Consider the following 288,358-nt stretch of genomic DNA (forward strand, 5'->3'; position numbering starts at 1 on the left):
GACAGAGCTGTTCCAGATGGCATTAACTTTTCTCGAGTGAAGAAACCTCTTGCTGCTGCCTTAATTTGGACATTTTCATGACCTTAGAACTGTAAACTTGCAACTTAATATATTCCCTTTTAAAAAGTTGTTCCATTTCTGGTATATTGCATTCTGGATGCTTACAAACTAAAACATCATTATATTCGATTTTTTATTGTTTAGCTACCCAAGATCCACTCTATCACGCAGACAGCCATATGCTTGAGGAAGCCCCAGGATTCATGGCATCTGCCCCTGGACTTTATGGGGAAGGTGGGGGGGTGGGGGGCATGTGCCAGAGACCATCTTCTGATCACTGATTGGTTCAGTGTAGGCACATGCTCCAAAGAGACCTACTCAGGGCTAATAAGACTCAGTTATTAAGTTTCTATTAGGCGGCAGTTGGATTCCCATTCTCTGGCTGGGTTATGATGACACAACACAGGGAGGAAGAAGCCAAACCCAGATGGGGCCCAGCAATAATTCTGAATCAAATCATACCTTACCTAAAGTGAGTCTATCTCTGAGACTTTTCAGTTACATGAGCAATCATTCTACCTATTTCAATTCCCTTGATTTGTTTTCTTCAGTTATTTGAGTTGGGTTTGTGAAAACTGCAGTGGAAAAACTTTTGAGCATCCTTTTCTGACTATAAAATACCTAAGTTGTAAAAATGATAACCACCCTTTTGGCAAGAATGTGGGGAAATAGACTCCCTCCTCTATGATTTATGAAAATATATTCAGCCCAACCTTACTGGTGGTCAATTCTTGGCAGCATATATATTTTTAAAAACTATAAAATATGCATACCTTGCCACTCAAAACTCCCACTTTAAAAATTTATCTTAAGTAAATTATTAAGAATGTTCAAGATGAATTAAGTTAGAAAGATTATCCAACACTGTTATTCATAATATCAAGAAATTGAAAGTAATTTAAACATGCAATAGATGACTAGATAAATAGTAATACATATGCAACACAACAAAGTAAAATTTAAAAGGATGTTGTAAGAGAACATCAATGACTTTTCAAAATGTTCATTAAATATAATTGAGCAAAAAATATAGTATGTTACATGTGTAATAGGATTTCATTGTTTTTTTTTTATAAAAATGTAGATTTACATCTATATATAGGGGAAATGTGGAGGTTATATCCCAATATGTTACATTAGTGGGACTATCAATGAATATTTTATTTTTTCCTTTTTGATTATATTGTTTATTTGTTCATTGAAGAAGTTGTAGGTTTACAGAAAAATCACATAAAAGTACAGTCACCATACACCTCTCCTATTATTAAGACCTTGCATTATTGTGGTACATTTATTAAAATTCAGAATGAATATTATTATAATTTCATTATTAACTGTAGGCCACAGTTTATAATATGGGTCCCTGTTTGTGTTGTACAATTCTATGGGGTTTTTAAAAAATTTTTATTCTAATAACATGTATATGACCTAAAATTTCCTCTTTTAATTGCATTCAAATATATAATTCAGTTAATTGCACTCAGAGTGCTGTGTTACCATCAACACCATCCATTACCAAAACTAATCCATCATCCCAAATAGAAATATTGTACAATTTAAGAATTAACTCCCTATTCCCTACCCTCAATCTGGACCTTGGTAGTCTATATTTAGTTTCTAGCACTATGAATTTTCTTATTCTAATTATTTCATTTCAGTGATGTCATAAAATATTTGTCTTTCTGTTTCTGTCTTATTTCACTCAACATGATGTCTTCAGGTTACATCCATGTTGTTGCACGTATCAGAACTTCATTCCTTCATTCCTGAATAATATCTCATCATATGTAGATACCACATACTTTTATCCATTCATTTGTTAATGGTTATTTCTATCTTTAAGCAATTATTAATAATGCTGCCATGAACACTAATGTGACAATACCTGTTTGAGTCCCTCCTTTCAATTCTTTTAAATCAATTTTAATTATTTAAATCCAGGGATCTAACAGGTCATGTGGAAATTCTGTAGTTAATTTTCTAAGGAACCACAAATTGTCATCCACAGTGGCTGCACCATTTTACATTCCCATCAACAATGAATGAGTACTCCCATTTCTACACATCCTCTTCAACACTTGTGATTTTCCACTTTTTTAATAACAGCAATTCTGATGGGTATGAAATGTTATCTTATTGTGGTTTTGATTTGCATTTCCCTAATGGCTTATGATGTCTAGTACTCATTTGTGTGTTTTCTGGTCATTTGTATGTTTCTGAAGAAATGTGTGCTTATGTCTCTTGCCCATTTTTTCATTGGGTTGTCTTTTCGTTGTCGCGTGAACAGATTTCTTTGTATATTTTGGATATTAAATCCTTATTAGATAAGCAGTTTCCGAATATTTTCTCCCGTTGTGTAGGTTGTCTTTTTATTTTCATGATGTAGTCTTTTAATGCACAAAAGTTTTTAATTTTTATTAGGTCCCATTTACCTATTATTTATCTCATTACTCATTCTCTAACTGTACAACCAAGGAAACCATTGCCTAACACAGTCACTGAATATGCTTTCCTATGTTTTCTCATAGGAGTTTTACAGTTTTGGTTCTTCTATTTAATTCTTTTATCCATTTTGAGATGATTTTGTATATGGTATGAGGTAGGGGTCCCCCTTCATTCTCTTCCTTATGGACATACAGTTTTCCCAGTACCATTTGTTGAAGAGATTATTCTTTCCCAGTTGAGTGGGCTTGACATCCTTGTGAAAAATAAGCTGGCCATAGATGTGAAGGCTTATCTCTGAACTCTCAGTTCAATTTCACTAGCCTATATATCAGTCCTTGTGCTAGCATCATACTGTTTTGATTACTGTAGCTTTGTAATAAGTTTTAAAATCAGGAAATGTGAGTCCTCTAACTTCATTCTTTCTCAAAATGGCTTTGTTACTTACCACTGAGTATTGGCTTGATGATTGGATTTTCCATTTCTGCAAAGGTAGCTGTTAGAATTTTGATTGGGATTGAATCTGTAATTGCTTTGGGTGGAATTGATATCTTAATATTTAGTCTTCCAACCCATGAACGGGAAATGTCCTTCTATTTATTTAGATCTTGATTTAATTCAACAATGTTTTATAATTTGTCACGTACAAATCCATTATGTAATTGGTTAAATTTATTGTAGATATTTCATTCTTTGAGTTGCTATTGTAAATTAATTTTTTTCTTGATTTACCCCTCACATTGTTCATTGCTATACACATAGAAACACCGTTGATTTTTGCATGTTGATTCTGTGCACTGCCACTTTTGTTAGCCATAATACCTTTGTTGTAGTTTTAAAAAATATTTTCTATGTATAGGATCACATCATCTACAAATAGGGACATATTTTCTTCTTTTCTTATTTGGATGTCTTTTATTTCTTTTTCTTGTCTAATTTCTCTGGCTGCATCTCCCAATAAAATGTTGAATAACAATAGTGACAATGGGTATCCTTGTCTTGTTCCTGATCTTAGAGGGAAAACTTTCAGTCTTTCTCCATTAAGTATGATTTCTGCAGTGGGTTTTTCATTTATGCCCTTATCATGTTGAGGAAGTTTCCTTCTAATTCCCAGTTTACTAAGGGTTTTTATCAAGAAGTGGTGCTGCATTATGTCAAATGCCATTTCTATATCAATTGAGATGATCATGTGGTACTTTTCCTTCATTCTGTTAATGTGATGTATTATGTTAATTGATTTTCTTATTTTGAACCACCTTTGAATAAGAGGGATAAACCTCACTGGATTGTGTTGTGTAATTCTTTTAGTGTAATGTTGGATTTAGTTTGCTAGTATTCCATTGAAGATTTTTTTTTTATTAATTAAAAAAAAATTAACTAACACAACATTTAGAAATCATTCCATTCTACATATGCAATCAGTAATTCTTAATATCATCATATAGATGTATGATCATCATTTCTTAGTACATTTGCATCAATTTAGAAAAAGAAATAGCAAGACAACAGAAAAAGAAATAAAATGATAATATAGAGAAAAAATAAAAATAAAAAATACAAAAAAAAACTATAGCTCAGATGCAGCTTTATTCAGTGTTTTAACATAATTACATTACAATTAGGTAGTATTGTGCTGTCCATTTTTGAGTTTTTGTATCCAGTCCTGTTGCACAGTCTGTATCCCTTCAGCTCCAATTACCCATTATCTTACCCTATTTCTAACTCCTGATGGTCTCTGTTACCAATGACATATTCCAAGTTTATTCTCTAATGTTGGTTCACATCAGTGGGACCATACAGTATTTGTCCTTTAGTTTTCGGCTAGTCTCACTCAGCATAATGTTCTCTAGGTCCATCCATGTTATTACATGCTTCATAAGTTTATTCTGTCTTAAAGCTGCATAATATTCCATCATATGTATATACCACAGTTTGTTCAGCCACTCGTCTGTTGATGGACATTTTGGCTGTTTCCATCTCTTTGCAATTGTAAATAATGCTGCTATAAACATTGGTGTGCAAATGTCCGTTTGTGTCTTTGCCCTTAAGTCCTTTGAGTAGATACCTAGCATCCATTGAAGATTTTTACATCTATAATCATAAAGGATATTGGTCCATGATATTTTTTTTTCTTGTGGTATCTTTATCTGGCTTTGGTTCAAGGGTGATGCTGGCCTCACAATATGACTTAGGTAGTGATCCTTTCCTTTCCAATTTTTGGAATCATTTGCACAAGATTGGTCTTACTTCTTGGAATGTTTGGAAAATTCATCTATTAAGCCATCTGGTCCTGGGTTTTTCTTTGTTGGGAGATTTTTGTTACTGATTCAATCTCTATAGTAATTATAAGTCTATTGAAATCCTCTCTTTCTTCTTGAGTCAGTATAAGTATTTTGTGCATTTCTAGGAATGTGTTGGAGTACATTTATTCATAGTATCTTCTTATAATCTTTTTTATCTCTGTTAGAACAGTAATAATATCCCCCTCTTTCATTTCCGGTTTTAATTATTTGTATCCTCTCTCTCTCTTTTTGTCAGTCTAGCTAAAGGTTTGTCTATTTTATTGATCTTTTCAAGGAACCAACTTTTGGTTTTGTTGGTTAACTCAGGTTTTAAAAAATTATCTGTTTCACTTATCTCTGATCTAATCTTTGCTATTTTTTTTTTTCCTTCTGCTCACTTTGGTTTTAGTCTGCTCTACTTTTCTAGAGCCTCCTGTTGTGAGGTTAGTTCTCTGATTTGATGTCTTTTTTTAAATGTAAGCATTTAGAACTATAAATTTCCCTCTCAGTACTGCATTTGCTCCATCCCATAAGTTTTAGTATGCTGTGCTTTCATTTTTAGTGCCTAAAGATATTTCCTAATTTCCATTGAGATTTTTTCTTTGACCCATTGGTTGCTTAATAGTACATTGATTAATTTCCACATATTTATAAATTTTTCAGATCTCCTTCTCATTGATTTCTAGCTTCTTCCCTTTGTGGTCAGAGAAGTTATATTGTATTATTTCAATATGTTTACATTTATTGAGCTTTGTTTTGTGACCTAATATGTGATCTTTTCTGGAGAATGAACCTTGTACATTAGAAAAGAATGTGAATTCTACCTTTGTTAGGTGAAATGTTCTGAATATGTGTCTTAGGTCTAGTTGGTTCAGGTATCATAAGTCTTCTCTTTCCGCATTGATCTTCTTTTAGATTTTTTATCCATTGCTGAAACTGGTGTATTTCAATTAGCTGCTTTTAACCTAGTATCATCTATTTCTTCCAAATCTGTCTGTTTTGCTTTGAATATCTGGGGTCTGCCATTAGGTGCATATATATTCATGAGTGCTATGTATTCTTGTTGAATTTATTCCTTTATCAGTATATAATAAACTTATTTTCCCCTTGTGATAGTTTTTTACTTAAAACCTATTTTATCTGATATTAAAATAGCTACCTCAGCATCTCTTTTTGTTCCTATTTGCATAGCGTGTTTTTCCCATCCTTTCACTTTTAACCTACATGTGTCTTTGAATTCAAGTGAGTCTTGTAAACAGCATGTTATTCAATAATGCCTTTTTATTCCTTCTGCCATTTGACCAGAGATTTTAACCCATTTGCATTTAAATTACTGATGATGCAGTACTTTCTGCTGCCATTTTGCTATTTTGTCTTTGTAAGTTTTTTAACCCATTTTGACCCTCAATTCTTCCATTACTGTGTTCTTATTCATTTGATTTTGTATATTCTACTATTTTGAGTCTCTTTTATTCTTTCTATATATATTTTCTTTGTAGTTACCATGCGACTAAAAGTTACACCCTAAATCTGTAACAATCATCATTAATTTGCTACCAAATTAACTTCATTGCACACACACACACTATTCCTATGCTTCTTTGCTACTTCACCTTTTCATTATACTTATATAAATTATATAAAGATATACAAATTATACCTTTATATCTACATATCCAAAACCATAGATTTATCATTATTTTTATTCCTTTGCATTTTAGTACCTGTAAGATGTAAAAAGTGGTATTACATACCAAAAAAAATACAATACAATAATACTTGCATAACTAAAATTGAAATTATGGCATTTACAGTTACCTATATATTTACTTTACCAGGAGCCTTTACTTTTTTTTATGCCTCTGGTAGTTAAGTTCAGGTGTCAACTTGGCCAGGTGAACATGCCTACTTCTGTTGCTGTGAACATGAGCCAATGGTACGTGAACCTCATCTACTGCTCATTACATCTGCAGTTGCCCAGGAGGCATAGCACAGCCCAAGCAGCTCAGCATACCTCATCTCAGCACTCTTAGCTCAGCCCAGGCCTTTGGAGATGCAGAAAGGAATCACCCGAGGGAAAGTTGTTGGAACCCAGAGGCCTGGAGAGAAGGCCAGCAGAGATCGTCCTGTGCCTTCCCACATAAGAAAGAACCTCAGTTGAAAGTCAGCTGCCTTTCCTCTGAAGAACTAATGAAATAAATCCCCTTTTATTAAAAGCTAATTCCTCTCTGGTGTGTTGCATTCTGGCAGCTGGCAAACTAGAACAATGTCATTTCCATCCACTTTCTGGTTTACTTTCCTCTCATTGTTTGTAGGGCAGGTCTTGTGGTAATGAACTCCCTTAGTTTTTGTTTATCTGGAAATATCTTAATCTGTCCCTCATTTTTGAAAGAAATTCTCACTAAATATAAAACTTTTGGTTGACAATTGTATTCTGTAGCATTTAAATATTTTGTCACATTGCTTTCTTGCCTCCATGGTTTCTGAAAAATTGGCACTTAATCTTATTGGGATTGTCTTGTACATAACTGGTGTTTTCCTTTTGAAGCTCTCATAACTCTCTCTTTGTCCTTGGACTGTTTGACTACTATGTATCTGGGCATGGTTCTCTTTGAATTTATCTTGGTTGAGGTTTGTTGGGATTCTTTTCTTTTCTATTTTTTTATGATCTGGGATCTTTTTATTCTTAGTAGTACACACATAAAACATTTTTATTAAATTATTAAATGCCAACTGAGCTGATATCTTGATGGAGTATCTCCAGTATTTGAAAGGTAGAACCAATGGGCAGATTATCTTTGCTCATTAACAAAACTGCAACATTCTGACCAAGTTAAATGTCAACTAAATTGATATCTTAATTGAGCACTTCCAACATTTTAAATGCAGAATTGAGGAACCGATTGTCTATTTGTTCAACCTTTTTACTTGTAAGGACAAAGGATACTCACCACTTCTGGGTTGATTTGTTCCTGCCTTAAGCAGGATTACTAGATGGGCAGTTAAAGCTCTTCCCAGAATGTCAGTTGAAAATAACTCAAAGGTGACATGTCTGAGTATGTGAGCTGGTAATGGTTCTTTTTCAGGTTCTTCAGCTTGTAAAAAGGCAGCCTACATATTCAGTCCTTTGGAGATACTCAAATTTATTTCTCATTTTAATACAACTTAAAGCATCTAATTTAGTTAGCAAATACCTTCCCAGCAAGGGTATAGGGCATTTAGGCACATTCAAAAATTGATGCTGCAAGTACTTTCCCAAGTTTACAATTCAAAGATGGCAGCCCCTGAAGTGTATTTTAGGCATTTATTTCCACTATCACAATTTGCTCATTTGTTTCAGTGGCCAATTGCTGGTTTATCACAGAATAAGTTGACCCTGTAGCAATGAGAAAGTCCACTAATTTACTTCCCACCCTTGTCCTTACATGAGTTTTTTAGTGGGAAATAGTTATGATCGGGGAAAAAATTCTGTCATTGACCTCAGGAAAATCTAATCAGAGTTTTCTAGTTCAGATCCATGGGCCTTTAATGCCATTTCATTACTTTCTTTTGTCTTATTTGTCAGTTTGGAACAGTTTTTTCCAGTGCACTTCTTCCCTGCAATAAGCCTATTCATCTTTATTAGGTTACTCCTTTGTTTTTTCTCTGCTATGCTGTCCTCGTGCTCAGTTCCCAGTACCACGGCTGCCAGAAGGGCAGTCTGTTATTTATCTGCTGCTTTTACTGAGCTTGTTCCTGATTGTTAAGTACCTTGAAAGCAACATCTATGAGCACGGCTGTGGGGATTCCAAGCCTGCCCTTTAACTTCTGTAATTTCTGCTGAAAGTCCAGGGCACTCTAATAAAATTCATATTAATTATTTCAGTGTTCTTTGGAATCTCCAGATGTATAACAGAGTACCTATGGTATGCTTCAAAAATTCTAAGAAAACAGAGGGATTCTTATTAGGCTCCTTATTTTTGTTCAGAGATTTTTGCTTTAGTTCCCTTGTTCTTAAGACCAGCCAAAATGTATGTCTTACAGAGCTCTAAATGAGCCCATTCCCCAGAGTCTTAAGATCCGTGCTAGGATATGCCTCGGGGAGAATGGCACTCAAGTCAGCGTACGCAGAGCCCTGAGGAGCAACTCTCAAAAGCATTCTGCTTCCTGTTTCTTATTGTATCTGTCCCCTATGAGTTTTCTCATGTTTTCTAAAGCCAAAACAATGGGTGAAGGCTTTCTTACCTGGATGACATCCATAAGGTTTCTCTCCAGTCTGAGGTGTCCCATGTTGTCTCTGGTTAAATGTTCCACATAGATGATATTCCTAAGATTTCTCCCCAGTGTGAGTTCTCTCATGTCTTTTCAGGTTAGAACATTGAGTGAAAGCTTTCCCACATACATGACATTCATGTGGTTTCTCTCCCATATGAATGTGCTCATGTTGTCTAAGATAAGAAGAATGAGTGAAGGCTTTAGCATATAGATGATACAGATAAGGTTTCTCTCCAGTGTGAATTCTCACATGTTCTCTAAGGGCAGAATATTGACTGAAGGCTTTCCCACATAGATCACATTCGTATGGTTTCACTCCCATGTGAATTCTTTCATGTACTCCGAGATAAGAACAAAATCCAAATACTTTCCCACATAGATGGCATCATATGGTTTCTCTCCTGTGTAAGTTCTTTCATGTTGTCTCAGTTCAGCACATTGACTGAAGGTCTTACCATATCGAAGACATTCATAGAGTTTCTCCCCATCATGAGTGTTCTCATGCCATCTAAGACTAGAATATTGGGTGAAGACTGTACCGCAGAGATAACATTCATAAGATTTCTCTCCAGTGTGAATTCTCTCATGTACTCTAAGAGAAGAACAAAGAGTGAAGGCTTTCCCACATAGATAGCACTCCTACTTTCTCTCCTGTGTGAGCTCTTTGATTTTGTCCCAGTTGAACATTTTCACTGAAGGACTTACCACATAGAAGATATTCAAAGGGTTTCTTTCCAGTGTGAGTGTTCTCATATCATCTAAGTTTAGAATAATGAGTGAAGGCTTTACCACATAGATGACATACATAAGATTTTTCCCAAGTGTGAATTCTCACATGTTCTCTAAGGTCAGAACATTGAGTGAAGGCTTTACCACATAGATGGCATATATGTGTTTTTTTTCCAGTGAGTGATCTCATGTCTCAGTTCAGAATATTTAATAAAGACTTTCCCACATAGATGATATTCACAGGTGTGGTAGTTAGATTCAGGTGCCAAGTTGGCTAGGTGAAGGTGCCTAGTTCTACTGCTGTGCACATGAGTCAATGGCATGTGAACCTCATCTGTTGTTGATTACATCTGCAGTCAGCTAGGAGGTGTGTCTGCTGCAATATGATGTTTGATTTAATTGACTGGAGCTTAAATGAGAAAGCTCAACATAGCACAGCCAAAGCAGCTCAGCTTACCTCATTTCAGCACTCACAGCTCAGCCCAGGCCTTTGGAGATGCAGAAAGGAATCACCCCAGGGAAAGTTGTTGGAACCCAGAGGCCTGGAAAGAAGGCCAACAGAGATTTCCCTGTTCCTTCCCACATAAGAAAGAACCTCAGTTGAAAGTTAGCTGCCTTTCCTCTGAAGAACTATATGTCAACTAAATAAATCCTCTTTTATTGACAGTCAATCTATCTCTGGTGTGTTGCATTCCAGCAACTAGCAAACTAGAACAACAGAGTTTCTCTCAAATCTGAGTTTCATTGCAATGTGTATAGCCAGAGTTTTGAACAAAGGATTTCTCAATTAGATGGCAATCATATGAATTACTTCTACTGTGAAAATGCTTTTGGTGAGTGAAAGATCATTGGTCATTGAGGGCTTTTCCAAATAGATTGCTGAAGTAGGGCTTCCTTCCCTTGTGAATTAATACAGGTTGAATCACTCACAGTCTGGGACTGTGAGTACAATCTTCTGACAATTCACTCCATACAATGCCATTCTTTTGAGTATGAGAATTCTGCTTCAATGACATGATGGTAGATATGTCTTTTCTGCAGATATGAAACATAGATAGCATTTCTTGTTTTTTTTTGTTTTTTATTAATCAAAAAAAAGAAAAGAAATTAACACAACATTTAGAAATCATTCCATTCTACAAATGCACTCAGTAATTCTTAGTATCATACATAGATGTATGATCATCATTTCTTAGTACATTTGCATCGATTTAGGAAAAGAACTAGCAAAACAGCAGAAAAAGATATAGAATGTTAATATAGAGAAGAGAATTAAAATAATAATACTAATAATATATATATATATAAAGGAAAAAGAAAAAAACAAAAACAAAAGATACAAACACACAAACAAACAAACAAAAAACCATATTTCAGGTGCAGCTTCATTCAGTGTTCCAACCTAGTTACATTACACTTAGGTATTATTGTGCTGTTCATTTTTGAGTTTTTGTATCTAGTCCTGTTGCACAGTCTGTATCCCTTCCGCTCCAATTACCCATTATCTTACCCTGTTTCTAACTCCTGCTGGTCTCTGTTACCAATGGTATATTCCAAGCTGATTCTCGAATGTCAGTTCACATCAGTGGGACCTTACAGTATTTGTCTTTAGTTTTGGGCTAGACTCACTCAGCATAATGTTCTCTAGGTCCATCCATGTTATTACATGCTTCATAAGTTTAGTCTGTCTTAAAACTGCATAATATTCCATCCTAGGTATACGCCACAGTTTGTTTAGCCACTCGTCTGTTGATGAACATTTTGGCTGTTTCCATCTCTTTGCAATTGTAGATAATGCTGCTATAAACACTGGTGTGCAAATGTCCGTCTGTGTCTTTGCCCTTAAGTCCTTTGAGTAGATACCTAGCAGTGGTATTGCTGGGTCATAATCCATTCTGCCATTCTATGTCTTTTGATTGGGAAATTCAGTCCATTAACTTTTAGTATTATTACTGTTTGGATAATATTTTCCTCTACCATTTTGGCTTTTGTATTATATATATCATATCTGATTTTCCTTCTTTCTACGCTTTACTCCATACCTCTCTCTTCTGTCTTTTCATATCTGACTCTAGTGCTCCCTTTAGTATTTCTTGCAGAGCTGGTCTCTTGGTCACAAATTCTCTCTGTGACTTTTTGTCTATAAATGTTTTAATTTCTCCTTCATTTTTGAAGGACAATTTTGCTGGATATAGGAGTCTTGGTTGGCAGTTTTTCTCTTTTAGTAATTTAAATATATCATCCCACTGTCTTCTAGCTTCCATGGTTTCTGCTGAGAAATCTACACATAGTCTTATTGGGTTTCCCTTGTATGTGACAGATTGTTTTTCTCTTGCTGCTTTCAAGATCCTCTCTTTCTCTTTGACCTCTGACATTATAACTAGTAAGTGTCTTGGAGAATGCCTATTTGGGTCTATTCTCTTTGGGGTGCACTGCACTTCTTGGATCTGCAAATTTAGGTCTTTCATAAGAGTTGGGAAATTTTCAGTGATAATTTCTTCCATTAGTTTTTCTCCTCCTTTTCCCTTCTGTTCTCCTTCTGGGACACCCACAACACGTATATTTGTGCGCTTCATATTGTCATTCAGTTCCCTGATCCCCTGCTCAAGTTTTTCCATTCTTTTCCCTATAGTCTCTGTTTCTTTTTGGAATTCAGATATTCCATCCTCCAGGTCACTAATTGTAGCTTCTGTCTCTTTAGATCTACCATTGTAGGTATCCATTGTTTTTTCCATTTTTTCTTCTTTGTCCTTCACTCCCATATGTTCTGTGATTTGTTTTTTCAGATTTTCTATTTCTTCTTTTTGTTCAGCCCATGTCTTCTTCATGTCCTCCCTCAATTTATTGATTTGGTTTTTGAAGAGTTTTTCCATTTCTATTCGTATATTCAGCATTAGTTGTCTCAGCTCCTGTATCTCATTTGAACTATTGGTTTGTTCCTTTGACTGGGCCATATCTTCAATTTTCCGAGCGTCATCCATTATTTTCTGCTGGTGTCTGGGCATTTGATCAGATTTCGCTGGGTGTGGGACCCAGCTGGTTAAAAGCTTTTTCTGTGAAATCTCTGGGCTCTGTTTTTCTTTTCCTGCCCAGTAGGTGGCGCTCGTGGCGCTCTTCTGTCTGCACGGCAGTCGGCCTGGGAAACCGTGCGTGGAGGCGGGGGTCGCTGGCCACCGCGGCTTGGGAGAGTGCCGGTCCTAATTGCCCAGCTGGCCCAAAACGCCAAGCATGACGGGAGGGCCCCGCTATCCAATGTTCCCAGTCAGACCGGGGAGCCACGTGCGTGGAGGGGAACCCAGTCGCCAGCCGCCTGGGCCGGGAAAACGCGCGCCCCTCGGGTATCTCACCGCAGCAGATTCTCCCTGCCCGTTCAGCTGTTCCAGAATGGGGTACGCTGTCTTTTTAGTCTCTGTCGTGACTCCGGGAGCTGTTTCGTATTGTTTCTGTTTCTTTAGTTGCTTTTCTGGAGGAGGAACTAAGACCTGCGTGTCTTACTAAGCCGCTGTCTTCTCCGGAAGTTCCGTTTCTTGTTTTTTAAGACTATTTTTCCCTCCCTGAATTCTGACTTTGGAACAATACAATTCCTCTTCCCACAGTTACTCCCCTTGAACCAACTTTGACGCTACATCTGATTTACAGACCTGATATCCCACTGAGAGCAGATGCCTGATATTCTCCAGCATCACATCTCTGAACAGCTTTTTCTGGGATGTATCCAGCATGGCCTGCTCTTCCTTGGTGAATTCTATAACTACATCTTCTAAATTCACTAACTCTGTGATTCAAGAAAAGACTGATGATGTTTAGGGTCTCTCTGTCAGCTTGGAAGGCATATGGCGAGATCTGCTAGTTTTCTTTCCTGGGGTACAAAACAGTTTCTAACTGGCAAAGAGGTCATTCATTGTTTTCCTCCAGAGTGGATGTGGCCCAAGTCTGTTGGGATTCTTGAATATACACATTCATGTATTTCATTAAATTTAAGAAGTTTTCTGCCACTGTTCCTTTGAATATTCCTGCTGCCCTTTTGTGACTTTCTTTCCTTTCTAGGATTCTCTTAACATGTACATTGGTACACTTGATGGTGTTACATATGTCTCTTCAGTTTTGCTCACTTTTCTTATTCTTTTTTCTTTCTGTTCCTCAGCCTGAATCATTTCAATTGTCTTGTCTTCAAAATCACTGATTCTTTCTTTTGCCAGCTCCAGTATGCTGTTGAAATCCCCTAGGGAACTTTTCATTTCAGTTATTGTGTGCTTCACTTCCAGTATTTCTACTTGGTTCCTACTGAGAAACTTCAAGAGATTTTCATTTTGTTCATTCATTGTTTTCATGGTATCCTTTAGCTCTTCTTCTCTGTTTTCCTTATCTCTGTGAGTATATTAAAGATCATTTTTTAAAGTTTTTGTCCAGTATGTCCAAAGTCCTCTTCATTTATGGTTTCTGAACTTTTATCTTGTTCCCCTGTATGGGCCATCCTTTCCTGTTTCTTTGTTTGTCTTGCAATCTTTTTTTGCATACTGAACATTTAAAAATCTTAAACTGTTAACCTTGGGATTTAATCCTTGAGCTGTCTGTTTCTTAAGTTTGTATATAGCTGATAATATGGTAGAGATTTCCTTGAATTCCAGACACTAACAAAAAAAAAACAATGCAAAAAAAAAAATCCATCTTTTACAATCTTTGCAATTTGGCTCTGCTTTGGTTAGTGGTTTATTTCAGTTCTTAGCCCTCATATCAAGAAAATCAGCTTGAAGTGAATGCAAAGTGTAGGATCCTCTCTCTTTTATCTGAGCCAGGGAGGAGCCCTGGAGTATGCTTAAGTTCCTGGGCTTGTACTTGCTCATGCCTTAGGAAACCCCCCATTTAAAATTTACAGGATTTCATGTTCTCACTCTATTCCCGTCCTCATTACTCTATTATATGAATTAATGCCTGTAGTCCTTTGCCCCAGTTCTTTGACTTAATCCATTCTTGCATTTCTTAAGTTGTCTGCAAGCTTCTTCTCTGCCTTCAGGGTAAATTTTGAGAAGGGGATACTGAAATAAGTTTCTTGGTTCAATCTTTCAGGCTTCCATGGGATAAATTTGAACTGATACAGAGGCATCACAGTATGTTCATAGGGATTATTCTGCTACTTCTGAAACAGGATCAGGAACCCACAATGGGAGCACATGCTGGCTCCACATTGGGCCATGGAAGGCTTAGGGTGAGGGGGATCAAGGGGACCAAATTTGCCTACCATTTTTCAGGCTGACTTTTCTTGATTCAGAATTTGCCCAGTTATTAGAACCATTTAAATGTTTTCTGGAATTTTGAGGAAGATGGCTCTGTCGGTTTTTACTATTTTATTCAATAATTCTGTGGTGGGGTCGCATCCTGTATCATCTTAAGATCTCATCTTTGTCGGTTGCAACTATGATATATTTATTTTTTAAAATGTGTTTATCATGAATTATAAAAATAAAATTTTAAAAAGGAGCACAGCTTTTAAAGAAAAATAATTTAAATATTGTGTTACATAAAATTAAGAAAAACAAAGGGCATGATTACACCCATAATCACATCTTTCTAACACAATCATTCTTATTCTTATATAACTGGACCTCTTTCTCTATTGTTTTTCATTTATGTTGTACAATTTGCATCCTGTTTTTATCACTTAACATTTTGTGTTTAGTGTTTTCCCAGATCATTTTTAAATATTGTCACCCAACATTCATAATAGTTACATTGCATTCCAAGGATTTATTATACATTTCTTTATTTAACAATTTCCACATTGTTAGGCATTTAGACTATGTCCAGTTACTCAAAAACAAACTTCATTTCTGCATATTTTAGATGGTTTCATTTTGAGAAAGCTCCAGAAAAGGACCTATTTCCTCTTCTAAAAGAAGGCACTGTGTGGTTGACAATAATTCTATAAAAGCCATCACCCATAACCCCCTTCTGCTTCTCACCAGAATTTCTTCTTACTATAGAGACTTTTAGAACTGCTACTTCTGCCTTTTCCACTGCTCAAACTAGCCTTCAGATGAGATGGCAGCAGAGAGCTTCAGAAGCCAGGAGGTAGGTTGGGACCAAGCCAAGAGGTTGCTGGAGAAAAACTAAGAGACAGGAGCAGGATTAGATATTTCCAGTTATTCCTAAGTACAACTTAAGGTCTAATGGTCATCAATTGAATCAATACCTGGCCTAAAAGCTGGTTTTTGGAAAAGCTGAGCCATCTCCTTATGTACAAGGCTAGAAAGTTGAGACTTATAATGGGCAGAGGGTCCTTGCTGAGTGAAAGAGGAAGTATAATGGATCAAAGGCCAGCTTTGGGTCAGGAGGCCCCAGTTCCACCAGGCAGATATGCAGCTTTGGCAAGGTCTTCCTGGGATAGTGGGGCTAATAATACCTGTACTGCCTAGAAGGCTGAGAGCCTTTAATGGGAAATGGACATGAAAGTTCTTTGTAAACTCCACAGTGCTATGTCTGTGTAATGGACTAAGACTTCCATTTTGGTGAGGACAAGGAAAGAACATGATGTGTTCTCATTTAGAGCTTAGTGTTTGATAGTGAAGGTGGTTGTTTCTTCCCTCATTCCACACACATTTGTTGAATGTCTGCTATGAGTCAGATCCTAATTTATGTGCTTGAGCTACAACAGCAAACAAGAAACAGAGACCCTTCCATGGTACTCTTCATGCTAGTGAGTGGACACAGGGAACATAAGTAAACAGATAAAAAAGATAATTCAAAAAAACATCAACTGTTAAGAAAAAAATTAAGGGAATGATCTCACAAAGAATACAGGTATGAGAGTTATTATTATTATTTTTTTAGTTCTAGAACATGATCAGAGATTCCCTGAAAGGTAACATTTGAGTTGAGGCTTGAATGCTGAAATGAAATAGTCATCTAAAGACATGGAAGTGTGTTCCAGGAGAGGGAATAGCAAGGGCAAGAGGTTGGAGATGGAAGAACACTTGGAGCATTCAAACATTAGACAGATGACCAGGGGATGAACTTAGTGATGGCTCACTGATGTGTGTGTGGGCTGGTAAGAGGCAGGCCTATGCTGAAGAAGCAGACATAGGCAGGGCCCGGGCTTGTTCCTTTTGCTTGGCAATCCTGTCTCCACTTGTTCAACTGCAAACTACTGCCTACACATCCTCAGAACTATGGTTTGCTTTTTGCAGCCCATGAAATCCTCTGTGGCCTCCCCAGACTAGTTGGCCTCAATAGTCTGTGTGATTTGATCTTGCCCTGTGTGATTTGCTCACCATTAAGACTGCAGCCAATGCTTGGGTTCCATTTATTTGCTCTTTGGTCTGCATCTTCTATGAGATCGAAGGAGTTCCTTTTGAACTGTGGATTTGTTTAACATAGGGTTACTCAAGGGCAAGTTGAAAGTTTTCCTTTTACAGCAGAAGCCTCAAATTCCAAATCCACTGATCCTGTCCTGCCACCATCACCTACCATGAGCTCCCAAGAGAGGGACAAAGACAAGACAAGAGTTCAATAAAGGGCCTTGAACCAGCTGAGGCTTTGGACTCACAACTCAGCTATGAATGTCAGAACCTCCTCCCATAAACAGTGGTTTCAGAAAGAGAGAACTTGATTTTTCTCTCACATAAATGATTCCAGGGTTAAGCAGTCCAATGCAGATATGACAGCTCCACAATGACCTTGCATACCACTTCTTTCTTCACAATCAAAAAATGGTTGCATGAGCTCAGCCATCACGTTTGTACTCCAGGCAACCATAAGGAGGAGTAGACAAAGGCATTCTCCTTTTATTTGAAGAGACTTCCAAGAATATTTACCAGTTCTATTCACATTCAATTTCTAAAACTTACTCACACAGCCCCAAATCATTGCATGGGAAGTTGGAAATAAAGTCTCTAGTCAGGGCAGCCATCAGACCAGCTCAAAGCTGGGACAGCTATTACTAAGGAAGGAGAAAACAGATGCTGAGAGCAACACAGCAGCCTATACCACAGTCAAGCCCTTAGGTAACATGCTTCATGGATTTCTGTCTCTTGGACATCTGCTTCCTACTTGATTTTCTAAGTTGGTAAGGATATGATGAGCAGAGATGTGGGGAGGGCATGTTTTCAATAGGAAAAGGAGGACCTAGGCAACATTTTATTTCAAATATATTGTGGAAAGAGAAAGAAGAGACACTGTCCCTTATTTAGGCTTATTTAGATTCTCTGACTAATATCTAACCCCAGTAATGTGGTTCAATTAACATTCTAGAACCTGACGCAGCATCCACCCTCACTCTTCTTTCTTATCCAGAAAATAAGAAATTGGGGGAGAATGAAAAGGAACTCTGAGCTTCCTTCATCCTACAGGCCATGTTTCTTCACAAGAGACATTTGAGGCAGAAAAAAGATGAGGGAAGAAGGTTCTCAAGCCCCAATCATGAAAGCTGTGATGTCTCTAAGAAAAGCTTAGGAGAACAACTACATGGAGAGGCCTGTCAACAAAGGAGCTCACTCCTAGTCAGATCATTTCACCAGACTGTGATAAGTACTATAATCAACTATGAATGATATGCTGGTTGAACATAAAGACAGGGCTTGATGGTTAGATTCTAGTGTCAACTTGGTCAGGCAAGCACCAGCCAGACCATTGCTGCAAGGATATTTTGTGGTTGGGTGATAAACCAGAAGGCTTGTTTATTAAATCATCAATCAGTCAATTGTAGCTGTGGCTGATTACGTATGTGATCAACTAAGGCTGTTTCTCCCACAGATGAGATAATACCATCTGTTGAAGACTTCTAAAGAAGACTTTTTTACTTCTCTTTCAGCCAGCTAGACTCTGCTGTGGAGTTCATTCAAGCCCTTCATTGGAGCTGCCAGGTTCACATATGTAACCTGGCAGATTTTGTACCTTTCCATTCCACAGTTGCATGACACACTTTTATAAATCTCATATATACAGATATGTCCTGTTGGTTCTGTTTCCCTAGAGAAACTTGACTAAAACAGGTTGGTATGTGGAGTGGCTCTTGGAAAACAGAATCTAAAAAATGAGTTTTTACAATTGGTTTTCTACTCTGATTAGACTCAGAGGCAATAATGACCAGTAATCAAGATGGCACTGACAACAATCAAGATGGCACTGACAGTCCCTGGAGTGAATTGGCAAAAGAGATATGCAAAATATCACTATTTGATTCTGCCAATTGTATGATTACATGAGGCAAGGCTCTAAGTGAGAGTGTTTTTGACACCTTTTTGGAATTTTGTAGAATTAAGAGGTATAATGATATTGGCTGGTTGTTGTTAGATACTCTGGGTACAGTCATGAGAGAATGGGAATGAGTGGAAGTCTTCAACTTTGCAATTTAAGTGCTGTATGAATGATGTAAAAACTTCCATATGTGCCCTGAAAGAAAATCTTATTTCCAGTGGTTGCAGACTTGAGATCTCTGAAAACCAAGCACAGAGCCTCATTGTGCAAGTAGCAGATTTACAGGATAAACTAAAATCTCAACTTTCAGGGTGTATGCTCTTAAAATAAGTTCTTTGACTGGAAATGAATGGGATCCTGAAAATTGGGATGGGAACATATGGCTTGATAATGATGGCAATGGGGACATGGAATCCCTGGAATCTGCTCTGCCTTTGCTAGACAGACCTTTAATGGGCTGTCCTGAGAAAACAGCAGCCCCACCTCCAGTCTGCCTTGAGGAAACAGCCACCCAATCTTTAGCCTGCCTTGAGGAAACAGCTTCCTGGCCTCCAGTTTGCCCAGAGGAGTATGCCATCGAACCTCCACCTAAAGAGATTAACCCTTCAGTACCTGCTAAACTGTAACCACCTCTCCTGGGAAAACCAGTCCTCGTTCTTCTGTCTGGAGTGACCAATCCTGTTTCACTAGATGAAACTGGAACAGAACGCCCTATGGTAATTGGCTTAAAAGACACTTCTATTTCTTTTCATGACCCACCCCCACCACCCCTCTTTTCCTCAAGACCTATAACTAGACTAATAGGCCATGAAACATAAAGTGTGACCCATGAGGAGTTCTTTAAAAGAACTGCATGAGTTTTCCAACCTATATAGACAGAAATCAAGGGAATGTGTGTGCAAATGAATATTAAGGGTTTGGGATAATGGTGGAGGGAATATAATGTTGGATCAACCTGAATTTATTAATATGGGCCCACTAAGCAGAGATTCTGCATTCAATGTTGTAGCTCAAGGGGTTAGAAAGGGCATTAAAGATGGTTGGCTGAAACATGGATCAAAAGGTGGCTGGCATACCTGAGGTCAAAATTTCAGAACTGCTCTGGCATAATGTAGATGAGGGGATCCAGAGTGTTGGAGGGATTGCACTGTTAGAGTGCATTTGTCACAAGGGGCCTGCTCACACACCTCAGGAATGTCCAGAGGACACATTTGTTTCCCCAGAACTTTGATAAATACATTCCTAAGACTAATTCCATCATCCTTGAAGAGATCTGTAGTTACCTTTCTCTATAAATCAGATATTTATGTGGGAACTGCTGTCACTGAGCTGGAATCCTTAAACCCAGTGGGGATGATTGGATCCTGAGTTGGCATAAGCCATGTGCTGAGAGTTAATCACTATAGACAAGGTGGGCATGGCCACCATAATGGACAGCAGACTCAAAGTAGCAGTCAAAATAATGTGACGCAGAGATTTGTGGCGTTGGCTAGTATATCATAGGGTACCTAGAAGTATAATAGATGGCCAGTCTACTAAATTCTTATTTGAGCTGTATAAGCAGAAGAATTCTAGGTCAAATGAACAGAAGTCTAATTTGAATTACAGAAACATAGTCATGGCCACTTAATCAATTCCCAGACTCAGAGCCCTTTGAATGAGGAGAAGGCTGGGTACCCTTGGGGAAGGACCCTGTTACACTTCCCAAAATTTACACTATTAATCTTCTTCCCAGGTTTTCCCAAGGAGACCTTTGGCCTTTTACCAGGATGACTGTGCATTGGCGAAAAGGAAGTGATCAGATATTTCATGGATTATTAGACACTGGCTCAGAAGTGGCACTAATTCCAGGAGAAACAAAATGTCACTGTGGTCCACCAGTTAGAGTAGGGGCTTATGGAGGTTAGGTGATCAATGGATTTTTAGCTCAGCTCAATCTCACAGTGGATCCAGTGGGTCCCTGGACTCATTCCCAGGTCATTTCCCCAGTTACAGAGTGCATAATTGTAATCGACATACTCAGCAACTGGCAAAATCCCCACATTGGCACTCTCACTTATGATGTAAGGGCTATTATGGTAAGAAAGACCAAGTGAGTTGCCCCTACCTAGCAAAGTAGTGAATCAGTAGCAATACTGGATTCCTGGTGGGATTGCAGAGATTAGTATCACTCATAAGCATGTGAAGGATACAAAAGTGGTCATTCCCACCACATCCCCATTCAACTTTCCTATTTGGCCTGTGCAGAAAACAGATGGTGTTGGAGGATGACAGTGGATTATTGTAAACTTAACCAGGTAGTGACTCCAATTGCTGTTCCAGAGGTGGTATCATTGCTTGAGCAAATCAACACATCACCTGGTGACTGATATGCAGCTATTGATCTGGCAAATGCTTTTTTCTCAATACCTGTCAGTAAGGATCATTCAATAGCTGTCAGTAAGAAATAGTCTGCATTCAGCTGGCAATGCTAGTAATATATTTTCACTGTCCTGCCTCAAGGGAATATCAACTCTCTAGCAATATGTCACAAACTTGTCTTCAGGGACCTTGATTGTTTCTCCCTCCACAAGACATCATACTGGTCCATTACATTGACGATATCATCTTGATTGGAACTAGTGAACAAGAAGTAGCAAGTACTCTGGACTTATTGGTATGGCATTCATGTGTCAGGGGATATAAAATAAATCCAACAAAAATACAGGGACCTACCATAGTAGAATTTCTAGGTTTCCAGTGACATCAGGCAGTTTGAGATATCCCTTCAAAGGTGAAGGATAAGCTGTTGCCTCTGGCCCTTCCTGTGACCAGAAAAGAGGCACAATGCCTAATTGACCTCTTTGGATTTTGAAGACAACATATTCCTCAGTTGGGTGTGTTACTCTGGCCCATTTACCTTGTGATCAGAAAAGCTGCTAATTTTCAGTGGGGACCAGAACAAGAAGAGGCTCTGCAATAAGTCCATGCTGCTGTGCAAGCTGCTCTGCCACCTGAGCCATGTGATCCAGCAGATCCAATGGTACTGGAAGTGTCAGTGCAAATAGGGATGCTGTCTGGTGCCTTCGACAGGCCCCTATAGGAGAATCACAATGCAGACCCTTAGGATTTTGGATCAAAGCCCTATCATCCACTGAAGATAACAATTCTCCTTTTGAGAAACAGCTTTCAGCCTACTACTTGGCCTTTGTAGAGACTGAATGCTTAACCATGGCTCACCAAATTACCATGAGACCTGAGTTGCCTATCATGAACTGGGTATTGTCTGACCCACTAAGACAAGAAGTTGGGCATACACAGCAGCATGCCATCATAAAATGGAAATGGTATATAAAAGATAGGGTATGAACAGTCATGAAGGCACAAGAAAGTTACATGAGAAAGTGGCCAGAATACGCATGGCTCCCACTCCTACCACATTACCTTCTCTTTCCCAGACCAAAGCTATGGCCTCTTGGGGAGTTCCTTATAGTCAGTTGACTGAGGAAAACTTGGGCCTGGTTTACTGATGGTTATGCAGAATATGCAAGAACCCAGAAATGGACAGCTGCAGCACTACAACCCCAATTTCAGATGTCCTTAAAGGACAGTGATGAGGGGAAATCCCCACAGTGGGTAGAACTTCAAGCAGTACACCTTGTTCATTTTGCTTGGGAGGAGAACTGGCAGGAGGCACATTTGTATACTGACTCATGGGCTGTTGCTAATGGTTTGGCTGGATGGTCAGGGACTTGGAAGGAGCATGATTAGAAAATTGGTGGCAAAGAGGTGTGGGGAAGAAGGATATGGATAGACCTTTCTGTGTGGACAAGAAACATGAAGATATTGTGTTCCAAGTGAATGCTCCAGAGGGTGACTTCAGCAGAGGAAGGTTTTAGCAATCAAATGGATAAGATGACCCATTCTGTGGATACAAGTCACACTCTTTCCCCAGCCATTTCTACCCACTGGGCCCATAAACAAAGTGGTGGTTGGGATGGAGGTTTTGCTGGGCTCAGTAACATAGACTTCCACTCACTAAGGTCTTCCTCGCTACAGCCACTACTGTGTGCCCAATCTTCCAGCAGCAGAGACCCACACTCAGTCCTCAATATGACACCATTCCCTGAGGTGATCAACCTGCTACCTGGTGGCAGTTTGATTACACTGGACCACTTCCATTATAGAAGAGGCAGTGATTTGTTCTAACTGGAATCGGCCAATACTCTGGATACCTTCCCTACACACAACGCTTCTGCAAAAACTACCATCCGTGAACTTATAGAATGCCTTATTCACCATTATGGTATTATACGCAGCATTGCCTCAGATCAAGGAACCCATTTCATAGCAAATGACATGCAGGGATGGGCACATGCTCATGGAATTCTCTGGGATTACCTTGTTCCTCTCATCCAGAAGCAGCTGGGTTGATAGAATGATAGAATGGCCTTTTGAAGACCCAATTATGGCATCAAGTAGGTGGCAATACCTTGCAGTGCTGGGCCAATATTTCCAGGTGCCTGTGTATGCTATGGATCAGCACCCACTATATAATTCTGTCTCTCCCATAGCCAAGATTCATGGGTCCAGGAATCAAGGGGTGGAGATGGGAATGGCACGACTCACTATTACCCATAGAAATCCACTAGAAAAAATTGCTTCCTGTCCATGGAACCTTAAGCTCTGCTGATCTATAGGTTTTAGTTCCAAAAGGAGGAGTACTTCTACCAAGAGACACAACAATGATTCCATTGAACTGGAAATTAAAACATCCACCTGGCCACTTTGGGCTTCTCATACCACTAAATCAACAGGCACAAAAGTGGATTACTGTTCTGTCTGGGGTAGTTGATCCTGACTATCAAGGTGAAGTAGAATTGCAACTACACAGTGGAGGCAAAGAAGAATTTTCATTGAGTACAGGAGATCCCTTATGGCATCTCTTAGTACTGCCATGCCCTGTGATTAAAGTCAATGGAAAACCGCAACAACTGAATCCAGGCAGGATTACCAAAGGCTCAGAAACAGGTAGGTTGGAACATGGAATGGGTAGTAGAAGAAGGTAGTAATAAATATGAAATACAACCACATGACCAGTTACAGAAACAAGGACTGTAATTGTGTGAATATTTCTTCCATGTTTTGTTATAAGTATGTTTGCTTTTGGACATAAACAAATATCTTGTTTTTCCCTTATCGTAAGACATAAAGTCATAGCATATGAAGCTTAATTGTGAATGTTACCTAAGGATTTTTACCCTATTTTGGAGAGATGCAGTGCATTTCCAGTTGCGTGCAGGACAGTTGAGTATTGTTAGGTGAAACTCATGTCTGTTACTGTATTTTATTTGGAAATTAAGCATGCTTCAATGTGATGTCTACAGCTACAAAGTTGACCAGAGGTGGACTGTGATGGTTAGGTTCTGGTGTTAACTTGGCCAGGCAATGGTGCCTAGTTGCCAGGTCAGGCAAGCACTGACCTGACCGGTGCTGCAGTGTTATTTCCTGGCTGGTTGATAAAGCACAAGGCTTGTTTATTAAATCATCAGTCAGTTGATTACAGTTGTGGCTGATTACATCTGCAATCAACTAAGGCTGTGTGCCCCACAAATGAGATAATCCAATCAGTTAAATACTTTTAAGGAAGGAGAGAATCTTTTTCACTGCTTCTTCAGCCAGTGAGCTCTCTTGTGGAATTTGTCAAGACCCTTCATTGGAGCTGCCAGCTTCACAGCTTACCCTACAAATTTTGTACCCTTTCATTTCCATGTTTGCATGAGACACCTTTATAAATCTTATATTTACAGGTACCTTCTGTTGTTCTGTGTCTCTATAGAGCCCTCATACACAAGGAGATGTTGGAAGATCCAGAAATGAGCAGAGCAAAGACCTTTATGGGTGAATGTGGGAAACACATTTTGTGGGTGCTGGGGAGTTTGAAGCACAGGTTGAATAAGGTGGAGGGGAGAAGCAGGGAGAAAATGATGGCAGACAAGAAAATATTTAATCAGTTCCAAATTTCCTTTTTGAAGTTAACTGGTTTTGTTCTGTAAGAAACAAAGAGTTGACATGGAGGTGATGGATAAGAACTGAGCGGAAGGGGTCTTTGGGGTAAATCCCACTAATCGTGGCAAAGAAAGGATTCTAAGACTAGGGAACCCAGGGTGGCTAGATACCTGTCTGTGGTATCTAGCATTGTTGAAGCCCAGCATGTGAGGCACAGTTCTCTGTATTCCCCCAGTGGTTCACCAACGTCTCACCAAAGGAGAATAGTCTCTACATGCCTTGGGGACCTACAGTGCAGGAACCAGGAGTAAGAGGGAAATGGCTGGATGAACCAGAGGAGATGTGAAGAGGAAAGAGCCAAACTTGCAAATGGTGGATGAGCCTCTGGATCCTGACAGGCCAGTGGATAAAGTAGTTCACAAGTTCAGAAACAAAAGGCAGCACGTCACACACTCGCTTTGCTATGGCAAATCCATTTTCCCTGCCTCCAGTGCTTCCCACAAACCCTGCCATCCTTGACCAGAACTGTAAATACTTCCATAAATGTCTAGCACATAAAAAACAGAACTGCCTATAGTCATTCTTATTTACCACCTCTATTTTAGAAAGAAAATTAATTTGTACAATGTTTCAATGTGAATATGCCCTGAAGTCTAGGAAGTCAGTGAGGCAGAAAGCAAATATTGGAGAGCTGGCTTTGTGGCTGCTTCTGTTAGCTGAGATGCAACTTGGGGCAAAAACAGCTCATGGGCTCAAGGATTTATAATTCTAATTCTTGTGGTTTGAAATCAAGTAGACTTGTACGTTAGGATCCTCACCTGTAAAATGAGGGGGTCTCAGTGGCATAAGCTAACATCCTTAACTGTTTGAAAATTCTCTTACAGAGGGGCTGGGTCTGAGAGGCCAGTAGCTGAAAATGACTGCCTGTCCATCCTCAGTGATGGCTGAGCATGATGGAGACCACGCTGCATCTGATACTGCAAGAGGAAGATGGGCCCACAAAGAAAATCAATTACAGAAGGATTTTATGGCATCATTGAAAGAACTCTGTATGTGGTCCGAATACCTGATCCTAATGTTTGCCCATCATCTTCCACAAAATTGTAATAGTAACGGTGATAACTAATGCTTAAAAGCATTTGTTCTGTGTCAGGCGCTGTTCAAAGCAATGTTAATACGTTAATTCAGTTTCCCCTCTGTTTTAGTCTGTTAGACTGGCAAAATGCAATATACCAGCAATGGACTGGTTTTTAACAATGGGAATTTATTAGTTTATAAGCTTATAGTTTCGAAGCCATGAAAATGTCCAAATCAAGGCTTCTTTTTCTTCTTGAAGACAGGCTGCTAGTGATCTGGGATTCCTTTTCACTTGGCAAGGCACATGGTGACATCTGTTGGCCTTTACCTTCTCTTACAGGCTTTGTTGCTCCCAGCTTCTCGCTTCGGTGACTTCCTCTATGTTTGTGTAGCTTTTGCTCTCAATTTCTGTGTCTTTCTCTCCGTATTCATCCCATTTGTCAAGGAATCCAGTAAGAGGATTAAGACCCATCTAGACCACACTTTAACTGAAATTGTCTTAACAAAACGTCCGCATCCAAATAGGTTTCGACAGAAATGGATTAGATTTAAGGGCAGAATTTTCTGGGGTCCATTCAGCTTCAAACTACCACACCCTCTGTTATGGATCACATCATGTTCTTCCAAAAGATGTGTTCAAGTCCAACCCCTAGACCCCCTAAACATGACCCCATTTGGAAATGGAGTCTTTGAAGAGGTTATTAGTTAAAATGAGGTCAAACTGGATTGGGGTGGGTCCTAATCCAATGACTGATGTCCGTATAAGAAGACAAAATTTGGATATCACACGATGGGGGAAGAGGTTGAATTATGCTGTCATAAGCCAAGGAACATCATGAATTGCTGGCCACCCACCAGAAGTCAGAAGAGAGACATGAAACAGATTCTCCTCCTCATAAGGTGAATCATGGCCTTGCCAACACCTTGATTTCAGATTTCTAGCATCTAGAACCATAAGACAATAAATACCTGTTTTTTAAACTGAGTAGTCTATGGTTCTTTGTTACAGCAGCCCTGACCAACTGAGATACCCTCACATCATTTCTTCCAGTAGGTACTATTATTTTTTCCATTTTATAGTAGAGGACACAGAGGAAGAATCAATCCAGTATTGGTCCTTGTGCTCTGCTTTCTTGAGAAAAATGGTTGGAAGAAAGGGACCCCATTTTATATCAAGGGATAATTAACTGACCCAAGGTCCTTCAACTATGACATGGAAGAATTGGATTCAATGCAGCTATACTTTACATGGGCTCTCTATCACTCTGACATCTCCTCAGTTCTAGAAGGCGTTTTCCTTAGCCTTTTACAGAAATGTAAAGAGTGAGTTTGGCTTGCTTGTGCTGCTCTTCCTCCCCACCCATCTTAGAGGACTGCACCTTCATCTCTGCCATGCTGGGAATGCTCATCCCAACCACACACCTCATGCTCCCAGCCACCATTGTCATTGTGAATACAGTGCCTGCTGTATTTAAAGCCTACACGGCCACAATGAGTTACTCTGATCAATTAATTCATTTAAACATTTGAGAACCAACTGTGTTATGAGGGACAGATTTGGCATTTTTCAAAAGTGGAGGGAAGACAGTTCTTTACTCCTGAGGACTGTTGGGTAGGAGAATTTGACAAAATTGACAAAAAGATGGAAGACAGAACTTGAAAGTGATGAAGTTGAATATTTAGTTGAGGAGATTTCCAAGCTAAGTGTGGAACGTGTAGCCTGGTTTCTCCTTGAAGTGTATGGTGAAGTGAGAGAGGAAAGGGATAAGCTGAGAACTGAATTCCTGAGCACAAACAAACCAGAAATTGATTGCTTGGAAAATTCTGAGTCTACACATTTAGCATTCTCAGAGATTAGGGCCAGAAATGGGTCTATCAGGGACCTCTCTGAGCTTCCAGAAAGCAAGTCACCAGAGAATAGGGCTCCATGTAAGGGTTTAACTGAACATGCATCTGGACAGTCTTTCAATGGCAGTCAGGACTGCAAATGAAGTTACATAGAAAGGAACTGTGGAAAGTCCCATTGTCTGGTGGTTTAGAGTCCTATGAACTACATGCAAAGCCAACAAGTTTGCAAAATTTGCATGAGTAGAACCACATGCTAGACTGGACTAAAAGGGACAGAGAAAGGACAAATTGAAGGAAGAGTGATTTCAAGGACAGAACGTAGGAGGTCAAGGTATGGACCAAAGATACTTCCTCAGGCCAAGAGAGCAGGCTCACCCATGAGTGTGGAAAGGGTGGTCTGCCTCTGTACTTAGAGGGAGCAAGACTTGTACCCCATTGTTCAGGGAGAGTGCTGCCGCCCCAGTGCTTGGGGAGGGTGGGGGATGTGTCTCACATTCATGGAGAGCCTGGCCACCATTCTGATGTTGGGAAAGGGTGGAGCCTTTACCCTAATACTTGGGGACAGCTCATCTCCTGCACAGGTATTTAGAATGAGTTGGGCTTTTGCTCCATCAGTCCCAGAGGACAAAACATAGATCCATAGATAATTCTCAAACCTTGACATATAATGAAATTTTCCCTGCTGGGTTTCCAAATTATTGGGAATGTGTAACTCCTATTTTCTTCCAATTTCTCACTATTGGAATGGGAATGTCTATCCTTTTACTGTTCCATCATGGCATATTGGAAGCAGACAACTTATTTTCTGGATTTCACAGGTTCACAGACAGAAGGGAATTGTTTTCTAGAACAGGCCATACTCACAACTGATTTTGATGAAATGTTGTACTTAACATTTTTGCTGAAATGGTTTAAGGCTTTTGGGATATTGTGATGGAATTAATGTATTTTGCATGTAGAAACTATATGTCCTTTGGGGAATCAGAGGGAAGATTATGGTATTTTGGAGCTTTATACCCGAGAAAAATATGTTCTTAAACTTAATCATTCCTGTGGATGTGAACCCTTTGTAAATGGGACATTTTGATGAGGTTACTCGGTTAAGGCATGGCCCAACTGAATCGGGATGGATCTCAATTCTGCTATTGAGAGAATGATATCCAGACAAATGCAGAGAAAGCCACAGGAGGCAAGAAGGCAGAAGTCATTGGAACCCAGAGAAGACAGGGCAGGCGGCAATGTGCATCACCATGTGTCAGAAAAGCCGCAGACCAGCAGCCAGCCCCAGAGCACCAGATTCTTCTGGAAGGGAGCATCACCTTGATGGCACCTTGATTTTGAACTTCTCCCTACCCTCAAAACCATGATTCAATAAATCCCTGTTACTTAAGCCAACCCACTTTATGGTATTTAAATGATTCCAACTTCTTTTATGGTCATAACTGCAGTAAGAGCAGGATGGCTCCTTTGGTGAACTACTAATCGGCTATCATAACAGGACAACTTCAGCTTGCTTTTGACTCTGGGTCTCTTCCTCACCTACATTCCCATACTTCATTTGTCATTTAGAGATGCTATTGCTTTGATTCCAGGATTTTGGTTATTTTGGCAAGCTTTTAAGACTTAAATGGGATAGACTAAAGGTTCAGTGGCATACTCTCTACAGTGCATCCTTTCCAGCAAGAAAAAATGAATTCAGAGAGGAGGTGCAAGGGCCCAGGGGATTGGATAAGTACTTCTGGAGCACATTCTGCATTTTTCCTTTACAAAAACCCATATAACTACCCTACCCAGTGCTGCCTTGCAGAGGAGCAACGACTCCTCATCTATCTTCAAATTGGACCATTTTGTTCCAAATTCAGTGCCCTGTCATTAACTTCATCCTGAATGTTTCCTCCCATATGATCTTCTGGAACCTCCAATTCCACATTTCCTAAATGGACCGACTACATCTCCCAAAAATCTGGTCCACTTCCTGACCTGCTTGTTTGTCTCATAAGATTATTTCTAAACTCTTTCTCTTTAACCATGTCATGTTCATTCACAAACACAAAAGGACTGAGATAATTTATTATATCCACCCTCCTCCCACTTACAGTATAGGGCACATAATAAGTACTTAATAAAATCTGAACTGGAAAGATTGCAGAATACATAAAGCTGCTTGAAAATGTAAAAAAACAAATGACTATACTCTTCTATTCTTCCCTACAAAAATCGTTTTACAGAAAATGCTTTAACAATGATAATACCTTTCCAAATAAAATTTTCCAACATACTTTCACATACATGATCTCATTTAATTCTTATGCCAATAAATAGTTTAGGAAAAGTTCTCAGTGAAAAGATCTGAATCTGAGGCTTTACCTATTACTAGTTTTCTGAACTTGAACACATGGCATAATGTCTCTGAATCTATTCAAAGTGAAAATAATAGTAATTCACAGGGCATTTAAGATTGTAAAAATTATACTCTGTGTGTGAAAGTACAGTATAGGCTGGCTCCCCCCTCTAAAGGCTGTAGCTTCCATGAAATGACCTAGTAGAGGTAACAGTGTTCTCTTTGTCATCCTACTGTGCATGATATTCTTTCCCAGCAGGCCATATTGAAATATCCCACCTAAACTGCAGGGTCCCTATTAATCTTTAATCTCTGAGTCTAATGTAGTGCCATTATTCAATGATTATTTACTGAATGAAAAGATGAACCTTTAGCTAGCATTAAGAGCATGTGCTGGTTTGAAAGTACTATGTACCCTGGAAAAACCATGTTTTAATCCTGATCCAATCTTGTGGGAACAACTTTTTCTTTTAATCCTGATTCAATACTCTGTGTGTGTGTGTGTGTGTGTGTGTGTGTGTGTATAAAGCTTTTGATTAGATTATCTCCCCAGGAGATGTAATTTGCCCAATTGTGTGTGTGACCTTTGATTAGGAGATGTGACTCCACATTCCAGGTGGGTCTTGATTAGTTTATTAGAATCTTTTAAAGGAAATATTTTGGAGAGAGTCCAAAATGATAGAGCAGGCAAAAATGACAGAAGCCTCAGAGCTGACAGAGAGAGCAGATGTAGTTGAGGGCAGAGCTGACATAGATGTCGACACTTGGAGAACAGATGTAGATGCTTGGAGAGTAGTTGCTTCAGAGAACAGAGATACAGATATTTGGAGATGCTTGGAGCCCAGCAGACATCACTATGAGATGTGAAACAAAACAGAACATGGAGAGAGCCAAGGGAGGCCAAGAGATGAAAGCCAGTCCTGGAGAAGCAAGCTGAGGAGCTCCCACAGGAAGAGAGGCTGAAAGCAATGGACCCCAGGAGCAAGGGATCAGCAGATGCCAGCCACGTGACTTCCCAGCTAACAGAGCTGCTCCAAACCCATGGATTTTCCTTGAATTAAGATAACCTCTTGTTGGTGCCTTAATTTGGGCATTTTCATTGCCATAGAACTGTAAACTTGTAATTTATTACATCCCCCCTTTTTAAAAGCTGTTCCTGTTCTGGTATATTACATTCCGGCAGCTTGCAAACCAACACACTATATTTGAATCTCTGTTTTAAGTTAAAATATTTCATTTGAATTCAGGTCTCCCTCTTTAATTGTGGTCCAAACACTGGCTAAAATAGGAGAGCCTGCTTCATTTTTTAAAGAGTCTCAAAAAAAAACGTTCCCACACATCCTTTTAGACCTTTACCCTTTTAAAATTATAAGTGCAGTAATCATTCTGTGAAAAAAATATAGGGCAGGGGCCTGAATCAGGCTAAGAAATTGTGATCCTGTCTACTGAGCTACAAAGAGCTAATAGTTAATGAATATGCAAAGAGGTTATTCATCGTTGGAAATGAACCTGAAATTTGATCTAGTTATAACACGTTCAGTAAGATGAAGTGTGAGGTTTTGGGTATGTGTGTTTTATTTTAAGCATCATTGCAGGTTGGCTTTCCCTTCCAAGAAGTCTCTTGATTCATACACAGGTCCAGCTCCTCTCAGTCATTGAAATTTACTCATTGAGGCCCGCTTCTAGACCATAAAACCAACCTGTCACTACGAAATAATTCACACGGGGCTGGGAGGTGGGGGAGAAATCTAAGAAGCCTCCTGAGGAATTGGGCACAACCTGGTGAATCATTTGCAAAGTCCATAGTACATCTTCACCATCCACAGTATGTTTGATGGAAAATCAGAACACGGGGATGTTCGGTGCCTTGGCTCCTTCAGCTTCCTGGAGTGGGAAGCTTCACTCTCAGCCACTCACTATAGTTGCCTGCTGACCTTTTATGGGTTGTAACCCTCGTGCCTGACTAACTGATTTGTTCCAGCTGCAGCTATATTTTCTACCTTCCCTGTTACTTAATTGGTCCTGGCTGTGCCTGGTCTGCAAAGAAGCCCTTTTAGACCTTGCAACATATGCTATATATCCTGTGTGTTCTCCTGTGTCCTGACGTGGAACATAAAAATCAGAGATGGCAGGAGACAAGAGGAGGGGAAAGTCAAATGGAACAAGATGAATGCAAATAACTTGGCTTGCCTCGTTGAGTTTTTCAACCACCTTTCACTGCTCCCTGGACGAACTTTCTGCCTACAGAGACTCTCAAGACTCAAATTTTCCCTTCTCACTTAAAAAAATGTATTCACCTACAGAGATTTAAACATTCATTCTTTGTTCTTTTCACTGTATTAAGCTCCTACTATGCACTTGACCCAGTGCTAGCTTCCAAGGAAACAAAGGAAAATTAGAGTTCATGGAAAAGAAACACCAAATAAAATAACTAGAATATTGTGGGATGTGCATTAATATACATCGTAGTTATCAAGTATAGAGAGGAACCCCTGGGAATTTCTAAAACTCTTTCAGGAGTTCTGCAAATCCAAACTATTTTTGTAATAAAACTATAAGTTATTTGCCTTTTTCATGCTCACTCTCTCATGAGTGTACAGTGGAGTTTTCTAGATACTGCATGGATGTCACAATAGATTGAATGCAGAAGTAGATAGGTGAATCCTGCTGTCTTCTCTTAAGCCACATACTAAAAAGACTTGTAAAATATAAAATAATCTCACCTCCTCACCATTATTATTATTTTTTTGTGGAAAAAATATTGTTTGATTTAAAAATTGTATTTTTATGTCACATATAATTGGTTTATTAATAATTTTTAAACAAATAAATAAATAAATAAGCCTCAATATTAATTTCTAACGTGATAAATATTGATAGGCACAACCCACATAAGCAAAATTTCTTTGGGAATCTCAATCATTTTGAAATAGTTTAAGACTCAAGAGGTTGCAAAACTAGTACTGAGATAACTCACGTACCCTTTGCCAAACTTCCCCCGGATAACATTACATAACCATAGCAGCTGCCAAAATCAGAATGCTGACACTGGTACAGTATTATTAACTACAGATCTACTCAGAGTTTATCAGTTTTAACATGTACTCATGAACAAAATCATGAGACATAATACCTACTCTCAAGTAATTTCTTTCCAGAGAAAGGGAAAAAATAACAGTGATATAGTATACTGTATCCAGTAGGTGAGATAGGCAATAAGTAAACACTTTCAACGCAATAAGCTCAGTGCCGCAGTTTCAACAGCACGCCTTCTAAACTTCTTGTACATTAGTACCTTGTGTACTGTAATTTTAAATGCAGTCATAACAAACAAAACACTACAGAGTCAGAGAGGAGGGAGCAGCCTAACCCCATGGATACGGAGATGGTGAAGCCTTTACAAAGGAAGGGATATTTAGGGTGAGTTTTGAGGAATGAGTAGAAGTTCTCAGAGAAAGAGAGAAGGGTATTTCAGGTACAGGTAATAGCATACTCTAAGACATAAAGCCAAAGAATGGCCATAAAAGTAAAATGATATATTGTGCAGCTATAGAAAAGAATGAAGTTGTGAGGCATGCAATGAGGTCAGTGAAACTTGGGGAAATTTTATGGTGCAAAATAAGACAGAAACAAAAGAATGAATATTGCATGGTTGCTTTTAGAAAATGCTTTCGAAAAAAATTGGAGCTTAGATTGTAAGATCTGATAGCAGTCACATTTGTTTTGGAACTGTAAATGTTATTTCCAGATTTTGAGATGCTATGCTATATATGTATAACTTGGTGTCTCCCTGAAACTCTGGGTACCTGGATGACACCTAAGATCCAGAGATGGTGTTCTGCAGCTCTGAAAGTCAGCATTGCTATATACAAAAACTGTTAAAGAAAAAGAAAGACCAGGCTTCAATTAGAGATAAAAACGAAACCGATGAGGTTGGGGCTAAGGTAAATCAGAATTCAGGGGTAAGGATGACATTGTCTGTATATTAGAACTTCACTTACTGCATGAGACCAAAAGAACAGAGGTTTATTTTGTCCTAAACCTTCATTTTCTGTAGCGCATAATCTAACTCAGTCTGTCTGCGTAGCTCACTTAAACAACCCAAACACATGGAGCCCAGGATGGGAATGAGGGCTTGTAATTCTGTATTGCTTAATGTAATGCCTGGCTATATCCCAAAATATGGTGAGCAGATAATTAAAAAGAATTGGCACAGTCCCTTAAGGGATGGGAGAAAAAATACAGAATTATTAAACTTTGCCACAGGGGAAACCCCTCATACTGGCTCAAACATTAGAGACTCCCAAGACAATACGCTAAGCCCTTGAATTTGAGGCTCACTCTTGTGAAGCTTATTTCTGTAGTGGAGAAGTTAAGCCTACCTATAGTCATGCCTAAGAGTTACTTCCAGAAATCCTCTTTTCTGCTCAGATGTGGCCTGCCTTTCTCTCTCTCTCTAAGCTCAGCTCTGTAAGTAAAATAATTACCGTCCCCCTTACATGGGACATGACATCCAGAGGTGACAATCTCCCTGGCAACACGGGATATGATTTTCAAGGATGAGTCCGGCCCTGGCACCGTGGGATTGACAACACCTTCCTGACCAAAAGGGGAAAAGAAATGTAACAAAATAAGGTATCAGTGGCTAAGAGTTGAGAGGCTGTTCTGGAGGCTACTCTTAAGTAAGCTTCAGCTAGTTATTGCTAATTACTACGGTTTGCCAAATCCCAACCCAAATCATTCCTGTTAACCTTAAAGAACACCTAGGCCTCTATCTGAGATTCTACAAAAGTTTCATGCTCTAAGATTACTTGCCAGAAACTATACCCTCCAGGCCAGAAAAGTCCTGAATCCCAGATGGGCCAGCTTCTCCAAGAACTTCAACTATTTCCATTCCCCTATCCTATATTATCAGCACCCCTTTCCAACATGAAAAATATAGGGTGGGCATAGCCCAAATACCCCTAAAGATTGGGAGAAGGATCAAAGGAGAAGGAGGATTATAACAGAGAAGATAGGATTTAAGAAATGAGTATGACAGATGAATCTTTATATTGATATTTCTTTTTGTCTCCAGCATCTTAGAGCAGCTTGAAGGAAAAAGTTAAAATTGTGGAATTGCAACCCATACCAAACTCTGAAATCTGTTCTATAACCACTTAGTACAATGTACTTTTAAATGTATTATTTTTTTGTATATATGTTATATTTCACACAAAAAAGTTTAAAAAATAATAAAAGGTATGTGCTTTTTAAAGGTGTGAACAAGAGTGAAATGATGATGTGTGATCTAAATATTGATTTACAACAACAATGTGGGGGGTATGTCACAAGGCAGTTACCGATTAGTGACCAACAAACCCTATAGAGGTGACAGTAAAGGAGGCAGAGGAGGAAGAATTGCTCTAAGCCCAGATGGCCATAAGAAGCTTCACAGAGGAGGTCAGGTTGAATCAAAGAAAGAAATAATTGCAAAGGCTAAACATGTCTGAAGCTTTTATTTTAATCCATTGGAATAAAATTGTTGAAACTTGACTATTGCAAAAGTTAACTTGGGATCTTTGTTAGCCCAGGGAATGAGCTTCTTGTTCTTGGAGAATTAGAAACCTGCTAAAGTATTTTTTTATAAATACCTTTACATCATCTTTATGAAAGCCCTTATGGATAGACCACAACCTCAAGTGGCCTCAGAGTCCCTAAGAAAGTGTTTCTGCCTAATGCTTCCTGTTACATTGAAGGAAGTTTTAGGGTGCCAACCCTTCTGACAAATTCATCATATGCCACATTTGTCTAGCTTTGGATCAGGTCTAACCATCTCTCCTTCACTGTTGGTTCTAACATGAGAGAGGAAAAGTAATATAAAGTTAAATAAAATATGGCTTGAAAACTCCATATTTTACATAATCACAGCAGGAAACACCTCTTTTTTGTAGCAAAAATTGTAAGGATAAAGAATACTAATGTATATTTTGGTAGAATTAACTTTAAAGCGTTTTTCCCCAAATATCACTTAGCAGTATTAGGTATATACTCTCAGAGTATATACACTGTAAGCATCATAAAAAATATTTAAAAATTGAACAGATAAGTGACAGCTTTATGTTCCCTTACAAAAGTATTTCATAGGCGGATCATTTTACTTAGAAGCATGTAGGAGAATGAGAAAGGGAGAAAAATGGACTTGTTTCACTTTTCTTCTCTAAGGTTTCCTTTAAACAGACCAGAGCCGAGATGTGTAATCAGCAGCCTGTAGAAGGTGACACTTGCCTCTTTTAGGTTGCGATGCATACTACCCTCAACCTCTTCTTTCTTTATGGCTAGAAAATGTGATTATGCTCAGATGTTTTATGCAGAAAATTATGCCTTTGCTTATTAACCAAAGCCTTCTCATAGGCTTCTCTTCCTGTCCTTCCTGACAAAACTGAGTAAAAAGCTGACCGGCATAATTATGGTGGCTACCATGGTAGGCATTGGGGATACAGGGACATAAGAGGTCCAGTTCCTGTCCAGGGCTTGCCATGATCACAGCGTGCAGCAGGAGTGTCGAATGTTGTGGGAATGAGAGGGAGGATCTGTGGCCTGGTCTAGGCAAGTCAGGGAAGGCTCTCTGGAGGAGGAGGCATCCCGAGCTGAGATGAGAGACACCAGGCACCACGTCAGGGAGGAAGGCGTTCCATTTGGAGAGAATAGCAAGCACAAAGGTGCAGGAGCAAGGGAAGCCTCGTGTCTCCTTTGCAGCCACAAGTGGTTTCCCAAGCCTGGAGCAGAAAATGCCCTGGTGAGTAAGCTGAGAGCATTAAGAAAAAGGTGGGAGGGGTAATTAGAGGCCAGATGTGTGGGGCTTTTGCATCAGGTGAAGTGAGGGTTCTGGCAAAGTACTGAAAGGCTCAAACTGAGAGCGGCGTTGAGGGAACGCACAATGTCCTGAGACCCAGACACTAGCAAGCAGGAGAAGCCGGTACCACCTTCCAACCTGAGGGAAGAGAAAAAGTAAATAGCTAAAACTGCAGCTCTGTGGATGCTGTTGGGAAGGGACCCACTTGTGAGTGGACCATTGCACTGAGGCAGAGGGAGCAGTGGAAGCCATGCTGTTGGCCAAAGACAACCAGGAGTCAGAGGGCAAGAGAGTCCTGAGAATGCAGGAGTTAGCCCCTGGGACACAGAAGCAGGGCAGAGACTGAGGAGCAGATAGAGAATAAATCACACAGCGAGTTTGGGCTTTATCTAAAGAACAGTAAACAAAGAGCCCTTGAACGGTTTTAAACAGAGAAATGACATGGTCAAATTTACTTTTAAGGAACAATAATTCTGATTCTAGAGTGGAAGATGGATCAAAAGGAGGAAAGGTTGAACCCAGAGATACCAGGGAGAAAGGTATTGCTGCAAAGTAGGGGGAAACTAAAAATGTTGTGGAGAAGAAGCCCCTGCATAAATTGATGGGATAAGCTGAGGTCTTGCTATGAAAAACATGCTTTAATGGCAGCAGGGTCTGAAGAGGAAAAGTTCCTACCCTGGGAGTCTGGGAAGACTTCTTGCAGAAGGTAAGGTTTGAGTTTGTTCTGGAGGCAAAGTTAAGACAAGCAACTCCAACTGTGTTCCAGTGCAGAGAAAGTTTACCCAGCAAAGAGCATTGTTTATGGTGCATTGATAATTAAACCTGACCCTCCATTTGCTATGCTTCATGGACCTTTAGTTGGGAGGACCTCACATATGTGTGTTGTTATTTTAATGAACATTTCCACCCACGCACCCCCATGCCAACCACGTAAATCCCCAGCAAGAATATATGGTTCTTTAAGAGTCATTACCGTGGGTGCTCACACTTACAGCATGAAACCTCAAATGAATGTTTCTTGCAACCACTTTGCTTTCTCATCGAGGCTGTTCAAATGTCAGTGGTTTTAGCACTGAGCATAACCTTTATGAATTTTCACCAGAGTTTTAGAAACACAGCCTGTGCAGGATTTCCCTTACAGCAGGCATTCAGAATATTTTATATACATTCTTACAAGCCAAGAATTCCGGCAGCGCCATCAAACTGCCTTTGAGACATCATGCATGTTTGAGTGCTGCAAAAAGGCAATAGTTCTCTTATCATGCCCACATGCCAAGCAAGGAATCATCGTTCATTTCCTCACTCATTCAAAAAAATATTTCCTGAGGGCCTATTATGAGACAAGCACTCCTAGAGGTAATAGAATGCAATCTGAACAAAATGAAGTTCCTGTCTTCATGAAGCTTACATTTCAGTGAAAGAGACAGCCCTTCAACATGAGCTAGTTTGCTATACAGCACTTTTCACCACCTGATCCATTATTTGTTGAGAACCACTGCCTTACAGCAGCACTCACAAATGGTTGAGTGAGCCAGTGTGTTGGCAAATGGTATTTGTCTAAGTTCTGGCTCCTGGTATTCCTTATCTGACCTTTGCCATCTTCAATTCTTATCTCCATCAACATAGCCGATTACCTCTCACTCACAGCCATTCCCCTATTCTTCCTTTCTAAGAGAACTCCCATCTGCTTTGGGTATTATTTGGCAAGGTATCCCAAAAATGATTAAATTGGTCTAAAATAATCAGTGTACTCTCACTTCCATTTGCTAAAGCTTGGCTTCAAAGTGGGCATATGACCCAGTTCTCCACTGCAGTATAAAGAGAACTTCTTTCCCCTTCTTGTTTTTGGACATTGCCCTGTGGAGACTTGATGTTTGAAGCTGCCACAGCCACCTTGCCTGTTTCCATAGGGGGAGGACCAACCAGAAGGATGAAAAGAGCTGGATGCTGGTGACATCTCTGAGCTGCTACCCCCACCTTAGAACTCCCTGGCTCTGGGCACACGTAGGCAAATGCCCTTGCTCTTTTAGCCATTTTTTAGTCAGATATCTTGTTACCTGCTGCCCAAAGCATCCTAAATAAGATAGCTGCAATACTGGTAAAATGCTCCCTTGTTCCAACGACCCATTTGGATGAGTATCTATGGCTGGACCTGTTGCATACTCCACAGATTCCAATGCCACTTTTACTCTTGCTCTACCTCTAATTCCAGCCTTGGCTCTTTCCCCTGGAGCCATTATCCCCTTGCCAGCCTAGCCGTAGGCATCATTCCTGAGGGAACCACCAGACTTCTGGGAAAAACTGCAAAGTTTAGATATATAAAACAGCCCTACTTGACTCTCTAAGTCACAGCAGGGCAAATTGATTCAGCATTTATTCACTTCTTCATTTAGTCACCAAATGTTTATTGAGCCTCCACTATGTCCTAGGGATCAAGCTTGATGTGGGGATATAAATAGTGAATAAAACAAATGCTTTCTGCCCTCAGGGAGTTTATAGTCCATTATATAATCAAACATATCAGCATATAATTGCAAACTGTAAACAGGATTATGAAGAAAAGCACAGGGTACTGCATGATAAATGAGTAGGAAGGTGAAGACAATCACCAGTAGGAAAGTCTTCTCCATGTGGGGTTAACAATTCAGAGGGACCCTTGAACTCAGATTAGAAAATTATTACAGCTTTATTTTCACTATCCTCTAACTGAAATGTAGCATTTCCTCTGATTTATTATTATGGTCAACCAATGCAGTTTTGTTTTACTGGTTGCAGAGATCTTACAATGGTGTTATGTTCATCACTGCTTTGACATTATGAGAGTTATTAAGCCTGCACTGAAGTCCTGGTATTTGATGAGCCAATAAAGAAGTACATATTTTATGACAGCACGATTAAAAAATATTTTGATAATCTATTTCAATAGAATTACATTCCTATATATTTTATGGATTTAAAAACATTCTTCTAAGGGACATAGGCTTCACTAGACTACCAAATGGGTCCTGGCACAAAAATGGTTAAGAACCCTATTTTTCATTTTTTATACAGCTGGGTGAGTCACTATGAAAAACAAACATCTCCACCTCCTTCTTGGTCTTCACTGTGTTTCCAGAGACTCATGTAAGGATCATCCCAGAGAAGAGTAAAATAAATGAAGATCACCCAAAAGAGAACAAGCAAAGGCTATTTACTCAGAGTTTTCCAGGGAGTCAGGCATTATCACTTGAGTTCAGCAAAGACCCAAAAGCAGACAATGGCATGGGAAGCTGTATAGTGGAAAGAAGGGAAGGCTTCAGGTATGCCCTGACTGGAGATGTTGACATGGAGAAGCTGGAGTTAGGCAAACTAGAAGTGGGCATTTTATGTGATTAGTTTGGGGAGCATATATGGCTTTCCATGAGTGGTCCTAAGCTAGAAGTAGACACAAAAATTAGGGAAGCTGGAAATTATTGAACAAGTCCTGACCTTTCTGGGTTGATTGCTACAGAGGTTGTGGTTTGGTTTCAAGGGCTGGTTGTCATAGAGGTTGTTTGTCAGAGTTCTTTTGTCATATGTGGTCTGTCATTGTCTGTTTGCATACTGAGTTTCGGGAGCTGGGAACTGAAGGTAGGACTTAGAGAGGAAGTGGCTTTGAAACAAACTATTCTGAGTGAGAGAGAAATGCCCAGTATTAGGAAGAGGATAGATTTTGGATGGTTCCTGCCACTAACAGGTAGCTGCACCTCACACCCCTACACCCCCGCCATTGTAGTACTACAAGGAAGTGCCAGGACCTAGTCTCCATGGAAATCAGGGAAGGTGCCCAGAGGCCTAGCACCAGGCTGGAAGGTTCTCAGTCTCAGCACTGAACCCATGAATAACACAGCAAAGACGAGTGAACTCTCGGACCTGGACAATGAGCACCTCAACAGTGAACCCCCCTCCCCCGACCATGATGCTCCAAAGGCCTTGGATGCTGCCCAACCTCCATTACACACCCAAAAAAAAAGAAGACAAATGGGATTTCTTGCCTCCCCAGTAAATTGGGACTTAAAATCTGATTATTTAAAAAGTAAATAATGTGCCATGTCATGCATGTAAGTGTTTATATGGAATAAAATTCATATCTGCTTTATTGAGAGATGAAAATGTATAAAGACTAGCTAAGTTAAGATTGGTAGGGATGAAACTGTACTTAGCAGAGGGCAGCATATGCAAAGGCCCAGGGGTGCAAGCAAGAGCCATGTTAAGGAATGTAGACATTTTAGTAACAGTACTGGGATGGCTTTAAGGGTATATTTAGGCTTAAAGTGTGTGTTTACTTTGGGGTGAGCAGAAGGTAGTTGAAATGACCAAATTTGCATTTTAAGTAAATCTCATTGGCTGAAGTATAGAGAAAGCATTGGAGAAGGATAAGAGCAGGTGAGCAGAGGAGGCTCTTTAAAAATCTACTGCAATTTTCTTGTGAGAAATGATGGTGACTTAAACTAGAGAGGTGGCAACAGAAGTGAAGGAAAATGAGGGGGATTCAAGAAATAATTAGGGAGTCTCTAGAGCAGCTGGTAAATAACCAGGAACTGTCTGGAACAACTGTTTGGGGGACTTCTGTGACCGGACACACATTGCACATCAGTCTGGAATGGGTGTAAGGGCTGAGATCTCAGGGCAGAGCTATAAGTAAAGCCCACAAACTGCGGAGGCTGGTGCCCCCTCCCTCCCTGGCCCAGCAGGCTGTGTTGGAGACACACAGTCTGTGGGAAAAAGAAGCAGTCTCATTACCCTTCAGTAATTAGCAGTTTCAAAATGTTTAAATGCCCCACTTTTCTCCATTCCATATTCAATAGAAAATAAGGTAGGAAATTGAATGTTTTGTTTAAAAAAAAAAAACAAAATATCAAATACTTGTTTTACACCAACAATTTATTCTAATCTGTACATTCTGCTTCCCCATTCTTGGAGATTAAAACCAGGATTAGAAACTTGACCAGCTGGCAGGCTATGATGATTGGTATTTAAAAAGCCAGCATCACCTATAGTTTCCAAAGGATTATAGCAGTTGGCCTGTTTGTGTGGTAGTTAATAGGTTCAGTATTTTAATTCAGTACCTAGTGCTCTAGGTCAGCTCACTCTACAACTGTGGTGCAGTGGCCCTGCCTGCCCGGCGCCCAGCCGTGCTGTGTCAGTGGCCCCTCTCACACTCACTCTGGACTGCTCGTGAGCACTTGCCAAGGGAACTGGTGCACTCCTGGCTCCTTCATTTTCTTGTCACTCTTCCTTCTGCAATGACGTGTTATTTTAGGCCTTGCTAGTTTTGCATACTGATAACTGATGGCATTATATGGCATTGTGTCTGAACAGCTGTCAGGGAAGCCATGTTGATGCACCACCTGCCTACCCACCCATCACAGAGACCAGTCCTGCGGTACAGGGATGGGGTTGGCCTCATCTCCACCATGCAGATGATGCCCAAAGAACAAGTCCAGTGACATTTAACTCAATGGGTTCTGAAGAGGCTGAACAGTTGCAGGTTCCATGGGTTTGAATGAAAGTGAGTATCTTTAAGCAACACTTGCAATATTCTAAAAAACTACATATTGTGCTGGCTGTAGCCAAAGGTCAGCATTCCTATTACACTATTAACTGAGGTAGGTAAAGGTCACCCATCCTCAGCTACAACTCCAGTTGCTGTGGCTAAGCCCTTACTACTTGTTTCATAAAAGAACATGTGTTAGTTCTTACACACACACAAAGGATAAAGTATTTGGTACTGAAACTGAAAACAAGCCTTGTGTATTCAAGAATCTTCACAGTTTCAATTGGACATATTTTCTTTTTAGGAACAAGGGAAAACTCTCCCATTTTTTAGCTATTCTTTTATGTCAATTCTATAAAATTGCCTGTACCTCTATGAATATTTTTTAAAGATTTGGTTTTATAAATATTTAATATTCTGATAGTTTGATTTTGAATTATAAATGTCAAGAATTATTTTTGGGTTTTTTATGCTTTATTATACTGTGTTAAAAAGGAAAAAAATTATACATTTTTAGAATGTTTTTATGGGTAAATTTAATGTACTGAAAATAAAAATTAAAAAAAGAAGCAGTTTCTACTAGGAGTAAGGAAAAATAGCTCAACCATCTCCTATTGTGATTTTAATTAACTAATTGGAACTGCTGTATACAAGTTCTGAGCACAGATAAACCCAGAGCAAGCAGGAAAAGAACCCTAAAGTCTCTCCCAACAGAGTGGAGGCAGAGTTGATGGAAAAAAAGATGGAGGCTTTTGGATTTGGCTGAGCTCAGAATACTGGTAAAGGGCTTTGCCCAAAGAAAGGGGCACACAGAGCCAGGTAGCAACTCTGGCTTTTGACTGGAGAAACTTGGGGGCTCAGAACTGGCTCTGAGAAGAGATTTCTTCTCTTCTTCTGTTTTTTTTTTTCAATTTACTCTGACTAGCACATTAGAGAAAGCCTCAGGCATTTTCAATTGTCAGGACTGACAGAGGTAGGGGAAGAGTTAAGATATGTTTGAGAAACAAATTAACTAATCAAGTGAAGGAGAGTATTCCCTAAAGGGTGTATCTTCCCCAAGAAAGGGGGGTGAGGCCCAGTTCAAATGGCAGCTCTCATTCAGAGAATTCAGACCCCAGGGGCTGGAAGACAGAAACAGCTTAAGCCTGTTTCTACCTCAGCCTCTGTCTCTATAACACTCCTGGCAGGGACAGGATCTGCTGAGGATTAAGTTTACTGTACCACTTTACACTGAGGAGGGGTTGTGGGCTGATAAGCACCACCTGCTGGGCAGGACAGGAAAAGCACAGAGACAAGAGACTTCTCAGGAAAGTCTAAAAGTCTGCTGAGTTCTCAGAAATATTTGGTACTGATCACACCTGCCTCCTGAGGCCTGGTCCTGTCTTGTCTGAGAAAATCTGAGTGGTGTCAATCATATCTAGGAAGACCCTCCTCAAAAATACTGTTCTTTATAGGCAGGGAAAGAACCAGACAAACAAGAGCTGGAAAAGATCAGTTAAATAGAAGCTATATGAGAGGTTTAGAGTAAGATGAACTTGAATGCCAAAGAATGATAAAGAATGAAGCCAATAACAAGAAAACCTAGGTAAAAGAGTAAAAATTACCTCCGGAATAAACTCAACGAGGAAAGCTGATGCCTAGGCACCAGTAAAAAATACCAGCCAAACTAGGAAAAACAAAATAATGGCACAGTCAAAGTAACAAACTAGCACTTCAAAGGAGATATAGGAGTTGAAAGAACTAATTAAATACGTTCGAACAAACTTGCTAAATCAAATAAAAAATCAAATCAACACATCGAGGGGATATATGGCAAAAGAGATGAAGGACATAAGGAAGACAGAGGGTGACCATAAAGAAGAAATTGAAAGCTTTATAAAGCAAATGGCAGAACTTATGGGAATGAAAAGAACCATAGAAAAGATGAAAAACACAATGGATATTTACAACAGCAGATTTGAAGAGGCAGAAGAAAGGATGAGTAAACTGGAGAAGAGGACATATGAAATTCTACACAAAGAAGAACAGATAGGGAAAAGAATGGAAAAATATGAGCAGGGTCTCAGGGAACTGAATGACAACATGAAGCACATAAAAGTATGTGTTATGTCCATTCTAGAAGGAGAAGAGAAGGGAAAAGGTGCAGAAAGAATAATGGAGGAAATAATCACTGAAAAATTTCCATCTCTTATGAAAGATATAAAATTACAGGTCCAGGAAGTGCAGCATACCCCAAACAGAATAGATCCAAATAGACCTACTCTAAGACACTTACTAATCAGATTTTCAAGTGTCAAAGACAAGAGAATTCTGAAAGCAGCAAAGAAAAGCAATCCATCACATAAAAAGGGAAGCTCAATAAGACTATGTGTGGATTTCTCATATGGTCCAAGTGGCAGAATAGCTTGTATAACAGCCTGGTCCTGTCACAGAGCCTCCTCTTGATCAGGTCTCCACTCAAAACTAGCTGATCTTCTGGTTACTCAGTAAATGGGCCAGAGTAGCAGAACTAAATGCAGAATATGCTGTCTCCAAAATCCAAAGACACAAATTAAGCATTGTGCCTCTTTTTTGGTCATAGAAGGGGCCAGATGCAACAGCTTATCCTTCACCTTAGAAGGGATATCTCAAAAGGCCCCACACCACTTGACATCTCGAAATTACACTGAGGTGGAAGCCCATGTGTTTTTGTTGGATCTCCCATCCCATGACACACAAATGCCTTACCAGTGAGTCTAGCGTAGTTGCTACTTCTTGCTTACTCTGTCCAATCAATATGATATCATCAATGCAATGGACCATTGTGATGTCTTGTTTGAAGGAGAAAATATCAAGTTCCTTGGGGATAAGGTTATGACAGGGCGTCCACTAAGGTAGGATGGTGAAAGTATATTGCTGGCCTTACCAGCTGAAAGCAAACTCTTTCTGGTGGTCCTTACTAACACTATTGATTTGCCAATCAATAGCTGCATATCAGGCACCAGGGGATGGGATGATTGCTCAAACAATGAAACCACATCAGGAATAACAACTGCAATTGTAGTCAACACCTGGTTAAGTTTATGATAATCCACTGTTATCCTCCATGGCCCATCCATTTTCTTCACAGGCCAAATAGGAGAGTTGAATGGGGATATGGTGGGAATCAGCACCCCTGCATCCTTCAAGTCCTTAAGAGTGGCACTAATTTCTGCAATCCCTCCAGGATCCCAGTATTGCTTCATATTCACTACTTTGCTAGGTAGGGGCAGTTCTAGTGGCTTCCACTTGGCCTTTCTTACCATAATAGCCCTCACTCCATGAGTCAGAGGGCCAATATGGGGATTCTGCCAGGTGCTTCCTATGTCTACTCTAATTATGCATTCTGGAGCTGGGAAAATAACTACAAATTGGGTTTGGGGACCCACTGGACCCACTGTGAGATGGATCTGTGCTAAAATTCCATCAATTGCCTAACTTCTTTTAGCTCCTATTCTAATTGGTGGACGAGAATGACATTTTGGGTTCCCTGGAATTAATGTCACTTCTGAACCAGTGTCTAGCAATCCCCCCAATATTTGATCATTTCCTTTCACCCTGGTACTAGACCGTAGGTCTCCTTGGAGAAGACTGGGAGGGAGATAAACAGTATAAATTTGTGGCAGCGTAGCAGGGTCCTTCCACAAAGGGACCTGGCCTTCCCCTCATTCAAGGGGCTCTGTGTCTATAAACTCTCTCATGTCTGGAAATTGATTATGGGGCCATGACTCTCTGTTTCTGCAATTCAAGTTACACTTCTGTTCACTTGACTTAGAATTCTTCTCTTTACACACCTCAAGCAAGAATGTAGTAGACTACCCATCTGTTTTACTTCTAGGTATCCCATGATTTATTAGCCAATGCCATAGGTCTCTGTGAGTCAGAGTATTTTGACTCCTGCGTTGAGTCTGCTGTCCATTACAGTAGCCACACCCACCTTGTCTTTGGCATTTAAGTGCCACCACCTACCTGACTTTTGCCAACTCAAGATCTGATCATCCTCATTGTATTTGAGTATTCTAGCTTAGTGACAGCTAAGTGACAGTAATTTCTTACCTATAGAGAAGGCAACTACACAGTTCTTTTAGGGATGATGGAACAGCTCTTGCAAATTTATTTCTCACCATTGTGGTAAAAAATGTCTCCCAAGGGCATTCCTGAGGTATGTCAGCAGGCCATCCATGCTAAATTCACCCTAACATTCCAGTCTCTCTAGAAGCCTTTGGATCTACTCAGGTATTTCAGCCTCAGGTAATGTTGGCCATATTTTGATCCATGTTTCAGCCAACCACCAAAACAAACTGTTAATGCCCTTTCTAATCCCTAGAACTACAACACTGAATGCAGAATCTCTGCTTAGAGGCCCATATAAATAAATTCAGTCTGATACAGCTTGATATTCCTTCCAGCATTACCCCACACCCTTAATATCCATTCCCACACATATTCTCCTGATTTCTGTCTATATATATTGGAAAACTCATGCAGTTCTTTTGAAGTATAGTGTACCTCCTCATGGGTGACACTTTGTACCTAACCTTTTCAAGCTTTTTGAGACTTTAGTCTAGTATAAGTACAAAAAAAAAAAAAACAGGGGTAGTGGGAGCGGGTCATAAAAAGAATTAAAAGTGTCTTTCAAGCCAATTACCTTAAGGCATTCCTTTGCAGTTTCATCTGATGAAACAGGATTAATCTCTGCAGACATGGGAGCAATGGCTGTTTCCCCGGGGAAGGTAGTTTCATGCCTTGTAGGCACTGAAGGGTTAATCTCTTCAGGCAGAGGTTAGAGGGCCAACTCCTCAGGGCAGACTTGAGGTCAGGAAGACATTTCCTCAAGGCAGGCTGGATCTCTGGTACCTCTTTCCTCATAGCAGGCTGGAGATGGGGCAGCTATGTCTTCAATATAGAACATTGCAGGTTTATCTAGAATAGACTCATCAGAATCTGGGTTTCAGTATCTCCACAGCCATCATTATCAATCCATGTGTCCCATTCCAATTCTCAGGGTCCCATTCCTTTCCAATCAATGCCCTCACTTTAACAGCAGACATGTTGCAAGGTTGGGATTTCAGTTTATGTTGCAAATCTGCTACTCTAACAATGAGACTCTGGGTCTGATTTTCAGAGATCTCAAGTCTTCTGCTATAGGAAATAAAATTTTCCTTCAGAGCACTCATAGAAACTTTTCCATCTTTCATATGGTACTTAAGCTGCAAATTTTTCGCCTTCAACTCACCCCTTCCTTTTATAACTGTATCCAGTGCATCTAGGGACAACCAGCCAACATGATTATACCTTTTAACTCCACAAAACTCTGTTAAAGTGTCAAAAACATTTTCACTCAGAGCCTTGCCTCATATAAGTATACAATTAGCAGAATCAAATGGTCATATTTTGTGTATATCTCTTGCCAATTCACCCCCTAAGCTCTCAGTGCCATCCTTATTAATGGAAATACAGTCATCAGTGCCTTTGAATCTAATTAGAGTACAAGACCAACTGTAAAAGTCATTTTTAAGATTCTGTGCCTCAAGAACCACTCCCAAGACAGACAAAACTGTATTAGTCAGTTTCTAGAGAAACAGAACCAACAGGAGGCATTTATAAGTCTGAGGTTTATTAAAGTGTCTAATGCAACTGTGGGGACATAAGAGTCCAAAATCTGTCAGGCAGTCCATGAAGTGGCAGCTCCACTGAAAGTACTCAGTGAACTCCCCAGGAGGGCTGGTTGGCCAAAGAGGAAAGAGGGATCCTCTCCTTAAAAACATTCAGATGATGTGATTAAGTGTCACCCATGGTAGAACACACTTCCTTTAGCCAACTGCAGATATGATCAGCCATGTATTCAACCAACATGTTCATGATTCAAGTTCAAGAAATGTCCTCAGACCAACAGAAAGGCCAGTGCTTGTTTGACCAGACAACTAGGCACTGTCACCTGGCCAAGTCTGACACATGAACCTGACCATCACATTCATTATTAGGTATATACCTGGAAGAACTGAAAAAAAAAAACAGGAATGGACATTTGCACACCAGTGTTTATGATGGCAATATCCATGATTTGCAATGGATGGGGATGGCCTAAGAGTATATTGACTGTTGAATTGGACACACAATATTACATACAATGGAATATTGAGTAACTGCATGAAGGAATGAGTTCGGAGGGATGCAACTAAATGAGTGGACCTTGAGGATATTATGTTGAGTGAAATAAGCCAGAAACAAAAAGATAAATATTATAATGCCTCACTAATAGAGACTAACTATAATGTGAAAACTCTGAGGATTCAATTTGAGAGCATAGGTTGTCAGGGGAAGGCTTATTGCAAAGGTTCTTAGATTGTAAGCTCAAAACAGCAGCCAAATATATTCCTAAATTGTAACTGTTATTTCTAAATTCTGGAATGTGGAGCTCTTTGTGTATAACCTGGTCGTTACCTGGAATTTCAGGTATCTGTATGACACTGGAGACTCAGGACTAGAGTTCTTCTGCTATGAAAGCCAGCATTGCTCCATATGGCAACTGTTTAAAAAGCTGAAAAAGAGATCAAATTTCAATTCGAGATATGAAAGAAGCTGATCTGATTAAGAGTAAGGTAAATCAGACTAAATGGTAAAGGATGATATTGATTGTGTTTTAAGACTTTAATTTCTGTGTGAGACCAAAGGAAGAGATGCTTATTTGGTGCAAAATCTATATTTTATGTAACACACTGTGTAATTTAACCTCTATGGTCAGTTTATTCGAACACCATAATTGCATGGAACCTTGAATAGGGAGTGAGATCTTATTGGTTTTTACAGATTAGGTGATGTCTTGATACATCCCAGAGTAATCTGGACAGAAAATAAAAAGGCATTAGCAAAGTCCCCTAGAGGGACTGGGAACAAAAATGGAAATAAACTTCCCTAGCTGGGGAATCCTGATATTCTTGTAAGCATTGAGGACTACCAATTTAATAGGTCAAGCCCCTGTTCTTGGGGCTTGCCCTTATGAAACTTATTCTTGCAAAGAAGAAACCAAATCTATTTACAATTATGACTAAGAGTCACCTCCAGTATTCTAGTTTGCTACCTGCTGGAATTCAATATACCACAAATGGAACGGCTTTTAAAAGGGGGTGTTCTAGTTTGCTAGCTGCCAGAATGCAACACACCAGACACGGATTGGCTTTTAATAAAAGGGGATTTATTTTGTTGGTTCTTCAGAGGAAAGGCAGCTAACTTTCCACTGAGGTTCTTTCTTACGTGGAAGGTACAAGATGGTCTCTGCTGGTCTTCTCTCCAGGCCCCTGGGTTCCAACAACTTTCCCTGGGGTGACTTCTTTCTGCATCTCCAAAGGCCTGGGCTGAGCTGCTAGTGCTGAGATGAGGAATACCGAGCTGCTTAGTTGTGCTACATTGCGATCTCTCATTTAAGTACCAGCCAATTAAGTCAAACATCACTCATTGCAGCAGACACGCCTCCTAGCCGACTGCAGATGTAATTAGCAACAGATGAGGTTCACGTACCATTGGCTTATGTCCGCAGCAAAAAGACTAGGTATGCTTACCTGGCCAAGTTGACAACTGAATCTAACTAACACAGGGGAGATTTGATAAATTGCTAGTTTACAGTTCTAAATTTAATTTGTAAAATTGTCCAAATTAAAACAAGTCTATAGAAATGTCCAATCTAAAGCATCCAAGGAAAGATACCTTTGTTCAAGAAGGCCAATGACATTCAGCATTCCTCTCTCAGCTGGAAGGGCACATGGTGAAGATGACAACATCTACTAGCTTCCTCTCCAGGCCTCTTGCTTCATGAAGTTACCCAGTGGTGTTCTCCTTCATCTCCAAAGCTAACTAGCTGTGGACCCTGTGGTTCTCCTGTCATTCTGCTGTTGTTCTCTCATTTCTCAAAAGGAAGTCTCTCCAAACTGTCTCTCTTTTAAATCAAGACCCATGTAGAATGGGTGGGGACACATTATCATCTAATCAAGTTTAATACCCACAACTGATTGAGTCACATCTCCATGGAGATAACCTAATCAAGTTTCCAACCTAAAGTACTAAATAGGGGTTTGAAGAAACCATTGCTCTCACAAGACTGATTAGGATTAAAACGTGGCTTTTCTAGGGTACATAAATCCTTTCAAACCAGCATACCCAGTGAACCTCTTTTGTTGCTTAGCTGTGGCCTCTCTCTCTAATCCAACTCTGCAGGTAAACTCACTGTACCCTCCATATGGGATATGATTCCCAGGGGTGTAAACCCCATTGGCAACATGGGACAAGACTCCTGGGGATGAGCCTGACCCTGGTATGATGGGATTGAGAAAGACTTATTGACTAAAAGGGGAAGACAAATGAAACATAAAGTTTCATTGATTGAGAGATTTCAAATAGATTAAGCAGTTATTCTGGAGTTTATTCTTATGCATTATATATCCCTTTTAGGTTTTAATGTATTAGAATAGCTAGAAGGAAATACCTGAAACTGTTGAACTGTAATCCAGTAGCCTTGATTCTTGAAGATGATTGTATAACTAAGCTTTTATGGAATGACCATGTGATTGCGAAACCATTGTAACAGACACTCCTTGTATCCAGTATATGGACAGATGAGTAACAAAAAAATATATAAATAATATATAAAGACAAAAAATAAATAAATAATAGAAGAGTATAGGTGGTATGGGATGTTTTGGATGTTCTTTTTTTCTTTTTTTTTGGAGTAATGAAATTTTTCAAAAATTGGTTGTAGTGATGAATGCACAACTATGTGATGAAACTATAAACCACTGATTATATACTTTGTATGATTATATGGTATGTGAATATATCTCATTCACATACCATGTAATTTCATTAGAAAGAGAAATAATTAGGGAATAAAACTAATGAGATTAGGGGAAGGGTCACTTTCTGACTGTGAGAGATGCAGGAGAGCCTGGCTGTTAAGTTTAGTGATCTGGCGTGACCTGATGTGGTATCATTCTGTGCGCTAAGGCTCAGGGAAAGGAAAGGGGAGAAATCAGGAGTTTGGTTACAGCAATATTGTATCTGAAATACTTTTGAGTGCTAGCTCAGTGCTAGCTGAGGTCGAATAAATAATTGGATATATGGGTCCAAGAGAAAAGCATCCATTAGCTTTATAAATTAGAGCATAGATATTTAAACTCTAACTTTTAAGCATTCTTTATCATCCTTAGACCCATATGATGATGATGATGATGATGATGGTGATGATGATGATGATGATGGATAATGTACTCATTGACGATTACTTTGTTCTGGTAACTGAACTGCATTATTTCACTTAATTATTACAACAAAATGCTTCAATACTACCCCAATTCACGGTTGAGAAACTGAGGCCCAAGATCACATAGCCAATCAGTGCCAGAAGAATGATCTAAATTCAGACAATTTGTTCTATAAAGTGGGAATGCTAATTCTATTTACCTTATAAGGTCATTGTGAAGATTAAATTTCAATAATTTTGAAATTATTATCTCAAAATAATAACGGAGATTTGTGAAGTCCTTGTCATATGCCAAACACTACTCTAAGCGCTTCATATGGATTAATTCGTATAATTTTCACACCAACAACATTATGAAGTAGTGCTACTATCATTATCCTCATTTTAGAAATGAGAAAATGGAGGCACAATGACTTTAAATAACTTGTTTGTAGGCAGTAGGTGGCAAAGTCAATATCAGAACCCAGGAACTCTGTCTCTAAAGTCCATGATCTTGACTACTATGTTATATCATTTCAGATTCATTAGCTGTTTAAGACAGTTCTGGCACATTGTAAGCATCTATGGAAAGCACTGGTATTCACAGGAAATTAAAATAAGTCTGTTTTAGGATTTACACAAGGACATTGATCTTTTGTAAAAGATGCATTGCTAAACCTAGAATAGCATTAAATCTTGTTAAGGGCTTAAATGTAAGAACATCTGTCACAAAGCAGATGCTCAAAACACATTTGTTAAATGAATAAATGAATAAGTCCCAGATGAGATAAGTAAACTGATCAGAATATTAGACATGCCCTGCCACTACCTTATTCAGTGACCCTTGGAAATGTCATTGCTCTTGTTAAGTCTCACTTCACGCATTTGTAAAATGTGTTAGTTGAACTATTAAGGAGGGCTGATGGCATACATTTTATGAGCTGTCATATCTACTCCTGTCCTTTGACAGACATTGCCAATCTATCACAGCACAGTTTCCCGCTGAGTCCAATCCTGAGCCTCAGAGACTTCAACACCATGCTCTTGGTAATCATGACCAGTCCATCAGGGTTAACACTCAAGATGCCACTGATTAGCAGACCTTGAGCTACATGGCCCCTGAAGTCTCTTCCAGCTCTGACATCTTATCATGCTCTGAAATAAAGCCCTGCTTTCCTGAACACTTCTGCATTAACCAGCTGCCTTCAAATATCTTCATTCATCCCCAAACCTAGACCTTTGGCTTGATGGGCCTGCATTCTTTGCAGCCATGGAGGGAGAATTTGAACCACATGCTTTAAGGTCTCCAATTTATTCACTACATCCACCTGACAGCATTAAACCTGCTGTGACAACTGGAGGCCACGTGCTGCTGTCAGCAGCATCCTTCATGAGAGGCCATCCTACATTTCCTAGGCATTCCTAGAGTTCTCGGGAGGTATCCGCTCTTTTGCAAGAATTTTGCTCTTCCTAAATTTGTTTCCTGTCAGCCTGTCTATAAAAACTAGGTAAACCAAAATGAAGGAGCTATTGCTGACAGCCTCAACCTCCCACCCTAACTCCAGAACCTCAGGGAAATGAGACTGTAGGATTCTCAGAGGGTGGCTAAACTCCTTGTGCCTTCTACTGTTTTCTCTCTGCAGCTGTGAACTGGCAGTTTAGGAAGCACTTTGACCAGACACACATTTTAAACAGCTGTGGAGCTACTTTTTACCATCTGCTTTCAAGTACTAGAACCAACAGAAATGTCTTTGAGCATCATTTTGTATTTCTCCTAGCTCTGCTCAACCCTAATCAACACCTATCACTAACCCTAATTCGGACTAAATGATATCAACATTTATGGCATTATTCCATATGTAAAAGAATAAAACAAATCAGCTGAGTATGGCTGAATGTCTTCCATCAACAAACCCCTGCCTCCCTATTTGTTTTGGCCATGGATGAGGCTAGACTGGAAATCTGAGGTCCCATTTTTCTGCCTACTCTTCATGTGTGACTATAGGCAACTCTCTATGCTACCCTGAACTTCAGTTTCCTTAAATGTTAAATGTCTCCATTGTGCCTGCCTTCTCCACAGCTACAAGAGTGAGCCATAATGCTCTGGGGACAGGAAATGACTGCAAAAAAGAATGAGTTAGAGAATAGAGTCCTTGGGCCCCCTATCTCTGGTGTGAACAGGAAAGAGATGTTGTTGAAAGAAATGCAGCTGGAAACCAAATTTCCAAAGTTTAATTTTTCCTATAAATAACACATTGCTATGTTGGGGTGATGAATGGGGATATGGTATATCTTAGTTTGCTAGGGCTGCTATGACAAATACCACACACTGGTTGGCCTAACAGCAGGAAGTTTTTGACTCACAGTTGTAGAAGCTAGAAGTCCAAAATCAAGGTCTCGATAGCCATGCTTCCTCTGAGTCTGTAGTATTCTGCTGCTAGCTTGCCACAATGCTTGGGGCTCTGCTTTCTAATTTCTAATATTTCTGCATCAGAATTTTACTTGCCTATATGGACTTCAGCAATATGGACTAAAGCCCACCCTGATTCTATTTGGACTCATTGAAATAAGATTTTTGAAGATTCTGTTCACAAAGGAGTTCATGCCTTAACTAATAACATTTTCAAAAGTTCTATTTTCAAATGGGTTCACACCCACAGGAACATAGATTAAGAGTTGAACATGTCTTATGTGGGGTACACAATTCACTCCCCTAGCAGAAAAAGATGCGGAGACACAGTCCTTTGAAAATGAGCCCAGGAAGATGATTTTCCAACACAGAGTGATACAATGAGAGCCCATTTGGCTCTCTTTTAGAACCTCTCACAGTATGGCAACTTGCTTCTTTAAAAGCAGCATATCTCTCACTCCAGTATGTTAAGATGTACTCATACAATGTAACACAATCATTAGAGTGACATTCTATTACCTTTGCCATATTCTATTAGCTAGAAGCAAGTCACAGGTTACTCTTACTCAGAGATAAAGGGTTATACAAGGATATGACTCATTGCGAGTCAACCTAGAATTCTGCCCACCAAAGAACCTGTTATGGGCTGAATGCCATCACCCCAAAAGATGTGTTGAAGTCTTAAGTCCAGGTATGTGTAAATGTGATCTTATTTGAAAATAGGTACTTTGCAGATTTAACTAAGTTAAGATGAGGTGATACTGGATCAAGTGTGCTTAAAAGAAAAAGAAAAGAGACAGAGACAGACATAAGGAGAAGATCATGGAAGGTAGAGGCAGAGACTGAGTGATGCAGCTATAAACCATTGAACTCTAAGGATTGCCAGCCACTCCAAGAAGATAGGAAGAGGCAAGGAAGTTTCTCCCCTACAGGTTCCAGAGAGAGTATGGCTCTGCTAAAATCTTGATTTTGGACTTTTGGCCTTCGGAGCTGGGAAAGAATAAATTTCTGTTGTTTGTGATTAATTGTCATGGCAGCTCTAGCAAACTAATGTAGCACCCCATGGTCTCTTCTGTATATAAGCACTCTGACTCTTTAAAAACCAATATTACTCCAGGGAACCTGAGTTTGTCCTTATCTCATTCTGTCAATGCATAGCACATTCACCATGAGACTGTTTCAATCAATAAATCTGCAAATATTACTGATAATTTATTATGTGTAGGCAGAGTGAGAATATATTTAATCATAATGATCATCATAATAGAAACCTTTGTGAAAACTTTTACAAAGTGTAAAGGGCTTTGACCTACCTTTTTATTTGATCTTTAACAGCAACGGACAGGGGAATTATAGTTATCCCATGTTTTGCATGAGGAAAGTTGAATGATAAAAGCAAGATCACACCACTATTAAGTTGCAGAATTAAGATGTGAATCAAACCTCCTAGGTCCTTGTCTCCAGGAGTGTATGTCTGGCTGCACAGTATAATAAATGCAGTTTTTTTTCTTTTTAAAAAAAGACTATTAAATAAAAATGGAATAAATACTTGGAACCATTTGAGTAGCATGGTCTGAAAAGATTTTGTAGAAAGGATTCTCTGGTCCAGAAGAATTTCATGGAAAAGGTAGGACTTGAATTGGATTCTAAAGAACAAGATTCATGTACTTGGGGTTTATGAAAAAAATCAGCATTCCAAGTCAAAGGAACTTCATGAATAAAACAGCGAGGTTGAAATGCATGAGTGTTTCCAGGGGACCAGAAGAATACTGTCTAGCTGGAGAAAGACTTCATAGGAGAGGAATGGAAGAAAGGATTGGAAAGGAATTTGGAATTCCAGAAGCCACTTTGGGGATATAAAAACTGCCTATGGGTCCCCAAGCTCTATCAGCCTTCCTTTAATTTCCTGCCTAAGCAGCAGCCTGCCCACATGATCAAGCCTGCGTTACTTGGAATCAAACACTGATGCCTCCTCTCCTGTTGAAATTTAAAACTGTTGACACATTAGAGAGGTAGTAGTAGAAAGGTCTGGGAAGATCCTGGTTCATTTGCCACGTTCCAGGTTGGTGAACTTTGACCTCTCTGTCTCTCAGTTCCTACCTCCATAAAATGGACGCGGAAGATATCTGCCTTGCAGACTTGTTGAGTAGAAAAAATTGAGGTAATATAAGCAAAGTAGCCAACTCAGCATATTCAATAAAAAGCAGCTATTATTGTAAAGTTTATTAATTTTTCAGTTGTAATGCTGTGAATAAATTTCCCAAGGTTTCCCCCCAACGGTTTTGCCCAGAAAATTTTTCATTTTCTATCCCAACATGCCTCTTCTGCTATCCCCCTAGTTTACTCCTTGCTTTTCCTTCAGTTAAAGGAAAGATAACTGATATTTTTTAAATAATAATGTTTTTATTGCTCCTTTTACCATTTGGTTATTGATGATGAAAATGAAAATAAATTCATAAGTAGCTCAGCATGGAAGAAAATAGCTTTGACCAGAGCAGTAGATCTCAACTAAAGGACAGCAGGCATTGACTGGAGGCATTTTTGGTTGTCACCACTGGCTGAAGGCTAATGGCTAGTGAGTAGAGACCAAGAATGCTGCTAAACAGCCTGCAATGCACAGGACAGCCTTCCACAACAAAGAACAATCTATCCCCAAATGTACATGCTGCCAAGCTTGAGAAACCCTTGCGCAGAGATCAGGAAATCTAAATCCTAGTCTTGGCTGTGCCTTAAATAAACTATATGTTAAGTAGTACTTTAACTTAACTGATTTTGGTTTCTTCTGTGTAAAATGAAGGCTTTGGGAAAACCTAAACACTCATTTGGGGGCAAGTGGCTATTCACTATGAGGTAAAAAATGTGAAAATTAAACAAGTTGCAGAAAATTTTTCATAAAGCCAAATGTAATCACTTCACAGTGCTGTTCTTTGTACCAATATTATAGTCTGTTTTGCTAGGGAAGTATGTTAAACCCCCTTTCTATTAAAATGATTATAATAATACAAAAATTTATAAAATAACTATTAATAAAGTAAAGTCATTAGTTCCACATTAGTCCCACACTTTCAAAATTTTTTTGGCACTGAAATCCAAATTTCTAGGAGCTATCGTTTTGATGATCTCAAAGATCTCTTCCTGCTTCAACAATTATGATTCTCTAAGAATCAATTAAAGGAATTGCTAGAAAGTAGCCACCCCGTGAAATCTTTTGCTTTTCTGAGAAACACACTATATAACCAGGTTTCAATAACGGCTGCTCACAGATATTACAGTGGGAACTGCTGACACTGACCTGGGATCCTTAAACACAGTGGGGATGATCAGATACCAGGTTAGCAGAAGCCAAGTGACAGCACTTAATCACCAAAGACAAGGTAGACGTGACTACCATAAAATGACTCCAATCAAAGCAGCAATCAAAATAGTCTAAACCACAGAGACCTATGGCATAGGCTAGTAGATCATGGGGTACCTAAAAGTAAAATAGATGGGCAGCCTGCTAAATTTTTAATTGTATAAGCAGAATAGTTCTAGGTCAAGTGAACAAAAGTCTAACTGGAATTACAAAACAGGCACAGCCCCTTAATCAACTCCCAGACTTGAGACAGTGTACAGATTCAGTGCCCTGAGAATGAAGGGATGGTTCGGGTTCCCTTGGGGAAGGACCTATTAACACTGACAAAAATTAACACTGTTAATCTTCCTCCTAGCCTTCTTCAAAGGAACCTACAGCCTTTAGACAGAATGACCATGCATTGGGGAAAAGAAAATGATAAAACATTTCAGGTATTTTTAGACACTGGCTATGAACTGACATTAATTCCAGAACACCCAAAACATTACTGTGGCTCACCAGCCAAATTAGGGGCTTATGGAGGTCAGGTGATCAGTGGAGTTTTAACTCAGGTCTATTTCACAGTGGGTCCAGTGGGTTCTTTGACCCATTCTATGATTATTTCCTCCCTCCCAGAGTGCATAATTGAAATAGACATATTCAGCAAATGACAGAGTCGCAACATTGGTTCCCTGACTTGTTGAGCGAAGGTGATTAGGTAGAAAGAGACAAATGGAAGTCACTAGAACTGCCTTTATGTAGAAAAATAGAAAATCAAAAAAAATACCATATTCCTGGAGGGATTGCAGAGATTTTTGCCACCATCAAAGACTTGCAGGATTCAGGGGTGGTGATTCCCACCACATCCCCATTCAACTCTCCTATTTGACCTGTGCAAAAAGCAGGTGGATCTTGGAGGATGACAGTGGATTATTATAAGGTTAATGTGATTGTTAATCCAATTGCAGAGATCTTTCCAAATGTGGTATAGTTGCTTGAGCAAATCAACCCATACCCTGGTATCTGGTGTGCAGGTATGATATGGCAAATGCTTTCTTCTCAATTGCTCTTAGTAAAGACCATGAGAAAATTTGCTTTCAGCTGGCAAGGTCCACAATACACCTTCAATGTCTTATCTCAGTGGTATAGCAACTCTCCAGCCCTGTGTAATAAACTAGTCTGCAGAGGCTTTGATTACCTTTTTCTTTACAAAGCATCACACTGGTCCATTAGATCTATGATATCAAGTGAGCAAGAAGAAACAACTACTTTAGAATAATTGTTAAGGCACTTACATGTCAGAGGGTGGGAGATAAATGTAACAAAAATTCAGGGGCTGAAAGTCCACCTCAATGAAATTTCTAGACATCCAGTGATGTGGAGCATGTTAAGATATTCATTCTAAGGTGAAGGATAAGCTGTTGCATTTGGGCCCTCCTACAACCAAAAAGAGGCACAATGCTTACTTGGCCTCTTTGGATTTGGGAGGCAACATTTTCCTTATGTGGGTTTGTTACTGAGGTCTATTTACTGAGTGACACTAAAAAATGATAGTTTTGAGTGGATACCAGAACAAGAGAGATTCTGCAACAGGCCTAGCCTGCTGTGCAAGCTGCTTCATCACCTGGCTCACATGATATAGCAGATCCAATAGTACTGAAAGTGTCAGTGGCAAATAGAGATGCTGACTGGAGCCTTTGGCAAGTACCTATAGCAGAATCACCATGCAGGCCCTTAGGATTTTTGAGGATAGCCCTTCCATTCTTTATAGATCTCCTTTTGAGAAACAACTTTTGGCCTGCTATAGAGCCTTAGTAGACCAAATGCTTAACACTAGGCTACCAAGTTACCATGAGACCTGAGTTGCCTATCATGCACTGGGTGCTATCTTATCCACCAAACTATAAAGTCGGGTGTGCACAGCAGCACTACATCATAAAATGGAAGTGGGATATATACCAGATTATGCTCAAGTAGGCCCTGTAGGCACAAGTAAATTACATAAGGAAGTGGTCCAAATACCCATGTCCCCAACTCCTGCCACATTATTGTCTCTTCCCAAGTTCACAGCTATGGCCTCTTGGGGAATTCTTCATGATCAATTGACTGAAGAAGAGAAAACTCGGGCGTGGTTTACGGACAGTATTGCATCATAAATCAGTACCACCTGAAATTGGACAGCTGTAGCACTTCAGCCCCTGTCTAGGACATCCCTTAAGGACAGTGGTGGTGGGAAATTCTTCCAGTGTCAGATCTTCATATAGCGCACCTGGATGCTTTTGTGCTTGGAGGGAGAAATGGCTGGAGGTGTGTTTGTACACTGATTCATGGGCTGTTGGCCAATGATTTGATTAGATGATCAGGGACTTGGAACATGATTGGACAATTGGTGACAAAGAGATCTGGAGGGAGAGGTATGTGGATAGACCTGCTTAAGCGGGCAAAAATTTTGAAGATATTCGTGTCCCATGTGAATGCTCACTAGATGGTGACTTCAGCAGAGGAAGATTTCAATAATCAAGAGGATAAGATGACCCATTTTGTGGATGCCAGTTGGTTTCCTTCCCCAGGCTCTCCTGTCATTGCCAATGGACTCATGAACAATGTGGGCATGGTGGTAGAGATGTAGGTTATGCATGCCCTCAGTCACAAGGACTTCCACTCCCCAAGACTGACCTGACTACAGCTAATACTAAGTTTCTAATTTCCAACAGCATAGACTAACACTCAGTCCCCAATACAACATGCTTCCCAACGTGATCAGCCTGCTACTTGGTGGGCAGGCTGATTACACTGAACTACTTCTATCATGGAAGGGACAATATTTTATTCTTATTAGACACATATTCCAAATATGGATTTGCTTTCCCAGCATACACTGCTTCTGCCCAAAGTACCACCCATAGACATACAGAATGCTTTATCCACCATCATGTTATTCCATACAGCATTGCCTCTGATCAAGGAACCTATTTCACAGCAAATGAAGTGCAGGAATAGGTACATGCTCATGGAATTTATCAGTTTTACTATATTCCTTATCATTCTGAAGCAATTGGATTATTAGAATAGTACAATGGCCCTTTGAAGACTCAATTACAATGCCAACAGGCTTGAACTACTTTGCAAGGCTGGGGCAATGTTCACTGGGAGGCTGTGTATGCTCTAAATCAGCATCCACTCTGTGGTGCTGTTTCCCCCTACAGCCAAGATTCATGGATCCAGGAATCAAGAGATGGAAATGAGAGTGGCAACATTCACTATTACCTAGTGATTCACTAGAAAAATTTTTGCTAGTACATAACTGTAGTAAAGAAGAGTTTGCCTAGAATGCTGGACATTCCTTAGGGTATCTCTTAGGTTCTCCCAGGTCCTGTGATTACAGTCAATGGAAAACTACAACAACCCAATCAGGAAAGACTACTTATGGCCCAGACCCTTCAGGAATGAAAATTTGGGTCACCCCACCAAGCAAAGAACCAAGATCAGCTGAGGTCCTTACTGAGGGTAAAAGAAGTAGGTATGGGTAGTAGAAGAAGGGAGTTGTAAATATGAGCTACATCTACATGACCAATTACAAAAATAAGGACTGTAATGATTTTTTATGTAAATGTTTACATATATACATAAAGCAATTACCTTTGTTTTCTTCTCTATCTTATACCTATATCATATAACATAAGTTGTATTAACTTTATGCCATAGTATTTAAGTCACAGGATATCAACTTTAAGAATTAAAATATTACCCAAGGACTTGCATCTTCTGAGGAAAAGGTTAGTGCATTTCCAGTTGTATGCAAACAGTTGAATTATGTTAGATGAAAGTATGACTATTATTGTTTTTAATTAGAGATATGTATGAGTGAAAGCTGACAAGTATGAACCGTGAAGGTTAAGATCATGAATCAACTTGGCTAGGTTATGGTGTCAAATTCTTTGGTCAATCAAATACTAGCCTAATTGATACTGTGAGGGTATTAATTATGGATTTAAATTATTCAGTCAGTTGATTGAATATATGACTGATTACATCTACAATCACAAAGGAGATAGCCTTTAACATGTGATAAATCTCATCCATTCAGTTGAACACTTGAAGGGAGAACTGATCATTTCAACAATCAGAAAGAAGAATTTCCATCTCTACTTCAGCTGATCAGCTTCTCCTGGGGAACTCATCAAAACCTTCATCAGAGTTCCCAACTTGCAGCCCCCCTATGGAATTCAGACTTCCCAATCCCCATGGTCATATAAGCCAATTTCTATCATAAATCTTATTATAAGATACACATACACACCTTGTCAGTTCTGTTTCTCTAAAGAACCCTGACTAATACACTAACCCATACTTACTTCTTCATCCCCACTCAGCTACCTGGAAGAAACCAAGCCCAAACTAGGGCATTTACATCTGAATGGGTGCTACTACTGCAGTGGAGAGGAATTTGAAGGAAGGAGGCTGCAATGAGTTAAATAAATCAACAGTTTACAAAAATATCTGATTTTTAAAATAACTCCTGGCTTGATTTGCAAGGACTGTTGGGAGGCTTTCTGGAGTTTCAATTCCCCATTAGCATTTGTAAGTCAACGAGTTTCTGAGATTCAAATCCTGTGACCATAGCATTAAGCTATAAAACATTGTTCTGCTGATGCAGTAATTGCCTGACATGGCTACCTGGTTCGAACTTGTGCTTAGTATGCAAATCTGCTTCAAGAATGCATTTGACAATCACTTTTCTGTCCACAGAAACTGCCCCTTGACAGAAAATGTATTCCAAAAATGCCTTTCCATTTTTCACCTTTAAAACTAAAGCTTGCAAGACCAATGGTAGCTGAGAGCAACAACATATGCTTCTAATTATGATTAGCATCAGGGAATTCAACCTTACTGAGGGAAGGAAAAGAGGCCCACCAAGGGGGAGCACAAAAGCTCTCTGAAAAAGAGCAGATGAAACAAGTCCAATTGGGTTGGCTATCCTTGGGTAATAGGAAAAACTTGATTGTGGAAAGCAGGACTGGGTGCACTCCAGACTCTAGAAAAAATGTTGCATTGGCAGGAAAAGAAATGCTGACAAACAAAATCGAGCTTCTAAATCTGCTTTCCAGGGCAGGCTGAAGGAACTCCCACAAAAGGCCAGCTCTATCCCATGCATCTACCTTAGACGGTACCTTTAAACCAGGCCAGCCATTTGCTTCAGCCCTGTGCAGTCAAGGCTCACTCAGTCACATGAGATTGCAGCTCCTTCCTAGGAAGAATGTGAGGTCCTGTCACTTCTCTCTACTCCAGCTCCCCATTAGGTTCCTGAAACTGTTCCAAGCTTGAGTTTGCAGTCAAAAGGGCTGGTCTTTGAATCCCCACTCTGATTCTGTATAGCTGGGCAGGTGAAGAAACTTCTCTTGCTTATCAGCCTTTAAAACTGCATTTGACAATCACTTTCCTGTCCACAGAAACTGCCCTGTGACACAAAATGTATTCCGAAAATGCCTTTCTGAGAATGCCCACCTCACAGAATCACTATGAGAACTAAATAGGAAGGATGATGTAAAATAATACTTTGTGCCCACTGGCCTCTCATATTGCTTCTCTGTTTGTTGGCTCCTAAGTGTCTTGGGTCTGTCTACTATTTACAGTCCCAAGGCTACCTATTGATTCATTAATTTAGTCAACTATTATTTATTGAATGCCTACTATGTGCCAGGCACAGTGGAGCCACATGATATGCTGGACAAATATGGTCCTTGTACCTTTGAAGCTCACTAATAGGGGAAACAGATGAATTAATAGGAAGTTGAAATGAATGAGATCTGAGAAAGCAGGATACTGAGAAAAATACCTGAGAGGGACATTTTACCCAGACTTGGGGACCAGAGAATGCTTCCTGGAGGAGGTGACTTCTGAGTTACACCTGAATCATGAGTAAGTTCAAGCCAAATACAGAACAATATGAAGGAGTAAAGAGAAGAAAGGAAAGATAGAGCTTCAAACACAGCCCAAAGTCCATGACAACACAATGTTCTCATCGACTGAAACAAGTCGCCTATGACTGAATGGAGCAACAGAGGCCTAGAGAGGGACCTGTGACCAGTTTGGGGGTCACATGGCCAATTAATGGGCAAGCAGATTTCAGTGTTCCTCCCCATTCCTAAGTCCTGGTATACTGTTAACTCCTTGTTTGTCCGGGTACTTCCCTTCTCCATTCCCTTCCATTCCCTGCTATTTTTGTCATGAGTCTTGGAAAACCTCACTGTGTGACTTTAGAAAAGTTGTCCATTGTCTGAGCCTATGTTTTCTTGGCTTTTGTGAAATTTTCCCTGTCTTTTTTTGTTTGTTTGTTTAATTTTCTAAATATTTAAAAGGAATAACCACACTATTTGGTGAGACCAGGATCAGTAACGTATAGACATGGACAAAAGAGGAAGGGTGGAGGCTAAAAACTTCTGGCAGAGAGTAGCTGGACTATGGAATCCACTGCCCACCAAATATGTCCAAAGTTCAAAAAGGTTTCTCAAACATTGCCATGGACCATCATTCCCAGAATAACTTCAAGTAATTCTCACATGCTGTGAGAGGAGGATTTAGTGTTTTTGCAAAAAGATTGGAGTTGAAAGTCCATCCCTCAAAAGTCAAGATCAGGTCAAACTATTTCACCTCTATGAGATGATAAATTTACTTCACGATTTTGTTAAGAAGATTAAATTAAATGAAATAACATATAAAAAGTGCTAGACACATAGTAGGCATTAAATAAATGTTAATCCGCTTATTCTTTTGTTCAAATGGCAGGTAAGGCAAAGAAAATTACTGAAAAACATAATGCCTTCCTTGCTGTCTACTTGAAATTCATTTTGTCCCCATTATTTCCCCCCTAATCTTTTCTCTCTCCCTCCCAACTCACAAAATAGTCACTATAGATGTTTCATTTAGTTTTTCAGTTTGGAAGGACAGAAATATGTACAGCTAAACTTGAGATATGAAAGATTTAAGAAAAGGGAACATGTGGAGATAAGGAAGTTGGGAGCTCAATTCTTTAATCAGATATTATGGGGAGACAGTGGGCCTCACAGAAACAGGAATAAAATTTGGGAAATGAATGGCCATTCAGAATTCAAAGATGCTTTGGCTTCTTCTTATCTCACTAGCAAAATAATTCTTTGGTTGCCCTTTAGATTCATCCATTATTATGACATTGTTTACCCTCTTGGTCTCTTCTCTGCATTCCATTTGACTTCTTGCCACCCACTGGCCAGCTCTCTACATCTCAAATCAAACTCTCTCAGAGAGAAGCTACCATAGGCCTAATTAGCTGTTTTTGACCCTGGTGGGTCTTGCAAGACAAACCACTTCACAGATCACTGGGTGGCCCAGACTTTGGCTACAAGTCTCAGAACCACTGTCTACTTCAAACTACAGGGGCCAGAGGACTGGGGTCACATGGGCCAAGGTTGACAAACATGTCCCAATTTTTCTAAGACTTTCCTGGTTTTAGGACTGAAAGTCCCACATCTCAGGAAACCCCCAAGCTTCAGGTAAACTGGATGATTTGGCCAACCTCTGTGGTTCCAACATGGGAATTTCTGCAGGGGAGAAGTGGCTGAGGCATGATGCCTCCATATAATAAGACTCAAGAACTAAATAGCCTACCAAACTCCTACTGATATCAGAGAGCTAATATGTCTCAGGGGACCATTCAGCTTGTATGTAGGATTAAATTGATTTCTCCTAAAATAAATATAAATATAAAATAAACATTGCTTTATTTCTACAAAACAATATTTAAAATGAATATTCTGGACCCAAAACGCTCTCTGATCTGGCAATTTTTAACTTTTAACCTTTTTAATTTTTATTGAAATTAAATCATAGGTAATTTAATTTTTATCAGTTTTCTGTGTTCATAACCAAAATAGTATCACTTGGGCCCAAATCCAATATAATATTTCTGGCTCAAAGGAAATATATCAGTAAAGTTATTAAAAATTGAAAACAGATTTATGGTAAAAGGGACCCACAGACACAACCAGTTTCTCCAGCCTGTTAAAAGGAGTATTCCAATGTGTTTTGAGGGTGGGAGTGGATGCTCCCTCAAAGAATGGCAATTACCATTCTTTCATTTACTACGTAAGCCTTTCATTTTCTCCTTAGTTGAGCAATTATTGTTTACCAAGCCCTGTGACTTTCATCATCTCATTTGATCCTCATAAACATGTAAATGTTATTACTCAAATTTTATAGTCGAGGAAAGAGACTAGAGTAGCCCAAGATTGCATAATAGTGGAGCTGGGATTGGCATCCAGTTCTCTCTGACCCAGAGCCAGAGCTCTTAAGCCATATGCTATGCAGCTACCAAGCGGCTAGGATTTTGTGCCAAACTTTGGAGATACCAAGATGAAAAAGGAAGTCCTATATCCACCAGGTGCCTGGCAAGAAACAGTTCACTCACACTGTTTAATTATGAGACTTTGGTGAAAGGACTATATCCAGAAGTCTCAGCAATAGTCTGGGATAGTACAGTATCCTGGTGCTATCAACAATGGGAGATGTTACCACCCACAAGCCAGATGGACAAGGAGAGTCTGACAGTGATAGTAGCTGTAGCTATTGGACAGAAGCTGTGGCCTCTGGTTACAGAATGCAGATACAGCCAGAGCACAGCCTGGTTTGGGGGCGGGGGAGCTTTGGGAATAACCCACCGACCACATCTCCTCATTCACTCACATTTTTTGCCAGTGCTTCCCTTTAACTGGAACCCCCTGGAAGCCAGGAGCTAGTGAGCTGACTGATACAGTCCATACAGTTCAACCTCCTGACAACAGATCAGTATAGAAAAGTGTGGTGAGTAGATATGGAGGGACAAATGGAGAATATGTACAGATTAATCTTAGTTGCATAAGGTATTAGTAGAAGGAAGAATAAAATTATCATCAGAATAGGTTTTGGGGTCACGTAGAATTGAATTCAATGCAGTTTAGGTGTTTTTCTAGCAGTGTATCTTTGAACGAGTTACTTTGCCTGTCTGAGCCTCAATTTCAAAATGTATAATATTGAGGATAATTAACTTAAAAGGTTGTTACAAAGATGAAAATAGGATCCCAAGTAAAGAACATCTGGTGTATTTCCTAGAAGATAATAAGTATTTAATTAAGCACTTGTCAGGAATTGGGAAGGAATATCTCTGCCTAGTTTGTTTCCATATCAGAAAGTAGTTTTCTCCCAGGTATCAAGGCAGATGACACTACGGAGAATTTACTGGTGACTTTTTACCACAACCTCCCAGACAGCACTAGGCTGTGAAGAAATAACACTTTATGGTTATATGTGTTTTCTAGTTTGCTAGCTGCCAGAATGCGATATACCAGAAATGGAATGGCTTTTAAAAAGGGGAATTTAATAAGTGCTAGTTTACAATTCTAAGGTCATGAAAATACCCCAATTAAAGCAAGTCTATAGAATGTCCAATTTAAGGCATCCAGGTAAAGATACCTTGATTCAAGAAGGTGAGTATTAGGGTTTCTCTCTCATCTTGAAATGCACATGGCAAACACTGTGTCATTTGCTAGCTTTCTTTCCAACTCCCTGGAAGGTGGTTTCCTTCTTCATTCTAAAAGTCACTGGCTGGTGGACTCTGCTTCGTAGTTCTGTGGAATTCTCTGCTCTCACAGAATCTTGTGGCTTTCTCTCTTGTTGTTCTCTAACTTTTTTCAAAGTGCTTCTTCTTTTAAAGGATTCCAATAAAACCAATCAAGACCCACCTGGAATGGGTGGAGATGTGTCTCCATTCACACTTGATTGAGTCACATCTCCATGGAGATAAGCTAATTAAAGTTTCCAACACACAGTACTGAATAGAGATTAGAAGAAACTGATGATCCTACAAGGTGATTCAGATTAAAACATGGCTTTTCTAGAGTACATAAACCTTTTCAAACCGGCACAATGTGCTTGTCATAAAATCTGCCATCACCATGACCATAAAGAATGTTTTGGATTCTAAATAGCTTACATAGACTGAATTACCTGCTCTTACAGAGTATTGAAGACTTTTACCTAGGCCCTTGCAAACAGGCACACTTGAATTCACACTCGGTGTCTTACTAGCTATGAGACCTTGGGTTAACCACTTCTCCTCTCCAAGGTTCAGTTTCTCCTCTGTATAATAGGATCAGTGATGTCAACCTTGTAACACTGTTGTGAGAAACAAATGAGATCATCAATATGGGACACAACATATAGTGAGGGCTCAGTACATTGTAATTCTCCTCATTTCCCTTGAAGGAGGACAGATTAGTACCACTGTACATAAAATGCAATGGCATCAACTTTACCTCAGTGGTTACTTCTAACCTTTTGTTCTTCCATGCCATTAGGGGAAGGGCTTGCTGACATTTGGATAAATTAACAATACGATTTTGTTTTATGAGCTGACACACCTAAACATTGTCTCTCTGCACTTTCATCATGTTTTTATTTGAACATTTGCATAAACTTCCCTTCTGTGTTGACTTGACCTTTTCAAACCCACATTCTCTGAGTATTTGAGACAGGATGAGGATATATAGAATGATGAAGCTGAACTCATGCCTTTTTATAGAAGAAAGTGATCCCAGGCAAATGACTCCTATGCCAGAAAACCCTATTAAAATATTAAATGAGGAGTTAGTGACAGGTTTAACTAGCCTCTTGTGGCAAACCTCCAAATCTTAACTTAGTAAGGTTGGTTTTGGCTGTAACAAGCTAGCTGTCACCAGCTGTGCAAGATCATTAATTATGTATGAGGGCACTGATAAATTAACGCCTGGCATCTGGAAAAAATTAGGGGTTCTTATTGGTTTAATCCATCTTACTCCAGCTTCTAAAGAAGCCCATAAGAAAATGACATTCAATTAAGTTTGTGGAGGTGCAAAAATTAAATAAAATGAACAGCAACAAATGCATGAGCATAGATCTCACAACTAAAGAATAAAAGTTGGACTGATGTTCCCAATAAGTGCAATGGAGTGTCTATGCTGACATTTTACAATTCTCTCCTAGGAGACCACTCTTAATGGGTCAGGCGGGCTTATAATGAGGTCCTTTTTATACTTTACTAACCAAGGAACTTTGGATCTGCTCCAAAATACAGTACCTTATTCTGAATATCTGCACTATCATGATAATAGTCAACATTTATTGAGCATCTGTGAAGTGCCAGGCACTTGTGAAGCCTGAAGATTAGCCTATTATTTAAAGCATTTTATGATATAATGAATGAAGTTGTACATGGAAGCAGAACATCCTATGACCAAGACCTGAAGGACATAAGGGTAGAGGGAATATCAGTTGGGATATTTCAGTCTTGTGCCCAATGCCCCAGAAGGTCAGTTGAGTTTGGGCCAACTCTAGCTGACTTTCAACTTGAGAGGTCATAGCTCCTAAGTATGGATAAAGGGAAAATAGTTTGTGATGTTTAATTTCTAATTTATAACTAGGGATGACAGCCCTACAACTATGGATAGCCTAGAAAGCAGGCCTGCAAATTTTATTTCATGATAGTTATTTTTAGTCTGGGGTGGATTGATTGCATTAATAGTTCCTTTCCTAATTCCTGAACGCATTCATTCCCTTTGCCATGTGAATTTGGGACTCTTCTTATACAAGTGCTGTAGTCTATTTCCCAAGCCCTTGAATTTGACTTTTTAAGGCCAACAGAAAGCAACAGAGTGTTCTGAGCTTAAATCTCAAGTGGCCTTGGCCATCAGCCTGCTTTTGCACTTATACAATTGTCATATGAACATGCCTTCTGGCCAACCCACAAGAAAAAGAGGCAGATGAATCAGAGTTGAATTGTGTCAGTCATCCCAGATGATACCACCCAAGATCAGCCAACAATCAACCAGCCTGAGATTTGGAGTGAGCCCAGACATGATCAGTAGAGCCATCCAGATGAACTGTAATTTCTGCAAATACCTGAGTAAACCCAGCTGATATCAATTGATTCCTGTCCAGATCAGCTGAATCCAACAGACTTATGAGCCAAATATATGTTCATTACTGTTTGCCATAGAGGATTTGTGATTGTCATACAGCATTGTTGTGACCATGGGTATATCATATATGGCTTTATGGAAGCTACTGCTTCACTCTATAGTACTAAGAAGAAATTCATTAATGAGAATCCCATTTGTAGTTCATGGTAGAGGGTTCATGTCTGAGGGTCAAAAGAAAGAATATTAAAGTTTTCTAGCCCACCTGTCCTATCTTAAATAGAATGCTCTAATACATTTAATCCCACTCAAGACATATATATTAAACATCTATTTTATGGAGGACAACTTGCTAAGCACATTTCTGTTGCTTGGAGGGATCATTCTTAAAGGGAGTATACACTGGGAATCATGGCATGTAACTCCTCTCCTTCCACTACTTTGAGATTCTTTGGGCAACATTTCCCTCATCACCTCTACAACAAGCCTCTGTTGCTAATGGGAGTAAGTTGTATCCCTCAGGTGTGTTTGGTGGGAAAAACGGAGAACCATTAATCTGAATTGTCATGTATAACTGCCATTTGTTGAAAATGGAGGACTGCTGTTTTATCACCCCTCCTGCCAGACAGTAAAGAAAAGAATGGTAACGTTCAGAAATCCCTGTGATTTGAAGGTTTTGCTTTCCAGCAGCCTCCCTTTCAGTCAATATTTTCCCATCTTGATAATTCCCAGAGATGCACAAAATCTTCCGTGAGTCAAAAGATGAATGTTCATTCCCAAAGAACTACAAATGAGGCACTGGTTGATAAATGTGTTCTTTATTCCATAGAATAAGCATAGATTCAGGTAATCATTTGTTGAATGCCATGCTTAAAGCCAAGCCCTTTGGTGAGATCTTTAACCTAAATTATAGATTGAAAACCTAGTACTTGAGTTTGGATACTGGGGTATATCAAGAATATGAGCAGTTAGCAACTAGAAAAGTTGTTGGAAGATTCACTGCTTAGAATTTCTAGCATGTATTGCTAAAATCCACAAAGTCCCTTGAACTTTTTTGAAGATTCTCAGTGATGCATAGAACACCCCGTACCTCCATTGTTCTACTAAAATCAGCTTCCACAATCCTGAACTTTTTGCCTTAGTCCATTTTGCATACAATACCTTTACTCACTCCTGATATATTTGCTTCTGATCATTTTTTTGGTCTTAGCATTAAGATTTGAAGCTGGATTTCCATATTCTTTGCTATGACCTTTGCAGGAGACATTGTTAGCATTCCACCCAGATCCACTTGGACTCCTCTTAACTCTACTGAGCATCCTTCCCTGGGGATTTTGTGTGCTTTTGCTTCTAAAAATCCAGACTCTGTCACTCTCTCTGTGGGTCTTCCCTGAAGCCGTTTTCCCCACAAACACAGACAACTAGGAATTTACAACCTCCTGTGTAACTCATTGCCAGTCGCTGGCTGGTGTGGGAATATGAAAGCGTAGTTCCCTTACCTTAAATTGGGACAAACTCAGAGAAGTAGTTTATACTGCAGATGATCCCCATGGCATCAAGCTGAGGCTGAGATTCTGTCTAAAATAGCACCCTAGTGTGGTTCCAGCCCATTTCCCTGTCCTGCTTCTTCTACTCCCTTATCAAAATCTCCTAAGAATACTTCCATATCTCAGGACCTGTTTCCAGCAAACTCAGCCTAAGACAGCTTATGTGTTCTTTGTCTGTGTGTATTAGCTATGTTAGCTTGAGAGCCTAGGGAGATAACCTGTCTCTAATTCAGCAGACACTCACATGAAAAGTAAAACTTTAGTTAGTTCTGGCCCCATGAATATAAGATCCAGTGGACATGATAAAATAGTAAATACGGAATGCAAAAGCAAATGTAGAATATTAGCATCTCAAAGTTGGAAGAAGCCTAAAGGTATTTTATCCAAAATCCTGTCTGCTCATGAATTACAGCTTTCATATCTCTGGATAGCAGCCACCTGTATATATTTTTAATATTCTCTACTTTTTGAAGCATTGTTTTCCATTGTTGGGTAGTTCTGTTAAAATGCTTAATCTTACAATGCGTTAGCCTATCTTCTTATAAATTCTACCCATGGTTCTTGTTTTCCTCTAAATCTATTGTTTTGGGGCAAACACACACACACACACACACACACACACACACATACAAACACACACACAGGATCTAAAATAAGAAGTCTTTGCCATTTAGAAGAATTGCATTGTAGGAGGAAAGACAAGAGTGGTCACAGTGTATCCAGTTCCTTAACACTAAACCTTAGAGGTTTTATAAATAAAACTTGAGTTTAATACAAGACCCCTCCAATGTTTGTCTTGTCAGCTGGGGAGGAGGGGCCTCAAGACATGCAGGTAGGAAGGGAAAGCATTTTGATGCTCGGAAGGGAGAGACCTTGAGGTCATAAGCTTACAAACTTCAAAAAGGTTACTTCAAAGGTCCTAGTAACATATTTGAAAAGTTGGGATACTTAGTCAATAAAACAGTTAGGGCCCACAAAGGATTTACAACATTTGTTTGGACCAGGGAAAAACAAAACAAAACAAAACAAATCTCAAGATCTATCACCAGCCGCCGTGCTTATCCAGAAGAGGTGAACATTAGGGATCTCTTCGATAGTTGAGAATTTTAACTTTTAGGAAATGTGATATGAAGATCTATTGATTATGAAAAGGCTGACTTCCTCACAAATACGTAGAAAGTGCATCTACTTTCTTATTCACAAAAACACCCTTACACATCTGAGGCCTGGCCTCAAGCTCTGTTTGCCTGCCTGCTTTTGTCTTCAAAAGACACAACTAGGCTCATTGCTCTCAGCCTGAGTCTCCTAGTTCCCTCTTTCCCCAGCGTTCCCGTTCTTAGTCCTTTCTAGATTAGGCCTTTCTGATCTCTGCGTTTTCTTCTTCATCAAAATCTGTCACAGTGTATCCAGTTCACTGTGACAGCCCAGATAACTAATCAAGGGCTGAAACTGGAATGTAAGTGACTATTAATACCCAATGTCCTTACTCTGGCCTGGCAGGCCATCATGAGTTTCTGCTCGTCCTTTCCCATCCCCTGGTTCCCGTCACTGCAGCCACACTGGTCTTGGTGCTGTTCCTCAAACATACCAGTCGACTCAGGCATCAGGGTCTTTGCATCTGCTTTTTCTTCTTTCTGGAAAGATTCTCCCTATGGATCCTCATGGCTGGCCCCCTTACTTCCTTCAGGCTTTTGTTCAAATGTCACTTTACTAGAAAGGCCTTCTCTGACCTTCCTGTAAATGCCCTATTTCCCTATGCTTTTATTTTACTTTATGGCATTTATGACCCTCCTGACCTTTATAAGTTTATTTGCTTATTGTCCCTCTCATCCTCCAGAATGTAATCCCCAGGAGAGCAGGAGGTGTGTACATGGCTATCACCCAAGACCTAGAACTGTGTAAAGCATATGGCATAACTACTCAATCAGTAGCTACTTAATAAACAAATATATTTAAATCCTGTCAAGACACGTCTTAAGATTTTCCTTTTTTTTGGTCAACTGACTTTTTTCCCTTTATTAGATAAGTTGTGGGTTTAGAAAACAATCTAGCATAAAATACAGGAAATATTCCCATATAATACCCCACCACCAGCATCTTGCATTGGTATGGAATACTTGTTGCAATTGATACCACAGCTTTACAATTGTACTCTTAATTAAAGGCAAGGGTTTAATTTAAGGGTCATTGTGCAGTATAGTTCCGTGGATTTCTTTAATTATAATATTACCATATATACAATCTAAATGTCCCATTTTAATCATATTCAGATAAATATTTCAGTGCTGTTAATTGCATTCAAAATATTGTGCTACCATCACCACCACCCATTACCAAGACTTTCCCCAATCCCATCTTTCCAAATAGGAACCTGTATGTTTTAAGCCTTAATTTCTGATTCCCTATCCCTATACCATCCCCTGGTAAACTGTATTCTAGATTATGACTCCGTGAGTTTATTTATTCTAATTATTCAAAGTCAGTGAGATCATACAGTATTTTTTCTTTTGTGTCTGACTTATTTCACTTAATATAATGTCCTCAAAGTTCATCCATGTTGCCACTGTACTTCATTATTTTTTACAGCTCAATAATATCCCATTGTGCATATATACCACATTGTATTTATCCATTCATTGGTTAATGGACACGTAGATTGCTTCTGTTTTTCACATCTTTGAATAAAGCTGCTATGAACATCACTGTGCAAATATCTGTTTGAGCCCTTCTTTCAGTCTTTTGGGTATATACATAGTAGTGGGATAGCCAGGTCATATGATAGTTCTATACTTGGCATTCTGAGGAACCACCAAACTGTCTTCCATAGTGGCTGTGTACCACTTACATTTCCACCAGCATGAATGAGTGTTCTTTTTTCTCTGCCTCCTCTCCAACATCTATTAATTTCCATTTTTAAATAGCAGCCATTCTAATGGGTATAAAATGATATCTAAAACCAAAATGTGGTTTTGATTTGCATTTCCCTGATGGCTAATGATGTTGAGCATCTTTTCATACGCTTTCTGAGCATTTGTGTATCTTCTTTGGAGAGATGTCTATTTAAATCCTTTGCTTATATTTCTTTATATGTACTAGGTATTAAGTCTTTTTCAGATATTTTTTCCCATCATCTAGGTTGTCATTTTATTTTCAAGATAAAGACTCGTAAGGGACAAAAGCTTTTTTGTTTTGTTTTTGTTTAATTTTGAAGAGGTCCCATTTATCTATTTTTCTTTTGTTGCTTGCGTTTTGGGTGTAAAGTCTGAGAAACCATTGCCTAATGTGAGGTACATAAGACACTTCCCTGCTTTCTTCTAGGAGTTTGTTAGTTTTAGCTCTTATATTTAGGTCTTTCATCCATTTTGAGCTGATTTTTGTATATGGTATTAAGTAGGAATCCTCCATATTTTTTGCAAATGGAGATCCAGTTTTCTTAGCACTGTTTATTGAAGAGACTATTCTTTCCCAATTGAGTAGTCTTTGCCATCTTGTTAAAATTCAGTTGGCCATAGTATGAGGGTTGGTTTCTGAACTCTCAGTTCTATTCCATTGCTCTATGTCTGTCCTTGTGTCAGTACCATGCTGTTGTGATTACTATGGCTTTATAATAAGTTTTAAGTTTGGAAAGTATGAATCTTCCAACTTTATTCTTCTTTCTCAAGATGGCTTTGGCTATTTGGGGCCCCTTACCCTTCCATATAAATTGGATGATAGGCTCTTCCATTTCTACAAAGAAAATTGTTGGAATTGTATTTGAGATTTCGCACTGAGTCTATAAATTGCTTTGGGTAGCATTGACATCTTAATGAAATTTAGTCTTCTAATCCGTTAACACAGAGTATACTTCCATTTACTTAAGTCTTTTTTAGTTACTTTTAGCCATGTTTTGTAGTTTTCTGTACACAAGTCCTTTACATTCTTGTTAGATTTATTCCTTTTTTTTTTAGTTGCTATTGTGAATGGAATTTTTTTCTTGATTTTGTCTTCAAATTGTTCACTGCTTGTGTAAAGAAATACTACTGATTTTTTACTGTTGGTCTTGTACCCCACCGCTTTGTTGAATTCATTTATCAGATTAGGAATTTTGCTGTGTATTTTTCTAGGATTTTCTGCATATAAGATCATATCATCTGTAAATAGGGAAAATTTAACTTCCTCCTTTTCAATTTGGATGTCTTTTATTTCTTTTCCTTGCCTACTTTTTCTGGAAAAACTTTTAATACAATGTTGAATAACAGTGGTGACAGTGGGCATCTTTGTCTTGTTCCTAATCTTAGAGGGAAAGCTTCAGTAGGCTGTTAGCTGTGGGCTTTTTAACCTATGTCCTTATCACATTGAGGAAGTTTCCTTGTATTACCAGTGTTCTAAATGTTTATATCAAGAAAAGGTGCTGTATTTTGTCAAATGCCTTTTCTGCATCATTGAGATGATCATGTTTTTTTTTTCCCCTTCCTTCTGCTAAGACAGTGTATTACATTAATTGATTTTCTTGCATTGAACCACCTTGCATACCAGGGATAAATCCCACTTGATCACAGTATATAATTCTTTTAATATTTGTTGGATTTGGTTTGCTGGTATTTTGTTGAGGATTTTTGCATCTATATTCATAAGAGTTAATGGTCTGTAGTTTTCTCTTCTTATGATATCTTTATCCATTTTTGGTATGAGGATGATGTTGAATTTATGGAATGAGTTAGGGAGTGTTTCCTTCTCCTTAATGTTTTGGAAGAATTTAAACATAATGAAGAGAAGATTTTCCCAATTCTGTTTTTCCTAGCCAAAACAGGGCCAGGGACCCACCAAAAGGGTACAGACTCACTCCATTGTGTCCTGTGGAGGGAGTCAGGAAGGACACCAAAAATTTCTCCTGTGAGTCCTAAAGGTGAGCTTTCCTGGCCTGACAGCAAAGGCAGTCCTTCAACTAACTTTTCCCTGCAGCCCTGAGGAAGTCCTGTACTTCCTCCACCACCTCCACCCTTGTCCAGGAAGGTTTGAAACAATGGCTGCCCTCAGAGCTGGGACCCAGCAATCTGAATTCGCTAATCAAATCCATGATCAGTGATTGACCATGCATATCCTTGTTGTTGGGAAAGAGGATTTTTACATCCCTTTCTGTTAGCAGATGCTAGGGAGAGACTGGGGCCCTCAGTGGCTTTCCACGAGAGTGGGATCTGGGTGCCAGTAGCCACCATGTTTATTGAGCAATTTATACTTCTCTGTCATAATTTGTCAGCCTCTTTCTCCTGCACTCCCCTGGATGATGAACAGTGTTCTTCCAGCCTCTGGAGCTTCAAAATAGTTGTTTCAGATAGTTCTTGCCTGTTTAATAGTTGTTTTCTTGGGAGTATAGAGTCCTGGATCTCCCTACTCAGCCATCTTCCCTGGAAGTCAGCCTCAAGTTATTCCTTTATTTGCAGTATTTTTCACAAAAGTTATAAAAGCGTGCCCCTCCATCTCAGCCCCTGGCCACCCAGTTCCCCTGCCCCTGACAGGCAAGCAATATAATGATATTCTTACATATCATGCCAGTGACATTTTTTACATATGCAAGCAAATATACATGAATATATTCTTTTAAATATTTTTATTCAAATGATTGTATATTATGTATAATATCTTGCTAACTGAACAATAAAGTGTGAAATTATCCCATGTCAATAAATACGGAGATATCTCACTGAAAAATACATACATCTGCATGTTCATCTATCGAAAAAATATGCCATAATTTATTTACCTAGTCTCCTATGATGGACACTTTGGTTGCTCCTATTGTAGGTTTTCCTTGTATACTCATTATTCCCATCATTTTCAAGTACTAAGTTGGCCCATATGAAATCGTAGATATTCAACCATTTTCAGCCTACTGAAAGAACAGTTTCACATAGTCCAACTTAAAATGTATTGAGGATTAATTTCTAGAAACAGAATTCCTGGGTAAAAGGAGGTGGACATTTGTAAAGTGAACAAAATTACCCTCCAAGGAAGATATGCCAGTTGCACTCCCAGTATATGAGACTTCCTATTTCCATATACACTCTTCTGGCACAGAATGCTATTCAATGTTTTCTTTATCCCTACCTATCTTTTATAGGTGGAAAATGGTACCTCAGCGCATTTCATTTATTACTAGGCTACACATCTTTTTACATGTATAAGGATCACTTAAATTTTTTTGTTTTGTGAACTGTCTTTAAAAATATTTTGCATATTTTTCTTTTAGATTTTTATCTTTTTCTTATTGATTTGTAAATATTCTCTATAAAAGTGATGATCTCTAGATTTGTAATATGAGTTGCAAATATTTCCCCCTACTTTGTGGTTTGTCTTTTGTCTTTTTTTATCTTTGAAAAATTCTTTTCTTGTTTTATGTGATTAATTTCTAGGCCTTTCAGGTTGGTCTTGTGTTAAGAAATACCCCCTCAATTATTTTAAAAGAATTCTTTCATGTTTTTTTCTAGCATTTTATAGTTTCAATTTGTACTGAATTTTAGAATAGATGAAGTTTATTTTTAAGTGTGGGGTTAAGTCAGGAGCCAACCTACATATTTCTTTCAGGTGGCTATCCAGTATTCCCAATTCCATTTTTTGGACAATTAACTAAATCCTTTTTTATATATTATATTCTCGTATATATTTGGTTTTACTTTTTGGATTACAAATATATTTTACTGATCTGTCTGTGTATTCATATAGAAATGCCAGACTGTTTTAATTAATATAGATGTATTATATGTTTTAGTACCTGAAAAATCTACACTCCTCTGGTTACTTTTCTCCAGTACTTTCTCAACTTTACCAGCTTCTTTTATTTCCATATTAATTTTATATCAGCTAATCTAATCCACCCCCAAAAAAATCTGATGGAATTATTCTTAAGATAATACATATCTTTATGTATATCATATAAAAAGATATTCATCTCTTTCTGTTTACTAAAATATAATAAGTTAAGCTATTGAAATGATATTCAATGTCTTTTCAGCCTCTATATAGATAATCACATATTTTTTATCTTTTGATCTATTTCTATGATGATTTACATTGATGAATTTCCTAATATTTAAACATCCTGGAATTATGTCCCACCTGGTTATAATCTAATGTTTTTTGTTTTTGTTTTCTTTTTTTGCATGGGCAGGCACCAGGAATCGAACCTGGGTCTCTGGCATGGCAGGTAAGAACTCTGCCTTCTCAGTCACCGTGGCCTGCTCCTTTTAATGTATTTTAAAAATCTGTTTTTCAATATGTATAAATCAGTTTGAGCTGTAATTTGCTTTTGCCCGACCCCCATCCCTATAGGGTTTAAGTTTCAATACTGTGTTAATCTGATTTAAAAAACAGACAAACAAAAGAAATACTTTCTATTTCTATGTTCTGAAACAGTTAAATAGCTTGGGATCAACCACTTTCTTAAAAGTTTGTTGAAATTACTCTGTGTAACCTTCTTGGGTGGTGGTTTTTTTTTTTTTTGAAATGTAACACTTTGACTATGCTCTCCTAATAGAAGCAGATTTAATGTACATTAATGAAACCTAAGCATCAGGGCCCCTTCTCTGCACGGGACTCTGGCAAGGTCCTGGGACCGATCCTAGCAATTTGTTCACTGGTTATATGCTTTCATGAAATCTGTCAAGTGAGACATTTTTAATTACAATTGGCTAAGGCCACTGTCTCTTTTCATGCCGACTTCTGTTCATGCTACTCTTTTTGTCAGGTGGTTCTGGAGTGCTGCATACACATATTTTGGGATCTGTCTAAGGAGAATGTTGTAGAATTTGGAGATACACCACCCGGGATTCTCCTTCAAGAAAATGCATCTCAGCTGTGGAATGTGGCCAGCAGAGTCTCCAGCTGTCAGTCTTCTGGGACCCACTTCAGCTCTAGAGAGCCACCTTGCCTGCTCACGCCCTTCCCAGGACAGGCTGGTGTCTGAGTGATAAAGCCCTGGGCATTTCAAGAGGGTGCAGAACATGCCTACAAGCCAGACTCTTTCTAGGGCTCCCTGCATCACAGTTTGACTTTTTCCTCCATGCAGTCCTGCTTCTTTCCCTTCCTAAGACAGGTGTTGATCCTAATAACATCTTGCACCCTAGACTTTCACCACTCTCAGCATGTGCTTCCAAAGAATCCAACCTACAATTAAAAAGTTGAGTGTAGGACACATTTAGTTTGATTTTAATGAGATACACTCACATAAACACACATAATGATTTTCAATTGCTTCTTTGTAATATTGTCATTTGTAGCTAATCTGACTTCCGAAGGAATCCTACTGCTCTCTCTATATACACATAGGACATCTTGGCGTGAAAGGACAGGGTCGAAAGCTGTGCTCAACTTGTCCAGCGGTGCCTAGTTCTGGAAGTCTTTAGGGTGGAGGAGAAACAAAGCTTGAAATATATGGAGTCAGAAGCCAAACTGTGGAAAATTCTTCCAATTATCAAAAATGTAAATTTGAAGCAAAGGAATTGTTTCACATTAACACATAGTCAAAGTGGAAGATTTCTACTGGAAGAAAAATATCTGATAATGCACAATTTACATCTATAAAGACACTATACTTTTTAAAATATGATTTATCAGAATCCTCATGTAGATTTGGAAGCAGTATGAAATTTAGTATATAAACAACTACATCTGTGTGGTTTCAATTTTTTTGGTATTCCTATATATTAGATTGCATCATAGCAAAGTCAAGAGGTTCTAGCCAAATAACCTACCAAGTTTCCACCAATATACTGAAAGAACCTCAATAAACAAGTATTCCAGGACAAAATCACATACATTTATCTATACATCAATGCATGTAGCTTACAAGTAATTTGATTACACAATTATGCAGCTCAATACAACAGAGCAGCCATTTAAGAATGCATTTGAACTGCTCTAGTTATTGAGTAACATCAATTCAGAAAGTATTTGAGATTAATCACTGCATGAAAAAAAATAAAGCTTAAATATCCAAAAATATGTATCCCATATATGAAAGAAACTTAATGGTGGCTTTCCAATATTTTCTAATAATCCTAAAATGTTTTCATATTTTCAGTAATGAGCTGTAAATCTGATAGAGATTTCTTTAAACTATCAAAAACTTAAAAGTTTTTATCAATATCACTGATCAAATTGTCTTTCATCTTTCTTCAGAAAATCATGCTTAAGAATAATTGTTTCCTGAAAATATGACAGAATACACAGCCAAGAACTGTAAGAAAAAAATGTATTACAGATGTGTTCATTAATAAAAGTATTACTTATTTATCTGGGTTTTCTAATATTTGCATTTGGATTTAATGTTGTGTTTGTAATTTTTTTCTCACTCCAAATATGCATTCACTTTGCTATACATTTTGTTTCAAAATATATTTTTTAATTAAAAGGGTGACAAAAATTGCATAAGCATCAAGAACAATAAAAATAGAATCCATTGTTGCTCTTAGATGTGTGCTAATTTTCTCTCCCTCTGCACACCTGCATTTTATGGCATTTAATATTTTAAGATTTTCTATTTTTTTCTGGGGTCAGTTTTAGTGACCTAAGTTTTCCCAGATAATCGTTCATTATACTCATTCATTTCATTCACTTTTTCAAATTTACTTTCATATTGTTAAGCAAAATAATTTTGTAAGTCACTCCATTTCCTCTATTTGTAGTCATTTCCTCTTGTATGATTTTTTGTATTTCTGTTTTTCCTGATTGGGTTAGCCAATGAAATTTATCTATTTATTGTGTGCCCCATTTTCAAAAAACTATTATCCTATACTTATTACCTCAACAATTGTTGTTTTATAAGTAACATTTCATTATATTTATCATTCCTTCTATTTCTTTCCTTAGATCTATTTTAACATTCTTTCCAATTTCTTATTTTTAATTTTTTCCAATTTATTAATATATGTTTAAGACTTTTAGCTTTCTGCTAAGGGCATCTTTATATTTGCCCTCAAGGCTATGAGTTATAATATTTTCAGTGTTGTTTAGTTGTTGTTGGATTTTTTTTTTCTTACATGGGCAGGCACCGGGAATCGAACCTGGGTCTCAGGCATGGCAAGTGAGAACTCTGCCACTGAGTTCTCCATCACCCACCTTACAATGTATACTTTTATTAGAGTTGTATTATATACTATGCTTTTTTAGGTACTCTACATCCCTTTTTATCTGCCTGGTCTGATGTGTATTAAAAGAGATTAATTAAAATCTTCTACTACAAATACGTTTCTATATTTCTCACAGTATTTTTCTTCTTTTTTAAAACGAATGGTGGTGTCATATTACTTATTTCAGAAACATTCATATTTATAAGATTTTAATTGTGGTACTCCTTTAAATTGTAATGTGCAGTTTTTTGTCTTATACAATACTTTTTAGCCTTGGCTTCAACTTTGCCTCAAACAAAGATAGGGATTCATACTTTCTTTACTTTAAAATTTTGTTTTATTAGGGAAGTTGTAGGTTTCCAAAAAAATCATGCAAAGATCCCATATGCCACCACCCATACACACACAGTTTTCCTTATTATGGGCATTTTGCATTAGTGTAGCATTTGTTAAAATGCAAAAATAGTATTATAATTATACTATAACTATAGTTTGTAGTTTTCATTAGGGCTCACTATTTGTGTTATACAGTCCTACGTTTGCTTAAAATTTTTATCCTAGTAACATATATACAGCCTAAAATTTTCGTCCTTTAACTACAATAAATCATGTATTTTAGTACAGTTGATTACATTCACAGTGTTGTACTACCATCGCCACCGTTCATTACTAAAACTTTTCCATCAACCCAAACAGAAACTCTGCACCAACTAAGCATTAACTCCCCAATCCCTATCCCTCCCAGCCCCGGTAACCTGTGTTCTAGCTTCTGACTCCATACGTTTTCTTATTCTAATTATTTCATATCTTTGAGATCATACAATATTCGTCCTTTTGTCTAGCCAATTTCACTCTACAAGTTGTCTTCAAGGTCCCTCGATATTGTTGCATATGTTCTGATACATATTTTTGTAACTGCTATTTGCTTTGTATGCCTTTTTCAATCTTTTCTTTTCAACTTCTCTTTGTTTTATGTGTCTCTTTTCCTATTACATAATTGAGTTTTACTTTATAATCTAGTCATATTTTTTAAATTGCGATCACTAGCCCATTTAGAGTTATTTGCATGTTAGTTATGTTTAATCTTAATGTTGACATCATATTATGCTTTCTATTTTTATAGATTTTTTTCCTTTTTAAAAATCTCTTATACCATAGTTTATGTTTTTTTGTGTGTGTGTTTCTTCTGGTCATTTGGAAGGTTTATATATTTTCCTAGATAATTTCATTATAATCATGAGAACATAATAAACTTAAGCCTATCTTTCATTATACAGTGCCAATAGATTTTCTATAAACAATGACAAAACTGAGACATTTCTACATCTTCTCTTAGCCTCACCCTCCAGTGTTAGTTAATTGTATGTATCTATGAATTCTCATCTTTAAATGATATCTTTTTACTTCTTATTATAAAGCATACTTGCATTAGCTTTCCCCTTCGCTTCAAACTATAGTAATTTGCAAAATATCTGCATTATGAATATTTATAGCATTCATATTCTGTTCTGTAATTAAATTCTTTTATATGTTTTAGTCTTCATTCTAAGTAATTGTGATATTGACTATTTCTTCGCTATTGATTCTTCCATCATCATCCTTTGGTTGGCTAAAATTCATATTTCGGTAGTTTCTTCAAGGAGGGTTCACAGGACCTATCCATTCAAAAATGTTTCTCTGGTTTTTTTTTTTTTTATCTAAACTATGTATAAAATCAATGGATCATGTTTTATTTCCTTGAAGGCATCTCCACTCTTAGGTTTTAAGAATGGAATTTCTGATGTTACACAGAGGCAATGTTCTTTGATTCAGAACATTGGTGTATTGAAATACTCAGAAGCCCTAAAATAAGGCCACAAAGTGGGGTCTCCTATCTCTGTTTAAGACCTGACATTCTTTGGTTTCTTTTCCTCTGATTTTCTGTAATCTGGTCTAAGCCAATAGTATCCCTTTCCAGTGATATAAACTGAGTTGGGGTAACAGAGTTGCATATTCAGTAGCAGGTTCTTTTTTTTTTTAATTGCCAAGTTTTAAAATGTAATATTTCTTAAGTTAAAGTCTATGTAGATTTGGTGTCCCCAAGAAACTGGGCCTCATCCTTTCTGACAATGGAAGAAGAATGTAACTTGTTAATGTTTCTCCTTCTCCTACTCATAGCCAAGTTTGATTTATTTTTTTTCATAGAGACTTTACCAATGCTGATGGTTTCATATTTGTTTCCTCATCCAGTCTATGATACTTTCTTTTTGATTACTTCAAGCTTTGTCAGCTGGATCACATGCAGGATCTTTCTCTTGCAATTTCTTTCAAGGAGGGTGAGCATCCTCTCCATTCTCTTCCCACTGCTAACTTTGGCACTGCTCAAGACTCAGGTCACATATCACCTTTTCCTACAAGTATCCCTGGGTGCTTCCAGAATCTTCTATTAATGCTGTCATCACACTGCATTATATATTATTTTGTTTATGTGGCTCAACTATGCATCGAACTCCCCCAGGGCAAAAGTGGTGTTTTGGATTTTTTTTTTTTAGCTCAGAGTTTCTAGCACCTAACACTCAAATTTTATTTAGTCAATAGACGAATGAATTTCTTTCATCTGTTTACTTATAAGCTACATCGAATCTATTTCAACAAGGACCTTCCTACGATCTTTTAAGACCTGTACTTTCTGTATTAAAGTTTATCATTCATCACTCCCCTACACAGCCCATCTGACCCAACCAACCCTAAATCTTTGCTCTTGCAGTTTATATTCCCGTCTTCATCCCATTCCCAATTGCTCTATGAAACGGGACTCTCCAGCTTTAATCCAGTGGTAGTTTCTTTCCCCTGACTCCCCTTATCTTGCAGCCAAAAGACCTGCATCCTTAATTAAGATAGCGCCTTGGCAGGAGTCTTGCATTCTTTTCCCATGATGTGTCTGTATTTTGACACCTGTGTTACTCTTTAGGGCTCCTCCAACTGGCTTCTTGGCATTAATTTGACACCACATCTCATTTCGCTTCTCTGAATCGCTAAACTGCTGCTTTCCTTTTTTCCGTAATAGAAGGGAGTTGATTTAATTATTCCATAATGGAATACATTTTCTCTTGTAAAACTGATTCATTTCTCAACCATATCTAGGAAACGGAAAAATAGATATCCCTGGCAGTTTAGTCAATTGCTAAGTGGCCATATTTCCTATATCTCTTTATGAGAGAGAAAAACATTGAATTTAGAAAAAAATGATCTGGGGTTGAACCTAGTTCCATCACTTGTCCACTGTTGTCTTGGGAATGTGAAACCTTCTGCGGCTCAATTTCCCAGTTGGGACCATGATTCCTGCCTTCTGTGTTTCACAAGGTTTTATGGAGATTGAGTGAATTAATGAAGGTGGCATCCATTTAAAACTGTGATGGGTTATAGGTGTTCTTGATTAGGAAAGTTTAAATCACATTTCTATCTCCTACTTAGTCTTGTCAGCAATGATTATTGTTATTATTTTGTATGCTGTGTGGTGGGGTCACATTTCATTATTTTTCCATGTGAGTATTCCATTGTTGCAGCACCATTTGTTGAATTTTGTTTGTTTTTTTGGCAAGTGCATGGGCTGGGAATCGAAATCTGGTCTCTCGCATGACAGGTGAGAATTCTGCCACTGAACTACCTTTGCACCCCCCAACAATGGTTATATTTTTAAAATATACACAATACAACTACTATCCATCTAGCAACAAAATCAATGAAGACTACTTTTTAAGATTCCAATAAATCATGAATTCTATATATTTCAATTTTTCTGAGTTAGTTTTTGACACACATACAACACCAATACCAAAATGTGTGATTTAAAGATTGTGATCAGCATCATAAATTTCGATATTTTATTTCTAACCAGTGAGACAGATATTCTAAGCTTACTGGTGTTGATTTGCTTTTTCAAAGTACATATTTAGTAATGAGCTTCTTAGATCTATGCTGGAACAAGTTGTGTGTCTAGCACTGGATAAAGCTCTACTCAGCCAGCACAATGGGGCCTAGGAATTGAGCGTAATTTATTTTGTGTTGGTTTCCATCGTAAAGCTTATTATCGAAGGTGTTTCACTTTGATCTTGATTCAGTAATGACAACTCTAATGAACATTAATGATCATATTTTTAAAATCTTTTTTTGGGGGGGAGCTACATATTTTAAGAAACTAAGGCAATTTACAGGTTTTAGATTTGAAATTGAATGGTCCAACACCCTACTAATAAAACCTCAAGATATAGTTAATTGATTTCCTAGGTACCTATGTAAGAATAAAATCATTTGTGGAATAAAAAGTATTCTTTTTCTTTCCTTTCAGATTATAAACTTCTCTGAAATTAAAATTTGATGATCTCCTTATTGATTTCCAAAAAGCAAATATTCATTGTATAACATTAAAAATACAAAGATTTCACTAAGATATTTGATAATCTTCATAATCTTCTGGTAGTTGAAAATTAATATTTATTAAAACTTTTCATATATTCCTCGGTAAACATACAAACTGAATATGTACTCATTATAGAAAGTTTGAGAAGAAATTTAAGATTTATTTTGCCATCATAGACACCTTAAAGAAAGTAAATCTATAAGTTGTCAACTGTCAGAATGCATTTGCAGCACAATAAATTAATAGATGACTAGAATCCAGAATATATGAAAGCTTTTGGTTGACTAGGCATAAGCCCATCTACTGTACCATTCCCCACAGAATCTTTGAACTTTTATCAAAAACTGGCAGAGCCACCTTCCTTAGAACTCTGGAAAATAGTTAAAGGATTGCAGTAATAGGACAACAGCAGAATCAATAAATTATAACCTTAAAAATAATAGGAGAAGATTACAGTGTGGTCTCTCCCCCATCACCTCCCCAGTGAGGTGTGAAGCCAGCTTGTGCTCACATTAAGGGTCCCTCATTCTGTGCCAGAAGGAGCAGATTAAGTCCTATGCACATAATGGTGTGACTGTCTCTCAGTGCCCGTATTTTGGGTGGCAGCCCGAAAGACTGAAACAGAATTTTATCTTGGGATTTCCCTCCCAGAATTTGTCCTACAGGCAGAAGCAGTTTGCAGACAGTGAAAACAGTGTAAGAAGCTCCCAAGTCAAAGTGGCCAGGGGCAAAGGATTGCAACTTTTAAGTGCCACTATAGAGAACTAGGAAAGGGAGAGTGGCTATTTCATTGAGAGTAGAAGGGCATTCAAAATCCTGTATTCAAGGGAATTCTAAAGACCTTAAGCCAGGACAAGCCCAGATAACAGGTATTGAAAAAACTTAAATGGCACTGTGCTTCACAGTCTTACTGGGATGATCTTTTTGATAAGAAGGCTAATTTATGAAGAAGAGCATCAGCTAATACAGAGTCAAATTTGCAAAAATTGTGAAGGTAATTTTGCATTGGTTCCCTTGTTTCTTTATATACCTGACACTTTTAAGGAAATCATGGTCATATTGCTAACAGGATACAAATTTAAATAGTATACAGATCAGGGATTAAATCTCAGATTTAATTTGTTAAAGTGAAACAAAAAGGGCGGGCCATGATAATTCAGCATGCAGAGTTCTTGCCTGCCATGCCAAAGACCCGAGTTTGATTCTTTGTGCCTGCCCCTGCAAAAAAAAAAAAAAAAGGAAACAAAAAGATGGGGAATGAGGGTGCAAGAGAAGTTCAGTGTTAGAATTCTCATCTGCCATGTGAGAGCCCTGGATTTGATTCCCAGGCATGAATTTCCCCCCAAAAAAGGTTAAAAAAAATTCAACAAATGGCACTGCAATAATGGGATACTCACGTGGAAAAAGAATGAAATGTGACCCCAAAAAAGCATGCAAAAAAAAAAAAAGATGGGGAGGCCGATGGGTAAAAGATCAGGGTATGTGTATACTATTAAAGCTAAATTGATATAAAATTGAATGTGATTGTTTAGATTTAGGATGTTAAGTTTAAAATACTTGGTACTCACAAAGAAGATAAATGAAAAATGTATACAGAAAGAAATCAAAATAGACAAAAGAACTATAAGACTTTCAAATACCAAATAAAAAAGTGGTAGAAGAAAGTTCTGCATTATCAGTACTTACCTTGAATGCAAATAGACTGAACTATGCAGTAAAAGTCAGGGTTGGCAGAATGGGTAAAAAAAAAAAAGGAAATTCAAGTGTGCTGGTTTGAGACTGTTATGTACCCCAGAAAAGCCATGTTTTTCAAATCTTAATCCAATCTTGTGGAGGCAGACCTATTACTGGAATGGAACATTTTAATTGGATTATTTCCATGGAGACTTGATCTCCACCCATTCATGGTTGGCTTTAATTAGTTTACTGGAGACCTTAAAAGAACCAACACAAAAAGCAGACACGGACATTTGAAGATGCAGACAGAAATACTCCAGGTGCTAAGCAAGAACTCACAGAAATAGCCAGAACCTGGAGAGAGCCAAGGGAGGCTAAGAGAAGAAATCCAGAGTTTACCACGGAGAACCTAAGTGAGGGTCTGCAGACCCTTGGAGATAAACCCTCTGGAATTAGAAGCTGAAAGCAATGCAACCCTGGAGCAAAGGACCAGAAGATGCCAGTCGCGTGCCTTCACAGCTGATAGAGATATCCTGGGTGTGATTAGCATTTCTTGAATGAAGTTATCCTCTTCTGATACCTTAATTTGGATGCCTTAACTTGGACACATTTTTGGTCTTAGAACTGTAAACATCTAACTTAATAAACCCACTTTGTAAAAGTCAATCCATTTCTGATATACTGCATTCCAGCAGTTTAAGAAAACCAAAAACACAAGTATATGCTGTTGTGCTGGTTTGAAAGGATTATGTACCCTAGAAATGCCATGCTTTAATCCTGATCCAATCTTGTGGGAACAACCCTTTCTTTTAATCCCTATTCACTACTGTATGTTGCAAACTTGATTATATTATCCCCAGGGAGATGTGACTCACCCAATTGTGGGTATTAACCTTGGATTAGAAGGAGATGTGACTCTACCCATTCCAGGTGGGTCTTGACTAGTTTACTGGAATCCTTTCAAGGAAGAAGCATTTTGGAGAAAGTTTCAGAATGACCACAGGCCGCGAAAACCATGAGAGCCCACGCAGCCAGAGACATTTGAAGAGAAAGAAGAATCCCTTAGGGAAGCTTCATGAACCAAGAAGCCTGGAGAGAAAGCTTGAGGACGTCACTATGTTCACGATGTGCCTTTCCAGTTGAGAGAGAAACCCTGAACTTCCTCAGCTTTCTTGAGCCAAAATATCTTTTCTGGATGCCTTAGATTGGACATTTTTATAGTGTTGCTTTACTTGAGACATTTTCATGGCCTTAGAACTTTAAATTGCAATCTTTATTTCCTCCCTTCTACTTGCTTTGGGTTCAGTTTGCTATTCTTTTTCTTATTAAATTCCCATTTTTAAAAGCCATTCCAATTCTGATATACTGCATTCCAGCAGCTGGCAAACTAGAACAGCTGTTTACAAGAGACTCACTTAAAGTCAAAGACACAAGTAGGTTAAAAGTGAAAGGATGGGGAAAAAATATGCCATGTCAGTAAAAATAAAAAAAGAGCTTCCTAGTTCTAGGAAGATGGTGGAATAGGATAGATTGAGTTCGCCCCTGCTCCAAGGAACAGCTAGAAAAAGGATGGGAAGGTGACTGAGACAGCAATTTCTAGAGTATAAGTGACCTGGGATAGTTTTCTGCACTACATAGGGAGTCCCTAATTGCAAAAGCTGAGGAACTGACAAGCAGAGAACCAGAGACCATCTGGCTGGTACAAACAGCCTAAAGCAGAAGTCCGGAGCCCTAAGGAGTGCACAGGTGGGGAGAGAGGGACTAGCAAGTAAGCCAAGCCATGTTCCTTGAATGTGCTACCATCACCAGCACAGCCCTGTGACCTGCAACTCACCCTACAACCCACACACCTAAACCCCGTCACCTGCTCCCCCACCCCATGCACCACCGGCCCCTGCCCCGCCAAAACTGCTCTCCCGTACCCACCCTGCACCCCCACCCCAAGCACGAAAAACGCCTGCCTCAAGCCCAACTCACCTCTCCTGCAAAAGTGCAGTCTTGTCCCACCCCTCCAAAGCCCTACCCCCCCCTTTCTGCCCCCTGCAACAGTTGCCAGTGCATAAAGGCTGAGGGTGCTTACTCCATACCCAGGGTACTTCTGCACCCAGCCAGTACTGTCATACAGCACCACCCATCTCCCTTGAGCTCAGAAAAATTGTACTTTAGCTTATGGCCTTTCCAGATCTGTACATGTGCACAGTCCACAGTCACGCCCCAGCTCTGGGCAAGTCCTGACCTGCACAGCCAGCCACATGTGCCTCCAGCCCACACTGCCACAATGCCAACCCGCTGCCCTGAGCTCTTCACATGCTCACAAAGGACCCCACATCCAAGACCAATGCACATGAGGGACCTGCCCCCCAGACCCCCGTGCACCCACACAGCCACATCCTCCCTACTGCTGGGTGCCCACACTCACAAGCACCAGTAAAGCATCCCCAAACCATGCTTTACATGAACTGCACTGAATCACCACACACTGGTGCCAGCCCAGAACCCTACATTCTGCTCCACTACCACCCTGCAAATACAAGGATTTAGATTACTGAAACTTCCAAAGTAAAGCAATCAAGATATTTACATGCCATGAAAATAGCAGAAGTTCACTAAGCATATCATGATGCAGATAGACACAGCTCAGCCTAATGACCAAATTAAAACACCAGAGGAGACACAGACACTGGGACAACTAATCAAAGATGTTCATATAGTTCTACTAAATAAAATAAATTGGATGGCTAATGACATAAAGGAGATCAAGAAAACACTAGAAGAGCATAAAGAGGAATTTGAAAGAATAAATAGAAAAATAGCAGATATCACAGAGATTAAGGATGCTGTAGATTAAATAAAAAACATATCAGACAAACAATGAACAAACATAAAAACAAATTTTTGGAAGCCCTGTTTTAGAGCTGGTGAAAAAATGACCATACTACAGGCACTCAACAGCAGATATGAAGGGGCAGAAGAAAGAATAAGTGAAATAGAGGACAGGACAACTGATTTTGAACACTTAAGAAAACAATGGCAGAAAAGATGGAAAAATTTGAATTGGATCTCAGGGAAATGATACACAAAACAAAGTGCACAAATATAGGAATCATTGGTGTCCCAGAAGGTGAAGAGAAGAGTAAAGGGCTAGGAAGATTAGTTGAGGATATAATAGGGGAAAACTTCCCAACTCTTATAAAGGCCATAAATAAAAATATGAAAGCCAAAGAAGTTCAATGAACTCCAGACAGAATAAATCCAAATAGGCCTTCCCCAAGACACATACTAATCAGTCTGTCAAATGCTGAAGAGAAGCAGAAAATCCCGAAAGTGGCAAGGGAAAACAATCTACTACATACAAGGGTAACCACATAAGACTGAGTTCAGACTATTTAACTGGCACTATGGAGGTGCAAAAGCAGTGGTATGATATATTTAAGATCCTGAAAGAGAAAGACTTCCAGCCAAGAATTCTGTACCCAGCCAAATTGTCCTTAAAAACTGAGGGAGAGATTAAAATTTTCACAAACAAATCCTGATAAAATTTGTCAACAAGAGACAAGCTCTACAGGAATAATAAAGGGAGCTCTGCCAGTTAAAGAAAAAAAAAGATAGGAGAGAGAGGTCTGGAGGAGGGCGCAGAATTAAAGTTGTACCAGTAAGGGTAACCTAAAGGATAAAAGGAGAGAGAGGGTAAAGAATATATAGATATGACAATTAAAATTAAAAAGATAAGATGGTGGAGTCAGGAAATGCCTTTCCAGTAATAACTTTGAATGCTAATGGACTAAACTTACCAATTAAAAGATACAAATTGGCAGAATGGATTAAGAATACAATCTAGCTACATGCTGCTTAAAAGAGACTCATTTTAGACAAAGGATACAAATATTGAAAGTGAAAGGATGGAAAAAGATTTTCCACTCAAGTAGTAATCAAAAGAAAGCAGGAGTAGCTAAACTAATATTGGACAAAATAGACTTTAAATGTAAAGCCATCACAAGAGACAAAGAATGACACTCTATATTAATTAAAGGGACAATTTACCAAGAAGAAATAAAAATCATAAATGTTTATGGTCCCAATCAAGGAGCTCCAAAGTGCATGAGGCAGACATTGGCAAAACTGAAAGGAGTGATAGGTGTTTCAACAATAATAGTAGGAGACTTCAATACATATAATAGTGAGCATAGCCTTAGCGTTCAAAAACAAGAAAATTTAAATAAATTCATAACATGTAAAATGTTCATAATATAATATTAAATAAAAAAGATATAAGACATTACATATAGTATAGTCTTAAAAAAATAAATAAGAATGCCTAGGGCAATATTTAAGATTCTACAAAATTTCCATGTACTAGGAAACCTACAATGTCCAACATGGCTCCTTGGACGAGATAAATCCTGAAACCTAGAGAGCCCAGCCTTTCCAAAACATCAGCTACTTCCATCTCCCTTCCCCATATTATTGATAGCCCCTTCCAATATGAAAAAGTTAGAATGCCCATAGCCCAAATATCCCTAAAGAGTGGGATAGAAAGATCAAAGGTGATGGTGGAGTTATACAGAGAAAGTAGGGTTTAAACAAATGAATATGATAGCTGAATCATTAAATTGATATTTCTTTTACTTTCCAGTACCTTAGAGTAGCTAGAAGTAAAAACCTAAAATTGTGGAATTGCAACCCATACCAAACTCTGAAATCTGTTCTACAACTAATTGTGCTGTGCTTTGAAATTTATTGCTTGTTTTGTATATATGTTATTTTTCACAAAAAAGAAAAAAGTCTATTTGATGACAAAAACAATATTTATTCCTTCTAGCCACCTATATCCTGGAGCAGTTAGAACGAAAAATCTGAGATGATGGTATGGTAGCCCACAACAAACTCTGGGATCTGTCCTGTGGGACTACTTGTTGAAGAGTACTTTGAAGACTATTGCTTTTTTCTTTCTTTGCTTTGTATATATGTTAAAAAACAAACAAAAAAGAGTTTCTGTGGCTATAATAATATCAGATAAAATAGATTTTAAAGCAAAAAAAAAATGGTTGCAAGGGAAAAGAAGGTAATTAAATACAGATAAAGAGGTCAGTTCAACAAGAAGACAAAACAATTATAAATATATATGCACCTAACAGAGTAGCCCCAAAATATATGGACAAATATTGGCAGATCTTAAAGGAGAAATTAATGGCTGTATATTTATAGTGGGTGATTCAAAGCACCACAAAAAGTAGTAGATAGAACATCTAGACAAAACATCTGTAAGTGCAGATGATATTTGAATGTATATTATAAGCCAACTAGACCTGACAAACATATACAGAAAATTTCATCCAACAGTCACAAAATACACTTTCTTTTCAAGTGCATATGGTTCATTCTTCAGGATAGACCATACATTAGGCCACAATACATGTTTCAATAAATTTAAAAATATTGAAACTATGCAATGTATCTTTTCTGATCATAATGGGAGAAATGGAAAATTCATAAATATGAAGAAATTAAGCAACACACTCAAACACTAAAAGGTAAAAAAAAAAAAAAAAGACACTAAAAAGACAATTAGGAAAATATCATGAAGTGAACAAAAATGAAAACACAAAATACCAAAATTTATGAGATGCAGCAAAGGCAGTGCTGAGAGGGGAAATCCTAACTGTAATGTTTCCAGTAAAAAAAGGAAAAAAATCTCAAATCAAAGGCTTAACTTCACAATTAGAGAATCTAGAAAAAGAATGGCAAACTAAATCCAAATTAAGTAGAAGAGAGGAAAGAACAGATTAAAATGCAGATAAATGAAATGAAGAATTAAAAAAATGGAGAGGATAAGCAAAATTAAACATTGTTCTTTGTAAAGACTAATGAAACTGACAAAACATTAGGTAGAACAAAAAATAAAAAAAGAGAGGGGACACAAATAACTAAGATCAGAGATGAAAGGCAGACATTACTACAGACACTTTGAATAACTGTACAATAACAAATCAGATAACCTAAATGTAATCACAAATTCCCAGAAACACACCAATACATATGCTGAGTCAAGAAGAAAGAGAAGATATTAACAGACCAATAACAAGAGATTGACTCAGTAATCAAAAACCTTCCAACAAAGAAAAGCATATGATAAGAAGGTTTCATTGGTGGATGTACCAAACTCCAGTTCTGCTGCTCAATCACTTCCAAAGAATTGAAGAGTAGGGAACACTTCCTGTGCTGGTTTGAAGCTGTTTGTGTACCCCAGAAAAGCCATGTCTTTCAATCCTGATTCAATATTGTGGGATGGAAATCTTTGGTTAGATATTTTCCATGGAGATTGACCCACTCAGTGTGGAATATGCATCAACAATACCATAGTGTGACCTTTTGATTAGATGGACCATTCAAGGTGGGTCTTGATTTGTTTACTGAAGCCCTTTAAAAGAGGAAAAATTCTGGAGAAGACACAGCTGCTTCAGAGCCAACAGAGTTGCAGACATTTGGAGATGCTTCAAGTGCCAACAAAGAATGTAGATGCCTAAACATGGATGTTTGGAGATACAGAGCCCAGGCTTTTAAAATGTATTATAAAGCTACAGTAATCGAGACAACATGGTACTAGCATAAAGACAAACATGGACCAATGGAATCAAATTGGGATTTCAGAAAGAAATTCTCACATCTATGGCCAATTGGTTTTTAACAAGGATGCCAAATTTTACTCAATGGTGAAAGAATAGTCACTTCAACAAATGGTGTTGGGAAAATTAGATATTAATATTGAAAATAATGTAGGTGGACTCCCACCTTACATCATACTCAAAAATTAATTGTTAATGGATCAAAGACCTAAATATAAGAACAAAAACAAGAGCTCTCCTAGAAGGAAATAAAGGGAAGCATCTTCTGGATCTTGTAGTAGGCAATAGTTTCTCAGACTTTTACCAAAAGCATGAGCAACAAAAGAAAAATAGATTAATGGGTGTTTTAGTTTGTTAAATGCTACCAGAATGCAATATAACAGAAATGGAATGGCTTTTAGAAAGGGAATTTATTAAGTTACAAGTTTACAGTTTTAAGGCCATAAAATTGTCCAGACTAAGGCATCGAGAGAAAGATACATTAACTCAACGAAGGCAGTGTCTGTCACATGGGAAGGCATGTGGCTAATGTCTGCTGGTCCTTGTTCCTGGTTCTGTTGTCTCCAACTTCTGATGCCAGTGGTTTCCTCTCTAACTGTGGGCTTTCAGTTCACTTCTTTAGGACACAACTCTGGGTTCTGGCTTGCCTAGCATCTCATGGGAAGGCACATAATGACATCTGCTTGGCTCTTCATCTCCAAACATCCTTGTCTAGGTGTCTGCTTTCTCTGTCGGCACTCCAAGAATCTCCAAATGTCTGCATCTCTGTCAGCTCTGATCCAACTTTGTCTCCTTGGGCTTCTGCATTTTCAAATATCTGTGTCTGCATCTGCATGTGAGGTTTCTCTAAAAGGTTTCCCCTTTTAAAGAACTCTAGTAAACTAAAGAAAACCCATCTGGAATGGGCAGAGCCATCTCTCCATCTAATAAATAGTTCACACACACACTTGGGTGTATCACATCTCTATGAAAACAATCCAGTCAAAGTTTCCACCCTAAACAACAGGTCTGCCCCCTACAAGATTGGGTTAGGAAATAAAACATGGCTTTTCTGGGGCACATAACAATTTCAAACCAGCACAATGAGCTTCATTAGAATTAAGAACTTTCATACATCCAAGGCATTCATCATAAAGGTAAGAGTCAATTTATGTCATGGGAAAACATTTCGAAATATGTTCTGATAGGGGTGGGTTTACTATCTAGAATATATAAATGAATCCTTTAAGACAATAACAAAAAGAAAACAACCTTATTAAAAATGATAAAAATATTTGAAAAGACATTTCTCCAAAGTAGATATATAAGTAGCCAAAAAGCACACAAAAGATGCTCAACATCATTAGCCATTAAGGAAGTGCAAATAAAAGTCACAAAATGGGTACAATTTCACACCTACTAGAATGGCTACTCTTAAGAAATGGAAAATATTGAGTGTTGGAGAGGATATAGAGAAATAATAACATTCATTTTCTTTTGTTGGGAGTGTATAATGGTGTGGCCACTGTGGAAGACAGTTTGGTGGTTCCTCAGAAAGTCAAGTGTAGAATTACCATGTGACCCAACAATTCCATTTCTAAGTATGCACACAAAAGAATTGGGAGCATGGTCTTAGACAGTCATTTGTACAGTAATGTTCTTAGTGGTATTATCCACAATTGCCAAAAGATGGGAGCAACCCAAGTGTCCACCAAAAGATGAATAGATAAACAAAATGTAGTAATACAAACAATGGAATATTGTTCAGCTGTAGACAGGATTGAAGTAATGAAACCTGAAGCAACATGAATAAACCTTGAAGACATCATATTGAGTAAAATAATCCTGGCACAATATGATAAATATTATACAATCTTACTGATATCAAATAATTAGAAAAAAAATCACAGTGTCAGAAACTAGAATATAGTTTACCTGGGGCTGGAGTAGGGGTAGGGAATGGGAAAGTAATGCCTACTTGGCACAGAATTTCTCTTCGAGGTGACGGAATAATTTTGGTCATGGATGGTAGCACAACAATGGGAACGAAATTAACACTCTTTTGGTTTGCTAACACTGCTGGAATGCAATATTCCAGAAATGAATTGGCTTTTACCCAGGGCATTCATTAGATTACAAATTTACAGTTCTAAGGCCATGAAAATGTCCGAATTAAGGCATCAGAAGGGAAATACTTTGACTCTGAAGAAAGGCCACTGATATCTGGAGTTCCTTTGTTACATGGGAAGGCAAATGTGATACCTGCTGGTCCCTTGCTTTTGGGTCTATCTCTCTCAGCCTCTGTTTCCAGTGGCCTTCTCTCTGACCATCTGTTACTTTCTTAATTCACCAGGGACACTCTCTGAGTTCTCTGTGTCCTGTGGGTCTCCTCTCCGTAACTTCAGGGCATCATTCTCCTTCTGTGTCCTTCACTTGGTTTCATCTCTCTGCTCTCTGTTTTGTCTCTCTCCAAAATGTCTCTGGGCATTCTTTTCTTTGTTTCCAAACATCTTTCACTCTCTTTCAAAAAGGGCCCCAGAAAAGGATTAAGGTCCACCCTGAATTTGATGGGCCACATCTCCATGGAAACAAACTACTCAGAAGGTTCCTCCTGCACTAGATCTGCATCCATAGGAATGGATTAGAGGAAGTTGGACTTTTCTGGAGTACATAACAGTTTCATACCAGCATGAACACCATTTAGTTATATATTTAAATGTTGTTAAAAGGAGAAACTTTAAGTTGTATATTTGTGACTAGAGTAAAAATTTTTAAAATCAAATCATAAGACTGTACCACACAGTGAACCATAAAATAAACTTTTGAGTATAGTTAATGGTAAAAACCTAATAACATTTTTCCATTAATTGTAACAAATGTAAGATGTTAACCATCGGGAAGATGTATGGGGACTCTTAATTTCTACGTGACTTTTTGTAAATCTATAGCTTCTCTAATATAAAAAATATATTTTAAAAAGGAATATATGTTTTAGATGAATAATGTAGACAAAAACCTAAATGACAAATGGATTCAAAAGATGAACAGGCATGACATAGAAGCAAAACAGAACTGGCCAAAAACAATTCAAAAACCTTTCAACTTCCTTAGTAACAGGGAAAATGAAAATCAAGATAAAAACAAAATACCATGTTGAACGAATGGATTGTCAAACAATACAAAGGACAAAAATTTAAAAGTTGAGCAATGTCAAATTTTGGAGGAGATATGAATCAAAAGGATCATTAACACTTGGCTATTAAGTGTATTAATTGGTACAACTTTGAAAGCAATTTGGCATTCTATTGTAAATAAGTATTTGCTAACATAGCACCAGAAACTTCCCTTCTATATGTCCAAGAGAAATTCTGTCACAGGTGTACCGAGAGATGTGTACACAAATACTCTTAGTTGTATTATTCATAATACTAAAAAAAAATGGAAATGATCCAAATATCATACTGCCAAGAAAATGGACAAACAGGTATAATTAGAAAATGGAATTTCATATGACAATATTAAATGAAAACTATACATATTATTTTGGGTCTCCTAGGAACATACTATACTAGGGAAATACAGTGGTGAAGAAAAAAGAAAGTGATGCAATCATACAAAAATAAAATTATATATTATAAGGGTTTTGCATGGACAAAGAATGCTAGTATGATATAGACCAAGGATTATAATTAATCTACTTTCATTCAGACTGGAAACAAATTTTTAAAAGATGAATTACTTTATTACATTTTTTAATAAAGAAAGAAGCTTTGAAAATAGGATCATTCAGGTTTTTTTGTTTGTTGTTTTTGCATGGGCAGGCTCCGAGAATCAAACCAGAGTCTCCAGCGTGGCAGGCGAGAACTCTGCCACTGAGCCACCATTGCTCACCCAGGATCATTCAGCTTTTTTGTTGTTGTTGTGCAGGGCAGGCACCAGGAATCAAACCCAGGTCTCCGCATGGCAGGTGAGAACTCTGCCTGCTGAGCCACCAATGGTCCCCCCCTTCCAGTTTTAACTTCATGTTTCAGATGGCATTCCAATTCAAGATCTCTTATTGCATGGATTTGCCCAACACGCACTCACACTCATACAGTCAATTCTCATTGTTCATGGTAGTTGTGGTCCATAAATTCACTATAAACACCAATTTGCAAATACTGAACCATTGCTTCCAGGGGATCACAGGTTAGGTTTCTGCAAGCCTCTGGTCACAACCAATTTTTTTATCAAAGATCATAAGTAACCTTGTTTAATGGATTTTTCTGGCTAAAGACACCTTATACAATATATATATTCCTTAAAAATATGTGTTTGGGGGTAATGTCATCAACATGGCAATGTAAACAGCTACTGAAAAGTTCTCCCCAGAGATTAAAAAAAAACATAATTCTGAATTGTTCATAACTCTGCAGAAAGGTATAGACTGAGAAGGACCCTACAAATGTGAATTGGAGAAAGAGAAAAATATCAGGTAGAAAAATTCCACCCTGGATCAGCTGATCCTCCTTCCTCCCTCTCATTCAGTCTCAGAACAGGAAGGGCACAAAAACAGCAGCTGGGATTCTTCTCATTTTCACTAGAGACACAGACTATAAAATCTCTCACAGCAGTGGGACAGAGCCCCACTGCTGGGAGACCCAGGCGGCAAGGGAGGATATTTCAAGGACCAAGTCAATGACTGATGAAGAGTCTGAGAAAATAAAGATAGACATTGCATTTCCAGTTCTGGGTCTCAAAGCCCTCACGCACCCTTGAGGAAACAGCAGCACATGACCTGATCCTTGCTTGGGGGAGGTCTTAAAACTGGGATAGCTGGGGATGTCCTTTGCCGGTAGTAAAGCGGGGAACACAGATCCACATTAAGTCATATTTTGATTGGCTACAGGAACCTCACAGTTTAAGCCCTACCCAGTTAGAAGCAGGTTGGGCAAAAGAAGGCAAACACCTTCTTTTCTGAGGCTGATGGAACAGCAACCTCTGCTAAGCAGACCAGAAAGTGCAAGGGAAGATTAGGGTTTTCAGAGTCTCTCTAGACCCTACCCCAGGCACATCAGGGTTTGTCTATATCCCCTGTGTGGAATCCAGCCCTGTTTTGGCAGAGAAATACAGACAACCCAATTGTTAAAACACTGCTCTAAAACAAACCCAGGTATTGCTGGCCAGCAAAACACACACAAAAAAAAAAAAAAAAAAAGAAAAAAAAACAAAACACCACTGGAAGTCAGCAGATTTGTTTTACCCCCACACAGAGACCTTGTTGTGGTGCCCAGTGCCAACCTGCATTCCTGAGTCAGGCTGCTGTGGGTGTTTTGCTTGCAGAGAGACTGGGGGTGGGGTAGTGTCTATCTGACAATTGGCCAGCAAAAGAGACAAAAAAAAAAACATAGAGAGCAAAGCAAAACAACAAAAAATGCCTAGGAAAAAAGAGAAAATGACCCCCAGAATAAACCAATCAAGAAAATCAGACGCCTAGACAACAGCAAATGATCAAGAGTCACACTTTGGAAGCACGGCACTCTGGAAGGCAGTTGGACAGTTCCTCATGAAGCTAAGTATAGAATTTCCACATGATCCTGTAAGCTGCTATTAGGTATATACTCAGAAGAACTGAAAGCATGGATACAAATGGACGTTTGCACACTGATGTTTATGGCAGCATAATTCATCATTGCTGAGAGATGGAAACCACCCAAATGTCCAACAACAGATGAGTGGGTAATCAAGCTGTGGTATATACATACAATGGAATACTACACAGTATAAAACAGATTAAAGTCATAACACATGCAACAATGTGGATGAACCCTGAGGACATTATGTTGAGCAAAATAAGCCAGAAACAAAAACACAAATACTATATGGGCTCACTAAAATGACCTAACATTAATTAGCAAACTCTGAGAATCAAAGTTGAGAACACATTACCAGGAGATAGAAAGAGGGTGGAGATGGGCATTTGGTGTTGAAAGAATACAGGACATTAAACAGAACTGGTGATAAAGTTTCAGATATGGGTATCACAATATTGTAAATATAATGAACAAAGCTGAGTGAGTTTACTGTTGAAAAGAGAAGGCTGGGACATGTATGACACCAGAAGGAAAAGATAAGGGATAAATACTGGGACTGTATAACTTAGCAAAACCTAAAGTGCACAATGACAGTGATTAAATATATAAATACAATAAAGTTTTTAAATGGTGGAGAGTAAATGAATGTCACCATTGCAAGGTGTTAAAAATGTGATGGTATATGGAAAAATACAATTAATGCAAACTAGGGTCTATGGTTAACAGTAATATTGAAGTGACCTTTCATTAATTGTAACAAAGGCAATCTACCTAAGCTAAATGTCTACAAAAAAGAGACATATGGGAGGGATATGGAATTCTTGCTTTTGCTATTGTTTCTCTTTTTTTTTTTTTCATTTTTATTCTTCTTCTTTGTGAAAGAAATGGAAATGTTCTCCTATTGATTGTGGTAGTTTATGCATAACTATGTAATTTTACCAGGAGCCATTGATTGTATACTTAGGATGGATTTTATGGTGTGTGACTAAAACTGTTAAAAAAAATAAACAGAATGATACAAATGCTGGAGAAGATGTCGAGAGAGAGACGTACCTATTAACTGTTTGTAGGAAAGTAGAATGTTGCAGCTGCTCTGGAGGCCAGTGTGGTGGTTCCACTAGAAGCTAAGTATTGGGGCACCATATGACTCTGTTACCCTATTATTAGGTATATACCTGGAAGAACTGAAAGCAGGGACATGAATAGACATTTGCAAGCTGGTGTTTATAGTAGCATCATTCACAATTTGCAATGGATGGGAGAGAACTCAGGGTACCTTGATTGATCTAGAAGAGTGAGCTGTGGTGTATACATATGACAGAATATTGAGCAGTTGCAGAAAGGAATGAAGTTGTGAGGTATTCATCTAGGTGAGTGATCCTTGAGGATATTATGATGAATGAAATAAGCCAAAAATAAAAGGACAAACATTGTATGGTCTCACTGATATAAACTATAATGAGTAAACTCTGAGAATTGAATTCAAGATCATAGGATAACAGGAGTTATAAAGTGGGCAGAGATTGGGCAATCAATGATTAAGGGGTATGAAATGTCCAGTAAGCCTTATTGTAAAGGTTCCTTGACTGTAAGCTCTTACAGCAGTCACATATATTCCTGAGTTTTAACTCTTATTTTTTTCCTAAAATCTGAGATACTATGATTCTTGGGTATAACCTGTTAGTTTCTTGGAACTTTGGGTATCTGTGTGACACCTGAGGCTCAGAGTTAGAATTTTACAGCTCTGAAAGTCAGCATAGAGCAGCTGCTAAAGAACTTCTACTTCTGTGTGAGACCAAAGAAAGAGATGTGTATTTTGTCCAAAATCTAAATTTTCTGTAGCACACTCTAATTTAACTTGTCAGGTTAAGTTTTCTAAACAACCTAATTATGTTCGATAGGGAATGAGATCTTGTTATTTTGCATATATTAAGGTAATCCCCCGATGCATTCCAGAGTATTTTGGCTGAAAATAAAAAGTATTAGCAAATTCTCCTTGAGCGTCTGGGGAAAAATGTGGAACTATTAATCTTCCTCACCTGAGGAATTCCTGATATTCTCTCAAGCATTAGGGACTCCCAATTTAATAAGCCAAGCCCTTGATCTTGAGGTTTGCTCTTATGAAACCTATCTCTGCAATGCTAAAGTTAGCCTACTTATACCATGTCTAAGATTTGCCCCCAGAGGACCTCTTTTGTCCTCTGTCCTCAGATGTGGCCTCTCTAAGTCAACTCTGCAAATAAACTCACTACCCTTTCCCACTATGCAGATCCTGACTCACAAGGTTATAATTCTCCCTGGAATCATGGGGCATGACTCCCAGTAATGAGCCTGACCCTGGCATTGTGGCATTAAGAATGCCTGCTTCAGAAAAAGGGGGCAAATAAATGGAACAAAATAAAGTTTCTGTGGCTAAGAGATTTCAAATAGAGTCATGAGGTGATTCTGGAAGTTACTCTTATGCAAGTTTCAGCCAGATATTGCAAATTGCCACAATATACCAAGCTGCAACCAACAGTACTTCTGAAAAACTCTAAAGAATACCCTAGGCTCTATCTGATCTCTATAAATATTTTATCTCATAAATTAACTTTTTCAGAAACATAAGGCCTCCAAATTGTTCCTATGCCAGATAAGACCTGAAACCGGAGGTAAAAGTCTCTCCAAGAACATCAACTAGTTTCATACCTTTACGTCATATGGTCAACACCCCTTTCCAGGATGAAGAAGTTAAAATCATCATTCCTAGATATCCCTGAAGGTTGAAAGAATGATTAAATGAGAGAGAGGAGGCGTAACAGAGAAATTTGGATTTAACAAATGATTATGACTACTGATTTATTATACAGATATTTTTATTTTCTAGTGTATTAGAACAGCTAGTTGGAAATAGCAGAAATTTTTGAGCTGTAATTCAGTAACTATGGCCTCTAATAATGAATGCATAGTTATATAGAAAAAAAAATCAGTTGCCCTTGTTTGTATGGATCTACTTCTGGATATTTTATTCTGTTCCATTGATCTATATATCTATCTCTGGCAATAATACACTGTCTTAGTTAGTTACCTTTATTGTAAGTCTTTAAACTGGGTAGAAAAATTAGGGATCAATAAGAGATGGGCGATAAGGGATATGGGATGTTCGGAGTTTTTTTTTTTCTTTTTATTTCTTTTTCTGGATTAATGCAAATGTTCTAAGATTGATCATGGTGATGAATACACAACAATGTGATGATACTATGAACCATTGATTGTATACTTTGGATGGATTGTGTGAGTATAAAGATATTTCAATAAAATTACATTTGAAAAAAGTAAAAATAATTACATGCAGCATTTCTTTATGATACAACAATATTTCAACTACAGAAGTTTTGTGCAATATTGTACTGTACTGTGGTGAGAAACTAATAAATACTGTACAGTGCAGTAAAGAAAATAAAGTCCTGAAAAAGTTAGACAAAGATTAAGCATTTAAAGTTTTATAAAAACATTATCTAAATTATTACTTGTGAAGGAATTGTTGTATATATGATGGGGCAGTGCATTATGTGTTTACACTCCTCCATCTTGGCCTGCCCCAAGAAAATGAAGGGAGGCATTGATGAAACTTATTGTGCAAAAGAGGAAGACATTGACAAAGGTGACATGTCAAAATCTAGGAGTTCTAACTCAGGAGTTTGGTTATAGTGACTCATTGATTGTATAGATGATTTTCCCTCTTGAACTGGTTTGAAAATTTGTGTCAGTCTTGTCTGCTTGGCTTTTTGCCACAAATACCTAAGCATCTTGTGTAAGAAGAGAAGGCAGTTGAGGTTAGGCACTTAAATTTCAGGTTGTTTTTAGTCATAGGATCACAATCTTCTATGTCATTCAAATTTTTTTCCAAGGCAGAATTCCATTCTGATATTTTGGCTGCGGCAAGCGAGACAATTCTTGGAGTCTTCAGCTGACTTCCATTGTTGACCTTGTCATCACTGATTCTGACATCTTGTTTTGCCATCTCATCCAGGACTTGTTGATAGGTTCTATTGCCTTCTCTGGCAAAATTTCCTCCACATTTTCTTGTTTCATGTCACTGAACACCTTCTCAATTTATTTGCCTCGCAACATGAATTATGTTTTGACACTGTTCTTTATATTTTCTGTAATGCCTTCAAAGCCTTAGAAATATTTCACAAAGTCTGGCCAAACATTTTCCCAACACTTATCAATAGTAGTACATTTGATGTTATCCCAGGCTGTATCAGCATAATCATAATATTGTGTATAATTACTGACTTCCATTCACTGTCTCTCACGATGTTTTTCTTGTTGGCACCAAGAGCTTTGCCAGCCTTACTAAAAGTTCCCTCCTATAGTGTACCTTGAAAGTTTTTATGATGTCCTGTTCAAGGGGTTGGATGAGATATGTAGCATTTATGGAGCTTGAAAACAATTCCTACATTGGAGTGGGCATTTTTTAGTGCTTCATGGCAATGGACTGGGACATTATGAAAATTAATGAAACCTTTAAAGCAAGATTTCTACCCTGAAGATAGTGTTCAATTTTGGGGATGAAGCACATATGAAACCAATTTCAAAATATTTCAGATGTCATCCACACTAACTTGTTCTAGCTCAAATCAATTGGCATATGGCTCTGATTTTTCCCTGTAGGTGGTCTTAGATTTGGAGCTCTGTACACCATTACAACTTTGCACTTAAGTCACTCTTGGCACTGGTGTATAATCATAAGTTTGCACAGTCTTTGGATGATTTAAAGCCAGGAGCTTTAGATGCTATTTGTACTATATATGTTCTACTAACATCTTTGTAAAACAAGCCTTGGAAACCTGCTCACCAGCATCGAAAACCTGCTCCTCCACACAACCCTTTTCCTGTATATCATGTAGAAGGTATTTTTTTAAAAGTTCTTTTTCAGTCTCCTGATATGCAGAAACTGCCTCACCTGTTAGTTTAACATTTTTCATAGCATGTCAGCTTTTGAAATGTACAAGTGTTTTAGTTTCCTAGCCTGCTGAAAGCAGGTATCATAAAAGGGGTAAGACTCTTAATAATGGGAATGCATTAGCTTACAAGCTTGCACTTTTCAGGCCATGAAAATGTCAAAATCGAGGTATCATCAAGGCAATACTTTCTTCCCAAGAACCAGCTGCTGGCGATCCTGGACTCCTCTGCCATGAGGCAAAGCAAATGGCAGCATCTGATGGTCTCTCTCCCTTCTTTTCTGGGTTTTGTTGCTTTCAGTTTCTTGTTTCTGCACTTTCCTCTCTCTCTTCCTGTACTTTCTGTGTTCGTTTTGTTTTTCAGAGGACTCTAGTAAGAGGATTGAGACCTTCCCAAAGTATGACTTAACCGAAGTAATCTAAAGTTCCTGCTTACAATAGGTTCACACACATAAGAATGGATTAGATTTAAGTACAAAATTTTCTGGCATACATTTTGTCCCAAACCACCACAACAAGCCAGCCAGCACTAGCCAAGAAAGATTCAGCATTTTTCTGACCCTGGGTAACTGACCATAAATTTCCCTGTCTTTTAGTCTCACAGTAATGCTGTCCACTGTGCTTTTATTTATTGGTTGTCATCTCACGAATTCACAAATGTGGTCACTTTTCCATATTTTCCACAGCTCATCATGCATTAGAGATGTTACATTAGTACTTTTCAGAGTGGCCTACATGCAGATGGGCAAATTCCACCTTCTTTTTTCTGAATGGACTGTATTGTTCGTTAATTAATTGATGTCACAACCAGCTGCACTAAAAATCATGCCTGAACACAGCTTATCATATGTATTTTCTCTGTAAGGTACATTACAACTTTCATACTCTTAGGAACAATGGACAGCACTTCAGAACTACTCATGGGGGTCATTTTAAACAGTAAAGTCACCAAGAAAAAGCTCAAAAATGGGAAAACATGGTACTAAATAGAATATGAGAGCTGAAATAAGAAGGCAGGGTTGCCTTATTCAGTCTCAGCTGGGAACCTGCATGTCAAGCAACTCAATTTTTTTTTTATTAATTAAAAAAAAATTAACCAACACAACATTTAGAAATCATTCCATTCTACATATGCAATCAGTAATTCTTAATATCATCACATAGATGTATGATCATCATTTCTTAGTACATTTGCATCGATTTAGAAAAAGAAATAGCAAGACAACAGAAAAAGAAATAAAATGATAATATAGAGAAAAAAACAAAAATAAAAAAATAAAAAAATGCATAAAAAAACTATAGCTCAGATGCAGCTTCATTCAGTGTTTTAACATAATTACATTACAATTAGGTAGTATTGTGCTGTCCATTTTTGAGTTTTTGTATCCAGTTCTGTTGCACAGTCTGTATCCCTTCAGCTCCAATTACCCATTATCTTACCCTATTTCTAACTCCTGATGGTCTCTGTTACCAATGACATATTCCAAGTTTATTCTCTAATGTCGGTTCACATCAGTGGGACCATACAGTATTTGTCCTTTAGTTTTTGGCTAGTCTCACTCAGCATAATGTTTTCTAGGTCCATCCATGTTATTACATGCTTCATAAGTTTATTCTGTCTTAAAGCTGCATAATATTCCATAGTATGTATATACCACAGTTTGTTTAGCCACTTGTCTGTTGATGGACATTTTGGCTGTTTCCATCTCTTTGCAATTGTAAATAATGCTGCTATAAACACTGGTGTGCAAATGTCCGTTTGTGACTTTGCCCTTAAGTCCTTTGAGTAGATACCTAGCAATGGTATTGCTGGGTGCAACTCAAATTTTTTGCAACTCATCACATATCACAAATGACCACAAAAGTGTTACTAAAAAGTATTGATTTGGGGGCTTCAAATGAATTTTAGTGAGTAGGTGAATTTGCAAATATGGAATCTGTGAATAATGAGAAATGGCTGAAAAAAAAAAAAAATATATATATATATATATATGCATACACACATGTATTTACATATATTTTCTAAATACTGCAAGTGTCATATAAGTATATATGCATACATTAAAAGGAAATGTGTGGCTAAGAAATTTTTCCAAACACAATCAAATTAGAAAGTGATAAGATTAGAAGTGGGGCTAAGTACCAGGCTCTGAAACTTCCTAGAGAGAGAAAGTGACAAAAATCATTGACTATGAAAGCTGAAGGAGAACTTACATACCTTCCTAATTTTATGGATGTGGAAAACATAACCCACAATATTAATTAGTAATATAAATGTCATACCCTTCCAAACTTATTTTCTTTCTAAAATACAATCTGATAACTTCCCTCCCTCACTCCACACTTAAAACTATAGTCCAAAGCTCTATCTACATAGCAAACTAGCTGCCTTGGAAACAGTTCAGTCCATTAAATGTTTTATTAGTCCATTAAATGTTTAAACAAATTGCCAATATGTTTAAATCAAGAATTTTCATATAAAAATATGGATTTCCAGTTCTTACTGAAATATGTGAACTTGCAACAAAGTTTGTGCATTCACACATGGTAACATAATTGGAGCTGAAAAACTGATGCCTTGTTAGATAGGAAGGAAACTTGACTAGTTTGTCACAGTCTCTACCACTCTATGGTTGTCTTCAATAGCTACCATTCATCCTTATGTTTGCCTTTCCTACTTCGGCTTTACCCCTTTCAATTGCCCATGCTCTAGTCATGCAAGATGACTTATCTACCCTAGAGGTTGACATGCGTTCTCACACCCAGATACATTTTCTCATATTATTTCCTCAGTCCTGTAATATCCTCACCCTGCTTTTACATCCTAAGAGCCTATGCTTATTCTTCAAAGCCCTACCTCCAGTTTATCCTTTTACCTGTCCAATAGAATTGTATAAAATGATTGGAACCAGGAGCTCTGCATCAGTTCACGAGTTAGAACATATCACTAAATTTCTCTTAACTTTCTCATATGTAAAATAGGAGAATTTAGTGACATAATGCAGGTCAAATGTCTATCATATAATAGGGGCTCAAAAAGTATTAATTCAGCCTGAAAGTTTCCATCCTTAGTCGGGTCAGCCAGAGGATGCCGGTATCTGTTGATACTGGCATCGGAAGCTCCTACAACCCCCCTCAAAATAAAAATCAATGGAGAACTTGCCAAGAAATCAGCTTCCCATCATTTTAGGAGATATGCAGACAAGTGGCAATTGCCTCTGAAAAGGCATGCAGCCTCAGAGATACCCACTAGTGGTGATTTTTACTACTCAGGCATTCTAGAATTAGTGGCTGGATCAAGAGAGAAGTAGAAAGTAACAAGTTGAAGCAAGGGCATTTGAAAACATGGACATGCATAACAAAATGCTTCAATATAACATTGCCATTTAATTATTTTCCTCATGCCTGAAAGAAAGAGAAGAACACTGTTGATTGTGGTAGGGATAGAGTGAGACAATAAAGCAAAGTTTTAAAAACCAGATGTCAGATGGTACGCTCTGTCCCTTGCCATCTAGATAAGATTTTCCTGAACCCAATTCTATATACCATAGAACCCAAGAATTTTGCCAGAGTTGTCATCTCACCCTTTAGTATCTTGTTTCTCCCGCAGACTTCTGCAGGGGCTGTCTGCGTCATATTCCATATCAGTGCAAATAGAAACTCAGTATTTTCTTTGATAGCCACCAATGAACTTTCTCCCACAGAGTTTTGATGACCATAGGAAACTTTGCTTACTGAATATTTGCGAGGGAATCAGAAGAAGAATTCATATAACCAAAAAACAAATACTTCATTGAATATTAGGTACCCCCTCTTCTTAATATATTTTTTTACCTCACAATGTAGATTTCCACTATATATAAATATATATCGCCAGCTTCCCACCATTGTGGGGCTCACTTATCTTATGCATTTTCCACTTAATATCTTTTGGTTTCTTCCCCTCTTTCTTGGGTGCAAAACTGAAAAATTTTTCTCCTTCCACATGCAGTTTATCCATGTCTGCATTTCTTTGGCTCCTGCTCACTCTCATGTTCTCAGAGATTCTTCAGAGAAAGTCTGGTTCCAGCTGCTACAATAATAAACCCTGACACCTGGAATCTAGGACTTTTCAGGGAGAATCAGGCTTGGTAGTCAGGGTCACTGGAGGGAAGCTTGAGTAGCTTCAAAAGATACGATGAGGAAAGAGTAGCTTTAAAAGGGGGCAGACGAAGGGAGACTCATGATGCTCTCAGTCTCCTACAGGGCTTTATTGTGTAGCCTTGATCATTGTTAACTGTGCATATACCTGTCTGCAACACTGGACTGTGCAACCCCTGAGAGTGAGAACCATGGATCGCAAATGTCTCTGTAGATGTCTCCAGCACCTAAACAAACACTTAATACTGAGTTGACTGAGCAGTTAAAGAAGGAAAAAAAGATGGTTGGTTGAGCTCTTCCATACCCTATTACACCATCCTGAATTATAGCAATGACTAACATTTACTGAAACCTCACAAAGTACTGTGTGCTGTAAGTGTTTCACCTGTATTGACTCATTCAACTCTCATTTCAACCCTGTGATTTACGTGCTATTATTATGCATAAATGGAGACAATAGGTTTCAGTAAGTGGTTCAAGGTAAGATGGCTGGTAAGGGGGAAAGCTGAGATTTGAACCCAGAGTTTACCTCTAGACCTGATACATTGCCTTAACCACAAGCTGTCCTTATAATTTTGCATCATGTAAAATTATTACTTGGGGCACAGGCTCATAATGATATTATTTAGATAGATCTATTGCCACCTGGGGGTATTATAATTTATTAAATAAATTTGTACTAATCATGGAGCCATTGTAGAACACCAATTCTATAGTTTTCAGGGAGCTATGCATAAGCAGGAAAGGTAAAAGAAGTCTGGACATTTAGGCAAAGACCAGATTGCAGAAGATCTCCTTCACCAGACCACGGGGTGTGGGTTTTATCCTGTGTAGATGAGGGGCAGCCACTGAAGAAATTCAAGTGGAGTTGATGCAAAGATGGTTGAGGGCAGGAGTGGGAGGCAGTAACTTAAGTGTGTTAAGAGAAAGATCACTCTGACAGATGTCTGTACTGGTTTGGAGAGGGCATGAGACTGGAGGTAGAGGATCATAGTGATATAATTTAGATATATTCTCATCTGACAGTTTTGGTATTTATTGAGCAAATATTTACTACTCAAGGAGATATCAGAGAACACCTTGCAATATTGAGGCAAGAAATGATGAGGACCTGAAATAAGGAAATGGGGTAGAAAGGAGATCCCAATACTAGTGTTAGAATATTCAGGTATTGGTACCAAGTGAACATGGAGTCTTAGAAATCACACTGGGGTAATGAAGAATGATGATTCCCAAATTTGGTCTTTGGAAACTGAGTGTTGTATGATGGCATTCACTGAAGGAAGGAGTACAGAAGAGGGTTGAAGGGGAAGAATAGCCTAGGTTTGAAGGCACAAAGAAAGTGTCATCTGTGGGACAGACAGACGGTGGCTCAGGTAGGTGGTTTAATCCAGGTGCTAGGGGATCAGCTAAAAGCTAGATTACCTCGGAGGAGGTGTGAAATGAGAAGAAGGCAAAGGCAGAGCCCCAGGGAATGATATGTTTTGTATCGTAGATGGTGGCTTGCAATGTGTCTTCACTGGAACCCTGCCTGCCCCTAATATTCTGAAAAGTAATTTACTCGCTTTTAATTCCTGAAGAATTTTTTTTTTTGATGCAAGGAAGGGGACATCTGGATAAATGCTGTTCAAATGACTTTAACCATGGAAAATGTATGTTTTTGAGTTCAACTGGATTATAATCGAGGGGGATCATAAAAATGACTACTTTTTAACTTTATTTCTTAGCAGTTTAAAAAAGGTGACATAATTTTGTGAGATTTTTTTTGGTTTACTTATTGCTATTTCTTATGGATAGTCAGGATTGCTTTGTGGGTTTTTTTCCCTGGTTTTGCTTGGCCACTCCTTTCTGGAATCTTACTTAAGACCAGTCCTCTCTACTTTCAGTCCTTCCTCTCTGACCCCTACTCTTCTTCACCTCTGTGCTTATTCCATAATACAGATCCTGCCACTCCCTTTTCCAAGAACCTTCTGGAATGGCATCCCAAGCCTTCACATTCTAGCCCAAAGTTGCCCGTATTCATCCACCAAATTCAGTCACACCATACTCCTTGCCCTGCATTTTGCCACTCAGTTCTGCTTGTATTTAGATTCCAATAACTCCCCCACGTTGTTTCTTCCACTAAATGCCTACTTCCATCTACCCCCTCTTCTTCTGTCAAAGTTTGCTCTTAAAGGCCCAAATCAACATGTCCATTAAATTTTTTCCAGTCAAGTCTACCTTCATTATAACCATATGCAAATACAATAGAAAGAAGAGATACATAGATAAAATAAAAAAGGTTCAGGAATCAGATAAACATCAGATTTGATTGACATGTATACCCCAGTACCTTGCTTGTGTTTTCTTGGTTGTTGTTTTTCTTTGTTGCATGGGCAGGCACCGGGAATCAAACTTGCATGTGTTTTAACTCAACATATTAGTCCCTTCTAACTCATTTCTTTCCTTCCTTTGCATTCTCAGAAAATGAATGCTATTAACCAATCCTAGTCCCCCAACACACATTTTTGGATATATCTAAGTTATTTCTATTGCCTTTACCAACATTTCCTAAATTGTATGTACTAAAAGGAAAGGACAGCTCTTGTTGATGCCCCTAGAACTACCCACAGTTCCCATGGAATCCCTTTTATTGGCTGAATCCTTACATCTTCCAGTTCTGCCACCGTTGCTACTCGCAACTGACATCTGTAATTTTCTCTCAAGTCTTACCCTTGGGCAATTGGAACTGACTGGGAGTTTATGCCACCTATTAAACAGCCAGTAGCCCATGACTGATGCAGGTGTGCCAAAGCTTAGCTCTCTTGCCTTAAGCTACATGTCTTTGTTTCTTAGGAGTGCCAATACACAGCATCACAAACTTAGATGGCTTAAAACAACAGTAATGTATTGCCCCACAGTTTTGGAGGTTAGAAGTCTGAAATCAAGCTTTTGGAAGGTCTTACGCTCCTTCTGAAATCTGGGAAAAAGAAACTTTCCCACGCCTCTTTCCTGGTTTTGGGTGATAGCTGACATGACTCGGCTTGTGGCAGCATAACTCAATCTCTGCCTCTGTCACATGGTCTTCTCCCCTGTGTCTGTGTCTCCCCTCCCCTTCTTATAGGGACAACAATCATATTGTATTACGGGACCACCCTACTCAAGAATGACTTCATTATAACGTTACAAATTCCATCTACAATGTTCTCATTTCCAAATAAGTTTACATTCACAGGTTCTGAGCATTAGGACTTCAACATGTCTTTTTGGGGGGCACAGCTCAACCTATAATACCGTGCAAACTGTTTCATCAAATTACACCTCAAAGCTCTCTCTAGGATAAGAATGAGACTGGATCGGACACTGCTCAGCTTCTTCTCCTTCCCCACTCTGCTTTCTTCACTCCTTTTCAGGGTTCTCTTGAGAACATGCCCTCAGTAAGTCACTTGCACATAAATTTCCCTCTTAAGTTCTTCTTCCAGGAAACCTGACCAACTGTAGTTCTTTACTAAAATTTGTATCATCTAAAAAGTCCTGCACGATGATTGGAATATAGCAAGATTCTAGATACCATGTTGTTGAGTTTAATTGTATTAGCGTTTTGCTGAAATGATATTATATATATAGGAGAGAAATATCCTTTTTTTTCTTTATATGAAGGTATTCAAGAGAACTCTCTTGATTGTTAACGATAGAAACCCAGCTTAGAATAGCTGAAGTGGGAAAATGGTAATTTAGTGATTCAAGTCAAAGGCCTCAATAGTTTTAGGCACAGCTAGATCCAAGGGCTCAGATGACATTATCTATCCACTAATCCTACCTCTATGCTGATTCTGGTTTTCCTTTACACATTGGCTTTATTTTCTGTGATAGGTGGCTTCCTTCACTGTGCACAGAACAAAGGCTGTAACAACTTCAAATAACTGCATTCTTCTTTCTTATGACCCCAGATGGAGGAAACTCCTTCTTCTTTGCGTAACCATGCATAAAATCATGAAGAATATTCTGGCTGGCTAAATGCCTCTCTCTGAATGAATTACCATGGTCAGAGGAATGCAAGAAGTAAGCCAATCTCACTTGGGCCCAAGGAAACCGGTTCAGGACAGGTCTACCTGAAAGACATGGAATGGAATTCCCTTAGGAGAGTTTATGCCAAGTAAAAGAGTCAGAAACAAAAGGCTGTATAGTATATGGTTTCATTTATATGAAATGTTCCAAGTAGGCAAACTTATAGAGTCAGAAAGTGCTGGTCAGGGCTGGGAAGAGGAGAAATGGAGAGTGACTGCTAATGTGTGCAGGGTTTCTTTGGGGGTAATTAAAATGTTCTGGAATTAGATAGTGGTAATAGTTGCATAACCATGTGAATATTCTAAAAACCACTGAATTATACACTTTGAAAGGGTAATTTTATGGTGTGAGAATTACATCTTAATTTTAAAAAACCCAGTAACCTTGAATACTTCAGAGGTGAAATGACTTGTCAACGTTCAGAGAGCTCATTAGTAGTTCATGAGTATCTCTGGAATGACAAAAAAAAATTTGAAATATTTTCAGATCAAGACAAGGCAACCGATTCTTTGATAGCTGTCTTAGTTTCCTATATATAGCAACAGTTCACCACAATCTTAGTGGCTTACAGCAACACACATTTATTATCTCACAGTTTTCATGCATCAGGAGTCCAGGCAGGAAATCACTAGGTTCTTTGCTCAAGGTATTACACGACGAAAATCAAGGTACTGACTGATTTCAGTGTGCTCTGTTCTAATGCTTGATGTTTTCTTACAAACTCACTGGTTATGTGTAGAATTCATCCCTTGCTGCTATTTGCCTGGAATCCTATTCCTTGCTAGCTGTAAGGTGGAGACTGCCCTCAGGTCCTTGACACACACATCCTTCCATAGACTTTCTCATAACATGGCAATATACTTCTTCAAAACTGATGGGAGAATCTCTCACACTCCAAATATTTTCTCTCAAGAATCCCTTTTAAGGGCTCACCAAATTAGGTCAAACCCACCCAAGATAATCTCCCTTTTGATTAACTCAAAGTCAACTGATTTGGGACCTTAATTATATCTGCAAAATCTTTTCACTTTGTCATGTAACTTAAACATAAGAATGAACTCCATCTTATTTATAGTGTCACCCAAACTCAAGGGAAAGGGTTTGCATGAGGCATATACACCAGGGTGTATACACTTAGGGACCATCTTAGGATTCTGCCTGTAGAAAGAAAGTTGCCAGGACACAAATTAAATTTGAATTTCAGATAAACGATGAAGAATTTTTTAGTATGACTGCGTCCAACCCGAGCCTTTGGAATATTCTAGTATCTAAAGTAAGATCACAAAATCAAATGCTCATAGAGCCAATCAATAATTGTAATAAATATATTGCAATAAATTGTAATAAAATGAGTTGAGTGGGCCAGGTAGGAACCATGGCAGATTGGGGACCTTACGCCCCTGGTGAAGGGCCCAGGGTACCACAACTCTAGCTGGCAGTTGCTATGAAGACTCACAGGCTAAATGGCCAAAATTACTGACTGACTTTTAAGAGAAAGCATTTCGGGCAGGCCGCGGTGGCTCAGCGGGCAAAGAGCTTGCCTGCTATGCCGGAGGACCTCGGTTCGATTCCCGGCCCCAGCCCATGTAACAAAAACGGAGAAACAGAATACAATAAAACAAGAAAATGTTTAAAAATGTTTCCCTTTCTTCCTTCCTTCCTTCCTTCTCTCTGTCTTTCCTTTAAAAAAAAAAAAAAAAAAAAGCATTTCTATTGAATGTCAACTTGAATTCTCCTAGTAATGACAATTAATCCAAAATTTAAAAAAAAAAACTCTGTGAGCCATATAAAACATGTTTATGGTCAGTATTTTATACCTTCAAAGCTATACTTCAATCTTTAACCTGAATGTGTAATAACCAAACGAGAAAACTGTAAAAACTGTCATTCTCCCAGGATGAAGGTAAGGTGTTCTTTTGACTCTGTCCTCAGCTTTCTTCCATCTAAAGTTCACAGTCTTTATGTCCTTCTACTCATCCACTTCATTTGACCACTGAGCTTCATCTCTGAAACAAAATTGATTTGCCACATCAGAAAACTGATTTACAAGCTATGCAAGGCAGCCAAAATGCCAACCAAATCAAGTGCCAGATTTACAAATCTTCAAAAATGTACAATAAATTCCAAATAAAACCTTTCAATTTACCAATCTTTATTTGCAGGAAGCATAAATCAGAAATGATGATGGAATGGCACTGGCATTATTATGATTTAATTTTTAAATTCTGATTTTTTTCTTTTTGGTTTTTATTATATTCCCTCTCAAATTTGATCTTCTCTTTATAAGTGGATTCTAAGGACTATTTAAAAATAATAGCCTTAGTTGAAGCTTATAAAAGGGGCTCTGCTGATGGAGGTGCTCAGATTAGGTGATAAAGCCCTCGGTATTATTGAATTTAGAGAACCAAAAAAAAAACAAAAAAAAACATACTTCAGAATCATGTCTGGCCAGTGTTTCCTACACCAAGAGAATAAGGCCTGAGCATCATATTCCCAGTGTTTTTTGGGTCATTTAATACTCCCTCTGGTTTGATAGAGTTTGACTTTAAATGCATTTTTCTTTGGAGAAAATTCCCAATCATTAGCTCAGAAGTCATTAAGGACCTAATTTCCGTGCAGGGTAAGGTGAAAGCTTTGGAGGTGATAGGTACTTCGGGGTACTTTGCAGCTCAGGGGGTAGTGATGAGCCAAGGGGACATAAATGTTTCTTGGACTCCCTTAGAGATAAAAAAAAAAAAAAAAAAACCAGCCAGTGTTTTTAACACTTCTGCCTCAGCTCTCGTTCATCACTAAAAATGGAAAACGCTGCAGCATATTGATAATTGTCAATAAATTTTCAGTAAATATGGTAAAGGGGAAGGAAAATGGCTGACAAAGGAAACATGAAATGGGAAACACTTCTTTCCCACTTCTTTCTTGTCTTAGCTAACAGCACATAAACTTGGGGCAAACGGACCACAAAAGGTATATGACCCACCTTTTCTGATCCCTTTGGTGCTTGGAGACATGTCACCATTAACTATTATCATGCAATGGAGGGAGAAGAAGAGGTTCTGGGGGGTTGAGGCTGAGAGAAATGCAGGAGTAACTGAAGCATCAGGATTCCTGAGGTCGAGGAGTAGCTGATAGGAGTACAGAGAAGAGAGAGGATCATAGAATCCTGCTCAAAAGTTGCTTTATTAGTGTTTATTCATTGTGAAAATTCAAAGTGACAAATAAGCACTGCAAATCCAGCTTCTCTGCACTTTTGGAGTGGCAGTACTGTGTGGACATAAGCAACTGAGTCAGATTGTAGACTAACTTTGCGCACGTCCTCCTACCTTGCAATATCCCCCCTTCTCTTATACACACACACACACATACAGTTGATTATTTCACTCACACAATCACAGTTTGTGAGGAATGTGTGTGTTGGAATACCTTGGTGTGATGATTGATTCAAAATCTTGATTATGCATCTACCATGTGTAATATACTATGTCAGGTGATGGGTTGGCAGTTGTGGGGAAAAAAAGACATGAATGCTATGTTCTTGGTGCTTTTTTCTTAGTGGGGGAAAAACTGACCCAGTTGACAGGTGTTTCACATGTAAGCTTTTACCAAAAATCAGTTTTTAAAATTTCCATATGATTCACTTTTGAAAAAGTTAATTAGAGCAGATTCAACTTTATTTCTTTGATATTACTCTCACTGCCGCATGGAATTTGCTTTCTTGAGTGAGTTTCTTGGAGGTGTGGTTAGCATTTGAGAAACTGCAGCTAATAACTCTGTGCTCTTCCAGGAGAGTCACAGATATGAGCACTCTCTGTCCTTCATAACCGACCAGAAAAAAAGTGAAAGCACTGCTTTGTAGAATTCATTGCAGTGGGTGATTCTGTGGGCCCCATGTCCAAGTGCCATGGACCTTAAGCAGATACTTCCTATTGAGTTATGGAAAGTAAAATGGTCCCCACTGCTATTGGGGAAGGAGGAAGGGAACAGGGTGTGACTAAGTTTTCTTATAAAAAGTACTGCTTACCTTCACTGAGTTGTGTCTTCTGCTGGGTACTGAGATACAGATATGAACAAGATTGACTACCTGGTGGGAACTCACTGTCATAGGAAGGCAGAAAATGGGCAAAGTAATGCATAGATACAGTACCATAGAATCAATTTGCTGATCAAAGTGTTAGAAGAAAAATAATCATTTTACAGTTTTACCAAAGGGGGGAGTATTGTAAGGTAGTGATGGTTTCCTTCAGCAAAGAAGGAAAGAGAAGGATGTCATTCAAGACAGAGGGAACAGTATGTGCAAAGAAACAGAGCTTTGAAGATCATGACGTGTATATATGAAAAATTCAGGGAATCTGGAGGACCAAGGCTGAGGGACAAGGACAGAAAGACAAGCTGGGGCCAAACTGAAGGAACCTGAAACCACGTTGTGTTAGGATTGAATTCTGAGGGTCGGTGTTTCCCAAAGAGCAGCACGCATATCTTTGTTTGCACACCAGCCTATTTTAGGAACATTTTTAAAATCATTACTTATTTTAATTGTCCCTTATGTTTCATGGGGAAAAGAATCCTACCACATCAAAACTGAAATTTAAGATTATTGCTTGAGACAAAGGTAAGCTTAAAACACATTAAGTGAATTTCAAGAGCACCATTAAGGAAACAATTGTAAACACCTACATGAGTACAGCAACAAATCATAAAGTTGGGAAGCAGATAACTGAAGTTTGAGAAAACACTGTTACAGAGAGTTATGACTAGATTTTCAGGGCATTGTTTGTTGGCTATGCTATGCTTTCTTGAAGATCATTCAGGCAACCGAGTGGAGGATGGGCTATGGAAAGAGGGAGACAAAGGTAAATCTCTAGGTTGGGAGACCAAACAGTGGTTCAACAAAGACACCTGAAGAGTAGACAAACTAGACTATCTTTGTAGTGAAAGTGTTGAGAGAGACTGAGGGGCAGATTAAATACACTTATACTGCTTCCTGTCAAAATGGAGCACAGCTTGGCAAACAGGCAGGAAATGAGAAGAAGATGGCTACTTTTTGGGATGTAGCTTGCTTGATTATTATAATTTATGTTTCCTTCCCCATTTATTGTTACTAGAATCGTAACATTTTGTGATGTTTTCTGCCTGGCAGCTGCAATTGTAAGTGCTCATAAATATCTTTGGGAATGGATGAATCAGAGGGAATGAAAATGGACTTTCTGAGTTCATCATTGCTGTGTCTGGGTTGAACTGCCAGCTGCTTAAAGCATGCCACTTTGAAGTTCACAAGGTGCCATCAAGTATAAAAGAGGAGCCAATTTATACCTGGTGGGTTGATAGTTCTTTTCATCCCCTTTCCTTTGAGTGGCCCAAGTAACTTAAAACCTAATAGTTTCAACAAAGATCTGCAAAGGAGGGAAGAGAGAAAAGGGAGCATTGTGAGCACCATTCAGTTTTTCTTGTTTGGTATCTATCTTCATTTCCTCTCTTACTAGCATCCACATTTTCCTTGAAGAGTCACTGTCCCTTTAATTTAATCCTTGAGTTTGGACTGGGCTACTACCACCCCTTGCTTTCCAGTTTTGACTGAACAGAATATTCCATCCCTATGTGCAATGGGCACAGAGTCCAAGCCCAGCTAGTGAGACCAGCCCCAGGACGTTTTGCTGAACTACTTTCTAGAAGAGAAGTATTCCTCCTGCTGTCAGATGCAGCCCTGGAGGGAGGCACACAGAAAGGTACCTTCAGGGAGAAGAAGAGTCTATATTCTTTTGGCATTGTTTGGGCTTTGGGATCTGGTTTCCCTCCCTCTAATTACCAGCTTTGTGAAAATACCAGCTCTCACACTTTATTATTATGTCTTTTTAAACTCAGGACAGTTTGAATCTATTTGAATGAACTTCTCTCACCTACAACAAAAGATGGTCAGGCTCTCTACTTGTTTCCCCAAAAGCCTGACTCTGTAGTACAACTGCATTGAAAGGAATAGGCAGTGAAAGGAGATGAGAGTGAGGAAGCGATTAAAGGGTATGTTAGCCCCCATTTAATTCAATACTGCAAATAATTATTGAGGGCTTACTATTTAAAGGAAATGTATTGGGCAAGTTTGAGGAAGAGAGTAGGGATATAAAGTCTTAAGAAAATAGTCTGTGTCCTTACAATGATTATAATCCACTCAGGCCAGAGCAAGGCTCCTGGTAACTCTTGTCTTTTGCCTCTCTATTGCCATCTTCTGTCTCACTTTCTATACTTGATTCTATCTCTGACTTCAATGGGAAAATTATCCCAATCCTTGTATGGTAAATATTTGGACAAGATTAGCCCCAAGGAAATTATTTATATAGATATATTTTTTAATTTCCTAATCTGCTTAAAGCAGATATCATGAAATTAGCTAGCTTTTAACAATGGGAACTTATGAGCATTAAAGCTTACAGTTTTGAGGTCTTGAAAGTGTCCAAATCAAGACATCATCAAGGCAATACTTTCTTCCTAAAGACCAGCTGCCAGATATCTTGGACTCCTCTGCTATACGCAAGGCACATGGCAGCATCTACTGGTCTCTCCCTTCTCTTCCTGGTTTTGTTGATTTCATCTTCTTGCTTCCATGGCTTTCTCTCTTTCTGTATTCATCTTGCTTATAAAGGACTCCATCAGGAGGATTAAGACCCATCCTGAAGGAGGTGGGGGTCACATCTTAACTGAAGTAGCCTCATTAAAAGATCTTATTTACAGTCGATCCACATCCATAGGATGGATTAACTTTAAGAACATGCTTTTCAGGGATACATACCATTTTAGACCATCACAGTACATATGAAAAAAAACACAAAAAACAAAAACTGAAAGGTCAGATGTACCTTAAATGTTGAAATTTCCTCACCTACTTTCCTCTTCTTGTGTCCTCTTCTCTACTGTATTTGTCCTGCTAACAATTACACTTTACATAGATGCATAAAATTTATTATTCCATGAAACACTTAGAAGGAAAGAAGTTAAGATGGAAAGATGATAGAACAAAGGAGAGAGGGATGGGTGAAGGGAAAGGATAAGGGAGGGAATGGGGGAGGGAGGGACAAAGGAAGGAAAGAGGGAGGGAGGGAGGGAGGGAGGGAGGGAGAGAAGCAGGAAGGGGGAAGGGAGGGAATATTGGCTGTCTCTTAGAGTTCGTTGGCATGGAAACATAGGATCTATCTTGCTCTGAACAAAGATTCCAGTATAATTGCTGTACTATTGTGTATCAATACAACACAGTAACCACTAAATGGGGATCACAAAGTACTCCCAAAGATATGCAAGCTGAAGGGGAGCCTGGATAAAAAGTTGGGCAGATATTCCCCTGGAAATCACAGAGAAGTAGGGGGTCGGAAGTTGAAGTCATGAAGCCAAGTCCCAACTCAGCAGAGCTGGGGAAGGCTGCTGTTGGCTTTCTGTCTGCATGCTCAGCCAGCAGAAATCAGGCCATTGCAGCTTCTGCCTTCCTCTGTATCCTAGAATAAGAGAAGTATGGCCATTTTTTTTAGTTTTGCATGTGCTGAGGACTCCTCTCCCTCCTGCCTCCTAAACAGAATCGCTGGGTCTGTAAGCACAGCAAGAATTCAGCATGCTAAATATCAATGCCAAGGATTCCTTCTTGCTTTTACAGCTGTACATCTCTTTCCTCCTGCCTTAGGAAACCTTATCTCTAGCTTCCCTTGCCCAGCTGCTGAATTCTTAGTGCGCCTTGTCAAATAGAAGGATACATATTTATGGCTCTTTCTCAGAAATTAAAATGCAGGACAGGTAAAGCATATGGGAAAGGAGGGGTCCTTCAATCTAGAGCAAGCTGCCAAGTGAATCAGCAAGCAGGCTGATTTGAGGTAAATAGTCAGAATGTCTGTGAAAAACAAGAGCCAGAAAATTTAAAAAATGATGCTTGTAATACTCATTAAAATTATGACCCAACATGGGCAATCCCAGCAGGGTGAGGGGGTGGTTATACATATGAGTTTCAAAGCAGGAACATACCCATTGCAAATTAATATGAAACTCAAATTCACACCTGTCTTTTTAAAGGCACTTCAGCAAAATGAAAAGGTGAGCCCAGACAAATAAAAGTATAGTATCACCGTGGACTGTGGCAACCACTGGGAGTGGGTTCTTTACAGTGTGTGTTAGAGGATGGCTTCCAAGTCCAAGGAACTGAGAAGCGGGTGTCATTTCATGGGGAAAGGCAATAGCACAGGGCTGGAAAAATACAGAGTCTGTTCGGAAAATTGTGATGGACCCAGGAACCTGATTAGGAGCATAAACTATGAAGAACGGCAGAGAAAACTTAACAATGAGTAGTCTGGGATCCTATTTTGGGGCAATTGAACTTTATTCCTAGGCGGTAGGGTGCCATGGAAAGTTTTAGAACAGTGAGTGCTATGATCAGAGCTATGCTTTTTGGAAAGTCACTTTTGAGACTTAATTTTAGCATGAAGCCCAGAGGTTCAGGAAATGAACCTTTCTAAGATGATCTGTTCTAAACTTTTATGGGAATTGGCTATTCTGGATATGACAGAAGCACCAGCACCCTCAGAGAGAAGACCTCTGTTCACCTCTGGTCCATATTCTGTTTCACATTTGGCAGGAGAGGGAGGGGGTCTTCCATTTTAGACCTACCTACCTTGCAGAGCAAACACAGCTGTGCCTGTAGCCCCCCAGTCACCTTCTCTGGGGAGAGTTATCACTGCAACACACAAGAAACTTAGACAGCCATTTACAGAGAAGCCATGCCTCTCTTCTTCTCACAGCCCAGACAATAGGTGGGTCAATCGATAATAGCATGAAAAATTTTAAATTAAAAGTAAACATTGGATGCTTTTGGCTTTGGTAGCATAGCAAGAATGCAGTATTGCTTAGGAAGAGACTTGAACTTTTGTTCAATAAATAATTACTAGAGGAATCATATTCTTTATATTTACTAGCAACTTACATCTTAAAGTCATTTTAACAGCCTTGCTATTTAATCGTCTTATGGATCTTGTAAAGAATGTGTGATTCCCGCTTCCCACCCCAGATGAAGAAATTTCACGGCTCATGAAAGTGAGGCTACAACAAGTACAAGAATAAGGCTCAGGGAGGTCCTACTATTGCTTATATCCTTTTTGCTTGTAATAATAGATATCATTTGGTGACACACTGCAGTGTGGCCAATTTTGCAGGAGGTAGTTAACACACACGCTAACTCATCCTCTCAGTCCCACAGGGAAGGGCCCATTATCCACGTTACAAATGAAGAATTAGAGGTTCAGGAATCTCCAGCAACCTACCCAAAGCCACCAGCCAGCAAATGGCAGAATAAGCACCAGGAACCAAAGTCTCTAACCGAGTCTTTCTCTTGCTCCAGAAATAAACTCATTCACACTGTGATGTGATCAAAGTCATGTGTATTTCTTTGAAAACTTTTGAATTTTGGAAGGAAAAAAAGTTCATATTCAAGGTAAAGAAAAGATTTTCTATAGGAGGAATTTTCTGCAAAATTGTAACAGAGTGATTAAAGTTTCCATGGTCCCTCAAGTTATATTTTATACTTCTAATGAAAGAAAAAGAAAATAGGTCAGATATTAAGTTATATTCATTCTACTATATTCCCCCTCTATTTTATCCCTCTTTCTGCTGCAAAGCACATTTAGCTTTCTTGAGTTAAAGCACAAGAAACATAAGAAACTCTGAAATGCAAATCCCTGTTGGAAAGAATGAGGCTGGAAAAAAGATAAAAACTGTTATGATGGAGGATCTTTTGTCACTGGACTTCAAGGCAAATAGAAAGAAGTAGCACTGATCAACTTTGACCTCACAAGCAGATAGGAGACTCTTAAGAGATTGTGTTATGAGGAGAAAATAATAAGGGGGAGGGAACAATTCTTTATGGAGAACAGAATCACATGGTGGGTAGGGCACAGTTTTTAGCACAGACTGCGTAGGGTCAAATCCCACCTCCACTCCTTAATTGCTTGACCAGTCTTGCCAACGTCTAGGTTTGCTCCTAATGAAGTATGGTGGTAAAAATAGTACCCATGCCAAATAGGTGGGGGAAGATGCAAGGGGTTGATGTGTGCAGTGTATTTTGAACACAGCCTGGTACACATACTAGGGGCCACATGAGTGATGGAGAGGCCTCCTCCATAAGCACCCAGCCTGACTCTTCTCAGGTTGGGAGACTGAGGCTGCTTTGGCTGCCAAGCTTACCTCAAGACAGCATTTAGGAAATGAGGAAGACCAGAGAATAGGTTCTTGGCTACACCACACAGAATCTGGAATTTCGTTCATCATATGGGGAGCAATATTTTGAGCTCTCTGGTAACAGCTCACAACTGAATGGACACTCTGCTGTCTCCAGTCTAGAGTTCTATAGTTGAGTGACATTAAATGTGACATGAGAGGTGATCTCACTGGTTCATTGGGTGTCTTCGTTTCCCAGGGTTGCCATAACAAAGTTCCACAAACTGGGTGACTTAAACAACAGAATTTTATTCTTTCATAGTTCTGGGGGCCAGAAGTCAAAAATGAAAGGCACCAGCAAAGCCTTGCTCAGTCTGAAGTCTGTAGGGAAGAATCTCTTCCAGCAATCGTGAGCATACTTTGGCTTGTGGCAGCGTGACTCCCATCTCTGCCTCAGTCTTCACATGGCTGCCTTCCTTATGTGCATTTGAGTATTGTCTATCTCTTCTCTTCTTCTTATAAGGACATTAGTCATATTGGATTGGAACCTACCTGACTCCAATATGACCTTATTTTATCTAATTCCATCTGCAACAGCCCTATTTCCAAATAAGGTCACATTCTAAAGTACTGGGAATTAGGACTTCAACATGTCTTTTTGGGGACACAATTCAACCCATAATGAGAGATCAATAGGGTTCTTGAGAATCAAAGCTCTTACTTATTCCAAGTCACTGCACCAACTGTTGCCAACCTATGAATCAGCTGTCGACAGGTCAAGGACCCATGCTGATCAATAAACTGAGGTCTGGTGGGTAAGAGCCCACAGTGCACTTTCCTGAGTGAGGTCCAGGGTGACACCAGTGTACAGAGTATGGCAGGTTCCCATCTAATGTGAATGGTTATTTCCTTTTATTATCACACAGGTCTGAGAGGTAGATATTATTAAGTTCCATGTTTCAAAGCATTATGGCATGGTTTTTTCAAGGGTGATGATCAACTGTGGACCCCATTGGTAAGCCCACAGCTTGATATTTTGTTGAATTAAAACTTGAGAATAGTTTGAATTCTCTAAGGAACTCCAATTCTGGTGTGCTTTCATTTCACTAATCCTTAAAGATACAAAGTCATAAATTCTTTCTAGAAATGTTAAAGACATTTTGATTTTTATTATGTGTTCTTGATTGTATTATCACCTTTTCCAATGAAAGATAAACAAATATTCATTTAAGAAAGGGAGGTAGGATTCAGGAAAAAGGGAAGGCTTGAAAAAAAGCATTTTACAGCTCAGAGCTCCCAAGTTAGATGTACATCAAAATCACCTGGGAAGTTTCTTTTTAAAAAAAGCTTTATGGAAGTATAATTCACATACTATAAAACTAACTCATTTTAAGTGTACAATTCAATAACGTTAGCAAATTTAGACAGTGGCCAGCCATTGCCACAACCCAGTTTTAGACCATTTCCACAACCCCCCAAATATCTCTTGTGTCTTGAAAGCATTTAATTTTAATTCTCATTTTACATCATTTTATTCTCATTACAGAAGAAACTACTGATAACAATAAGGTGCATATTTTTCCATAATATTATCAGCACATTTATGCACTTACATATATAAGTAAATAGATACTCATATGTCAGATTTTTTTGTTTTAAAATAAATGAGTTCATACCATATATTCTCTTTCATGATTTGCCGTTTCAGTTAAAAATGTGCATCAGATATTGGTTCATATAGATCTCTCAATCTCTTATTATGTCTCCCTCGTACTCTAGAGTATAAATATAGCATAGCTCATTTGCCCACCATTTCCTCTGTTAATGAGAATGTAAGTTGCTTTTATTTTTTTTTCTTTTTACCTTAAATATGTGGCAATAGCGTACTTGTACCTACATCCATGTGCATTTGTGCTTTGTTCTTAGAGTGCAATTCCAGGCAGAAATATTTTAAAACCAGGCATCAATGCATTGTTTCTCTCCTTTCTCAGTCCTCCAAAAGATTTTGATTTATTGGGTCTGCAGTGGGCCAGAACTCTGTATTTTTACTAAGCACCTATCCTGGGGATTCAGATGTAGCTGGCCTGACATCATCTGCAGACTGTCATTATAAAGACTTAATAGTAATTCAAATTCAAAGTGACTTAGGAGTAAGAGAAATACGGTTTCTGCAAGTAATATAACAATGGGTGCCATTCATTCCTGTCTGTACCCATTCATTCATTAGCTATTTAATAAACAAGCACTGAGTATCTCTTATGTGCCAAACATAATTCTCAGCCAGCATGTGTGACAGACACATAAACAAATGAATAAGTGCAATAAACTGATGTAGATTCTATAAAGGAGAAGGAGGTCCATTATATGCTCAGTGTAGGGGGATGAGTGGAGAAATCAGAAAAGATTGTAGAAGAAGGAACACTTAGGGTGAGCTTTAAATAAAAGCTGGTTCCCTCCAAGTGACCAAAAGCAATCCAGGTAGAGGAATGAGCAAAAACAATGGGTCAGAGTTTGCATGCATCATGATTTTGGATAGTATGGAGTGAAGGGTTGGAGAAGAGGCCAGAAATGAGACTGGAGAGGAGGACATGATCATGGCAGTCTTAAGGTCTTCTTAAAAGGCTGTAGCATGGGGCATGACATGGAAGACTCGTATTTTAGCACAACCATTCCAGCAGGGTAGGATGGAAGGAAGAATGGGACACAGGCAGGGAGGCCCAGGTCGTAGAGCCTGTTAGTATGGAGCCATGGCACCCAGGTCAACCCTCCTAGGACAGTCCCCACCAGACACTGGGGTGAGTACCCACTGGAAAGCGAGGGAGTGCCTCTTGACTATGATTGGCTTTCCCACCTAATGAGCTCATTGTTCTTGGCCTTGCTTTATGACAGCACCAAGCCTAGAGTGCAATGATCTTTCAGCAGCTGAGCTGTGGCAAAAGTTCTGGGTCAGGAGCCAGGGAAGACAGAAGAACTCCCTGGTGGCTCTCTCTGGACTTAGAAGCAGCCCCAGGCTCCTGATGGAAATGCCTCCCATCAAGAGGAGAATATCCAGAGCAGGGCTTCCCCCTCCACAATCCAGAAACCTGCAGCTTCTCTATCCCCCATGTCTTTTGGGGAGCCAAGTTAGAGGAGGAATGGCAAGAAACAGTAGATCAGAGGGGATTCCAGCCAGGTCTGGGCATTCCAAGGTTTCAGGTGATGAATAAACAATCCATTTCCCTACAAATAAATGTCTCCACCAGAACAGGGGTTTTTTAATAGATGTCTTTGCTGAGCAACCCTCAGCAAAGGGTTATCTTGCTCTAAGTCCTGATGCTGGCCTTATCCTGCACAGAATGCTGCTTTCCCCATTCTGCTGTTGTTTGTTCTTTGTTTTATTTTGCTTTGTTTTCTAATAATTTTTTTTCAGTTATTCCCACAGGCACTCAAATCTCAGAAGGAGGTATCTATGTAATAAAAAAACCTTCATATTTGACCACCCTCAAAGCAAAGGAAGTAGTCATACTGACACTTGCATTTTAAAATCATTTTTTTAATTTTTAATTTTTAAATTATTTTTATTTTTTTACAGTTTATGAAACAGTGCTGGGTTTAATTAATCTCTTAGTCCCAGTTATTAAATCTGTAAATTAGGGATAATATGATAACTGCAAAGAGTACTATAATAATAATATCATAGCACCTCACAGATTTTTATAAAGATTACAGGCAAGATATGTGTATAAAGTGCTTAAATACTAAGTCCTTCCCCTACATTATCTCCTATGATTATTGTCACGATCCTCTGAAGACAATATGAAAATCCTGTTTCATAAATGAGAAAGATGAAACTCAGGGGTAAAGTACCTAACTCAAGTCACACAGCTGGAGTAGAGAAGCCATAACTTCAATGCTCTTATTACTATGCACACTTTGTTTATAATGTATACCATTGAGAAAACACACACACACATAAAAGTTTATGCAGATCAATGAATAAAAACTGCATATTGTAGAAGTTCCTAGAAAATGCCATGTAAGTAATAAGTATGGTTTGCCATATTCAACAAAGGAAAAATGTCTTGTAGTTGCTGAATCTCTGTAAAATCTTGAGTAGATCAGCAGTTTCTCCAATGACCCAGCAATCTGAAGGAGCAACATGCTGTCCCTTCAGCTCTCTGGGTCTATCCAGTTCCAGAAAACAGGGATTTACAGCATCTTCTTTTCTTAACTTCTTAACTCACTCCCTGCTGCCTCCCCTCTGGGTCCCAATGCCATCGCTCCATTCCCCATCTTTCTTTTTCATTGTTTACTCTAGCATCAGTATGATCTTCCTGAAACTCAAATCAAACACAGCCTTTATCTGCTTATCAACAATTTAACCCATCCCCTCTGTGTCCCTGAGTTAAACTTCTACTCTGTTCACAAGGCCTACAAGACTATATTGTTCATTCATTCAATCAGCAAATATGTATTGGGACCCACTGTGTGCTGGACAGAGTGTTACATGCTGGGAACTCAAGGTCTTTACTTTGGAATAGAGTTTATATTCCAGTGTGGAAGATGAAAACAAGCAAGTAAACTTAAATAAACCGGATATTTTCATAGCACAGTCTAACCTTAACTCTATGTCTTTTTCTCCCACCACTTTTGCCTATACATTGTATACTTTGATCCCATTTGTCTATACCCTAAGTATATGGAGTGTAAGGACTAAAACCAATACTATGTCCTGTTTCAACATCTGGTGATATCAGGAGGGCCTCAAATGGTGTAACCACAAAATGCCTACCAACTTGTGGGAGACCCTCCTAGCCAAAAGACACCCTTTATCTTGGGGAACTGGGCATAGTGCTTGCTTATCCCCAATTAAGGGACTTCAGTTCCCTGTCAGCTCATGGAATTATTCAGATAAGCCAATCAAATCCTCTTTCAGAAATTAGGGGGTACCTCACCCTTTTGTTACTACAACCCTCCCCCACCCCACCCACAGCCCTCGTTTGTTCACCTTGTTCCTAAGTGCCAACCCAAGGTGGCCTTTCATGGAATATGGTGTCTTTTTCCCCCAGGTTCTGAATATATGTCACTAGTAAATCACTTTCCATCACATCTGTCCAATGTCAAGTGTTATGTGTTCAACCAGCCCTCTAAACACAGGACAGGAATATTTTACTCACCAAGGACTGAAGAAAAGGTGAACAAATCAGTCAGTAATTTGTTGTCTTGTCTTTGTGCCTATGTCCTTGCTGTTTCCTCTGTCTGGGGTGTCTTGGATTCTTTTCTATTTTGAAAAGTAGCTTTATCTTTTAAGACACAGTCCCTATCACTTCCTCTGTGATGCTTTTCCTGCTTAACTCCATGGAGCTATGGCCTTATGTATTAGTTAAGGTTCTCTAGAGAAACAGAATCAACAGGGAACAGTCGCAAATATAAAATTTATAAAAGTGTCTCATGCGACCGTGGGAACACAGAGTCTAAAATCCGCAGGGCAGACTGTGAAGCCAATGATTCCAATGGAGGGTCTGGACAAACTCCACAGGAGAGGCTCACCAGCAGAAGCAGGAGGAGAGCCTGTGTCTTCTGAATCCTCCTTAAAAGGCTTCTAGTGATTAGATTAAACATCAGTGATTGCAGAAGACACTCCCCTTGGCTGATTACAAATGGAATCAGCTGTGGATGCAGCTGACATGATCATGATTTAATTCTATGAAATGTCCGCATCACCACAGGCAGGTCAGCACTTGCCCAACCAGACAAACAGGTACTACCACTTGGCCAAGTTGACACAAGAACCTGGCCATACCTTATATATGCCTGATTACATTCAAAATCTTTTTTATGGGCAGTTTTTTGTTATTTTTTGGAAGAGAGTGACTAGAAAGGAGGTATGATAGATTGATGGAAAACATGTTTTGGATTTCTTTATCCACCTCCAATCCAAATTTTGCAATATGACCTAGAAACCTCTGTCTTAGTTTGCCAGGGCTGCTGTATCAAAGTACATAAATTAATTGGCTTAAACAGAAGTAATTTACTGCCTCACTGTTTTGGAGGCTGGAAGTAAAAGTCAAGATGTCGGCAGCACCAAGCTTCCTCTTAAATGGCAGAAAATGTTCCATGCTTCTGCTCTAACTCCTGGTAGTCGGCAGGCAAACCATGGCATTCCGTGGTTTGTGGCAGTTTAATTCAATCTCTGCCTCCATCAAATGGCCAAATCTCTCTTTGTCTGTGTCCAGTTTTCCTCTCCTTCTAAGGATATGAGTCATACTGGATTAGAGCCTACCTAATCTATCTTGGCATCATTTTATCCAGTAATATTTTCAACTATCCTATTTATCAATAGGTTCACAATCACAAAACCAGGAGTTAGAACTTGAGCACATCATTTGGGGTGACACCTCCCATCAATAAGTGGAGTCTGTTTCCTCTTACCTTGAATCTGCACTGGCCTTGCACTTGTTCTGTCCAGAAGAATGTTGCAGAAGATGTGGGGTATTTTCTCACTTTTCTTCTCTTGGGCCCCTGTGCTTGTCGTGAGAGCAAGTATGGGCTAGCTGACTGGAGGATGAGAGACTACATATAACAGAGTTGAATTAGCCCAGTAATCTAAGCTAAGGACCAGATCAGAAATAGCAAAGCTTCATAGCTAACCCACAGCTGACCTCAGAGGTATGGATACTTGTACCCCATTTCTCTATACTCCCAAGTATGTGTGGTATAAGGGTCAAAATTAATATTATTGCTGCCTCAACATCTGGTAAAATCAGGAGGGCCTCATTTGGCAGCTGCCCTCCCCCTCTGCTGCTGCTGATTAGTGATGAGTGAACCCTGCTGAGCCCAACTCAACAGAATCACCCAGCTAATCCATGGAATTGTGTAGAATTGGTGGAATTACTGCTCAGTGCTCCAAAGATTCTATGATTGTTTGTTAGGCAGCATTATTGTGACACTTGAGCACTGATGCAAAGGTTTTAGAGAATAATCAAATCTTATTATTTTTTATATCTACCAGATCATTGTCATCATTTCACATGTTCATTCATCTATTTATACAGTAATTTTATCTTTTCGGTAAATTTGTTTACTGTGACCAGGCACTGTGATAGATCTATGGGCTTAAATATCAATATGATATGATATATTTTCTCCTTTTCAATAAATTCCAATGAGCCAATTGGCATGTCTTTTTTCTGGGTAAATATATCCAAGGATAGAAGTTCCCTAATTGATCCAAATAGCAAGTCCTATGTTTAATCTCCCAGTGGGTTAAGAAGTTCTTCTTTTTGTCCATCCTTAAACTCTCCAGCTTTAATTTGAGCTCCTGTCTTCTTGCTCAGCTGCTCATGAATCTGGGGAATAAAGCTCAGCATCCTCCTCATAGAAACCTTTCACAGACTTAAATTTGATCATTAAGTCAAGGAAACAGTTAAGCCACTTTGCATATACTGAAGATTTTATTTTGGGATATCTCTGTGGGAAAGGATGTTTGGGATTAATTGAGCTTTCTGGATATCTGCACATGAGCACCAGAGTTTTATATATAGAATGGAACACCTGATCATGGCACCTGCAAGGAGAAATTACTCATTTAACCTCCCGAACTCCAATCAAAGAAAGGAGGGCTGGGGTGGGTGAGGGCACAGCAAGGAACACCATCCAAAGAGTCCATCGTGGTGTTCTTTCCCCACCATCCCCTTCTTCGCTCATCTTCTGCCTGAGTCAGATTCTTAATCATTCACTAATTCACATGCCTCTGTGTCAATTCCTTTAGATAACAACATGTACACTTTAAATGCTTGGTTTAATAGGATTGCTTAATACTAGAAAGGGAAACCTATTTACCTTTTTCAATTTTTGGTGTCACAGAGTTTAGGAAATTATCACCTCAGCAGAGGTTTGGTAAATATTTATTTCCCTCTTCCTTCAACTTTTAAAAATCCAAGCAATTATTCAAGCCCTGCTCAAATCTCACATTATCAGAGAGGACCCCCTTAACTAGCCTCGACAAACGTGTGCACATGCCTCTTCGCTCTCAGTGCCTTTTGTATCCCCCACCCGCACACCCCGGCATGGGCAGGCTCCGGAAATCGAACCCCGATCTCCAGCATGGAAGGCGAGAACTCTGCCACTGAGCCACCACACGGCCCTCTCAATGTCTTTTGTTCCTATTTTTTTTAATTAGTCATTAGCAGAAACTGACCTCTAGCTGATTGATTACTTGATTTTTTATGTTTCTCCCACAAGAGCTAGGAATTTGTTTTGGTTTGTTTTTGCCTCTTTTTTTCATTTTTGATTTAAGTATGGTTTATATACAATACAATTTGCCTCTTTTGGTGTATACTTCTATGAGTTTCAGTAAATAAATACAGTCACATAACCTCCATCATAATTAAGATGTAGAAAAGTTCCATCATCTCTCAAATTCCCCATGCCTCTTTATAGCAAATGCATCTCCTCACCCCTGTCCCTGGCAACAACTGATTTATTTTCTGTACCTCTAATCTTCCTTTTCCAGAATGTCATAAAAATAGAATCATATAGTACGTAGCCTTTTGAACCAGGCCTTTATCACTTAATATAATGCATTTGAGATACATTCATGTTTTTACATATCAGTAATTCTTTATATATATATATATATATATATATATATATATGCTGTATGGCAGGGTCACATTTCATTATTTTTCCACGTGAGTATCCTGTTATTGCGACACCATTTGTTGAACTTTTTTTTTGTTTGGGCTCTTTTGTTTGTTTGCTTGTTTGTTGTTTTGGGAAGTGCATGGACTGGGAATTGAACCCAGTCTCCCACGTGGCAGGTGAGAATTCTACCACTGAACTATCCTTGCACCCCCAGTAATTCATTCTTTTTTAATGCTAAGAAGTATTCCATTGTATTCACTATATTTATTAATGCCTTAATTTATGCATTCAGTAATTGAAGGGCATTTGGGCTGTTTTCATTTTTTACAAGTTTAGAGAGTTCTTTACACATTCAGGATACAAGTCTTTTGTCAGATTCATGATTTGAAAATATTTTTTCTTAGTCTGTCTGTGGCATGCCTTTTTATTATCTTAATAGTGTCTGCCAAAGAGAAGTTCTTAATTTATTATACTTTTTTCTTTATGGTTTATGTTTATGGTATTGTATCAAATAAATCTTTGCCTAACTAAAGATTACAAAGATTTTCTACTGCTTTTTCTTTTAGAAGTTTTAAAGATTAAGGGTTTATTATGGTAGTCGATCCACTTTGAGTTAATGTTGGTATATGGTACAGAATAGGGATTGAGGGTCAGTGTATGGATGGGTGGTTGTTTCAGCACCAAAAGTACTGGAAATGTGTTTCTGTTTATTGCTGTACCCCAGTGCCTAGGACAACGCCTCCAATAAATATTTGATGAATGAATTAATCTAATTAATTTCATTTAAAAAATATATTAAATTCTAATTCACCTAGAATCTGTTTTATTAAAATGTGAGAAATGTGAATTTAAATGGTTTTAGTTGCCCAAAGATTTCTATTATGCCAGCATTATGTATTAATTTAGACCAAATATTCCTACTGGAAACAGAAATTACTTAATCAAACTCTTCTATCCTGCATAGATTTATTAAGGATGAACTTTGAACCAAGCACTGAGTTAGACAATAATGCAGAACCTTTGTCAGTTTTGTAAAGCCTATGGCTCCCTTTCTCAGAATAACGTATTAAAATGCATAAAATAAAAAGGTAGAATTACAAAGAAAACCAATTATACTGAAATACAGTTTTCAAAATATACTTTTTAACTGTGACATAGTAATATATGTGTTTTTTTATATACCTCATAACACAATCTAGCAGCAGATCTAACAAATGCCATAGTTTCGAAGCAGTGATGAGCATAAGATATTTTGAAATGTCTGTGACAAATGCAGCACAATATAAAAACATCTGGGGCTTCTATCGGTGGCAAAGTCACAGGTACTGCTGATTCCATTGTGACTTTTGTCTACATTCACGATGAAAGGCTATATTAAATATGTTAGAGATCAATGAAAATAAATATGTATCCTTTTTCAACTCAAATTCCCAGCCCCATGAATTTTAATTCTGATTAAGACCTTCTAAGATGGGGAGATGCAATTATATAAAATATGGTCTCTACTCCCAAATAAATTACACTCCAGTGAGAGCCAAAAAATCAACACACACACACACACATGAACAGGAGAGCCTTCAAGATGCCAAATTGTGTTGAATGGGCTGAGAGAATATGTCAAAGGGTTCACAAAGATGGAGATTATCTAAATCAGCCCTAAAGGAACATACTAAATCCTGTAGTCACATAGGAAAGAATAACTAAATCTGAGTAATTGAACATGGGGGAGAAAAGCAAAGAGAGGAAAACACAGAGACCTCAATAACCAATATAACCTCTCCAACCAACTTCCACCACCAAATAGTCAGAAGCAGCATGGTTTTTAAAAAGCTCAGCATTACTAAAACTAATTGGGTAAAAGTATCGTTGTCTGAGATAGGTGGGTGACATGACAAATAAATTATTTTCCATTTCACAGAAAAAATCTTTACTTCCTTAAAGAAATTAGATCCTGGAGTCCTGAACTGAAACCTAATCCCCAGCCTCAGTAATTGGACAGAGGCTGGTAAGAAAGGCCATGTGGGGGAAAAATAAGGACTTTGTATCAGATAGACTTGAGCCTGAGCTGGCCACTTACCTATGTATTCTGGGCCAGTGATGTAATCTGAGTCAGTCTTTACCAAAGAGGATGATTTTTATCCTGCTGCACTGATTACCATAGAGAAGAGGGGAGTGAAAGGCTGGAGTGAAGGAGAGTATTGAGTGAATGTTTCAAGGTCTGAGTGGAGGAGGGATTTCACTGATCCACGGTATCCTCATAAGAGACCTAGGCATGTGGCACTGTGTTCCTCCTTGGCTCTCTCTTCCTGTTGAGATAAGGAATAAACCTGCCTACACACATTCTCTCCTTCCTTCAGGTGCTAAGCTGTCTGGGTGCAAAGGGTGGGGAGAAGGGATCTGCAGTTGTCTGCCTTCTCTGCCTGGTGTGTGTGTGTGTCAAAATATATTCGGGGACGGAAACTACAGTTGTCATTTGAAAAGAGTGAATTTAATATAAAGAATTGTTAACGAGGTATAAAGTTGTTACCAAGGTAACTGAAAGGATAAAAGAAAACTCAAGAGTATCATGGGGATAGTAACTGCTAGAAGCAGCTACCACCCATGGGGCTGGGGGAACGGGGGAAGAGGTTAGAAGTATTCAAACTTAGAAACTTGGAGGAGGGCTCCAGGGTGCTGGGAGCCAGACCTCTGAGCAGGGGCACTGTGCAGCTCATGGCACTGGTATGTTAGGGGGAGAGGGTGTGTGTTGAGCTCTTTCTGCATGTGTTGCAAAAGCTGCACACTTTATTCGGCTACAGGGATAGGAAGGAACCATCACTGCCAGAGTGTAGAAGCCAGGCTGGATGGAGAAGAAAAGAAGTCACAGACAGGTCCCTCCTCTACTTCCAGCTTGTTAACTCTCTCTCTCTAGTGCCCCCTATCGACAGATCTTTAAAGGGAACAGCTGGTAAAGAAAAATTGTAATTTTCAGTCTCCATCCTGACATCACACAGGGTGATGTCACAGGGACATCACAGAGTTCCAATACTCAGGGTATATTTTGACCAAGAGACAACAGTTTAAAAACTGGTGCAAGGTTTGTGCACATGTGAGTGTGCATTTATCTGTGTGGTGCTGATGCTTGTGTGGAATAGAGGTGGGAGGTAGGAATTTCACTTTGTTATTTAGTCCAGTTTCATCACTATTACAGCTATTTGACTCTTTTATGACATCTGTATTTATTTCTCAATTGCTTAAAGCCACATAAGCATTAGTAGTGTAATTCATTATCCCCATAATAAAACCTCAAGTGATTCCTACCTGAAAATTGTTTGAGAATCATACTTCTGAGGTTTGAATCCTGACTCTGCCCCTTACAAGCTGCATGACCTAAGGCAATAACTTTGCCTCTCTGTGCCTCAATTTCCTTGCATGTAAAATGGGACCAATCAAAGCACTTTTCCCCTAGGGTTGAGTGAGGATTAAGTGAGTTGACATTAGCGAAGCCCATTAAACCTAACAAACCTTGACTCTGCTGACTGTGATGGGGATATGGGAGGGTTCCTAATAGGATGTTGGGGCAAAATCAAAGAAAGCCAGTGACCTGCATCAGGATGGAATCTTAGCTCTGTAACTGCTACTTTTAAAGGATATACTTAATTTCTCCGAGTCTCAGATTTTCACCTGTGAAGAAGGCATAATAATAGCCTATCAGTTATGAGAGTAGATAAAGGAACACCATTCAAGTACTACTGCAGGGAATAGCTCATAGGAGCTCAGGGACCTGTAGTATAATCATAATTAGAAACTTGATATAGAATTGAGGAATTTCAGAGCTGGCATTGGCTTTCATATTTCTGTGTTTTACAACTGAAAAGAAAGAATACAGAGAAACAGGTTGTCCCTGGTCTTCTGCACCCCACCTCCCACCCCACCCCAGGTCAAAAGGAGGGATTTAAGATACTTCACTTGGGGGTCTAGGACAGTGATACCCCACGGAATAGGCAAGTACCAGCCCTACCAGATTCATCTAAATGCACAAAACATTTTCATCTCTTGAGATGTGACAGAGAGGTGGTTTGACTGAGATTACAGAGCTTGGTTTTGTGAAAATGCATTATTCTTTGCTCATATTGGCCAGTAGCATTGTTTCAGTTTGCTAATGCTGCCAGAACACAATGTATTAGAAATGGATTGGCTTTTACAAAGGGGGTTTAATAAGTCACAAGTTATAATTCTAAAGTTGTGACAATGTCCAAATTAAGGCACCAACAAGAGGATACCTTCTTGGAGGGAAGGCAGCTGGCATCTGGGATACCTTTATTAGCTAGGAAGGCACATCGCTGGTGTCTGAGGTTCTTGCTCCCAGTTCATTGTTTCCAGCTTCTGATTCCAGTGGCTTCCTCTCCAAGCACCTGTGGAGAGATTAGGTTCACCAGGGCAAACTCTGAATTTCATCTGTTAGCTTTCCTTGGCTATTTCTGTGAGTCCTTGCTCAGCAACTAGGGTATTTCTGTCTGGCTCCTCTTGGCCACGAGTGAGCACTCTTAAAGGACCCCAGTAAATGAATTAAGACCCACCTTAAACGTGAGGGGTCACATCTCCATGAAAGCAAAGATCCCACCCACAATCAGGTGGGTCACATCTCCACAGAAACAATCTAATCCAAAGTTCCCACCCTAAACAACAGGTCTGCCCCCACAAGATTGGATTAAAAGAACATGGATTTTCTGGGGTGCATAACAGTTTCAAACCAGCACAAGCATCAAAGAGGATGGGAGTTTTGGTAAACTAATTAAGTGATGTGAATTGATAAGATACTATCCAATGGTTCCAATACTGTTTTCCTTGAATTCTTTGAAAGAAGCCAGGTCATAAGCTGGTAGAGTCATTATACTAAGTCCTGATGTAAGTTAAGACCACCCACACAGCACTTTTAAAATATCCATGTTGTGGGTTGAATTGTGTCCCCCAGAAATACATGTTGAAGTCCTAACCACCAGTACCTGGAAAAAGAGTTGTTGTAAATGGAATTAGTTAAGTTAATGTGGGGTCAGTGCTCGCTTCTGCAATATGTATACTAAAATTGGAACAATACAGAGATTAGCATGGCCCCTGTGCAAGGATGACACACAAATTTGGAAAGTATTCCATATTTTTGAACTGAGGAGCAGAGAAGTAGAGACTATCCAGCTAGTGCTAACAGCTTAACACGGAAGCCCAGAGCCCTCAGGAGTATACAGATGGGGAGATGGGTACTAGAAAGTAAGCCAAGCTGGGTTCCTTGAATGCACTACCCTCAAGAGCATAGCCCCGCAACCTGCCACTCACCCCACAGCCCATGCACTTGAACCTCATCACTCACCCCTACTCCCCACACACGAAAAGCTCCTGCCCCACCAACCCTCATGTGCAAACCTGCCACACACCCCATCCCAAGGGCAGCTCAACTTACTGCTCCTGTGCAAGCCCAGCCTCACCCCACCCTTCCTAAGCCCTACCTCCCAGTCCCAGCCTCCTGCAGGCAGTCATCAGTGCTTAAAGGTTGTTGGGTGCTTACCACCACACACAGGGTACACCTGCCTCCAGCCTATACAGTTGCACAGCCCAACCCCACCCACCCTAAACTCTATGCATGTGTACATCAGTTTGCAGAGCTCCCAGATCCACATATTCGCACATTCCCCAGTCATACCCCCTAGCTCCAGAAAAGGGCTGACCCAGGCCACATTCACCCCCAGGCCACTCAGGCATAATGCTGACTCACTGACCTAGCTTGGTACATATACACAAAGGGCCCTGTGCCCCAGACCAGGGCAAATCAGGGCCCTGCCCCCTAGACCCATGCTCCAGCACAGCCCCATGTTCCCCAGCCACTGGGCACCCATGTTCATAGGCACCAGTGCAGCATCCCTAGCCTGCACCTATACCTGCACGGCAATGCATCACAACACTGTTGTACCCCCTGTTCTGTGCATCCTGCTCCTCATCAATCCCGCAAATACAAGGCTTTAGTCTACTGAAGGAAATAGACTTTCAAAGTAAACCAATCAAGACATTTACATGCTGTGAAAACAACAGAAGATCACTAAGCATATCATGATGCGAACAGATATAGCCCAGCCTAACAACCAAATTAAAACACCAGAGGAGACACAGACATCGGAACAACTAATCAAAGCTGCTCATATTACTCAATGAAACAAAATAAATGAGATGGCTAATGGCACAAAGAAGATCAAGAAGACAATAGAACAGCATGAAGAGGAATTTGAAAGAATATAGAAAAATAGCAGATATCACAGTGATTAAAGATGCTGTAGACCAAATAAAAAACATACTAGATTTCTAGTCTTATCTAGACCAGGGACCCATCTTGTGGTTGTAGGTTTCAGGACTTATCTGAATGAGGGACCCATCTGGAGGTTGTAGGTTTCTGGCAAATTACTCTAGTGCCTGGAACCCTTGTGGAATCTTATAGATAAGTCCTGAAACTTAGCTCAGCCTTGCCAGAACATCAGATAGTCCCATCTTCCTTCCTCATATTAGTGACAGACCTTTCCAATATCAAAAACTTAGAATTGCCATAGTCCAAACAACCCCAGTGAGAGGTACAGAAAGAGCAAAGGTGATGGTGGAATTATACATAGAAGATAGGACTTAACAAATGAATATGAATGCTGAATCATTAAATTGATATCTCTTTTAGTTTCCAGTATTTTAGAACAGCTAGAAGTAAAAACCTAAAATTGTGAAATTGTAACCTACATCAAAGTGTGAAATATGTTCTATAACTAATTATGGCGCTGTGCTTTGAAATTTATAGCTTTTTTTATATACGTTATTTTTCACGCAAAAAAAAGGGGAAAAAAGTCAATTGTGATGATAAAAAAGTATTTAAGCCCTCTACCCTCCTATATTCTGGAGCAGCTAGAAGGAAAAATATGAGAGGATTGTATGATAGTCCATGACAAACTCTGGGATCTATCCCATAAGCAATTTTTGAAGAGTGCTTTGAAAACTATTGCCTTTTTATTTCTTTGCTTTGTATATATGTTATACTACACAATAAAAAAAGTTAAAAAAAAACACTAGAAAAACACAACAGCAGATTTGAAGAAGCAAAAGAAAGAATAAGTGAACTAGAAGACAGGACAACTGATTTTGAACACACAAAAGAGCAAATGGCAAAATAGATGGATAAATTTGAATTGGATCTCAGGGAAATGATGGACAAAATAAAGCACACAAATATAGGAATCATTGGTGTCCCTGAAAGAGAAGAGAGGAGTAAAGGGCTAGGGAGATTAGTTGAAGATATAATGGAGAAAACTTCCCAACCCTTATAAAGAACGTAAATATTCAAGTCAAAGTAGCTCAACAATCTCCAAATAAAATAAATCCAAATAGGCCTTCCCCAAGACATATACTAATTAGTCTGTCAAATGTTGAAAAGAAGCAAAAAATCCTGAAAGTGGCCAGAGAAAAACAATCAACTACATACAAGGAAACCACATAAGACTGAGTTCAGACTACTCAACCATCACCATGGAGGTAAGAAGGCAGTGATATGATATATTTAAGATCCTGAAAGAGAAGGACTTCCAGCCAAGAATTCTGTAAAAAAAAAAAAAAAAAAAAAAAAAAATGGTGGGGGGGGGTAAAAGAATATAGAGATCTGATAAAAAAAATAAAAAAGATAAGATGGTGGATTCAAGAAATGCTTTTTCAGTAATAACTTTGAATGTTAATGGACTAAAGTTACCAATTAAAAGATATAAATTGGCAGGATGGATTAAGAAATATAATCCAGCTATATGCTGCTTACAAGAGACTCATCTTAGACACAAGGATACAGATAGATTGAAAGTGAAAGGATGGAAAAAGATTTTCCATGCAAGTTGTAATGAAAAGAAAGCAGGAATACCTATACTAATATTGGACAAAATAGACTTTAAATGCAAAGACATCATAAGAGACAAAGAAGGACACTATACACTAATTAAAGAGTCTATTCACAAAGAAGATATAATGATCATAAATATTTATGCTCCTAATCAAGGAGTTCCAAAGTACATGAGACAGACTTTGGCAAAACTGAAGGGAGTGATATATGTTTCAACAATAATAGTAGGAAACTTCAATACACCACTCTCCTCTGTAGGTAGAACAACCAGACAAAAGATTAACAAGGAAATAAAGAAGTGAAATGGCTTGATAAGTAAATTAGACCTAACAGACATATATAGGTCATTGCACCCCAAAACACGAGGATATGCATTCTTCTCTAGTGCTCATGGAATATTCTCCAGTATAGATAATATGCTGGGGATACAAAACAGGTCTTTATAAATTTAAAAACACTGAAATTATTCCAAACATTTTCTCTGATCACAAGGGAGTGAAGCTGGATCTTAATAACCACAAAAGAATAAGAAAATTCACAAATATATAGAGACTAAATAATACACTCTTAAATAACCAGTGGGTCAAAGAAGAAATTGCTAGAGAAATCAGTAGCTATCTGGAGATTAATGATAATAAGAATACAACTTATCAGAATTTATGGGACGTGGCAAAGGCTGTGCTGAGAGGGAAATTTATTGCCCTAAATGCCTATATTAGAAAACAAGAAAGAGCAAAAATCAAGGATTTAACAGCTCACATGAGGAACTTGAGAAAGAACAGCAAACTAACCCTAAAGCACATAGGAGAAGAGAAATAATAAGGATTAAAACAGAGATAAATGAGTGGGAGAACAAAAGAACACTAGAAAGACTCAATAAAACCAAAAGTTGGTTCCTTCAGAAAATCAATAAAATTGATGGACCACTAACAAGACTGACAGAAAAAAAGAGAGAGGATGCAAATAAACAAAATAAAAAATGAGAAGAGGTGCATTACCATGGATCCTAAAGAAATAAAAGAAATCATAAGAGGATACTATGAACAACTATATGCCAACAAACCAGACAACTTTGAACAAATGGACAAATTCCTGGGAACACACAAACAAGCTACACTGACTCAGGAAGAAACAGAAGATCTCAACAAACCAATAACAAGTGAAGAGATTCAATCAGTCATTAAAAATCTTCCTAATATTTTTCCTAAGAAAATTCCAGGGCCAGATGTCTTCACAGGAGAATTTTATCAAACATTCCAAAAACAGCTAACACCAATCCTGCTCAAACTTGTCCAAATATTGAGGCAAAAAAACCCCTCTACCTAACCCATTTTATGAAGCTGATATCATTTTAATGTCAAAACCAAGTGAAGATGCTATAAGAAAGGAAAACAACAGGCCAAGCTCCCTAATGAACATAGATGCAAAACTTCTCAACAAAATATGAACAAATCGAATACAACAACACATTAAAAAAATTATACACCATGACCAAGAGGGGTTTATACCAGGAATGCAAGGATGGTTCAACACAAGAAAATCAATTAATGTAATACAACACATTAAAAAATCAAAAGGGAAAAATCACATGATCATCTCGATTGATGCTGAAAAAGCATTTGACAAAATTCAACATCCTATTCTGATAAAAACACTACAAAAGATAAGAATTAAAGGTAACTTCCTCAATATAATAAAGGGAATATATGAAAAACTGATAGCCAGCATCCTACTCAATGGAGAGAGACTGAAAGCTTTCCCCCTAGGGTCAGGAATGAGACAAGGATGCCCACTGCCACCACTATTTAAGAAAACGAAAAAAAAAAAATGAGTGGGGTCAACTGGAGTCAGGTGGGCCCTTACCCAATAGAGATAAGGCAGGGAGAGGAGACACAGGAATACAGACACATGGGCAAGCACTGGGAATTGAACCCAGATCTCTAGCATGGCAGTCAGGCGATATTGTTCCCTTTTTTATAGAGGGTAAAGACAGAGACTTAGACAAGTTACCAAGGACTACATGACAAGACAACTCAGTGTTGAGCTAGTGGGTTGAAGACAAGCATGCATCTGTTTGTATAGCCTGTTGTAAACACTGCATTGTATTATTGTACTACTGTAGATATCAGAAGAACCAGATTCTAGTCCTGGTTAAACAATCATTTTTTTGGTGACCTTGGATAAGTCACTTCTTTTGGAACTTTCAATTTTGGTATTTGAGAAATGAGTTTGCCTGACCATATCAATGGCTTCAATCCATGGGCCCCAGATTCCTGGAGCCCAAGGAATTTCTATAAGAAACCAACAGGACTTCCAAGGAAAAAGGCAGAATAGGAGCTCTTGGGCTCATTACTTTCATCAAAACAGCAAGGAATTAGGCAGGAACTGTCTGAGGTAACTATTTTGAAACTCCAGAGGTCAGAAGAATACTGTACAGCCTCCAGGAAAGCACAGGAGGAAGAGGGTGATAAATTGTGGTAAAGGACAATAAATTGCTCTCTAAGTACACTGGCTACCAACAACACTCATCCCACACTGTCATGGCAAGCCACCTTGGAGTTCAGTCTCTGACGAGCACACTGGTGACAAATGGGACTTAAAAATCCTCTTCCTCAAGAATAGGGGTGTGCATGGCCAATGACTGATCACGGCTTTTGATCAGTGATTTTGAATAGCTGGGGTTGGGCTCTGAGGGCTGCTATTGTTTCAACTTGCCCCAGACAAAGATGGTAGAAGCCATTGCTTCAACCCTCCCCAGACAAAGACTGAAGTGGTGGAGATTTTTAAATGCAGCTCTTCTGCAGAGCTGTGGGGACTGTAAGCTGAAGGACTGTGTTTGCTGGACAAGGCAGGAAAGTACAGCTTTAAAGAGCATCAGAGTTTTTGGCATGCAAGAAACTCTTGTTGACCCTCGTGATACACTCCCCAGTGCACTTTGCAGCCAGTCTTCACCCCCTTCGGGGCCCCTGGTCCTATAACATGTAGTAAAGACTGACTTGGAAAAGTCTGCTCTGGCATGCCTCTCCCAGAATTTCCTTGCCAGGCAAAGGCAGCCTGAGTCATCAAAAAGAGGTGGACAATTTGGGACAAAGGATTGCTGGCTTCAAATGCACAAGAAAGAAAGGGCTGTCTCCCGGGAAACAAATGGGACAACCAAATTACTGAAAACTGGGTTTTGAGAACAGACTGGAGCTAGCAGAAGAAAGAATCAGTGAACTTGAAGACAAGACATTTGAAATGAGTCAGGCTTAAGAACAGAAAGAAAAAATATATACAAAGTGAAAATAGCCAATGACAGCTATGGGACACCATCAAGCACACCAATATACTTATTATGGCAGTTCCAGAAGGAGCATAAAGAGAAAAGGGGACAGAAGGAATAGTCAAAGAAATAATGATAGAGAACTCCCAAATTTAGCAAAAATATGAATATGCACATCCAAGAAACTCAGAGAACCCCTAATAGCATAAGCATGAAGAAAAATATGCCCTGCTATATACTGATTACGCTATCAAATGCAAAGGACAAGGAAAGAGTTCTGAAAGCTGCAAGAGAAAAACAACATGTAATGTACAAGAAAGTCCCAACTTGAAGGAATGAGGGAAAAGAACAGTCAGTCAAGGATTTTATATTCAGAGAGACTCTCTTTCAAAAATAAGGGAAAGATGAAAACATTTTCAGATAAATAAAATCTGAGGGAGTTCATCACAACTAGATCTGCCCTATAAGCAATGCTAAAGAGAGTTCTACAGTCTGAAAAGAAAGGATATAGACGTGTTTCAAAGCAACATAAAGAAATAAAGACCTGAGAATCATAAATGCCAGAATTATTGTAGTGTATGTGAGTATAAAACGCCACTCTTCCTACAGCTGCTAAAATGCAAATGATAAAAAGTAATGAACATTTATGCTTGTGGACATACAATGTGCAAAGATACAAGTGGTAACAAGTATAAAAATATGGCGGGAGGACAAAGAGGTATAGGAAAAGTATATGTGAATGCTATTGAAGTTAAAGGGTGGTGTGATAGTTAAATTCAGGCGTCAACTTGGCCAGATGAAGGTGCCTAGTTCTATTGCTGTGGACATGAGTCAATGGCATGTGAACCTCCTCTGTTGCTGATTACATCTGCAATCAGCTAGGAGGCATGTCTGCTGCAACGAATGATGTTTGATTTAATTGGCTGCTGTTTAAATGAGAGAGCTCAAGTAGCACAGCCCAAGCAGCTCAGCATACTTCATCTCAGTACTTACAGCTTAGCCCAGACCTTTGGAGATGCAGAAAGGAACCCAGAAGCCTGGAGAGAAGGCCAGTGGAGATCACCCTGTGCCTTCCCATTTAAGAAAGAACCTCAACTGAAAGTTAGCTGCCTTTCCTCTGAAGAACTATATGTTAACTAAGTAAATCCCCTTTTATTGAAAGACAATCTATCTCTGATGTGTTGCATTCCGGCAGCTAGCAAACTAGAACACATGGTATCAAACCAAACAGGATTGCTATATATATATAGAATGTTAAAATATAACCCTATGGTAACCAAAAGGAAAATAGATAAAAAAAAAAAAAAAATCCAGATAGAAATGAGAAAGCACTCTACACAGTACAACACAGGAAAAGAAATAAAAGTATGTTTTAATAGAAGTGAGGGACAAAAAAAGATATGAGTTACAAAGGCTAAATGACAGAAGAAAAACCTATATTATCAGTAGTGACTTTAAATGTAAATGGATTGAACTCTCCAGTCAAAAGGCAGAGGTTGGCAGAATGGATAATAAAAAAAGCATGACCTGCAAGAGACTCACCTTAAAGTCAAAGATACATGTACATTGACAGTGAATGAAAGGGAAAAAATACCATATAAGTAGTAACCAAATGAGAGCTGGGGTAGCTATACTAATATCAGATAAAACAAACCTTAAATAAAAAACTATTATAAGGGATATTGATATTGTTATAAGGGATATCATATTACATATTGATAAAGGTAGTAATTCAACAGGAAGATGTAGCAATTATAAATATATATGCACCTAACAGCATAGCCCCATATTAATGAAGCAAATATGGACAGATTTGATCAGTAGAAATTGATGGTTCTACATTAATAGTAGGAGACTTTAATACACTACTCTCAATAATAGAACATCTGGTCAGAAGATCAGTAAGAAAGTGCAGGACTTGAATGATACACTAAACCATGCAGACCTACCTAACAGACATATATATAACATTGCACCCAACCGAAACAGAATATCTGTTCTTCTCAACTGCATGTGAATCATTCTCCAGGATAGAACATATGTTGGGTCACAAAACAAGTCTCAATAAATTCAAAAATATTGAAATCATATTATGTATATTCTCTGACAATAAGAGAATGAAGCTAGAAATCAATAACAGGTAGATAGGGAAAATTCACAAATACATGGAAATTAAATAACATATTCTTAAATAACCAATGGTTAAGGAGGAAATCAGAGGAGAATTGAGAAATAGCTTGAGGTGAATGAAAATACAACATACCAAAACTTACGGCATGGAGCAAAGGCAGTGATGAGAGAGAAATTTATAACTCTAAATTTATAACTCTAAATATTAAAAAAGGAGGAGGAAAAAAACAAAATTAATTAAAATAAAATAAGGAGGAAGACTTAAATTAGAGACCTAACCTTGAAACTGGAAAGACTACAGAAAAAAGAGCAAACTAAATCCAAAGTAAGCAGAAGGAAGGAAATAACAAAATTGCAATAAAGATAAATGAAATAGAAAACAAAAAAAAAAGAGAGAGAGAATCAACAAAACCAAAACTTGGCTCTTTGGAAAGACCAACAAAATTGACCAATGTTTAGCTAAACTGATAAAGAAAAAGAGAGAGAGGTTACAAGCAATGAATATCAGAAATGAAAAGGGCAGCATTACTACTGACCCGGCTGCAATATAAAGGACAATAAGATGATACTATGAATGCCAATAAATTAGATTCCTTTGATGAAATGAACAGATTATTAGAAACACATACACTGCCTACACTGAGTCAGGAACAAATAGAAAATCTTAACAAGTTAGTTACTAGTATAGATTTAGATCAAAAACCTCCCAACAACAAAAAACCCAGGACCAGATGACTTCACAGGAGAATTCTATCAAACATTTCAATATGACAGGTCCAACTTCTAACACTGAAGAAAAGGTAACATTCATTAAGACTACTATGAGGTCAACACGACCCTCTTACCAATGTTGGATAAAGATGCCATGAGAAAATAAAACTACAGACCAATATCTCTTATGAATGCATACACAAAAATCCTCATCAAAATACTAGCAAACATAATCCAACATCATGTTAAAAGAATCATACCTCATGATCAAGTGTGATTTAATTCCTGATATACCAGGTTGACTCAACATATGAAAATCAATTAATGTAATACATCACATTAGCAAAATGAAGGGGGAGAAAAAACATGATCACTTCCATTGTTGCAGAAAATGTATTTGACATTTTATATTTTTATCAAATATACTTTCTTGATAAAAATACTTAGAACGCTAGGAATTGAAGGAAACCTCCTCAATATGTTAAAGGGCATATATAGAAGGCCCACAGCTAACATCCTACTTCATGGTGAAAGACTGAAAGCTTTTCCTCTATTTGTATTCTCACTCTCTTTTCTTTGTCGGTCGAGCTAAATATTTGTCAATTTTGTTTATCGTTTCAAAGAATCAAGTTTTGTTTTGTTGATTCTTTTTTTTTTTTCCTATTTCATTTGTTTTCATTGCAAGTTTTTTTTTATTTCCTCCCTTCTGCTTCCTTTGGGTTTACTTAGAGGGAAAATGTACTTTTGGATTTAGCTAGAGAGAAGGATATTCCATGTCCATTGATTGGAAGATTAAATATCATTAAGATGTAAATTCTACCCAAAAAAATTCATAAACTCAATACAATCTCAATGAAAATTCCAAAAACCTTTGTAGAAATGGAAAAGTCAATCATCCAACATATATGGAATGGTTTCACCCCAAATAGCTAAACCTATATTGAAAAATAAGAATGAAATTGAATGATTTATACTTTTTTGCCTTAATATTTATTTTAAAGACATGATAATCAAAAAAGCATGGTACTGGCACCAGGACAGACATATAGGCAAAAGGAACAGAACTGAGTTCTCAGAAATCATCCCTCATATTTATGTCTGATGGTTTTTGACAAGGTAGCAAAGACCACTTAATTGGGAAAGAATATTCTCTTCAGCAAATGGTGCTGGGAAACCTGGGTCTCCATTTGCAAGGAAAAGGAAGATGCCTACCTCACAACATATACAAAAATCAGCTTAAAATGGATGAAAGACCTTAACAGAAGAGTTAAAACTATCAAACTCCTAGAAGAAAACATAGAGAAGCATAGACAGGCAATGGGTTTATTAGACTTTACACCTAAAACATAAACAGCAAAAGAAAAAAATTAAATGGGACCTCATCAAAATTAAAAAGTTTTGTTCCTCAAAGAACTTTATCATAAAAGTAAAATGACAACCTACACACTTAGAGAAAATGTTTGAAGAACCATATATCTGATAAAGGATTAATATTCAGAATATATAAAGAAATACTTCAACTTAACAACAAAAAGATAAACAATCCAATTTTTAAAATCGACAAGAGACTTGATTAGACAGCTCTCCAAAGAAGGTATACAAAAATGGCAGAAAGCATATGAAAAGATGTTAACATCATTAGCCATCAGGGAAATGCAAATTAAAACCACAATGAGATACCATTTCACATCCATTAGAATGGCTGCACTAAAAAAAAGACAGAAAATACATCTTGGGGAGAATGTGGAGAAATGGGAACATTCGTTTTTGCTTGTGACACTGTAAAATGGTGCATCCACTGTGGAAGACAGTTTTACAGATCCTCAGAAAACTAATCATAGCACAACCAAAGGACCCAGTAATCCCATTACTAGGTATATACCCCAAATAATTGAAAGCAGGTACTTGAACAGATATTTACATAGTTATGTTCACTGTAGCATTATTGACAATTGCAAAAATATGGAGGCAATGCAAGTGTCCATCGACTGAGGAATGGACAAAAAAATGTGGTATATATGCACAATGGAATATTATTCAGCCATAAAAAGGAATGAAGTCTTGATACTGCAGAATCATAGATGAATATGGAAGACGACATGTTAAATGAAATAAGCCACACACAAAAGGACAAATATTGTATGATATTACCAATTTGAAACAATTAGAATAAGCAAACACATAAAGTCTTAATCTAGAATGATAGGTTACCAGGGGACATAGCAGGGATAGGGAATGGGAAGTTAAGGCTTAACATGTGCAGTATTCCTATTTGGAATGATGGAAATGGTTTGGTAGTAGATGGTGGTGATGCTAGCACAATATTGGGAATACAATTAAAAATACTGAAATATATATCTGAATATTATTAAAGGGGGAAATGTTAGATTGTCTATATGGTAACAAAATAAACATTTCTTAAAAATCCATGTATCTACCTACACAAACAGTGACCTGTAACTTAAACCACAGACTTTAATTAATAGTGCAATTATAAAAATATGATATCAACTGTAACAAATGTTCCACACCAATGCAAGTTGTTGGTGGTGGGGTGGTAAATGGATATCTTGTATTTTATGCATGATCGTTCTTTATACCCACGTCTCTAATAAAGAAAAGAATTCACACACACAAAGGAAACGAACAAATCCACCTATATACAAAGCATTGTCTGGGGATTTATACCTATATGCAGTGCTGTTTTTCACATGTACATAGAGTGTGTCATGAAATATTCATTTCCTTCAACAAATATTTACTGAGTCCTTATTCTAGGTCAGACTCTGTGCTAAGTGTTCAGTATCAAGAGGGGATCAACCCAATCCTGGTCTCTGCCTACAAGGACTTGCCATGGAGGGCAACAGACAAACATAAACACATAGTTGAATGCAGAAATAAAAATTACAGGAAGTGCTGCGAAGTAAGCCATCTCTCTATGTGCAAAAGTAAAGTGGTGGTTGGGGAAAAGAGGATCTTTATTAGAGTGTGTCGGGACAGGGCAGTATGAGATAGCAATGATTAAACTGAGACCTGATAGATGACAGAGTCAACCAGCTGCATGGGTGGAATGTTCCCAGCAAGAAAAACTGTGAAAATGTTCTGAGGCTATTGAATTTAAACATGCTTATTCCTAAACACTAAAAATAAAACCACTACTATTTGAAGATGAAAAGAGGTCCATACGTATACTGTTCAGGAAAAGTTATCTGATTTATTTCTCGCTTGTATATCACAGTTCAATGTGAGCCAATAGGGGCCTCTGCTCCATGCACTCATTTGGGGTTCCAGGTTCCTTCCAGCATGTGGTCCCTGCCTCATTGTGGGGTACCTGCTCCTAACCACCTCAGCCTGGAAGGGGCCCCCATTTCCTCCACTCATATTCAGTAGGCAGGAAACAACCACTTGGTCCTATCTACAAGCAAAAGATTCAAAAAACATATCCTAATATACCACTAGAAATGTCTAATTTAGTACTAGGTAATATAAATACTATTTGCCTCAATATGTGACTGGGCAATTTACAAAATAAATACAAATGGCCAATTAGTATATGAGAAATATTCTACAAAATTAGCAATCAGGGAAATGTGCCACATATATACATACATTCATGGCAATAACATATGTTTTCTCATTTATCAAATAGAATTTATCTCTGTTTGCATATAGAGAGATGGCTTTTCCATTATCAAATTCGCCAATTTTCTTAATGTTAGAAATAGTGAATGTATGGAAGCTAAATACTCATTGATTGGGAATCATTTCAAAAGATTATGGGATATCCATTCCATAGAATACTATGTAACTGTTCAGAAGATTCAGCTATACATACTGTCATAGTATGTATGCCATACTATGTCTGTGATATATTTTTAGGGAGAAAAAGGAAAGCAAGCAACAGAGCATATATATATATGCTCTCATCCCATTTATGGACAGGTTGAATTTTAGACAAACATGCTAAATTGGCAAATAGCTCATGGACAAAGTTGTTTTAGCCAAACCAGATTTAGGTAAATTAAGTTAGACACAATAAGGATATAGATTTTTCCCCTTTTTATTTTCTCATGTATTCTTTTTTTCTTGTCTCTTCTCTTTCTTTTTCTTTTTGCTTAACTATACTTTATAATTTTTCTTCAGAGGTGCAACTTTTATAATACAATTATTTCAAGTCAGTTTTTAAACCATAAAAAGAGATTCTCACACAGAATTTGGGCATCTCTGAGCTCTAAGGTCCATTCCAACTTTGACATCGTTTCGTGCATCCAACAAGCAAGTCCACTAGGACCTACTGTGTGCTAACTATTGAGGCCAAATGCCATCTGCACATACCCTCTTTGTCATAAGCCCAAGAAGGAACATTACCAATGTGGCAAATCCCCTGCCCCATACCAGATCATAGCCCAGGTTCGGTGGGGGCCCTAGGGAGTGCTAACTCTGCCCAGAGCATCCATTTGGTTGACAACATGCTGGCTTCTACAACTTCCACTAGAGATCTGGGAGTCATTATACACCCCTCATTAGCATTGAAAAGCCATCTGGTGGTCATTAGAAAGTAAGCATTACACATAACACATTAGGCCTTAAAAACAATTTAATTAACATCAAGGTCTAGTCAAAATCCTCCAAGTGAGGGGGATCCCCAGATAAGGGGCAATTTTGCTTTACCCTCTATCCCTTGAGCACATGAAGAATTACATGAGGTTGCAGCTCAGCTCTAAGCACTGCCTCCCATGCATTCAGTCAGCTCAATTCAGAGGTCATTGGCCAAATGGTCATTTCTTTTAGGACTTTTGGAAGTTGAGTTTTTTCAACTTTGGACAGTTACATTCATGAGTGGAACAATGCCAGATACCCTGAAATTGCCGCAATGAAGATAAAATTACAGTTCCCTCCTGCCTGGCACATTACAGTAGATAGAGCCTTAAGTGAGGAATCAGGAAATTGCAACCAGCTCTGTGTATCTTATTCTCTGTATGATTCTAGAGAAGTTGCTTAGCTTCTTGGAGCCCTTCCCCTTCTCTGTTGAAGAAGGCCATCTCACAAGTGTCTTTGTGGATTTGACATGATGTAAATCAAGCTAATATGAGGGTTTATTAATGGGCCATTTGGGAATTGCAGAGTCACAATAACAGAAGCTCCACTTAGCTTCCATAAAGCAGCATCTTGAAAAAGCAGTTTGCACCCCAATATTTTTAGTGACATTTCTCAGCATCCATTTTTCGAGAGAATTTGAATGAGGCTACGTTGTTCCATCTCAGATCTGGTTGCTCCCAACCTCTTCTGAACCCTGGTAAGTGATCTCTTTTAGGATGTATCTGAGTTCGAGAAACACAGGGCCAACATCAGTTCTTAAGAACCCCACTCCCAGCCAGTAATCAGTTTCTTTCCACGGCCCCACACAAAGGTCTTTTGTTAACAGGATTCACACGATCCTGGCTGACCTTTGGTCATGACTCTGGGCCCTTCTTATTCATCCAAAAGGAACCTCTCTCCTCTACTCAGCCGAAAGGAATCTATTGAGCACCTATTTTGTGCTGTTCAAGTTCACCTATTCCAAGAAGCCTTCCTCATCTTGTTTTGACAGCCACACTCACATAGTTGCTATTTTTTTTAAGGAAATATAATATTATTTTTATAAAAATAATATCTTTTCGTTATGAATTCCAGCAATACAGAAAAGTACAAAAGATTAATCAAATCATCACTTCCAATCATCCCACCCAAAACCAACCATCATTATTTTTAGATGAATATTGTTCTGGAAGTTTTTCTCTATATAAATATAGATAGATAAAATTGATTCACATTTTTATAAAAATAGAATTATGCGATATGCAATATTTTAATAGGATGTGCTTAAATTTTATTTGAAATTACCAAAACAAAGAAATTAAAATAAAACCTAAGGAGTTGCTAATCTTGAAATGTTTCTTTATCATAATAGATATTTAAAAATACTTATGATGTTAAATAAAATTATGGAAGTCATTAGACATATTCCGTGTTTTTAAACTACAAGCTTCAATTTTATACAGCATTGACTGAATCTTTCCCATGAACAATGAAGCCACCAGCACTTTCACATCTCCTCCCACCACTTCTTGAATTTCATTAGTTATAACACCATTTTTACACTGTCAGGCTTTTTAGTATTTGCATTCTGCTTTGCCAAAATAATTACCACGATTATTTAGTATCTATATTTAAATGTATTCAAAGCTCACTTTTACCACATCTTCTCTATGTCTGAGTTCTATTTCTTGATTCATCTCTTAATTGACTTGATTTCACTTTCAACTTAATTTTTTTTCCAGTAAGAGCGCAGAGGTGCTATATTTCCTGATAATGAATTATTTAAGAATGTCTACCTGCTGCTCTGTTCTTGAACAGCCTCTTGGTTATAATCAATATTCATGGCTTACCCTTTCCTCCCAAACATTGTAGGTATTGTTCCGTTGCCTTCTACTATTGAACAATATTGTAGGAAATTCTAGGGTCAGCCTTTTTGTTTTTTCCTTCTTTGAATAACTTATTCTTCCTAGAAGAAAAAACTCTTTCTCTATCCTCGAATTTCAGTAACTGAACCAAGATATATCTCCACATTGTCTGCTTTCTTGAACTGGGTGTTCTGCATCAAATTGTCCTATAGCATAGCAAGTTCTTTTGATCTACAGCATCAGAAATTTTTTATTTCATCATATCATTGAATAATTTTTTGGTTCCATTTGTTACACTCAGCATCTCAAGAACTTCAGTTTTGCACTAATATCTCACTAATTTATACCTTTAAGCCAGAGCTCTTCTTGGAATTCTAGAGTTGTAAATCCAACTGCATCCTTGTACCTTCCACTTGAATGAAGAATCAAACAATACATCCAAAACCAGACTCTGGTTCCCATTACAAATCTGCTTCTACCATGTCTTCCCAATCTCATAAATGGGAAACTTATCCTTCTAGATTCTCAGGTCAAAACTTTGGAATCATCTCTGGCTTCTCTCTTTCTTCCACACCCCAAATCTAGGCTTTCTGAAAGTCCTATCATTGCTTCCTCCAATTTATGCCCATAGTTTGCCCACTTTATCAATTTGCTTCCCTCCTACCCTGATCTAACCCCCTATCAACTCTGACTCCAATTAGTGCTACAGCCTTTGAGCTGGTCACTCTGCTTCTATCCTTATTCCACTACAGTCTATTCTTAGCATATCACCCAGGGTGAAACTCCCCATCCTCTGCTTAGAACATTCTATTGACTTCTCTTTTTATGCCAAATAAATACCCAGATCCCCAAGATGGCCCACAGAGTGCTGCATAGTCAGGCTCCTGCTGCTTCTCTGGCTTCATCTTCTAGCATGCTCCCTATTGCTGACCATTCCAGCCACACCAACTACCTTGCAACTCCCAAAGCTTATCAGGTATTCTCTCACCCCCAGGGCCTTTGCACTTGCCATTCAATCTGCCTGGAATCCTCTTGCCCTAAATATCCTCAGGCTGGGTCTCTCACTTCATTCAAATGTTTGCTCAAGTTACCCTATCAAAGAGGTCTTCTCTGGCAATCCTATATAAAATAATAGCACCCCCACTACCATACTCACCATGACTTTTACTTTGCTTTATTTTTCTCCTTAGGATCTCTGGTGGTTTGGATTTACCTACCCCAGGAAAAAAACATGTTCTTAATCTTAATCCAATCCTATGAACTCATTGTAAATAGGCCTTTTGATGAGGTCCAACTCAATCAGGTTGGCTCTTAATCCTATTACTGAAGTCCTTTATAAGCAGAATGAAATTCAGACTGAGAGAAAGCCATAGAGTAAGCAGCCAGCAGCTGAACATCAACAGAACCTGGAAGAAAAGGGAGAGAACAGGAGAAGCCACCATGTACATTGTCATGTGACAGAGAAGCCAAGAACCGTGGATTGTCAGCCTAGGACTCCAGTCTTCACAAGGAAAGCATTGCCTTGATGATGACTTGATTTGGATTTCTCCTAGCCTCAAAGCCATAAGCCAATAAATTCCCATTTGTTTTGGCCAACCAATTGCATGATATTTGCTTTAGCAATGAGAAAACTAAAACAACATCGATCACCATCTGGTAATTTGACTTGTTTATTTGCCTGTTGTCTGTAAACATGGTGAAGACACTTTGTCCACATGGATGGTGCTCAATAGCATTTGTAAAATGAATTGAATGAATGTTGGATTAAGCTATTTCTGTCCTCCCTATCTATTCACATCCATCTGATTATTTTCTTCACTTTTTTCAATCCGCTTTCATTCTGTTTTTTTAAAGCCTTTTCACATTTTTAGTAATTGAATTTTCAGCAATGTCTTTTCCCTTCTTACATTTTATTTTTTTGTTCTGTAATGGAAGTATTTTTCCACCATTTTTCTTCCTTCAGGCTGCAGTCTCTCTTTACATTATATCCTATTGTTTTGTTCTAATCTTTAAGCACTTGGTTTTATTGAATCCATGTCTACATTTGCATGCTTTTTCTTTTTCTATACTTTTTCTGTAGTTTATTTGTGTAGCTGCCACACTCTTGCTTTTAATTACCAACTTTGGACAGAACTTTTCTTTGATTTGATACATTACTGGAGAATTTTAAGATGAGCTTTTTGTTTGGAGACCTCAATCATCTCCTTTGAATGCAGCTATTGAATTTTCCTTTTGGTGTATTTGGGGGGTACCTGAAGTTTTGGGAGGCAGAGGTGGTCAGGATAAGTGAGCAGGAAGAGAGGGAGAGACCGCCCATGTCTCACCAGTCCCAAAAGAGAAGCTGTTTCCACTAATTTCCATACAAGAAGGAAGAAATTTGCTTCTTCCCAGATTTGGAGGATTCCTGCAAGAGTTCTCTAAAATTCTTTGCTGCCCTTCTGAGGTTCTCTTTCTTTCTGGGACCATGTAATTTGGGCTGTCGCTGCTGTGGTTGGTTGGCTTTGGTTATTTGTTCATACTTTTAGGAATTGATGTGGGTACAGAGGGAGATTGGGCATTGTTAGTTCTCATTCAACAGAGGTTGTCTTTCTGTGACAAATCTATATTGAGCACCTACCATGGATGGGACCTGTGTTGCTGTGCTAGGTGCTGGCATACATCATGAAGACCAGCCCAACCTGATCCTCACTGCCTGCTCTTCCTCATGGCACCTTCTTTCTCCAGTTTGATCATGAAATAGTAGAAGAAAATTCCAATTTTCTTTCTCTTATCTATCTCCATGCCTGCCTAGGCCAGTTCTTTTCCTGATTGTGGGTGTTCAATAAAAAAAAGTATTTAGAAAAAGAAATTAATGTGGAAACTCTAAAAAGTCCCACCACATTGTTTGTTCTTAGCCCCAAAGAAAGAATGAAAAAACTTGTCCTATTTTTTTTCTAATTTCAAAGGAGTGGTAAAGAAAAGAAAATTTCACTCCTGGCCAAGTTTCAGCTCTGAACGCTTTGCATAATCGTTCAGTTAAAAACCCTTTGTTAGCAGGCCAGATGGCTGCTGCACCCCAAAAGGAAATTAAATATATAGATACAGGCAGCTGAAGGGATGAATTAGGACTTAGAAGGGACTTCTGGTTAATAGTGGCCATTGGTTCCCTAGCAACCAGGCCCTCTCCCCTTCAGCACTGGTCTTTCAAAATTTTCAGTGTACCCTGGAGGATGCACCCAACACTCATAGTGCCTTTCAGAGGAACTGGGAAAACATGAACCAGTGAGGATGGGAGGGGTGGTCCTGACCTCTCAGCAAAGATTACCTGGGGCTACTGATGCCCCACTTGCAGGACCAGCTCATTTTGTCATTAAGCCCTGGTCTAGGCAGTTTATGGAACCCAAGCTGCAGAACCCTGGAGTTGCTCTTGGGGCATCATGGATATCTAAGGCAGATCTGGGATACTTTTATGTCTATAATTCAGAAGTCTGCCTGATCATACTTGCTCTGCTTCCAATATCTGTCGCCTGAATTATTGCAACTGCCTCTTAACTAATCTCTAGCCCCCCAACTTTGTCTCCTCCTATTTATCTTGCTCATTGCACTTCAGTAATCATTGTAAAAATAAATTCTGTCTGTCTATGACTAGTCATTTCTGCCACCACCTCCTAATCCTAATATCTATCTCAGTTTAAAACCCTTCAAATGGCTTTCAGGATAAAGTTCAACTCGTTAGTCATGTTTTGCAAAGCCTTTTGTAATATGACTATTGCTTAACTCTCCATCCCATCTCCTGCTATTCATTCTTCCATAGGCACCCTTTGCTTAGGACCATGCTATTTGTGGTGTTTCAAATTCACCTCCATGCCATGAGAAATGCCTTTACACTAACTAACTGTAGGTTACACGCTAATCTCATTTCTAAAATTGTTCAATGTTTTCTTATGTCTCAAGATTCAGCTCTTAAGTAGCCTCTTCTGGAAAGCCTTCCCTAACCCCTTTTCCATCACTAGGCTGGCTTCATGTGCTCCTTTTTCTCTGCTCCTATAAGACTGTGGGCTACAATTGTCTTAGCACTAAGACAAAGATTCTCTAATTATTGATTTATTTATCGGTGTCCCCAACTAGATGCAGGTTTTAGTACAAAGTAGATGATAGGTAATTGTGCACTGATGAATGAGAAATAGTGAAATAGATGGTATGACCCGGCTTCTGTCTCATGTTTCCATATCTGTTTGCATTTTCTCTCCAGACTGGAGTACTGCTTTTATGAAATGCCAACTAAATAATACAGAAAAAAGCATATAGAGTGGCTTGAAGATCCAAGCGGGGCCAAACAAAAATGTACATTTTAACCTCCCTGGATCTGTGATCCAGAAGGTATGCATCAGCAGGACAATAACCAAAAATTTCAAGGATCTTACATTATTTAAGAAAATGAAGAAGTCATCTCCACAATCTCATCCAGTAGAAGATTGTTCTCATTGTACATGATTCCAGAGATTTATTTAAATACCTTTCATATCCATGAGCACAGGACTCATTAGGGGAATCATTCTATCATTGAGCATCCCTAATTAAAGTCTGAGCCCAAAAATGTAGATCTTAATTATAAAATCCAGTCAGATCATGTTCACTAGTTGCAGCTCCCTGCAGGTAAGAGGCATATCTGCTTACTCATTGTCTGAAATCTACTTCATGTATTTTTCACATTTGGTTTGCACTGTCTTTTTGTGAGATCCCAGATAAAGAGCATTCTTTCTTCTATATTAATCTTCAGAGGGTAGAAGAACACAGTTATGCTCTCCTTTGGCCTTTTATCCTCTAAACCAAACTCTTTGGATCACTTCAATTACTCTTCATGAAATGTGGTTTTCAGATATTGTGTCTCCTGGTTACCAGGCTTTGTAATTTTTTATCATCTAGATCTTGACTAATTAACCTGAATATACCAAATGCCTACTGGCAAGACAGTTAAGTTTTGAGATTTACACTACTTGAAAGCTAACAAGTTAGCCTGGCACAATCTAATGGCAGAAGACATGAGATTCCTGGGTCAGAGACAAGGGACAGTCACAAAATAGCCAGAGCAGCAGCATTTTCTTATTCCATTTCCCAGAGCCCCAGTTCTCAAAGAAAATTGTGAATAGGGCCAGGTAGCACATGCTCACACTGTGGACTGCATTGTAGAAGAGGAACTGCAAGTTTAGAAAACCCCAACTTTTGTATAATGGGTTACAAGCAAACCTACATAAGCTTTGCTCCATTGGGAGACATTATCTTTATTATACTGGACAGCAAATGACCCTGACCCTTGATTTAGAAGGAGATACATTTCCTATCTTCCAAGACTGTCTATAATACAAATTGGCTTGAAAAGATATCCAGAACAAAAGACTATCAGTTCCTCTGTTTGTGAGATAGGCAGAAATACCAGAGATCCGTAGAGAATCTCCCAACACCTACTATGGGCAGCAGCATTTGGAAGTTAGACACTTCTATTGCTACAAGTAGATATGGTGGTTTGGAGCTATATTCCCCAGAAAAATATGTTCTTAAACAAATTCATTCTTGTGAATGTGAAATAAGACCTTTTGAGGTTACTTCAGTTAAGATGGGTCTTAATCCTATTATTAATGGACTTATAGGGAAGCTCACAGAGACAGAGAAAGACAGAGGGAGCTAACAGAAGCTGAAATTCAGTGGAATTCAGAACAGAAAGGAGAATCCAGGAGAAGCCACCATGTGCATTGACATTTGCCAGAAAAGCCAAGAACTAAATATCACTGGCAGCCAGCCTCAGAATGCCATAGTCTTCTAGGAGAAAGCATCACCTTGGTGATGTCTTGATTTGAACTTCTCCTGAACCTCAAAACTGTGAGTCAATAAATTCCCATTTTTTAGGCCAACCCATTGCCTGGTATTTGCTTTAGCATCCAGGAAACTAAAATAGTGGACTATACAAAAAGGACAAACTGCCAATGGCTCTGTTGTCCTGAAACAACAGCACAAGCACTTTCTTCAGGTACATGGAGCAGAAGGAATTGCACCTCAGAAAAGCCGTGACCTTGAATCATAGAGGGAAGTGGGCAGAGTGCACACATCCACTCATTCATTATTTATGAGCACTTCCCTTCCTCCATTTAAGTGTATATTTAGTAAAACAGGGGTCATAACCTATGGAATTCCTTTGAGAATGAATTCTTGGTCCCGTGGTTAGTGGCATTTTTAGTTATTGCTTTAATTATACTTATTGTAACCAGACTACCAGACCAAGCAGAGGGCATGTGTCCATGAAAAATAGTTTTATTATGGAAATGGGTAGTGACTTTTTGTGAACATAACAATATAGAGAAAGCTTAACCTTAAGAAGAAAAGTTATGGGGCGGGCCGCGGTGGCTCAGCGGGCAAGAGTGCTTGCCTGCCATGCCGGAGGACCCCGGTTCGATTCCCGGCCCCAGCCCATGTAAAAAACAAACAAACAAACAAACAAAATATAATAAAACAAGAAAATGTTTAAAGATGTTTCCCTTTCTTCCTTCCATCCTTCCTTCCTTCTCTCTGTCTTTCCTTCCCTTCCTCCCTCTCTCTTTAAAAAAAAAAAAAAAAAAAAAAAAAAAAAAAGAAGAAAAGTTATGAAATCATGACAAAACCTTTTCCCAGAAATTTCTGGTCCATTCAATCAGTTATATGTCTGTGGACTTGAGAAAAACTTGGGTTTTATTCTTTTATTCACTTCACAAAATAGATTCTAAATTGTGTGAGGCACTGTTATAGTTCCTGAAGATAGAGCAATGAAAAAGACAAACCTCCTTCCTACGTGGAGCTTACATCCTAGTGTGGGAGACAGGAAGCAAACTGGTAAATATATATATATATAATTTCATGTAGCAATAAGTGCAAGAAAGAAAATGAAGCAGGGGAAGAAACAGTAAGTATGGGAGGAGGAGTTGCTAACAAAGTTGGTGTGGACTGAAAAGTCCTGATCCCAGAGATAAGTATAAAATTACTAAAGATCTGAACAAATTGAGGGAGCTGGCCCTGTGAAGATCTGAAGGAAGAACATTTCAGCAAGAAGAAATTGCAAGTGCTAAAGTGCTGATGTGAGAAAGAGCTAGGCTTGTTTGAGAAAAACCAAGAACACTGTGGCTAGAGTAAAAGGAGCAAGACAGAGGGTGGCTGGAGAGGGGGCTTTGCCTTTCTCTGGGAGTAATGTAAGCATTAGAAATGTGAATTCTCTCTTTTAGGACAGAAGGCTTTATCCTTTCATCACTATATTCATCCTTACTAACAAACTTAAAGATGAAAAAACTATCACACTACAGCCTGAACTAGTTTCATAAAACCTTACGTTATTTCTATGCCTAAAACTTTTCATTTGTTCCGTATTAATTACTACATAAATACTAACACCTGGATGGCTCATGCAACCCTATTTGGGTTATTTTCCAACCTCATCTTTCACACTGCATTCTCCCTTGTACCATAGGATCCAGCCCTAGTGAACTCCTTGCAGTTCTTTCAACGAGCTACCCTGCAGGCTTTCCTATTGATTATATCACTTTCAAGAGTGCCTTCCCTTTTTCTTCTACCTATTAGCTCCCATACATCCTTCAAGACTGAGCTTGGACAGTTCTGGGAAACACTACTGTTCTAGTTTGCTAGCTGCCTGATTGCAATATACCAGAAACGGAATGGCTTTTAAAAAGGGGAATTTAATAAGTTGCTAGTGTACAGTTCTAAGGCTGAGAAAATGTCCCCATTAAACAAGTCTATAGAAATGTCCAATCAAAGGCAGCCATCTAGGGAAAAATACCTTGGTTCTAGAAGGCTGATGAAGTTCAGGGTTCCTCTCTCAAGTGAGAAAGCACATGTGGAACACATCAGGGCTTCTCTCTCAGCTGGAAGGGCACATGGAGAACACGGCATCATCTGCTAACTTTCTCTCCTGGCTTCCGGTTTCATGAAGCTCCCCAGGAGGTGTTTTCCTTTTTCATCTCCAAAGGTCACTGGTTGGTGGACTCTCTGCTTCGTGGTGCTGCAGCATTCTCTGCTTTCTCTGAAACTCTTATTCTCCAAAACATTTCCTCTTTTATAGGACTCCAATAAACCAATCAAGACCCACCCAAATGGGTGGTGACATGTCGTCACTTAATCCAGTTTAACAACCACTCTTGACTAAATCACATCATCCAGGGAGATGATCTGATTACCGAGTCAAACATACAGTATTCAATAGGGATTATTCTACCTTTGTGAAATGGGAATTTGATTAAAACATGGCTTTTCTAGGGGCATACTTCCTTTCAAACCAGCACACCAACTTAAACCCTGTCTTAGAGGTAACTCTCTTCTGTCTTTACTTCTCTCATATCATTCCATTATCAATTGTAATTGATTATTTATTGCATGTCACATATGATCTTGCACTCTTGAGGGGTCAAAATGTTGAATTTCATCTCCATATTTCTGATTCTTAACATAGTGTGTTCCTCATGATAGGTATTCAGTAAGATTTCTGGCATAATGAATAAATGAATGAATGCATGAATATACCATATTTGAGGACTTTCTCTGCTAGGAGGAAACATTTCAATATATGCCTTGGACTGCCAAACAGCTGTTCCAATCACATTAAACACATTTACTGTAAGCTGTTCAGAATGTAATTCAATAAATTGTTTTAAATCTACAATGTATTAATCAGCCATATTTCAAAAAGTTCACAGTGCTACTCTCTTTTAATAATCTCATTGTCATTGGAAATAATCTCCTTAGTTCTCCTTTACTATTTATTATTTCAGGAATGATTGTGTATTTTATGACCTGAGACCCACTTAGGAGGGGTTAGGAGACCACCAAACTCCTAGAGAAATATAACCCTTCCTTAGTAGAATTGTTCAGTTGGTCAACTTTACATAGAACATAAATCCTTGGTATTTTTAGTTATTCAAATGAAACTCATAGCTCACAGTAGAGTATGAGTTACATGGTTAAGTGGAAATGTTCCTGAATCACTGCTATCCAAACAATGTGCAGTACTTGTTTGAATCTGGATCCTCTCTGAAGCAGACCTTGAGATAAGGATTTGAGTGTGAGAACCCCAGTAGGAGACCAGGGGAGATAATCCAGGAAGAGAAGGCAGCCAGTAAAGTGTATGCTATCAAGCTAGCCACACTGGTGAGTGACTACAGCATCATCATTCTAGGGGAAATGCTTAAAAATAATGCCAAAACTCACACCTTACAATTAATCCACTCAACAGGGGAAGGAGCTGGGGTATTTATGTATCTGCATCAAAGAGTTATTTATGAAGGGTTGCCTGAGCAGAGGTTGTTAATTTCTGGAAACTTCATGCTTGCTTCACACTCTGACAGATCAGCTGTCTGTACTTGGGAAAAGATGAGAAGAGGTCTCAGACAGAGATGCAGGTATCAGCAGGTTAGTCAGTCAAGGGACATGGGAAGGGCACTGACAGTGTCCACCACAGAAATATTACTCAGCAAGTGTCTTTTTTGGTTCTGGAAAATATGGAGGTTCCCTCCTCAGCACACACCTCAGTGAGCTCTTCTACCCAGAAATTGAGAATAAATACTTCCCCCCTTCTGCCCAGAATACCAATAAACTTAGATAGGACCAAGCACTGAAGTTATAGAGAGACTGCAACACCAAGCAAACATACAAAGGCTTTCCCCACAGTTAGCAAAAAAGCAAATACCCAGCATTTTATAGACTATATCAAAGGTAAGCAACTTGCCATAAACTAAATTGATAAAAACTCTGCTTAAAATGAACAGTGACTAATCACAGAACTAATGGTTAGGAATAAAATCAGTGAAACAAGAGTATAGGACACACACCTGGAGATCAGCTGGAGGAGAGGCAAAAGCAAAGAAAGGCATCCAGGCCAGGCCTAGATTAAAGGATGTTTTCTTGGTCAAACTGCATCAAGGATATTTCTAGTTCTCTAGAAAGGAAAACCTGGAGTTGGAGTTTTTATGTTAGAACTTCACTGTATTCACAACTATTGAAAGTATTTCTGTCTAATCACCTGTATTTGGTTCTCTTTCCACAGTAAGAGATTAGTCATGCTCAAATCATTCTTTTAACATCTTTATAAAAGTCTAGAGTAAGGAATCCATCCAGGTATTGCTATATTCAGATATCAGGCCTTAGAGAAGGATTTAGATTTTTAGGATTCTTAGATTTTTGCAGTAAAGAATCTAGCCCCAAGAAGGTACAAACTAGGGAAATGCCCTAGGCTTGCTCTCTCTCCCTCTCCCTCCCTCTCTCTCTCTCTCTCTCTGTCACACACACACACACACACACACACACACACACACGTGTGTGTGTTTTTGCTTGGTATGCTCACTGCACATCACAAAACAACCCTGAACAGCAGGGATTTTAATTAAATCAGGAGAAATCTAATTTGGACAGGCTTGACCCATTGACAACAGTAATAAAAAGGAACGTTGAGAATATGAAACCTACTGAAGAAGCTAGAACACTTGAAAATGCTACTCAGGGATATTCTGATTATAGAATGAAATTTATTATAAACATTCACTCCTGAAATTGATTGCATCTGAAATTACAACAAATATTGGAGAGTCATCCCTGATAATCCTTGAAGACAGAGTGAAAGATACAAGCATAAACTGCTTGTGGTGGTTTGGAGCTATGTACCCCAGAAAAACATGTTCTTAATCTTTATCCACTCCTGTGGATGTGAACACATTGTAAATAGGACTGTTGATAAGGTTACTTTAGTTAAGGTGTGGCCCAACCCATCCAGGATGAGTCTTAATCCTATTACTGGAGTCCTTCAAAAGCAAATGAAATTCAGACACATGGAAGGAAAGTCATAAGGAGCAGCCAGAAGCTGAAATTCAATGGAATCTGGAATAGAAAATAGAAACCAGGAGAGGATGCCATGTGCATTGTCTTGTTACAGAATAACCAAGAACCACAGTCTTCTGGGAGAAAGCAGCACCTTGATGGTGCCTGTTTTGGGACTTCTCCTAGCCTCAAAATTGTGAGTCAATAAATTCCCATTGTTTAAGCCAACCCATTGCATGGCATTTGTTTTGGCAGCTAGGAAGCTAAAACACTTCTATTATTTGTATAGACAAGAAGAGGATCTCAGTTTGGACACAGAGAAGGAAAAAATATCATCTTTCTTCTTTTTTTCAAGCAGTAGAATTCACAAGACTGAGAAGAGAAACTCTGATAACAGGAATGAAAGAATGATATGGCAGAACTGGACAGGTTAAGCAGAAGGAAAAGAGGGTGGGAAATTTCATGATGCCAACAATGGACTTGTAGAAGTTTTGTACCAAAGGATCTAGACTGAGTAGAGAAGAAAGTGATGCACTGGAAAGGGAGTATAATGGGCTATGAGACAAGGGGGAGATCAGGAGCATAGCAATATTACTGTGAAGTACTTTATAGAAGTACTATAAAAAAGGGAGTAGGCTGGTAGGAAGAAAATTTAGATTACTATGAGATACAGAAGTTTCAATTCTCCTGGGTGGAGGAATCCTGGCAATAACCAGGGGTGTAGGTGGTTGAAAGGGAGTGAAGGTCAGTAGCATGGGAGTCACAAAGAAAATGGAGCTTGGAGGTTTGACGGTTGGGTGGTTCATCTAACACAGGTCTTGCCCATGATAACTGAAGAAATTGGGGTAGGGAGGAAAATAACTTTCCAACTGCCAAAGTCTTCAGTGAAGGAGGGGAAAGAGGTCACCACATAAAGACCATGAGAAGTAGTAAAGAGAAGTTTGGTATAGTGGCATTCACCTATAAGGACAAGGGCTTGCATTTCCATGAAAGAGCAACAGTCTGGAAGCAGTTAGAAGAACTACCACCCCCCACCAAAGACTCCATGTGAAGTGTTGGAAAAAACTCAGCCTCCAGCTGTAAGGCAAAGAAGTGTTCTCTGTGTCCAGCTGCCATTTAAGTTACATGGTGTTCCTCATTGTGTTTTGCACAACAGTGGCTCCCCAGACGTTAGAGATGCCCAGCCAAATAAGATAAAAGATTGGAGAAATCACCCAGAGTATTAATTTGATTAACCCAAATTTTTCATCTGAATTTGACCACTGAATCATTGCCCCGGGGGTGGGTAACTAATAACATCTCACAGAATACGTTTTCTACATGGAATGGGAAAAGATAAGGTAAGAAGACAGTAAGCAGCCCCAGTGAAAAGGTAAATACTTTTAACATATAGAGGTGTAGCATGGCATCTGAAGCCAGGCTCCCTGGTTTTGAATCCCAGCTCAGGCATTTCCCAGTTTACTTATCTGTGGAAGAACAGTGATGAAAATTCAATTAATTAATACATGCTTAGAAAAAAATCCCTGGAGTAAGATCTGTGCCCCACCAATGAGAGCCTTGTTATTATTGCAGATGTTATTGGCAATGGAAGGGAGTTCCAAGTGACACACTGTTTTCCATGCAATGGGAGTTGCCAGAAACAAGCAATCCCAGCACCAAAGGAGAGGGTAGGAGGGATGACTTTTATATGGACCTGAACTGGGTAGAAATGCAGATCCAGGGTGTATTAGTTAGGGTTCTCCAGAGAAACAGAATCAACAGGGAACACCTGCAAATACAAAATTTACCAAAGTGTCTCACGTGACTGCAGGAACGCAGAGTACAAAATCCACAGGGCAGGCTGCGAAGCCGACGACTCCAATGGATGGCCTGGATGAACCCCACAGGAGAGGCTCACCAGCCAAAGCAGGAATGCAACCTGTCTCCTCTGAGTCCTCCTTAAAAGGCTTCCCATGATTGCATTTAGCATCACTAATTGCAGAAGACACTCCCCTTTGGCTGATTACAAATGGAATCAGCTGTGGATGCAGCCAACGTGATCATGACCCAATCCCACGAAATGTCCTCACCGCAACAGACAGGCGGCCAGCGCCTGCCCAACCAGACGAACAGGTACCACAACCTGGCCAAGTTGACACCTGTCCCTAACCATGACACAGGGCATTTCCTCAGTAATATTATAAATCAACTACTTGCCTACATGGTTTAGGGGCTTGCAATTTAACTATACCACACTGTGAGTTACAGAAGAAAAGATAAACATTTTCTGCTGTGTTTATTTAAATTCCCTGTGACGTGAATGTTTCATTCATTTACTATCTCCATTTATACATCAATATTTTCAATGATTTTTTCATCCAAATGTAAATGTAGACAGTTCTCCTCACCCTCCCTCTCTGCCCCCTTCTTTTTTCATGACTGTGAAAAACACTGAGCTGTTCCCATCGATACGTCATGTCAGCGATTTTCTCATTGAGAATGTTAAGAGGCATGTCAATTCATTTTTAAAATAAGGATAATGGGTGAGAATACATAGGCCTTTCTGATCAAAGAATCTGGTCTTCAGGCCTTGCAACTATTTCCCTCTCTTCTCATTCAATATTTTTTCAAATTATTAACCCAAGACTTCAGCCATCTCTTTTTTGCTGACTTTTGAATCCAGGATATTGCACCATGTCCATGTCTCTGAAATCTAATAAGAGAGAACATGCTTTTTCTGTTCTGTGGGAGCAAAGGAAAACAAGTGGAGGAGAATGCTTTAGGTGCCCTGCCCATTTCAGACACACCCACACACAATACCTATCCCCTCAGAAGACGACAGGGATGTCGGTTTATTATTCAGGCCTCAGCCTGAGTGAGCAAGTGAATCAAACGGCATTGACAAGGCAAATTCAGAACTTCAAAAAGATTCCTTTCTGGTGCCTCACACTCATGCAGAACTTTACCAATCCCCTCCATCTCCCCATCGGTTGCACACAACAATCCCCCCCTCATGAGGTATGTCAATGACAGAACACCTGTTTGTGTCCCATGTACAAAGAGAAATTTTAAAGTATCGAAACACTGATTTTTTTTTTCTGCTGGTGTAGTACAATTATTCTTGTGTATTATGAGAGCTGAAATGGAATCATTTACCCCTAAGAAATAGTCAGGATGTTGTATACAATGCTAAAACAGCTCATGTTTAATCGGCGGTCTGACCTCTTACACTACCCAAGAACGCTTAGTATAGCATTAATTACCTTTAACTCGGTTATAGTGAGGTGAAACATCATTCCTTATGTTGATTAGTCATTTTTATTTCCCCTAACATCAATATAAGATCCTTTTCAGAATAGGAGGTGGGGGGATCCATGACTGACAAGAGAAGGAGCATGTGGTAGAGGATTAGGGGAAGAAAGGGGTAAGGGAGGAAGGTCTATAGATCAATTCCCTGTCTTCTCCAGGAAATGACATCCCTAGTCTACTCCTCTTTCCTTTTTTACATACAGGACTAACCCAACTCCTTTGGGCTAACAATTCCTCCCTTAGGATATTTCATTTTAACCAGGACCTTCTTCCTCATTTTTTTCTCTCTTGAAGAACCTTGGTCCTGGTCCTTGGCCTTCTTTCATGTTGCACAATATCTGAAGACAAAGGCACAAAATCATGGAAAACTTGTCTCACTATAAAAGTTAATAAAAATTCCCACATTGTCTCTTTACTCCCATTTTCCAAAACACTATTTTGTAAATGATGTAGTTGAGGACCCCAAGGTTTAAGTGACACGAATAAGAGTTACCATGTTTTTGAAGAAGACTCAAAGCCACGTCTTTTGACTACTAGACTCTTGTGGCTCTGTGAGTAGAAGACAGAGATGACAGTGGTGCTCTCTGGGTCCCCTCCTTTCGGTTGGCCAGAGCAGCTCAGATTTCATTTGTGATATCTACTGGAGTTCTATAATACTGTACTTGTTAAAAGGATCCCACTGTCAAAATCAAAGTTTGGAATCTATAGCACTAGACTGGGCTGACTAGATGAGAGCAGTAAAATGCTCCTTCTCCAGAAAGTTGTTGTCAAGTAAAGGCAATTGTCATCATTATCAAAATCAGAGTATATCTGAATGCTTGCTCTTTTAAGGCACGATATTCTATTAGCTGCTAGAGATAAAAAGGGGTATAAGACAAGGCCTCATTATTAAGTGCCTAACAAGTTAGGTGATAAGGAGGACATTTCTAAAATGTTAATATTTGTGCAAAAAGCTGGTCTGTCTCCTGCTGAGATGTCACCAACATGGACAGCCTCCTTGGTTGGTTCAGAAGGAAAAAATAAGCTTGGATAATGCTGTATGGTTCTCTTAGTGCTTCTGTCCCAAAGTGACACCTTTCCGTTGTTTACCCTTTATTTGTCCGAATTAGGCACATGGCTTCACTTACCTACAAGGGGGCTGCAGAAGGCAGTAGTCCATTAACTGGGAATGGGAAGAGAATTGGTCACTGATGGACACAGGTTTGCCTGTCACAAAGAGCTTCCTGAATTTCTCGCTGTATAATGATTTAATGGAATCCCACTGTCACTCTTTATGATAACAATCTCAAACGATCCACGGTGGGTGGCAGTGGGGGGGGTGGGGGCAGGGTGGAAAGCCAGGTGATAGCGTTGTATTCATTGCATTGTCCCAGGGTCATAAGTCATTGCACCTGAGGTCTTAAGTCACCAGAACCAAGGAACACCATTCTGACTCTCTCTTCCAGAACCTGAACACAGATCCTGAGTGTGTCTGAATTTACCCTTAAAGTAAATCCCACTTTTATGCTTAAGTGAGCTCAAGTTTATTTCTGTTCCTACACAGCCTCCATATTAATAAATGGATCAAAGGAAAGACATACACAAACACGGCTTAGGTAAATCAAATAGAGCTTTATTTATTTTAAAGATTCAGAGGTAAATTAATAAAGTCAGGATTCACGGTAGATCAGCAAAAGAGACAGAGATGCAAGCTTCTAGATTATAAGGTCTTCCTCTGGATCACCAAATCTGAGAGAGTGGAGATCACCCTAGTGCTTCTAGAAGCCCAATTATATCCCTGCAAAGACCCAGCTTTATATACCTAAGCTGTCCTGTAGTGTAGGCTGGTCTGGATGTGTGCCAGAGACTTCCCTATCTCAGGCAGATTCAACTATCAATTCAACATTACACAATAGGCATTATTTCAACAATACGTTCATTGCATAACAATAAGTTCTATGCACTCAGGCAAATGGTTAAGCAGTCTTTGTAGGGTGTGCTGCTCAGCTGGAGCCACAGGCTTATGGAAGCAGAAGTCAAGCAGGACTTTCACCCTCACTGAAACAGACACTTGAATCCTAAGGGCAAGAATGAAGAAACAAAGAAGGTTGCATTTCAAACTTGAAAAGCTTTGCTAAGCAAAATGGGGTCAAGTGTCAAGATATTCAAAACACACAAGGTTGTTCTTTCTTCTTTTTAAGAACACTTGTGGCAGAGAATGAAAGAGAAAAGGTCATCTCTTGAATTTCTTTAGTGACAATTGCTCACGTGCCATCAGAATGCACTTAACTCCCTCTGTCCTTTTATTGGATCCCCCTTGAGAAGAATAATGCTATTTTTTTAATAATGCTATTTTAATCATAATTAAATAACATGAGTTGAACACCACCTTATTGGAATCAGATGGAAATTAAAGACCATCATACTCAAACAGAAATTCAAAAACAATTTCTTCTGCTTATGAACCTGAGCAAAGTAGTACAGAAAGAGATAGGACAATTCAGATGGAAAAAGGTAAAATTTGGATAACTTTATTTTTTTAAAAGATCCTCAAATATGGACTGCAAATAGTAATAGATATATTGAGTACTTTACCTAGGAAAGAAGATATATGTAACATATTTCTTTGTAGCTGTTTTGTTTTTTTAATGTTATAACTTGATTTCTTATTAAAATAACATTTGCTCATTGTAGAAAACTTAGAAAACACAGATAAGGAAAAAGGGGAATATAAAAATCATCCATAGTCCTGCCACTCTGAGTTTCTGTTGACTATGTTTCTGAGTTTGTTGGCTCCATGTATGTACATATGTATCATTTTATATGATATATATGTGCATATGTACTTAAATGTATAGGTATAGTAACATAAACATTCACACACAATTTTTACAAATTACATTGTCACTTTAAACTCTTAATAATAGCTCTTCGTGGTAAGCATTATTATTATCCATCAATATCCAAATCTCTTCTGTGTCTAGACCCACAAGATGATAATACTTTCCTGTTCTTTTTTTTTTTATTAATTAAAAAAAATTTACAAAACATTTAGAAATCATTCCATTCTACATGTACAATCAGTAATTCTTAATATCATCACATAGTTGCATATTCATCATTTCTTAGTACATTTGCATCAATTTAGAAAAAGAAATAAAAAGACAACAGAATAAGAATTAAAACGATAATAGAGAGAGAAAAAAAAAACCTATACCTCACATGCAGCTTCATTCAATGTTTTAACATAATTGCATTACAATTAGGTAGTATTGTGCTGTCCATTTCTGAGTTTTTATATCCAGTCCTGTTGCACAGTCTGTATCCCTTCAGCTCCAATTACCCCTTCTCTTTTTTTTTTTTTTAATTAACGGAAAAAAAGAAATTAACCCAACATTTAGAATTCATACCATTCTACATATGCAATCAGTAATTCTTAACATCATCACATAGATGCATGATCATCGTTTCTTAATACATTTGCATCGGTTTAGAAGAACTAGCAACACAACCGAAAAAGATATAGAATGTTAATATAGAGAAAAAAATAAAAGTAATAATAGTAAAAACAAAACAAAACAAAACAAAAACCTATAGCTCAGATGCAGCTTCATTCAGTGTTTTAACATGATTACTTTACAATAAGGTATTATTGTGCTGTCCATTTTTGAGTTTTTGTATCTAGTCCTGTTGCAGTCTGTATCCCTTCAGCTCCAATTACCCATTATCTTACCCTGGTTCTACCTCCTGCTGGACTCTGTTACCAATGACATATTCCAAATTTATTCTCGAATGTCTGTTCACTTCAGTGGAACCATACAGTATTTGTCCTTTAGTTTTTGGCTAGACTCACTCAGCATAATGTTCTCTAGGTCCATCCATGTTATTACATGCTTCATAAGTTTATCCTGTCTTAAAGCTGCATAGTATTCCATCGTATGTATATACCACAGTTTGTTTAGCCACTCTTTTGTTGATGGACATTTTGGCTGTTTCCATCTCTTTGCAATTGTAAATAACGCTGCTATAAACATTGGTGTGCAAATGTCCATTTGTGTCTTTGCCCTTAAGTCCTTTGAGTATATTCCCAGCAATGGTATTGCTGGGTCGTATGGCAATTCTATATTCAGCTTTTTGAGGAACCGCCAAACTGCCTTCCACAGTGGTTGCACCCTTTGACATTCCCACCAACAGTGGATAAGTGTGCCTCTTTCTCCGCATCCTCTCCAGCACTTGTCATTTTCTGTTTTGTTGATAATGGCCATTCTGGTGGGTGTGAGATGATATCTCATTGTGGTTTTGATTTGCATTTCTCTAATGGCCAGGGACATTGAGCATCTCTTCATGTGCCTCTTGGCCATCCATATTTCTTCTTCTGGTAGGTGTCTGTTTAAGTCTTTTTCCCATTTTGTAATTGGGTTGGCTGTCTTTTTGTTGTTGAGTTGAACAATCTCTTTATAAATTCTGGATACTAGACCTTTATCTGATATGTCATTTCCAAATATTGTCTCCCATTGTGTAGGCTGTCTTTCTACTTTCTTGATGAAGTTCTTTGATGCACAAAAGTGTTTAATTTTGAGGAGCTCCCATTTATTTATTTCTTTCTTCAGTGCTCTTGCTTTAGGTTTAAGGTCCATAAAACCGCCTCCAGTTGTAAGATTCGTAAGATATCTCCCTACATTTTCCTCTAACTGTTTTATGGTCTTAGACCTAATGTTTAGATCTTTGATCCATTTTGAGTTAATTTTTGTATAAGGTGTGAGATACGGGTCTTCTTTCATTCTTTTACTTATGGATATCCAGTTCTCTAGGCACCATTTATTTATTTATTTATTTATTTTTTATTTTTATTTTTTTAAATTTTTTTATTAATCAAAAAAAAGAAAAGAAATTAACACAACATTTAGAAATCATTCCATTCTACACATGCACTCAGTAATTCTTAGTATCATCACATAGATGTATGATCATCATTTCTTAGTACATTTGCATCGATTTAGGAAAAGAATTAGCAAAACAGCAGAAAAAGATATAGAATGTTAATACAGAGAAGAAAATTAAAATAATAATACTAATAAAAAATATATATAAAAAGGAAAAAGAAAAAAAATAAAAACAAAAGATACAAACACACAAACAAACAAAAAACCATATTTCAGGTGCAGCTTCATTCAGTGTTCCAACCTAGTTACATTACACTTAGGTATTATTGTGCTGTCCATTTTTGAGTTTTTGTATCTAGTCCTGTTGCACAGTCTGTATCCCTTCAGCTCCAATTACCCATTATCTTACCCTGTTTCTAACTCCTGCTGGTCTCTGTTACCAATGATATATTCCAAGCTGATTCTTGAATGTCGGTTCACATCAGTGGGACCATACAGTATTTGTCCTTTAGTTTTGGGCTAGACTCACGCAGCATAATGTTCTCTAGGTCCATCCATGTTGTTACATGCTTCATAAGTTTAGTCTGTCTTAAAACTGCATAATATTCCATCATAGGTATACGCCACAGTTTGTTTAGCCACTCGTCTGTTGATGGACATTTTGGCTGTTTCCATCTCTTTGCAATTGTAGATAATGCTGCTATAAACACTGGTGTGCAAATGTCCGTCTGTGTCTTTGCCCTTAAGTCCTTTGAGTAGATACCTAGCAGTGGTATTGCTGGGTCGTAATCCATTCTGCCATTCTATGTCTTTTGATTGGGAAATTCAGTCCATTAACTTTTAGTGTTATTACTGTTAGGATAATATTTTCCTCTACCATTTTGGCTTTTGTATTATATATATCATATCTGATTTTCCTTCTTTCTACACTTTACTCCATACCTCTCTCTTCTGTCTTTTTGTATCTGACTCTAGTGCTCCCTTTAGTATTTCTTGCAGAGCTGGTCTCTTGGTCACAAATTCTCTCAGTGACTTTTTGTCTATAAATGTTTTAATATCTCCTTCATTTTTGAAGGACAATTTTGCTGGATATAGGAGTCTTGGTTGGCAGTTTTTCTCTTTTAGTAATTTAAATATATCATCCCACTATCTTCTAGCTTCCATGGTTTCTGCTGAGAAATCTACACATAGTCTTATTGGGTTTCCCTTGTATGTGACAGATTGTTTTTCTCTTGCTGCTTTCAAGATCCTCTCTTTCTCTTTGACCTCTGACATTCTAACTAGTAAATGTCTTGGAGAACGCCTATTTGGGTCTATTCTCTTTGGGGTGCGCTGCACTTCTTGGATCTGTAATTTTAGGTCTTTCATAAGAGTTGGGAAATTTTCAGTGATAATTTCTTCCATTAGTTTTTCTCCTCCTTTTCCCTTCTCTTCTCCTTCTGGGACACCCACAACACGTATATTTGTGCGCTTCATATTGTCATTCAGTTCCCTGATTCCCTGCTCAAGTTTTTCCATTCTTTTCCCGATAGTTTCTGTTTCTTTTTGGAATTCAGATGTTCCATCCTCCAGTTCACTAATTGTAGCTTCTGTCTCTTTAGATCTACCATTGTAGGTATCCATTGATTTTTCCATTTTTTCTTCTTTGTCCTTCACTCCCATATGTTCTGTGATTTGTTTTTTCAGATTTTCTATTTCTTCTTTTTGTTCAGCCCATGTCTTCTTCATGTCCTCCCTCAATTTATTGATTTGGTTTTTGAAGAGTTTTTCCATTTCTGTTCGTATATTCAGCATTAGTTGTCTCAGCTCCTGTATCTCATTTGAACTATTGGTTTGTTCCTTTGACTGGGCCATATCTTCAATTTTCTGAGCGTGATCCATTATCTTCTGCTGGTGTCTGGGCATTTGATCAGATTTCCCTGGGTGTGGGACCCGGCTGGTTGAAAGGTTTTTCTGTGGAATCTCTGGGCTCTGTTTTTCTTTTCTTGTCCAGTAGGTGGCGCTCGTGGCGGTCGTCTGTCTGCGGGGCAGTTGGCCTGGGGAAACCGCGCGTGGAGGCGGGGGTCGCTGGTCGCCGCGGCTTGGGGGAGTGCCGGTCCTAATTGCCCAGCTGGCCCGAGATGCCAAGCATGACGGAAGGGCCCCGCTATCCAACGTTCCCAGTCAGACCGGGGAGCTACGTGCGTGGAGGGGACCCCAGTCGCCAGCCGCCCCGGCCAGGAAAACGTGCGCCCCTCGGGTATCTCACCGCAGTGGATTCTCCCTGCCCGTTCAGCCGTTCCAGAATGGGGTACGCTGTCTTTTTGGTCTCTGTCGTGACTCCGGGAGCTGTTTCGTATTGTTTCTGTTTCTTTAGTTGCTTTTCAGGAGGAGGAACTAAGACCCGCGCGTCTTACTAAGCTGCCAAATTCTCCGGAAGTCCTAGGCACCATTTATTGAAGAGACTGTTCTGTCCCAGGTGAGTTGGCTTGACTGCCTTATCAAAGATCAAATGTCCATAGATGAGAGGGTCTATATCTGAGCACTCTATTTGATTCCATTGGTTGATATATCTATCTTTATGCCAATACCATGCTGTTTTGACAGCTTTGTTAAGACTTGCTTTGTGACCCAGCATATGGTCTATCTTTGAGAATGATCCATGAGCACTTGAGAAAAAGGTGTATCCTGCTGTTGTGGGATGTAATGTCCTATAAATGTCTGTTAAGTCTAGCTCCTTTATAGTAATATTCAGATTCTCTATTTCTTTATTGATCCTCTGTCTAGATGTTCTGTCCATTGATGAGAGTGGGGAATTGAAGTCTCCAACTATTATGGCATTTGTGTTTATTTCCCTTTTCAGTGTTTGCAGTGTATTCCTCACGTATTTTGGGGCATTCTGGTTCGGTGCGTAAATATTTATGATTGTTATGTCTTCTTGTTTAATTGTTCCTTTTATTAGTATATAGTGTCCTTCTTTGTCTCTTTTAACTGTTTTACATTTGAAGTCTAACTTGTTGGATATTAGTATAGCCACTCCTGCTATTTTCTGGTTGTTATTTGCATGAAATATCTTTTCCCAACCTTTCACTTTCAACCTATGTTTATCTTTGGGTCTAAGATGTGTTTCCTGTAGACAGCATATAGAAGGATCCTGTTTTTTAATCCATTCTGCCAGTCTATGTCTTTTGATTGGGGAATTCAGTCCATTAACATTTAGTGTTATTACTGTTTGGATAATATTTTCCTCTGCCATTTTGCCTTTTGTATTATATATAGCATATCTGACTTTCCTTCTTTCTACACTGTTCTCCATACCTCTCTCTTCTGTCTTTTTGTTTCTGACTCTAGTGCTCCCTTTAGTATTTCTTGCAGAACTGGTCTCTTGGTCACAAATTCCCTCAGTGACTTTTTGTCTGAGAATGTTTTAATTTCTCCCTCATTTTTGAAGGACAATTTTGCTGGATATAGGAGTCTTGGTTGGCAGTTTTTCTCTTTTAGTAGTTTAAATATATCATCCCACTGTCTTCTTGCCTCCATGGTTTCTGCTGAGAAATCTACACATAGTCTTATTGGGTTTCCCTTGTATGTGATGGATTGTTTTTCTCTTGCTGCTTTCAAGATCCTCTCTTTCTCTTTGACCTCTGACATTCTAACTAGTAAGTGTCTTGGAGAATGCCTATTTGGGTCTAATCTCTTTGGGGTGCGCTGCATTTCTTGGATCTGTAATTTTAGGTCTTTCATAAGAGTTGGGAAATTTTCAGTGATAATTTCTTCCATTAGTTTTTCTCCTCCTTTTCCCTTCTGTTCTCCTTCTGGGACACCCACAACACGTATATTTGTGCGCTTCATATTGTCCTTGAGTTCCCTGATACCCTGTTCAAATTTTTCCATTCTTTTCCCGATAGTTTCTGTTTGTTTTTGGAATTCAGGTGTTCCATCCTCCAAATCACTAATTCTATCTTCTGTCTCTTTAGATCTATCATTGTAGGTATCCATTGTTTTTTCCATTTTTTCTTCTTTGTCCTTCACTCCCATAAGTTCTGTGATTTGTTTTTTCAGATTTTCTATTTCTTCTTTTTGTTCAGCCCATGTCTTCTTCATGTCCTCCCTCAATTTATTGATTTGGTTTTTGAAGAGTTTTTCCATTTCTGTTCGTATATTCAGCATTAGTTGTCTCAGCTCCTGTATCTCATTTGAACTATTGGTTTGTTCCTTTGACTGGGCCATATTTTCAATTTTTTTAGCGTGATCCATTATCTTCTGCTGGCGTCTGCGCATTTAGACAGATTTCCCTGGGTGTTGGATCCAAAAGTTTGGAAGATTTTTCTGTGAAATCTCTGGGTTCTGTTTTTCTTATCCTGCCAGTAGGTGGCGCTCGTGGCACACGTTTGTCTGCGGGTCCCACCAGTAAAAGGTGCTGTGGGTCCTTTAACTTTGGAAAACTCTCACCGTCCGGGAGGTTCGCTAGCCGAAGCGGCTTGGAAGAGTGCCAGCCGGCCCGGGGTCCGAACGCGGGAAAGCACCCGTCCGAGTTTCCTAGTCGGCCCGGGGCGCCAAGCGTGGCGGGAGGGCGCCAGCTGCAGTGGCCCGCCCGGGAGAGTGCACCGTTCCCGGGGAGTCACGGGTTTGGAAGGGCGCCCCCCCCCCCCCCGTCACCGTTCTCCGTGGCCTGGGGATTTCCGATCCAATTCTCTCAGTTGGTCCGGGGGGCCGCGCGTGGTGTGGGCGCCAGCCGCCGCGGTTTGAGGGGACCGCCTGTCCAATTCTCCCAGCCAGCCTGGGAAGGGGGAAGGGAGTGACTCCGGCCGCTTGCCGCCCTGCCCGGTGAAGCTCGCGCCCCTCGGCGATCTCACCAGAGCGGGTTCTCTCAGCCAGCCAGCCGTTCCAGGATGGGGTACGCTGTCTTTTTTATCTCTGTCGTGGCTTTGGGAGCTGTTCTGTATCGTTTCTACTCCCCTAGTAGCTGTTCTGTAGGAGAAACTAAGATCCGCGCGTCTTACTAAGCCACTATCTTCTCCGGAAGTCCTCTACTTTCCTGTTCTTGAAGTTGAATGTGACTTGACTTTGGCAAATAAAATGTAAGTTTAAGTAATATACATCACTTTAGGGTAGAAGCATTTAATTTCCAGTTATGATTCTCTGGTCTCTTATTTTCCTGCTGTGACATGGAGTCATCATATAATGGAAATATCTTGAAATGCTATGCCAACACAGGGGGGAGAATTGCCCTCAAGAGTCACCCAGCTCTACATGGGTTTTTGTTTAAGACATTGAAAACATTGGGGCTGTACATAATCGAGTTTACTCACAGATACAATCTTTTTTTTTAAGATGTCTTTTAAGTGGGGTATTTTTGTGGGCCACATTTTTTTCAAAGTAAAGGTTAAACATTACTAATTTATACCACTCTCTTACAAATTAATCAGAAAAGTATGAGCATATCAATGAAAAAAAGAAACTTGGCAGAAGGAAATATATCAGTAAAGAAGAATCTGCACATAACCAGTAAATCCAAAAGAATGCATTAACAATAGTACAAGTAAACCAAAAATGAGGTAATATTATTTTACTTAGTGAATTGAAGTTAAGAAAAATCAATGATCATTGGCGATGTTGTGAATAAAGTGAAAAAAGATGCTCCCAGGTACATATATCTGTGATATATAGTTTTGGTAGATCCTTGATAGAAAGCAGCTGAATGCGTGAATCAAATAGGTTTACTACCTCTTTTAATGCAAAATGTACTCACAGATACATACATGAATATTCCATGTACCTATTCATTTCAGTATTGATTTAGATTAACAAAAAAAATTGGAAATCTACGTTCAAAATAGGGAGGAAATTTGTACATGTTTTCTTAAGATGGAATGTTATGAAACTAAATTATATCCAAATGAGAGATCTTTCTCAGACTATTTTAATGTGTAAGAATATATGCATAATTATAATATTTAGGTAAATTTAGTGCCATATAGAGACTGATTCAAATGATAAATCTTATATGTCTTATATGTCATATATAGTAAATACTATGTCTACATGTAAATATATCTTATTTATTAATCAAAATATATTGAAAATAAGAAACCAAATATTCAGAGTAGATATATTCAATGATGGGATTATGGATTGTTTCAGTTTCTGCTTTTTGTTTCATATATATATTAAATTATCTATAGTGCTCATAAAATGCATTTGTGGAGTAAAAAAGATAAATCTTTAAAAACAGAATTCAGTCTAATTTTAACCCCAAATTACCACACTACACCGGCTTGAATTTATATTTTTCCTTGCATAAAAAATATCCTAAACCCATTGTATTTTTAAAACAAAATCACAGGTGTACAACTTAAATATTTTTGCCCAATATTTAGTACAATATTGCATTATGAGCCAGGCTAGGTAAGTGAATTAGGTAACTGTGTTTGTAGAAGCTGGGAAAAAGGAACAAGTGATATAGCCTGATAGAGTCAGAACGAATACTGTTTAATTAATTCAGCATACCTTGCAGTAAAAACAATGAAGTAAGTTCAGGAGAGTAGTCTTGGGAGGTTAGAACAGAGAAGCTGCATTCATCTGATGCACTTGCTTTCCCCAGTCACACCAGCAAATTATCAGTGACGCACACTTACTGCAAGAGACTTTTTGTTCTTTCTCTTCATTATATGTGAAATGATTCTCCTCTGGTTCTTGCGTCCTGTATTATCTTCAATTATAATAACCTGTGTTTTTTTCCTTTATAAAACTTAATATCTGAAATTGTTGAATTCTTATCTATTTTATTTGCTCATTTATTTATTGCTATTTCTGTCTTCTAGGTCCCATGAAATCTATAACAGCAGGAATTTCATTTTTCTTGTTCACAGTCAATGCCAAGATCACAGAGTAATGTTTGGCATACAGAAGACATTGAATAAATAAGAAGGAAATTGCTATTGAATGGAGATACTACAAAATATTGTTCTTCATATTTTGCCTAGTTCTAGTAGTTTCAAAATTTAATTTTCACAATCTATGACTCAAATTTCTTTTACCTACAGCATAATTTGTACCTACCATTTTCTTTATTCTCTCTAAACTTTTTGGCAATCCCTAAACATAGAAAATTACTATTCCATGAAAATCTTCCCTCAAACCAATGTCCCAATGAAATATTTATCTAATGCCTTTGTGTCACATTTTCCCCTGTTTATAAAGCAAAACCTTAAGTAATTACAGATTTCAGGTGTTTGACATTTATTTCCATTTCAATTTTTAAAGTATGGTACTTGTTTGACTTCTTATTATAACAATTGATTATTGAGGATAACAATAATGGATATTGTAGGGCACAAATTAAATAACAATTATGATGTTTCTGTTCTACTAGTTTTAGTAGTGCTTAGTGTCCTGTGATAAAAGGTAGTAGGCATGATTATGTGGTTATGGCCTTTAATAGTAAAGTGGGACTTATTATAACCATTTTGCAGATGAAAATAGTGATTCAGGATTTTTGAGTTGTTTAAAAAAGCAATTTAAATTAACTCATATAAGGAAAAAACCAAGTATCCAACCTAGGTTTGCATTACTTAAAAGATAGTATGTCTCTTACATCAAGGTGCTTCTTCAGGCAATGAATGATATTAGCACAGGGTCTCAGTTTTGAGGCTATGTCATCAGTCATTGAAGGCAGAAGGCCTTGTGTGTGAGATTATCTCCATCATGGATGCTCCTATTATATCACACAACATTGCAGAATAATACCCTTTTACTCTTAGGGATCATGTCTTTGAAAATTAAAACTTGACTTTAGCATTATTTATAAATATTTTAAATTGATATATCATATGTGACTGAAAGAACAAACTAGGAAAAATATGCAAGTGATCTAAAATAATCAGAAGGATGTGGGTGTTGTGATTACAGATTTTTAAAATAGATTCCAAGGCTGACTATCTTACTAATGTCTTTTTAGCGTAAATAATAGAACCTTATGAAAAGGAGATTATATCACATTGGTTTAATGTAAGGGAAGATGTCCATATGTTCTGTGCCTGGAAGAATAATATTGTCCTCTCTCAACAAAATTGTGGTAGACCTTTCTACAAAATCAGTTTATAAAATATTACGTGCATAGACCTGAACCTCTATGCCCCCATGTACTTCTTCCTTAGCAATCTTTCCTTCTTGGAGTTTTGTTTCACCACAACCACCAGGCTGCAGATGCTGTCAAATTTGTGGTGGCCAAACAAGACCATCATCTACAACCGCCTCTGTGTGTTTCTCTGTCTATGCCATACAGAAGGTGTTTTGCTGATGGTGATGGCATCCGACTGCTATGTAGCTATCTGCCAGCACTATACTACATCATCGTCATGCACCCTCTTTTCTGTGGGAAGCCCGTCTTCATGGTCCAATCTCTGGCCTGGTAGAATCACTGAACCAATCCCCCATCACACTCCAGCTTCCCTTCTGTGTATACCACCATGTGGATGACTTTCTCTGTGAGATGCCTGTGCTCATACATCTGGCCTGAGGAGACACTTCCTTCAATGAGTGGCAGATAACCATCTCTGCTGTCCTTTTCATCATCGTGCCAGTGGGCTTCATTTTAACTGCTATGGCTACATAGTTCATGCCATTGGGAAAATCAAGTCAGAAGAGGGAAGGCAGAAAACCATTGCAATCTGCTCCTCCCACCATCTTGTGATCTTCATGTTTTATGGGACAGTAGCAATGGTTTACACAGATCCTAAGAACAACTTTGCTTAAAAACATGGCAACTTCTTCAGCTTTACCTGCACCATGGTCATGCCGTTGTTGAACCCTGTCATTTATACCCTTGTGACTCTGAAGTAGATATCTTCTCCATATATGGTTGATACTCCAAGCTTCTTTGTCCTTAAGACATTTCCATTTCCACATGTGCTACAATGACAGTGAAAGACAGGGAAGGTCTGAATTCTAGCTTTGGAACAAACCAATTCCTTCTTCCCACGGTTTCTCCACTTGAACCAACTTCGAAGCTACATCTCATTTATAGACCTGATATCCCACTGAGAGCAGATGACTGATATTCTCCAGCATCACATCTCTGAACAGCTTTCTCTGGGATGTATCCAGCATGGCCCACTCTTCCTGAGTGAATTCTATAACTACATCTTTCAAGTTCATTAACGCCAGTGGCTCCATTTTGTCAACAGCCCAGCTGACAACTGTCTTCCTCTGGGTTTAACACTCACAACAAGATAAGCATGATGATGTCTTCACCAAATTCCAGTGCCCAGAGGTTCTCTATCACTCTATAAAAAATGCCATTTTCATGGAGAACTCTCCTTTAATGCAGTTGACAGTGTCATCAGTCAAGGATGTGGCCCAAGTACTCTGACAGATACAATATTTAACATGATCTGACATTAAATGTTACTCTTAAAAATTATTTTAAATGGCTGAATTATATTTCATTATTATGTGGAGGTATTATAATGTAGTCATTCAATCTTTTATATTTGAATATTTAAATGTTTCCAATTTATAAACTCTTGAAAACAATATTGTAAGGAGCATCATTTTAATTAAATGTTTGCTCACATTTATGATTATTTCCTTAAGGTACAATCATAGAAGGGAAAGGCATAGTTCAAAAGATATATAAAGCCTAAGTGTTAATATATAGTGCCAACCAATCTACAAAGAGATTGCTGCTACCATCATCAGTGGCATAAAGAATAGGTGATTTTTCTATTTGATGTATTCTCTTTCTCTATTTCTAACTTTGATAGTTTTAAAAGTGAAAATAATGCCTCATGATTTTTAATTACAACTCTGAGTTAAATGATTTTTTATCTTTTATGGGACTATTTTTATTTCTTCTTCTGCTAATTTTTTTCCATCATTTTCTTGTTGATATTTTAATTTACCTCCATTTAATTATATACTCACTGAAATGAGTGAAACAATGATTCCTTTAGAAAATTAACCTTTTGTCATATGCACATCACATATTTTTTCTAACCAATAATTTACAATCCACTATTATTTATGATTTTTTTAATATACAGAGTTGTTGATTATCTTCTTTTGTTTTGCTGGTAATGAAGTCTATTAACGTTTTTCTTTGCGGATTTTGCCTCTGGTATGTCAGTGGAAACATCTTTTTCATTCTCTCAAAATATAAATACTCATGTATCTTTTCTTGTACCTTATTTTATTTTTATGTTTAAATCTTTGATCCTTGTGGTATATACGTTGTACAGTATGAAATAAAGATCTAATTTTTCCCCAAATAGCTGTTTTTCTAATGCTGCTTTTTGATCCTTTCCAAACAAATTTTAAATATCATGTGTACCATATCCTGGGTTTTCAAAAATACTTTAGATGGACTTCTACTCTGTTCTGCTGACCAATTTATCTATGCCCCAAATAGTATCAGGCTGTTTTAATTATTTTATCTTTATATTCTTCAATATTTCATATCAAATATATTTTTTTAGCACCTATTTGTCTGTTTTTCAGTATTCATTTTCAATTTGAACTTTCAAACATTTTCTGGGATTTTTCATCTTTTCCAGAAGCATTATTCAAGTCTTACTGAATGCTCTTTCCTTCATTAATTTATTCAACAAATATTTATTGAGCACTTATTCAACTAATATTCTTTGAATTGTTCTAAGCGCTGAGGATATAATACAGAACAAAGAAAATTCCTTGTGATTGTGGCATTTCCATTCTAGAGAGAGAAAGAAAAACAATGTACTGGATAAACAAGTGCAATCATGTACGTTAAACAGTCCTAAGAGCAGACCAGAAAAAATAAAGCTGGGAAGCAGGATTTGAAAAAGCGTGTGGGTGGGTTTGAGTCCAGGTTCTCAAGAAGCTCAGGATAAGACGGAATCAGAGGCATAAGATCTATGGGGAGAAAAGCCTGTGAAGGTTAAGGGGAGAGGGAACCGGAAGAAGGCAGGAGCTGCTTCAGAGGCTGATGCACGGCTGACTCTCATTTTAAAAAAAGAGAGAGAGAGAGAGGAAGACGGAATGGAGGGCGTGGAGACTTAAAAAAAAAAAAAAAAAAAAGGCCGAGCAAGTCTCAGCGAGGCTGATGTGGACCCTCGGGGACAAAACTCCTACTAAAGGATTCTGCCTTGGGGCAGAAATAGCCGAACTCTAGAGCCCTACCGCGCTCACTCATTGGCTAGGAACAGCCAGATCTTTGCGAGGATGCTGTATTGGAGGCAAAGGTGCTGCTAAAGGCAGCAGTTTCTCTTTAAGGGAGGATTGAGTGGCATCCTTCATAGCCTCCACGATGTTGATATTTTAAATAGATTGGTTTTGTAACTTAGTACATATATATTGTTCTATTTCTGATTTATTCCCCATTATTCTATAATTTCAGTTGCTATGGAGAATAGGGGTCTTTTCTGAAGCCATTTTAAAATTAATTACTGCTAGTGTGCGGGAAAACTAAATTTTGGATATTTATGTTCTAACCCACCATCTTACTGAATTCTTACTAATTTGGATCTTGTATTGAAATTCTTATGTTAAGAGAATTATGACAAATAATTTTGTCTCCTCTTCTCCATTAATTCTGCTTCATTTCTTTCCCTCATCTTATTGCCAAATCAGAATTCGAATACAGGGATGACATGTTCCCATTAATGGGAGGCCCTTTACATTTTACCAGTAAGGATTACATGGGAAGCTCCATGCCAAGAAGTGAAAAAAAATGTTCTTAGATCAATTTGCTAGGAAAATCTAAGTTACTAAAAATACTTAGAAAATTGATTTATAAACTTTTATTTATTTTTTTGGTCTTGGCATAGAATCGTAGCTGCAGTTATTTTTAAAAAATTAATTTTCTGCCTCTTCTTTGTGATTTTATCTTCTATCATTCTTAGTGTTTGTGGCTGTGTTTTTATTTGCTCTTCTTCATTAGACTTTCAGGAGGTTTCCTTCTTTTATGAACTTTTCAAAGAACCAGTTCTTGAAAGTATCATTTCTCATCTTTCTCTTTTCTAATTTATTAATTTCTGCTTTTATCTTCAGCATTCCTTGATTCATCCACTCCTTAATTTAATCTCACATGGTTTGAAAAAAGAAAGAGGTGAGCTCTGTTTGTGCCATTTCATACTTACCATCAATCTAGTCATGTCTGTAATCAATCATAATATTCCCACATATTACGGGTGGCAGGGAATTGTGGCCAAGGATGTAGACTCTGATGAATATCTCATTCATATTCCAGCTCTTCCTTTACCATCTGTGTGAGGGAAATGTGGCATTTTGACAGTCAATTTGAAGATCAGATCAAGATTGACCAATAGTTCTTGATCAACCATTTTCTCAAATGTTGACTGATGTCATCAATTCCTCAATTCACTAAACATTTATTTAACACCTACTCTATGCTAGGCTTCATGATAGGTGTTTAGCGAAGCAGCAGCATGCACTTTGAGTCAAGCAGCACTCTCCACTTCTCAAGAGTAACTTCATGAATGGGCCTCCATGCTTGACTGGCACCTCACCTGCCTTGTTTTTGGTATTAGGAAGAGAGTCACCTAGAAACAAAGGTGAACAGTAAAAGAGATTTGTTCTTCATCTACCCCACGAAATAGGATACTAGGATCCATCTCTACCTGATAGGACAAGGCGAACTTTCTTCTTGCAAATGGTTTCCTCTTGATGAAACTCTGGCTATCATTTGAGAATTTTGTCTAGTGTCATTCATTGAAAGTAACTCATTTTCAGAGTCCTCTCTCCCTTTGCAAATGAGAGGCAGAGAGAGAAACTTTGTTTTCTGAGAGCTGACGGGCGATATTATCCTTCATGAGTTTCATTTTTGTCTTTCTGTGTGTGTGAGGAAAGAAGCTGGGGGAGAGGTGGCATGACTAAAGGGGAGAGGAAGAGACAAAGAAAACAATGCCTATGGTGTGTTCAGGGGAGCACCAGGTCTAAATTCACCATTTGAGGAGAGGACAGCAATCTACAGCCAATCCCTGGATGCCAGTGATGCCCACTCAAATCAGGAAAGGACCTGCAGAGCCAAAACCTCTTACAAATTGAGTTGCTTCAATCCAAATTTAATATTATGTCCTTAATGAGGAAGGTTATGTCAGGCCCAGCTGCTCTGTGTGGCCAAGTATGTAGAATTGAGGACCATGAGAGGTGGAAGGGAACTAAAGATTTTTGGGTATCTACTACGCAGCAGTCACTTGTTAATGGACATACTCATAGACAAATAAAATCTCCTTTTGGGCGGGCCACAGTGGCTCAGCAGGTAAGAGTGCTTGCCTGCCATTCGATTCCCTGTGCCTGCCCGTATAAAAAAAAAAAAAATCTCCTTTAATCCACTGATTCTAAGAGGGCAGAGGTTTTTGCCCATTTTGTTCATCGCTCTATCTGTATCTCCTTGACACATAGCAGATACTAAATAAATATTTGGGAAACGAATGAATGGAATAATTATCAATCTTGCTTCAAGATGAGGAAACTGAGTTTCAGAGTATTGTTGAAGGTTCCACCACCATTCAGTAGATGAGTGCGATTCAAACCCAGATGGCCACAAACTGAATATCTTACAGTATACCATGCCATTCTAGCATAACAAACAGGAAGAGGTACAGAGGGAAGTGTGGCCAGGGGACTTGAAATCACATCCTGTGATGAATTATTGTGGAAACTGAACCATTTATCTGAGGATGGGGGCATCTCAAGCTAACAAGTTATGGTAAACCCCTGACCCCATCTCAATTCCTGCTCTTTAGTGAAATGAAGGGAAAGCCTGCATCAGAGAGGACAAGCAGTTGACATAGTGCCACCACTCTCCAGTTCAGCTACTGTGATAGACATTCCTCAGCAATCACCACACTCTTCCCCACTGAACTTGACTGCGACTTTATTAATACTCTCAACACAGCCCTCCATGCCACCCCACCAGTTGATGTGCATAATATAGACTCTTTGACATCTCTAGACCAGGTAATCTCTAATGTCCTTCAAATGCAGAGTTTAATATAAATTCATTACTCTTTTTATCTTGCTACATTTTGTTTAGCAATGAAAACCTCAAATCTTCCCTGGAATCAGTAGCATAAAACCAGGTGGCCTCTGAGCTGCTAGATTTATCTTTAGAGAGTCCTATATTGAAATTACCTTCCAGACAGGAAAGAAAAGGTTTAACAACAAATCATCCAAATATTGTTGATAAAAAAGAATCTCTTTTCTATATGAAAAAGCCTATAACAAAGACTGCAATCCAATAGCAGACTAACGTACAAAGCTGAGACAGATTTTAGGTTTAAAGAATTGACCTCATGTATTGGCTTGTAGACAACATTTTCTTGAGTTACATATACAGTGAAGATTGCCATGAAATAAGATGACACATTGGAAATAACATTATCTAAGCAGTATCACATCTGGACTTTAGCCAAGCTCAAGGGATACAAAATAAGGCTATTTTTATGGTAGCCTTGCAGCTGGGTAGCTGGATTTTAATGGGTTAGGAAGAGTAAGAGAGGATTTCTTATTGATTTTTTTCAAGTTTATTTTTAATAACACAAATAACCTTCAGTAGCTTATAAAGTATTCAACCAGTGCCATAAAATCATGAAAGTTAAATTTCTTGTTTAGAAATAAGAATGTTCATTGTTTATCTTAGTTTTCTAGGGCTTATGTGACAAAGTATCAGAAACTGGGTGACCAAAAATAACAGGAATTTATTCTCTCACAGTTCTGGAGCCTAGAAGTCTAAAATTTAAGTGTCAGAAGGACCATATTTCCTTGGAAGTCTAAAGATTTATCAGTAACTTGCTGCAATCAATGGCCTTCTTTGGCTTGTGGCATAACTCAATCTCTGCCACTGTCACATGGCCATCTTCTCTCTCTGTTTGTCTCATTTAACTTTGTCCAACTCTCTCCCTTTTATAAGGATACTGGTTGTTTTAAATTTGTTAATGCTGCCAGTATACAATATACCAGAAATGGATTGGCTTTTATAATGGGGGTTTATAAAGTTATAAGTTGACAGTTCTAAAGGCAATTAAAATTTCCAAGCTAAGGCATCCAGAGAAAGGTACCTTGACTCAAGAAAGGCCAAATGACATCTGGAACATCTCTGTCAGTTGGGAAGGTCCACAGCTGGCATCTGCTGGTCCTGTGGCTTCTGGTTTCAAACAGCTTCCCACGGGGCATTTTCCTTCTGCATCTCCAAACTTCTCTATGTCAGTTCTGAGCTTTTTCCAAAGCACTCCCCTCTTAAACATCTCCAGAAAGTGGATTAAGACACTCCTTGTATGGGTGGAGTTGCATCTCCACAGAAGCCACCTAATCAAAAGATCCCACCCTAAACAATAGGTCTGCTCCCACAAGATTGGATTAAGAAAGACAACATGGCTTTTCTGGGGTACACAGCATTCTCAAAACAGCACATTAGACATACTGGATCAGGGCCCACCTCAATACAGTTTGGCCTCATTTTAGTCAATAACATCTTTAAAGATCCTAATTCCAAACAGTATTACAATCACAAGACTGGAAGTTAGAACATGAATATATCCTTTGAGGGCACACAATATAATCCATAGCATTAGTCTACCCTAGGTCATTGGTTACAGACAACAGAACCAACTCCGGTTGACTCAGATAGGAAAAGAATGTATAGGAGGGAAATGGGAAGCTCACAGAATGGACGTGCATGATGGAGAACTAGGCTCAGGCTATTCTAAAGGGGTCTGTATACAAGCAGGGTCCTTCCTCAGGATTCTGCATATTAGCCCTATCACACATTGACCATATTCTCCCCCCACTCCCTTCCATATTTCTGGACTCAGGTGCCATAGGGCACTCACCCTGTCCCAGTGGGATACTGACTCCAACACAGCTGCCTAGAATAAAGTCAAACTGTCCCTGTTTGTTGCATCATTCCCTCATGATTCAAAATCCTGGGAAGAAACTTCTGATTAGTCATACATTTTGATCAAGTGTGTAGTTGTTAGTGACTGGAGAGAGGAAATACCCATCCCTTCCTTGGACTTCTACTCAAACAGCAAAGTGTTCTAGTGCTGGGCAAGCAAGATGACTAAAGTCCACAAAACCTGTTAAAATAAAATGTCCCAATGAATACCAAGTAAATTTTATGTCAGTGAAATACCCCAATATCAAATACCTATAATTTATTGAGCACCTACTTTCTTCCCAGCAAATCACTGGGTACTTTATATAATATTTGTCTCATTAAGTCCCTCATAATACCCTAATGGGATAGGTATAATTATCCCCACCTATGGTAAGGAAAGAGTAACTCAACCAGGGACACATGGCTAGTAAACACCAGTGCCAGAGTGCAAATGAAGGTCTGCTTGAACCAAAGCCATTGTCCTTACCCATTACATCACACTGCCTCTCAGTACATACTTGCGGTCATAGCCTGGCTCAGAGCTTTCATTCAGGAACCACAGGGTGTTTGTTTCTATACTTCCTATCAGCAGATGTTCAGTGGTTACTTGCCACATAGAAGCTGCCATTCTAGGTATCATGGAGCAAATACAAACCTGGGAAAAGAACCCGTGAATCACTAACTATGACATGGAGGAGTAGGAAACGCAGCTAGAAACAAATACTAGGCAAGCAACAGCCTGCAACTTCTCAAGCACAAAGATTGCGTGTTTCTTGCTCAACCTATTTCTTCAAGTGTCTGGCCCATAGTAGGCTCTCAGGAAATGCTTAACGAATTTCTAAAATAACTAATATTTATGAAGCACTTATCATGAGCCGAGCACTCAGGCAAGCCCTTTACATGCATTATCTGACTTGGTTACCCTAATAACTCTGAGAGGTAAGCACTGTTATTTTCTCTGTTGTGAACTCTGTGGCTCAGAGAGGTTCAGGGTTTTGTCTAGGACCTCACCTGAGTAGGAGACACAGTTAGGACACAAACCCATGCAGACTGCATCTTACTTGGTGGTGGCATCATATTGAGGTTGGCTTTGTTCCACAGAGCTTATTGGCTAGAAGAATCCAGGGCTTCACATCTACAACGCACAGCTCCCCAGAAGGAGAGGGCACCGCTTTCAATGGCTCTGCCTTAGGGGAGAGAGGAAGCTTCTTGTACAGAATTCCATCTCCAAGGCCCCCTTTGCTTCTAATGGGCAGGAATAGGTCATATGTCCATTCTGAAATTTATCCCTATGGCCAAAGTAAAGTCATGAACTGATTGGCTTTGGCCAAAGTGTCCAGTCAAATCCCATCCAGGGAAGTATTACGGGGAAGGGGTATTTGACCTTAGTACCCTTCAAATCCTGAATCTGGAAGTAGGTTCAATTTCTCCTGGATCATGTAGGCCAACAGACAGATACTGGGGGAAAAAATGGGGGTACTCTTAGAAAGGGGAAAAGGTAGGTAGATACTCTGTAAGCAACTGGCTGGGTCTGCTGTAGAACTCCTTAAAGTCCCACGATGGCTCCCCCAAAACTCTCAGAACAGAGTCCAAATGGCTTGGTGAGGCAGGCACCATCCTTTACTATCTGGCTTCCACTCGCCTTTCCAGGCTCCCCTCCAGACGCTCCATGCCCCATGTCCTAGCCTCCCAGAACTATTCATTTTTCTCTAAAAACACGCAACTCCTCATGCCTTTGCCCAGGCCTCTGCCCTCCTGTGCCTGGAAAGCTTTTCAACATCAGTAAAAATGGTGGCTTTGGTAGAAACATTCCTCTTAGCACCACCACCACCCCACCCCTCCCTCAGCTGAATTGTCTGCCAGAGAGGCTGTTCTGGCACCGCCATTATGGTTCTCAGGGGTCACTCGGGAGGCAATCCCCTCCTCTCTGGCATTGGCCTGGATCTATTCTCCTCTTGAGGCTGCAGCAATGCCATTCCTGTCCTTCACCCCCAGGGCAGACACTGTGCCTGGAAGACAGGCAGGACAGGAGTCTTTGCATAAAGGAAGAAATAAGAAGGGAATGAATCCCAAGGTGCTTATACCATCTCAATCACAGAGCTTTCCCATTCCAACCCTGATCACAATTGAAATTATGTACTCATTGGTGTAACCATTTGTCTGGTGTCTATTCTGTCTGTACCTTTACCCCCACTCCATGCAAAAAAATAAGTTTCGTGGGGGCAGGGACTATGTCTCCTTTGTTTACCCCAGCACCTACCATGGTGTCTGACACGTTCCAAGGGTTTAATAAATATCTGTTTAATGAATATAATATCTAGGGTTTCGAGCTGCCTAAAAATTGCACACACTATTTTTTTTCCCCATGATATCCATTTCCCTCATCAAGGAAATAATATTGCTCATAGAACAGAGAAGAAACCTCGGCTTCATTCCAGACATCTTTTCACAACTTGAGTTGCTGCAAAGAGGCTACCCCACATCATATGATATTGTACTTAGAATATTAATTTTCCCTAGGTCATGCAGAAACAGTGATACTTTCCTTAATGAAATGCTCTTGTACTAATTTCTATTTGTATGCAAAAGACATCATGGGTTTAACACATTGAGACAATTTCCCCTACCGCAACCCACATCTGCATAGCAGAAGAAGGTGGAAGCTTCTGATTTATTACACACAAACAAAACGAATAAGATAACATTTTATTAGTTAGAAACCATTATAAAAACAGCAATAAAATGAGGCACTACAAGTGGAAGATGCCCTTATCAATAAATCCTCGGACGTTTAGAACCCTGGTGCATGTTGTAATAATAAAAAAAGATAATTAAAAGGATCGGATTGCAGAACTGTATCATTCTATTAAGAAACAGCCTTAAAACAATAGGAAACATGGGGACAGTGATAGTCTGTGACTGTCTAGCCTCTCTGCAAAAGAAAGGTGTTTGAGATTCAAGTTGTTTTAGCTAATGTGAGAAGAATCCATTTCTAGGTTGTGTCACGTTGAAACATGCAAATGCAGGCAAGAAATGGCTTTTCTTTAAAATCAGTACTTTTTAAAGTCTTGCTTCTGGTGGTGAGCATGAAATGGCTTTATTAAATTAGCCATGTCCATCCCATGAATTATAGTTGATATTAGAACTAAAAACCATACAGAAGAAAGCACATTTGGTTACTTTTTCTGTAAGAGTCTCTCAGTTTTTCTTCCCTTGACCTAGAATCTTCATTTCATCCTCAAAAATCCTTATGACACATTGCAAATACTTTTTATTCAAAAACGTCACAGAGAAACACAGAGACTTCAGAGGTTTTCCATATCCCAGAGAGCCAAAGTCAGTTTTTTGGGGAAAGTGAATTGTGTCCTCTCCCCTCCCCCTCCCTCCTGGCCAGTGCGTCCCCTCCCCCACCCCGGTCAGTTTAATCTGAGTCACTGCTTAGGTTTTGCTGTAGGGAATAACATTTTCTCCTGGGAGTCGGTTCATGCAAAACACTACCCGCTGAGAGAGTGGAAATTTACCCATAAGACATTCTTCCAGCAGCAAGACTGTGGAAGGAACCTGATCGGAATGTTTAACGACTTGACGGATCTTTCTCCTTAACTCCTCCAAAATTTCTCAGAGAAGAAAGAAAAAGTAATAAGCCACATATTTAAGGTTTCAAACACTTGGCTACAATAGACACAATGAGATATGGTCTAATTTAGAAGGAAAACTGAAAACAAGTAGATTATTTCTGATATTTCTGCTGTTACTATATCTTCAACCTTGATTTCTGGTCTCTCTATTCTTCCTTTCTATCGGGTTTGTAGTCTACTCTGCAGTATTCTATTGATCAATGAATCAGCTTTTTTTTAAACAACTGCCACATACTCAATAAGTTACATGAAGCCAAGTAGCTATTATTTTGCAACGTTTTTATAAACTCACATGTATTTTCTGGAGTGCAAGTGACATCGATTTACCACTCAAATAATACATGCATTCATAAATGGCATAAATCACAAGAAATCTTAGTTTTGACTTCTTTATATAAAATCTGGAAACAAGCTCGCACGTCACCTTCATAAAAAATGTATTTTTTGAAAGAGGTGAGCTAAGGATCACGGAAGACATGTAGCCCAAGACCTTTGCTTCTCCTTCATCAATATTTACTAAAAGGCAATGCAAACAGTTGGAAGGTCTACAGACTTTCACCCATCTTAGAAAGAGCCCAGACGGAGCTGGCAAGAATCCGCTGAATTGGATGGCCATGTGCAAAGGTATTTGTTTAATGGCCAAGGAGCAGAGACCTGATGGCCCTTGGGCTAGACATTTTGTCATCTTTTCTCTTTATTGAGAACACTGTTATCTAGGTTTTCAAGAGAGCACTTCTAATACACTTTACTAAATAATATGTAGAGTTGCACAATGTATGCCAGTATAAAAACCCTGTTAAAAATTTCAAAGTTTGCAAACTGGAAGAATAAGTGAGTGGTTCATTTAATTTATTTTAATCAGTTATATCAGGAAAATGCAATTCTATTGAAAGGAAACCTTTGCAGAAGCAGAGAGCAATTATGTTTTGAGCACAGAGTACTCTTTTTAAAAAGACCATGTGTGCAGCATTAAAAAAAGCTTAGTAATGTCAATCATCTTGATTTCAAATTCCTTCAGCGCAGTTCTTAAACAGTGCAAAAATTACAGAAAGCAAAAGCTATTTCTCTCAAGATTCTATGCAGCTGTTTTCTGTAATTCTTGAACATTCTTGATAACAAACGTATTTCCGAAGGAGCTTGTTTTTAAAAGGAAAAATGACTCCTGTAGTTTTAAGTTTATTTTTAAAAAGATATTCTAAAACCATATTTTAAAAAGAATAACTCACCAAAGAGGCCTCCTGAGTGATTTGAACTTTCACTAAATTTAAGTAATGGGATTTTCCCACGCATTAACATCATATTATGCAAAAAAGCAGCGGAAAAGTTTAGAAGTAGATGGCAAAAATGCAAAATGGCTGCCTACTTGTAAGGAATTTGCTAAATTGTTGAAATTATTAGTGGGAGGCAGGTAAGAAAAATTTAAAACAAGTACCATTTTCAGTAATGCATCTAAAATCCTGTTACCAGAGAGAGAAGATATCTGCTTTCATGGCTTTGGGAAGCTTTTAAATGAAATAAAGAAATAAAAGAATAAATGCAATAAAGAAATAAAAGAATAAACTCATTGCAGAAGCAAAAACAATCATGTTTCCTTTCTATTTAATGTAAGGAAATCAACTTTGAGTTCAATATTGAGTTGAAATCTTTTAAGATATTTTGACTTATAACCTGTCCAGATATGATTAACAAAGACCTTTGATTAAAAATAGGACTGTAGATGGTTTGTGGCAGGTAAATCCCCTGAGTTAGTCGTACGAGTTTCCATTGTTCCATATATTCTTAGATTTGGGTCATTTTCTGATCTGTAGCATGGAAACTTGGGTAAATTTCATTATTATTAGAAATTCAACCACTAGGTTGAAACTTTGAACAAATACTCTAAATCTCCTGGAAGAAATGAATAACCTAAAAATACAGTGTTGGTTTCATAACACTGGCAGCCTTTAGCTTATAAATAGACTGCATTCTAAAAGTTCATTTGTAAGTCTATTTTTTAGTAATCAGAATGCATTTTCTGATAGAACCAGTTTCATACATTGTGGCTGGTTTCCTAAGTTAGCCACAAAAGCCTATTTAACCCATAATGAACCAGAAGTTGTGTTAGTGCTCAAATAACATTATTTTAAATATATCTCCCCACCATTTAGGATACCATCATTGGGAAAGAATTATATTTTAATTTCTAAGTCAAACCACTGAGAACAAGAATCTCCAACCCTGCTCTCCTACAGCAGTGATAAATTACTGAGCATCAGGAAGGCGTAGCAAATACACCTGGATCTTAAGAGCCTGATAATTCTTAGCAACTCCTTGCAGAAGGAAAGTCATTTTTATGTCATTTGTCAGCCATTTATACTTTGAATAAGATAACAAAATAATGGTATATTTGACCACTCATTAGCTGTGTGACCTTGGACAACTTATTTATCCCCTCTGTGCCTCAGAGGGTTATTGTAAAAATAAATGAGATAATTTTTCTACACTCCACATTGGCTCTTTGCCCACACCAGTTTTCATTTCTCATCTTCAAGCTCTAACCCTGGTTTTCCTTGGAGGTGTTTTTTGTCACCAACTCACATCCACATGCTAAGGGTGGGCTTCATTCCTATTCTTAGGGTTAAACATATTACCAGGGCCAGCCAGTCAGAACAAGTGCAGTGATTGGGTTCAGGGGTGGGCCTCTGACCTGAGCAAGGTCCCATAAGAGTGACTCCCAGGATATCTATCCTAAGGAATGGTGGGAGAAAGAGGATTACTTTTCTTTGCTGGGCTTGAGTATCTCATTTACCTTCCACATTTTTCAACTCTTGTGTTTCTAGAATATATCACAGAAGAAGACAGTGTGGTATTGTGTTGTAAACTTATTGACAAGAAATGTCAAAGATCTATTCTATTGTTTTGATGTTGCCCCTTCCCTTAAATATATATATTTGCATTTGATATTTGGCCAAGTCAAAATAATTATATCACACTTCTTGATTTCATAATCCTATAGCTTTAAGGGCACAAGTTTCACCATATTTTCACTCTCTTAACAGTTGGTGCATTTTCATTCCTCTGTAAGTTATAAATATATTATAGTAAGAGATATTATATAAATGAGACCATTATTCAAAATGAGAATCTTCTCTACTAACAGCATCACAGCATTTGTAGCATGTAAGACTAAATAAATGTCTCCCATGAGTGACTAAATGCAAAATAAAAAGTTACCACTCAACTCTAATAGTTTAAAAAATGCTATTAAACATAATGGCTTCTTGACATTCAAGTAGTGCTATGTTTTAAGTGATCTTCATTTTTTAAGAAGTACTTTATTTTCATTTTAAATATTGATGGCCAATCAAGTTCTCCAGAGGGAGGAGTCATAGGAGAAATGTCTCCTATGAAAATAGATGCCATGGACTCTGGAGATTCAGGGTGAGATTTTTTTTTTTTAACTTTTCTTTGTGTTTTGTTTTTGTTTTCTCCTGAGGCTATGTAATAACATTGTATAGATGAACAACTTGAGAAACTGGCAGAGCAATTTTATTTCTCCAGATTTTCTTCAATCTTTGCTGGTATGTACTTTTGATCACATACTCTCCTTCCTCACTTTATCCTTAAAGGGGAGCTCTGATCTGTCAAGGTCACATGAAGGACAAAATAACACAAACCCAATAACCACTATCACAGGAAAAAAAAAATAAAAATGAAACCAGTACTTATGTAAAGACTTTGAGCAAGTCATCCAGCCTTCCTGGATTTTAGATGCCTTACATAAAAAAATGTAAGGATTGAAGTAAATGACTTCTCTAGTCCCTCCTAGCCCCATAAATCTACAAAATATGCCCCCTAAGATTTAAGCATAGCAATTACAAAATTTATAAACATCTATCCAGTGATACAACCAACCTTATACACATCACTTGATATCACAATTGAGAAAACTCAAAAAAATAGAGGTGTTTATCAGATTAAGTATTTTTGTCAAATTCAAAACCAATAGCAAAGAACATCTCATCCCACCTCTAAAGACAGCTTTATTTTGGCTACCATCTACCTGGGGATATTTTCATCTTGTTATGATCAGCAGCCATTATTTGTCTTGAATTATCACAGATTTTATTGCCAGCTCACGCCACAGCCAGATCTGATATTACACAACAGGAAAGAAAAGCCTTATCATAAAAGGCAACACAGAAAACAAGTCTCCTTTGAGTGGCATGATAGCACCGTCATTAGGAGCACAAGTTTTGGAGTCAGATCTCCCAGAACTTAAACAAACAGGACACTTGACATCGTTGAACAGTAGGCTCCTTCTCTGTCATATTATATAGTCCCTGCCTCACTGCATTGGTGTGAGCTCAAGATGAAATGATGTATGCGGGATGCTTCAAGGGGCTGGTCTGTAGTTAACATTCAATAAATAGTAGCAGTTGTTACCATTTAAGGTCCCTCCACTTGCTGACAAAGAAAAAGAAGGAATGACTTAAGGAATTAAAAAGTGGATGATGAGCTCTCTTTGGAAGATGGAAAATTGAAAAACTCGAAAAAGAAAATGAATTTAGAGTTAGAAAATTTGGAAGGTCTGTTCTACTTAAAGAATATGTGATCTTGGCCAACTCACTTCATCTATCTGAACCCAGCTTCCTCTTTTGTGGAACAATATTTCCGTGGGCCCCTAAAAATACCATCAATTCTAAAGCACTATCCAAATGTCAGGAGCTAATATCATTGTGGAAGTGGGCAAAATAGCACAAGTAGAAGGATACACTCTGACACAGGCTTATAATGCTGTGACAGGGTGGTGGACGGATGGGAAGTGGCCAAGGATTTGCCTCGATGACATTCTGGGACTGGATTTTTTTTTTTCAGGTAAGTCTCTCTTTTGGCAATTAGGAAGCAAAGACAGCAGGATTAGAATTGTAATCATTTGTGGTTTCTTCCAGCAATAGTAGCAGCTCAAAGGAGATGGAATGGAGGAAATTTAACTTGCTTATATAGTACTATATTGAAAATTATTTCCTTAGATGCAACCATCACCATCTCTGATGTCAAAAGAAGTTCTTTCTATTAGTTTAAGAACATTTTATGTCCGTTCATGGGTTTAAGAAACTCATGTAGCAGAAGACAAGGGCACAAAGCTTCAACAGCAGAGAAATTCATTATACACCCCTTTAAACCATAAAATTGAAATACAGAATACGGGAAAACAAGCTTTTATATATACACTGAGTGCATGAAAGTCCACCTCTGAGGTTAGTTAGGAACCCGTCTTCCTCAGAGATATCAATATTGCCACTAAGTTCTGAATCCACAAATCATTATTCACAAATCATCCCCACCAGCTCTGACAAATACTGCCATGCCTTAGCAAACCAGAGTGAGGCACAAGGTATTTTTTGGAGGAATGAACGACGAGTTGGGAGGAGTTGATAGTCCACTGGAGGGGCTGTTGAGGGTCATTAAGCCTAGCCAGTCATTAATCTCCAGGAAATGCCCAGAGCCAAGGTCATTATTGCTATTATAAACGAAAAAATGAAAAGGAAAAAAAAAAGACATGTAGCTCTTTTATATGGGTGATACAGTTTCGATTGGCACATGTTAAGCATTTCTAGAGATTTAATTAAGCAATCAGATTGCTTGAGTGGTCTCAATATTCAGTGCCTTTTATAGAGTTTTTAATGGCTATGCAAAGAATTATTCTGGATACTTTATGGACCATAGCAAGTGGAATTTTATGTCTTCCCAAGTATACAGTCAACCTTTCCACAGCTACACTAGCTTAAACAAAGGTTTTTGTTGTTGTTTCTGTTGCTTGAGAGTGGGGGAATCTTAGATTAGTATCTAGAAAAGTGTAGCCAAAAGATTTAGAGTGAAGATAAATTACTTAAATCATGAAGCGTTTGACTGTGCCTCTTCACAATTCATTCTAGTGAAATGCAGTGCCAATGTATGGTAAAAGAATGAGAGGCAACATTCATTCTTTCATTCATTTTCTAGGCTGTAGTGATATAAACAATTTTTTAGGTTCAAGGATATAGCAATGAATAGAACCAATAAGATCTATGCATAGCATAGTCATAAAGAGAAATGACTTTGGAACCAATTGCCTGGGTTCAAATCTTCATTTAATCATTTGCTAACCATGAGACCTTGGGAAAATTACCTAACCTCTCTGTGCTATGCTACTTCTCTTCATCTCTAAAATAGAGCTAAAATAGTTCTTTCTGTATTGGCTCTTCTAAAGATTAAGTGTGTAAATATTTACAAAAGTACTTAGGATAATGTGAACCATGTGATAAGAACTACATAGGTACAGCTATCAATGTGATATTCTTTTGCACAGAATTACAGGAACAGACAATTGCAAGGAAACAAGTAAATAAGCAAGATGTCTGTCAACAGTGATAAAGTGGTATAAAAAAATAAAATGGTGTAATGTAATCAGAGTAGGATGAACTTATCAGAGATGCCGTTTCTGAAAAGTGACATTTGAGCTTAATCCTGAATTGTTAGAATAGTCTCTCAGGCCAGGAAGTGGGGAAAGAGCATTCCAGGCCCAGGGAACAGAAAAATGCAAAAGGTCCTGCAATTGGATAGAGGTTGGTATTTTGGGGGTAAAAGAAGACTACGTGGCTGGAATGCAGTTAATGAGGAGGAAGTAGCCCAGATGAAGTTGAAGGGTCAGATAGGGCTGACAGTTCATACAGGGCTGTGTAGTCCAATCAACAGATTCAAATCTGGCCACATATATAAATCATCTGTAATTTCTATAATATCTTTATAAATCTGTCTGACCATGTATGTGCAGCTATGTGACTGACAAAAAGTTAGATATAAACATTCCTAAGTAATGAGGAGTTTGGATTTTATTTTAAATACAATAAAAATCATTGCAATAGGGGGAGGGGACAGGTATCTGATATTCTAGTTTTAGGTGTTTTAAAGGTGGTTCCAGTAGTTATAAGGAGAATATACTGGATGTGGGGAAAGGTGAAGGAAGAAGAGAGAAGAATGGTGGTCTAATGAGTCCAAATTTGTGAATTGCATGATACTGGCCAAAACAATCCATTCACCCCAATTCATTCAGCTCACATTTGCTGAGCACCTACTGTGTGCCAGTCCCTGTGCGGGCTGGGAGAAATACAAAGATAAATAAAATAGGCCCTAAAAATGGGGCCTAAAAAATAGGAACTAAGTGGTTTAATGGTAGAATGCTCGCCTTCTAGGCAGGAGACCCAGGTTCAATTCCTGGACTATGCATGCCCCCCCCCCCCCAAAAAAAAAACAACGAACTAAAAAAGCTTAGCTCCAGTGGTAGGATGCATAAAAATGTATAATAAAACAAGTTTACAAGTCCTGTTGATATGGCCTCTATAGGATCCTTTACAGCAAATGGTCAAATCTTCATGAGGGAAGGGAGATAAAGAAAGGCTTTAGACAAAGAAGGAATATTAAAGATGAACTTTGGAATACAAACAGGTGGAAATGGAATTTCTCATTAAGTTTGCAGATGAATGGGGAAATGGAGGTATAAATCTAGATGTTGAGTTGGGAACTGCAAGTTGTTGAATGTAGCCAAGACATAGGTTACTTGGGCAGTGATGGAAGGACTAGATGGAGAAGAAGGCAGGGGTTGGATCTTGAAGAGTCTTGGGTGTCCCACTAAGGAGGGTATTCTCCATTGCGCCAATCTTAGAACATACGCTGAGGAGCCATGGAAAGGAATTTGCATTTAGAAAGGTTGTTCTTGGTAGTATGGATGATGGGTTAGAATGTGGAAGCCTGGCAGAAGAGATAAATAAGAAAATAGTTAATGAAAGTCAAAACTAAAGTAGTAGCAGTAGCAAAGGAGAGATGAAAAACAGAGCAAAAGAGATGTTAAAGCAAGAGAAGCCTGTGGACTTCTGTGTATTGAAGGACTCTTATTGATCCTACATGTCATTCATTAAATTAATGAATGAATGGATTAATAAGTGAATGATTACCTACAAGTTCAAAGAGTCATTTTTTCCCTAAGCCTGTCTCTGATTTCCTTTTCTATTTCTATTATTTAGGGATGGAGCATGAGGGCACCTCTTCCCAAGAATGAAATGGCAGCAGCCACTCTCATTTTGCTTCCCCAGTTGCTTGGAAGGGATGAACCAAAGAGCCAAAAAGGAGGGAAGCAAAAGATAATCAAAGAAAAAGAGATGGCCAGGTCTTCCCCTCAGTAGGAAAAGAGCCAGTATTCACATACTACCCTGGTTCCTGGTAGGAAGATCATCAAAATAAAGACCATCCTAATACAGACTCTGAAACAGTAACCCACCCCGTGGAACTATGATTCATTAAAAAGCCTTTGAAATGAATCTGTTCATAATAATATTACTAATATTACTGATTATAATATTATTTAACACTATTACTCTATGGAATTCCCTTGAGTTGGAAGAGGTGGGACAGAGAGTTGGGCAAAATGGTCAAGAGAAATTAGTTTCTTTAGCTAACAACAAATTACTCAGGCAAATTTTGAAGGAAAAAAATACCTTCTTATCTTCAGTTTCCTCATCTCTAAAATGAATGGGTTGTCCTATGTGATTTGTAACATTTCACAACTCTACATATCCATGATTCCAAGAAGTTTCATATTTTACTGGAACTAAAATTCACAGCATCCCTCCAAAAATCTGGTCACATGCTAAATTATATCTGTACCTTCTACTTTACATGGGCTTGTATGAACATATCTGGCCATATACTTATAACTAGATGACTATGAAGTTTAGAGATGAACATTCTTAACTTACAAGGACTGAAATTTAAAAAGAAGATCAAATATTTACATATTCGTGTGTTATTACAAAGTACTCCAGTCTTCTGAGCAATCAGATTGAAAAATCACAAATGAACAGTCCTTTGTTGGATACCTCCTGCATAAAAGTATGTAGCTCAGCATCCTGCACAGGGAGATGATCAGCACACATTTGTTAATGGAATGGTAAAATAATTAACACTTTCTTCCTTGCTTCCACAGAGCTTTGCTTGAATCTTATTTTCTTAGGGTTGCTGTAATAAAGTACTACAAACTGGGTGGCTTAAAACAACAGAAATGTATTGTCTTACAGTTCTGGAGGCTAGAAGTCCAAATCCAAGATATAGGCAGAGCTATACCCCAACTGAAACCTGTAAAGGAGAATGTTTCCTTGTCTCTTCCTGGCTTCTGGTGGTCTTCCAGCAACCCTTGGCATTTCTTGGCAGCCTTACTCCAATCCCTGCCTCTGCGTTCACATGGCCTTCTCCTCTGTATTTGCTGTGTCCATATTTCCTCTTCTCATAAGACACCAGACATTGGATTTAGAGTCCACTCTAAACCAGTTTGTGGTTTTAATGGATCTTATCTTTAAGGACCCTATTTCCAATTAAGGTCACAGTCACAGGACCAGGGGTGAGGGCATAAACATGTCTTTTGGGGGGATACAATTCAACCCATAATACCTAGTAAGTGCTCATTCCATTCTGCCTGGTGATAAAAATGAGTTATCTTAATGTGTCTAACGGATTGTAAGATTCTTGAGGAACAAGAGCTCCTTATAAATAATATTTTCTCCTTCCCAGCACCTTGTAGCATTATTGATTATTGAGAAAGGCCTTTAATTCATTAATAAAAAGAAGCAGGCTATCTGGGGTTATACATGGAATGATGTGGGGCAGAGGGAGGTCTTTGAGAGACCAACGTCTTTACCAGTCAGCAAGTACCTCCAGGCAGCCATCTCCCCACATTGGAGGAAATTTGTTCTATGGGTCTCAGGCCTTAGAAGAAGCCTAGGGTTTGGTATCACTGTTCACCAAACCCTCCATATGTGCTATTCTTGAGGGGAATATGGAGGCAAAAGAGTGAACTTTGTTGCTATTATAATCTCTTGCCAGATCACAGCCAGTCATTGTTCAATATGTGAGGTTCCAAGTTTCCATTTCATGAGGATACCGAGAGTCCAGAGATGAAATGACACAGTATTAGAAATCAAAAGATACACTTTTAGTTCCATGCTTCTCTAAAATGAGGGAATTGAATTGAATTGAATTGAATTGAATTGAATTGAATTGAATTGAATTGAATTGAATTGAACTGAATTCAAATTTCTCCTTGAGCCGTAGAATCCTCACCATTTACCACTAGTGGTACTAGTGGAGTCTCAGATTGAATTAGCTGACTCCAAATATCCACCATCCCTTGTCACTTAGGCCACCTTCATACAACCCTGCCCTCCTCCTGCCTCAAGGAATCCCTGCCTGAAACACCTGGAGCTCCTTGGAAGGGAGTCTAAGCCCTCCCAACCACCCCCAACCACAGAATTTCCAACATGCCTTCAGGCACTCTGGGAATAATAAGCTCCTTGTTTGTATAGCTGCACTCAGTTTATAAAATGCTTCACAAACTCCCTTTCACTTAATCGAACATTTTATTTTACATTAAAAATGTAACTGTTATTCCTGGAACTTCCCCTGCCCCACCCTCCAAAAAAAGTAACTGAGAAGCAGTTACATTTCCAGCTTTCAATGCCACACAGCATGGACAAGACAAAATTTTGGCAAGCAACATGTTCTGAAATGGTGAGATGGGTTCTAGAGCCTTCAAGACTGCCCAGGTGCTAGTGCTTTAGATGTTAAAACAACCTACTTGTCTGCTCTTGCTTTTACTGATGTAAGAATAAAGGCTGTTTTTCGCATTACTATTCAAATTAAATCAGAGATCAATATACCTAGATAATTATAGTAATAGCATCTCCTAAACATAGTCCAAAAAAATTTAACTCCATGAGACCACATTGTTTTTCATATTTTAAAATAACTTTGTTATATAAATACGTTCATGATAGAAAAATGAAAGATAAAAATTAACAAAAGTATATTATTCATAATTGTACCACCCAGAGATAATTACTGTAATTCATACATCCCCTGTCTTTTTACAAAACACATACGCCTTAACTAAAATTGGATGATATTGTACATACATCTTTTAAACTTTTTTTTTTGCATGGGCAGGTACTGGGAATCGAACCCAGGTCTTTGGCATGGCAGATGAGAATTCTGCCACTGAGCCACTATCACACTGCCCTAAAATTTTTAATCTATAATCTTTAATCTTTTTTCACTCAACAACATAAGATCATCACTCCAGGTCAAGAGTATATTGTAACAACACCATTTTTTATGGAAATATGGTTTTCTGTCATATGGATAATAATTGTATTCAAATAATCACCTAATATTGAATAATCAGTTATTTCCAATTTTTACCAATTGCAATGAACATGCTTGTAGCTAACTCTGCCTTACTTGAGAAAGGCTATGCAAATTAAAAAAAAAAACCTCCAATACATGGAGCCCTAAATGTTGTACCAATTTCATCTTCACCATTAATATGTGAGTGTACATTTCCCCTCACCCTCTTAAAAACTAGATAGCATCATTCTTTGTGTTTTTAAAATCAGACTTTAATGTTAAGGGGCAACAAATTATTCTCCTGCTTTGCCGTCTTCCAGACTCCAATTTAGTCCTTAGCATCTTTTCTCTGGGCTCTAACCTCCTTTTCCTGGCCCAGAGCAATTCAAGGAAACTTGGGTCAGTGGCTCAAGGATTTAGCACCAAATCAAGTTGTGCTGCTGATCTTTTTATCTCCTACCACTTCTTGTGATGGAGCTATGAGGCCAAGTTTTCATCTTGGACCCAACTTCTATATATGGCTACTCTGGCTTATTCACTGTCTTCAGACCCTACAAAGGAGGTCCTGTGCTGAGCCTCCCTCTGTCATGGAGAAACATTTTCTACAGCCAAGCATCCCTGGAGCTGGTGGTCCACCCATCTAGATTGCAACCCATTCATTCAACACTTGTTGAACACTTACCATATAGTTGGCTTTCTTCTTGGTCTTAGTGAAAAAAAAAGTGTAAAGACATAGTCCTTTCCCTTCAGAAGTAAACATTGAGTAAATACTTACTGTGCTGTCTAGAGAATTTTTGTGGGCAGAGAGATTAATTGTGACCATGTCATCAAGGACCTTGTTGCCCCGTGGAGGATGGAATTAATGGAGAGTTTTAGACAAGTATTACCAAGTTCTCAGATGAGTTTCCTGGACATCTGATATCTACTCTAGCACCAGCCTGGACATCTGCCTATGGCCTGTGGCAGGAGTCCCCTGGTTCCACATCTGCCTTCCCTAACTTCCTCTATGGCCTATGCTCAAGTCTCTTCTATTGTCCTTTCTCTAAACTTCATCATTGATGCTGCCCCAGAGTAAACAGCTGGACTTACATCCTCACCTCATCTGGCCTATCATTTGGGCCCAGGTATGCTACATTAATTAATTTATTCACTCGTTCAACAATTATATTCCTCAGCATCTGCTATTTGCCAGCTCTGGTTGTATGAAAATGAGTGAACCATGGTCTCTGCTCTTAAGATGCTCACCATCCTCAAAAAGTATATTCCAGTCCTAATCCCTAGTCCTGTGAATATGACCATATCTGTAAACAGGATCTTTGAAGATGAGGCCAAACTGGAGAGGAAATTTGGGCATAGTTAGTAAGACAGAAACAGAGACAGAAACGGCCATGTGATAGAAACAGAGACTGAAATCATGGAATGCCAGCCCCCCATCAAGAGCCAGCAGGAGGTTTAAAATGGATTCTCCCCCTTAGGAGGAGGCATGGCCCTGCTCACAACTTGATTTTTGACTTCTAGCCTTCAGAGGCATACATAATCAATTTCTGATGTTTAAGTCAGATAATCTTTGGTTTGGTACAGCATCTTTGGCAAACTAAGACCCCATCCAAGCAGAAAAGGCAAATACCTACAGATAGCTGTGACATGGTACAATTAATGCCATAAAGGTGTGTGCATTAGTAGGGATGGAGCATCAAACCTGTCCAGGTGGATCTTAGCAGAAGAGAAGGAGTTGTCAAGGTAGGCAAAATGGAGCAAAGAAATCCAGGCAGAGAAGCAATTTTTGTAAAATCCAAACAAGATATAACTTGGCCAGTTGTGTAGGTGGCAAATCATTCAGGATGGATGAGATATAGAAAGAGTAGCTTGGGGTATCATGAAGGCAAGACTTCTAAAGGCATGCTGTGACCTCATGGGAGCCCTTCCCCTCCCCTCACTTTCTGTCACAGCCTTGGTTCCCATGCTCTGATCATTGTTGCCTCACTCCTCACCCCAATAAAAATACCACTGCCATAGGTCTAATTCCTAGAACCATTTAAAATAATATCTTCTTACATTTTGTGCAGTACTTCATCATTTACCAAAAAAAGGCCTATATCCTATTTGACCCTTACAACCACCCAATAGAGAACAGATATCACTGTTTCCATTTATGTGATGAAACTGAGATTCAAATAATAATAAGCATAATAATTGACTTGTCCAGGTCAGAGGGTGATATCAGAGTTAGTTTATAGCTAGAATGAATACACTCCGTGCTCTGATCTACAGTTCTCTCATCTACATTACCTGTACTTTTCTCTGCTGTTTGCTTCCTGTGCCATATTTCTCTAGTAATACATCTACATTTTGACAGAGTTTCCTGGAAATACTGTGTTAACCAATAGAAAAAAACCTCAGAATAGGAATGTTGGGCCTGGCAACATATTTTTTTTGGCCAGGCAGGCCTGTCAAAGCCCATCGAATCACACATCTGTCTCACAAAGGGCCAACCCAATGCAAAGCCCCTGGGTATACTTGGCGAAAAAGCACTTCCAACTAAGGAAATGCCAAGCTCAGCTTTACTGTGGCGTTCACACTGGCCCAAAGTAATTTACCTCCAGTCTAGTTTGTTACCCAGAATCCTTCACAGAACCTTTGCCAGTGTTGCCAAGGCAACCACAATCCTTACCACTTCATTAATTTTCAGTTTCAATCACAAACATCGTGTTGACTTGGCTGAAAGTCTGATACAGCAAAATGTTGACTCACTGAAATGCTGAAGAAATAAGTTTATCTACATTTTCAACAAATTTGAGGCTTTAGTCCTTTAAAATTTTTGTCCACCAATGTGAAATGAAATTTCTCTTAAAGTCTTCTATTTATGTCCTCCTCATATAATCAATGAAACATAATTTAATTGAAGATTTTCTGGGTGACTCAAGTTGCCAAAGTGGTTTTTCCAAAACACAAATCTGACTCAAAGGTAAAGTCTAAACTCTTCTAGTTGGAGAAATTTCCTTTAGCTGTTCATCCTTAGCTACCTTTCCAACCTCATAATTCTATCCTCCAGGAACACGGAATTAATCATTGTTTTTTAGAAAATTCACAGAACACACCACGCTTTTGCATGTGTATTTGTATTTGTACATAGGATGGCCCTGTGAACCCTTCATTCTCCTCATCCCTGCTAAGAAAATTCTTCCTTAACCTCTCCAATATGAAGCCTATCCAAATCCTTCAAAACCTCCTGCTCATACAATCCCACAGCACTTGTATACCATTATTCCTGGTATTATGTGCTCAACTCCTTTGCCCATATTTGTACTGTAACTCTAGTTAGCACAGCCCTGGCCTATTGTGGGTGCCAAGTACACAGTCATTATTACCAAATAAACAAGTCCTAACTTGTTTATTTATTATTAAATGAATACCATTCGCTTGGAGTTTACTCTGTGTCAGACATTCTAATAGAGACTTTCCATGTAGTTCTCATTCAATTCTCCCAACAACTGAGGGTCACAGAGCTGGTATATTCAGAGTCTGAAATCTCTTGTGTTTCCAAAATCCATGATTTTGCTCTATACTATACTAATCAATGTACCAAACTTGAAGCAGAAGGATTTTTTAATAATCTGAAGAGTGAATGAGTGAATTGCAGCATTAGATGCCAAACAGCATGTGAATGGTATGTCAATCAGGGATCGCCAGAGAAACAGAACCAAAGATATGTGAGAATATGTATACGTAAAAACGTATTTTCAGGAATTGATTCATGTGAATTGTGGAGGCTGGCAAGATTGAATTTCATAGGGCAGGATTATTCCAGTAAGAGTGATATTGAAGTTGAGAATTCAAAATCCATCGAGAAGGCCAGCAGGCTGGAAATTCAGAAAGGAGTAGAGGGCATAGTCTTGAGGCAGAATGTCATCTTCTCTCTGGAACCCTCAGTTCTTTGCTTTTGAGGCCTCAAACAGATTGAATGAGGCCCACCTATATTATTGTATACAATATCCTTTACTTAAAGTCAACTGATTGCAGATGCTAATCCCATCAGTGATACACCTCCATCTCAACATCTAGGCCAGGTTTGACCTAACAACTGCACACCATAACCTAGCCAACTTAACACTTAAAATTAAACATCACAGATGGGCCAGGTTAGGGTGACTAAGATCAGGACCAAGGATTTGGATAAGCAGATGGGTCTGAGCAGGAATTAGAGGTCAGAAAGGCAATTTGTAGAGTCAAAGGAGTCAGCTGTGCCTGGAACAGTCAAATACATCTAAGTAATCCAGACTCTACAGCTGAAGTCCCATGTTTGAATGCTTACAGGGCTAGGCAAGCCATTTACAGGAAGAGAGCAAGCCAGATCACCTCCACCAAAAAAATGTGGTCATCTTTCATCCTGAACACACAGCCCTCAATGTCTAATTTTCATTTGACCATATTTGAAAGAGACATATGTAGAATAAATAAATTGTTTTACCGGTAAAACAATAATGCAAGCATGATGAGAATGACAGCTGATACTGGACACGCATATGGGGACAACCGCTGACAGTGGTAGAGACATTGACAGATCAATTCCAGGAGGAAATGGGAGACCAATATCTCCAGATGATATAAAATTTTAAGAGAAGCTGGAAAGTTGGATTATTATGTAAAATCTAATTTTCAAAAGTTTGTGCTTTGTGCAAAAATGTTTAAAATAGTATATGGGGCCCAGGTACATCACAGCCTTTATTGAGTCTAAGCCTTGACTAGAAAGCCTGCTAAAACTCACATTGCTAGCCCCCACTCCAAGAGATTCTGATTCAGTAGGTCTGGGTAGGGCCTGAAAATGTGCATTTTTAGCAAGGTTCCAGATGCACTAATGCTGCCAGTCTAGGGACCACACTTTGAATAATTCTGGGCCACACACAAGCAGGACCAGCTCCAGCACTGGCTCTTCTGGTCTAGATTTAGATAAGGCAACTGGGAACAGGAGACAGCAAAACAAGCCTTGGTCTTAGAGTGTATGTTTTCTATATGCTTTAGTGCTACTCTTAGGGAATTTGCTTACACGTAAGTCAGGGATAAGATATCAGACCACCAAAAATATTCTTCTATCCTGACCTGAGACTAGGAATAATTTAAGAAGTTAAAAGGTACATGTAAAACTTACTGGAAATCAGAGCCACAAAGATAATTAGGAAATGGATGGAGGAGGAGAAAGCTAACAAGATGACATATTTGGCTTACAGAGGTAAAGTCCAAGTGGTGACTCACTAACAATCTTCAAGCACAAGAGGGGAAATGTGAGGACGACGGTGAACAGTTGTTCTCTGTTTCCACCCAGGCTTGGCTAATAAAACTTGAGCTTCCCAAACAGCACTAAAAGAATTTCAGTACCTGACAGCTGTGAAGGATAAGCTTTGATTGCCATGGGGCCCTGCAGAATCCATACCTTTGAGATCTTTAAAATCAGATAAATGATTGCTTCTTATGATAATGAGACAAATCTCCCTGCCAATGTTTTTCAAAGTTTGAAACATGGACCACTGCTGGGAGAAATGTTTGGATGCTGTATGGCCTCACAATTGAGTGACTTGGGATGGTAAAGGGGAAGAAGTATTCCATTTTCAGTTCCCTTTCATTACTTGCATGTATAAAGGAGAAAGTCTCACAGAGGTGCTGTCTTTCATAAGTCTTGACCACTTGCTGATCTCCCTTTTCAACAAAAAAAGGAGAGAAAGACCTCAGAGTTTTAAGTAAGCAACAGCATGTATGAGGATATATTGTCATTTTTTGTTTCATGGTGTTCTACTTTGCAAGCTGCCAGAATACCTGAATCAGAACAGCTTTTAAAAAGGGGAATTTATTAAGTTGCAAGTTTACAGTTCTAGAGCCATGAACTGAAGGCATTAACAAGAGGTTACCTTCACTCAAGAAAGGCCAGTGAAGTTCCGGGTTTCTCTCTCAGCTGGGAGGGCACATGGCAATATTTGTTAGTTTTCTCTCCTGGCTTCTTGTTTCATGAAGCTCCCCTGGGGGCATTTTCCTTCTGCTCCAAAGGTCTCTGCTGTGTGGGCTCTGTTGGTTCTGGTGGCTCTAAGACTTTTTCTAAAATGGTTCCCTCTTAAAGGGCTCCAGTAAGCAACCCCACCTTAAATGGATGGAAATGCATCTCTATAGAAACCATCTAGTCAAAAGTTACCACCCACAATTGGATGGGTCAGATCTCCATGCAAACAATAAAAAATATACCACCCAGCAATACTGAATGAGGATTAAAAAGCATGGCTTTTCAGGGGTACACAACAGGTTCCAACCAGCACACATGGTATTTATTTATTTTATTTTCATTTTATTTTTTTTGCATGGGCAGGCACCGGGAAATGAACCCAGATCTCCTGCATGGCAGGTGAGAATTCTGCCTGCTGAGCCACCATGGCCCACCTTGGTATTTATTTTTATGATCTCCTCTATGGCAAGTGATATTGGTTTTCTATTTAACATAGTGATAGAACAATTTCTTTTAAAAATAAAAACTAATTAGGAAGACAAAGCCAGTTGCATTATAGTGAAATATCAAAAAAAGGTTATATCAATGGATGGATGCAGCCATGGCAAAAATTTCATGACAGTACAGGAAGCATAAAGTTTTAGAAATGCTAATGTAATCTAAGCCTTTCCTTTATGAATGAAAAAACTGAAACTCAGAAAGATTAGGGGTTATTCTTGGTTTCATTCAGAAGTTACTAGCAGAGTTGAGACTAGAGCCACACCTAGTAAGGAAGGAGGAATGGGAGGTTGGGGGTCACATCACATGTAACTGAGCATCCTTTAGTCTAGCATAGTGCCTGGTCCACATCAGGATTAAAGCATGGATGGCCTTGGATGAAATGGACCAATCTGCTCCCTAACATTGTGGCTATCTTTCTGTGTAATTTCACCAGCATAAGCCTCTCTTTCCCCATCTATAAAGTGGGAACATAATTCAGGATATTACTTAAGCACAAAATGGAGTAATACATATAAGCACACTTCCCATAAACTCTAAAGGTCTTATGTTGAAAAAGATGAAAGCTAGAAAACCATATCCTCTTGTTACTTCTCAAAATTCTCTGGTGTTCTGAGGTCAGTGGCCAAGAAGTGATATCAATTTTATCATTGACCCTATCCTATTTTGAATTTTCACAAATGAAACCTAGTTCACAAATATTTTTTTTCCTGCATTGGTCCTCATGCATAATTGTTCAGCAGTGACCTGGATTATATAATATTTTTTAATGTAGATTTATTTCTTTCAAGCATATCAAAGCTTGCCTCATTTAAGGGTAAGAATGCTTCATAATTAGTACAAACATCAACTTCAGCAAAGATGATCTTTGATTATGTTATTTGTATGCAAATGGTGTTTCTACGGTCTTAAGAGTAGATTATGTTCTTTTGTAAATAAACGTTTCTTTGAAATTGAGTCCAATCCATTTTATTTTAATAATCCATCATTCAGATTTCACTAAAGTGTGAACTCCAGACCAGGCCTTTTTCAAATAGTCAGAAGTTGCTGAAGAATATAGTCAAATTAACAAGTTTTTGCTATAAATATATTTAGTGAGATTCAGTCAATGTAATTTCACTATTTAAAAAAATCGAGATTATTAACCAACCCTCAAGTTCACTCTAATAAAGAAACCCCGAAATGTATTTGCCATCTCTGTACCAGAGATATTACAGAAACGAGTGATTTCTAACCTCTGGCAAAGCAAACCTGTAACATCCATTGTATTGCATAAATAGATCATTCAGAAAGGTAAAGGTTACTTCCAGAAATAATAGTTGCATAAAAGCATTCCATTCCCCAGTAAATTAAAGACGCAGCCTCAATCCCACTTTCCACGCTGAACAGAACACTGGAGGAACCTATTAATAGCATCGTTAGTTTCAAGGAGACAGCTTACATGGAATTTGGCTCTTAATGTACAGAAATAGATACTCATCTACTCTCCCAGCAATGCAACATTTTTAATGGAATAATCTTTTCAAAATGAAAACGCTGCCCTAATGAAAGTTCCCTTTCGCTGAAATAGGAAAGAGAGACACAAAGTCAAGGCTCTTGATTTACGTGAATGATCTCACAGCCTCACCAGAAATGTGTATTTAAACTCAGGGATTATTTGTTGGGAATTTTAATGTTAAACTACCGGAGAATAGATTTGGCTATGGATAATACAAACCAATTGACATTGAAATTTTTTTTCTGAAAATGGAACTTATAAATATTTATTTTTAAGGGTTAACAGTATAAATTTTCTGTTCCCTAAGCAAATTTAATACCACCATGTAAAATAGCTGGTTAAGGAGAATCAGTGTATTAAACCTACAATATGTTAGAGCTGTTAGCTGAGTTTTGGAATAGCAGGCTCTGTTGTTACACACCAGAAACCAATTTTATAGTAGACTAGCTGTCCTTGGAAGCAATGTGTATATGTGATGAAGCGATAGCTCTCTTCAAGTATGTGAAGGGCATCTTAAAGAATGATGGGACTTGTTCCTTGTGAAACAAAATTACAATGTGAATCCCAACTTCTGAAAATATGTTATATGCAACCTGTATAAACTGTACAAGTAAACCTGTAAATGTAGCCATCCTGGTCCAAGAAAGGGAAGAGAAGGTAGGTTTGGTGCTTCCAAAGACTAAAATTGACCACCCTTTCCTATATCCATGCACCATTGCAATATGATTTTGTAGATTTTCCCACCAATAAGTATGGTCAACTTCCACATCCTTTAATCTGGACTTGATTTGTTACTTGCTTTGACCAATAGTATGTCACAGAATGTTAGTGTGTCAGTAGTAAGCCTAAGCATCGAGAACCCTTGCACCCATCACTCTTGCTCTTGGAACCCTGCTGTTACAAAGCAAACAAGCTCAGATCTGCCTGCTGAAGAATGACACACCATAAAAACAAGAGCCTAGCCATTCTACCCCCGCCATCCAAGATTAACCAGCCCCCTGCTTATCTTCCAGCTGACCACAGATACATGAGTGAGCTCAGCCAAGATCAGCTGCAGTAGAACTACCCATCTGACTCATTGACTCATGAGTGTGAATTAACAGTTACGGTTTTAGGCCACTAAGATTTGGAGTGGTTTGTTACATAGCAAAAGCTATCATACCCTATGCTGAATTAAGGACTAGTATCACTCTGAGTTTAGTATCAGGAAAATGGATAGATTTGGGGCATAGAACCGTAGAAGAGAAGGTATTGTGTTGAGGAAGTAAAAATGCTCTCCTTCCAATGACGATTCTACCTTGAGCTGGAATCTAGGACAATGAGTACAACAGCAGCCTACATGAAATAGACTTTGTTCCAGTGTAGTCCAGCAGTGTTCGTTGGACAGGGAAGGGGCTGTCCTTATTGCAAAGCAGTGAGAAGTGCAGAAAAAGAGGAAACAGGGAACAGGATTCTTCTTGCTTTGTCGTCAAAGTGGGATGGACATCCTTTATAGACTGCTCAGTCTCCCGCTTAATCCAAGGGAAATGAGGGAGCCTGATCCCTCAAGGAGCCTACTAGTCTTCTTGCCAATTAGATGTCTAGGATTAAAGCAAGTGTGTTAGTTCACAAGCTGCCAGAATGCAATATACCAGAACTGGAATGGCTTTTTAAAAGGAGAATTTAATAAGTTACAGATTTATAGTTCTAAGCCTATGAAAATGTCCAAATTAAGGCATCCATAATAGGTTACCTTCATTCAAGAAAGGCTGATTGGTCTGAAACACCTCTGTCAGCTGGGAAGTCACATGGTTGTCATCTGCTAGTCCTATACTCCTGAGCTCCATTGTTTTCAGTCTCTTTCAGGTGGGGGTTCCTCACTTCGCTTCTCTGGGGCTGGTTTTTTATCTCTTGGCTTCCCTTGGCTCTCTTCAGGTTCTGGCTTGGTTAACATCTCATGGCAATGCTGAGCTCCAAACATCTCCAAACATCTGTGTCTCTGTTCTCTGAAGCAACTGTTCTCCAAGAATCTACATCTGCTGTCTCTGTCAGCTCTGAAGCTTCTGTCATTTCACTCTCCAAAATGTTTCTTCTTTTAAAGGACTCCAGTAAACTAATCAAGACCCATCTGGAGTGTGTGGAGTCACATCTCCATCTAATCAAAAGATCACACCTCATTTGGGCATGCCATATCTCCATAGTGATAATCTAATCAAGTTTCCAACCTACAGTGCTGAACAGGGATTAAAAGAAATGGCTGCTCCCACAAGATTGGATCAGGATTAAAACATGGCTTTTCTAGGGTACATAATACTTTTAAACCAGCAAAGCAAGTTATAAAGTAATTTGATTAATAAAAATGTTTACACCCAAATTGTGTATGCAGTTCATATCTGCGACAGCAAAATAAAAGATCCCTCTGTGTATCATTTAATGCTGTGCATCTTGAACCCACATTAAATGATGCTGATATCATTACTCTGCCCTTCTTTGTTAGTATTTTCCTGATATAAATTTGTTAACCTTGTTTAAAAATCATATAATGTAATGTTCATTTGGAAATAAATTATAACCAGGCACCACTGCCAGAGATTTCCATAGTCTAGTGTGGGGCCTGACTGTCAGCATATTTTTAAAGCTCTCCACATAAAGCTAATGTACAGCCAAAGTTGAGAACCAATGATCCAGAGCTCTTCTCTATCCTGTCCAAAAGACAAAATCTTTAGCACAGGATTACTTCTCCTCTGCACCATAATGTCCCCCTAGGTTTTACTGAAAACACCTGGAATTTTACTTCTTCCAGATTTGGTCTTTTTTTTTTTTTTTTGACATTATGCTTATGCTCTGAGACTTCTTTCCATTTCATTTCAGCCTCATTAATAACAATTATTTAGGAGTAATTATGAGTTCATCTGGTTCCTTTGCTTATCACTGTGTCTCCTCTCTTATGGAGTTTATGTATCAATCAAGATGCTTTCAGCCATTAATAAAAGAAAACCCCACCAGCAGTGGTGTGTTTAGCGGGGACATTTAGTGTCACATAACTGGAAGCCTGGACATAGGATGTTCCAGGTTTGGTTAATTTAGCAACTCCACCACGTCATCAAGGTGCCAGGTGGCATCCTTCTCTCTCTTCTGCCAAGTTCAGCATACAAATGTGTTCCCTTTTGGTTTTAAAATGATGTGTATCATATCCCGGTGTCACTTGAAGATAAACTGCATCTGAAACAATAAAATGTTTCTCCTCCCTTAGAACTCATGGAAAACCTTTCCCAGAAGAATCTCAGCACAATTGCTCTCTCCAATCATTGTTAGAGGGAATGGGAATTCAATGGTTGGCTTAGCCTCAGCATGATCTACACCTTGTGGCTGTCAGGGAACCAGCCTCCCTTATGTAAATGTCCAATTCATATTTTTAAAATATTTTTATTAATAAATCTGCACACACATACACTGCATACATGGTGCACAATCAATGGCTCACAATATCATCACATAGCTGTCTATTCATCACCATGATCACTGTTTCAGCATTTGCCCACTCCAGAAAAATAAATTTTAAAAATACATACCACACCTCTTATCTCTCCCACTCATTGACCACTAGTATTTCCATCTACCCAATTTATTTTACTCTTTGTCCCACCTATTATTATTTGTTCTTTATCCTTATATTTTTACTCATCTGTCCATACCCTGGATAAAAGGAGCAAACAGACAGAAGGTTTTCACAATCCTATAGTCACATTGTAAAAGTTATATCTTTATAAAATCATCTTCAAGAATCAAGGCTATTGGAACACAGCTCAACTGTTTCAGGTACTTCCCTCCAGTCACTCAAATATACCATAAACTGAAAAGGGATATCTATATAATGCATAAGAATGACGTCACCTCCAGGATAACCTCTCAACTCTGAAATTTCTCATCCACTTAAACTTTATTCTGTCTCATTTCTCTCTTCCCCCTTGTGGTCAAGAAGGCTTTCTCAGGTGGGCCATGGTGGCTCAGTGGCAGAGTTCTCACCTGCCATGCCGGAGACCCAGGTTCAATTCCTGGTATCTGCCCTTTTTTTTTAAAAAAAAAAAAAAAAAAAGGCTTTCTCAATACCTTGAAGCTGGGTTCCAGCTCACCCCAGCATTTCTGTCCCAGTTGCCAGGGAGATTTACACCCCTTGGAGTCATGTCCCTTGAAGGGGGAGGGCAGTGAGTTCAACTACTGAGTTGGATTAAAGAGAGAGGCTACCTCTGAGCAACAAAAGAGGTTCTCTGGTGGTGAATCTTAGGCCTAATTTTAAGTAGGCTTTGCCTATTCCTTGCAGGAATATGTTCCAATTGATATTTTAACAAAGGTCTGAATTCTTTTAGCACAAAAGAATGGAGGATGGCAATTAATTTAATGCTGTTTGCCAAAGATAGATGTCTCTCTTAAACTCAGGGGGAGTCCATTTGTCTACACCTCTATTCCCATTGAATTGCTATTGGATCTCTTGACTTTACCTTCCATGTAAAGTTTTGGAAGTTTTTTAACTTCCATCTTAAAATTTTTATATCACTCTTACTTTCTACTCATTTTGGAAGAATTCCTTCACTTAATCTTTCAGTCATGTTCACAATCATTTTATTCTTGTGCCCATCTATTGAATTTTTATTACAAGAATCATATTTTGAATTTCTAAAAACTACTTCAAATTCAGGCCTGCCACTTAAAACCTCTGTGACATCAATTTTTTAAACCTCTCTTTGCCTCAGTTTACTTTTCTGAAAAAATGGGGCTATCAATAATACCTGTTACTTAGGATTTTTTGGAGGATTAGATAAGGTAATATGTGAAAATGTAGTTCAAAGAAAGGGCTTAGAAAGAAAATGGTCAACAATTATTAGCTTTCAGATAATCTTCTTTTTATCTTTTTACATGTGAAATGGTCTCTGAATTTCTTTGGAAATACTAACCAGATTTTCAAAATGGTATATTCTTTTCCTCCATTAAGTTTATTTCCTTGGAATTTTTTCCTCTATTTTTTCAGATTGGTTCATTTTTTTTATGCTGTTCTCTTCAAATATTTAATGATTTGGGGCTATCTGTTTATACTTAGAAATGATTAATATTAGCAGTAAACATGATGGCATTATGACTTTCCTGGGTCCCTTCCTTCATAAGAATGTTAAAAATTATATTTGGCAACAGTGTCCAGGCTGGATTATGTGCATTTCCTAAAATTCTAATTTTAAAAGAAATAGAGATATTGTTCTGGGTTGAACAGGCACAGATATTGGACAACCTTTTAATTAATAACACTGCCAACTTTTCCAAGATCCTTCCAATTTTCCAGCCATTGCCAGATATTGTAATTTCTTCGGAGTTATTTTGGGAAATTTTACTTTTTAAGAGGTCTGTTTTTAAACCCATATTGTGTATGGATTTTCTCACAACTGCTTTATCATCGGTATAATCTAATTTTCCTCTGTAATATATATCTTCCAGAAATTCTTCAGCATTGTAGATCTGCTGAAGGGACAGCCCCTGGTTTTTGCTTATATTTATATTTATTCTGTTATTTTAGTGAGGATTAGGAGATGGAGGAAAAGTTGTCATGCAGGGCAATCATTTTTAATTGATGTGAAAACATTAAATTTTTGTTTGTTGCAGATAATGTTTTAAGTATAAAGAATAAATGTAACAGTCACTCTTTTCAGCCACCTGGGTGTCCTCAAGTCCTCTAGCTTGCTGAGATCATCCTTTTCCAAGATATATTATTTTAATTGTTCAAATTCTGCATGGGAGATTTATCATTCACTCATCACCTTTTGAATTAAGGTTTCCTGTCTCTGCAGAATTTTTAATTTGTCTTGCATCTCACTTATTATCAATGCTCATTTCTCTCTGCCCCATGACACCACAGTAGAACTCAGGCCCTTTTGACTTTCCCTAAACTCACATAGCTTGTGGTGTTTCCAGCAGTTTTGTGCAATAAGCGGTAGACCGTTACTAGATGCAAAATAATATCTTAGGCAATGGAGGTGGTAAATTGACTATACCGCAGCATAGCCAATAACACAGCAAACAACTTCAACTGTCACAATCAGCATCCTTGTTCTTTAAAGCCTGATAACAGTTCTTGCCTCAGAACATCTCTTGCCTCTGAGTCCCAGCCTTCTTGCATGTTAGACTCTCTCTTCCTTTCTCAATCTTAATAATTCAGTGAAAAACCCTGCCCCAGGCCAAATCTATTTCCCAGGCTCCCTCACCTGCTGCTGGTGGAAACTCGAAATTCTCCCATCCTACTCTGTTGCGCTCCAGCTGTCTCACTCTTAGCCCATCCTGGGAATGTGCTGAAAGTTATTTCTTCACATCCAAAAATGACCCATCAAGCACCCAGCAAAAGGCAGGGTTCTTCCTACAGAATTGGAATCCAGTTCTTTTGAAAATCATTTTTTAAGTCAACAGAGTTCAACTGACTTTATTTTTGGTATATGCTCCTGTGAGTTTTAACTCAGGCATAGATTCATATAGCCACAACCACAATTCAGATACAGAATAGTTCCATCACCCCAAAGAACTCCACTGTTCTATTCTTTTTAGTCACAACTTCCCCCTCTCCTTAATCCCTAGCAATCACTCATCTGTTGTCCATCACTTTAGTTTTGTCTCCTCAAGAATGTTGTATAAACTGAATCACACAGATGTAACTTTTCACTCGTCGTAATGCCTTTAAGAGTCATCCAAGTTGTTGCATGTATCAATAGTCTGTTCCTATTTATTACCAAATAGTATTTCTTTCTGTGAATGCACCACAATTTGTCTAGCTGTTCACTTGTTGGAAGACATTTGCATTGTGTCCAGTTTGGGGCTACTACGAATAGGACTGTTATGAACATTGTGCACCAGTTTTTGCATGAACATAAGTTTTCATTTCTTTTGGGTAAACATCAAGGAGTAGGATTGCCGGGTCACATAACAGGTGTACATTTAATATTTTAAGAAACTGCCAAGACCACTTGTTGAAAACTGTGTTCTTTCTCCTTTAAATTGCTTTTGCACCTTTGTCAAAAACCAATGGGCATATAAACTACATATGGACTCATCTTGTTCAATTGATCTACCTTTCTATCCTTTCACCAATATCACATTGTCTTGACAACTGTAACCTTATAGTGAGTCATAAAATCAGGCAGTATGATTCCTTCAACTTTGTGTTTTCTCAAAATTGTTTGGCTATAATAGTTTTTGCCTTCCATATAAATTTTAATATCGATTTGTCTGTTCGTAAGAAAAACCCTACTTGAATTAAAGGGTCAGCTTGCCAAGAAGGCATAATAATCCTAAATGTGAATGAACTAAACAATAAAGCTTCAAAATACATGAAGCAAAAACTGTTAGAACTAAAGAGAAATATATGCATCTTCAATTTTGGTTGGAGACCTCAAATTCCTCCTTCTATAATCAATAGAATGAGAAGAGAGGAAATTTTCAAGTATATAGAAGAACGGAGAATAACATCACTAAGCAACAGAATCTAATTGCCATTTATAGAACACTTCCCCTAACAACTGCAGCATACACATTATTTTCAAGTGCACATGACAGAGATTACAGTATAGATTTAAATCATATAAAGTATATTCTTGGACCTTAATGTAATTAAAGTAGAAATACATAACAGAAAGGTAACAGGAAAATCTTCAAATACTTGGAAATTAAATAACACACTTCTGGTTAATCCATAGGTCAAAGAAATATCAAAGGAAATTAGAAAATATATTGAACTTAATGAAAATGAAAATATAATGTATCAAAATTTGTGGGATACAGATTCTGTTCTTTATCCTCAGTAATTTTCATTGTTTTGAAGTCCTCTTTGTCTAATGTGAATATAGCTAGTCGAGCTTTCATTTTTTATTTTTCATTTTATTTTATTTTATTTTTGACATGGGCAGGCTCAGGGATTGAATCCAGGTCTTAGGTATGGCAGGCAACAATTCTGCCACTGAGCCACCATTGGACCACCCTAGTCCAGCTCTCTTTTGATTAGTGTTTGCATGGCATATCTTTTCCCCTCTTTTACTCTAAATCTACCAATATCAATATCTTATAGACAGCATATAGTTGAGTTTTGTTTTTTATTCATTCTGACAACCTCTGCCTTTTAGTTGGTTTATTAGACCATTTACATTTAAAACAAAGTATGATTTGTTTGGATTTAGTACTACCATTTTATTGTTTCCTCTGTTTTTTTTCTATTTCCTAACCCCTGCCTTTTTATGGATTGTATGTACATTTTTAATATTCCATTATGATTTATCTATTGCATTTTTAATATTTTTAATATAGCACTATGAAAAATTTTAATGGTTCTCCAGGGATCACAATATACATAACTTTGACAGTCTATTTAAAATCAATATTTTACAATTTAAACTGAAATGTAGAAACTTTAAAACCATACAAATCTTTTTACCTTCTCCTTTTTATGATGCTGTTGGTTTAGGTATTACATCTACCTACTCTAAATACCCCACTGGACAATATTGAAATTTTTGTTTTTAACCAATAAACATCTAAAATAACTTAGAAGGAGAAGAATAGTCTATAATATTTACTCAAACATTTCCAATTCTTTTGTACTTCCTTCATTTCTGATGTTCCAACTTTCCTTCTGGCATCATTTCCCTTCTGTCCAAAGAATTTCCTTTAGCAATTCTTTTAAAGAAGGTGTGCTGGCAATGAATTCTTTTAGATATTCTACATCTGAGAATGTCTTTACTTAACCTTAATTGCTAAAGGATATTTTCAGATGATTTGGAATTTCTTTTCTTTCAGCAGCTTAAGAATGTTGTGTCATTTCATTCTGACATCCTTCATTTATGATGAGAATTCTGCAATAATTCTAACCATTGTTCCCTTCTAAGTAAGTAATCAATTTTATTTGGATGCTTTCAATTTTTTCTGTCTTTATTTTTCATCACTTATGATACATCCAGGCATGGATTTTTTTTTAATTTCCCGTTAGGAATTCACCAAGCTTGACTTTATAGCTTGACACTAGCTAGGAATTCACTAAGCTTGACACTAAGCTAGGATTTATAGCTTTTGCCCACTTTGGGAAGTTTCCAGTCATTATTTCTCCTTGCACTGTACTCTTTCTCTGTTCCTTCTTGAACTCTGAAGATAAAGATAGAAGACCTATGGTCCCCTTCTATTGTTAAGATTGGTTAATTTTCCATTGATTTTTCTTCAAATTCATTGACTCTCTAATCTGTCATATCCATTCTGCTTCAATTACGTAAGGTGAACTTTTTATTTTGGTCATTATGTTTTTCAGATCTAAAATCTCCATTTGTTTCTTCTTTATATCATACACATTTTTTGAAACTGTCTATCTCTTCACTCATGTTAGCAATGTTTGCAATTTTTCTTGAAGCTTATTTAATAGTAGTTGTATTAAAATCATTGATAATTGGAATCTCTGTATCACTTCAGTGTAGGCATCTTTTGATTGTTCTTTCACAAGCAAATTAGGATTTTCCTGATTCTTTATATGCTGAGGAATTTTGGATTGGGTAGAAACCCAGGAGTAAAATATTCATTAAAAAGCACCATTTTAAAAACAAACTTGTACTTTCAAAATTAATTCATATTCATTATAGAAGAAATTTTTAAACTAATAAAAGGAAAATGACCTATCACTAATTATTAGGGGTGATAATTTTCCTCCATTTGTATATATTTATATATATCCTCTCTCTTTCTCTTATAATGCATCTGAAGTTTAACTTATCCATAATTAATTTGATAAGGTCCAATATAACATTTATTTCCTCATATATGGATTTTATTGCTCAGATTGCAATGTTAGCTTTCTTTTAATCATCCCTTTACTCACCTAGTTTCTTCTTCATTCTATTTTGTTGCCATATGTCTCATCCTTTACCTTTTAATTGCATACTGTACTATTTTATTTCAGCCTATTCCCTCTCTTATAAATTTCTTTTTTCCCATGGAAGCCATGTTCTCCTGACATTATTAAGATTTCAAAAAATTTTCTAAAATGTTCTTCTGGTTCCAGATGGCAAATCATTTTCCAATAATTGCTTTTCCTCTGAGTTTTGAAGTTTACTTAACTTACAATGATGTCCATAGGCCCCATATTGTTGTTACATTACATTTTTTTCATATTTCAATAATAATAGATTTTCTAGGATTGATGTTCATCATCAGCCAATTTTCCTCAGTTTCCCTATGGATAGAGTACAGGTTTAGATGGTATAGCCTCTAAACCATTGCCTGCACCTACTAGGCCTTTAAAATGTATCCTATGAATGTGAATCAACTCCAAGGTAATAAAAGTATAAGTTAAAATATAAATCAAGACCATATAATACAAAAGCACAAATATTGCAAACCAAAAAGAACTACCAGATCAATTACCTTATTGTTGCTATCTTTCCTCTCATTGAAACTCAACTTTGAATCTAAGCAGCCCAGCAGTCAAAGAAAAAATGGTATCTTGATTTGTTACATCATTGCCCAATATCAAAGTACACCAGTCTTTTAAAGGAATCAAATCTTTTCATGGCATTATTAGATGAGTATATAGGGAGTCCTGAACAATGTAGTAGAATTTCTTCATTGTCAACACTACTGATGTAAATACAATTGTTAGATCCTTGTAACTATTTTTTATAATGTATTTCAATATACACTGAAATGATTGAAAATTATAATGAGAAATAATTCAACGAATTGTTGTGAGGGGTCAAGTAATATGTTTCAAGTACATGGACTTCTTATGATTTAGTCTGATGCTAGGACAAAGTTTTAAATATCTGGATAAATGCTTGGGCTACTAATTCTTCAAATAACAGAGAGGGAATAGGCTGAAATAAAGTAGTACAGTATGCAATTAAAAGGTAAAGGATGAGACATATGGCAACAAAATAGAATGAAGAAGAAACTAGGTGAGTAAAGGGATGATTAAAAGAAAGCTAACATTGCAATCTGAGCAATAAAATCCATATATGAGGAAATAAATGTTATATTGGACCTTATCAAATTAATTATGGATAAGTTAAACTTCAGATGCATTATAAGAGAAAGAGAGAGGATATATATAAATATATATTTAATTCCTCAGTCTGTTGACAGTCTTTCATTTAACTCTTTCAACAACTAGAGGTAATATTCATATGCCTATTAAATTATATTTGAGGAAGTGGAAGCTTAGACTAGTAAAATGTTTTGTCAAAGTTCAAATAGCCAATTAGTGACTGCAGAAGGAATCAAACAGTTATTCTTATTACAGATTAACTAACTACATGTTTTAAGCACCAAGAGTAGGCTCGGAAGTGCTCTAAGATCTAGGGATAGAGAGCTCAATAAGATGTCATCCCTGCTCTTTCTCATAAAGTTGGTAAGGAAAAGATATACAAAAAGAGTTCATTTTATTTAACTTGGCCAATGCTTTTTGTTTTCACTATACTGATTCAATACCAGTACCTATGCGTAGACATCTTGGGCATCTAAGATTATTGCTAGGAATAAATACTGTTAGGCCTCCCTCCCAGAGTCATGTTCTAAATTTGTCATACACATTTTGCTACAAATGCTATAAGTGTTGAGAGAATACCAGATAAAAAGCACTGAAGGAGTGATCATTTCATGGACATGCTGAGCCTTTTTTGGAAAAATCAGAAAACAGAGGGAAAGGCATTCTACTTACTCTGGGGACAATAATAACTACTTTGAATGATGTCTTCTTGGTCATACCAGGAAATATTATTTAGTGACAAAGTGCAGTTCTGATGACTGTTTCCAAAAGCAGGTGGAACTTTCTTGACCCAAATATTTCAAATTCTGAGTAGCAAACCATTTTGGTGGTGGTGGTGGTGGTGGTTTAACATGAATTGACTGAGTCCCAAGCACTCTACGTTGGAAGTGGTTGCATGGAAACTGGATGACTGTCCTTGAGGAAGCCCAGCATAAGTGGAAGGTGACCTGGCACCAGTTGTTTTCACTTGTGGTTTGTAAATAACATAACCATTTCTCAAATGAAATGTTATGAGAAACTCAATATATGAAACAGATAAAAGGGAACCTCGTTTGGCTGAGTCCAAGGTGGGGTCAGGAGATCCACCCACTGTGTCTCACTGGCCACACTTCTTGGTGGTCCCTGAAGCACCATTTAAAAAAACAGAGCTCTGCAAAATAGAAGATAATGGTTGCCTTGCTCTAATGGCCACTGCACAGGATGCTGTTAGCAGCCTTCAGGGAAGTACTGATAATTTACATTTCTAGTTCTTTTCTAGTTGGTTACTTCAGTGGTTCAAATGCTGTAAAGCAGATAGACTCTGGGAACTATGATTAAAAAGAAAATAAAAAGCAGCTCACACGAATGCCCCCTCCCAAGAAAAGACCCAGCAATCTTCTAGCTACAGTAACAGGAATCCCAAACCCACCTCAGCATCTAATTGAAATATTGATTCCTTGGTTAGCTCTCTAACTTAAAATTGCAAAGCAGAGAGCTCCCCACCATACAGAGACATCCTTTACAGAATCACATCAGAGAGCACACAGTGTTTCTTTAACATTCAGCTTCCCCAGGCTTTCATTTCAATTAGTCATAAAAAAAGATCAAGAAGGAAAGTATTGTCGGAAAGATTCCAGTCAGTGTTTTATTGCCTGAAACAGTTCTCAGGATTAACCATTTCATAGCAGAAAGGGAATTCTACAGAAAGAGCTGTGGTTTCTACGTACATGTAGGAAGCTAAGGATAAAGGGAAGAAAACAAAATCTCTTTCTTCTAAGTAATTTATTCAATATGTTTGTATTACGCAATCTCCTTTATGACATTAGTTTTATTTTTTAAAAACAAGCACCCAATTTGTGCCAAAAATTATCACAAATCCAACTTTTACTATCCCTATATTTTCATTTAGATTTTAAGAGCAACACAATCCCTTGACATTATTATCTCCTTTGAATATTAATTATGTCACTACAACTGTGTGTCTGCTAATCTTCCAGAAATAAAGTGAAAATTACTGGGAGGGCAGAATGGAATCAGAAACATATTTTGTGAATTTGTCAAAACCACCAGCTTTCTAAGAGTGGTAAAAATGCGCATCCCAAAAATTTTTCATTAAAGGACAAAATTACCACAATGGAGATATTTGATGATCCTTAATACCATACTTTGAACATGAACCAGTTGCTAGAGCAAGGCTGGCATTCTGTGGACTCTCCTTATAAGAAATGTAGTTCACAGAACCTGGGAACTCATGTCCCCAGTATGAACTGTTTTTAATATGTTTAATGGGTCTGGTTCCTAGGAGAATAGGAATGGAGATGAAAATCTCTTCAGCAGGGAAGAGAATATCCTCATTCTATAGGCCAGAACCTCATCCCCCCTTCTGAAGGAAGGTAAATATTTGTTGTAGCCCAGTACCTGCCACCTTGCAGTTCTCAAATACTTACTGAATATATGAACGAAGGTATCATTGTACTCTACTCCTTTGGGGGCTGAATATAAAAGAAATATGAACTGTTGTACTTGAAGGAAACTTGTGGTCCTCTCCTTCACTGCCCCATTTTGCAGATGAGGGAATTGAGACCAGGCAGTAGGACCATTGATCTACCAAAGGCCCACGTGACATCCCACAGAGCAAAGCCAGAATGGTATCCATATTTATTTCCCAAATCTCTCATCAAGGTCCTTCCCTTATAGTACTGTGAACTACAAAATCCAACAGTATCCTCAAGACCAAGTCCCAGATGTTTCTCCCAATCGTCTCCTTCCCATATGGTGGGCCCACTACAGGTGTCTAGACACTAATTACCTCTCTCTGGACCCCAATCTCAGCCTCCTGCAAGCTCTGTGATTCCAGTCTTGCCCACTCTGACCTCTCCCACTGTGATCACAACCATGCTCTTTCTCTGTCCCATCATGGGCACACCACCTCCTATTCTCACTCTAAAGCATTGAGATAGCACTTTCTATCATAGAGTGCTGGTGCATACATGCACACATACACACACAGCTGGCTCGTCCATCTGTGACTTTATTTACATGGTCTCCTTTGTCAGGATGCTCTTCCCCATCTATCTGACTTTTCCATAATGCCTCCCTAGACTGATTCCTTCCTTCCACATCACCACACTGGGGTTAGGGACCTCTACCTGCTGATCTTATCTCCCCAGGTGTCGGTCATTGTCACTGCACTAAACTCAGATGCATTACCAAAACTCTCAGAAGGTTCAATAGGGCCTGGTTTCCCCATCACTTCAACCAACAGACATGCCAGCATCGCGTACAAATTACATCTGTTAAATTATAAATATTGAGGCACATTGGTGACAGGTAGTTAGGGAGAGTTTATACAACCTTTGTGCATTTTTAGGCATCAATTACTCAAACTCTTTCTTTAATGAAGTGAATTAATTTGGCTGCAGTGTATCCAGACTCTTTCTCTTATAGGTACAAACTTTTGACAGAATTCTGCTTCTGTCTTTAAAACGTGGTATTAGTTATGGAGGACTATGTGTTTTTCTTTCAAGAGTTCTATTATTGGCCTCATAAAATGTATCTGAGAAGAATGAGATTCTTAATTGTGTTTGCAATGAAATATATGAATAAATAAATAGAATGCATTAATATTTTATTAATAACCATGACTATCTTCTAGAATGATGTGCACTATGCCAAGTGCAGCTGGTTTTAGTATAAGTATCTTTTTATATGTCTGTTTCCCACATTTGATTACAGGCTAATTGCCTGATTCATATTGTATGGCCAGAGCCCAGGATAGTATCTGGCACATGATAAAAACTTAATACTTTTTGAATGAAACATTTATATAGTCCTAAACTCTCTGCAAAATTTTGACTAGCATATATTTCTCCCCAAACAACTTTTCTTCACAAAGTTCAAACCACATACAAATTCAAGTCACATTGTTTCACCCAAAAAGGTTTGCCTCCTATAACTTCCATTCACTGCCTTTACCTGCTTTTTAATAAACAAAACAGAATAACCCTAACCTCTCTTCCAGATATTTAAAAGCCATGATTGCTTTCCCACAAATCTGCATTTCTCCAGGCCAGTATTTTCCTGTTCTTCAGTCATTTTCAGACACTATCATTGAAACTTAATGCTCTGGATGCACTTCCCAGGGGGTCAGTCACCCACCTAATATGTGCCACCAAGGACAACACATAGTATTGCTGGAACATCTGGCCAGATAGCAGTTCAGAAGGGTTGTCACCTCCTTTGGAATTGATGCCATACTACAGGTATTGAGACCCAAGTACATTAGCTTTTCAAATAGCTACGAAACCATAATCCTTGTACCTCCATACCCATCTGACCCTCTTTCAAATTTTAAGAAGATGTTTTAAGACACATTCCTCCTACAATTTTAAGTCCAATCCCTCTCCTTGAACTCCTAACCACATCTCATTCTGCCTTTCCAAGGAACCTATATTATCACTTACAATCCCTCTTACTTTTTATGCAATATCTCCCTGTCTGCTGACCCTTCCCTGTAGCTTTAGACTACTGCTAGTATCTACCACCTTAAAAAAATTAATTTTAATATTATGTTCCCCTTCAACTTTATCTTTTGCCTTTCTTTCACAAAATTCTCAAAATAATTCTCTACCCTTACCATTTTAGTTTGCTCACCTCTGCTCACTATGTTCAGTTTCAACTAGCATAACTTCTCTTACTCTTTAATCAAGCTGATCAATGACTTTAGGTTTACAAAATGCAAAGAACAATTTTAAGCCTTCAGTTCTGACTTCTTTGCTCCATTTGACACTATTGACAACTCTTCCTTTGTAAAACACTCCACTTCTTGAGCTTCCAAACCTTCCAATCTTTCTTTTACCTCTGGCCACTCCCTTGCATTTTCCTTTGTGGGCTGCTGTTTCTCATCTCACCCTTCAAATGTCCCTGTCCCTCAGGCCTGTGCCTCCAGCCTTTTCCTTTCTCACTTGACATATTCTCTCTGCATAATGCCATTACCTCCCATTATTTCAACTACCATCTAAACGCTAATGCTTCTCAAATCTCTATCTCCATTCCAGATCTTCCACTTAAGCTTTAGACTTATAAGGAAAATCAAAGTGTATTTCCTACTCATCATTTCCACCTGCACTTGGGAGCAGAGTGAGCCAGCAAGGCAGGCTTTGTTGTAACAAGAATGTGGGGAGCCTCCTGATTCTCTCAGGAGATGTGATTGGCTTGTGTAAATAATTCTGCTGGCGAATAGGAAGGTGAAACCTGTTAGGCTGAAGACCAGGTGGAGCATTTTGATGAAATGAGCTCCCATGTGGAGGGTCCCACATATGAAGGAGGCATCCAGACAACTACCAGTGAGGAACTGAGGTTGTCAGTCCAACAGCCTTCAAGGAACTGACTGCTGCCAACAACCACTCGGTGGGCTTGGAAGCAGAGCCTTCCCCAAGCAAGCCTCCAGCTGAGACCACAGACCCTGGGTCAAAACTCTGATTGCAACCTTGAGAGAAACCATGAAGCAAAGGACAGCTGACCCACAGAAACTAAGATGAGTGTGTGTATTTTTAAGCCATTAAGCGATTTGGTAATTTGTCGTGCAGCAATAGACAACTAATATAGACATTATTACTTCATTATGTGGTATTCTGGATGGTCAGTCTGAAAATTTTCTCCTTTTCCCATTTCAGATCACAATTTACTATAATTATTTGTCCCCTTTTCTCCCCTGCTGTACTGTAAATTTTGTGAGATTTGGCATTGCTTGTCTTGACCCCAATATTTCATTAAAGTGTAACACTGGATAAATGAATGAATGACTAATGCTAGCTAGTCATCTGATACAAGTTGCTAGAACTCAGAAGACTTGTTTTTAAGTCAGAGAGTGACTCTGGGCCTTCTGTTATTCACCAGGTTTCAATTTCTTCACAAAAAAAGTGTGGCAGGGGCAGAAAATGACCTCTAAATTCCCTTCCAACTCCAATATTACAAGATTCTCAGATTCTCTTTCTCTGATAATGAATATCAATCTGTTTGTCCACACTCCCTTGGGAAATTGAGCTCCCAGATTTCCTGTTTATTTGCATGCTCATAAAAATCTGTGGATCCATTAGGCTGGTTTTTAAGTAAAAGCAAGATGCAAGGAGGCCCACACCCAAAGAGTAACATCAGCCATGTATCTTGTTAACATTCTTATCTCTACAACATTGCAGAGGTTGGTGCAGCATTTTTCATTCCATATCACAAGTGAGCCCCATTTTTTTTCCTTGAACCATAATCACACTTCAGGTAGATAGTTTTACAGCCAGATAATGTCTGTGACACTAAGTGTTTCATTTGCTCCTGAAATGAAGACCTTGTGGTCTTGTCAAAACATTTTTTTTCTTTTTGAATTTTTGACTGTCATGTAATAGTTTGATTGCTTTGAAATCATCTCCTGTTCTTATAATATATTTATGCTGTTGGGATATGATTATGAGAGTGATGTCATTGGTCACACTTTTGTCAGCAGCTGTATGGTTTCAAATAAGACTCAATATCTGAGTGCTTTCTCTAATACCTTAAATTACAATTTCTATGTGGGAATTTATTTTTCTAGGGGACAGCAATCATAAATTATGAATTTTTCTGTGCATGTGTGTGAGAAAGCCATTCTATATTTGTAATCTTAATAGAAATTAGGCATGTGCACAGCTTAAAGGGGCAAATAATGGCAAAAACTCCACTCTTCTCTACAAGTTCACAATTCCAAGCAGCAATATTTTTAAGTCTATTAGCTATTTCCTATGGTATTTAATTCAGCACTTTCAAATTATATTTTTACACTGCTTGTTCTTGATTGTTCAACTTCAGACATTTTCTACTGGCTTCTGAATTAGGATATTTGGCTACTGTGACATAGTCTACAATGACAATGACATAGCAAGACAGCAGTTTTTTTTTCTCTTAGAAATTGCAGAGCATCAAGTTTGAAAGACTTGGATCCAACTTATCCAAGATGGTTTGTCACTTTAACCACATTCCATCCAATGGGAAGGGGAGAGGACAAAAGGAACAACACTTTCTTCTCTTTAAGGCATAGCCTAGGAAATGTACATAGTAATATCACTTCTATTCCTTTCTCCATAAGTTGGTGTGGTGGCCCCATTTGGTACCACAAAGACTAGGAATTCTGGCCTTTCTTCAGGCCAGCCATGCAATCAGCACCTAGAAGAGATTCTATGTTGTTGTGTAACTAACAGTTTCTGCCACAAACCTCCTACTTTGGAAGAAAGGAATTTTACCCTTATAAATAACCCAGAACCCCCCCACACACACACCCATGTACACACACACACACACACACACAATCACCTACACTTATCTATGTTTTAGTTTCCTAGGCAGCTCAAGCAAATGCCATGAAATGGGTTGGGTTAGGCTTTCTTCCAGAAGACCGGCATGCTGGGGCTGGCTGCCAGTGATCCTTGGCTCCTCTGCCATATGGTAAGGCATATGGTGGCATCTCTTGTTCTCTCCCTTCTTTTCCGGTTCTGCCAATGTCTAGCCTCTTGCTTTTTCTCTGTCTGAGTTTCACTCCACTTATAAAGGACTCCAGTAACAGGATTAAGACCAATCCTGATTGATGGGCCACACCTTCCAAATTGAAGAAACCTCATCAAAAAATCCTGTTTACAAGGGGTTCATACCCACAGGAATGAATTTATTTAAATACGTGTTTTTTGGGATACATACAGCTTCAAACCACCACAACATATAAGAACACTTTTTTTTTTTTTTTCTTAAAAATAAGATATAAGTTTAATTCTGGCATATCCACATGATGAAACAGTACACAGCCACTGGAAATCATGTGTTATTATATAAAAGAAAATGTCAAAATGGGAATAGAATTCTATGGAAATTACTTTTTACATACATTATTTAAAGATAATATACATATCTCCATTTATATGTGCACCTGTGAAGTACACATTTTTTATCCCCATATTTCAAGCATGGCTACTGTACCACACTTTTGGTTAAATTAATATTTGGTGTTTACATCATGAAATATTGCTTACAACTTAATCATAAAAACTACTTCCTCTCTTGTGCATCAGGCAATGTAGAGTATCTTGGCAATAACTCTACTTGTTTGATTAGCTATTTCCTCAATAATGCTCAACTGCCTTAAAAGATAACCATTTACTCTCATGGATCTGTAGGAAAGTTGGGTCAGCTCTACTTTGTATGTCATTCTCCTCTTTGGTCTAGCAGGCTGGCTGGAGTATATTCTTTACATGGTGATGACAAGCAGATAAGGATGAGAAGACGCACAGAAGCTTCTTAAGACCCAGGCTCAGAACTGACACATGGGGAAGGGCAAAACCAAGTCCACCCACAATGAGGGCATGGCAAATAATTTGAGACAAAGAATTCAATCTATCATATCAAGTAGGCTTGATTCTCCTGCTCCAATCCAGTACTTCCAGGAGTATTCAGGTTTTGGGCAGAATTTAGTTCTACACAGTTGTAGGACTGATGTTTCTGTTTCCTCATCTGCTGTCTCCCAGGGACCATTCTCAACTTCCATAGGTTACTTACATTCCTTGGCTTTTGTCCCCCTTCTTTCGTCTTCCAGATGAAACAAATGGTCAAGTCTTTCTGTAGCTGCATCTTTTCTATCTCTTTTGCCCCTCTTCTTTTACTATATCTCTCTCTGACTTTTCTGCCTTCCTTTTCTGGATTTAAGGTGCCAAGCAATTATACCAGGACCGCTTGAATAATCCCAACTAATCTCTCTATTTTAAAGTCAATTTATTAGCAATCTTAATTCTATCTGCAATGTTCCTTTGGCTGGGTGACATAATATATCCACAGGCACAACCCCAAGAGGCAAAGACCGTAGGGGCCGAAATACATACAACAGACATTGTTTCTTTCCAAATCCTACCTAGTTGAGACTGACTTGATCCCTAAGGGAAGATTTCTGACAAGACCTTGTGTGAAATGACAAATTACTATGAAGGAGTAGGCTCACATCCTGTTTTCCCAGCTGTCTGGAAATCACAGCGATTCAAGGTCCCCAAAGAAATTAGTACAGAGAGTAACATTAGTGGTTAAGATTCCACGACTCCTTCCGTTTCTTCTCAGCATTTTACAGGTGGAAAGCAAAGGTCCAGAAAGAACACGTCATTGCCCAAGTTCACAAAATCAGCTAATGGCAGACAAAGGAAATTATTTTAGATTCCTTCATTCACTTATCCATTCAAAAACATTTGCTAAGCTCCTACCATGCTAAGTGTGCTAGAGAAACAAACATGAAATAAACCTTTTCCATCCACCTCACAGGAATTCTTGTTTGTTTATCCAGGACACAACCTAATAAATATGTTTCCATGCTTAGTGCTGGTTCAATGAAATTTCCCATGCATTTTTATTCAGAAACTTGATTTGCTCTAAGAACATCTGCTTCAGCTCCAAGGCAGCTGTTGGGGTGGTAGGACCTAATTCAAATCCAAGCTGCCTAACTATAGGCAATTCAATTAGTAATAGTACTTACTTGATAAGGTTGTTGTGAGAAGATTGAGTTAATATATGCAAATCACTTGGAACTTGCATATAGCAAGCATTTAATAAGTGATAGCTTTCATCATTTTCATTATTATTTAACCTCTTTGAGACTCAGTTTCATTATTTGTTAAATGGGAACAATAATAATGATATTATAGGGTGATTTAAGGATTAAATAAGATTATATATATATGTGTATTATATCATATGCATATGTATGTAAATATAGTGATCATGTATTCAATGTATTATTCAAAATGATTATCTTTCAAGGCAATTGAGCATTATTGAGGAATTAGCTAACCATTACAAGTATATATATGGAATATATATCACATAAATGTATAAATGTATAGATTAGCTATAGATACAGATTTTTCACATATGGAACACAATTGGCACACACTCTGAGTTCATGCCTTCACTCCCTCTTTAGTAACCTCACTAACAGATTTATAAATTAAAACACTTGACTGAGGGTCTGTGGTAGAGAGGACATGAAGTTAGTCAGGATTTCAGTGTTCTTTAGTGGATCTGAAACTACTCTCCTATGTGACTTTAGGCAAGTGTTTTGACTTTAGGCAAGTGTTTTGACTTTTCTGATCCTCAGTTTTCACATCCATGAAAAATTAACCAGAAAATTAAGCCATTCACTGGGAACATCATCTTCCAAAATGCAGTAGGTTTTCAAATTTCCTTCCATACACAGTTTTGGAAGTCTATCTCACTGCTCCCTTAGTTTCCCTTTTGCTGATATAGCTAATCTCCCTGGGGAGACCCTGGATAAACCAAAAGGTGAAACAAGAAAGCTGAAGCCAGAAGAGTCCCAGAGAGGCAGCTAAATGAACAAGAGGGAGCCAGATCCAAGAGAGATTCTCCCTTCCTGTCCAGATCTGACAGCCCAGGGAAGAAGCAGCAAACTGAGGCTGCCAGATAAGCAGTTATGTTGATAAAACCATAAGACAGTTGGAGAAAGTAGCAGAAAGGTGGATTTGAATTACATCTCCACCATCTGCTGATGGCAACACCAAACCCAGAGACTGAGAACCTGATGGGACTCCACATTGAGGAAGACCATGGAACTATCCACCTAGTGGGTAGAAGACTAAGAACAGCACTAGGAGATATGGTTAGAAAAGGTTCTAGCCTGATCCAGAACCAAGTACAGAGGTAGGCCAGATTTGGGCAGGAGTTTTGGGATAGGATGTCTGGTGTGAGAAGCCTGCCTCCACAAACCAGAGCCACGTCTCTCCCCACCTCAGAGAGGGTTCTTTTTGGTTTTGCTAGAAACAGAGACTATGTTAAGCTATCTCAAATAATACAGTTTATCTAAAATCCTATTGTCTAAATCCTGTTGTCTAAAATCCAAGGCTTCTCTAATACTAGGACGTTGCTATTTGTTCTCTCCTTCTATTTGTGTCTCTTTATTCCTCATTTCTCTGCAAGTCAGATTATTTTCTGCATTTTCTAGGTGAGTTTCCAAAGGGAGAAAACATAACAGGTCTAGTTAATTACCAGTGCATTTATTTTAAGGCCAGTTTTCCTTAGTGCTCAATGGCCAGCCTATCAATTGACTGCCCTAGAGTCAAATATTCACCACGAGTCCAGGAAGTAGCAACTCTTTATTCAAGGAACCATCTAGGGTCACTTGTTATGGGCACATCTATAGATGAGGCCATTACACTTTGAAGGGGGTGGTGAATTAGCAGGCCTTGTGATGAACATGTCTAGGAAATATCCATCTTGTTGGTCCTTTTTTAGCATCCAGAAAACACACATTTATTAAGAGTCTACCATGGATCAATGCCTACAATGCCCCAGATTCTCAAGGAGAACCCATTCCTGTCCTTCAGGGTCCAATCAATGGCAGCACCTGAAAAGAAGTGGATCCCACCTAGGAATGGATATCACTGATGTTTGATATCTTGGCTTCATGCATGGCAGGAGAAGAAACTAAAGAGGAAGTAAGTATCAGACCCTAAAGAGACAGAAAGGTTCTGAAAGATGCAGTGCTAGCAAGTGGCCTGGAGGGATTTTTGCCAGAAACTTCTAAGTTATTCTTGATATTATTACTAGAATCATGGACTGTGTACTCAAATGTATTCCTTCTTGTGTATGTTCCTTCCAGTGACACCCAGGATAATAATGCTCATTTGAGAACTAACTGATCTGGCATCTATCTCCGGCTCTGCTGTGTCCTTGGGCAATTCACTTTACCTCTCTGGGCCTCAATATCCTCAATCTAAAAAACTATGCTAAGAAAACCTACCACATGAATTACTTCTACAAGGACCACTATATTTGCAGTCATTCTTTCCATTATTATCAATGTGTAAACAGTGTTTAACTCTTGAAATCAGTGTCATTCATTCCATGAGAAGAAATGGATGTGGATTTGAAACAAAGAAGAGGAAGGATCCACGACAGGAATGTGAAGGTGGAATGGTGGTTCTGGTCATGGTGGATGCTGGGCCCTGTTTCCTACAAAACCCTTTTGGTTGCTGACTGTTGCCCTGGTATGAGAGAATCAAAAGAATTATGATGTCAGAGTCTAGGCCAGAGAATCCTTGGCCAATGAAACTCTGAGAAGGCAGAAAGGTGCTTCCCCAAACACCACAGGAAGGTTCTGCCCAGGCTTCTGTTAAATTGCTGGGACCTCAGGAACGCAGAAATGACACTATGGGGAGAAAGGTCCTGTTTTTCCTTCCACAAGCTCCATCACCAGACAGATTGGCCTGATGTCTAGAGCAGCACCAGAGTATCTAGGAAGAAAAGTGTGATGGCTGGATGGCATAAAACTGGACATAACCTTCTGCAGAGAGCAAGGCCATGTGACAGTTACAGAAACAACAATAGAAGAGAACAGAAGCTAAAAATAGTTTTACTGGCTTGCCAAGGTTTTTTCCCAAGAGCCATTTTGGAGGAGGACAGGATCTTTTAGACTAAGTCTTTGGATTCTGGGATAGGAGGAGGAGATAATTTGGCCATTCTGCTACCCATGGATATGCAGGTGCTCTAGCCAGCTTTAATCTGAAAAATCAATGTGATATGAAACTTATCATGTCCCAAGTACAGAAAGAGGGTCCTATGAAACATTGTGTTGTTTCTCTGCAGAGGCTGCAAGGATGTGGGCCTGGAAGGGTGGCCCTTTGGACTTTGTGCACAGCCCTCCAATGGTCTGAAGTCTGTTCAGGGACTTGTAGAGCTTCGGCTACTTTCGGTCCACCTAGAGAATGACTGCTTATCATGCTTCATTTGGGCTGTGATCACCATGAAGTGGACTGATCCAGAAGTCTGAAGACTGTCAAAGAATCTAGAGAAAAGTTTTCAGGGCCAACATTGCAGCTCTCTAGGAACTTAAAGTTAGCATGTGGCCAATGAGAAGATGCAATCAAATATGCTCACAGCAGTGACTGAATAACCCAAAGAGGAAAGCAGGTTTCCAGTCAATGTGGAAGCGATAACTTGCTCGTACCTGTTCTAGACTCACCTTGGTGCCTAGTTTATCACTTGTCCTATGTCTGAAACATATGAATTACGTTTAATAAGTTGCTTCCTCTCAAATTCTTTGCTGATATGGGTGACAGTAGTCAATCTCCAGAAAGGAAAGACATAATGGAGTCAAATTCTTCTCTGTGCACAGCTGTACTATTAATTTTGGCATTTCAGCTCTATTTGTGAACCACTTAACACCCCACACAGTAGGATGTTTTAGGTAACTATAATGAAATTCATATTAAAAAGTAAGTTTAAAAATCATTCTAATTCATATAGATTAATTTAACTCAAGCATAATTTAGTCTTCTTGAATTTGTATTGCTGGGGGAATTAATACTATTTTTTTTGGTAAAAATAAATATCTTTCTCATCCTTCCCAAGTGAATAAGCTATAAGATGAACAGGAACACTTACTTAAGATCTAGCAAGACAATATCTAGGAAAATAGATAAGATACGGTCATCTGGAAATTTTATTTCCATCAATGGAAAATTCTTGAAGATGCCAGTCAATGAAGAATTTCTACATGAATGGATTATTGAATAAAGAGGAAATGAGCACTCTTTTGCAGTCTAAAGAGTTCAAATGTGAATGTGGAATGTGAGTAAGAAAAATGCACGATTCTAAGTATATTGACTATGTAAAAAGACATAACAGGTATCTGTGTCTACTTTGTGCCAGGTGATGTGCAATGTGCTTTCAGTACATTTTATTTGGGTGTTTTCTTAAAGTTTAACCTCTGAATTTCCTCTTTCTACATTTGAGCATACAGCATAGGATTGATAAGTAATGTAGTAAGGGATTTAGCACTCTGCTACAGTAAGTGCTCAAAAAAACAGTATCTTTTGCTTCTGTGGCTGCATCATGTAATGATGGAGTCAATCCTGTAAGGTAATACTGCAAGACTTGTATCTGATGATAAACAGCCTGAAAGCAAGAAACCCTGACCTCCTGACTCCAGACACTGTACAGTTTTTACCAACCCTTAGTGAGGATATATCAGTAACATGTCCACCCTGAATGAAGTATCAAAATATATTCCAAGGCATAGCTTTGAGAGGGAGAAAACTTCATGGTAGTTAAGACATACACTTTTGAGTAAGATAAGTCTGGGTTTAAAAATCCAGACTCCACAACCTACTAGCTGGGTGACCTTGGACACATTTTTTAATTTCTCTGAGCTGTAGTTATATCATCTATAAAATGTAGGGATCTCTCTGCTTAAAACGAATGCTTTAATTATTGCATTAGTTAAGGTAATGTTGAGTCTGTAACAGATAAATCCTAGGGAAAAAAATTATCTCTTCTTCACATAAGGTCTAATCAGTGCTGGTGGGAGGGGGAAGGATGTGGGATCTGTTCCATAGGTGACACAGGAACCGTGCTGATGGTGTTCCCACCATCTTCAAAAGATGTTTAAGCTTATCTTAGGCACAGACATGCAACTGGCAGATAGGAAAGGAGAGAGGATGGAGAGATTTGTAGGGGTCAGAACTAGAGGTAGCATATTTCACTTTCACCCATATTCTATTGTCCAGAACTCAGATATATGGCCATACAGAAAATCAAGGGAGGTTGGATATGTAGTCTAGGTGTTTGCCATGGAGGAAAGACAAACAAGTTTGGTGATGATCTCACCAGTTTCTGACACCATTAGATCATCTGTACAATATGGATATTATAAATTTCAAAATTAAATCATACCTACCTCGCAAAATGTGTTGGAAGATTAAAACAAAACAACATATGTAAAGTGCTTAACATGGTGCCTGCACATGGTAGGTGTTCAATAATTGGAAGCTGTTATCATCATCATCATCATCATCATGTAAAGAATAAAGAAAAATAAGCACAACTTTAGAGACTTGTAGAATAAGGTCAAGCAGTCTAACACAGCCATAATAATAAGTCTCAGAAGGATTATGGAGCAAGACAATCAAAGAAATAATGGTCAAAAATTTCCCCACTTCGACAAAAAAACAATACCTTACAGATCCAAAAGTAGTGAACCCCAAACTGAATGAACATAAGGAAAACCATACCTAGGCCATTATAATAAACCTATGAAGTGAAATTTTAAAAGCAGCTGGAGTAAAAAGACACACTATATTTGGTGAAATGATAATACAAATTATGCCTTGCTTCTTAACTTCTTATCAACAAACACCAGCAGACAGTGGGACGATTTCTTTAAAGTGCTGGAAAGGAAAACATGTCAACCTTGAATATCAAAATCGGGTAAAAATACCCTTCAAAAACAAAGGTGAAATAAAACTATTTTCAGATAAACAAAAGCTGACAGAATTTGTTGTCCACAGGCATGCGTTACAAGAAAAGCTAAACAAATGTTCTTTAGGCAGAAGAGAAACGATGCCAGATGGAAGCTCATTCCTGCCAGAAGTGTTCAAGAGCATGAAGAATGGAAAATAAGTGGTTAAATATAAGGTGTTTGCTTTATTTTCTCATTATTTCCTTAAAAGACAACTTTTAGAGTGATGATTAAGGCAAAAAATGTTATTTTAAAACATATTTAAGGGTGGGCCATGGTGGCTCAGTGGCCGAGTTCTCGCCTGCTGTGCCAGAGACCTGGGTTTGTTTCCCAGTACCTGCCCATGTAAAAAAAAAAGATACATATATACTTAATTAACATTATATACTATTATTATTACAAATATTATTTAAAGGATAGTGCATGTAGAAGCAAGAGATGTGGCAAAAATACTACAAAGGGATGGAGAACTAATAATGTAAGGTTGTTAGTTTTGAAGTAAGAAATCAAAAGTAAAGAAATTTTAAGTGGGAAGGGGTACAGTGTGGACTCTAAATAGACTTTGATAAATTAAGGATGAATATCATTAATCCTAGACCAAACATTAAAATATAATTTAAAAAGGTTTAGATAAGAAGTGAATGCAAGAGAAAACAGAATACAAAAAATTGCGTAGGCAAAAAGAGAAGCAGTAGAAGCACAACAGTAACAAAAACAGGAAGAACAAATGGCTTAAAAAAAAGCAATATAGTAGACTAAACTCAAACATATTAATAATACATTACATGTAAATGAACTGAGCACCCTAATTAAAAGGCAGAAGGTATCAAACTGGATAAACAGGCAAATCACAAATATATGCTATCTAAAAGAAGATACACTTTAAATATTAAGATAAAAATAAATTAACAATGAAAAATAGAACCAGAGCAGAAATTGATGAAATAGAAAAATGACAAATAATAAGAAAATTAACCAGGATAAAAGTTTGTTCTTTGAAGATGAATAAAATTAATAAACTCTAGTAAATTGGAAAATTATGGAAAAAGAAAACACAAATTACTAATAGCAGCCAAAAAAAAGGAACTATCACTACAAATTCTATAGACATTATAAGGGAATACTAGATGAAATGGAGAAATTCCTTAAAGGTGCAGCTCACTAAAGCAAACTCAAGAAGTAATAGAACATCTGAATAGCCGTATATCTGGTAAAGAAATTAAATTCAGAAGCAAAACTTTCCCACAAAGAAAACTATGGGTACAGGCAGTTTCAATGAAAAATTCTGTCAAATATTTAAGGGGGTATATACCAATATTACGTAAACTCTTTCTGAAAAATAGAAGGGAACACTTCCCAACTTACTTTATGAGTCCAGGATAACACTGATACCAAAACCAGATAAAGTCAGTACAAGAAATCAACAGAAAAATGTCTCTCATGTATATAGACAAAAATATCATTTAAAAAAAACAGCACATCAGATCCAGCAAGATAGAAAAAGAACAAAAGTCATGACCAAATGAGATCTCTGCCAGGAGTGCAGAATGGTTCAACATTTGAAAATCAGATAAAGGAGGAAAAGTATGTGATAAATGTGATCATCTCCATAGACGTAGAAAAGCATTTAGCAAAATGCAGCACACATTCATGATAAAAACTCAAAACTAGAAATAGAAGGGGAATTTTCCAATTTGATAAAGTGCATTCAGAAAACAAAAACAACAAAAAACAGAGCTGACGATATTTAACGGTGAAAAAGAATATTTTCCTCTTGAGGATGGGAACAAGACAGAGATATTGGCTCCTTAACTTATTCATAATTGTACTGGAGGCCCTAGCCAGTGGAATAAAGCAAGAGAAAGCACTAAAACACATGAAGATTAGTAAGAAAGAGGTAACACTGCCTGTACTCACAGATCCCTGAGGATCAAAAATACATTATATCGGTCCTAGACACCAAGCTCCATTTTCCTTTACATGAGAGAGAAATACTTAAATACAGGTCTGTTATTTTGGTTTTTCTTTTATTCCCAGCTAAACCAAAGCCAAACCAAATAGGCAAAAATCAAGGCATGCTTCTCTGCTAATGGACCTTCTGACAAGTGCTCTGACATAAGTAAGCTCCAACATGCCCACTCTTTATGTCTCTCATTTCAATTTTTACATTATCAGCAGAATGATTTTGTCGAGCAAAGCCTGGGTCAGGTATTCACCCTTGGTCTGATTAAGCTGTAGCCAGGGATGGGAACCTATGGCAGAAAGCTGTAGTCAGAGACCCCAGCCTATAGATTGAAGAATAAGGGGAAGGCATTCTTAGAGGAAAGACAATGGCTGTAAGTTGTACAAAAAGTCCTAAAGGGGCCTGCCAGGGTGAGTCTGGAACAGTTCTCTTATCTTCATCTTTCTCATCCATAAACTTAGGGTAATAATTGAACCACTTTCTTAGGGTCATCGTGAGGATTAAGTGAGGTCTTAAGCATTTTACACATTGCTTTATGCAAAACACACTCTTCCCACTCCCACTTCAACGAGCTAATTCCTGCCCTGCCTTCAGGTCCCATCTGAGCCATCAAGTCTTTTAAACATCTCTCTGTAACTCCCAAAGCCTGGATTAGGGTCCCCAAATAGGTGTTCCCATTAGAGCCTGTCATTATCCAACATCATGCTTATCACACTAGAGTATAATTGCTTGTTCAATTATCTGTCTCCGGAATTAGTCTCTGCACACCTTAAGGGCAAAGAATAAGTCTTGTGCATTATTTTATCCCCAGTACCCAGAAAGTGCTTAGTTAATAAAATAAACTACATAAATATTTGTTTAATGAAAAAGCTAAGCCCTTAACATCCATTATCTCATCGCGTTTATCTCCATCTCATAGATGATGAAACTAAGGCTTGGAAAATTAAGCAACTTGCCCAAGTCTACACCTTTGGTAAACAAGACAGCAGGGATTTTCACCAAGGGCTCATGAATCCCAAAGCTATGCTGTTACCACCATGCCAAGATGCTAAACAACCATGTGCTGGGTGCAGTGCTATATATTTCCATATCTTGTTTAGACCCTGCAACTCTTTGATGCAGGTGTATCTCAGTTTGACATAGGAAGAAACTGAGGCTTGAAGAAGTAAAGTTTGAAGCCCAAGCTCAATGGCCAGTAGGTGGCAGAACGAGGCTCTGCGCTTCCCTTTCTACAGAGAAAATACTGAGCAGCCATGAATCGGGTATTCAACAAACTCCCACAGCCAGACAAACTCCCAAAGCTGGACAGAGTGAGAAATCAGCAGCGGGTTAAGCAAATCAAACCTCTACTCTGAAATATTCTGACAGGTTTTGTCAAGCTCAGGATTTTGCCTTGCTTCCCTGTGTCTCAGTGGCAGCCCTGCCCTGTTCTAGTGAGTTATTTATAGATCACTGAAATATGTTTAAAGGTAGTTCCTATGTACCTGCTGCAAAGTATTATGGAAATAATTCCTTTTCCAACAGCTAGGGAAAATTCAGGCAGCAAAGATAAAAACTCCCTAAGAAAAATACAATATGTAAGGTGTTTAGAGTCTGCTTATAGTTTAGCATTTTTCTCTTCTTTTTAACATTTCTATGTATTATCCGAATGTGTATTAAAACACTTGGCAAAAGGGAAAAATCTTTCCTAAATAATAGTCTTAAGGTAATAGTTCGTTTTACAAATATTACACAAGCTTCTTTCCCACCTTCTCCTTTGCATGGTTAAAGGAAAGGAAGATTCAGTGTCTGGGCTGGTTTGAAGCAGTTATGTACACCAGGAAAGGCCATGCTCTTTTAATCCATTCCTGTGGGGGATTTAAAAAAAGGTCCATACAGGGTGCAGACCTGCTGTAGTTGGGACCTTTTAGTTAGATCATTTCAATTGAGATGTAAGTCTCTTTTCCTGGAGTTCTTTATAAGAGGATAATAGACAGAAAAAGCCAAGAGACACTCATAAAGAAAAGCCCCAGAGAAGCTAAGAGACACAGATGCTCGGAGAGAAAGCTGCTGGAACCAGAAGCTGAAAGCAATGAAATTCGGGAAAGAAGTAACAGCAGGTACTGGCCATGTGCCTTTCCATGTGACAGAGGTGTCCTGGATACTGGTAGCCTTCTTCAGAGAAGGTCCTGTTGATGCCTTAATTTAGACATTTTCATGGCCTTAGAGCTGTAAATGCATAAGCTAATAAACTCCCATTGTAAAAGCCAACCCCATTCTGGTATATTACATTCCAGCAGCTTTAGCAAACCAAAACAGCATCAGAGCTTGAAAAATAAAGAGCTCAGTAGCACTTCCTCAACAGTTAATTCCTGTTGTGCCAAATGGCTTTCTATTTAGCTGGTAAAATGTAACTGGAAATCGTAAAATAATTACCTCAAATTAACAGTAACTAAACTATTATATGACAAAGACACCATGGGCTAAGAATTAAATAGCACTCAGACTTATAAAATGATAGAAAAGATCAAACATAAAGTCAAACTGGACTCAAAACCATCATTTATTTGGGATCTTGCCAAGCATCAAAAAGAATAAAATAAAAAATTAAAAAATCCCACCAAACTCTGCCTTCTAATTGTCCTTTAAAAGAAGCATCAGCTCGCGTACACACCCACCACTTGGAATGCCATAACTCACCAAACTCACCAATTCCACACTGAAAAGGGTCAAGGAGAGCTGGGTTCTACAAACTTTCTCTGTCATTCCCCTCTCTGGGCCTCTGTTTCCTCATCTGCAAATGATCTCCTGCATCTTTTATGGAATGCTGAAGTTCTAAAAGCCAATGGAAGGTAATTGGGAGTATGAAAGAGAAGCATGGAAGTTGAGGAAGAAAGGACAGAGCCTTCTCAGGACAAGCAGGAAAGGTCTCCTGTGGAAAGTGGAATTTGGAAACTCCCTCCCTCCCAGGAAGGCGGACCAGGAACATGAAGAATAGAGACCAACAAAGTGTTCCGGGCACAAAAGCTTGTCTGAAAAAGGATCTGGAAGGAGCACGCCAGGCAATGACATAAGGACATGTTGAAAGGAAGTCAAAAGAGAGTGATAGGGTCAGGAGAAGAGTGTGGGGGGAGTAAAAAAAAAATTCATTGGTCCCGCCTATAATTCACCCTCTACCAAGGCTCCCATCACATTTTTCTAGCACTCAAGACTATATCCCTTCCTTGTGCAGAATCTTTTAATAAACACCTATTTTCCTCAGTATTAACAAAACAAAGAAAGGCTTCTACAATTTCTGTTTTATGCTCTTAATTCTAAAATTCATCAAGCTCTGAAATCCAGAGTTTCTTCTTATGTATTTAGCAGCAGAACTTGATCTAAACTGACATGAGGCTCTTTATGCTTTTTCTCTTCTTGGGGTAACCATTCAGTGTCCACTGCAGAAATAGAGATGGGATGTTTACAAGGTGCTGCTCCAGGCCCCACTGGAGGCATTACGTGATATAAACAGAAATATCACCATATTACCTTTCTAAAATCTGAAAAAAAAAAAGTGGCTAATACCAAAAATTCATGTGGTCTCAAGGTTTCTGGATCGGAGCTTGAGGATCTGAACCTTCTCATCAAGTTAAACATGTTCTTAGCCCACGGCTAAGAACTTGCCAACCTTTCCTCCTACTTCTTCACACCCATCCATCTCCAACCCTTATACTTCAGGCATAACGAAACCCTTCATCACCCGATACCTCAGTTTTGTACCTGCCATGGCTTTGTACAACCTGTCTCCACTACACAGGGTATCTCTAACCCACCTCCTTACTGGAACAATACTCTGCACTTTTCAAAGCTCATTCCAAATCCTGCATCCTCCAAAAGGCCATTCCATTGTGCCCCTGTCCCCAGCCATCTCCCATATCAAGGACAGAGCCGGTTATTCACACCTCTATGCAATAAATCTTTTCATTAGCATGTGCCATGTTTATCTTAACCATCTGTTTACAGGTCAGTTGGCCTTCTGTGATTGGAGGCTCTTAATGGGCAGAGCCCACCTAATTGGTCTCTGGTCTCAGCATCTGGCAAAGTACTGGTACTAGGGAATGTCTGGTGAATCACGGCAGGCACTTGGTAAATAGCCAACCACCAGTTCATCACACCAGTAAGAGATTACTAACGATCTGTGTCAAGGTCATTATGACCAGAAGAAGTAAGAAGACTGAGAAGCTAAGGCAGAGCTCTCCAACTTCCTTCCCCAGAGCATAGGAGCCGTCATTCTCTGAAACCTGTGCTCAGGTGCTGCACCACCTCCCTCTCCACCCAACCAACAGGAACAGCTCCAGGACACAGAGTGATCTGCTCCAATCTCTCCAAAGCTGCGAAGGTAAAACATTCTTCTCCTTTCTAGGCCCTTCCTGATAAGGACAAAGGCCAAGGTGTTCACCTACCAGTGGTGGCCAGGTAACCAAGTGAGACAGGTCAGCACAAGGCACAAATCAGAAAACTAAGCATCCTTTCGGGCTACAATACTGAAATTCAGATACAGATGGGGTAAAGCATAGTGGTCACAGAAACAAGAATATTGGCAAAAAGCATCACGGCTTGCAAAGCACTTACATTTTCTCATCTAATTGAATTCTTACAACTGCCCTGCATAGTAGATATTGCTGTTATGCCCAAATAACAGGTGAGGAAACCAAGGATCAGAGAGAATAAGCATTAGCAATAAAGACTCAGGGGTTAAGAATTAGGAACTGCAGTTAAAAATAAATTAATGGGAAGAACACTCAGATTTTTAAGAAGAGAGTATTGACCAAAGCCATAGGCAAAAGAAGGGACATGGGTTTGTCTGAAAAGTCTGCCATTCTAATTACAGGAAAGGAGGTCATGTTCCAAGTTAAAAGAGTCCTGGGCTTTGATTTCAGGAAATACAGAATAGTATTATTACAGTAGTATTGGCAGTGACCAAAAAAAAAGCTGGATGAGGGTTCAAATGTTACCATGCAGCTGAAATAAGGGGATATATTAAAAGTAATACATGGTTATTCCAAGGAACTTAGAAAAAATAGAAAATTGAAAGAAAAAATTATTTAAGAACATATTTTAGATCATCCTGAAGTATCAATATATAAAGCTTTCCAATCATTTCTATACACTATACACATTTTTATTTTAAGGGATTTTTTAAACCATGGATATATAACTAACTGTCTCTTAATCAGTGGGTGGGAGTGACTGTTTTAGCACCCTCAATAATATTAGCTATTATTATTTCACCTTAAAATCAGATAATTTAATGGGGAAATTTTGAAAGGAGAAAATAGTGCCTCACTACTGTTTTAATTTACGTTTATTTGGTTATTTAGGAAGATTAAATTTATTTTCCACAGTTACTTACCAGCATTTTTCGTATTCTTCTTTTGCCTATTAATGTCCTTTCTTCATGTATTTATTAGAGTCCTGGCATTTTTATTATTGAATTTATATGAGTTTCATATTTATAAAAAGTGTTACCTCTTGTTGAACTTCCTACATTACATCTAGTTTTGTTGATTGCTTTTTAAACTTTTTTTTTGATGTATAAAAGTTTTAAATTTTCATGTAGTCAGATCCTTCATTTACAGCCTTAGTCATTTATTCCAATTCTAAGCTTAGAAAACTCTGCTCCTCTGGAGGTTTGCTAAATATTCATCTCTATTTTCCTCAAGCTTTTCTAACAGTTCAAGTTTTAAACTATTTAACTCTTTAATCCATCTAGAAATTATTTTGATGTTCCTGGTGAGGTAAGAAATGTTCAAAATTCTTAAAAGAATGGCAAAATACTTAACATCTCACATGTTTAAGTGATATTAGCATAAACCTAATATGCTAATATTAGCATAAACCTAAGGCCAAGTGGCCCCTGCAACCAAGGCAGCAAATTTCATAATAGGGTTTAGTATCCCCTCACCCCCCAATAGCATGGGATACAAAATGCACATACTTGCCGGTTACTTCTCCAAGTGAGTTTATCAGCAAACTGCACACCCAACATAGGGCTTCTTTTTCATTATTAAGAAAATTAAGTAATAAATAAAAGCCAGAGCTCCCACCAATCGTAAGCAAATCCTCCAAAGAAAATCAAGCACATATTGGAGTCTTGTCCCCAGTGGATGTGTGTGGTTTCTCTGACAGAACCATTTAACGAAAGAGAACTTGACTTCTTTCCAATCACAGCCGCGTGTTAAAAGTGAGGGCTGGCTCATTCGAAAGAGGACATGCAGAAGAAACCGGAATGCAGGCATTTGATTTCTGTCCACACTGGGAAAACATTCCTACCTCCCCTACCTTCCAGCCCAAAGACAGACATGTATGGCGTATACTGAAAAAGATTTGTGGCTTATTGTCCCAGTCGGACCCTGGAGTAATGGAATAGCTCTGTACTATGTCCTGGAAAGCCAGACTGACAAGTCATGGTGCTATTGATGGCTTACATTATAATGGAAAAATATTTGGAGGATATTTTAATAGCCACCCAGAGGAGAAACAGTAGCTATAAGAAAGCTGCAGAAGCTGTTAGAAAGTTTCCAAGGAGAGTAAAAGGGACATTTTAAAAAAAGAGGAACTGGAAAGAGGATAGAAATGCTTCAGAGGGAAAAATTCAACTCAGAGAATATATGTTAATGCAAAGCCTGTTGGCTAGCCTTATTCTCTAGAGAAGGGTGATAAAGATCCCCTATGTGACCTCCACAATTACAGCATTATTAATTTATACAGTGCCTGTAGACCACACATGGGACTTCATAGTAATTAAGTTACAGATAAAGCCAGGTTGGTTTCCCTCTGAATATAAACAACAGCGATCTGTATAACACACACTCAAGGAAACACTGGTGGATTTTTAACCAAAGGGTAGAGTCTGGAAAACACACATTTGATGCCAGACTTGTTAATAATAGAATGTTAAAAGAAAAAAAGTATCACCTAGCAATAGATATAGCAGAGAAATAGAATGATGGATATTTAGCTAGTAAGCCTCCTCATTTCTCTTAGAGGAGCAAGTAAGATAGGAGGCAGATTTGATAAGTCCCTCCTTTGAAACCTGCATTAGTGACAGACAAAGGTTCAAGAAGACACTAGGGACTAGGATAAAATCCATTACCGTGGTCACCAGGAATGGTCAGAAATAAATTAAACCAAGACATATCCAAGACTCTGAAAATGTGGGATACACCTGGACCCAGCAATCTCACTTACAGGAATGCATTCTAAGCAGGTATTGATGGATATGTGCAAAGATTCTGCTACAAAAATGTTCACCACAGCATTGTTTATAGTAGCAAAAATTTGCAATCAACCTGCCTTTTTCATCTAACACTTTCCTGTGAACCAGTCTCCATGGTTATAAATACATTTGTCAGTCCTCTTCTTGAGAATTCATTGACTGACACATAATAATTAGCTTAATTAATATGTATGAGGATTTAAGAATATTGCAAAAGTCCTTTTTTTCTATTTTAAACTTTTTTTCATTGTATAATATAACATATGTACATAGCAAAGAAAGGAAAAAGCCATAGTTTTAGAGCACTGTTCAACAAGTAGTTACAGGACAGATCCCAGAGTTCGTCATGGGCTGCCATACCATCATCTCAGATTTTTCCTTCTAGCTGCTCCAGAACATTGGAGAAAAGTCCTTTACTATGTTCACTAAGTTGAAAAAAGCACACTAATAGTCACTATAAATATTGTTCAATTCATTTTCATTTCCCCATCGCTAAGAACGTCTCAGGAATACCTTCTCAGCAGTTTCAACATGGTTCTTAAAAAATGTATTTGTTTCATCACCAAATAAATGCTTACTTGCCAGGCATTTTGTTTGTATCTAGGCTGCCATTTTAGCTAATTTTATGTTAGTGTCTCCAATTCAAATACCTGAATAAACCACGCAGCAGACATATGCTTAAGGCACTATTCTTAAAGTAGGAAAATATATACCGATTTTTTATATATCTGTATATAAATATATATATACAGGCTGTGTAACATGTACTAGAATCGCATCCAAGGGGACTTTTAAGGCAGTGTGTCAGTTATCTGTTACTGCCAAATAAATCACCCCAAAAGTTAGCAGCTTAAAGCAACAGACTCTTATCCAGTTTCTATAGGTTAGAAAGCTGCCCAGGGCTCACCTGGGTGTTCTGACTTAGGATTCTCAGGAGGTATTTGGCTTTGCTAAGGCTGCCAGAATGTAATATACCAGCAACGGATTGGTTTTTACAAAGGGGATTTATACAGTTACAAGTACAATTGTAAGGCCATGAAAATGTCTAAATTAAGGCATCAGCAAGAGGAGACCTTCTTGGAGGAAAGGCTGTTGGCAACCAGGGCTCCTCTGTCACATGGGAAGACATGTGGCAACATCTGCCAGTCCCTCTCTCCTGGTCTCTGGTTTCAATGGCTCTCTCTCTCCTCTAGAGGCTTTTCTCTGATTCTCATCTCTCAGCTTCTCTCTGCCCTGTGAGCTCTTTTAAAGGACTCCAGTAAAGGATTAAGACCCACCTTGAATGAGCAGGGTTACATCTCCATGGAAACAACCTAATCAAAAGGTCCTACCCAACAACAGGTCTGCTTCCACAAGATTGGATTAAAAGTACTTAGTCTTTTCTGGAGTACATAACAGTTTCAAACCAGCACACACGGCTATTGTAAGGGATGGAGGTGTTTGCCAGGTCTGCAGTCATCTTAAAGCTCCACTGGGATTTTGATCCACTTTTAGCTCACAAAAGTGGTTGTTAGGCAGGAGTCAGTTCCTCATGGGCTGGTGGAGTGAGACCTCCCTTGTTCTTTGTTGAACTTTTCCAGAGCGCAGCTCACAACATGGCAACCAGCTTCACCAGAATGAAGCAGTGGGAGGGCAAGATTAAAGGTGCAAAAAAGGCAGAAATCACAATCTTTATAGCTAGAGTTGCCATACTTAGCCAATAAAAATACAGATCAACCAGATAAATATGAATTTCAGGTAAACACTGGATAATTTTTAGTATAAATATATGCCAAATATTGCATGGGACATATCTATGTTAAGAAAGTATTCATTATTTATCTGAACTCAGATTTAACTGAGCATTCTGTATTTTATTTGGCAACCCTATTCAATTCTGCTGAATTCCATTCACTAGAAGCAAGTCATTAGGTGCAGCCCACATTCAAAGGGAGTATATTATACAAGGATGTGACTATTTGGAGGCAAGAATCACTGGAAACCATTTTTGAAGCTGCCTACCTCAGACAAGGATAAGTGAATTTTTTTTAATGTTTATATTTCTTGTCTCATCAATGAGTTTGCCAACCTCTTGACAGTCTAACACAGGTAAGGTCACCATATAATTTATCATCCAAGCCAGAACTCTTTTGAGATAATGAAATGGGGGTGGGGGGGGCATGCCATAAATAAAAGCACTGGGGCAGCAAGTTGAAACAGAGCTGTCCCTGGAAAACTCAGATGTATGTTTATTCCTGTCCAAGATCATATTGCTAGGTGTCTGCCTCAGCCACTAGCAAATCCCGACATATAGCAAGTACTGAATATGCACCTGCTTATGGACTGGCAAACTGATCCCAGGACACACAAAGGTATTTAGACCATTGAATCTACAGCTTTTGAACATTTTTCATCAGAGTATAATTAGGAAGGCTAAATCAAAAACCTTCCTACACCATCTAATCCTACTTTTCAATCAAAAAATAAATCTATAACCACCCTGAGGTTTTGCTCTAGCAATGAATTTAAGTGGAAGAATGAATTGAATTACATAGCCAGTGGTTTAGTACTTGATCTCATAACTCCCTGGCCTTGTGCTGTGATGGAGAAGAGTTGGGTCTCTGGGACCTCAGATGCTTAAGCTCCAAACCTGGCTCTGAGGCTTTTCTAGATGTGAAACTGTGGGCAAGAATCTGATTTCCTCAAAACCTCAGCTCGCTCATTTATAAATAGTATTTGATTGGATGAGCAATAAAAGCACCTAGCACCTTTATTCAAGAAATCAGCAAATACTTAAGCATTAACCATATCCTGGTACATAGTTTGTGGAAAGCTAGAGACCAAGAATATTCTTGCTTTACATGTCTATCATTGAACAATCTCGGGTTTACAAAAGAGTCCACACAACTAAATTCGAAGCCCTAACGTTATAATAACTCGTCACTTTAACAAGCAGTCATAGCAGCAATTGAAAACCAAATCCAACTTAAGGAAATGCCGATACATCACTGATGATGACGGTTGTTTCTTCCAAATTATGGGAATTTCAATTATTTTATACCCAAACTGTGTGGTAGAATGAGACCAAGTTTCCAGCAAACTAAAATATTTGTTGATAAAAAACAAGTTTTGTAACCCTTCATAATTCATAGTTACTAATTATCTGTCCTTCATTAAATATAAAAATGAAATGTTATGCAATTATGCTTCTCATGTTTATAAAAACTGAAGAAAATATGGCTTTTAGGGGATCTGCTTGCAGCCAATTAAGAGAACCATTCCACCCACCATAAAGACATGAATATAAATAACGTAATCATGAATATAAATAATTCCCAGGTTTAAGAGGGAGCACAGTAAAGTGCAGCTTATAGCATGGACCATTGTATTAATATTCTACTGCTGCTGTATAACAAATTACCATAAACTGAGCAGCTTAAAACAACACAAATTTATCTTACAGTTTGGTAGTAGAAGTCTGACACAGGTCTCCCTCAGCTAAAATCAAGGTATTGATTTCCTTTATGGAAGCTCTAAGGGAGAATCTGTTTTCTTGCTTCTTCTGGCTTCTAGAGGCTGCTCATATTCCTTTGCTCATGATCCCTTCCTCCATCTTCAAAGCCAGAAATTTGAGTCCTTCCTACATTGAATCTGATCTCCTCTTTTGCACCTCTTCGACTTTTAAAGAGCCTTTTGATTATATTGAGCCCACCTAGAGAAGCCAGGATCAGCTCCTCATATTAAGGTCAGCTGATAAGCATCTGTAAACTTAATTCCTTTTGTCATGTAACATAACATATTCACAGATTCAGGGGATTAGGGCTTGGCCATCTCTGTGTGTATGGGGGGGAGGGGTGCTATTATTCTGCTTACTACAACTGTGTTTTCCAAAGTGTGTTTTGGAGCAACACAAATTCAATGAGATGAAATATGAGAGAAGGGTTCAATGGGAAAACATGCTTGGGAAATGCTGTATGCCATATCTCAATCTTGGAACTTCATAAGATAACTTTTACAATGAAGAAACCAGACCAGCTAATTTAAGGATGCAACTCTTTTTTTTTTTTTTTCCCTTATACAAATTGTGAACATCCAAGCAACCAGTTTCCCACAGAGCATCATATCCTTTAACTGGCACAGTTAAATCTGGGCAAAATTTCTCAACTAATGAAGGGGAGCTTGACTTGGATATTGCCACCTCCACTATTCTATATATTTCCTTAGATGACCAAAAAGTTACCTTTCAAATCTAAGACTGTATAAATCACTTCCTCAAATATTGATTGAACACTTATTCTCCAGGAACTGAGCCAAACTCTGGGAATAGAATTTTAGGAAGATGATGACTTCTTCTCAAGGAGCTAACTCTCCAATGAGTAGTACAGGCATGAAAACAAAACAAAACAAAAAAGAAACAACCACAATGTACCTAGTGGGCACCGTAATAGAATTAAATACAGAGTTCAGAGATGGCATGGAAAAGGAAGTGGTTAATCCCAATGGAGATTATGGAAAAGGAAAGAATTTTCATTTAAGGGCTAATGGGAATTCAACTGGTTGAGTGAGACATGGGAAGGATGTCCAAGCATTCATTTCCAAATACAGGTCGAAGATGGGACGTTCCATATAAGGTCCTATATCTCAGAAACAGTTTTTTTTTTTTTTTTTTTTTTTTTTTTTTGAGAGGGGTAGGGTGGTGAGACTGCTCGTTGTGTTGGCTGGAGAGAGGGGCCACATCTGAGCAACAAAAGAGACTCTCTTGGGGGTGATTCTTAGGCCTAAATTTTAAGTAGAATTGACCTATCCTTTGCGGGGTTAAGTTTCATATGAACAAACCCCAAGACTGGGGGCTCTGCCTATAGCTTTGGTTGTCCACACTGTGAGACTATCAAGAATTCAACTTGGGGAAGTTGAATTTCTTCCCGTTCTCACCACTCCCCGAAGGGGGCTTTGCAGATACTCTTCCACTCACTGATCGAATCACTCTGGGATTCATCGGGGCATCACTCTGGACAAACCAACAAAATCTCATGTCCTACCTGAGATTCCAAGTACTTATGGCATTCAATCAAACTATCTACATAAGTTATATTAGGAAATGCACTAGTCAAAATATAAATTTTGTAACAAATAAACATTTTTTGCTTTAGTCTCACACAGAAGGTGACATTTTAAAATATTAATTACCGTCTATTTTCAGTACCCTGCAATAATGGCATTCCTTTGTTCTTCCTTATGCAAAAATATTTTTTAAATTGTACCTTGTACATTTCACTATTATTATACACTCTAGGCATTCCTAGATTATACCATCTCAATCTTTAACATCTATCTTTCTTTCTGATTTCAATCTGTCCCCAGCCCTCCTCCCTCTATCATTCTCACATACAGCTTCATTCAGTGTTTTAACATCAGAAACAGTTTTTGCAATGTACTTGCATATCTATTAGAAATCACCCTTTAAGAAATATTCACTGGACAACTTCTGCCTGGCTGTATCACCACAGGTACTACTTCCTAACAGCATCAAGCTACTTTGGGGGATGTAGGTTTGAAAGAATCATCCTATTCCAGGAACAGCCTGGCCTTTCTTGAGCACTAAGGAAATAACAGATGTAATTTATTTAGGCTAAAATATCCACACCAAATTGTAGGCCTAGCTTTACATGAATTAAGGTTTTTTTCATGTTTATTTAGAACAAAGATGTTTTTTATTTTTGTCTCTAGGCCTTTTGTCAACAGTGGGACAAAGAGAGCATGTGTGTTTCTGAATTACCTTTGCCTCTTGCATAACTAGAAGAGAAAGTCAGGCAGGTGGGATATCTGTACATTAACAAGAATATGGGAGTACGTTTATTGTTTTAATTTGGGCACATTTTTTTGCCAGCTCCATTTAGAGTTGTGGGATTTTAATGGTAAGCCACCCACATTAGTTGTTGTTGCCATTCTTTCTAAGAACTGTGAAAAGGAATCAAAGGGCAAATAAGAAAATGTTGTCCTGTACAGAAAACTCAGCAAATGAAACAAACCAATAAACATAACAATGGTAACACTAGCTAAACAGTTAGACCTCAAAAGAAGACCTCATGTCTCCATGGTGAGGAGTATAAAAATAAAACATGAGAGAATTGACATTTGTTAAACTGATGCTTTGTGCCAGGGATTGTGTAAGACATTTTCCTTACTTCATTTAATCCTCAAGGCAATAATTTTCAGTTTGGCAAATGCCTGTAAATCTACTCTAGTCTTACTCTAGTGAGACCGTCCCATCACCTGTAAATGCAGTTAAGGCCAAGCCAATATTTACAGGTATAAAGTTAATATATAGACCCTCTGCCCTATTTCTCCAGGTTCTTTAGGATGCTGGAGGTGCTTCATTTGAACTCACAAGGAGTCCTTCTCAAATTCTGGGGTACTCTCTGAGGTCTGCTGCCCATGAAAACTCTTGAAGTTAGCATTCAGGTTCGCTGCAATCAAATGGATCTCTCCAAGAGAAAACTGATATTTCTACCAAGTATCTCACCTTGGAGAGATCCCAAAGTTATCAGCTCTTAAATTGCCAATATAGCCTTGTTTTCTGTCATCTTCATTGCACCATGGTCATGCTGAGCTTGATGCAAAAGTGGAGGGACTGTCCAGGAATGTCAACCCTCTAAATGTCTCACTTTGAGTCTCAGGCACTACTATGTAATCAAGAACTTGACTGGGGGAGATACCCTTCAAATTTTTGGAATTTCCCATGTTCTAAGTGTTTTGTTATTTGTTGCAGGTCCTTCAGACCACACCTGCTAATTTATGCTAAAGATGGCTCAGGGTGGGGGTAGCCACATCAGTATTCTTAGGGTAGAGGCTAACAATCTGACTATTCTAGAAAGACCAACCATGTATCAAAGGGTTGGGGCTCTGAAGCATATCATATCAGTCTGACCAAACAGGAGGGGAGAGGGCTGAGATTTGAGTCCAACTGCACGGACATTGAATCAATCAATTGTGCCTGTGTAAAGGAATCCCAATTAAAACTCTGTACACCAAAGTTCGGGTAAACCCCCCTGAATGAGAGTACATATTTATGTGCTGGGAGGGGTGAATGCATCCTTATTCCATGGGAAGGGGACATGGAAGCTTTGTGTTTAGGGCCCTCCCAGATCTTGTTCTATGCATAACTTTTTTGGCTTCTTCTTCTTCATATCCTTTTTTTCTATAATAAAACTAATACTCAGAAGCACAGCATTTTCTTAAGTTGTTCCAGTGGGTTATTGAACCTGAGAGGGTGTGGTAAACTCCAAATGTGTAGTCAGTTGTCCAGAAGTGCAGGCAGCCAGGGAACCCACCAAACTGTGGCTGATGTTTAAAGAAAGGGCAGACTTGAACCCTTAACTTACACAGTTTGACCTAGCTCTGGAGTCAGAATTGCATTGCAGATAGCAAGCACTGAAGATGGACTACAACTGAGACTATTATGAAAACAACCCTTCTACTTCTGGCCACCCCTACCTCAAGCTTAGATAGCCTTAAGGCTGAGCTTAAAAACCAGCCTCTGAGATAGACTCTGTTGAGGACTCTCCTTTCCTCCTCAGCCTCAGGCATCTGCAAAAGTCTTTGTCCTCATTTTCCTTGGGCCAAATATTCTTCAAGTCAAATAATTCCTTGGGTCAAAATTCCTCATGCCAAGTGATCCCTAGCAGGAAAAGCCCATGAATTCATCAGTTAAAAAAAACCTGTGGATCCCAACTTTTACACAAATTGGACCCTAGCTGTAAATAACTCAGGCAACTGAGCATTAGATAAATTAAAAAGTTGACCCAGGTGGTAAAAGTTATAGCTGGAATTGGAACCATAGCTCTGCCTAAGTCCATGGTACACCATCCCAGAGAACTCACTAAACATAGCTTACATGGCATCCTTGAAAATAACCTTCAGTATTATCAAAATGACAACTTTTTCTTGTACTTCTGATCACGAGGGTACATTTGCTCTATCTCTGGGTTTAATCTAGGCTTTCCATTTAAGATTTGGACATCTGCAGTAAAGATGCTTCAGAAATAAGTGTTGTTACTTGCATATCATCAGTTAACCTGAGCCACACGCTGAATCGATATCCTGCATACCGACTGTCTCAGACAGCTTTTCACCTTGTTTCCTAGTTGTTAGGGGAAAGCTCTAAAATTCATCTTACCATGCCCAAAGGACCCATATTCTGGGTGTCTGTAAATGTTCAAATCTTTTGGAATTTGTACAGAGGGTAGCAAGATGCCTGTAACTCACAAGAAAAGGCAAGATATCTTTCAGTTCAGAGCAAACACTGCAGTAGTGAGCTGATTTAGCCCAGGTCTCCTAAGGATATTGCTAGCACATCCACAATATAGTGTGTTGGAAGTTGAGTTCCATTTCCAGAAGGGTGTATGGTGGTGTTCTGGGGGAAGATAATTCTTTATTATCTGTGTAAGCCTTTTTGAAAAATGTATACTTTCAAGATATTCTTGAAGCATCACCTGGCCTGTTTTTTTTTTTGTTAAGGTGCTTTAGCTTTCAAGAGTATAAGGAAATCTTTCAACTGTTATGAGCTAGGCTTGCCTTTGGTTGCCTCAGAAGCCAGAGCTTATTGAAAAGGGAATTCTTAATCCTTCAGTGCAGAGAAATACCTTTCTCTAGTCCAAACTAAAGCAAACTTAATGATAAACCTGGCAAGAGACAAAGATGCAAGAAGTCGAGGAGCCAAACCTTGGTGGGATGGATGACTCCTTTGTCAAGATGGACTCTCAGTTACATGCCTCCTGAAGTGATTAAATATGAAGGATAGGGCTCATCCATGAAGGGTTTTGACCACAATGTTTACCCAAGAATTAATCAAACATTTAGAGCTAATTTCCAGTTTTTGCAGAAGTTAGAGAGGAACAACAAGGCTAAAGCAAACAGATAGTTCAGAAAGAGGGCAATTAGCCCTTATTTCTTCAAAATCTTTAAGTCAATGTAATAAGAAAAAGATAGGGGGAGACTGTACTTGATTCAAAGAGACTTAAACATGTAAAAAGTAGAAACGCGTGGACCTTGATTGGAATCTGGTTTAAATAAGCCAGCTATACCATTTTGGGGCTTTGGAGGGAATTTTAAGTATGAACTGATTATTAGATGATGTGAAAGAATTATTAATAGTATTAGGTGTGAAAATATATGGCTTTTATGCAGGAAAATGTCCTTTACTTTTAAGAGATGCATGCTGAAATCTTTACAGGTGAAATGTCATATCCATAAAAAATAATATAGAAAAATTGTTAAATCTACATATGGGCATATGAGAATTCCTTATACTGTGAAATGTCATATCCATAAAAAATAATATAGAAAAATTGTTAAATCTACATATGGGCATATGAGAATTCCTTATACTGTTCTCTGCAATGTTTGTCATATATCAAGACTTTTTAAAGGCAGATAAGCACTCAGAATGGCTTTGGGTTATGTAAGTGGGCAAGGCAGAGTTCCAGGGAGATACCCTTCCAGGTTGACATGCAGTGGATGCTTTGAAAACCCAATGATACTGTGCCAGTTTCAATCTGTTGTACCCCAGAAAAGCCAAGTTCTTTAATATTCATTCAGTATTGCTGGGTGGGAGCTTTTTGATTGTTCCCATGGAGATGTGGCCCACCCAACTGTGGGTGGTAACTTTTCATTAGACTGTTTCCATCCATTCAGGTGGGGTTGCTTACTGGAGCCCTTTAAGAGGGAACCATTTTGGAAAAATCTTTAGAGCCACAAGAGCCCATGAAGCCAGAGACCTTTGGATATGAAGAAGGAAAATGTCCCCAGGGGAGCTTCACGAAACAAGAAGCCTGAGGAGAAAGCTAGCAGATGTTGCCATGTTCACCATGTGCCTTTACAGCTGAGAGAGAAACCCTGAACATTATCAGCCTTTTTGAACCAAGGTATCTTTCTCTGGATGCCTTAGATTGGACATTTTCATAACCTTGCCTTAATTTGGACATTTACACAGCTTTAGAACTATAAACTTGCAAGTTATGAAATTCCCCTTTTTAAAAGTCATTCCATTTCTAGTACATCACATTCTGGCAGTTTACAAACTAGAACAGATACTATCAGGAAACCCTGGAATACTGCTGCTGTAAGAAGGCTCCAACATCATCAAGCCCATTCCTAGCCACCCCCGTTTTCCAGAGAAGAGATGGAACCCCAGAGAGACAAGGTCACTCTCCCCAAATCACATAGCTAACAGGCAGATGGTCTAGGTCATCTAGATGTAGAGACAGAAACTCAATTTCCTGCCTACAGCTCGAGTCACCTTCCACCGTATTCAGACACTTTATATCCTATTACATCTGAGCTTATGACCAAAGAAAGTTGTAGAAGCTTTCATTGCTGTCAGGAATCCAAGGTCAATGGCCTGGAATGTTTCTCCCTCAGCCTCATTCAAACTTGCTGGTTCAATGCAGGGCTAGTGCATATGCATTTGCCAAAACAGCATGTAAAAAAACACAGTAGAAAACACACTTGAATGAGGAAAGTCAACTTTGAAAGCTTGGATTTCTTCTTCATAATAATAGAGTGGAAAGAGACAGGCTTTGGGGGTTAACCAGGGCATTCAGTCCTCGTTCTATCACTTATAAGCTGAGAGTCACCTAACTTAACTGCATCCCAGTTTCTTCATCTGTAAAATGGAAATAGTAATACAAGAGGGGACCTGTGAAAAAGAAACTGCCTGTCACAAAGAATGGCACATAGTAGGTGTTAAGTAAATGTCAATTCTGCCCCTTTCCTTTTCCTCAGTCAAATGACAATGATCAACTCACAATGAAAAGAAGGCACAGAGCACCCAATTACCTATTCGGTGACCATTTAATAACGTCTGCTCTTGTGCTTTGATTACCTCACATTTTCTTTGCCTAGAGAAACAATTGGTTATCAAAATATGCACCTCATATTAGCTCAGGAAACCAAAAAAGAGGAACGAAAAAGAAGATCTTTATTCTGTTGCTGCAATAAAGGTTTCCTTCTCTAGCAATAATCAACTCTGCATCATTAAAATCGCTCAAACTGCTGAACTAATTTTCAGACTGGAGACTTCTTCCTGTAGCAACACTTACAAGCAAAGTTTCTACTGTGAATGAACTTAATCGTGAGTCTAATTACAATTTTAATGAATATCTCCAGCCCTGCATGTAAACTTGCGCTCTGAGGCTTTGCTATCTGTTAGAATATTTTAAGGTCTTTTCATTTTTAATATAAAGGAATGTGTTGGCAAAACAAACATGGGGTAAGAAATATTCTTCCTGGATTGGCTGTGTTTTATTTTTACGATCAAGTTATGAAATATAAAATGTCTGACATTTTAAAGAGCTTTTTCAGTTTGGGCATTTTACCTTTAGTTTATGTGTAGCGTTCTCTTTTCCTAAGGATGGAGAGCAACTTGTAATACTTACATTCCATTTGCAATTTTCTGTGTACTACCCGGTTCCATGAGTGTACAAAAAATCAGAGCTCTGATTTACCTTAGAGTGCAATCTATTCTGGAAATTCAAAGGTAATTTATAAAGAAGTGGAGAAAAGGGAATGCAAAAAAAAAAAAAAAACTCCTTTCTTTAAAATACATTTGAAAGGAAAGAACACAAAATTAAAAACAGCAAACCAAGCCACTCAAGAAATAAAATATATCTTACTAACAAAAACAAACAAAACCCTACTTGATTAATACCAGCATTTTTTAATATGAGGAAAAACTGGAAAGCACTGAATATCCAACAAAAGACAACTGGTAAAATGAATTACCATATGTTTGAAAACTATTTAGTGAAACAATGTTTTTCTCTATCTTAAATTTTATTTTTACTGCATAAATAATAAATATTCCTTTAAGAAAAATTAGCAAATATAGGTAAATAAAAAATTCTTTAAATGTATCACTTGTAATCTCATTATCTAGAATTTGTAATATATTCTTTTCCATTATTTTAAGTGTATATGCATAAATGTGAAAAATATACATACACACACATATATTATACCAAAATGTTTCTTATTGTGTTGACAGCTCTGTAACCTGCTTTTATCACTTATCAGGATATTGCAAACATCTTTCCGGGTCAATAATTTTGTCTAAGTGACATCAAAACAGATTGCAAAGCAGAAATGTAAACCCACCCCAAACTCTCTAGGACAGCCGATTGCATTCCCACTTCTGCTTCTCAGTTTGGAATGCTATGCTTTGCTCTCACAGCTGTATCTGCCTCGAAGCCTGTTGCCTGCCCTCCTTTGTGTTGCCATGGATCTAGGGCCTTAAGTCTTATGTAATCTTGTCCAGTTAGCTCAGGACCCTTAATTCCATAAGACAACTAACACGCAACCCTGGAAAGAAAACTGAAGCAGAGACCGTACAAAAAGGAAGGAAAGGAAACTGACATTCCTTGCAATTGGAGAGACCAAGTGCTTGGTGTTTTCACATACATTATCATTTCATCTTCACAGCAATTCTATAAGGTTGATGTTAGCAGCTCCATTTTTATGGAACGGAGTGGAAAAGGGACCCAGCCAGAAGTAATCCCAAATCATTTTGTAAAACTGCCACAGTGAAGATGCTGCTGGTGAGATGCTGAGACTACTGAGTTGTAGGCTCTGACCCAGGCCTGCCTACTACCCGAGGAACTCTGGCTACACCTGTTCTATTCCCACAGCATGGATTCTTTGGGATCCTGCCTCCTTGGCATCACTAGCTCCTGACTGACATTCTGGCTTTGGGGAATTCTCTTAACAGACTCTTGCTCGTATGCATCTACCCAAGCTGCAAGGGACATCTTAGGAGGGATGAACTCTACAGAGAGGCTTCCCCAAATATATGTATGGGTTCAGTGGTACTGTGTGTCCAAACAGTGTTCCCAGAAAAATCCTAAATAGCCCAACTTAAAAGATCGCTTTGTGTTTTCAAGACAGGAATTGATTCATAAGTTAGAGCTGAAGATAAATGAAGCCCAAATGGTTTAGACCCTCTAAACCAAATCATTAAGATTTAGGGGGAGATTTATTCCAGGAAAGCAAAGTTTTGTTTTGTTTTGTTTGGAACTAGATTCATTTTTATTTCTGTTTAGTCTTATTTTTCTTTCAATCAGGATAAGGATAAATATCTCATATTGATATTCTCTCCATAGGTCTTTTTAAAATATTTTTATTGACAAATCTTCACACACATACATTCCATACATAGTGTACAAATAATGGCTCACAATAGCATCACATAGTTGTGTATTCATCACCGTGATCATTTTTTAGAACATTTGTATCACTCCAGAAAAAGAAATATAAAGAAAAAAGAAAAAACTCAGGCATACCATACCATATCCCGTACCCCTTGACCGTGAGGATTTCCATCTACCCAATTTATTTTACCCTTTGCCCCATTATTTATTTATTTTGTATCCATATTCTTTTTACTCATCTGTCCATATCCTGGATAAAAGGAGCATCAGACACAAGTTTTTCACAATCACACAGTCATATTGTAAAAGTTATATCTTTATACAATTTTTCTCAAGAATCAAGGCTACTGGAACACATCGCAACAGTTTAAGATACTTCCCTCAAGCCATTCCAATACACCATAAACTAAAAAGGTATATCTACATAATGCATAAGAATAATCTCCAGGAAAACCTCTCCATTTTGTCTGAAATCTCTCAGCTCTGAAATCTCTAAGACACTGAGCCTTTATTTTGTCTCATTTCTCTCTTCCCGTTTTTGGTCAAGAAACCTCTCTCAATCCCTTGATAAGTAGACAGACTTTTTAACTTTAAGCTCTTATTATCTCTTTCTGGACCAGAGACATGCCAAAAGGCTGCCCATTGGCTTCTTTGAATAACGTGATAATGTGCTGTTGTGATAACTAATGTTTTCCCAATTCTCCCACTTCTTTCCCCGTGTGTTGATGTTGACCCTGGCTCTCCATTGCCACTCCCCAACAGGCCTACACATGAGAAATCACTCTAGAACATGAGTGGGCAATGCAGGCCATCCCAAGCCATGGGTAGACCCTGGGAAATGTCTTCCTATAAAAAGCTGTCCTCCTAGGGCCCTAAAACTACAGAAGATGAAAAGGGAACTTTGGGATTCAAACGCAGACATCCTGACTTCATGTCATATACGCAGAAAGAAATAACCAACTGTCTCGGACAATGGAAGATGGAAATAGAAATGAACAATGGAAGAAACAGCGTCAAAAACTAATGCCCAGGGGAAGTGCAGGGGGGTGGCTCAATGGTAGAGTTATTGCAGCCAGGAGGGAGACCCGTGATTGATTCCTGGAGCCTGCGCATGCAAAAAAAAAAAAAAAAAAAGAACGTCTAAAACAAAACAGAAAACAAAAAAAAGAACGTCCATTTCACTAAATGGTTGTTGCTCTCCTAAAACCATAAATTCTGTAAAGAAGTCAGCAATTGTTTCTACATGAAATCTTGATTCTTTTAAGGGTAAATATGAACCTAAATAAAATAGAGAAGGAAATGGAAATAAGGTTAAACATTTGAAATCCAGGAAGGCCGAGGGATGAAAAGAATGTGGCAAAAACACAGAATGATTTGACCCCAGCTGATCATGTAAATTGAAATTTTAAATTTTAAATTTTGAATTTTAAAATATCATTGGTGACAAAAGTACCAAACACTATATATTGCAAATTTCTCAGCAATTGTGGCTAGTCAAAGCTATTAAAATCCTTTCTTATGTATTAAAAAATGTCTGGGATTGTAATGCATATGGACAAGAAGAGAAGGCTAGTAATTTATATTAGCTGTGACTAAAAAGAGGCAACGGGCTTCCTGGAGAAATAGAAGAGAAACTGATCAGGAGCTCCAGATGATATAAATCCTTACTTAGGTCTTGAAGAAATTAGATAATGAACTTGGTGAATCATTGTCATTATTTTTTAAAGTCAAATAGCAGAAGAGTCCCTAAATATCTTTTATTGAAAGATGTATGTGTTTTCTTTTTCTTTTATCTAGTTTTTCAATACACGTTGAATCAAGTTAGGAGGAAAATGCCACCCACATGAAATACAGCACTTGCCAATAATCAGCTTCAACATGAGATCTGGATCCAGAAAAACCCTACAATTTAAAATGCAGTCAGGGTAAAGCTTCAAGAAGTGATAATGAGATTCCTTCAGGTTGGGCCATTTTCCAAGTTCTCGTGGACGGCTGCTTTACAGGGAGGTGTAATGTTAACACAGGGGTCTGTGTACATGATAACAGTGCTGGGGTGGGAGAGAACTGGCTATAGTATCAGGAGAGATGGGTCAGTCCCTTCTCCCCATCATAACTGATCAACCTGGGGCCCTATAAGCCTCCCAGTCCTGAACCGTGAAACCAGGACATTGCGTACTATTCTGCCACAATTATCGAATTTGAAAACTATAAAATGCCTTGGAAATACAAGCTAATGTTACTATTTTTAACTGTTACTGTCCTGAGGAAACTTTTCAAGATTCTGGATGTGGCACAAAAGGAGCACTGAAAACGACTTTTAACCCATGCCAAGCAATCTGAAACGTGGACTGGAAAAACATGTTGAAGTTATAAAAAAGACCACACAAACCACACTCAGTAAATTTAAAACATCAGGACCAGGGAACCTGCCATTAATTGAGTGTTCACTATGTGCCTGGCCTCACGCTCAGGGCTTTCCATAAAATATCTGAGTTTTAATCCAGTAATGTTGAGTGTTATCCCAGCCGTATTCTTCCGATGGGGTAACTCAGAGAAGCTAAATAGCATATCCAAAGTCTCATTAAGAACAACAAGCTTCCAACCCTTGTAGTCTGAATCCAGACTCTAATCATTTCACCAAGGCTCTAGCATGAAAGACAGAAATATATACAAGCAATGGTGACAGAAGGTGATAATGGCTGTAGATGCCTTTTTATTCAACCCAGCAAGACCCGTGTTGATCAAGTAAATGGAAAGTGAGTTAAGGAAAATGATGCATGTAAACTTTAAGTATTTTACTTTAATCTAAAGTATATATTTATTCACTTAATAAGACCAGTATTTGAAAATTATTCAGAAAAAGAAACATCACTTTTGGGGCATGTCCATTATTTTAAATATTATGCTGGCCACTGATTCAATAGAACAAAACTCCGTCTAGGACAACTTTAGCTTTGGAATGCAAAGATTTGGGCTCTGGACTTAATGGCATCCTTCCTTTCCTTCATTTTTTCACTTATTTCTTTCTGTCATGCTGTCTGATTTCTTCCCTGACCCTAAGTATATATTCCAAAGTATTAAAAGGAATCATTAGTTCATTGTTATATGTCATCCTATAAATCATTTGGAACCTGCAATTTATCTGAGATCAGTTACTAAACTATGTTCTTAATTATACTCTTATAGTTCAGAATTTTTCCAAAGCTGTCAACCTCCAGTAACATTTATTTTCCTGTAAGATTTGTTAAATGTCGAACTGGGAATTTCACCCCCCACTAAATGCTATATTGAAAAAAAAAATCCTTTAACGTTGAAGGCTTTTGATGATTTTACAGGATCAATTTTGTCTTCTGTTTTCCTGAGATGAAACTCCAAAACCTTTGCCTCTGTTATTTTTTAAACATTCTTGATCTGTCACTTGGAACAACGAAGTTATATTCTTTTATAAAAACCTGGCATTTATTTAAATTACTTTCTATACATACATCATAACTGAAATCTGAAGGAGCATTGCCATAGACCAGAGGTCTTCAAAGTTTTTTTTTTTACATGGGCAGGCACCGGGAATCGAACCGGGTCCTCGGGCATGGCAGGCAAGCACTCTTATCTGCTGAGCCACCGTGGCCCGCCCACTTCAAAGTTTTTGCCAGAAATACAAGGCAAGAGGAATTTTATATCACAGCTAGAGATTTTATGTCACATACACCCAAATGTCCCCAAGGCACACCCACATGGACATGTACAATAAGACAAAGTTTCATAGAATACTGACCTTTACAACAAACAATGTACACTGAGAATTTATTTTATTCTATTTTTTTTTCATTTTTTAAAAATCCTTTTCCTTGACTCTGTAAATTTATTTCAAGACCCACCAAGAACTACAAACCACAATTTGAAAAACATTGATAAAGGAAGCATGGACTTTCCAGATATCTTTTTTCTTCAAGTGCTACTTCCTAGAATATTTAAATTCATAGAGAAAAAATAAGTTTATAGAATAATTCAGAATCTGTCCTGCTGATTTTTGTGACTACTAATCTTGTCAAAACAAATAATTTATATCTCTTAAATCTTGAAGACTTTTTCTTTTGCCAGTAGTAAAAAGTCAGAATTTGGCATCCCACCTACGTGACTTCAGGCAGCCACTGAGAATCTTAAATTTCATGTATGATCATAGGACTTGTTTTTCCTTTTGCATCTGGGTTTTTGGAAAACATAATTTAGAAATGTTTCATCTCTTTTGGAGAAATGTTCCCTAATCAAATGTTCTTTATTGATAAGTGACTTGAACTCCTCTGTAAATTTTTAAGCAACAGATTGATCAGCAGGTAATTTCTGCTCTCCAGGGCCTCATACCTGGGCACCATGACTTCTTCCCACATTTAAGCCATCTATCAATTGATGCAAGGCTTTCAGTGCTGCCAATCTTTTGATGTAGAGCCAAGGTCTTCTCTGTAATTGTTGGGCCTCTGATTGGCATTCTATGTAGACTTTCTTGCATAAACCACATCAATAATACATTATTAGTTTCAGTTTCTTTAAAGTAGAGCAAGGATTGATAGTCACATAGAAAGCTGTCTAATTACAGAACCCTTCTATATGATTAAAGCTTTCTCCAAAACTTTTATGGTTAGCACACTTAATTTGACTGTAATTCTTTTCTAGCAGTCTTCCCTTAAATCCAAATTATTCAACTAAGTTTTTTAGAGAAACAGCCCTCTTTATTTTCACATTCATATTTTATTGGTTTATGCAACATTAATTGCATTATATAATATAATAACAAGTGGGAATTTGTAAACAAAATTGGAAAAATGTAACTGACCTCAGTAAACATGGAGTTCATTGGAAGCTTAGGTACATGTGAAATTACAGCAAGGCATCTACTGGCTGAGAGCATTCAGAGTGTGGTTTATAGAAGAAATGGAGTGCATAGACAATCCCTGGAGTGGCTTAACAGGCGATGCATTGAGAGCTTATGTTCTGCCACAGAGAAGACTATGGACAAAGTCCAGTGGCAGGCAGTCAGGAAGGGACCTCTAGAAAGAAGAGCCCAAGTATGGAATTGAAGAGCTGTTGTGTAATTTAGGAGATGCACCCCAGAGTGGTGAGGGTTAGGGAAAAGGGGGAAGTGAAGTGGGTAAAGATACTAATACATTGTAATGAAACAGCTACCACTTAATAATGAGCAACAGAGTGACAAAACTAGTTGCTTAAGAGACAACTTTACTCAGGGCACAGGACTTCTTTGAAAAGTTTGCAAGGCGAAACGCATCTCAGAGCAACCCAAGTAGAAGTGAAAAGGATTGGAATTTATAGACCTAACTTCTGCCCATCTCCTGATCTCAATTTGTCAAGAGTCACCCCACAGCAAGTTGATTTCTCTGTACTTTGTGTTGCCTCTTCTAACTCCTCAGCATCCAATAAAGGAGCCAGATCTAATGTCCTACCCAGCACTGCCACTGAAATCCAGATCTTAAAAGTGGAAGGGCTCAGCATGTGAGGCAAGAGGGACTTGCACGTTTAGGGCTTCAATTTGGATTCCAACATCCCAGAAAGCTTATAAGCAGGCCAGCAAAGAAGGCAACGGTCTTATCCAGGAGGCAAGCAGCAGCATTAGACAGAAGGAGGTAGACGAGAGAATCTGAGAAAGGTTCATGCACAACACAAAGCTTAACAGAGAAGGCTAAAAGACAAGCAAATTCAAAGGCACAGAAGCAGAGTAAGGACATTGCAAGAAGGAATGGCATATTTAACAAGACCCTAGCAAGGAAATGATGTGGCTTTTTCAGCAGATTGCAAGCAGTAATAGATGGCTGGCATGAGGGGCTTACTGGAGTATGACAGGGGAGGCTGCTCTTTGCATTTGATTATGTTGGCAATCCCACCATTCACTGATTAATAAAAAAATTTAAAGCCAACTAACTGCCCCTCTCCCCGTGTCATTTTTTCTTCTTTACATATCCAGAGCAGACTAGGATCCAGTAATCTTGGTTCCTACTTTTCATCCACTACACTGTATTTCCCACTAGGGAATGTCCTCATGTGAATAGAGTTTAGGGAAAAGATGGAATAAAGGTAAGACTTAGAGAAAATAAGTGTTCATTTCTCCAAAATAATATAGGTTACATATTTCATGGAATTCATGTTGACAGAATTCACGGAGTTTAAGGAAAATCAAAAGCCAGAGCTCATGTGATTTCTTCCAACTATTTCAAAGCTCACAATTTCTCTGCCACTGGTAAACTACCACGGAGAATCCATTTAATGGCTGTCTACTCTGGTAAAACCTTGGAATGAACTGAATTGTTACAAAAAGGTGAAAATGACGAATGCCAAGGGTGATTTGATGCGGCTAATTAAGAGTTGTCATCTCTGCAATTTGGCACATGTTGCTGACTTTCTTTACCTGTAAACTTAGTTTCTGAAGTTGTATCTGATGAAAGAATTGTGAGAAATCCCTTTGCCTATTCTCAAGGATAAGATCTTATCTTTTTACACTGGAGTACTGGAGAAACATATTCATTTTCAAGTGATATCTCTATTATGGGAATTATTTTGTTCAAACTAAAACCTTGACCTAGAATTTAGTTCGACTGCGTGTTGGGTGTAGGGGACAAGAAAATGAAAGAAATGGTTTCCTCTGCATTTAAGTTAAAATCCAAATGTTTACCTGTCTTGGCAATGTTCTTACCTCTGTGACCTCATCTCCAGGGATGTTCCCATCACTTGCCAAACCACCAAACTGGCTTCTTTCTTTACCTCAAACACTATTCAATTGTTCCCTCCTCAGAGCCTGTGTATTTTCTTTGCCCGTTGTTTGGAATGTCCTGTTTTCAAGCTCTTTACACAGCATGGCTCTTTCTTGTCACTCACATAGCAGCTTGAAAGTCACTTTTTCAACAAGTCCTTAACTGAAACAGGTATCTTTTAAGACTCTTTCATCTACGAGTAAGAAAAAAGACCCAGCAGAAGTAGCTTAAGCAAGGATTGCTAGGTCATATGACATAACAGTAGTGCATAGGTTGGATAACTTATCAGCTTGAGGACTTCCTTAAAGAGGTAGGCCCTGTCCAGCTGTCTACTCTGTCATCTTCAGCAGATCAGTGACATTTTCTTCAGGTTCTCAAAGTGACTGCAGCTCTTCCAGATATTACATGAGAAGACAATGGTGTTAAGGGAAGAAACAGCATTTCCTACCATGCTACTCTTTTCATTAGCAAGAAAAACTTCTTCCAGAAATCCCCAAACCAACAACCCTTTGATCCCATTGGCCAAGGCTGGGTCACCTGCTATACCTAAACTAATCACTGGCAAGAAGGAAGAGACACCATAACTGATGCTGTGGAGGAGTCTGGAGAAGGTTCACATTCTCTATGTTGACCAGAGGGAAAACATCCAGAGAAAACTGAAGCTCTGCCTGCAAGCACGGGAGGCCAAGTCTGGAGAATGGATGCCTATTAATAAATTGACAAAGACATGACATGACACCCAGTCCAAAGTATCTCCCATCATTCTCTCTTACCATGGATCTCTTAATCTCTGCATAGAACTGATTGTAGTCTCATATTTTTCTTGTTCATGAAATTGCTTTCTGTCTGATATCCCCAGTAAACTGTAACCTTTATGAGGGTAAGGGCTTTGTCTGTGACTTTTTTAGTGTGTTTCCCAGCATGAGAAAAGTGCCTGGCACATAGTAGGCATGCAGAGTGTTTGAAGGAATGTATGCAGAATGTGCCCCCGTGCGTACACATTCTGCTTCTGCACTCTTTGTAGTAGTCTGCTATTTAACTTGATAAGAAGGAAAATCCACCAAAAGTAAGCTATCGCCCCTTCAATGACCATAACCTTGGAAGACTACCATTGAGCTCACTTCTCCGCAATTCTTGCAGACATTAACTGGGAACCCATAATGTACTGCAACACTTTTCTCTCCATTTTTTTCCTTCTCTAGTGTTTTCTGACTCCATGAATGTCACCACTAACCACCAAGTTGCCCAAGACAGAACCTTATCCCTGCTGAGGAAGTCACAGACACATGCTCCGCCATCTCCTAGCCTGGCCTTCTCCCCACCCACCCACCTCCTTTTCTAGTCTGCGCAGATATTTCGATCTATTTTCATTATGGAGCCCAGAAGAGATGTTAGGTCCAATGAAAAGGCTCAACCATATCTTGAATCTGGAAGCCAGGAATAAGCAGCCCCAGCAACTCATCAGGGCAGAAACTCTCAGTAACAGAGCCTCCCTCCCTCTGGGTCATATAAATACCCTACCTTTGGCAGCACAGATTGTCTCTCCTTTCCAATGCAAAGTGGAGCATATGGAGCTGCCATCCACCAACCCTGACTCAAGCACTTGACCTCCCTGGGAGACCAGCAATGATGAGATATTTTCCCCTGTTCTTTGGACCCTCTGTGCTGTGTAAGTAATAGAGCAGCCATTTCTGTTAAACTCTCATCTTTTGTGATTGGGTACCTGGTCTTGTCAGCAGTGATTGGCTCCTACAGGTAGTCCCCAAGGCATACACTGGGCTGGAAGCAGCACTGGCGGTGCCTGCAGATGAGGAAGGTCCTGGCCAGCACAGTGAAAGAGCATCATTTTGTCTGTGGAGGGGGGTCAAGTCCAGACTGCCCAGAATCGTAAAAGATGTTGGGCTATCTTTGTGGGCCACAAAGATCTTTGTATCTTTGTGGGCCCCCAGCCACAGCCCAGCACCTCACCCATCCCCCCGAAGTACACAGCTGCCCTCCTGTTTAATGGAGATTTTGTCACTGCCTGGCCCACCCTGGGTTTCCTTTCCGTTGGTGTACTTGCTCTTCTGCAATAAAATGTAGGTACAGACCGCAGCCGCTCCCACTCACATCCGGAGACCCACAAGACGAGTCACTGTTTGGTTTCCAGAAGCTGCCAGTAGGTTCTAGTGTCCTGCGTTACGATATTGATGACTTTTTTTTTATTGTTTTTCTTTTTGTTTTTTTTTCTTATTATGTATTTAAAAGGCAGTATCTTTTGTACTGTAAATTTGCAGTAGAAGATGTATAATGCACTTTTTTTAAACTTCTGTGGGTGTGTATTGTATACAGTCTGTGTGCTTCCGGTAATGAGAATAAATTTTGTTCTTATAAAGCAGTCATTTGCTGAAAATTTCTGTAGTGGCTGAAGCTGCGCTCCCATGGCATACCATGTAGCAAGTCACTCTCCATTGCCCACGCCTTCTCCCATATCGACCCACAATATCCAACAGTCAAGTCCTGAAGAACCTACCAAATTCCATCCCCTTCTCTCAATAATCACTGTCACTACCTAAGTTATGTTGTATTAAGTAAACTCCAATACCCTTGTCAATCTAACTTTATATGAAACTGTGACTCATATTTCCTTATTTTCCAGCACCCAGAATCAGAACACAACAATCAGAAAAGGATTTAGTTCATTATCATTTTGTGTTCCCATCATATCAAGAATATATTTCTGCTTTTTCCTTACTCAGTAAAGTTACATTTGAGAGGAAAGGGAGAGAGAAAAGATCATTTAAGCTGTTACTTTATATGGCCATTTCTTAACAATAGAAGAAAAGCTAGAGCATAACTCATGGTCTTTAGCTTGGTACTAAGCCAATTGTTCACAGTCCAATCTTGCAAAAATCCATCAATATATAAAATAAATGACACAAAGATAGCCCAACATCTTTTATGATTCTGGGATATTGGCCATAGAGAACTTCTGCTTTCAAATGCTTATCATAATTCTTGAGAGATGTTAAAGAAAATTTATAGACAATGCATGATGTCTTCCTTCATCCCCCAATCAGAAAAGCCCATCTCACCTCTGAATTCTCAGAGCACTCTCTATGGTACATTTATTCTCGTCATGTCTTGCATATGCTGTTATTATATCCTCCCTAAACAACTGTGAGCTCACCGAAGGCAAAATGTAAGTGTATTAAAGGGAGTCTTAACTTTTGGGGGTCATAAATATGAAACAACTATTTTGTTTTCCAATCACTGCTTTCATACTCACTTTGTTGAATCTTTCTTTTCCATAACTTGATGGCATTTGGGCAGAATACATAATTTCAGGCCTTTCAGTTATTAAAAGTCCTTTTCCATGTTAAAAGTTCAATTTCATCTCTGATAATAAGTTAACCTCCTCTGCCTTACAGGCTGGTTGAAGAGAACTTGAGTGAGGTGGTGCTTGGCCTGATAATTCACTTCCTCTCCCTTATTCCTTGAGACGGGCTCTTAGCCCTTCAATAGTTGGGAATAAAGGGGAGTGATGGGTAGAGGGCAAGGACTGGATGATGGATCCCTAACTCAACTAGTCTCTTTACATTCACTACTTTTGACCACCGGTTCCCTTTATATATTGGACAGCTAAATGCTGATTCTCTTGAGTGGCTTATTCCAGGGCCCTGTGTGGTCCCCCCAAGGCACAGACCCCTTCCTTGGGAAATCTGGATTGATCTCTTTCATCTCCCACCCAGCAACCATTGGCATTGTGGTCTCCCTACCCAGTAAGCAGCCTGAGTGGGTTAATCCCAGCTATGTTCTGTGGTATCCTCTTGTCCTCCAGGAAAAACACAATTTAGAGCATACCAATGATGAGAGTGCAAATTGCCCCATTGCTAGCCTCTCCTAAGCTCTGCCAACTCTCTCCAATTCACTTTCCTTCTACTTGGTTAGATACTGGAGCTGAGAGGTAAATCCATTACCTAAGTATGGGTATAATTGAGGACGAAGATGACCATCATTTCTTGGCGGTTGGCCCCAAACTTACCAGGGATTCTCTGGTAACCCCTCCCACTTGGTTTTGAGTGAGGAGGGATGAGGTAATCACTCATCATCAGAATAAAAACCTGAAAGGCTCTCTCCCTTCTTCCTCTCTAATCCTCTCATTTATAGGCTAAGGGATGGGAGCAAGGTGTAATTATGGCAAGGGCCTCTCTTGCCCTCTCCTTTGGAGAATGTTGGCAGCCCTCTTGCGATGGGGAACTCTCATTATCTATTTGCCCTTCACTCTGGACTACAGGTGTCAATTCTGGCACAGGAAGAAGTCCCACTCATCATCCTCTCCCAGAGTGCATTAGTTTTCAATTGTGGCATAACAACTTACCAAAAATGTAGACACTTAAAACAGCACACATATATTGTCTCAGAGTTTCTGTGGATTAGGAGTCCAGGTATGGCTTGGCTGGGTCCTTTGCTCAGGGTCTCACAGTCAAGGTGTCTGGTGGGCTGCATTCTTTTCTGGCGACTAGCTTGGGAAGAATCCACTTTCAAGCTCACTCAGTTGTTAGCAGAATCCATTTCCTTGCAAAAATATGACTGAGGGCCCTATTTTCTTGCCTGATGTCAGCCACTAACCACTTTTAGCTGCTAGAGGATATTCACAGTTCCCTGCCATGTCACATCCTCTCTATGCTTTCTCTCAACTTGGAAGATTATGTCTTCGAGGCCAGCCGGAGAATCTCTCACTCCAGACTGCTAAAGCACTGTCTTATATTATGTAACACAATGATGGAAGTGATTTTTCCTTTACCCTTGCCATATTCTATTTGTTAAAAGCAAGTCACAGATCCTACCCTCATTTAAAGGGGGAGGATATACAAGATTGTAAGTCATTAGAGATGCCTTTAGGATATGTCTACCACAGACATCTCCTTCCTTCCTTCCTTCCTTCTTTTATTCATTCATTCCCTCCTTCCTTTCATATGTAAAAGGCCTGATATATGCAAATCAAACAGTGCTAAATCAGACAAACAATTAAGGTAAGCCCCTGTCCTTGAGATGCTCATATGCTAGTAGAATTTACAGTCCTGTCAACAGCTCAATTGTAGTTTATAAATTTCAAAATGAAAAGTAGAGCAGGGGTGATGTTGAAGACTAAACTACTCACACATGCACTGGGTCTTGAGGACTTGAAATGCCTCAAATATTCCTCCATATTAACAAGCAGCTTAGACGATCAGAGAGGACAGAGCAGAGGAATTCAGTCTCAGAGCTGAGTGCAGGTAAGCAGAAGATGGAAGCTCAGGATGAAGGGCTGCAGAACACAGGAGCAGGAAAGACGATGCAGGTGTCCCAGGAGCTACATTTAGGTGGATGGTTCTGGAGCAGTGAAATGCAGATAGTCAGCCCTTCTGAAATTTCAGCTTTTGGACAACCTGCACCATATACCATAAACTGCCTTTCATATAGCCGGGGAAGACTTCCCTCCTTAGTTTTCAAGTTAACACTTTGAGCTATTCATAGTACAGCCTATCAAGTTTCCTTCTACAATTTTAGCATCTTCGGCAGCACATTAGTGTTTAATGCTTAAATATGAATATTATTGCAGAGCTCTTTAAACTAGGTTCTGAAGAACTATTGAGGTGGTTCCCAGATCCTTGTATTTCTCTTCTCATTTTAATCAAGGTTTCTGCATTTTTATATGTTTTACAGACTTTATTTGAAGAATGTTCCATTGGCATTTTTTTAAAAAGAACTATTTTATTTATATTTTGCCCTTATTATTTTAGACAAATGAAGAGAAATTGGAAAAATAGAAGTGTTGACACAAGCGGCAGGAAGCATAAGCCTCACAAACATAATGCAATCAAAATTAAGATAGAAATCTTCAAATATACCCAAAGCTTCAAATCTTTAACTTAATTCAGTGTTTGTTGACTTAGTATGGATCAGCCAGTTTTGTGATTTATTGTAAAGGAAAGAAAATAAAAGATAAGCATTTACAAACAGCATTAACATATTGTTGAAGCTTGCGATTGAAAGTGAAGAATTAGGGATTTTATGATATTTTAAATTCTCTGGAATGGAGGTCTCATGATGACATGAATATCTATATCTTTTATACGTTAGAGGTTAGCACATAAGTGTTTTTAGGAATATTATGTACAAACACAGAATACCTACAAAAATTAAAAACTTTTCATTAAATCATGAGCTAATGACTGCATTCCTTCCCCCAACCCCAAGCAGTGCATCTTGAATATTTGATCTCCAGAAAACACACAACATACAATAAATTTTTTCTTTGAGTTTTACTTTCGCCTTCAATACACATCTTATCTGAGTTTGGTTTCAACCCAAACCTACTCTCTTTTATTTCTAATGCTGGCCTTTGCTTTCACTAAAGATTCTAATCGTTTTGCTGATGTTCTAACAAATCAAGAAAAAACTTAAGAAAATCTCGGCAAATACTCCTTTGTCCTGCTCTCCTTTTCTGCCTGCTTCATTTCAGATCATTTGACGTTTAACGTTTCTGATCAGTGCAATAGCAAATCACCTGCCAGGGCCTTGTGAGAAATAAATATAACGGAGATCCACTTAACTTTGGTGATGACCAAAACAAATATTAAAGCAAATGAAATCAGCATGCTCAAGGATGATCTCCTGGCTTCAGACTTTGCAAGAATGAGAAATTTAAGAAAACAATAACAAATACTTTGATAGGCAGCATCCTAAATCCACTTTTCTAGACCTTCACTGTCTTCCTAGCTACTATCATCTTGATTTCTTTGCTTTCTGAATTCTTTCAGCAGCTAGCCTTTCTCTCTGCAAGCATTCCGGAATTGAACAGAGAGGTATAAAGCACCTGTCATAAGGAATACACTGTCCTAAATGCTGTGGAATATACGGTGTTGAGGTTATCTATGAATTTATAGCTTAGGAGGGGTGCTAACTCCTGTATTCTAACCAAAAAACATACAAATGCCTAAAGAGAGAAAGATGAGGTTTACTTCAGGGTAAGGTGGCATTTGAGCTGGTCTTGAAGGATGGATAGGATTTAGATGTGCAGAGATTAAGGCATCCCTGGGAAAGAGAACTCATGAATAAATGTGCCAAGATAAAGAAAGCATGAAATGGTTCATAAAATGAAAACCAGCACTTGGGCTTCAAACACTGACAGTTTCAAATCTGAGCTTATTGAGCCAACTCAACCATCTCCTTAGAATATCAAAGTATTCTTTTCTCTGGGATACTGAATCATGATGTTGAGATATGGACACTACTTTGGTACACTGAAGCAACATTTTCCTTGCACTGCTCCATTTTTACCTTCTTCCACCACCTAGCTCATGCTATGCTTATGCACAGTTACTAAGATACAGTACGTTACCTTCCCCAAGGGCACATACATTTCAGAGCCTGGAACAAACCGAAATCCTTCTCATTTCAAAGTCCCCACCCTGGCAAGCTCAGCTCCCTACATCCACTTTCCTCCTCCACTAGAATCTGTCTCCTCCAGTTTTAACCATCCAGGGAGCCTAATATCCTCACACCCACCCACACCTTGCTAGGCAACCAGCAGCATTGGAAAAAAGAAAAAGCGCAAGCTTAATTCCACCAAACCTTTGTTCTTATTACTTTTTGGCACCTTTTTAGATAACAAATTAGTAGCCACCGTATGCATTGCCTGGGTCTGTGCCTGTGACATGTGTCAGTTTATAAAAACTCATGGAAAATGCCAACCGAACATAAAACATCTTGGGCAAAAAGAACTAAAGAAATAAAGATATTTAATACCCCAATGATCTACTTGACTATGAAACATCAAGAGGTTTACATAAATGACTGAAAACCCCAGGGCTGTTGATAAGGAGAGGCTAGATTCCTATCCATGATTACGTATTCTCAGTCCTGCTCCTTCTACTCTGCTGTGTGGTGGAATCATGGTAGGCAGTGGGAAAGGTAATGGTTCTCTGGACCCAGTATGGAATTTTTCTCACTCTTACCTCCCTGTTAGACTCCCTCAACTCCTAATTATCCTTTCCTGGGTCCCATCTGCTCTCTAAACCCTCGCAAAGCCACAGTTTCAGAGAAGAAAGGGCTCAGGCACAATACAAGTACATTGTAGCATGTCCACATAGTGTGCTGCTATGGAGAATAGAGAAGAACATGGGTTTTTTGAGTAGCCTGTCTGGTTTGGAGTTTCACTCAGCCACTTCCAACCAATTGAAGTTGGAGCCATTATGTAATTACCCAAAGCCTCAGTTTCTTCATTTGTAACAACCCATTGCCAGTGGTTGTCACAAGAAGGCCTCTTCTCACCAGCTGCGGATTGAGAGGAACAATATGGACTACAGCTTAAGGACTGAAGTATCCAGATGCAACTCCATCTCTTGATGAACTAGAATCTATGAGCAAATCCCTCCTTCCTCTCTCTAGGCCTCCATTGCTTTATCTAGACAAAGCCTGAGGACTCTGGGACCTACCTCAATTCTCTCCACACCTGTCATCATTTCATTCCTGAGTTCAAACAGTAGCCTCATCCTTTGCCCCTTTCCCTTCCTATTACCAAATTATTCTCCAGTCTGGTTCCAGATATTTTGTATTAAATGCAAATCTATTCACATTACCAGCCTACTTAAAATTCTCCAATCATTTCCTCCTTCCCTCAGAATAAAGTTCAGACTCCTTGGAGGGAATTGTATGGTTCCAGACACATCATCATTTCCTACCATGGTGAACTTCCTTTGGAACCATGAAAGGGCCGCACTCTCTCTTGCCTCCAGACTCTCAGGATGCTGTTTTCTATTCCTAAAATGTTCATTATTCCCACCCATCTCCAACCCACACACTTACCCACTTCCTGGCTAGATAACTCTCATTTGTTCTTTAACTCTCTATAAAAGACAAACCTTGGGCCACAGTGGCTCAGTGGCAGAGTTCTCACTTGCCATGCCAGAGGACCTGGGTTCGATTCTCGGTGCCTGCCCATATAAAAAAAAAAAAGACAAGTTTTTCCTCACCCTACCTATGAACCTAGGTCACCCAATAGGTGACAAAGCCCCTTATACCTCTGCCTCAGTAAAATTCAGCCCACTTTGAAGGTCATGAGACTATAAGCCCCGTGGAAAAAGGAACCATATCTGACTTGTGTCCAGCTGTATCCCTGCATAATGGGGAATCAAAGGCAAATCAAGAATTTCATTCATTCATTAACTCATGTGTTCATCAGTTCTTTCCATTATGGTGGGGTGGGCATTTCTCACTCCTTTCCATCACCTTTCTTCTGCTAAGTTTGTAAGATTAAGTTTGTAAGAATAGGCTGTGCTCTGCAATTCAGAGAAGAGAAGGAATCACAAACAATTTGAACATGATACATAGCAAGAGTTGATCTTCACAGTACAAGACATTAGATATCTTTCAGGTCCTCCACCCTGAAGCCATACCTTGGTAAGGATCTCTTCCCTTTTCCCTACTCTAATCATAGGATGTAAAGCTCTTCACTCCATCCCACATCCTTTCCCAGCAGTGGAACCACATGGATGAGGGAATGACTAGCCATTCAAATTTGAGGTGGGCCACAGGAGAAAGAAAATCCTGAAGAAAAGAAGCAGCAGGATGAAAAATTTCAAGAGGTTGTGTGGTAGAGGAAGAGAAAAAAGGGAGAAGTTCTGGATGGGTCCTATGAGATAAAGACTAAATCTCCCCACCCATAAACTGAACTCAATAAGCCATTCCAAACCTCTACACCCTGTAGCTTCTGGATGATTCGGAACATATACTTGTCACTTTAATCTAAAGTAAAAGATTGATTGAATGTTTGCCAAGATTCCCTGTATATGCTTGAAAACTATAGCAAATGGCTGGTCATTTTGTATGTGCTCCTTCTTTAGCAAACACTACCTGCCAAAGTCTATTTTCCTCATCTTCCATAAAAATGGTTATAGCTTGGGTATAGGCAAGCCTGTATTTTTAAGGTTTCTTTACTCCTCACTATGCATGTTAATATGTGATTGCCTTTAAATAATGAGATACAAATGGTAACGATTCACAAACTTCTGCATCATCTCCAAACCACTTGTCTTGGGTTCCTCTATTTTCCTTTCCCATGAACTAGATCACAGAGGGACCAAGCAGACGAGGACTAAAGACAAAGCCGTTAAGGGACAACAGAGGAACAAGATGAAAAAAAGGGACCTGGATCCATGGATGCTATATGAAGATGAACCAGCACACCAGCCTGAATCGCTCACTTTGGGATAGTTACGTGAGAGTGCAATAAACTTCTATCTTCTTTAACTCATGATATTTTGGGGTTTCTCTGTTACAGCAGCTTAGCCTTTACCCTAACAATATAGGTTCTTTCCATATCAAGAGGCATACAACTGGGTTTTCAATGATTGGATTTGTAAAACATCAAAGAGCTTCCAGAATATGTATTGTCTTTTAACAGCATATAGCAATTCTGGCACTGCACCCTTGGGACTCATTCGGCCAGGAAAGCAAAGCAATTTTATCATGCACATTGAATTTAGAAGCATTTTGAGGCCCCTATGAATATATGCAAACCTTGTATCTCTATGTCTATATATCTCAGTTTATATGGAAATGTCATTCAAAGTGAAGTGCAAATTCTGCCTCTCTGAAGAAGTCTTTCCTGAACTCTTCCTACAACTGCAATCAATCTCTTCTTTCTCAGCCATCCCATGCCATTAGATCATGAAGTCTCCTCGACCTACCTAGAGGAATATTTGCATATCTTCTCCCCTCTGCCAGGTTGTAAATTATACCATTACTTTATATCATTAACTTATTGAATATTTATTACATACCAGGTACTGTGCTGGATGGTAAAGATAGAAAAACAGGGAGCGACTAACCACCTGGAGGGATCTGGAAGTCTTCATGGAAGAGAAGCTGTTTAATTAGGTTATAACACCTCATCCAAACTTCCTCCACATTCATTTTCATTTCAGCCAACCAGTTAATAATAAATATTAAAATAACAGTCATAGATTACTTTTATGTATATTATTTCATTTGATTCAACACACCAGCTCTCAAACACAGTGTTAAACTTACTTTACTTTTATAAATGGGAAAACTGAGCTTCATAAGTTTCAGCCCTTTCAAGGTCACTTATTGGGTAAGTAGATTTAAACTAAAATTCTTGGATTCAAAAGTAAATGATTTTCCTATCCCCCCTTTGGCCTAGCTTCTTGGTATTTGGGCACTCATATCAGTGGTTTATTTGGTTTTAATTCATCATCTCCCTGGAATGTTGCATTCCACCTTCATGCCTAAATTCCATACCGTACACCTTCAAGAGAGAGATGATTTGCCCCTCTCACCCCATGGCTGACCTAAGTTCCCATATCATAGAATAACCTGCTCCAAAGCTGTGGAGGCTTGGTTATCTGAGATTGGGGATCAAATAATACAGTTGAAGGGCCTAAGACTTTCATTCCATTAAACAAATATGGATTCAAGTTTCCCACTACAATTCTCCCCAGAGTTTAACCTATTAGGATGATGAAGATATTATTTAAAGTAGTGTTAAATATGCAAGGGCTTAAACTACATATAAACTAAGAATGGAGGGGCTAAAGGGGGCCAAGCACATTGCATGAATAGTGCATTTACCTAACTTCAAAAACCAAAGACCATTGAAGAAGAGTAAGTTACATTTCAGAACGATAAAGTAATAATATAATCCTTAACCTTGTTAAGACGTGCCAAATCAAGTTAGATGATACACAATATTTCACTAGTTTAAAAAAATTGTGGATAAAACACAATGTAAAATAGTTATTTGCCATTTGGTTATGGCAAATTTAAAAGCAAAAATGTATTCATAAAAATAAATATTACTCTGGAGTTCACCAAGTTCTTGACAGTGGCTTTAGTTAGAGAATGGGCATTTTTCTGTATTCCTGAAACTTTTTATATTCATGTATTGTTTTTACTGAAAGAGACAAAGGGAGAGAGGGATGGTATTTAAATATCTTAAGCAACATTAAAAAGAAAGGGATAGACCATGAACATAAAAGCAATATAAAGAGCAGAAAAACATCAGAGAAAGGGTTCTTTATCTTCTTTGTTTGATTCCTTTGGCAGTCTGGTGAATTCTATAGAACCATTTTCAGAATAATGTTTTTAAATACATAAAATAAAATGCATAAGATTACAAAAGAAACCAACTCTATAGAAATACAGATTCCAAAGTATTTAAAGCACAAATTTGTTGATAAAGTAATATATGTACTTCTTTATTATTTTAAATCATAAATGGTGACTCTGACATAGTAAAGGAATATAGATGATATTTCAGGGTATCTGCAACAATTGGAATAGGATATAAAAATATTTCTGATAAAGTCACTGCGATTTGTTATTTACATTCCTCATTGAACAGTGTCCTAAATTTCAGTTAGAAATTAGTACAAATAGTGGTGCAATTCTCTTCCCATCCATGTTCACGGACATAGATTAGAGCCGCTGCTTCAGAAACTTGATAGAAAGACCATAACTTAGGATAACACCCTTTTTAATGTGAAAGGAGCAGTAACTACTATGTATCATGCACTGTAATACAAAAATATCATATTCATTACACAGTCCACTTTTCTCTTTACCCCACATAGAACACATTGAGAGTGATAATAGGGTAAGGTTGGAAAATAGATGACTATTGAATTGAGGCAGTATTTAACAGACAACCTGAACAGCACTTCTTTGTTAAAGAAGTTTAGTTAAGTACCACTGGAATCCAAAAGTTGCAAGCTCATGGACTTTCTTCAAATCCTAAGTCTCTATGATTTCAAAGGTAGCGACATCACGTTCAAGATGGCTGTGGCACACAGAGTCAGTTCTGAAAACACAGGAACGACTACCCACACCAAATCTGGGGCGGGGGATGAGTATAGGGGACAAAGGTGCGCATAAGATGGGGAGGAAGTGTGGAATTTGAAGCACTTGAACTTGGAGGTGCTGTCCCCATGCACAGGACAGCGGGTGAAAGGCCTAGGGAAAATATTCACCTTGCCTTTTTCCTTTTTGCTTTATTTAAATTTGCACTTGATCCCTTTGCTGTTGTATTCCCAGGAGATGTCTTGTTGGAGAAGATCCCCAAATTCAACAGGACTTTATTGAGGACTGACTCTGTCTAGCAATGACCTGCTGACGAGTGTGCAACCTTGCATCTGCACCTGAGGGCTCTGTGCAGCAGAAGGTCTCACATACAGGTGATTTTACAATGGAATTGGGTTCAGCCTCTGTGGGTGGAGTTTTAGAATCTCTGCTTTTTTTTTTTTTTTTTTTTGGCTTCTTGCCTTAAGATTTTTAACCAAGACCACCTTGTGAAATGTCTTCAATTAAAAAACAAATTCTTAAATTGTGGGGTTAGAGAAAAACGAGGATTCAAGAAACTAAATCAAATACATTTTCAATTAAGGTATATTAATTGAATTTTCAATTAAAGTATAACAAAGAAAGCAGATGGCTATAGAGGGTCATGAAGACAAATAGAATCTAGTTATTTATTTAATTGTATTTGCTTACTTATTTTCACAGCCATCTTGGTGCAAGACAGGATTTGAGACAGAATCTAAGAATCTGAGTAGAATCTAGCACAGGAAGTAGCATATGGTAGGGGGCTTAACAAATATTTGCTGAATCCAAATTTCCATAAGAGCCCACAACTCTCTCTCTATCCAGTGGTAATATATCTTGTATTGTTTTAGCTCAAGGCTCAGGTTTAGCCTGGGGCTGCAGAGAGAACAAGGTCAAGGTTAATTAGGAACAGCCAAACTTTCCATAATGACAGGATCGAGGACTTTTAAGGACAAACCTTAGAATTCATGTACTCCTAAATTCTTTTTCCTTCACAAAAGGAATAGGAGTCTACAGGATTTGATGGATGACTGGGTGGGAAAAGGGAGAATCTAATCATTGAGGACATCCAAGTTTCTTTGGGAACTTTAATTCCATTCCAAAGTATAGACTATTGAGCTGGATTTTAAGATAAGAGCAAATCAGAGAACAACAATGCAACTGCCGTGCCTTTAAATGTGTTGTGTGTTCTCTCTTCCAGTTCTGCATTCCCTTGTCCTGCTGCTTTGGCAGCAAAATAGCACATGAGACACTGAAAATAATCACTTGGCAATTAGCAGGGAGTTTCCCCTCAAAGAGGCTGGGACACAGACTGCAGAAAAACCGATCCTATCTGGACATGATTACTCATTGGATCAATAACATCATTAGCAGGAGTCCCTGAAGGAAGCTGCCCACCACAAAGCTGACATTTAATTTCTCAGATGGCCCCATGTGCACGTGTAAAGAAGTCAGATCCAAAGGGTGCAGGACCAGAAAAAGGGAGGGCTAAGCCAGCTTGGATGAGATTGAGGGTCAGGCCAAGGAACAACCAGCAAACTGACTGTGGGAATAAGAAGCATCCAAGCCATGCAAAAGACTGCAATAACCCTGGAGGAGGAGTTGGGACCTTGCTCCAATAGTGTCCCCATAGACACTCAACTCAAGTGAGAAATAGCATGGTCTTGGGTGCATGGTGGGGGAAGGCACAACTATGCCCTGAGCAACTCTATGCGGTAGAAGTACAACCTACAAGTCCAGAAGGGGCTAAAGACATAGTTGCTTCCTGTGTGTGGCTTGGACTTCCCCCTGAGAACAGTGGGAAGCCATTGCCAGGTTCAAAACATCTGAGCTCTCTGGCTGCTACGCTCTGAGTGGTATCTTAGGAGGCGTAGAGGATAGGTTAGCACAGTGTTTCTCCAAGTGCAGTCAGTCCCAGGTTAGCCACCACAGTAATACCTGAAAACTGGCTAGAAATGCAAATTCTCAGGCCTTGCCTTAGGCCTAATTAATCAGAATCTGAGTGTGAGCCCAATAAACTGCATTAATGAGATTGGGGACTGCGGGGCTAGACATTAGTCTCATTGTTGGGGACACTGGTTAGAAGAAAGGACCTGAAGGTGGACAGTGGTGATCCTAGCAAGGGGAGGATGTGAGCACTGCTTGGAGGTCAGGAGAGCAGGCCAAGATGCCATGGCATGAGGTGGAAGACTCAAGGAAATTCCGCAAGTTCCTGTGTCATTTGCAGAGAGAGGAAACATGGAAGATGAAGGAGGAGGAGAAGCAGGTTTGTTTGGAACGGGTAAAATAAGAGGCCTCCTCATTCCTTCCAACCTTCCCTCCCTGATCCTTTTCAGTTTCATCCCTAGGCAGTTAGTTCTAGATAACCTGGGGCGGGGGGGGGGGGGGGGGGTATCCAAAGATAGGAGCCTAGTGTCAGGGTTCTAGTTGTGAGGCTACACTCAGTTGACTCTCAAGAGACAGTACATTCTGGAGATATTTCAGGATATCTGACATTTGGGCATCACCAGAGAGTGTGGTGGATTACAAATTCATAATGTCACAATTTCTACATTTACTGGCGGTATGATCTTGAGCATGTTGTACAATCTCCATTTCCTCAGCTGTAAAATGGGGATGCTAAATAACAGAACTTACCTCCCAGGATTGCTGTGGGGACAAAACGAATTCATAAATGTAAAGTATTTAGAACAGTTCTGGCAATGTGGTATTATTATAAATTATTAGATATTATCATCACTATTATCCATAAAAGTGGAGAGGTGAAAGAAGTGACCAGGTCCTCTAAGATGGGAAGACTCAGGGAATCCCTGGCTCAGGCTCTATTTTGGCAGCTTGACTTCTTGGGGCACCTGCTGCCCTCCTCCATCGATCCCACTACCTCTTCCTGCGTCACTCTTCTCAGCTTGAATCAGCTGAATCACATATATTCTCAGTACATATTCAGTGGGGCTAGAATATCTACCTGGCATGAAGACCTGGGGAGTGGAGCTCCTGGGCTCCAGCAGCCCTCTCTCTGGAGGATAAGACACGGACTTGTAAACAGACCATTTCTGTACAGTGAGAAAAGCTTGAAGGTGGTTGCAGAGAGCAGCAGTGGGGCTCAAAGGCAAAACCTTTTATCTCTGACTGAACCCCCCTCTATCCCTTTAACAATTTTTGCTCTCACTCTGGAATTATTAATGCATAAGAAATCTGCTATTGAAAAAGGAAATACCAAGATAGCACAGACTCATATGTTTTTTTAATGTCCCATCTTTCCTAATCTGGGTTTGGTAACAGGGCCTATTGACAGGAGAAGAGGAAGCACAATCCAAGCTCTGAGTGGGCAGTTCAGATCACAAACAAATCAACATGGGGCAGAACCAAAGCTGAAGCAACCAGCCGCTGGGACTGATTAAACTTCCTGGTTTCAACAGTGGTCAGTTGGCTAGATAGGTGGACTAAAATAGAATCCTCAAATGGGTTTTGAGAATTAAATAGAAGGAGAACAGCCGATAGGCATTGACAGAAATACAAACCTAAATATACAAAGGTTGTGGGGAAAGAAAAAGAAATAGTAAGAAGAAAATAAAAGGGAAAGCTTCAAAGTAGGAAGAACCTAGCAGGCTAGCAAATGATGGAGAGATCTCATAACTTCTTTTCAGCTGGTCCAAGGGAGCAGAGAAATTTGATCATGAAAACTGGTACAAGAAGCTAGAAGAAGGGTCAGAAGAACACAGTGTATCTGATGACTCAGCCTTAGGCTTGGAATTAGATGATGATTCTCCTAAACATAGCACAAAGGTGAAAGGACCCACTGATGAGGAAAAAATGTCCCGTAATTTCCACAAGGCAACCAGTTTTAGTTTTCTCTTTTTCCAAACTCTGCAAAATGATTATCTCTCCTCACAAGTCCCAGAGTCCCTATAGGTTTCATTGACTATAAGAAAAAGCTATTTTCATGGAGACACATCTGGACAAACCAGAGTCTTCAACAGCATCTCATAACAGTACAGGCTCTTTATGTAAGAGAAATAATGAAACACCTTATTGGTGAAACAAATATCAAAGTGCAAAAGGATTGAGCAGGCACAAAATGGAGGGAAATTGCTTCCTTCTGCACCCAATTCAAAAGCACAAGTCCCTTCCAAATTGCATTTTTCTTTTGGTCTTTTTTTGTTCCTTTTAGAGTTTAATATATAAGACAGTTGTTGCATTTTAAGAGGAACATATGCTCCCGTTGCCAACATAGAGTAACTAGTAATTATGTTCTCATCAAAAGAGACCCTCCCTCATCCCACTCATCTTAAAAGATAAAGTTTAGTTTTATTTTAAAAGTAATAAATGCACACCATAGGAAAAAAACAACAGAAGAAAAAGGAACTCACCCTAGTCTCACAACCCAAAGAAAATTACTTGTATCTTACTATATCCTTTCCAGTCTCTTTCCCCTGTATACCTATTCTTCCACTATTAAATTTCTTTCTTGAAAAAATTGGTAATCATAGCAGAGTTACTTGGAATATTTTTAAAAGGGATACGGTGGATGTATACTATTCCTGACTGCCCAGCTTCTACCTCATCTTCCTATGGTAATTGTGCCATATTATCTCTTCAGCAGTATTTCTCCATTGAATCCATCTGGTGGGAATGTCAGCTGGAATGTCCTGTGCTCTCCCAAACGGCATCTGACTCAGGTTACACCAACTGGATGCTCCCTTGCTAGAACGTGAACTTAAACACAGTGACAGAAAAAAAGTGAAAAAGATTGACACTCATACATCCCACTGCAATTTCCAAATAAGAATACTGAGTAGTTCCTGCCACCTGTATACCCCATCCCCCTCTAGAGGTGCCTTAGCTGCATAACCTGCTTCTCCAAGCATCTAATCTATTTTATGGACTCCTTCAAACCCTTTCAGTAAATTTCCTTTTTGCTTAAAGCAAGAAGAATCCATTCCTGTTGCCTGCAACCAAAGAATCCTGGATGAAAAGGAAGTTAAAAAGGGTTTGAGGGAATAATGAGAGGTATTATATTATCTTAACCAAAATTCAGGGAAAGTGTTCTGAAATATATATATATATAGTTTATTTATTTGTGGGACAAAATATCCTCAAGTTGAGGTTCTCCCTGAAATGCCATAAAACAAAATAACTAATAGCTAATTTAACAGTATTGAGAACAACATGAGTCCTGGAGCCAGAGGGCTTGGGTTTAATTTTTGCTCTACCCATGCCACATTGAGCAAATTATTTAACTTCCTAATGCCACAGTTTCCTCATCTTCAAGAAAATTAAAATACTAGGATAGCTAAATAGTTAAATGACAAAACACATTTAGAGGATTTCTAACGAGAAATCATGCAAGTAATGCTAAGCATTATAAATATTATTCTTCTGTGAGAATTTGCTTTCCAGAGTCAGGAATTTTGAAAAGAATCATACAGTCTTTTAGTTGGGTTTTGGTTCTGTAACTCAGTTTGACAATCATTGTCCTGAAATGGACTAGCATGTTTCATTTAATACAATTACAGATATAGTTGGGGTTAATTTCACTATCCAATTATTTGTTTTCTATTGCCTTTGGATCCTTACCTTCTTTCAAATATTAGGTCCCTAATTTTTCCCTCCACTCTTACTCTAATGACTACAACAGGCATCCTTAACTTATTAAAGTTGAATATAAATTAACATTTTTCCAATAGACAAGGCAAGGAATTTAGAATCCTTTTACCTCCCCCCTATGTGTGCTTGTTGGTATATAATTTAGAATCTGAGTAACATTTTCCTGCTCCAGAGAGGATTTGTTTTTACTTTTGTCAGGCAGCTAGGCTGAAAATCCAATCTGAGATTTTCAAGTTTTAGATTATTTCAAACTAGGCTTCAGTCTTTGTGAGGGCTTGTCTATTTCCAGTTCTCCTTACTCCTAGTAAGGTTTTCCTATTAAGATTTCTCAACCTGGGCACTACTGACATTTTGGACCAGTAATTCTTTGCTGTGGATGTTGTTTAGCAGCATAGCTGATCTCTACCCAATAAATGCCAGTAGCACCCCCTCAATTGTGACACCTGAAAATTTCTCCAGACACTTTCAAACACCCCTCGAAGCACCTCCATTGAGAACCCCTATCCTAGGATATTACCCCACAAACACCAACCAAAAGACCCAGCCCTTCGAGATGGTCATACCCCCACTCCCTTCTTGGCCTCTTTGTTGCCACTGAGGAATGAGGAAGAAAGCTGCTAAACTCCTAGCTTCTCTCCTTTCATAGGTCTTGACACCACGGAGCCTTCCTGCCTTGCCAACCTCAACCGTGTCTTCAAGCACGTGTGTCTTTGCTTTTCTACCACTCAACAGAAATGTTGTTCTGGACAACCTAGTCCATCATTGCAGACCCCAAGAACTACAATCACTTGGGAGGAAAAGCTTAAATAATTTCAGGTTGAATAGAGACACTCAAAGACTGAATGTCCTCTGAAAAGTTCCTTGGTGCAGGGTACAAAGAGGGAACATGTTTAAATAATAATAGCCAAAATACCTGTTCCTAGAGGAATTGACACTTTAACTGGCATAAGAGAATGTGTACATTTTAGAAACAAAATAAAAAAGGCTTCAGTGAAGCTACAAAGTAGGTACATATCTCAAAAAAAAATAATAATAATGTGTACTGGAAACCATGGAGGAGGTGTCTATTACTAGCTAAATTCAATCCCATACTTTTACCGGTTGTGTGACCTTGGCCCAGTCAAGTTTCAGGGTCTCCAGCAAAATGAGGCTGTAGGATTAGATGATCCATCACAGTAGTTGCTTCCCACTCTGACAGAGGAGTGCTCTGTTAGAAAACAGGTTTGTCATCATTTAGCACACCAAACACAGCCATAGGGAAGCAGCATATTTATGAAAAATCAAAGATATCTGATCGACCTATTCCCTCTTCAGGTGATGGTCCTAGTTGAGAAAGGGAGGAAATGTATCAGACGTGGTATATCTGGTTTGCAGATACATCTGACAAACACATCAAAATGTCCTCCTGGAGAAATTGGAGAAGGGTGGGCTGAATGAAGGGACATAGGGTTTGCCAGGTCTGCAATAAGTCGAATGCCCAGGACTCAAAGGGTGCTGACAGGCAAATACAGGTCTATAAAAGTGGTCTCTGGTGTAAAATAGCCCACAGAGCAGCAACCTCTTTCAATTCGATGATCCTCTGATTCAATGATACGGATGACAATCAAGAATGCATTTCATCAAATAGATGGGTTTTTCAATGATGGAATTCATAGATAAGGTGAACTCTACATCCAGTACCTGCCTACTCTCTCTCCTTCAAGGGTTGCCTTCCTCTAATAAATGAAGTGTTAAGGTAGTTTTATCCCTCCTCCATATCTACCTACAATCAGTTCATCCTGATACCTGCTTCATGGGTTGTGCCAATTGGGCTCTCTGGCCCCTGCCGCTGTCACTCCCAGTCACTTGATCACTTCCCACACAGAACAGCCTTATGCATTTATTCCCCCAACTAGCACAAGACAATTGCATGGTGCACTTTTTTTTTCTTTTTTCTTTTTTTTGGCCATAAAGGAGGACAATTAGAGCATAGGTAAAGCAGGAAACAATTTCAAATAAAAAATCAGATATCAACCCCTAGATTCATTTTACATGGCCTGCCATAGAAAACACCTTACCTTGTTTCTCCATTTGACTCAACAGTTGGCGAAATCACCCAGATTCCAGAACATCCCCCACACTAGGTCCCCAGGTCCCTGGTAATTTCTTTCTTACTCTGCCATTAGAAATTCAAATGTCCAACTTACTTCATTGCACAAATACCTTCCGATCTCTATTTCTCTTTATTCATCCAGTATTATGCCTAGCATAGGGTGGGAGAGGGGTAAGAGGGCTTACCTTCTTCAATAAAAGTCAATGTGGAATTATTCTAAATTATTGACTCATGTCCCAAAGAGATAAATTTAGCTTTTAACATTAGGTATTCTCTAATGCTGATATTCTATGATTTTATGGTTTTACTTGATTTGTCTTCCAGTGACTAAACACCAAAGAAACAATGCTCCTTGCTCTCAAATAGTGAACTCGAGTCTACAGTCTGCATGGATCAAACATCCCTAGAAAACAGTTTGTATATGCATAGTCATTCAGTATGACTTCCATATAGTGAAATTTCTTTTCTTTGTGCATTTTTACAAACCTAAATATTTTCTTATCCCATTCAATAAGCAGAAGCTTAAAATCCAGTATAAGCCTGAAGCAGTGACAGAGAACGAAAAAGGGTAAAAATAATTTGGGGGGAAAAAATACAAGCAATGAGTGATCCACAGCCCAAGAGAATGAAATGTATATGCCATACAAATGAGTGAATTAAATGAGATTCAGAATTTGGTTCCCTAAAATACCACCCTCTCCTTTTCCCTCCTTGTTTGCTGCTGGTGGGGAGCTGGGAGTGCTGCCAGCAGCTATTTACATGCTCTAAGTGTTCTACTGGGAAGTGGGAGAATTAAGACAGATGGCTCTAGTAAGTGTAGGTGAGTCTTACATCAAGTGTTGAACAAAATGGTGTTTTCTGAGTCCCATCTCTCCAAATCCCACCCATAAAGGATTCATTAGCTCAAGGCATGTCCTGCTTAAAATATTTCCAAACGCTTCCATCATGATAATCCTTTTTTCCTCTAACAATGATGAATGTCTCTTCAAGGTTAAGTGTGTGCTACTCCATCAAACACTGTGGTGTATGCCTCATCTGTCCAGGCCACACCTTGAAAGTCAAACCTTCATACTTTCCTTCTCCTTGTATCTCCTCTAAGGTCTTATCCTTCTCTTTGTATCCAGCTGGCCTCCTCCATTAACTCAACACCTATTTTTCAAGTCCCTACACTGTGCCAATTACTTGCTTTGCACTAGGGAAAGCAGCAATGAATCAAAATGAGAAAGTCACTATCTTCATGGAGATTTCATTCCAGAAAAGACAGACAATAAACAAACATAAATAAAATAATGACATAGCGTGTAGGAAGGAATCAAATGAAATTTTTACTGCAGTTTCAGAATTTTGGCTAAAGCTGAAAACAATAGGTAATAATAACCCATCAACAGTTCAACAAAAGGTTCAGACCACCAGTGGAGGACTTCCTAAGAGACAGCCAAAATCAGTTCTCAGTCCTGGGAGCCACAGTGAATCTCATGCCTCCAACTTACGTATAAGGGAAGCCTAGAGATTCAGGATTGGAGATGTTGTGTTGAAAAGGGTTTTCTGGTCTCCAGTACTGCCACTGGACCAGAACAGAGAGTGATGAGACACTCCTTGAGAAAGTCTTCCCAGTATTCCAGTGCATGGAGATCAGAGAAGTTTGAGGGCAAGAGGCCGGCTGGAGCTGCCAGTGATGGCAGGGCAAAGGGAGAGGGCTGCTGGCTGGGAGTGTTGTCAGTGTGCAGACAGGACCCTGGGAGGCTGCCTGGTCTGAGACACCTTGTAAAGTAAGCCCAGTGGAGAAAGATCACTGGTCAGACATAGGTAGTAGGAGGTAGGGTGCCCAAGAAGGAACTGTAGGAATTGGGGTACATGGGAGTTGAGCCAGAGAGCACACACAGGGAAGGGAATGGCAGGATAGAGGTTCCCATTAGAAAGGTCTTCAACTGAAGGAGGCACTGGCAATTGTTTATCTACTTTATCTGAGGATGTTTGACAGCCAAGAGAGAAGCACAAACAGCACCAGCTTTGTAAAAAGATCTTCTTGCCCCTTTACCACGCATTCAACCCTCATCTTTCTTCTTCTGCTTGACTGAAAATGTCAGTAGAAGTTCAAAAGTGTGACATGGGAAAGGAGAAGGAGAAGAAGTAGGAATAGAAGGAGAACGAGAGAAAAAAGAGGGAGAGAAGGGGGACAGGGAGGGATGGGAGAGGGGAAGGAGAGGGTGAGAGAGAAGAAGAGGGAAAGGGAGAAGGAGGGTGGGAAGAAAAAGTAAAAAATGGAAGACCAAACCCCAAAGACCTTCCTCCTGTTGGTGAGTAGGACCTTAAGTCAAGCTTGAGCCTAGATGGGGGAAGCACCTTAAATTAGATGGGAACTGAAGTTTTTTTTTTTTTTTTTTTTTTTTTTTAGGTGTACAGGAGTGTATTTATTTATTTATTTTTTCTTTTTTTTATTAATTAAAAAAAGAATTAACAAAACAATTAGAAATCATTCCAATCTACATGTACAATCAGTAATTCTTAATAATATCACATAGTTGCATATTCATCATTTCTTAGTACATTTGCATCGATTTAGAAAAAGAAATAAAAAGACAACAGAATAAGAATTAAAACAATAATAGAAAGAAAAAAAAACAAAAAAAACAAAAACAAAAAACCTATACCTCACATGCAGCTTCATTCAGTGTTTTAACATAATTGCATTACAATTGGGTAGTATTGTGCTGTCCATTTCTGAGTTTTTATATCCAGTCCCGTTGTACAGTCTGTATCCCTTCATCTCCAATTATCCCTTCTCTTTTTTTTTTTTTTTAATTAACGGAAAAAAAGAAATTAACCCAACATTTAGAGATCATACCATTCTACACATGCAATCATTAATTCTTAACATCATCACATAGATGCATGATCATCATTTCTTAGTACATTTG

The 288,358-nt window shown here is 38.5% G+C and overlaps 1 long non-coding RNA gene and 1 other non-coding gene across 7 annotated transcripts; one reads left to right on the forward strand and one right to left on the reverse strand.

Moving 5' to 3' along the window:
* Window positions 1-15,520: 15,520 nt before the first annotated feature.
* On the reverse strand, window positions 15,521-129,588 carry LOC143663066 (uncharacterized). Of its 6 annotated transcripts, XR_013165789.1 has the most exons (9): window positions 129,139-129,588; window positions 127,884-128,099; window positions 115,535-115,717; window positions 114,375-114,563; window positions 112,941-113,008; window positions 112,310-112,601; window positions 49,026-49,122; window positions 17,036-17,120; window positions 15,521-15,874 (listed from the first exon to the last, which is right to left on the reverse strand). It is a non-coding gene; the product is annotated as an uncharacterized LOC143663066 (long non-coding RNA). The 6 variants fall into 6 exon arrangements; XR_013165786.1 differs by lacking the exon at window positions 112,941-113,008; XR_013165791.1 differs by lacking the exons at window positions 17,036-17,120; window positions 112,941-113,008 and adding an exon at window positions 47,439-47,504.
* A 6,799-nt stretch (window positions 129,589-136,387) lies between these two features.
* LOC143663749 (U6 spliceosomal RNA) lies at window positions 136,388-136,491 on the forward strand. The gene has a single exon (XR_013166134.1). It is a non-coding gene; the product is annotated as a U6 spliceosomal RNA (small nuclear RNA).
* The last annotated feature ends 151,867 nt before the right edge of the window (window positions 136,492-288,358 follow it).

This window comes from Tamandua tetradactyla, chromosome 19 (assembly GCF_023851605.1).
Source record: "Tamandua tetradactyla isolate mTamTet1 chromosome 19, mTamTet1.pri, whole genome shotgun sequence".
NCBI classification, from domain to species: Eukaryota; Metazoa; Chordata; class Mammalia; order Pilosa; family Myrmecophagidae; genus Tamandua; species Tamandua tetradactyla.